General features: G+C 45.8%; 9 protein-coding genes across 15 annotated transcripts; 6 read left to right on the top strand and 3 right to left on the bottom strand.

Annotated features, from left to right (window-relative positions):
* The first annotated feature begins 14,422 nt into the window (after window positions 1-14,422).
* Atp1a2 (ATPase Na+/K+ transporting subunit alpha 2) lies at window positions 14,423-40,181 on the top strand. Its single transcript, XM_006990580.4, has 23 exons — window positions 14,423-14,701; window positions 19,476-19,580; window positions 19,774-19,833; window positions 21,764-21,967; window positions 22,406-22,519; window positions 22,771-22,905; window positions 23,771-23,888; window positions 25,745-26,013; window positions 26,774-26,972; window positions 27,096-27,205; window positions 27,384-27,518; window positions 28,227-28,416; window positions 28,553-28,728; window positions 32,621-32,757; window positions 33,248-33,398; window positions 33,487-33,655; window positions 33,852-34,006; window positions 34,584-34,707; window positions 34,895-35,040; window positions 35,281-35,411; window positions 36,848-36,949; window positions 37,080-37,171; window positions 38,224-40,181. Exons 1-23 carry the CDS (start codon window positions 14,690-14,692, stop codon window positions 38,250-38,252), a joined length of 3,063 nt encoding a protein of 1,020 aa, XP_006990642.1. The 5' UTR covers window positions 14,423-14,689; the 3' UTR covers window positions 38,253-40,181.
* An 11,994-nt stretch (window positions 40,182-52,175) lies between these two features.
* On the top strand, window positions 52,176-89,901 carry Atp1a4 (ATPase Na+/K+ transporting subunit alpha 4). The gene is made up of 23 exons (XM_042258632.2): window positions 52,176-52,316; window positions 52,602-52,780; window positions 52,960-53,019; window positions 55,532-55,735; window positions 56,476-56,589; window positions 58,767-58,901; window positions 59,176-59,293; window positions 64,189-64,457; window positions 66,042-66,243; window positions 66,475-66,584; window positions 66,776-66,910; window positions 70,402-70,591; window positions 70,734-70,906; window positions 74,828-74,964; window positions 75,352-75,502; window positions 75,800-75,968; window positions 77,675-77,829; window positions 77,954-78,077; window positions 79,480-79,625; window positions 84,271-84,401; window positions 84,697-84,798; window positions 89,205-89,296; window positions 89,585-89,901. The coding sequence occupies exons 2-23, from the start codon at window positions 52,628-52,630 to the stop codon at window positions 89,611-89,613; spliced, it is 3,099 nt and encodes a 1,032-aa protein (XP_042114566.1). The 5' UTR covers window positions 52,176-52,316; window positions 52,602-52,627; the 3' UTR covers window positions 89,614-89,901.
* Window positions 89,902-93,558: 3,657 nt separating this feature from the next.
* On the top strand, window positions 93,559-103,808 carry Casq1 (calsequestrin 1). Its single transcript, XM_006990582.3, has 11 exons — window positions 93,559-93,974; window positions 95,743-95,827; window positions 96,844-96,944; window positions 97,586-97,697; window positions 98,025-98,098; window positions 98,441-98,571; window positions 99,734-99,779; window positions 100,126-100,180; window positions 100,393-100,493; window positions 101,484-101,558; window positions 103,187-103,808. Exons 1-11 carry the CDS (start codon window positions 93,696-93,698, stop codon window positions 103,349-103,351), a joined length of 1,224 nt encoding a protein of 407 aa, XP_006990644.1. The 5' UTR covers window positions 93,559-93,695; the 3' UTR covers window positions 103,352-103,808.
* Window positions 103,809-106,997: 3,189 nt separating this feature from the next.
* Pea15 (proliferation and apoptosis adaptor protein 15) lies at window positions 106,998-116,779 on the top strand. Of its 3 annotated transcripts, XM_042258630.2 has the most exons (5): window positions 107,020-107,182; window positions 109,188-109,233; window positions 113,075-113,248; window positions 114,489-114,644; window positions 114,806-116,779. In XM_042258630.2, exons 3-5 carry the CDS (start codon window positions 113,077-113,079, stop codon window positions 114,868-114,870), a joined length of 393 nt encoding a protein of 130 aa, XP_042114564.1. In that variant the 5' UTR covers window positions 107,020-107,182; window positions 109,188-109,233; window positions 113,075-113,076; the 3' UTR covers window positions 114,871-116,779. The 3 variants fall into 3 exon arrangements, with proteins under 3 accessions (XP_006990645.1, XP_042114564.1, XP_042114565.1); XM_006990583.3 differs by lacking the exon at window positions 109,188-109,233 and having other exon boundaries at window positions 106,998-107,182; XM_042258631.2 differs by lacking the exons at window positions 107,020-107,182; window positions 109,188-109,233 and adding an exon at window positions 112,901-112,928.
* Window positions 116,780-117,285: 506 nt separating this feature from the next.
* Window positions 117,286-165,022, bottom strand: Dcaf8 (DDB1 and CUL4 associated factor 8). Of its 3 annotated transcripts, none has more exons than XM_006990586.4 (14): window positions 164,873-165,022; window positions 163,701-163,773; window positions 147,862-147,938; window positions 140,408-141,060; window positions 139,317-139,457; window positions 137,293-137,387; window positions 133,906-134,016; window positions 127,159-127,231; window positions 126,620-126,677; window positions 126,017-126,124; window positions 124,666-124,796; window positions 120,577-120,696; window positions 119,836-119,952; window positions 117,286-119,182 (listed from the first exon to the last, which is right to left on the bottom strand). In XM_006990586.4, the coding sequence occupies exons 3-14, from the start codon at window positions 147,908-147,910 to the stop codon at window positions 119,066-119,068; spliced, it is 1,773 nt and encodes a 590-aa protein (XP_006990648.1). In that variant the 5' UTR covers window positions 147,911-147,938; window positions 163,701-163,773; window positions 164,873-165,022; the 3' UTR covers window positions 117,286-119,065. The 3 variants fall into 3 exon arrangements, with proteins under 3 accessions (XP_006990648.1, XP_006990647.1, XP_076404385.1); XM_006990585.3 differs by having other exon boundaries at window positions 164,703-164,940; XM_076548270.1 differs by having other exon boundaries at window positions 164,307-164,875.
* Window positions 165,023-174,689: 9,667 nt separating this feature from the next.
* Pex19 (peroxisomal biogenesis factor 19) lies at window positions 174,690-182,107 on the bottom strand. 2 transcript variants are annotated; one of them, XM_006990588.4, is made up of 8 exons: window positions 181,976-182,107; window positions 180,137-180,246; window positions 179,558-179,723; window positions 178,918-179,003; window positions 178,555-178,716; window positions 176,174-176,350; window positions 175,934-175,978; window positions 174,690-175,771 (listed from the first exon to the last, which is right to left on the bottom strand). In XM_006990588.4, the coding sequence occupies exons 1-8, from the start codon at window positions 182,043-182,045 to the stop codon at window positions 175,688-175,690; spliced, it is 900 nt and encodes a 299-aa protein (XP_006990650.1). In that variant the 5' UTR covers window positions 182,046-182,107; the 3' UTR covers window positions 174,690-175,687. The 2 variants fall into 2 exon arrangements, with proteins under 2 accessions (XP_006990650.1, XP_042114563.1); XM_042258629.2 differs by lacking the exon at window positions 180,137-180,246 and having other exon boundaries at window positions 181,976-182,068.
* Window positions 182,108-191,099: 8,992 nt separating this feature from the next.
* Window positions 191,100-238,690, bottom strand: Copa (coat protein complex I subunit alpha). The gene is made up of 33 exons (XM_042258627.2): window positions 238,553-238,690; window positions 232,306-232,419; window positions 230,955-231,028; window positions 228,642-228,722; window positions 226,295-226,371; window positions 225,190-225,299; window positions 219,590-219,699; window positions 216,760-216,859; window positions 215,505-215,640; window positions 214,535-214,617; window positions 210,466-210,616; window positions 209,472-209,538; window positions 208,378-208,453; window positions 206,428-206,510; window positions 204,971-205,110; window positions 204,331-204,416; window positions 204,090-204,228; window positions 203,077-203,239; window positions 202,836-202,982; window positions 201,602-201,791; window positions 201,388-201,483; window positions 199,277-199,365; window positions 198,969-199,092; window positions 197,385-197,474; window positions 197,081-197,190; window positions 195,810-195,887; window positions 195,569-195,637; window positions 194,547-194,683; window positions 194,108-194,294; window positions 193,913-194,023; window positions 193,478-193,639; window positions 192,152-192,346; window positions 191,100-191,752 (listed from the first exon to the last, which is right to left on the bottom strand). Exons 1-33 carry the CDS (start codon window positions 238,590-238,592, stop codon window positions 191,693-191,695), a joined length of 3,675 nt encoding a protein of 1,224 aa, XP_042114561.1. The 5' UTR covers window positions 238,593-238,690; the 3' UTR covers window positions 191,100-191,692.
* A 73-nt stretch (window positions 238,691-238,763) lies between these two features.
* On the top strand, window positions 238,764-254,974 carry Ncstn (nicastrin). 2 transcript variants are annotated; one of them, XM_076548269.1, is made up of 18 exons: window positions 238,764-238,903; window positions 240,229-240,333; window positions 244,593-244,707; window positions 244,808-244,931; window positions 245,304-245,425; window positions 245,827-245,972; window positions 247,671-247,821; window positions 248,126-248,235; window positions 248,443-248,595; window positions 249,151-249,255; window positions 249,381-249,458; window positions 250,671-250,843; window positions 252,037-252,139; window positions 252,249-252,344; window positions 252,632-252,719; window positions 252,958-253,112; window positions 253,386-253,598; window positions 254,186-254,974. In XM_076548269.1, exons 4-18 carry the CDS (start codon window positions 244,900-244,902, stop codon window positions 254,306-254,308), a joined length of 1,848 nt encoding a protein of 615 aa, XP_076404384.1. In that variant the 5' UTR covers window positions 238,764-238,903; window positions 240,229-240,333; window positions 244,593-244,707; window positions 244,808-244,899; the 3' UTR covers window positions 254,309-254,974. The 2 variants fall into 2 exon arrangements, with proteins under 2 accessions (XP_076404384.1, XP_006990651.1); XM_006990589.4 differs by lacking the exon at window positions 244,593-244,707 and having other exon boundaries at window positions 238,770-238,903.
* Window positions 254,975-266,485: 11,511 nt separating this feature from the next.
* Nhlh1 (nescient helix-loop-helix 1) lies at window positions 266,486-268,376 on the top strand. Its single transcript, XM_006990590.4, has one exon. It carries the CDS (start codon window positions 266,492-266,494, stop codon window positions 266,891-266,893), a length of 402 nt encoding a protein of 133 aa, XP_006990652.1. The 5' UTR covers window positions 266,486-266,491; the 3' UTR covers window positions 266,894-268,376.
* Window positions 268,377-278,600: the final 10,224 nt, after the last annotated feature.

The following is a 278,600-nucleotide window of genomic DNA, read 5'->3' as shown; positions in this document are numbered from 1 at the left end:
TTCCTGCTCTCAGAAGTATTCATGGGGCTGCCAGTTGAAGCCATATTCAGCAACCACAGAGAAACGCTGATAGAAACCTATGGAGAAGTCAGAAGTCCAACCCGGGTCTCTCAAGACTGCCCAGCAACAGGATAAGGGACCTGCTGCTTCCTACCTGGCCATATCCCAGCCTGGTTTCTTATTTCACTAGAAGCCATGTTGAGCTATGTGGAAACTGCAAGTTACAGGGAGACTGGAAGGAAATGCACTCTCCCTTTAATTGGAAGTTGAGTGGATTGAATGCCTTCCTGGTACTCAAGGTTTGAAAGTCAATCATCATCATCATCATCATCATCATCATCATCATCATCATCATAGCAGCCCTTTATGGGGTGGTTACACAATAACACCACCTTGTAGATATCCTTTCCAGCCTTTACAGTTTATTTTACAAGACGAAGTCATTTAACACAAGGGAGATCTGAACTTCAAGACAGTTAAGTATCTTGCCCAAGGCCACACACATTTTAAGTTAACTAGTTAAGACGCGACTTGAAAGCTCAGGCCTGGTGCACACACCTTTAACCCTACCACTCAAGAGGCAGAGGAAGGCAGATCTCCATGAGTTCCAGGCTAACCAAGGCTACATAGTGAGACCCTGTCTCAAAGCACACAAAACAAAACAAGACAAAAACATGCACAAAACCTCAGCCCTGACTGTCCCCAAATCCTTTTGTAGCCACTGTTCACTTCTTTAAGGACGAAAACTCATTCATGTAGCAGATACTGATTGGGCCAGGCCTTGTGCTGGATTTTGGTAATGCTCTACCTATTAAGCAAGGCTATGATGGTCTCCTACTCTCAGGGATGACATTTTTGCGTCAGTGCAATATTGGGTAAAGAGGTAGCAGCAGTCAACACTCAATATGATCATTATGGGATGGTGAGGGAGGAGCACTCTGCGAGGAGCTTGGGATAAAGGGACTCCCATACCAGTAAGTAGAGTTTAGGAGCTGGGCTGGTATCTCCAGAGGAGTTGGGGCCTAAGGAAACCGCATACACCCCTCCCCAAACCGTGGAGTCCAGCAGTGGCCAGCAGAGGGAGCCCAAAGTCCAGGACCGGCTCACTCGGTGGCTGCTTATGTAACCGGGAAAGCTGGGGGAGGAGAGGAAACGCCAGGCACGAGGCCCGTCACACACAGGCACATGTCCCCACTGGAGTCAAGGGGCTTCGCACAGACAGGCGCTGCGCACAAACCCAGCAGGGCAGTGCTCAAACCACACGCACATGCAGCAAAGGAGAGCAAGATCAATGTCAAAGACGGGAAGGCGCCCCTGTATCCACGCATCACTCCCAGCAGAAAACACGGGCTGATGCAGTCTCTCGACTGGTGTCCCGGGGTGGGGTGAGCAGAAAAGGAAGGGAGCCTTTCAGACAGTCTCAAGGTCAGACTAAGGCATGGAAAGGGAAGAAGCCTGGGATGGTAGAGTCGAGGATGCAGTAGTGACCCCTGGGACTCTGGCACCACGGTGCGTAGCTGAGCTGGGATGTCGCTTACCATCATTACAGGTTTTTCCACCCACACTTCCATGTACTACCACATGTGGGCAGACATCAGTCACCGGTCTTGCTTCATACGCTTATTTAACTCATTTTGCCTCCAGATGGCATATGCACGAGACATCTAGGTGACAGTAAGGTGTCATGAGTATCATTAAAAGTAATTAAGACCCAAGGTCTGCCCTAAAACGGTTATAATGATTATGATCTGGCTGAACTATCATATGCTACAGTCACAGCCAGGGGACAATGACCCTCATGTTCAGAGACAAGACTGTTGAAGTGAATATTCTGCCCTGGGCTGGCTATGTAACACAATCTTATTTAGTCCTCAGAGTAACCTGTGAGCCCTTTTCTCCACAGAAAAGGCATGGAAGGGCTAGAGAATGTTAGACTTGTCTAGTGTTAGATTCCCTGCAGTCTAAATTGAGATTTGCATCTAGGATCCTCTAGCCTGTTACACTGTAAAAGCAAATATCACAGAAGACAGAAAAGAAAGAAGGAAGGAAGGAAGGAAGGAAGGAAGGAAGGAAGGAAGGAAGGAAGGAAGGAAGGAACCCCAGCACATACACACACATATACGCATAGAGCTAGAGATACAGGTATTGCTGAATCCAACTGACAAGCACATCAGCCACAAAACTAATACAAAAATGACACAAACACACACAGAGCATTCCACCCTCACTTAAATATGTGCAGCTTGGAGGGGTACTAAGGATCACACACAAGAATGTCCTGTGTTTGTGTTTACAAAGCCTTACCTGGACTACAGTTTCCTCCCCAAAGGGAAAGTTCCCTGCTGAGAGGTCACAAAAGGGGTCAGACTCAAAAGGAGAGCAAAACCCTCACCTGGACAACAAACTCATGCAGAGAATGAAGCAGGTGCATAAGCAAATGTAAACACACAAGCACCATCCACACCCAAACAAATTCCCAGACCCATAAAGATGCTCATTCTACCTCTTCTTCCTCCCCTGAGCCAGGCATGTGCACCCTTACAATGTATTCTTTCTGTGTGTGTGTGTGTGTGTGTGTGTGTGTGTGTGTGTGTGTGTGTGTATGTAACACAATCTTATTTAGTCCTCAGAGTAACCTATGAGCCCTTTTCTCCACAGAAACTAAGGCATGGAGGGGCTAGAGAATGTTAGACTTGTCTAGTGTTAGATTGTGTGTGTGTGTGTGTGTGTGTGTGTGTGTGTGTGTGTCCTGGTCCCTCCTCTTGCCCTGACTGAATGCACACTCCTAGTTCTCAAGCCCTGTGCCAAATGGGCAGCACAGTTGTTCAAGAATAGAGGAGCCACTATGCTGCTTGGGCCTCGGCATGACCTGATCCTGACCCACTGAGTGGGCCCAGCCATTTCTGCGCCCAGGATGAGCGCCAACTGCTTCCCACTTTGGAATGCCACACATGGATCCTCTGAGCTGGAATCCTCTGAGCCTTCTCCCCGGCCAAGTCCTGTGTTCCCTACTCCTGTAGTGTAGGTATCTGGGCTCCACCCCCCAAGGCTCCTTGTTCTCCTCTGTCCCCAGCCAGCTGAGAAGGAACAGCTGGTTCCGACTTCCATCTGGAGGGTTTCAAAGAGCTGAGGCCACCCTCACTCTCACTGTAGGAGATCCCTAGTGGGGTGGACAGCAGTGAAGGCAGGGGGTAGCCGCAGTGTGAGCAGACAGAGAGAGGTCTGCGGCTGAGCGTAGATGAACCTCACCGGGCGGGCGAGAGGTGGTTAGCACCAGGTGACTGCCTCTGAGTCACCAGGTTGAGCAAGAGGCAAATTTGCAGAACAGGTCATTTATGGGTTTGACTGCCTCCAGCTGAGCGAGGTGAGGAGAAACAATGGCTAATGCTTACTGAAAGGCTGCTTTGTGCCGGGCGGGCGGGCGCTGTGTACACACTCCACACTTGCTCATTCAGTCCTCACCACAGCCTCGGAAGCTGTGCTTACCTCTGCGTTAAGACCAGGAAACAGGCCTTGAGACCTTGTGTAATTCACCCAGGTTTCCTTAGCAAGCACACTCCGCGGTACTCACGGGCAAAAGCAAACTGACTTCAGAGCTTGAATTTTCGGAACATAATTCTCCCTCCTGTATTGGAACCTACACACACAGTGTGTGTGTGTGTGTGTAGCACACAGTGGGTGTTCTGTAAATATTTCTTGACTGAACAAATGCGGCACTGGAGGCCCGGGATAAGAGGAACAATGAGAGTTGTGTGCTGTGACTTCGAGGGAACAAGAGTGAGTTTCGTGCACCCCCACCGAAGACTCACTTCTCACTGTGGGGCTGCAGCCCCTCACAGCCTCCTAGGTGAGGGAAGAGCTGGAAAGCACTCCGAGGGGGAAAGGCTTCTCTGTTCTCCCCTCCCAAGCAGAACAGAAGGCAGGGGGGTGTGAGGGGAGGTGTGGAGGTGTGGGAGGGGCTGTACAGCCAACCCATCCAGCCTACCCAGCTCTGAGCCTCCTGCGCTCCTGGGCTCGCTCGCTCTTACCTCCCTCGGTCTCAGCTGAGGGGGTCCTCCTCAGCCTCTTTCCTGCCGCTCCTCCTCGCCTGTTCTACTTGTCCACCTGGACTCTGCAGGAGGCCAGTACCCCTTGGCTATTCTGGCTCAAGAGTGGACAATTCCCTTTTTGCTTGGTCCAACTGAAACAAGGGTGGAATTTTTCCAAAGGCTCTCTATTAGGAAAGTAAAGGAAAAACAAAGCCAGAAATAAAAACTGCCAAAACAAAGAAACAGATGGAACAGTGGGGGTGAATGCACTGGCCATGGGAGTGAGTGTGAGTTGGGTCCTGATGCTTAGACAACCCGCAACACACACACACACACACACACACACACACACACACACACACACACACACATTCTCGCAGCACCTGCCCTTGGCCCTTGGATGGCATTTTCCACATCGAACTGTCTATACAGAGCTTGTTTCCATCTGCCTCCCTGTCCTGACTGAGCTGCTCAAGGCCACAGTCAATTCTTGCTCTGCCTGGCAAGGCCTGGAAGTTCAGCAGACATTTGCAGAGAGACTGAGCCGTGAGGGGGGTGACGGGAGGAAATCAGTCTTTTCTCTCTGGTTACCCTGTGGCCTCCACGGCGGACACTTCCGTTTTCTCTGATCCCATCTCGCTCTGACCACTTCCATCCATAAACGAAAGTTTCTCCTTTTGTTTCAGAACTCAAACCTCTGTCTTTCAGAAATCAGGTAGTGAGGCTTCCTGGACAGCCTACTCAGGGCAAGCTCTGTGCTCCCAAGAGGGAAGGTGCTAGAATCATGTCCAGCTGAAAAAGAAACTGCAGTCCAAAGGCCGGCACCTTGGAAATCAAGGGCAGAAAGTAACAGAACATAGGTTCACTGAGCACTTTTGTCCTCCACGCCGAGTTAGTGACTACATACACAGGCTCAGAAAACATCTTGTCCAAATTGTGGTCAGCCTAAGATTTATTTTCTGGGCATTCTGACTCCATTTGTGGACATTGTGGCAATGATGTGGGTATGGAGATCTAACCAGCTGCCAGCCGTGGTGACAGGGAACCCCAGTAAACAGGCACTGAGTGTCAGCACAGAGGATACCATCTCTTGGTGTTCTTGGGGAGAGGGGATCAGACAAAACAAACCTAAAATCTGAGGTCTGAGTAGGTGGAGCAAGGATGTCAGGGCTAGCGGCAAGGCTTTGGGCAGACCTGGCTCTCACAGGTAAGGCTTTGGGCAGACCTGGCTCTCACAGGCAAGGCTTTGGGCAGACCTGGCTCTCACAGCCGGTGGCCTTCAGCCGATCACTGACTGTCCCTAACTTCAGTCTCGTTATCTCTAGAATGGGAATCACTACAGCATACAGGACTGACTTCATTGTTTCCTGGCGATCGTCAAGAAGATAAATTATGATAAACGCTGGAGCACATGAGCAGCAGGGTGGACCAGCAGATAGGAGAGGAGAGCCCTCTCCATGGAGCAGAGTCCTCTCACCCCCACGCTCTCTCCTCACTCAGTGACCCACTGTCTTCTTGTCTTCCTAAAGCAGTCTTCTTGGAAGAGAGTGACTTGCTTTGTCCAAAGCTTCCTCGCTGCATAAGCCTCCTCAGTGTGGGATGAGGGGGTGCTGTTCCCAGGCTTGACCTGCTATTAAGATGGCTTTCTTAAGCTTTGCGATCACGCCTTTAATCCCAGCACTCGGGAGGCAGAGGCAGGTGGATCTTTGTGGGTTCGAGGCCAGCCTGGTCTACAAAGCGAGATCTAAGAAAGGTGCAAAGCTACACAGAAACCCTGCCTCGAAAAACAAAAAACAAACAAAAAAAACAAAACAAACAAACAAACAAAAAGATGGCTTTCTTAAAGGTCACACCAGTTACCACTGAGGTGGAAAAAAAAAAAGTAATCAGTATTCATTTCCTTTTGCCACCTGAAACTTGGGCTTTAGAGTTCTTTGTTTTGCACCTTACAAGCATTCTGGTCTCAGCTGCAGGTTCTTTGGCTTGGTGTAGCTCTCCAATCTTTGCGGCTCCTCTGCCCCACCACCTTCTAGGCCAATGGCTCTCAGCCTTCCTAATGCTGTGGCCCCTTAACACAGTTCCTCATGTTGTGGTGACCCCCAACCATAAAATTATTTCATTACTATTTCACAACTGTGATTTTGCTACTGTTATGAATCATAATGCAAATATCTGACATGCAGGGTCTCTGATATGCAACCCTTGTGAAAGGGTCATTTGACCCCCCCCACACACACACACACAAAGGGGTCTCAACCTACAGGTTGAGAACCACTGTTCTAGACCCTTCTTTGGCCTAGGTATTGAGCAAAGCTCTCCCTGAGACTCCTGGCCAGTTTGTCCTCCAGATCCCCTCCCCTGGGTGGTCTCTGCATCAGCAGTCCCCTCCAAGCAGGTGATTTCAGTAGCCTGTGCTCAGTGTCGTTCTCCAGCCCTGTCTCCTTCACTCACGTGGCTCCCCCTAAAGCCGGGTCACACTACCTCAACCTTACCACGCACCACAGTGAAGTTATGACTTCTCTCCCAAACAGTTTGCTTCCTCTCCTAGCCTATTTTAATAACTGCACAGCGTGCCCCAACCCTCAAGTCCTTCCTCCCTTGCCCTGGGAGGAAGCGGCGACCAAATCCTAAAGGTTCCTTCTCACCCATCCCCACCTCCTCACCCGTCACTCCCCCACCCATATAGCTGCTACCTATCTCTTCCTTCCAGCCCCACACCTCCCCATCATGTGCGCGCGTGCACGCGCACACACAGACACACACACACACACACACACACACACACCCTTCAATCAAAAGAATCTACCTAGGGCACAATTTGAGTGAGATTATTTCTCTCCTCAAAAACTTTAAATGTCTCCATATTGTTGATAGCAATATTTTTCAAACTTTCTTGGTGGTAAAAATACAGACTCCCACTCCCCACCCTCGCCCTCATGAATCAGAACCTCTAAGAGCTGTGCCTGCTGCTCTGTATTTTTAACAAGCATCCAGGTGACTCTTATCACCACGGTTTTTATTTTGTGTTTTTTAACAGAACACTGGCATTTAGCAGGCTCTCTGTACCTGCTTCCAGGATCGTCTTCACAGTCTCCTCTGTGTTCTGGATGCCGCTGCGGCCCCCGGTGCAGGTGCCGGAGCTCACAGGGTTCCCTCTCTCTGAGCCAGACCGCTCCTGTCTATCAAGACCTAGCTAGAATGCCACCTCCTCCATGAAGATCTTCCTGATTCTTCCAACTGAGAATCATCGCTCTCTTCTTGGAGGTGATGTCACCCTCTAGTCTAAGTGCAATTGTGTGCAATCAGCAGCCACTGCAGCCTGGCTCACAGAGGCATGCAACTGGTACTTTTCCCTCCCCTTTATCCTCTAGAGTGAGTGCTCACTTTCTTGTCATGATTGTAGCCAGAAAACTTGGACACAGAGCCAATCCTTTTCCATAGCAAAGATGTTCAATGTTCAGCCACTAGAACCACTAGGTCTGAGTGCCAGGTCCCCCATTTGACTTAGCTATTTAGGAGCCGTGTGCCTCAGTTTCCCTGTCTGTGAAACAGAGTTGGTATGAGGACTAAATTAACATGCATTGTCTTTAGTTACAGAGCCTGGGGTATCCACTATCCAGGTGCTGACAGATGCTACACCTCCTGAGAACCCATTCCTGGTTTTCACTCAGCTACTGTGATGTTGCACCTCCACATGGTAACAAGCAAAGGGAGAGGGAACAGGTCGTACACAGACAGCTCTTCTCATTAGGACACTCACCTGCATCTGGATGGCACATGCTCACAGTCCTCGGACTCTGGCAGTCAAGGCGAAACCCACATAGGGAGACTCCAATTAAACAAGAAGACAGTACAAGGCTCATCCTGGAGCACCCTCATTGTGTCATTACCTCCAAGAGGCCCCCGTCTCCTAATACTCTCACTCTGGAAGCTGAGACTTTTAGCCTGTGATATAGTGAGGCTCGCTCGGTGCTAACCGCTTTTTCTGTCGCCGTGACCAAATGTCTGGCAGAAGCAACTTGCAGAAGAAAGAGCTTTTTCTGGCTCGTTGTTTGAAGGGACAGTCCATCGTGTCAAGGAAAGCATAGCAGGATCGAGAGGCAGCTGGTCACACTGTGTCCGCAGTCAGGAAGCAGAGAGAGATGAAAGCTGGTGCCCGGCCCCCTTTCTCCTTTCCATTCAGTCCTGGACCTCCCCCCACCACGCCCACGCAATTGTGCTGTCCACTTTTGTTTTTTGTTTGTTTGTTTGTTTGTTTTTGTTTTTGTTTTGTTTTGTTTTGTTTTGTTTTGTTTTGTTTTTTTCGAGATAGGGTTTCTCTGTGTAGCTTTGGTGCCTGTCCTGGAACTCACTCTGTAGACCAGGCTGGCCTCGAACTCACAGAAATCCACATGCCTCTGCCTCCCCAGTGCTGGGGTTAAAGGTGTGCACCACCACCACCTGGCCTGTGCCGCCCACTTTTACAGTGGGTCTTCCCGTCTCAGTCTACCCAATCTAGAACCTCTCACCAGCACGCCCAGAAGCTTGTCTCCTCGGTGACTCTAGACCCTGCCAAACCTTCAGCCAAGGTTGTCCATCACACCCAACATGCAGGGACAGCTAGTACCCACTCATCATTAGCTATGATACACAAGATATCTTGGGGACAGTCTGACTTAGTAACCCTCAACTCTGCCTGCCCACTGGAGAGCTTTGGGGACTCCAGAGGCCTGAGCCTGACCTCAAACAAATGATCCTTGGGGTGAGGCCCAGGTCTGGAACACGAACATGAAGCTAGGGTGGGAATCCTTCATTTTACTCATAGGAGATGGAGGACTTATTCAAGTGTTCTTGGTAAGTACAGTAAGTTCTGCATTGAAACCCTTCCATCCCTCATAGCCAATCCAGCACAACTTCTAGCACAAAGGCCCAGTCTTTGCTCCTGGTTGGATGGGATCATCTCACAAGGGGACCCATGGGGAGGGCAGAGCCTAGGGCGATGGGGCTGGAGAAGTTGGGGGAAGAGTAAGGAAATGGAGAGAGAAGAGAGACCTCAAAGGCCCAGCGTGCACTCTGGGAAGACAGAATCAAAGGCTGGGCGGTGGGGGGGTGGGCTGGAGACTAAATCGCCTGGGGTTCAAGGACTATAAGAGTGGGAATCTTGACTCTGGGTTGTGATGGTCTCTCCAGTATCGGCCCGGAATGGGGCATACAGAGGACCTCACGGAGTACAAGTTGAATGTCTCGATGATGACGCAGTGGCATCAGGGGAATGCACACTGTTGAGCATGCCACGTTTCTATAGGGAAAAGATCCTGGGGAGCGAAGTCGAGACACCAAGGAGGCCAAGCTCCCTAGAATTCTGCAAGTCCATCACAGGAGAGAGGTCATGGCTCTGGGTGCCAGATGCTCACAGGGTGTCCTGTCCCAGTTGCGCATCCAGAATGCCAAAGGGGACAAGCAGACAAATGGCACTGTATGCTGGGTGAAGAGGAAGGGGCATGGTAAGGAGAGAAGGAGGCAGGCAGGAAGGAGGAGGCGAGGGGCCAGGCCAGGCTGCCTCTTGACAGGGAGAGCAGGGAGGGTGGGGAGCTCTGGGCCATCGGCTGGGTCAGATCCTCAGCCAAAGCAAACTTACCTCCGGGGGCTGGGGGGCCATTCCTCCCCCACACAGATGGAATCAAAGGCAAACAGGAACCCTGCAGGGCCCAGCTGTGACCCCTGCCCCCAAACTCAGCAAGGCCCATTAACCCCTCCCCCCATCACTCCTAACACACTTTCACGGCCCAAATAATCCCTTGCAACCACCTCAACTAGTATTTGCTGCCTGAATGCCAGCCAAGAGATGCCAGGTTCCCCAGCCCAAAGAATACCCAGGCCCTGCCCACCGCCACAGTGACTCTGCATAAAATATCAGGGTCATCTTTGCTTAAAAACAAAACAAAACAAAAAAAAAAACATAGGCCTTTCCTCATTTCTGTGCCAAGAGCTAAAGGGTCCAGGCTCATTTCCTAGAACCACACTAATCAAAGTTGATACCTGTACCCCACTAACAGACAGGGCGGGAGCAATTGCCCCCTCATCTCCTCCAGAGTAACTGCAGGCTGCTTCTACTGGCCCCCTGAGCTGGGCCATGAGTTAAGAGTAAGTAGCCCGGAATTTGGGGAGCAGCAGAAGTGAAAAGGGATCTCAAAGGCTTTCTGGTGCTCGTCACTCACACGGAAAGGTCAAGGCTAGCACCGAGCCCGCCCGAGGTCATACAAGTGGTTGGTGGACATGCTAGGACCTGACTTTCAGGCAAGTTCCCACTCTACAGGACCATGACCCTGACCCCAGAAAGGGCAGGTGAGAAACAGACACAGAATACCGTGCATCACCATGCCTGAGAGAGCCGACCTACAAATGTTGTCATTTTTAATCTCCTGAACACCTCCACCTGTGTGTCCACTGGGACCCAGTGTGGATGGACCATTCTGGATTCAAAGAAAGCAAAACGGCAATGGGTCAGAGGCGGACAGACCATGGGGACTGCTTCCCAGAGCTGTCCCCCTCTCTTTCCTGAATTCCATACAGTATGATTTGAATAATCCAAAGAGGACACTAAAAACCGTCTGGGGAAAAGATTAAAGATGGCCGACCTCGGGAGAGCCTGAGGAAGAGAGCTTTTAGGAGCTACACTGAGTACACAGAGAAGAGAGACCAGGAAGAAAACAGAGGAACCGGCATCGAGGAAGAGATGAGAAAAAACCCCACACGGGGTCCAGTGGGGAAACTCAGAAGGCAGCAGGCCTAGGGCAGCTATGGCTGTGACTTGGAGCCCAATATTCCCACTGCCAAGGCCACTGCAATCCGAGGGAACGGGAGCAGAGGACTAGGGAGAAAGGTGGAATGAAAAAAAAAAAAAAAAAAAAAAAAAACAAAAACCGCCTTTTGGGGCACTAATTAAGGCCACCTCGGCCTTCTAGACACCCAACTGATTTTTCACCCCAAGATGGTCTTTCTTTGAAAGCAAAACAGTTCTCACCCACACCCACACCCCCAGAAGGCTCCAGAAGCCTGGCAGCGGTGACAAGACCCGTCAGAATGGAAGAAGAAAAGTGCAGGGAGAGACGAGACAGTCCAGAGGGCTGGCAACGGAGACCAGGCAAGAGGGAGCGGAGCAGAGGAGTGGGGTGAGGGGGCGGGAGGAGGGCGCGTGGGAGGGAGTGATGGAGCCTCTCCCAGCTCTTCCCCCCCTCCCTCTGTCCCTCCCACTCTCTCTTTCATGATCTTGAAACAACCTTCAAGTCTGGGCTGGAGCTCCCAGGAGGCCAGTCACTTAGGAAACAAAACTGTTTCCTTTACAAGTCCATCTGCAGCTGAGCGCCCCCCCCTCCCCCTTGTATACTCACTCTCCCATGGACTCTCACGTACACCCACAGTCCCACACAGCCTTCCCTGTAGCACACGTGCATGCCTGCACACGAACATGTGCACACCACACACTCCTGTGCAGATGGCGAATGTGTGATAGATGGGCCACCCATCCAAGCAAGCAAGCACTGCCCTGCCCTGTCCTGTCCTGGTCAACTCCTCTCTCATAGAGTCTGAGTTGACTTCTAAACCTTGCTGTGTCGTTTAGGGTAACCTTGAACTTCTGATCCTCCTGCCTCTCTCTACCTCCCAAGTACTGTGATGAGAGGCATGTTCTACAAGCCTCGGTTTAGGGAGTATCTTAGGGCTAGATCCCAGGGTTCCACGTTTGCTAGAAAGGGACTCGACCAACTGAGCCACCTGCCCAGACTGAAACTCCTTTGGAAGTAGCACTTGGTACATTCTGACCTACAGAATCCCACAGCGAAGTGTCCCCTTTGGGCATAACTAGCATCCCTGCCACTAGGCTAGCACATGTCCCTAGCTCTCTTTGTTCACTCCCCCTGCATACACATACTTAATTCTCAGACCTCAACACCACTCCTGCCTTCCTACCTCCTGCTTTCCCCTCTTTCTGTCTTCCTCCTTGGTTCCTTTCTTGACTCAAATGAGTCCCCCTGTCTGGCTCCACAGGTGGCCAACCCAGGCACAACAGATCAGAGGGCCGGGGCGTCTACTCCCACCCCGTGCTCTGGAGTCTGGGATAGACTCCCAGCGCCTCCACAGAGGGAGTGGCCGGGGAGGCAGGGGTGAGCAGCAGATGGCAGACGACCTGCCGAGCGTCACTTGTGGCAACCCACGTGTGTGTGAGCAGCCGTGTCCTTGGGGCTGTGGTCACCCTAATGCAGGGCATGGCAGGGAGCCCTAACAGTCTGTGCAAAGCCCAGGAAGGGCACAGCCCTTTCCGTTACTGAGCCTGGCTACAGAGAGCAGGGCCAGGGCGTGGGAAGGACTGGGCAACACCGGAAAGTGCCCGTGGGGGTGGGTAGAGGGGGATGAACACAGGAAGGAGCTCAGAGCCTCGAGCTTCTCTTTTGTCTCACCTTGTATCTTGAAGAAGCTAGGGAGATTACTCGGGGACTCTAGCCCAGTAGTATAGATGCCCCTTAACCCCAAGGGATCACCTATTCACCCCTAAACTCCACTGCCCTTTGGGTAAGTCTTCTGGAGTCTTGTTCACTACGCTTTACAGCTTCAGCGGCTCTCCATGTCCTTGACACACAGGGACTGTGTCCATTTCCTGTCACGGATTTCCCAATCTCATCTATTCCAGACCCAAGTCCAAGGCCTGGAAGGGACCACAGACCATGAGAAAAATCCATGCGTGCTTATCCTGCCCATCCTTCTTCGTGCCTAGGCCCGGGGGAAGCAGCAGGGGCAGGTAGGATCTGACCCTCGGATGCCTGTAATGGAAAAATCTCAGCTGCAGATCCGGAGGGGGCCAGTTATTTAGGGAATTCAGATGTGAGCCTTGTGCCCTGAGAGTAGATTTCCTGGGCAGGAGGTCTATAATCCCTCTACAGGGTGCTCTCTCCAGGGCCGGAGGAGGCCCAGCCCAGCCAGCCCAGCCAGCGGGTACCTTAGGCCTCTGGCCAAAGCCCAGTTCCCCTCCCTCCTTCTTCCTTTCCCAGTCAGGGTTCTCAGACCTGCCCCTGCTCAGCGGGTGTCCACTCACTCCATCTCTGGGCCTAAGGAAATGGGGACACTGCAGGAGAACCCTGTCCCCCGACTGCGCCTGGCAGGTGGAGGCAGGAATATTTCTTCTCTGTCCCCCACCCTTATTCTTTGGCTCTTCATCAAATGAAATACACCAGTACAGTACCCCCCACCCCCCAGCAGCTGGCATTGTCATGGGTCATCGGCTCTGTCCCCATTTCTATTGAGAATAACGTTGAAGACACCTTCCCAGCTGGAAGTGAAGCCCCCCCCCCAACCCCAGGTCCAACTTCCGGGATCTCCCATGCCTCTTGACACAAGTCACTCTAGGTGGAGATGCCTGTCTCTTTCCTCCCAGAAGGAACTCAAGGAAGTCATTGTTCTTTCTAGTTCATGGACTTGGTGTTTGAGGTGATAATGACTTCCATGCTCTCCCCAGAAATGCCACACCTTCCGGCTTTGACTTCCTCCCGTGCCATTCACCAACCTCAGACTCACCCAGAGCTCCTCTGTAGCAATGAAGGAGAGGCTCTTCCACTCCACACACAAAGAGGTGCTCCCGAGGGCCTGCTGTGCTTGGCTTAGGGCTGCCTTCTTGGTCCTCTCACATCCTCTGTCCTTCGCTCCCCCCACCCACCCCCGCCTCTAGGTGCTGAGAGTCTTGATTGTCCTGAACACTGGATGCAGGTGTGGCCAACTTTTAAATATCGTGACACAAAGTTGTCATCTACAACATTCACGTCATCGATAAGTCACACTGGAGAACTAGGCAATCACGTTATCAAAAACAAATGACCACTATAAAGCACCTCATAACGTTTGAAGTGAGTTCAGGATGTTGTGTGGGGCCAAGTTCTATCTCAGGGTGTATGTAGCCTAAGGGCAACAAATCAGACATGCCTGGCTCAGAGGTTACATCTGGGAGGCCTTAGGAGGACCCCTCCATCTCCAGACTGGTCCTTTGCAAAGAGCTTCAAATGCAAGAGTCATCTTGTGCTCCGGTTCTAACTCTTTCTTGGTCACGGTTTCCCTGCAGCTTCCACAGCAGAGAGACCAGGCTGTTGCTTTTTCTGGGAAACTGGATGTAGACTCAGGAGATTTGGGTTCTGTCTCATCCACTCAGATTGCTGAATTCTTAACAGCCTCAGATTCCTCACCTGGAAATACAGGCAGTTAGTCTGCAAGATCTCTGGCATCGTAGGACCTCCGAGATGATGTCTCCTGAGGGGCCGGCATCTCTTCCTCCTGCTACCCCCTCCCTATCCCCTTCCCCTTGCTTCTGTCTCAGCCATGGCTGCCCTGGGATGGGGAAGTGCCAAGGGGAGCTGGGGGGGGGGGACACCACCGGACAAAACAGGACCATCAGCTGGGGCCAGTCGCTAAAGAGGCAGGAGGGGAGGAGTCCTCAGGGATCCAGTTTCAACAAACGTTTCTTTCCCCGAGAAGGGGAAGGCGGGGGTGAGGGGGAGAGGGACCTATTTAAAGCTACCCTGTTGCTCTGGCCGGCTCTGTCTGTCTGCCAGGGTCTCCAGCTGCCCCAGACAGGCCGTGTGGTCTTGAGATCCTCCTGGTGACCTTTTCAGCCTAGGTCCCCTCAGCCACTCTGCCCCAAGATGGGTCGTGGGGTGAGTATCCCCAAAGATCAGGGGCCACTCTCTGGAGGGTGAGGAAGACAACGGAGAAAGGGTGGAGCGGGAATGGGATGCGGAGGGAGGGTGAGAGACGCGGACTGCTGAGTGGGATGGTTTGAACTTGGAACTGGTCTCCCAGCTGCACATGCCTGTGGACTCCACAGTGCTAGCCCAAGCGCTGTCCTGTCCTGCAGCCGCCCTGGCCTCCTCCTCTCCACAGCTAGCCCAGAAGCCACCCAAGTGCCCGCCTAGGTCTCCCTGCACTCTATCCCCTCATCTCCTCTGCCCAAATCTTCCCTCTCTCACCACAGTTCCTGGCTTCCCAGCTGAAGAGGTGTCGGGCATTGTTAGTTCTCTCCCACCCTTGTCACCCCCTGAAAATACCTGCTCCTCTGAGGTCCTAGCCGGAGAGGATAGGGGGCCAGCCTGGGGTTGCAAAGCAGCTGTGGAACATCCCACTCCCAGAGCCACCAAGCAGTTTGCTACACCCCGCGCCAAGAGCCCTGCCTGCGTGCCAGAGTCAGCTGGGAGGGAGAGCAGGACTCTCTCCCCAGCCCTCACCCCAGCACCCCTCCGGAGGATGTCCCAGCAACACTGTCCTCGGCCCCCAGCCATAGGCTTTAGGGTCCTTTCCAAAGGCTGGTGAGAACGGCCCCTGCCCATGGCGTCCTGCAGCAGCGGATTTGCCAATGAAAAAGATCAACAGCTATGTCTGGGCGAGCAAAGGACGAGGCTTCCAATTCTTGGAAATGAAATTCCCATATGAAGCAGAGTGACCCAATCCCTTTACATCCTGGGCTTGGCTGCTTTCCTGCTGTGGAATGCTGGCAGAAGAGGGTACGGTGGGAAAGGGCTTGACAGACCATTGCAAAATGCGAGGGAGACCGTGCCACGGGGTGCTGGGGGCCAATTTCTGGGCCCAAGGAGGAGTCAGGCAAGGACATGTTATTGCACTAAGCTGAACAGCTGGACAAACTCTGAGCCTGGACACCAGGGTTCCAGAGTTAGAGTGGGAACTGAAAATAGAAGAGTCCCATGCGTGCACGTATACGTGTGTGTGTCTGTCTGTCTGTCTGTCTGTCTGCCTATGTCTGTGTGTGTGAACACGAGTATATGTGTCCACAACCTCACACCCCTGTGTGTCCTCAGGAAGCTGGTAGTGCTGCAGGCATTCATGAGTGAACCTGTACCAGGTTTCTGCAGGTGAATTGGCAAATGAACAGCCTTTGGGCATTCGGGCACAGATGGTGGGTGGGGGTGAGTGCTCTGAGCCCACCCTTAGTTGCTGTCTATGGTCCATGGGTTTCCCTGAGGCAGTGATCATAGTCATGGGAAGACACATTGCCCTGGGACCTTCAGCAATATCTTGGTATCTCCTGTTCCCCGTAGAAAGGGAAGATCCAGCTGAGGTGCAGAAATTCTGAGAGGCCAGGGCCAACCCTAACATCTAAGAGAAAAGAGAGGATGCCCCCAACCCCTCTCCACCTTAGAGCAAGGTGGACCTAGCTCACGGAGTTCTTTCTACTTGAAATGCAATTTGACCTTGAATTCTCCATTCTAAACTGCCCCCTGCCCCGCCCCCAACCCTGGCATCCAGCACCCTTGCTGGGTTCATAACCTGTGGTACCCCTAACCTAGTGGCTGTGAGTGATGCTATTAGTGGTCTGGTTTGTTTGGTTTGAAAAGCTGGGTTAAGTCTGGGATCTTAAGGTTGGGTGCTCAGAGTCCTACCTCTCAGGAAAAGCCTGCGGGTGGGGGGGGGGGGACAAGCTCCCATTCTCCACACTCAACTCTGTGGTCGGCTTCACCTCCACTCCAGCCCATCACTATGCTACTGTGAAGGGCAAGCGTGGGAGTTGAGGGAAGAAATCACACTGGTGGGAGGAAGCCAAGCCTCCTCCAGAGGCTGAGGTGGGGGTGGGGGGAGCGTTGGCTGATTTCCAGCTACCCCCACTCTGTCCCAGACTCTGGCTTTCTCAAAAAGAACTCTCTGTTCTCCTTCAGCATTCAAGACCCAAAGAGAGGGACTCGTGCTAGGGGAGGGAGGAAAGAGCAGAGGGGGGAAGGGGGGTCCCCGCTTCCTCTTTCTTTCTTCCCTGGGCAGCCACTGGCCCCAAATCTCCACAGGCTCCTGGCTGTGGAGCCTCAGATCCTTGCCAGGACAGGAGGAGGGGGAAGGGCAGTGTGTCCCAAGCTTCACACTTGTGGGAGCTGGGAAAAGAAGGCACCACATGGAGCTGTTTAGCTCATCCCAAATTCAACATAACAACATACAAGAGCCAGCACATCCTCCCCCCCGCCCCAGAAACATGCATTTGTCTATTTGAGATAGGATTTCACTATGTCGCCCAGGCTGGACTCAAACTTCTAATCCTCCTGCCTCCACCTCCTGAATTGTGGGAATCCAGATGTGCACCCCACCACCTCCGGCTTCAGAAGGGGCCATTTGATTCTCATTTTTCATGTCTTTTATTTTACACCAAATGTGCAGAGATTTCTCTGGGCTCTGCTCCTCAGGCCCTAGCACAAGCCTCTCCTGGAGGCTCCTATCCCAGAAGCCCCCAAGGATCACGCTGACAGCGGTCCAGATTGCTTTCATGCATTCAGTCCCTTTGTGGTTTCCCATCCTTTACTCAGCCCTGCCTCACCAAAGAGGCCAAAGCATTTCAGTTCTCCCAATTAAATGAAGCCTCTTATATCACCTGGGAAAGTGAGAGGCAGAAGTATTTCTGAGTCCTTCTCTACCCTTCCGATGGCCACTTCAGTCTCCCCAGGATGCTTGGCCTCCAGAAGATCTAGACCAGCCTGGATTCATAGGTATTTCAGATAGCGAAGAGAGCATGATGTTTTGATCACCTTTTCGAAACGGACCATGTCTGAGCAACACAGCCTCCAAGGGCACACCTCCTTCTAGGTCACTGAATCCTGAAACAAGTGCCCATCAGATTGCATTGCATGTCCATTCCCTTCTTTGCTCCTGATGTCACTGGGCAGAATTCTATTACCCAGGGTGCTAAGTTTACGATTTCTTATGATCACAGCAGCTGTCCTGTTCCCCAGGATCGCTCTAACGCTGATGGGTAAAAATACGTTAATCCTGGAGCACTGAGGACATGCTAGAGAAACAGGAGGTTCCCACTGATAAACATCTGCCTAAGTCCATAGAACATACACGGCCAGTGTGTCAGCTGGAAGGTGGTGATGAAACAGTGTACCCCTCCAACAGTGCGGGATGCTGATGGGGAGGGAGGCTGTAGTGATGAAACAGTGTACCCCTCCAACAGTGCTGGATGCTGATGAGGAGGGAGGCTGTAGTGATGAAACAGTGTACCCCTCCAACAATGTGGGATGCTGATGAGGAGGGAGGCTGTAGTGATGAAACAGTGTACCCCTCCAACAATGTGGGATGCTGATGAGGAGGGAGGCTGTTATAATGAAACAGTGTACCCCTCCAACAGTGTGGGATGCTGATGAGGAGGGAGGCTGTAGTGATGAAACAGTGTACCCCTTCAACAATGTGGGATGCTGATGAGGAGGGAGGCTGTAGTGATGAAACAGTGTACCCCTCCAACAGTGCGGGATGCTGATGAGGAGGGAGGCGGTCCATGTGTAGGGACAGAAGATTCGTGAGCACTTCCTCTGCTTTCCACCAACCTTTGCAGTCAACTCAAAAGTTGCTTTAAAAAAAAAAAAACTATTAAAAATGAACCCCACCCCCCAAATGCATAATCTTGAAAAACAAAACAAACAAAAAACCCACACAGATTATTGCTTCTACCAGGTGCCCATTCTTTACGGAAAACACCAGTCATAACCATGGCGTGGAAAAATCCACTTCTAAAAGCTCAAGGTAGCCTTCAGGGTCCATAGAAAAGCCAGAGGGACCGAGCAGAAACTCAGCTAAGCCCTGTATCCTGAGGGAGATGGAAAGCCATGGAGGGAGATGACAGTGTTCTTCACAGTATCCATAGCCCCCAGGCCTTTCCCAGCCCCCACCTAGCCCATTCCTCCAAGGCTGCCTGCCATCTCCCTCAAGAAGCTCCTATGAGACCCCGAAAGCCTGCAGTAGCCCTGAAGAGAAGAGCAAATGGGGAACTCACAGATCACTATTAAAAACACCCAGCTGCCCTGGACAGAAGCCAAAGACTGACCTGACTTACATGACTTCAGTTCTCTGTTTACTCTCATATACATGTCTTGGCAAAGGGAACCCAGTTGTGCTCTTGGGATTTCAAGCTCTGTGAGTTGCCTCTGTCCAGTCCCAGGTAGGCCTGTCCAGCAGGCTGGCGAGGGCTCCCAGCATACCCTGGGCTCCCCTTTTATAGACATTATAGAACCTGACACCATTAGTTTCTCCCAGTCCCTCATCCCTGCCCATTCCATGCCCACCACCTTCTCTCTGCTTCCCAGGACTCTTACTCTACCCAGCATTCCTCTCTAAACTAGGCAACGACATTCCTACAGGATACCCTACCCATCAGCACAATCCCTGTCCACTCCCAGAATTCCCTCAAATAACATAGGATGGTATTTTTCAAAATGTGTATGTGTTTTCTTTTTTATTATCTGGCAGAATCCCATATCACATAGTAAACAGATACAAGTTCAACTGTGGGGGGGCTCCTCACAGCTCTGCCTGGGCTCTCCCACCTCCTGCTCCCATTCTCTCCCAGCACCCTGCTTCCAATGCTGGGACATTCTCCATGGCTGATGGGAACAGGCTCCGGCCAGTCTCCCTGATACTCTGTGCCCTCCCTTCCCTTTGCAGGCAGGGCGTGAGTACTCGCCTGCCGCCACCACCGCGGAGAATGGGGGTGGCAAGAAGAAACAGAAAGAGAAGGAGCTCGATGAGCTGAAGAAGGAGGTTGCCATGGTAAGGACCACGGTGCTTTCAGCAAGGCCATGGACGAGCAGCTCTGCTCTGACAGTCACGCACCAGTAACCATGGGCATCCAAAAAAAAAAAAAAAAAGCTTTGCATACAGGCCCATGCTCCTCGCTTAATCCTGTGCCCCCAATGTGTGCTCAGCCTCCTTTCCCAAAGTGTCTCTATTTCCCCTTCCCCAGGATGACCACAAGCTATCCTTGGATGAGCTGGGCCGAAAATACCAAGTGGATCTGTCCAAGGTGAGTGGAGCCATGAGGGGAGAGAGGCAGGCAGCTTCAGGTGGGAGAGCCTCATCTCCAATGCTCTTTGCAGGTGAGGGAGACAGCCCAGAGATGAGAGACTTACCTAACGCCATGGGATTAGTTGATGGCACAGTCAGAAATAGACTTTGGACCCCTGCTTCCCTCTCTTTCCCCGAGTATCGGGGAGCTAGAATTCCTTAGAACCCAGGGCTCAGATCCTGGCGAGACTCTGCTCTGCCTCAAGCAACTGCTCTCAGAGATGATGGACATGGACCAGCAAGGTGACTCATCCCTGTTATGATAGTACTTGCTGGCTCCTGCTACATCCGTGCCTCTGTAATAAGATGCAGTGTGGACATTTCTTTAATCCTCACCCTAGCTCTGTCAGGCATTGTCAGCCTGTTTATTAAAGCAAGGAGAATCAGAAAGGGAGAATTACTTGCTGAATTTGGACCCCGGCCCATGCTCCTCACTTAATCCTGTGCCCCGAAGTGTGCTCAGCCTCCTTTCCCTCTTCCCCAGGATGACCATGACCTGTCCTTGGATGAACTAGGTTAGTTATATAAATAAACACAGGCCACAGTCAGATTGCCAAGCCCATCATTTAAAAATGTTTTAAATTGTTCCTCAAAGCTACGTGCACTGGCAGACACCTGTAACCCCGGCTACTTAGGAGGCTGAGGCCGGGAAGATTGCAAGTTCAAGGCTAGCGTGGACAACTTAGAGTCCCTGTCACAAAATCAAATTTAAAAAAGGCTATGCATGTAGTTCAATGACAGAGAGTGCTGTGCAGCTTGTGTGGTGCCCTAAATTCAATCCTTAGTTTAAAAAAAACAAATCTTCCAAGCGCTTTGGCAGTCAACTGTAGTCCTAGGTACTTAGTAGAAAAAAGACTTGGACCCAACAGTTCAAGACCATCCTAGACAAAATATTGAAATCCTGGCTCAGACAAGTGAAAACACTGCAAAGCCAGCCACAAGTTCAAGGCCAGCTGGGGCTATAAAGTCACTTCCAAGCTGTAAGAATAACTTACCTTAAAAGAAAAAAAAAAAAGGATAAAAAATTGATTGTGACACTACCCCTGGCCCACTGCCTTCTGTCTCTGCTCCTAAATTGCTATGCTCCCATTCGTTGACGCTACTTCATTTTCTACTCTCCAGCATCCTCGTGTATTTATTATTGTGTAGGTTTCCTCTTTAGATTGTGGGCAGGGCTTTGTTGATCTTGCCAGTCTCTCAATCCTTCCCAGTGCTGGGCATGCAGTCGGAGCTCACCATTCATGTGTAAAGTAGGTGAATAAATGACATGATGGTCAGTCACAAGTGGTTCCTGCTCAAAGTCAGTAGCAAAAAAATTAAAAGCAAAAACCATCCAAACAGAATTCCAGTGCAGTATAGTAAGCACCACTCTAGAATCAAGCATGGGGGGGGGGGCGCGGGGGTGCTAACCGGATCCAGAAAGAGGCCTTTGATCTCGTCTGGGGCCTAAAGAATAGCAAGTTTGGCTAGGTTTTCTTTGGGAAGTGATAGGTGGTTGCCAAAATCACATGGCACTAAGGGTCAAAGCTGTGGGGCTTTCCCTGGAGCCCTGGAGGAAGGAAGGACCTGCAGGAAGAGACGAGGGTGGTCAGACAAGGAATCTTTCCGGTGTGCTTATGCATACGGTCCCAACAAAAACATGTTTCAACCCAAGAATAATGGAAGGTGGAGCCTTAGGGAGAGTCCTTTCTACCCTTCAAGGCACAAGTCCCATTTATAGACATCAGTATCTCTGTGTGGTCCCTCCTGATGTTCCCACCCCTCCCAACCAAAGGAGTTGTTTTTTTTTTTTTAATCCAACTGGGCATTATTCTCCAAGATGCTGAGAGATGTGGTGAGGGTCAGGTTTGTTCTGTACACCCACTCCTACATCTTTTCTCATTCCCCAGGGCCTCACTAACCAGCGAGCTCAGGACATCCTGGCTCGGGATGGACCCAACGCCCTCACGCCACCCCCCACAACTCCTGAGTGGGTCAAGTTCTGTCGTCAGCTTTTTGGGGGCTTCTCTATTCTTCTGTGGATCGGGGCCCTCCTCTGCTTCCTAGCCTATGGTATCCTGGCCGCCATGGAGGACGAACCATCCAATGATAATGTGAGCCATGCCCCCAACCCTTGGACCAGCCAGCCCATGGTTCTGCCCTCCAACTCTCAACCCCAAAGAAGGTGATGTGGGGGGGGGGAGACAAGATCATAGTCCCTCAGGCTGAAGAGGGGTGAGGCTTCTGTACATGCCTGTGGAGCACCCTCCAACACATGCCGTCAGTGATGAATGAGAGATCCTCCGTGCTCATTCCACCAAAAGGGGCTGGTCTGTATGCCATGGGAACTCATTTCCTTGCTCCTTTCATGCTAGGAGTGTGGGTTAGAAGACTGGGTGGGGGGCTGAAGTGAAAGACTCACTGTCATCCTCTTGCCTGGGCTCAGATGGAGGCTGGGGATCCCACATAGGATGACTCTGAGTGCTCTTCCCAATGACAGCCACCCTCAAGGTGAGAAATGGCGGGTCCTTCAAACTCTTTCTCCTTACCAGTTATACCTAGGTATCGTGCTAGCAGCTGTGGTCATCGTCACTGGCTGCTTCTCCTACTACCAGGAAGCCAAGAGCTCCAAGATCATGGACTCCTTCAAGAACATGGTGCCTCAGGTAGATGGTAGGGACTGGCTCCATCTAACCTGGGGCATAAGATTTCCGAGATGGCTCACCTCTTACCATCTTGCGGTCTGAGGTGAAAGAAAGATGGGCAGAAAACACCACCCTTTTCGGCTCTCCACACCAGAGCCAAGTCTTGTTGTTGAAGGTGTGGGGGTTTCTTCTCCTCCTTTGGAGGGAGAACAAATTGTAAGCAAAGGTGGGAACAGACTTCATTTCATGAGGTACTCCTGGCCTCTCCACAGCAAGCTCTGGTCATCCGAGAGGGAGAGAAGATGCAGATCAACGCGGAGGAGGTGGTGGTGGGAGACCTGGTAGAAGTGAAGGGTGGGGACCGTGTCCCTGCTGACCTCCGGATCATCTCTTCCCATGGCTGCAAGGTGAGGGGGTCACCAAGAGCACCTAGCCGGCTGAGTCTGTACAGAGTCAAGAGAGGCCCTCTTGGAAGTTCAAAAGAAACCCAACCACAAATGTCAAGGTCTCCCCTGTACCTCCCAACTAAACCTCCTTCTAGGATATGATGGCTACATGCTGCCTCTGTGTATCTGTGTTAGGAATGCTCTATGCCCCGGGATTTCTTTGATCTAACCGCTTTATAGCCATTGTGTATGGAATATCATTTATTGACAGAAGCCTTACCTACTATCCACTTTCACTCTGAAATATTCCAGACCAGCCTGGGCTACAGAGAGCCCCCAAATAATAAATAAATAAAATTTTAAGGAAATAAAGACTGAAGAGCTGGGTCTTCACACCTGTAACTTAGCACTCTGCAAGCGGAGGATAGAAGCAGGAGGATGGAGAGTTCAAAGTCAGCGCAGCCTGGCTACATAGAGAGGCGTCTGGAAAAAAGATGATGTAATTATGAAGGCTGCTGTGTGCTGCGGCCCGATCAGCCCCAGGAGGCAGCATTTTCATAGACTGCCTTGGTGGTGGTGCTTCTGGAGTTGTGCAATACCATGGTCTTGTTTACATTCCCCCGCTTCACAGGTGAACAAATGAAGGTCTTGTGGGTTAAATAAACAGCCCAAAGACACATAAAAGTCAGGAAGAGTCAGTCATCCAAACCAAAGCAGGAGCGATAGCTGAGTAATGCCATAAGTATGTGATGAGGGCAAGCGTAATTTTGTTCCTCTTGTCCTGAAGATTGAGGGTGGTTGGATCTGGCTCAGGAGACCGCTGTGTGCACACAGTGCCGCCGCCACCGCTGCTGCCAGTTGGATGACTACACTCCTTTCTCCTCAGGTGGATAACTCATCCCTAACAGGGGAGTCGGAGCCCCAGACCCGTTCTCCTGAGTTCACCCATGAGAACCCATTGGAAACCCGCAATATCTGTTTCTTCTCTACCAACTGTGTGGAAGGTGAGACGTTCGCCTCCCAAGGACGCTCCTCATCCCAGCACAGTGTAGGGAAGGGTCGGACTCCCAAAGCTGTACTTATTTGGCAAAGGTTCTGCATATAAAGGGCATTGAGGGAACAGAGCCCTGAACGTTGCAGAAACAGTCATCTCTGGAGAGCAGGGCGTGGGCCAAGGGCATACTGACTCTATTGGAAGTCACCTCTCCCCCAAGAGGTTCTCTGTTCTGCCCATCCCCAGACTGAAAGCCTTCCACAAAACTTTCAGATGGTGGGTCAAGATGCAACCCCGCCCCCTCACGCACACAGCCTTGTCTCTTAGAAGTGTGGGGAGTCAGGTGATGTCTTCTAGGTCTGTGGTTCTGGACCATTTGCTTCCTTCCTTCTCTCTTTATTAGAAACCAGAGAGACTCAATCTGGGTCAGGAAAACTTTCTGGTGAAAATCAGGTGCTCCTTCAGGCCACGAGGAGAAGGAAATTCTCATACTGTGCAGCCTGCCCTGGCTTTTCCATCTCGGCTCTGGGTTCTAGTGATGAACACTGGTGGCTAAGGGGAGATCTGGGAGCTGTTTTCACATAAGAATGGGGTCTAAGCACCACTATAACCCTCCAGGCAGGGAGCTCAGTCAGGACTGACTCTGGGAAGGAATCTGGAGGCAGGAGATGGCAGGAGAGGCTTCCTAGACCACAGACCTCTCAGACGGTGACAAAAAAAATGCCTTCTCGCATCCCAAATCCATGCCTTTCCTTCCCGGATACTCTTTCTCCTCCATATATTGGTTCTTTGGGCTTGGTTCCCTCCTTCAGAGAATTGGAATTAGAATTAAAAAAAAAAATCACTACACATTAAATTTCCTAAATTTTTAATGTACTGAGAGTCTGATTTATCATACATTTCCCATAACTGAATGTATTTGAAAGGTCAGATAAGGTGTTCTTACAGCTTACTCAGCAACTAGCTCAGAAGAGAGGGAGGGAATGAATGAAAGTCACAGTTGTTGCATGGCTGCTGTGTGACGGGCACTAGACAAAATGCTTCACACTGTTATCCCACTCCACCTCTGAGTCCTAGGTGAGAGTGCAAACCGGCATTCACCCCTAGATGGCTGACTTCAACATGCATCCTCTTCCCACCGTACCACATTTCCTTTCCCAAAGACCCCCGTAATATCACACATGATGAATGACTACCCAACTTCCTGTATAGAGAGATTCATACCTAACATTGAGATCTTTTTTAATTAAAAAAAATCTTTCGTAATTATTAGTGTGTGTGTGTGTGTGTGTGTGTGTGTGTGTGTGTGTGTGTAAGTGAGCACACTCATGTCACAGCACACATGTGGAAGACTTGCAGGACTTGGTTCTCTCCTTCTGCCATGTGGATTCCAGAGACCCAGCTCAGGTCGTCAGGATTAGTGGGTAGTGAGTGCCCTTGCACACTGAACTATCTTGCTGGACCAAGAAAATCTTAAGTCCCCACCAAAAAAAAAAAAAAATCAATAAGTACTTTACTTCTGTTTATAATATGCTTTTGAAAGATGTCTAGTAGAAGATTGATTTGCTGAAACGTTGCAGGCAATTTATATTTCATTTATCGAATCTCTTCTGTTTGAACTTTAGTATTACTTGCAAGATATCTTCTCAGGCCCAAATATAAAAGAAAATAATTTGTGACTGTATTAAATCTGAGATTGGTGATCTATGCAAGGAGGGTAAGCCCAGCTTACTAAAAATAGCCTCCGGGGTTAGAGTCTTCGGCTTATTTACTCTGTGATGGTTTTATTTCCTTAGCAAATATGGTGAGATTTCAGCCATCAGCAAGCCCAGGGCACTTATTCTCCGTTCCTTTCCTCTGTTGTAGGCACTGCCAGGGGCATCGTGATTGCCACAGGTGACCGGACAGTGATGGGCCGCATAGCCACTCTCGCTTCTGGCCTAGAGGTCGGGCAGACACCCATAGCCATGGAGATCGAGCACTTCATCCAGCTGATCACAGGAGTGGCAGTGTTCCTGGGGGTCTCTTTCTTTGTGCTGTCCCTTATCCTGGGCTACAGCTGGCTGGAGGCGGTCATCTTTCTCATCGGCATCATCGTAGCCAATGTGCCTGAAGGACTGCTGGCCACTGTCACTGTGAGTGGACCCGGCTGAACTGCCTGCCCCCAGTGCCACTGCCCTTGTCTTTCTCCATGTTTGATACAAACACAGACGCTTATTGCTTTTCAGCAATGTTCTTCCCTCCGAGTCCCTGCGGCCACATCGCAGGCTCCGTACACAGAAATTGTTTAATGCGTGCCTTGGAGTTTTCAGTTGAGAAATCTTGGATTGAGCTGCATCTGAGCATTCGATTTCTCTTTGGGGGCTTGTCGTGGCCATTTCTCACCATCTGTGGGCTTGTCTCCCGGTGCAGTCTGGGCTTCATCCTGTCTCGCTTGCTATAAAGTCTCTTTCAAAGGTCACCGGTGACTAACTAGCAAACCAAATGACATTTCTTAGCTCCCATCCTTAACTCTGCTCTGAAATGGATACTTCTGTCCACCCTCTGGCACTGTGTCCTTCACCAGCCACTGTGGTGTGTCACCACCCTTGCTCTCTTGTCCCGTGTCCTCACAGAAACTCAGTGGCTGTCAAGCCCCAGGCTCTGCTTTCCTCTTGGTTGCCCTCGAGGGGATCCATTTTCTCCCACAGTTTCTGTTGTCCCCTCTGTGTGGGTGGCTCTCACATCTTTGTGCCAGCTCTGGAGTCGGATGTGTTCAACTCTCTGCTGGGCATTTACCACACAAGTACACCGAGGGACCCGTTCAACGTACCTAAAAGTTGAACTGTTGCTGTGTACTGCTAGGTCCCACCCAATCTGATCTCAGTCCACTCCTTCCCCCTTTGGTGGCTTCAGGTGTGCCTGACGCTGACAGCCAAGCGCATGGCTCGGAAGAACTGCCTGGTGAAGAACCTGGAGGCGGTGGAGACGCTGGGCTCCACCTCCACCATCTGCTCGGACAAGACAGGCACCCTCACCCAGAACCGCATGACCGTGGCCCACATGTGGTTTGACAACCAGATCCACGAGGCTGACACCACCGAGGATCAGTCTGGTGATTGGGTGCTCCAGAAAGGGTGACGGGAAGTGGCTAGGGCTGAGGGCCCCGGCAGAAGAGGGAGACTAGGGTGTGCAAACGCTCTAACGGGGAGCCATGCTTCTCCCTTGTTTCTTCCAGGGGCCACTTTTGACAAACGGTCCCCGACGTGGACAGCCCTGTCTCGGATTGCCGGTCTCTGCAATCGTGCTGTATTCAAGGCTGGTCAGGAGAACATCTCTGTGTCTAAGGTAAGGGGGTCAGCCAGTGAGTGCAATGTCGTCTTCAAGGTCCCCTTGCTGATGCCCAGCTTTCCCTTTCACATCCTGCAGCTGCCTTTGGTGACCTCAGCTGATGCCCCGTCCCTCCCATCCTCCACTCCCTTCCCTCCCCCACCGTGAGACACTGAATTCCATTTTCTTCTGGCAGCGGGACACAGCTGGCGATGCCTCTGAGTCAGCTCTGCTCAAGTGCATCGAGTTGTCCTGTGGCTCAGTGAGGAAGATGAGGGACAGGAACCCGAAGGTGGCAGAAATTCCCTTCAACTCTACCAACAAATACCAGGTCTGGCTGGGCTGCTGGGACTGAGAGAGAGAAAAGGGGTCAAAGATGGGGAGAGTGAGTGAACAGAGACTCAATAGAAGAAAGGGAGCCAGCGGAGACTCAGCAGAAAGAAGGGACGGGGATGTCTGAGGACTGTGTGCTCCTCTCCGGCCTCACTCCCGGGATAAACGTCCTAGCTGCACGTGGGCTCGTCACCATCCTCTGACTGGCAAGCCTGACTACATGCAACCTCTCTTCTTCCGCACCGACTGGCAATGGTCCTCCAACACTGCCATCCATATAACTAAAGCTCACTTCCATAATTTCCTTACTGGATCCCTCAGTATTTAGGTGCCTGTTAATGCCAAGAGTAGTCTCACCTCTACTCTGCATGCACCACGGAGGTGAAGTCCGTGGGTCATCCGGGAATGGGGGTAGGGGGTGCTAGTGAAAGCCATCCAACCCATAGCACGATGCCTGTCACTAACTGATTTTAGTAACTATTTGCTGAGTGAATCACTGTTCTGTGGAAGTGACTCTCAGATTTTAAGACTTGGGACTATAAGCAAACACCCTCCACGCACAGTTTCTCCTTTGTTGACACTCTCTGATGGGTTAGATTATGTTATTAAGGAAGGGTTCCTTCTCGGAAGCTGCTCCCTATCGGACCCCCACGCTGAGTCACCAAGATAGTCTGTCTCCCTCTGTGACGGCCTGTCTCCTCTCCAGCTGTCCATCCACGAGAGAGAAGACAGCCCCCAGAGCCATGTGCTGGTGATGAAAGGAGCCCCGGAGCGCATCCTGGACCGATGCTCTACCATCCTAGTGCAGGGCAAGGAGATCCCTCTGGACAAGGAGATGCAAGATGCCTTCCAAAACGCCTACATGGAGCTGGGAGGACTCGGGGAGCGTGTACTCGGTGAGGGGGCAGAAACGGAAGCTGGGCTGAGAAAGGGGTTTTCCTGGGCCTTGGTAGTGCCTCTAGCCCGAGGGGCCCTGGAGGCAAGCAGGCAGCCACTCCGCGGTTCTCACGCCTCCCTCCGGCTCCTCCTCAGGCTTCTGTCAGCTCAACCTGCCTTCTGGAAAGTTTCCTCGGGGCTTCAAATTTGACACGGATGAGCTGAACTTCCCCACAGAGAAGCTCTGTTTTGTGGGGCTCATGTCCATGATTGATCCGCCCAGGGCAGCTGTGCCAGATGCTGTGGGCAAGTGCCGAAGCGCAGGCATCAAGGTACTGGCCTCCTTCCCACCCCCACCCCACCTCTGTCCTTGGACGCCTGACCACCTGCCAGAGGTCAATGGGCTGTGGCAGCAGCTGCTGTCCCAAGGAGACACAGGCTCCCGGTGGCCTCCTTCCCACCAACACAGAGAAGCTGTCCGTCTGTAGGGAGAGGTGTACGCTTGACCAGAGCTCTTGCTGCTTCCTTTTGCTCACGCCTATCTTCTTGCCCAGCTCAGTGCTCCACCTGCATGGGCACTCTCTCTCTTCATTCTAAGCACCAGCTGGCACTCCCATCATGGATGCTTGGTTATCTGACTGCCCAACTGCTCAGTCTGCCCATTTGGAATGGGGATAGACAGGTCTCGTCTGCCCCAGTGGGTTCACCTTATCACTCCATATTCTCTTCACTCGCCCACGACTGCCCACCGAGATCTTGTCCAATCACAGCCAGTTCCCACTGAATACTCTCTCTCTCATTTGTTTGGCTTGTTCTTCATCCAGCAAATATTTATTGCTTACCAATTGTGCATCGGGCACTGTGTGAGGTGCCAAGTTATTTAATAAACCAACCAACCATCCAGGAACTCAGTTCCCTATTTCCAGGACAGGTCCCTGACATCCTCTTTCTCTGGTCACCACGTCTGGTGCTCTCCCTCGCTCTTCTATTTTTTGAACAGTGCAACTCAACCTGCTCCCTGAGAGCCAAGTCTTTGTAGTCCACTGGGGATACAAAGATGAATAGAAACTGGGCCTGGCCTCCACATCTCAAGATCTCTTGGGGGTGGGGGTGGGGCAAATGCATCTAAACACATCATGGAATAGTCATAAGAGTTGAGGTCGTTGAGTACCTATTGGCCAGATGCTCTAATGATAAGTTATTTTGATGTTTTACATGCATCAGATACTACTCTAAGCATTAAGCATGGCAGCCTTCTGGGTAAGTACAAGTATCTCCCCTGTTACGGAGAGATAAACTGAGGCACAAAATAGCAAGCCCAAGATCATATGCTAGTAAGTTGTGAAGTCGGAACTTGAAACAAGGCAGTCTGTTTCTTAACCACCACACCCGAAGACTGGGTGCTGTGTATGTGTGTCAGTTTTGACTGTAATAAGCACTCAGAATGGAAAACAGGCCTTATTACCCCCTCGGTAATACACAAACACATAGAAACCCAGAGTAGGTAAACAGTCTCCCCAAAATAGAACTGTTGGTAAGAGGTGAACTGGGAATACGAAGCACAGTTGGCCTGTCTGGAAGCCATGCTCCTTCTCTCTGCCCAGTCAGGTGCCTCTCGGCATGATGAGAAATAGCACAGAGCCTGGGTAAGGACTCTATGGAAAATTAACTGGGAGCTGTTAATTCTGCCTCTGAGAACGAGTCAGGGTTTAACCGAAGGGATGATATTTGACCTGGGCCTTGAAGGCTGAAGAGGATTCAGTAGGCTATAAGGGAAGGGGAGGCATGGCATGATCAGGGAACAGTGTGTGCCGTACATGCCTACACTATCAGGAGGTGGAGGTATACAGGTCAACAGGGGAGAGACCATGAGAGAGCACTGGGAATTGGGGCTGAGACCTTGGGTCAAGGCCAGTTGGAAGGATTTCCTTTAAATGCCAGACTTGAGCCTTATCTTGTGCGCCACAGAAGGCCACAGATGTCACAGATAGGGCTTTCAGGGTACCTAACGGAGGAGGGACTAGACTTGGGGAAAAGCCGAAGTCGGGAACAGGGAGACAGATTGAAAGGTGCACAATAGTCCAAGCAAGGGACGGGGATCTGAACCAGGCAGAGACAAAGGGAACGAAGACACATAGTTGCATTTAAGAAGCCTTTTGAGAACTTGGTGAGCTGGCTGGGCTCCGGGTGGGAAGATACGGTTGGAGAACAAGACAGAGTAAACAGAACAGATGGTATCTAAGAGAGGGAGAGGAGCTGGGGCGTGAGGGGAGTACAGACAGAGGGCAGCATGGACCTTAAGTCTAGAGCATGTGTAAGAAACACAGAGACAGAGACAGAGACAGAGACAGAGACAGAGAGACAGAGAGAGAGGGTGCACATCTAGGGACAGTTGGAATATAGTTTAGAGTTCATGAAAAACGGTCAGGACTGGAGGTTTAAGTCTCGTTAGCACATGAGTACAAACTGAAGGCTTACCAGAATATTTTACTGTACTGTTCAGGAAGCAGACAGGAGTCAAGGAAAGGGTGAAAAATGAAACACTAAGCTCCCCAACATTTCTGGGGAAGTGGAGAAAGAGAAGCCCGTGGGAGTGGGGAGGAGGACATGGCTAACATTTATTGAGTGTCTCCATAATGCCAGCCTGGAATGATGTGGAGCACCCCCTCCACTGTGCCGAGATAGAAAGTTGCCTTGTCTAAGGTCTGACAACTGGTGAAGGCCAGTGTTTAAGCTTAGGTTCCTGTCCAAAGCCAGCACGCACTCCACTCTGCTAGGCTCCGTTCTGCCCCTCCCCCCCCCCCAGGAGGCTTGAAAGAACATGCAGCAGCAGGGTCGGGGTTCAACCGGGGCAGAAATAAGGGGGTGCAGACGCCAAGGGAGTGAAGGGTTTCAGTACCTTAGAGCGTCAAGGACAGCAAGGCCTGCAGAGACACTTGTTTTTCTAGGCGGCACTTTGGGGGTAGTTTCAGGTTAATAATGGGGTGGGAGAGAAGGCAGGGGGACCTGAAGGGGTAGTTGCCTCAGATCTATGGGACTTCTTCTACAAGCCCACATATGCAAATCTGCCCTCAGCCAGCTTTGATCACTGTATGCTGATAATAGCCCCTTCCCAGGCCTACTCCCTTCCGATCCCACTCCATCTATTCTGCAGCAGTAAAGAACATTAATTATCCCGGCGAAGGCAAGAAGTGCCTTCTCCCCATACCACGCAGGGCTGTTGGAAGTCAATGAACATGACCCCAGCTAGACATTGACTCCATCTAAGCCCGACTCTATCCAACTGCACTGCGGCAGTGATCATTTGAGAGACTGGGAAAATCAAACCTTTGTTCAGGGTCCCCGTGACCTTGAAGAAATCGTGAGTGTTCACAAAACTTTGATCTCCTTACTGTATTCAAAGGGAGCTGTTCAAGTTTGGAGAGGTGGCCCAGCAGTTAAGAGCACTCACTGGCTGTTCCTTCAGAGGAGTCACATGGCAGCCCACAACCATTTAGGGTATTAGATGTGCCCTTCTGGTCTCCAAGGGCGCCAGACACATATGTGGTACACAGACATAAAGACAGACAAAACACCCATACACATAAAATAATAAAAGGAGGATGGAGAGGAGGAGGAGTTGTTAAAGGAAGTACCCATCCAGCTCTCTCTGCCTCATTTCCTACATACGCAAACTCCTAAAAAGAATTTCCCAGACAATCCGGGCATGGTAATGTATGCCCATAATCCCAGCACCTGACAGGCACAGGCAAGAGAATCCTGTGAGTTTGAGGTCAGCTTGGTCTACTACATACTTCAAGATCTTGTCCCAGAGAGGGTGGAGGACACATACACACACACACACACACACACACACACACACACACACACACACACAGAGACAGAGACAGATGGAGAAAGAAGAACAGAGGTGGGGGAGAAAGAGACTACTCTCCTCTGTCAAGGGACCCTCATTAACCTGTCAACCTGCTGTGGATGTTTTCGGCTGTTCAAATAGGCTCTCTCTGATCCTCTTAACCCTGAACCCAACACAGTTTGTCACTGTTTTTTACCCTTATCACCACACACACACACACACACACACACACACACACACACACACACACCTCCACTCTTCTGGCTGGAATTCACCAACCTCAGTCTAACTTTATATGATTTGGGGAAAGGAATGGGGGTGGGAGTGGAACTCAACATTGCTTTCTTTTTCTGTCTTCTTCCTATCAGGTGATCATGGTGACTGGGGACCACCCTATCACAGCCAAGGCCATTGCCAAAGGTGTGGGCATTATATCAGAGGGTAACGAGACAGTGGAGGACATTGCAGCCCGGCTGAACATTCCTGTGAGTCAAGTCAATCCCAGGTAAGGCCTTTACAAAGCCTCTGTTCCTGCCCGGCACATCCTTTCCCACAGAGGTCCTCAGGGTCCCTTGGGGGTGTCTGGACAGCATCTCTGGAACCCTCAGACTAAAATCCTTACTCTGCCAGCCTAATGGCCATTTCCACCGTATCCAGCTTGTACCGCTGATGAGCTGTGTAACCTTGGAAACATCTTGCAGTCATGAATTTCCATTTTTCTCAGTTATGAAATTAAGATGCTGTCCACACGGCAGGGTTGCTATAGGGATGGGATATGCCTAGCAAACAGCACTTAACGTGTGTGTGGTACTGCATGGGGAGGATGTATCATTGCCTTTTCTGAGAGAAATATCGGAACTCAGTGTCACAGAAGAGGGCATGAGAGCAAGAGCAGAGTCCCACCCCACAGAGGACCTGAGGCACATGGGGGCAGGGAGGGGCAGAAGGGCTGGCATGAGTGTGCACAGCCAGCGGTCTCTGCCCATACCCTCCAGAGAAGCCAAAGCATGTGTAGTTCACGGGTCGGACCTGAAGGACATGACGTCAGAGCAGCTGGATGAAATCCTCAGGGACCACACGGAGATTGTATTCGCCCGGACCTCCCCTCAGCAGAAGCTCATCATTGTGGAGGGCTGTCAGAGGCAGGTGAGCAAGGCAGCCAGCGTCAGAAACAGGGCTAAGTCAGGGGCCAGACAGACTTTGTCCTCAAGCACCTTTGGTGTCTTCCCCGCAGGGAGCCATTGTGGCCGTGACTGGTGATGGAGTGAACGACTCCCCCGCGCTGAAGAAGGCCGACATCGGCATCGCCATGGGCATCTCTGGCTCTGATGTCTCTAAGCAGGCAGCTGACATGATCCTTCTCGACGACAACTTTGCCTCCATCGTGACAGGCGTTGAGGAGGGTGAGGAAGCTGTGTGGGCTGCGTGACATCCAGGATGTCTGAAGCCAGACCTTTGCTTCCTCTGATTTTCACGCTAAGATTCCACACTGCTTTAGCTTTAAACCTCTTAGAAAAATGAGCAGCCAGCCACACCTCAGGGGGTAGTGGGGGGAGAGTGCCTCTAAATCTCCCTGATGCTCTCAGAACTTCTCCACAGGCCGCCTGATCTTTGACAACTTGAAGAAGTCCATCGCGTACACCCTGACTAGCAACATCCCCGAGATCACCCCCTTCCTGCTGTTCATCATTGCCAACATCCCACTGCCCCTGGGCACTGTGACCATCCTCTGCATCGACCTGGGCACAGATATGGTGAGGCCAGAGGGTGGAGAACAATCAGACCAGACAATCACTCGGAAGAGGGGCGGGGTGAGCGGCAGATTAAAGGGGTTGCACCAGGACATCTGACCAGACCCTGACCAATAGACAGCAGATAAGCACGGGCCTGGAGGAAAATGGGAAATTTCTCCCTACAACCTGTAATACTGGGGATTGAACCCAGGACTCTCTCGTGCTAGGCAAGCACCCCACCCCTAAGCTGTACTCTAGTATACTGTACTCCTAGTGATAATAGGATCTTTTTTTTTTTTTTTAAGATTATTATGTATGCAGTGTTCTGCCTGCATATGCCTTCATCCCAGAAGAGGGCACCAGATCTCATTATAGATGGTTATGAGCCACCATGTGGTTGCTGGGAATTGAACTCAGGACCTCTGGAAGAGCAGCCAGTGCTCTTAACCTCTGAGCCATCTCTCCAACCCCAATACCCCAATAATAGGATCTTAAATACCAATGCACTGAATTCTGTTGATTCTTCACTGAGCAGTTGCTGCTCTTGTTTTCCGGATCTCTTCAGATACCTTCTCCTCCCCATGTGCTCTGTACACAGGTTCCCGCCATCTCATTAGCCTATGAAGCAGCTGAGAGCGACATCATGAAGCGACAGCCGCGAAACCCCCAGACTGACAAGCTGGTGAACGAGAGGCTTATCAGCATGGCTTACGGACAGATTGGTGCGCCCAGCCAGGGACCTGGGAGGGTGTTCCCAAAGGCTTCTTCTAGTGCCCGAGAGGGATGAGTGAAATTTCGGGAAAGAGTCCAGTTCCCTGAGAGCCAGAGACGTCCCTCTCTGTCTCGAGGGGTGGCCCTTTCCTGCCATTCTCCACTCGTGTCCCACGTTCTGTTTAATAACCACCACAGGCATGATCCAGGCTCTGGGTGGCTTCTTCACCTACTTCGTGATACTGGCAGAGAACGGTTTTCTGCCGTCGCGGCTGCTGGGAATCCGCCTTGACTGGGATGATCGGACTACCAATGACCTGGAGGACAGCTATGGACAAGAGTGGGTGAGTGGGGCTGTGTAAGTGTGCTGCAAGTGAGAAGGGGTAGAGCTGAAGGCCTGGCAGGAACTGGCCAGGAGCAAGCTACGGGCAGAAGATGGGTTAAGCGCCAAGTTAGGCAACCGCCGGAAGCACGCTGTTTGCTGGTGCTATGTATCCTTCCGCTCACACTGGAAGCATGCTGTTTGCTGGTGCTATGTATCTTTCCGCTCACACGTTACCTCTTTCGGCCTGCCTCCTCCCCAGACCTATGAGCAGCGGAAGGTGGTGGAGTTCACGTGCCACACGGCCTTCTTTGCCAGCATCGTGGTTGTGCAGTGGGCTGACCTCATCATCTGCAAGACCCGCCGCAACTCGGTCTTCCAGCAGGGCATGAAGTGAGCGCCTACCACTACCCATACCTACTACCCAGACAGAGTCTTCTAGACATGGTCACCAACCCATACAGGCCAGGTCTCCAAGACCAGATCACCCCAGCTCCCAGGGCTTGGGTTTGCTAAGGAGGTATCTGGTTGTAATAACCTAGCTACTTATCCATAGCCAGGTTTGAAGCACACACACCCAAAAATTAGGTCAGAACGGCAAGACTCTTTTTTATTGAGTTCTAACATTGCTCCTAAAGTAACTGTCATGACTTCCTATCTTCACGTCCATCTTCCTTATTTTCCTCTCATCCCTCCTTCCTTCCTCTTCCATTCCCTACCTTTTTTTTTTTTTAAGACAGGGTTTCACTGTGTAGCTTTGCGCCTTTCCTGGAACTCACTCTGTAGACCAGGCTGGCCTTGAACTCAGAGATCCGCCTGCCTCTGCCTCTTAAGTGCTGGGATTAAAGGCGAGCTCCACCACTGCCCAGCCCATTCCCTATTTGAGTGTCACCTAGCCATGTCCTTTGCCCAGTTCTAAACCCAGGGACAGGTCTCCTGTACTCCACACCAGCACTTGGCATTTGTCCTGTGGTTCTGCTCGGGGTGGGGGGTGGGGGGCGCATTCAGGCCTTTCCTACAATGTGGTACCACATGCCAGGCAGTGAATGAAGTGTCTAATCTCACAGCAGCTCTTCCAGGTGGGTATGACTGTACCCTGTGTGGACCAGCAGTCCCCCAAGGTGAGATGATAAGGTCATTCAGCTGGTCAGGGCCTTCCAGGTTGATCTCTCCACCCCACACTGCAGTAGCTCACTCAGAAAGTGGCTGAGCTAGTCATAGACTTGACAGGTCTGATTCCAGAAACTGCCTGCAGAATTTTGCTCTGTCATGTTTTTTAAATTCTGATGCAATGAATATATGTTAAGTACTTCCTGTGTGGTGACGCAGGAGCAAATGCTGGCTGGGATCAGTATTTTGCAAGCATCGAGACTTCGTTCAGTGTCTGTGATGAGCAACCACCAGGGTCTGTAGGAGATGCTAAGAAATAGAAGGCATCCATGGGCTCCGCCCAGAGGAGCTTTTTAAGACCTCTTGTTGGGAAGATGATATTTTCCCAGGCCATGGGCCCAGAGCAATAACAATTTTAAGCTGTCTGGGGGCAGGCCCCTGTTGACTATTGTATCTCTAGCACTGAGTTACATAGGAAATAATTATTTAATAAGTGAATATATGTATGGTAGACAGTAACCAGAGGAGAGCAGAATAAGCAAAAGAAGAAAAAAAATTTCCTTTGGTTACATGAAGCATGAGAAGAGATTTGAAAAGGATGGGGATGAAAAACCCATCCCTCACATTTCCTTTCCTTCTGCCCCCAGGGGTGGCCCCACAGCTCCCCCTCCTGAGACCCTCCCCCAATGCTACCTGTCTTCTTTTCTTTGCCTTTCTAGGAACAAGATCCTGATTTTTGGGCTCCTAGAAGAGACGGCCTTGGCTGCCTTTTTGTCCTACTGTCCGGGTATGGGGGTGGCCCTCCGAATGTACCCGCTCAAGTGAGTGTCTCTTCAGGTGGCTGAGGGAGTGGTCCTTATGGGACCCAAGTTCTAATTCCACTTCTATTCCACTTCTGTGACACTGTGCCAACCTCTGCGGCCCCTGACGCGTCCTCCCGCTGTTTTTCAGGGTCACTTGGTGGTTCTGTGCCTTTCCCTACAGTCTCCTCATCTTCATCTATGATGAAGTCCGAAAGCTCATCCTAAGGCGGTACCCTGGGGGTAAGCACTCCCACTCTGCACACAGCTCAGACCCTGAGGTCCCAGAAGCCCTGAGCAGACCCACCCTGGCCTCTTCCTTTCAGATCCTGTATCCCATCTTGCATAACATGGTTCTTCAAGGCCTCCACCTTTCTCTAGAACAGTGCTTCTCAACCTTCCTAATGTTGTGACCCTCAGGTTGGGGTGACCTACAACCATAAAATTATGTTCATTGCTACTTCATAACTGTAATTTTGCTACTGTTATGAATCGTAATGTAAATATCTGATATGCAAGATAGCTGATATTCGACCCCTGTGAAATGTTTGTTCAACTCCCCCCCCCAAAGGGGTCACAACCCATAGGTTGAGAACCACTGCTCTAGGATCACTGACCATTCCATTAGAACAGCCCTTCAAAGTCATTGAATCATCTACACATTTTGCTGGTAAAAAAAAAAAAGATGCACGGAGGTGATTTATTTGTTTAGGATCATAAGGCAAGGAATAGAAACTGGCACCAGGGCCCAGGGCTTCTGACTCCCAGGCATCAACTGAGGGTTTGTTTATTTTCCCTAGAAACATGTTTGATCATTTGCTGGGTTGAAATGGACGACCTACAAGCCACACACGGTCCATGAGCCGGGTTCGGGTTGAGTGGCCCAATATTTAAGACGTTTGGTTTTCTAACGGGCCCAGCATCTAAAACTTAGGGGTTTTCACATAAAATCCGAACCCTGGCTTCTAAAACAAATGTAAAGGGCTGTCAGGCCTCCATTGCATTTCTTGTAGCACCAGTGGAACAGCTGTGTCCTTAGACGCTTGTCCCCTGGGGAGCCCAGGAGGCATTTGCATTTTCAGCATCTACTGAACGAAATGCAGGTCTCCTCTGAAGACAGGCTTGCCCCCTCCACCCCCTTTAAAAACACACAGCACACCCACCTTCTCTCCGCCCTGTCCCCTGGGCTTCTCCTGCCCTCTGACCTCAGCTATTGAAGTCTGGGGCGGGTTGATCTTTCTCCCCCGTTTGCGCTCCTGCCTGTCACAACCTTTATCCCACCATCTCTCCGACAGGCTGGGTGGAGAAGGAGACCTACTACTGAGCTCACTGGAAAAAGGAAGAATGGGAAAGATGGGGTGCTCTGGAGGTGTTGCTGGGGTGCTGGAGGGAAGGGCTGGGGGAAACTGGGGTGGTCGTTTAGGGGGAGGTTTGGGGGAGACAGAAGGAGGCGACTGAGTGAACTGAGTTGGCAGGCGTGGGCGAATAAACTTGAGGTGACTGCTCCACAGGTCCAACTGTGAACCCTCAGACAGTGTATTTTGGGGGTCCCCTCCTCAGATCCCTCTCGTCCCACTCTGCCATGTTCTCTACTTTTCCCGAAGCACTGAGTGTTGCCCCCCCCACATCCAGCCCATCTCTCACCTGTATTATTCAAACAGATCAACACCCAAAGGTTAACCCTGTCTAATCCAGAAGGAAATCCTCTCCAACCGACCACCATGTGTCTCTGTCTCTGGTTTCATTCCTCTTCCCACTCTCGGCTTTCGGCTTCCTTAGCTTCCTACTTGAGTGTCCCATCCGTCCGTGTGTCCCCCCCCCCCCCCCGCCCCCGCCCGCTGCTCCCCCTCAGACCTTGAAAACACAAAATTCTCCGTCTGTGTGAGCGCCTGAGGCCAGAAAGGGAAGCTGGTTGGGGAGGTTAGGGCTGTCTCCCAGCCAAGGCCAGTCAGGAACCTAGCTAGAGAGGAGAGCTCATTTGGCAAGGAGAGATTGGGACATGCCGGCCGAAGGAGGAGACAGCAAAGGGAGGAAGGTAGGCAGTGACCACCAGTTTGTCACCTTGAGTCTCCAGGTAGGTGGGTGGGCTTTATAGACTGGCTCACAAGCAGAGCAAATTCCCATCTCATCAGACTAGCTGCAGGGGCAAGACCAGGAGGCAGTGTGCCACCAAGTGCCCCACTGACCCTTGGGTAGTGGTCCTCTCTGTCCACAAGGCTCAGGGGTCACAGAAGGTCCAGCTATCTCAACCACATGCTCTTGGGAACACCCACCTCTTCAGAATAATTTCCCAGGCATCATGCTGCTCTGAGACCCCCGTCAGCTGCCAGTCCGTCCCTGCTCTCCCACTCCCTTCCCCTTCAAGCCCATCCTGCTGAACCCACATCATTTCCAGTATTGCCTAGCTGGTCCTGGAAAAGGATGTCCTGGCCATTGGCAGGAATAATCAGGTTAGGTCATGACACTGTCAGGAACTTTAGACACAAGAGAAAAATCTTAAGAGAATCTGCTTTTGACCTCCCAGATGGCAGAGCCACTGCTCCCAGGCAGGTGCCCACTTCCCTTGAGACAGGAAGCTGGCTTCAGGTTCCTGTGGAACAGAGTCGTCCGTCTTCCCTTACTCCCTTCTGACCTGACATTTTTGCTGTGAGGACAGCTGCGCACTCACTCTAAGCCTGGCCTAGAGAGCATTGCATACCTGGACCTAGATGAAGGAGCCAAGCAAGTGAGAGAGACAGCAGGAAAATTGGAAGGCCTAGGGTGGAAACATGAAGGACAAGACAAGCATTAGGCCCGGCCCAAGGGCCTCCCAAGGGCTCCTGTCTCATCGCAGTAGAGTTTTGCTTTATCATAAGCACCTTGAAATTCTAAAGTCGTGGCCTTGGGTTGGAAGTCTAAATAGGACACCATACTTATTTGGGCTGGATTAATTTGAGATCATTGACTTTGAACAAAAGTTTACCTTTGCACAATCAATAAAGAAGTCATTTGGTCAGTAAATTAAGAGCATAAACAATACTGCTAGGAGTGGTATATTTAGTCTGTCTCAAAGTAGGCTTTTCAGGCACTTTAGAAATCTCTCTCCCTTTAGAGTCAGCAAGTGCATAGGCTAGTTATCATCAGTGCTGATACATTTGTTAAAGGAACATCTACACGATCCCTACTGGTGACCTTCTGTAAGACTTTTTAGCTTGAGGTACTACATATGTACTTGAAGATAATAAAGTTTCATTTCTTTATGAAAAGAGAGAAATGACTCCCATGGTTGATTCCTATACTTCACGCCTGCCTCCCTTTCCAAATTGTGGTACTGGATGTGTGCTGTGGAAGGACTTGGCTTAGAACGGAACCAAAAGAAAGGGCAAATATCCAGAACAGCAGGGAAATAATCTGGCCACAGACGGTACTGTGGGGGAAGCTGAAGAGGAAGAAGTTAAGTTGCAACATAACCTGGAAGAAAATGTAGTCAGAGCCCTCTTCCTCACGGCAGTGCCACCAGGAAGTCACAAGAGTTTGTCCAGGAGAGGAAGAGCGCCCGTGGGTCTATGAGAAGCATGGCCATTTCTGTTTTTTCTGGGTCAAACCCAAGCCAGCCCACTCCCGATCTTAGAGGCATGGGATGAAGGTGTTTCGCTGGAGCTACCGCAGCCAAGTCAGCACCGATTAGCAGTCGGTACTGTACTCACAGCCATCTTTAGGGGGTGAGGTAAAGCGCATACAGCCTCGAAATCTACCTGAGTAGATGTTGGCCACCTTGGCGCATAGCATGTATGTGATGGGCAGTAGGGAGGGACCCTGGGCACTGAGATAGGCAACAGCTGTGTGATACACATTCCCGAAGGGGTCGATCGGGATGGGAGACAGGGAGACACTGGCTCTTACAACCTCCACCAAAACCTCAGACTAACCATGAGAAGTCAGCTCCAGCACAAGCTATGTACCGGTACTTTAACTCTCGCTGTGGCAGTGGCAGTGGTGGACTTGGCATCCTAGCGGCTCTCGGTGACTGCAGCTCACTCTGTGCCTTTAAAATACCAGTTTTCATTGTAAAAGTTAAGAATAAAACCGGACTTGAGGTTACTTTAATCTCACCTCAGGGCCTGTGTTCTGGATGGATGCTCTGCCAAGAACACTTTTCTTTCCCATGCCTGGCTTTCCCCCCTTCATTCAGACACTAATTTAGACATTACCGCTCCTGGGGAGCGCCTTCATAGCTGCCTCAGGCAACTAGCATGCCTGGCATTTCCTTTCTATTCAATTTGCTTTTATTTGTAAATACTAACTCGAATTTAGGTATGAAAATAGATGGGTGGATGGATGGGTGGGTGGATGGGTGGGTGGATGGTTGGACATGATATATTAAGGTATATTCACATAACAGAAGCTGGAGAGATGGCTCACTGGTTAAGAGCACTGGATGCTCTTCCAGAGAGGATCAGGGTTCAATTCATAGCTTTCTGTAACTCCAGTCCCAGATGGTTCAACATACCCCTCCCCCCACCTTTTTTGGCTTTCTGTAGGCACTGGATGCATATGGTGCACAGACATGCATGTAGGCAAAACATTCACAGTCTTAGTCATTGTTCTATGGCTGTGAAGAGACACCATGACCAAGACAATTCTTACAAAGGGACGCATTTAATTGAGGGCTTGCTCACAGTTTCAAAAGCGTAGTCCACTATCACCATGGCACGGAGCATGGCAGCATGTAAGCAGTCATGGTGCTGGAGAAGTAACTAAGAGCTACATTAGGCAGAGAGAGATTAGGCCTAGCCAGGGCTTTTAAAACATCAAAATCTACCCGCAGCACCCCCCTCCCCCGCCCCTGTGATACACCTACTTCAACAAGGCCACACCTCTTAATCCTTCACAATAGTCCATCATTGGGAACCAAGCTTACTAATATGGGAAACTGTAGGGTCCAATCTTATTGAAACTACCATGCTGTACACATAAACTGCAAATAATAATAAATAAAAAGAAAAAAAAAATAGAGAGAAACCCAACTACCTTCTGGAGGATCTTTGCCAAGGGATAAGAGACTCTACTGAAAGGAATGCTCGAAAGGAGGAAGTACTTACTCCCCATAGCGTGACTCCTTAACTGAGAGAACTAGAAATGTGGAAATTCACCAGAAAAAGGCGACAAGCTAAATGATCAAAATGCCAAGAACACACCCCCAAATGGTAGGGAATTAGTAGTTCAGTATCAATAACAAAGAAAGACACTGAAAAAAAAAAACCACTTTAAAACAAAAAACAAACAAAAAAACCCAAGGTCTCATTGTGTATCTCTGGCATGCTTGAAACTAGAGATTTAGACCAGACTGGCCTCAAACTCAGATCTACCTGCCTCTGCCTCGGGAGTGCTGGGAGTCTTTAAAAAACCTCCCTTGAGCTGGGTGGGCTAATGGCATATGTCAGTAATCTCAGCCTCTAGAGGTGTGTTAGTTCAAGACCAGCCTGGACCACAGAGTAAGACTGTGTCTCAACACCAAGGGGTTGAAGATGCCTCAGCAGTGAAGAACACTTGCTGCTCTCGAAGAAGACCCAAGACCCATCTTTGGTTCCCAGCAGCCACATCCAGTGACTCACAAACACCGATGACTCCAGTTCAAGGAGGATCTGATGCCCTCTTCTGGTCTCTGATGGCATCTGCACACACGTGGTGTTACCTACCTACACTTGAGTAAACACATAGACATACTATAAAATAATCTTTTAAAAAACTTAGCTCCAAGATTCAAGATTTTTTTCCTTGAATTCTTTGAAGAATATTCTTGTTTTGTTTTGTTTTGTTTTGTTTTGTTTTTTGAGGCAGGATTTCTCTGTGTAGCTTTTAGAGCCTATCCTGTAACTCACTTTGTAGAACAGGCTGGCCTTGAACTTACAGAGATCTACCTGCCTCTGCCTCCCAAGTGCTGGGATTAAAGGTGTGTGCCACCACTGCCAGGCTGAATAATATTCTTATATTATTTAACCTCTACTAGAATTCGGGGAGGGGGGTGGAACATTTTTGAATTGCCTAGTCTATTTTATGAGAGACAAGTATCATTTTAATAAAATTTTATAATGTTTATAATAACTCCATGGAATTCGAGGAAGTATATTACAAGGAAAATGTTAGTAACAACTCATACAGACTGGAAACATGACTAAATCATTTCAAACGACACTAAGAAGGCTAACTGTAAAACTCAGCATCTATTCCTGGTTCAGATATTGAGGAAAAAACATACTGGGAAATATAATTGTGTTCAGAAAAGAGAGAAAATGATGAAGTCCAGAAAATTCATAACAGCAACTATACCTTTGAAACCCTGAGTAAGAAATTAGCACTTAAAAAAATGTGAATAGGGGCTGGGGACGTAGCTACCAATTGGTAAAGTGCCTGCCACATAAGCATAAGGACCTGAGTTCAGATACACCACCACCCCACCCCACCCCCTGCCTGCCTCAAGCACACATGTAAAAAGCCAGGTATGGTTGTATATGGCTGTGATCCTAATGCTGGGAGGTGTAGACAGGAAGATCCTGTTGCTTGCTGGCTGGCTAGTCTTGCTGAATCACAGAATTCTATGTTCAGTGAGAGACTTTCCCAAAAAATAAGATGAGGAGTGATTGAGGAAGACAACCAGCATCTACCTGTGCGCACACACACACACACATGTGCACTTGAATCTACACACTCATGAACATTTACATACACACAAACAAAAATTTTTAATTAGCCAGGAGTAGTAGCTCATGTCTGTAAATCCCAGCATTTGGGATTTGAAGCAGAAGAACGCACATTTGAGGCCTGCCCAGGCTACATAGTGAGACCATCTTTCAAAAAAAAGTGAAGAGCCAAACTATCACTAGTAAAAAGCACATTGGTTTTTGGAAGAGCACAACTGCCTGTAACACCAAGAAAGACATGCTGTGGTGGTTTGAATGAGCGTAGTCCACGTAAGCTTATATATTTGCATGCTTGGTCCCCAGTTGGTAGAACTGTTTGGGAAGGATCAGGAGGCGCGGTCTTGTTGGCAGAGGTGTGTCACCAAGGGCCTTGCGGTCTCAAAAGTCCATGCCATTTCCAGTCAGCGTTCTCTCCTTCTCTGCTTTGTGGTTGTTGTTCCAACACGGAAGCTCTCAGTTCCTGTTCCAGCACCACGCCTGCCTGCTGCCATGCTCCCCACCATGGTGACCATGGACTCTACCCCCCTGGAACTGTGAGCCTCAGCAAACCTTCCTCTATAGGTTGTCTTGATCATGGTGTCTCTTCACAGCATCGGAGAAGTCACTGAGACACAACCCAAACAAAGGAACAGCAGCAGTGACAAAAAGCCCCGGAAGCTGGAAGCTCAGGGTTACAGGACGCAAAGTTCAGTCAAACACATCCTTAAATACCAGACACAGAGAACAGAGAGCGAAGGACTGGTTTTTGCAGCAGAATCAAAACAAACGTGCTTGAGTCTTAGTGTGTACAGCATGCTGTATTAAGGAAAATTTAAAATCAGGGTGACAAAAAATAAAAATGTGAATGCATGGAGGACTAATTCTGGCAGCTGCTCAGGAAAACTGCAGGTATAAAGGTAAACAAGTTACTCTACAGGAGTCGATCCAATATCAACAAACGTCTTCACTGTATTTTTAAAAAACGCAACTCACCGTTTGTGAAATTCAGCTGTAGTGGTAACCAGGCAAGAATCTGCATTTTTAAAGAGTAAATTAATAGGTAAGATTGATGCTTGGCCTATTTAACCAAATAGGGTTTTGTTGTTGTTTGTTTGTTTGTTTGTTTTGTTTTGTTTTCTCAAGACAGGGTTTCTCTGTGTAGTTTTGGTTCTTGTCCTGGATCTTGCTCTGCAGACCAGGCTGGCCTCGAACTCACAGAGATCCGCCTGCCTCTGCCTCCCGAGTGCTGGGATTAAAGGTGTGTACCACCACTGCCCGGCTAACCAAATAGGTTTTAAACACTTCAGACCTCAGTGACTTCTTATCAAAATCTTATAAAGATGGAATCTGAAACTCACTCTTCATTTGGTTTCGATTAGGGAACCATTTGTTGACTGGCTGATCTGTGCCGGGCATCACACCAGAGGCCGGGTATATAGCCAATAAAGGTTGGTGGGGACTGGGCAATTAGCAAGACAACAGATAATGGGCAGGGCAATCTTGGAGGGTAAAAGTGCAGTGAAATGTTGGAGAGGCCTGGCCAGAGGCACTACTTTGTACTCAGCCATCAGAGGTTTCTCTGAGAAGGTAAGTTTTGGAGCTGAGGTCTGTGGATCAGAATGAGCTTTCAAAAAACAATCTGAATGAATTCTGTCCCCTCAGCTCTGCCTCTGGGAATCTCCCAGGTTCACATCTGAGTGCTTCACAGAGATGCTGCATACAAAGAAGCTTTGGGATTTCAACTTCCGTTCCAACCTTGTTCTTTTCTTTCTTTCTTTCTTTTTAAATTATCTTTATAAGTGTTTGCCTGCATATGTGAATATATACTACCTGCATGCCTGGTGCCGATGCAGGCCAGAAGAGGGCACTGGATCTCCTGGAACTGGAATTACAGATGGCTATGAGCTGTCATGTGGGTGCTGGGCACTGAACTTGGATCCTCTGGAAGAGCAGTCAGTTCTTACCTGCTGAGAGGTCTCCCACCTCCTCTAACCTTAAGATTTTTGTGATCGACATTAAAGACAAGATCTCAATACGAAAGGGAAACAGAATAGATATTTATGGATGGATGGGGAGCGGTTCTGGAATAGGAAGACCAAGTGAGAGGAGAGAGAGAGAGTTGTGGGAGGGAATATGGTGAGAGACAGATAAAATTAAGGGACATCTGAGGGATAGTATGGAAACCTAATACAGAAGAAACTTCCTAAAATATATACATATATGAAGGTGATCTGAATGAAATTGCCAAATAATGGGTGAGACAGAGTCCCGACTGACCATCTCTTGTCATCAAATGAAGCTTCCAGTACCAGGAATGGGTTACATCTAATCGAGTTGTTGGCCAAAGAGGATCCACAGGAACCCCCAGCAACCCAGGCTGTTGCCAAGACTATAGGTGGTTCCCCATAAACTGCAGCAAAGTCCCACTGCTGAAGACAACACCTATATAACTCATTGAACATGAAGAAGTCAAGCTGGGGGTTGGGGATTTAGCTCAGTGGTAGAGCGCTTGGATCCTCGGTTCCAAAAAAAAAAAAAAAAGAAGTCAAGCTGGTGCCTACGTAGAGTCTTCACCCCTGTGTTCCAGGGTCTTTGGTACAGGCAGGTACTCTGCATGCTGTCAAAAGAGAAATGTAAACACCAAGCCAGCCTTGAACCCTAGGTCTACAATGGTGTACTCCCTGCATGATATGCTAGGGCAATGGTGGCACACAGCTTGTAGGAGTAACCAACCAATTACTGATCTGACTTTAGGCCCAGTGCATGAGATAGAACCCATATCCAACAAGGTAACCAAGAACCTGAGACTAGATAGCCCAGGACCTAGGGTAAAACCAAATAAGACTGGTCTAAAAAAGAAAATACACACAATGATAAAATGATTCCTAATGACATTCTGCTATACTCATAGGTAAGTACTTTGCTCAGCCATCATCAGAGAAGCTTTCTCCTGAAGCAGATGGGAACAGACATGTAGAACCACAGTCAGACATTACACAGAGAACAAGAGACCTTGGAACACTCAGCCCTAAATGGGATGCCTCCATCAGATTCTTCCCCTCAGAGCTCAGGGAACCTTGTGGAAGAGGGGGTAGAAAGAATGTAAGAGATAGAGTGCATGGAGAACACCAAGAATACAAAGCCCTCTAACTCAACATGATCAACATTCGCATGAACTCACAGAGACTGAAGCCACCTGCATCGGTCTGTACCAGGTCCTCTGTTTACATTTTGGCCTCCAGGGTAGTGTTTTTACGGGATTCCTGAGTGTGCAAACAAGTGGGTCTCTGATTCCTCTGCCTTCTCTTGGGCCCTTTTCCCTCTGCTGGTTTGTCCTGTCCAACTTTGATCTGACAGTTTTTATTTTATTGTTTATACTTTACTGGGTTTTTTTTCAATGAATGAATAAATGAGTGAAAACCTAGCCACTAAGGTAAAAGTTAACAACTAAAACTATCATTTATACCCGCTGGGAGAAGGAAAATCAGTTTTCTCCAGTGGAATGACACTGGGTATATCAACCACTCCAGGGGGAGGTCTAATGTTCAGTAGTAATTGACCAACAAATAATGGACTTCACTGTATTTTTGTGTGCTTTTATTTTGTTACAGCTTTTTGTTTGTTTTGTTTTTCTTTTTGAATATTGATGTATTTTATATTCTAGGTTTTATTCTTATATTGTTTTTTTCTTTTTGAGAAAGAACTTGAAGTTGGGTGGGTAAGGAGGGGGAGAGGATCTGGAAGGAGTTGGGGGAGGGGAAGAATATGATCAAAATATATTTAAATTTCAAAATTGCTTTATATAATAAAATGTAAAAACAAAGACTGAGAAAACATTTGCAGTGTAAATGGCAAAAGAGTCTTGACAACTCAATTTAAAAAAAAGAAAACAATATAGAATTGAGCAAATGATAGTATAATTCACAAAAAGGAAAATGTAATCCAGAAAACCCACCAACATATTGGAGAATCCTCACACGGTAATTCAAAAAAATTAAAACTCTGAGAAGTCAAGGTCACCCTGCCTGGAGGGTGGACTTCATTACATCTTACTGCCAAGCTCCAGGGCAGTGCCCTTTTAATAGCAGTAGGCAGAATATTTTAAGATTTTAAATGAGCTTACCATATGATTCAGCAATGGAAATCGATTCTACAGAAATAGAGGCTAAAGCTACCTCTAACCAGTTTGCCACCATGGCAATGTTTTTCATGGTTAAGAAAACAAATGGAAAATGGCCTACCAACATCCCAGTTGTGGAAGTTACTGTTCAAGCCATGGTCAATACAGATGATGGAAAGAAAGCCTTCAGGGGCTGAAAGACAAGCCTCATGCACCTGCCAAGTTGATAAATGAAAGGGGAACTGGATGGTCATGGGAAGATTAAAAATACATCTCCTCTTGGGTCTCTAGCTGAATAAACATAGGAAAAACTGGAAAGATGGGCAGCACATTAATATCTGTTGTTTCAGACTTGGAAAGTTTGTGAGAAGGGAAAAAGGGACTTCTGGCTTTTATTTAATAAAATATTTATTTAATATATTTATTATATTATATAATAAAACATTTAATAAAAAAAACTTTGTAATTATGTGTCACGACACTGGTGTGTGGGTTCATGTAAATCCGTGGAAGGAGACTCAGAGGCATCTTAAGAATGAATCCAGCCTTTCATGGGAGTGTCCAGCCTTGAAGGACTGGAGCACTTTCCCCTTGCCTAGGGCATTTTTATTTACTCTCTGTTTACAGTTTAGCCCGTTAATTTCTGTACCTTCTGAGCAACCTGCTAGGAGCTCCCGGAGATAAAATGCCAAGTACAAATTACTTGATTTCTCACGTACCACGGTTTTCCCATTTCCTGAACCAAGTTTTGCAAAGGCCTTTGATCTCTGGGATCCTTGACTCTCAGACAAGAGTCACATAGGGCCATAAGAGAAACAAAAGGTAAGAGAAACAAAAGGTGTGGCTAAACAAAGGAAGGATTAGGGCTAGGTGCTGCTCTCTGGAGCCAGGCCAGGAGCTCAGCAGGAATGCAGCCACAATACTTTTGTTTTTTGTTGTTGGGTTGTTTTTGTTTGTTTGTTTGTTTGTTTGTTTGTTTGTTTTTTGAGACAGGGTTTATCTGTGCAGTCCTGGCTGTCCTGGAACTCACTCTGTAGACCAGGCTGGTCTTGAACTCAGAGATCTGCCTGCCTCTGCCTTCTAGGATTAAAGGAGTTTGCGCTACCACCCAGCCTATACTTTTTTAAATCCAAGATCTCACTATGTAGCCCAGGCTGCTCTCAAACTCAGGGTTCCCTTGGTTCATCTCCTGAGTGTTGAGATTATTTTATTTTCTATATAGCAGAGGAGATGTATGTGTGTTGGTGTGTACATGGGTGTGGAGGCCAGAGGTTGATACATCTGTTGCCCTCCACCATATTTTTTGAGGCAAGGTCTCTCTGAAGCAGGAGCTCACTGATTCGGCTAGAGTGGCTAGCCAGCTACCCTCAGGGATCTCTTGTCTCTGTCTCCCTAGCCCTGTGAGTACAGACACACGTCACCACACTCAGCTTTTCACAGGGGTGCTGGGGATCTGAACTGAGGTCCCAGACTTGCATGGCAAGCTCTTCATGAACTGAGCTATGTCCATAACTGTAGATGTAACCAACCGTCTTATTAAATAAGAAACACAGAAACAATGTAAAAGAGAAAGCCGAGAGGTCAGAGCTCAGAGCTAAAATCTCACCCTTCCTCCTGCTGTCCCAGCTTCGCGAAAAGAGAGCTACTTCCTGTCGGTTTGTATTTTTAAAGTATGTTGTTCTGCCTTCTCATTGGTTGTAAACCCAAACACATGACTGCCTCGTCACTGTCTGAATGTACAGCCCCCTAGGTCTTAAAGGCATATGTCTCCAATGCTGGCTGTATCCCTGAACACACAGAGATCTTATGGGATTAAAGGCGTGTGCCACCACCGCCACACTCTTGCTATGGCTCTAATAGCTCTGACCCCCAGACAACTTTATTTATTAACATACAATCAAATTAATATTTCAGTACAAATCAAAATAATATTTCAATACAATTAGATTACCACCACACATAACCCCATTTATTTTCTCCTTTTTACTAGAGGAGGAAGACAGTCTCTGAAGGAAAGAGACGAACCTCTGTTCAGGCTGGGAAGGGGAACCAGTGTGACGAACCCCATCGGTATAATAGATGCTTAAGGTTCCACCACAGTCAAAACCACACACAGTTAAACGAATATCAAAGAACAGAAATGTACGTGATCTCATAACTGAAAAAAAATATAATAATTGATAGAAATACATAGCTGCTTCAGATCCTTTTGAATAAAATGTTAATAATAATTAGCACAATGCACTAGCAATCAGCTTTAAAAAAAAAAAAAAAAAAAAAAAGGCCATGAAGGAAAGTGGAAGGGGCATATTGGATGGTTTGAAGGGAGGAAAGGGAAGGGGAAATGTTGTGATTATATTACAATCTAAAAAATTTAAAAATGATGAAAGCATAATTAGCACATAAAAGTCAAGGCACTTAGTAAGATCCTAGAGAAGGTAAACAGAAGAGACAAGCATATAATTTAACTTTGTACATTTATTTTTTGTGTGCAGTGGCATGACATGAATGTGTAGGTCAGAAGACAACTTGTGAAGTTGGTTCTCTCCTTCCACCATGTGGGTCCCGGGCATCGAACTTGGGTCATCAAGCTTGGCAACAAGTGCCTTTGCCTTCTGAGCCATCTCATTAGCCAACGCATTTTAAAGTAAGGGAATGCTGTATGTCAATGCGGGACAACCTAGCTGCGTGCAAAACCATGAATAGTGAATCCAAAGTAGTCATTGAACCCTCACAGTACACCGCCAGAAGTTATCCTTTGTGTGGCACAGGGAACGCGTCTTCCAATGTTCCACTTGTGACCCCCTTTTCTCCCGAGAAATTGTTACACACATTTGCCCACACATGATATGGATGTGCTCATTTATTTTTACATAAAAAAGTACATATTGGCTGAATATTTCCTATTGCCCAACCATATTTTATTCAGAGTTGATCAATATTTTTATTTTATAATCAGTCATCAATCTGAGGCCACCATTTCTCATACCTATGTAGTACAAAACAGAAGTCTATTTTCTGTTTTCGGTCCTGTTTCTGTGAGAACAGGAAGCTTGGTCTGTACAGTGAAGGCACTGAGGGTGGAGGTGATGTTTCAGTGGTGGAGGAGCTTGCTGTCCACGCCTGAGGGCCTGAGGGCCAGCCCCAGGACGCAACTTGTCCTCTGACCTCCACACATGCACCATGTCATGTGCATGCATGCATGCAGCACACACTCCGCACACACAGTGTCTAACCGGGCCACGGTCTTTCCAGCCACATTTGTTGGACCCATGCAACATGTCAAATGTGCATGGTGCGTGTTCAGAACCAAGGCTACGATGAAGTTGCATGACCGTTACATGAGCGGCCACTGCCAGAAACACCTCCCATCCATCACATGCTTAATTCAAAATTAATCTTTTGTTGTTGTATAATCAGAAACTTTTTACTGTTGCCAATTTTTTTTGCACACACACAGCCATTTAGTCACACCACCACATAGGGTGGCCACACAGTTTGAGAAACTAGGGTGTAGAGCGCCTCACTTTCATTCTTACAATTGCTGCTTTATGAGGTAGAAGGTATTTTTCTGAACAGAAAAGTACAGAAAGGGGAATTGATTTGTACAAAGTCACACAGCTGTTAGACGAGGACTCGGTATTCAAACACGGGACAAATCCCAAAGTCCAGAGTTTACCTCCCTACTCAATCTCCAAAACTAAAAAATTAAACTCAATATTGGTCAACGCCTGAGGCTCACTAGAACTGGAAATGGTGTCCCACACCACTGATCCCAACTCTCAGGGATGCAGAGAAAGGAGAAGCGGCACAAGTTCTAGGTCAGCCTAGTGCAGAGCAAGTTCTGAACCAGCAAGGGCTCCCTAGACAGACAGACACACACACACACACACACACACACACACACCACACACACACTCACACACTCACACACACACTCACACACTCACACACACCACACACACACACACACACACACACACACTCACTCACACACACACACACACACACACTCACACACCACACACACACACACCACACACACACACACACACACTCACACACACACTCACACACTCATACACACACACACTCACACGCACGCGCGCACGCACACACACACACTCACACACACTCACACTCACACACACTCACACACCACACACACACTCACACACTCACACTCACACACACTCACACACCACACACACACACACACCACACACACACACACACCACACACACACCACACACACACACCACACACACACATACACACACTACTGTCTTTAGTTTTGGAGCCACCTAACTGTAGGAGTATTCCCAGCCTCAGAAGTCACAAGACCACACAAAGACTTTGTTCTAGTGTTGTCGTCTAATCTAAATTCTCTCTGTGGCAGAACCTGCTCCAGGCATCCTCACCCAGAGACAGAGGTTTGTGTGTTCTTGATTAGATCTTTCATGAGCCCATTATGATGCCAGGCCCAGGCTGTTGCCATGGCACCCACAGGACTCAGGGCTGGGGGCACCTGGCCTGCCCAGAAGCTCACTCTTACCTCGGCTCCCACCGCACTTCCCACCTGCTGAGCCCCCAGTCTTCATCATTTCGGTACCCAGGGACCCTCCGTGCCCACCCCACCCCCCGTAGCTCCACCCTCACCCTCAGAGTCTAGGTTCACTTGGCCTGGCGCTTCCTTCTCCACCCCTGCTTCTCAGACCTGCTCCCCTGATCACCTTTCCTTTCTCATGTTGCTTGGAAACTCTCCTCTCCATCCTTCCCACCCAGTGACGGGCCTTTCCTCTTCCCGCCACACTGCCCTCACCTCCAACTCCTGAACCCTTCCTTCCGCTTGCTCCCACACCTTTACAAACCTCCCCGTGTTCTTCCCACCAGTTGAGCCGAGCCAGCCATATCACACTATGGAGCCCAGAAAGGAAAAAGGGACAGCGGCCCCTCACCAGCAGAATCTAAGCCCAAGATCTAACATGAAGCCTGTAATGATGAATAAAAATCTGCATGTAGGGAGAAAAAAGAAGAAAGATTTAGAAGAGCTGAAGAAGGAAGTGACAATGGTGAGAAAACCCAGAACAAATTGCCCTTGACACACCCCTCAGCCTTCATCCAGATGGCCTTCCACATCCCACCGGAAAACAAAGCACATTGCCGGGACTCTCCCTTCCCACTTCTTCCCTCCTCCCTGCACGTGACCTGAGGTCACCATCTCACCTTGACTACCCTTCTGTCCCCTCAGGATGATCACAAGCTGACGCTGGATGAGCTGAGTGCCAAGTACTCTGTGGACTTGACCAGGGTGAGTAAGAATGGCCTGAGCGAGGCAGAGGTTCTCACTGACTTGCAGAGAACGAAAGTGACCCCCTCCCCCCAACTTCAAACCCGACTTTGTACCTCTTACCCTCAGCCAAGTTCCACAAAACTCTCCTTGGAAAAGATGGCCGCAGTACCTACCCCAGAGAGAGGCTGTAGGTAGATAGGATAGATGATAGTACAGATAGTTGGGGCTATGTCTTGGTTTATTCTCTGGACCTGTGTATAGTCTTGGCATTTATCAAGGACTCCAGAGAGTTTTTGCTTAGGTAGAAATAACATTATCAGTATTTGCCATAGTTAAATTAAAACTGACCAATTATTTCCCAGTTCATTTACAAACAGAGTAGTTGCTGGGAATGTAGCTCAGTGGTGGAACATCTGCAGGGCCCTGAGTTTGATCCCCCAGAGTTGCGAAAGAAAGAGAAGGAAAAAAGGAAGAGTTTATTATAAACTAGTAGCAATAATATTTTTGACCAAATAAGTATATTTTTTTCAAAAACTTAGTAATCCTATAATTTACAAATCTCTTTAATGTATATCTTTCTAATAGAAAGATCTGAATTCTCATATGTTTTGGTAGTACATCTCTTGGGATATATCATGAAGTCTTTGGAAACTGGAAGTGTTAGCTTTCCATCAGTATGACAAAATACCTGAGTATCGGGTGATTTGAATGAGAAGCCCCGTAGGCTCACAGGTTTGAACACTTTTGTCCCCAGTTGGTGGAACACTTGGGAAGGACTAGAAGGCGTGGACTTGTTGGAGGAGATGTGTCACTGAGGCTTTGAAGGTTCAAAAGTCCTGCCACTCCCAGTTAACGCTCTGTCTTAGGCCTGTGGATCAGGATGCAAGCTCTAGGCTACTGCCTGCCTGCTGCCATGCTCCCCACCGTGATGGTCGTGGACTCTGATCCTCGACAACTGTGAGCCCCAGGAAACTCTTTCTTGTATAAGTTGCGTTGGTAATGGTGTCTCTACACAGTAGTAGAAAAATAACAAGACAGAGACCAACAATGTCAAGGAGGAAAGACTCATTCCGACTCATAGCTCTGAGGGTTCAGGTCATGGCCTCCTGGTGCCACTATTTCTTTTTTATTTTATTTTGGTTTTTCGAGACAGGGTTTCTCTGTGTAGCTCTGGATGTCCTGGAACTTGTTTGGTAGACCAGGCTGGCCTTGAACTCACAGAGATCCACCTGCCTCTGCCTCTCGAGTGCTGGGATCAAAGGCCTGCGCCACCACTGCTCAGCAGCACCACTATTTCTGAGCCTGTTGGGAGGAAGGAAGGATTTGATGGAATAAAGCTGCCCACCTCAGGGCAGACAGGAAGATAGAGGAAGAATCCCAACATTCCTTTCAAGGGTACCTTCCCGTGGTCTACTGTCCCCACCTAACTTATCTAATGTTCATGCCATCAGCTGGGAACCGGGTCATTTGGGGAACACTGAAGAGTCAAAGCTTACCATCTACCATATATATATATATATATATATATATATATATATATATATATATATATATATAAAATTTTTTTTTGAGACAGTGCCTCACTATGCAGAACAGGCTGTCCTGGAACTTGCTAGCCAACCATCCATTCTCAAGAATGAGTGAAGAAGACAGTAATTTAGTATTGTTATTAGAAACTTTAGACCTTATGAATCCCTTGAGAGTGTTGGAGGACGGTTGGGTCTTTTTGAGGAGAGGCTAAGGGAACAGCTGATAGGTCTTGGTAGATTCTATTAGGTTTTGGTAGATTCTATTGTCACTCAACATAGAGAAGAAAGCGCAGACGCGTGTGCGTAAGGCTAGAATAAAAATCTATGCACTTGTGTCTTTAGTTTGATTTTCTCTTGTTTCCAAACTGGAAAGCCAAAGTGTGAATGCCCGTAGGTTACCAGCGTCACAGGTCATCGCCCCAGTTAGGCTGGTACACCGTAACCATTTCTATACGCTTGTCTTCCAGCTTGAGCTCCCTGCGCTCATTCTTTAACTTCACTGATTGATGACTGATCGATTGTACCTATGTTGATGTGTGTGGGTGTAAATATGTCACCACATGCACATGGAGGTCAGAGGACGACTTGTGGGATTCGGTTCTCTCCACCCTGTGAGTCTAAGAGTTGGACTCAGGTGGTCAGACCTTGCGGCAACCATCCTTCCTCCGCGAGCTCCCACCAGACCCTTGGAGTGGAGAGCACTCTCACTCATGGTGGTGTTCTCAGTTCCTATCACGATACCAAGCTCCAAGATAAAGTATTCAAGTTCAAAAGGCCTGCACACCAATTCATAAACAAATAAACAAATTAAAAAGCTCTCTATAAGCATGCTAAATGACACCCCTTACACAATACAAATTCTGAGATCCTACCTTTTCGAGGAGGAACCTTGAGAAGGATGTTCAGAGGCCTGCCTTCGGGAGTAAGTCTATCCTTTGTTGTAGCATCCTCCTTTATTGTAACTTGCTTTCTTTCTCTTCATCCCTTTCTTCTCCACACAGGGCCATAGCCTCAAAGATGCCCAGGACATTCTGTTTGTAAATGGACCGAATACACTAACGCCTCCCCCGACCACTCCAGAGTGGATCAAATTCTGTAAACAGCTGTTTGGTGGCTTCTCCCTCCTGCTGTGGACTGGTTCCTTTCTCTGCTTCCTGGCCTATGGCATACACCAACATTATGGTGAAAAAGTCAACAAAGATGATGTGAGTTTGCTCATCCTGTACCATCCAGTCTAGTCTGCGGCTGAGCTCCTGAAACTATTTTTTTTTTAAAGATTTATTTATTATGTGTACAGTCTGCATGTATGCCTGAACACCAGAAGAGGGTGTCAGATCTCATTACAGGTGGTTGTGAGCTACCATGTGGTTGTTGGGAACTGAACTCAGGACCTCTGGAAGAGCAGCCAGTCAGTGCCTTTAACTGCTGAGCCATCTCTCCAGCCCCGAGCCCCTGAAACCCTTATGTTCAGCAGCCTGAGACTCCCAAAGTCTTCTGGTCCAAATCCCCAATAGTTCAGAACTTTCTAGGGAAGTTCTTGGTCCATCTTGGTCTCCTGCAGCCTCTTATCTAGAAAGCTCCTGGCTCAGCTCCCTAAGAGGTATCATCCCACCAGTCTTCCCGTCACAGCGTTATGCAGCCCTTTTCTCTAACTCGGAACGTCAACCCTTTCATCTCTCACTTTCCGTGGCTCACTACCCAGCGCCCCCTTTATAGGGAAAGGAAGATACACATTCTCTGTCTGGGACTTTTCTGACCACTCACCACAGTAGCTTAGGTCCCCATGACTAGGAGGAAGTGTACCAGCACTGTCCCTGATTCTTCTCAGCCCCTCTGCCCTGCAACTCAGTCCTGTGCTTTCCTCCATCCAGAGGAAGCTGTTCATCCTTGAGGATGGAGGAGGAGAAAAGGATGTACTAATGACACATTCTTCCCCTATCTCCAGCTGTACCTGGGTATTGTGCTCGCTGCCGTGGTCCTCATTACTGGCTGCTTCTCATATTATCAGGAGGCCAAGAGCTCCCAGATCATGGAATCTTTTAAGAACCTGGTGCCTCAGGTAGGTAGGACTTGTGTAGGAGGACCTAGTGAGGGGAAATGCAGATTGTGCCCAATTGTATAATCAATCACTCAGTCCCCTGGAGACTGGAACCCACTGTGGGTGCGCTGAGAGAGGCTGGTAATAAGGGGGCCTGGAAATTACCAGGAGAAAAGGTAAAACTTAGGTGATACCACCAAAGAATTGTCTAGTCTAAAGTGACAATCCAAAAAATGAAGAAAGACCCTCCACCACTCAATGAAATGTAGAAAGTAGACGTGAATCTTGTTGCATCAATGTGAAAGCTGCTGAAACTAACCACCGAATTGTTGTATAAGAGGATCATCTTGGGGCCAAGAGATGGCTCAGCAGTTAACATCCCTTGCTGCTTACTTATCCTTGGCTAATTTTTTGTCAACCCTGACACACAAGCTAGAGTCATTTGAGAAGAGGAAACTCTGTTGAGAAAATGACCCCACCAGATTGGCCTGTGGGCAATCCTGTGGTACGTTTCCTTGATTGTTTGATGTGGGAGGCCCCAGCTCACTGTGGACAGGGTCCCCACTGGGCTGATTGTCTTGGGTCCTGTAAGAAAGCAGGCTGAGCAAGCCATGGGGAGCAAGCCAGTAAGGAGCACTGCTCCATGGCCTCCGCATCAGTTCCTGCCTCCAGGTTCCTGCCTTGAGTTCCCGAGTTCCTTGGATGATAGACTGTGATGTGGAAAGTGTAAGTGCTATAAATCCTTTCCCTTCAAAGTTGCTTTTGACAGTGGTGTTTATCACAGCAATAGAAACCCCAAGACTTTGGTCTTGCAAAGGACCTGGGTTAAGTTCCCATACCCTAATGGTGGCTCTCAACCACTTGTAACTCCAGTTTCAAAGGACTTTCGTCTTCCTCCTCTTCTGGCCTCATGGGCACCAGGCATGAATATGGTGCACATACATACATGCACATAAGTAAAATAAATCTTTTTTGAGAGAGAAAAGATAAAATAATTCTTGAAAAGTGAACACTAATGTATTTAGGATAAATTGTCATGATGCATGTAACTTAGAGGCAGAAAAGGACAAAGCAAATGAGATGAAAAGTTAGTGGGTGAAGAGAGGTAAATGTTTGTTTTTTGTTTTGTTTTTGGTATTTTGGTTTTGTTTTGTTTTGTTTTGTTTTGTTTTGGAGGGTTTTGTTTTTGTTTTTGTGTTAGTTAATTTTTTTTTAAGACAGGGTTTCTCTGTGTAGCTTTGGCACCTTTCGTGCAATTTACTCTGTAGACCAGGCTGCCCTTGAACTCACAGAGATCCTCCTGCCTCTGCCTCCCACGTGCTGGGATTAAAGGCATGCGCCACCTCCGCCACCGCCACCGCCACCACCTGGCTTAAAGCAAAAGTTTTATAGGTGTGTTTGTCACTATTTTCATTACTGAAATTTAAAAATTATTTCCAAGTTTAAATTTTTGTAAGGTATCTGGAAATAGTTATGACAGCAGTTCGGAGCTCCTAAATACAGGCTTAGATGCTTTTACAGAAAGTCTCCAAAATCATGCAACAATCTTATCATGTTCTAGCCTGGTAGCCTAAGATTTTTCTTCTCCCTTTAATGTCAACATAATTGAAACTTTTCCTCCGGTGAGAGTTTTGACTAGGAACCTGGAGTGTATCGGGTAGCACTGGTTGCCTGATACGCCTCCCCAAACACGGCTTTTGTCACAGTTGTGTGTCTGGGCTGCTGCTCTGATCTGGACCGACTTTAGCCTGTGCTGGGTAGAAATATAGGATAACCTTATTCACGCCTCTGGAACTTGAGTTGAAATGATTGGGTTGGTTGGGGATCTGGTTTGTTCGTGGGAGCAGAGCGGTTCCCGGGAACCGCAGGGCAAACCTTAACATGAAAGAATTTTTTAAGCCTTTGTTTGCACCATATCTGCTAACATCTTCTGGGCGGGGTGGGGGGGGGTGGAATTACATGGCCAATTCCACATTTAGGAACAAAGAGATAGACCCCACCTCTTAATGGAAAGGCCACTAAAGAAGTCACATTGCAAAGGTTCTGCAGTGGTAGAAATATGCAATGGGCCATGACCCTTTCAAGACTATTCATGCGGATAACACAGCAGAAAGGAGATAGAGATGGAAACTTCAAGGGTTGGAGCAGGTTAGGCAAGGCAGGAAGCTGCTCAACAACCCTACATTATCTTCCTACAGCAAGCTCTGGTGATTCGAGAGGGAGAGAAGATGCAAATCAATGTAAAAGAAGTGGTTCTGGGAGACCTGGTAGAAGTGAAAGGTGGAGACCAAGTCCCTGCTGATATCAGGGTTATCTCTGCACAAGGATGTAAGGTGAGGAGATATGGAAAGCTATAGGAGGGAGCCGAAGCCAACATATGGTCCTAAGGTATGACGAGGACCTGGGCTAAGGTACAGAAAATATGATCTTATTATTCAGAACTTTGAGACTGTGGTGAGGACGGTTTGGAAGTGAGACAATAAAGTGCTGGGAGAACATGTGTTCATCTCTGTACGTTAATGGCGTTACGACAGGTAAGGTGATGCTGTCTTCATAAGTGAATCTCTCCTATGCTTGCCTTTTAACCTGTCCTCCTCCCCACCCCAGGTAGACAACTCCTCCTTGACCGGGGAGTCAGAACCCCAGTCTCGCTGCCCTGATTGCACCAATGAGAACCCTCTGGAGACCCGGAACATCATCTTCTTCTCCACCAACTGTGTGGAAGGTAAATAGTGTATCATACACGGTACAGACTCAAAAGCAGGGGTGGAAACAAAAGGCTTTTAAAGCCTTCTGTTTCTAAAGATTTGGGAGCAGGAAGGCTTACCAAGTTGGTTTCTCCATCACTCAGGAGCTTGATGACCTTTGGCAAAAGGTCAACGCCACCATTTCCAAATTTGCATGCTGATAATACTCAACACTGTAGCCGATAGAGTGTGGACTAAGTGGCATAACCACGGAGTGCTTAGCGCAAGGTCTCATACACTGCTAGTGCCCTTTAGCTGTTGACCTTCGTCTTAGCTGGTGGAGAGACTGGTTGATGTGCTGAGAACAGCACAGAATGGAGGAAAGTTATCCACCCCTGCTAGAGCGTTCTCTTCACTTCTTTTTACTTTCCGGAGAAAGATGTCAACAAGTGTCCCTCGAACGTCACCATTCAAACGTTGGCTTTGTCCCTAGACCGACAGTAAGGCATCCCTGAACCAGGAGTTGGTTCTGACCAAAGTGGTAACAGAGGACTTGACATCATTGCTCTCTCCTTTACCCCTTTCCCTTAAAGAAACCTAAATATGGCCTGGAATCCACTTGCAAACCATTACTAATGCTTAAGAATAAATGTTTTATTGTCTAAAGATAGTTGCTTTTTGCTGAATGCATAACTGGGTATAGTTACAGTGTCAACTACTATAAACATTTTTTTTCTGATTCTCACAGTATCACACACAAAACTCTAAAGTTCAAGGAAATTACATGCTCACCATATTTAAGAGTATGACTCAACAGAAAAAGAGGAAGATTAGCAATTCTAATGCAAGTCTGTCTCCAAAAGCCCATGTTCTTTCCTCCACTCTACCCAGCACTGAAATTGCTAATGACCTCTCTACATCAAATCATTTAATTTGAAAATACCTTAATAATCATTATAATGTTCAATGGACATTAAGGAAGAATCCAACCAGAAAAAAAAATGTATCTGTACACACTATATAAAATATATAAATAGTTGAATGGACAAAAAAAATGTAAATTAACAAGATTTCTCTAAAAATACTGGATTTCTGCTGTTACATTTTAGGAGGAAATTTGCTGAGATTTATCTTTCTGAAGTAGGCTTTTTTCTTCAGCTAAGTATATGCTGCTGACAAGAGGTCTGGAGAAGACTGAATGAGGGCATTCTGGTTGAGAAACGAAGCTCAATCTGGCTGAAAGGGACTTAATAGGAGACCAACAGAACCCAATGTAGCCAAGAGGGTAGGACTAGCTAGGTTAAGCTAAGGAATCTTTGTGTTTTGAAACGTCAGGCCTCATTATGTAGCTCTGGCTCTTCTGGAACTTACTCTGTAGACTGGGCTAGCCTTGAACTCATAGAGAGCCTCCTGCCTCAGCTTCCTGAGTGCTGAAGTTAGACAAGTGCGCTCCCATGTCCTCCAAACTCTTTAACCATTGCCCTAGGCCACTTTACAGATTAGTTACATAAACACAGCTTAGCCTTGCCTCCCAGCTGTCACTGCTGTGGACCTCCATGGGCGATGGCACAAAAGCCTCTCTGTGTTCCCATGCGGTTAGGGAGCCTGAGCTTTCTCTGATGACACATGGAAGGTATGTGAGAGAACAGTCTGGCCTAGGATTCCGGATACCTGTCCTTATCAGTCTTCCTCTTTTTTTTTTTTTTTTTTTTTTTTGCGGGTGGGGGTAGGGGTGGGAGTGGGGCGTGGGAGTGGGGGTGTGTTTGGTTGGTTGGTTTTGGTTTCGGTTTTGGTTTTTCGAGACAGGGTTTCTCTGTGTGGTTTTGGTGCCTGTCCTAGAACTCACTCTGTAGCCCAGGCTGGCCTCAAATTCACAGAGATCCACCTGGCTCTGCCCACCGAGTGCTGGGATTAAAGGCGTGTGGCCCGGTTCAGAGCACTTCTGTTAACCAGTTCAAAGGTTGTCTGTAGGGTGCTTTATATTGTGACCCTTTCCAGAGTCTCCTTCCCCATAATCCAACTGAGAACTGTACTCCTGGACTTTTTTTTAATAATTTATTTTATGAGCATTGGTGTGAAGGTGTCAAATCCCCTGGAACTTGAGTTACAGAGAGTTGTAAGCCGCCATGTGGGTGCTGAGACTTGAACCTGGGTCCTCTGGAAGAACAGCCAGTGCTTTTACCTGAGCCATCTCTCCAGCCACCACCACCACCCAGACTCTTTTTTTTTTAATATTTTATTTTTATTTATTTATTTTTGTGTGTGTGTGTATGTGTGCCTGAATCTGTGTACATGTCCCAGTGTATCCAGGAGCCCAAGGAGGTGAGAAGTGATCTCCTTGAACTGCAGTTATAGTTATGAACCATCATGTAGGTCTGGGAACCAAGTCCAGCTTGTCTGCAAGAGCAGTGAATCTTTTTCCGTACTGAGCCATCTCTCCAGCCCCATGCTCCGCTCCTAGACGGTTGCTGAAGGCGATTCTAGAACGAGAGACCCCCCAGCTGCTCCCTGTGTGTGTGTGTGTGTATGGGAGCTGCTGCCATGGCGTCACACTTAGATTTTATACTGGTTCTCAGGAAATCCTTTAGTCATCTGAATGGGAGAATAAAGCTGAGTGTCTACTACATACCCAACCTTGTCTTCTTCTAGGCTCTTCTGGACATATTTAATTTCATAGCTTTGTGGGTACTTTGCTCTTCTCCTTCTCCTCCTCCTTCTCCTCCTCCTTCTCCTCCTCCCTCCTCCTTCTCCTCCTCCTTCTCCTCCTCCTCCTCCTCCTCCTCCCTCCTCCTTCTTCCTCCTCCTCCTCCTCCTTCTTTAGACCGAGTCTCACACTGTAGCCCACACTGGCCTTGAACTCAGGACAATCCTCTACCCTCAGCCTTTCAAATGCTGGATTTCTAGGTGTAACCTATAACATCTGAGATGTGCTTGTCCCATTTTGAGCATGAGGAAGCCTGGGTTTCAGAGAGCGTAGTACTTTGTCTCAGGGAAAAGAGATAGCTGTTTAGAGAGCTGACCTTTCTGTTTCTAAAAGAAAAGCTTTTTCGGGCTGGAGAGATGGCTCAGAGGTTTAGAGCTCTGGCTGCTCTTCCAGAGGTCCTGAGTTCAATTCCCAGCAACCACATGGTGGCTCACAACCATCTACAATGAGATCTGGCACCCTCCTCTGTATAATAATAAATAAAGAAATCTTAAAAAAAAAAAAAAAAAAAGAAAGAAAGAAAGAAAAGAAAAGAAAAGCTTTTTCTAGGAGTGTCTTTCCTTGGTAATCCTATGGTGGGATTGACAGGCACTGTGGTAAAGCGGGAAGAATGATTTTAAACAGTCTTGTTCAAGCTTGTAGGTGAATGTCCTGTACCATGTGTGGGTAAAGTCAACCACGATGTCCAAGTTGCCCTTTGAGGTAGAGAGCAGAGCTGGTGGGGGAGAAAGGGCCCTGGGAAAGGCCAGGGCACAGCTGTTATGGCCTGGGCTACCCAGCAGAGGTCAGACTAGCTCTAGCCAGAAAAGCAGGGTGGGGGCTCCTCAGGCAGAGTTTCTCAAGTAGTGACTGACACAGAGGACTAGAGAGCTCTTTGTTGTGAGCGGAGAGGAGGGCTGAACTGGTGCACTGTAGGGTGCTTCACACGCTTTGTCTTCCACCCTTACTTTTCCAGTCTGTACAAAATCCTGTGTCCCACTGTAGGGATTCCCTGTCAGTTCCCCAAAACTCAGTCCAATTTTGACACTAACTGCCTCAAAATAGCATCAGACGAGGGCTCAATCCCCTGGGACTCTTCCTACTTCAGACTCTAATCCAAGTAATAATAGGTTGTCATCCATACTTCTGACAGATTGACTGTGAACTGGGATTCCCAGAACCTCTTCCTTGAGGCTCACAGAACTCAGGGAAGCACTTGGCCTACATTGCCCATCTATGACAGTTGATAGGATACCAGGGAACACCCAGATGAGAGACATGCATAGGGAATGGGATGTGGGCTTCTGTATCCTCTCTGAGGGTGCCATCCTCCAGACACCTCCATGTGTTGCCAGTCTGGAAGCTCTCCAAACCTAGTTGTCTTGGCTTCTTTTTTTTTTTTTTTTTTTTTTTGGTTTTTGAGACAGGGTTTCTCTGTGTAGCTTTGCGCCTTTCCTGGAGCTCACTTGGTAGCCCAGGCTGGCCTCGAACTCACAGAGATCCGCCTGGCTCTGCCTCCCGAGTGCTGGGATTAAAGGCGTGCGCCACCACCGCCCGGCTTTGTCTTGGCTTCTTAATGGGTGTTTTATTACATAGACATGAGTGGTTGTATCAGTTGCCATTGGTCGTCAACTCAACCTTCAGCCTCACTCTTCTTCTCAGAAGCAGGGCTGTAGATCTGAAAGTCCACCATGTAACCACATAGTTGGTTCCCCTGGCAACTCCCTCTTCCTGTGGCTAGCCAAGAACTCCCCAAGAGTTGCCTCATTAAAACAAAAGATTCCCTTACCACCTAGGGAATTCTATGGCATTTAGAAGCTCTATGCCAGATATTTCTATCACTCCAGAAATTATGAAGTGTTAGGAACCAACTATGATAAGAAAGATTCTCCTAGCCGGGCGGTGGTGGCCCACGCCTTTAATCCCAGCACTCGGGAGGCAGAGCCAGGCGGATCTCTGTGAGTTTGAGGCCAGCCTGGACTACCAAGTGAGTCCCAGGAAAGGCGCAAAGCTACACAGAGAAACCCTGTCTCAAAAAAAAAACCAAAAAAAAAAAAAAAAAAAAAAAAAAAAGAAAAGAAAAGAAAGAAAGATTCTCCTAGCAATCCAATCTAAGGGTTTTAGGAGTTCTATGTCAATAACTGGTGTGGCGGGGGGGGGGGGGGGGGGGGGGGGGGGGGGGGGCGGTGATACCAATACAGGCATTTCTTTAGCACAGTATGGAATCACAGCTTCTTCCTTCTTTCATAGGAACAGCCCGGGGTGTTGTGATTGCTACAGGAGACTCCACAGTAATGGGCCGGATTGCTTCACTGACATCTGGCTTGGCACTGGGCCAGACCCCCATTGCTATTGAAATCGAACACTTCATTCATCTCATCACAGCCGTGGCTGTCTTCCTCGGTGTCACCTTTTTTTCACTCTCACTGATCTTGGGCTATACCTGGCTGGATGCTGTCATTTTCCTTATTGGCATCATTGTGGCCAACGTGCCTGAAGGGCTGCTGGCCACTGTCACTGTGAGTAAACAAGGGGGGGGGGTGTCTCTGGGCAGACAAATAACCCGAGGGGAATGAAATCACTAGTGTTGAATTTGTTGTTATTGAACATCTTAAGTGTGGGGTATGTATACAGGCATCAGAAGCAACTTAGTTCCCAACATTACACTGACTGCCTCTACCCGTACCACTCTCTCCTCAGTCAAAGAGGAAGCAAGATGCAACAGAGAAAAAGTGCATTCTGGTCTTGGGTGAACTGACTGTTAAACTTGGCCAAATCACTTAAGATCTTCGTGCCTCAAGTGTTCATTAGTTTTTAGAGAAAGATTAATTTGGAATTACGGAATCCTACTGGAAAGGACTTCAAGGCCATTTAGAGTCAACCCTTGAGCCAACACTGAATGTCCTCTATAAAAATCCATGAAAGATAATTGTGGGTTTGTTTTTTTTCTGAGAACGGAGACCGTAGCTCCTCCTTGGCTCAAGCCTATTTGGCTCTTGGATCACTTAGTTAAACTTACTGTATTGAGCAGAAATATGATTCCCTACTTCATCCTCCTTTTCCCAACCAAAATAAGTTGGTTCTCTGTCTCCTATGTTCTCCTCCCCTCCCCCTTTGACGCAGTCATCATGTCCCCTCAGATTCTCCAGGGAATCTTTTCCTTAACCATCCTTCCTATGACAAGATCTCAGCTCTTTGTCTCCCCGACAGCTTGTTTGGGGTACACTCTAGTTTTTCAATAGTCTTCTTAAAATAGAAATGAGAATAACATTTAGGGGTGTGTTTGGACCAGTTTTAAAACATCAGGACTAGTGATTATAATTCCATAATTGGAGTTCTATACTTACGTATCCACAGCACAATAATTTGTTAGCTTTTAAAATAACCTTGCGTTCAGTTTATGATTAACAAAAACTTTCTGGTTTAAATGATTTCTCAAGGCTTTTTCGGTACTGTGACATTCTTTCTCCATGTCATCATTCCCTCCTGCCCAGACCTTTCTGAAAATACTGGCAAAATGCCTGGTCCATACACAGCACTGTATACTATAATAAAAACATTACCTGTCTATGTGGTCCCTTGGAGGGACTGGAGCTGAGAGAGAGGAAGTGGCCCAGGATGGAAAAGAGGCTACTGAATAGAAAAATCTAAACACCTCCTGGGGAAGGAGCTTGTGCTGTGGCAGTCCTTCTGGTGAAGGAAGACACTGAAGTCTTGCCATAAAGCACACATCGAAATCATTTCCTCAGTATTCTTTTTTTGTTTTGCTTCCCCCCTCCCCCACCCCCCCACCCCCCACCCCCCCACCCCCCCCCCGAGACAGGTTTCTCTGTGTAGCCCTGGCTGTCCTGGAACTCACTCTATGATTTCAGGCTGGCCTCGAACTCACAGAGATCCACCTGCCTCTGCCTCCCGAGTGCTGGGATTGAAGGCATGCACCACCAACACCCGGCTCTTCAATATTCTTTATGATGGTCACAGGTGGGATGTCTAAAGACTGGGCTAGGATAAAAGGGAAATAAAAAGTGATCGAATCTCCAAAACAAAATAATGTGAGTAATCCTCCCCCCTCAGTCCACTCCTTCCCCCTTTGGTGGCTTCAGGTGTGCCTGACGCTGACAGCCAAGCGCATGGCTCGGAAGAACTGCCTGGTGAAGAACCTGGAGGCGGTGGAGACGCTGGGCTCCACCTCCACCATCTGCTCGGACAAGACGGGCACCCTCACCCAGAACCGCATGACCGTGGCCCACCTGTGGTTTGACAAGACTGTGTATGAGGCGGACACCAGTGAGGAACATACTACCGGTGACTAGTGGCCCTGGTAGCCAAGAGTAGGGGGATTTGGGAGAGCTGGAATGGGGAATGAGAGGAGGAGGCAGTGTCTGTTTTGTGAAAGAGAACATGAATGACCTCCTGCTTCGACTCAATAGGTAGTAGAAGATGACCTTGAACCTCCTAATCCCCGACTCTCTCTCCAAGTGTAATCCCTCGTATTCAATTCTGTTTGTTTACAGTTCTCCCCTTCTTCTTCCCTAGGGAAAACATTTCCCAAGTCCTCGGACACCTGGTTTTACCTGGCACGAATTGCTGGCCTCTGTAACCGGGCTGACTTTAAGCCTCATCAGGAGTCCGTTCCCGTAGCTAAGGTATCAAGTGGAAGAGGGTACCTCGGTGACTGGTGTATCACTGCCCCTCTCCCAGAAAAGCCTGCTTCTCCGCCCGCCCTCGGCGACTTTACATGCCTGCTCTTCCCTCCCCATTCTGCCTCCCTGGGACCACAGGTAACCCTGTGCCCAGATGGGACACCCCTGGGGCTTATGCTAACCCTTCCTTGCAGCGGGCAACGACGGGGGATGCTTCTGAGTCGGCCCTCCTCAAATTCATTGAGCAGTCGTACAACCCTGTGAGTGAAATGAGACAGAAAAACCCCAAGGTGGCAGAGATTCCCTTTAATTCTACCAACAAGTACCAGGTACAGAATTGACAAGGAAGGAGAAGGGCCGGGGGGCGGCGGGTGGGGGGGGAATCACCTGTGGGGAAGCTACGCCTCTGCCTCCAGCTGTTCTTCTTGAGCAGGGCAATAGCTCAGGACAGCCAGCATGCCGACTAGGAGCAAAGCTCACCTCAAGGAAAGTGATGGTGAAGAGAGGAGAAATAGGGGACAAAGAATTCCTGGCAGAATTCGCACCCAGGCCACCTGTAATGAAAGCGTATCTTAAGGTGCTCACTAGCCGGGCGGTGGTGGCGCACGCCTTTAATCCCAGCACTTGGGAGGCAGAGCCAGGCGGATCTCTGTGAGTTCGAGGCCAGCCTGGTCTCCAAAGTGAGTTCCAGGAAAGGCGCAAAGCTACACAGAGAAACCCTGTCTCGAAAAACCAAAAAAAAAAAAAAAAAAAAAAAAGGTGCTCGCTGAGACAGAAGTCGTCATCAAGGCTGGCTGGTGGGGGTCACATCGGAGTGGCATACAACCATTAGTCTATACCCGTGTCTGCTCTGCCACTCTAGACAAAAGGCTGTGTCTGCAAGCCGTTCTGTTTCCTTCACCATCCAATATCCCTTTCCCCTCCATAAAGCTCTAGTGCAGCCATCAGTGAGGCAGCTAGGGGTCACCAGCACATGGCATAGTTTTCATTTTCTAAAAGCAGCGATTTATTATCCAGGGGGGAAGCAGGTAGGAAAAGGAAAGGCTGAGAAATGGTCAGTGGTACAAACTGAGTACTGGTGCATGGGGGCTGAGGCAGAAGGATTACCCTGAGTTCCAGGTAAGCTTGACTTATAGTATGAGACCCTGTCTAAAAAGAAGAAAAATCAAAATAACCCCGAGGGGTAGCAAGAATCCAAGCCTAATTTGAAGAGAGGATTTCAATAACGTAGAGAACAGTAAGTGGCCTCCCATGGCTGGAGGTTGACCAGGCCAGTTTGATCAGGCAATGGCTCCTCCAATTCCTTGTATTTCCGTGAAGACCAGACAGTTGAGTGTGTGAGCAGGGTTATGAAAAAAGACTCCCAAGTCAGTTTTGCCTTAATGTCTTCAGACATAACAAAATAACACAGTCTATATAGATTTTTTTTCAAACTCAATTGCTTGTCATTTCTGATGGAACACTGATAGGTAGATCCACACTTCCTGTCTAAACTTGTCTTACTTAAGTCACTTTAATAAAACAGATCTCCCAGGTCTGCAAAAAAGCTGCAAACTTTACTCCCACTTTTTTTCTTTTCTTTCTTTCTTTCTTTTTTTTTTCCTGACACTTGGTGGCCTGGCTAACCAGACAGGAATTTCATGGCTTGGCAGAGTGTGAGTAAAGCCTTTGGATGAATTAGGTACCTCTCCCTCCATGTGGTTAAAAATAAAAGTCACACATATTCATGACATTGTTGGAATGTCCAACAAGTAACTGTGTCCCCCAAAATTACCGTATGAGTGCCTCAGAGCTACTGAATGTCATTCAAGTGGCAGAACTGGTTTCTGTGGTACGCGGTGTGTGACAGACCGAGTCTGCTGGACTCAGCTCCAGCAGGCGCTAGCTCTGGCAGACTTTGAGTGAACGACTATAATTAGCTTGCTCCAAGGGCAGAGACTCCAGTCTTTGAAAGGAATGTGTCTGACTTAGCCTGTCAGTCACCTGCAAGGCTTGGTCTCTGACCATCTCTGAAATGGAGATCAAATAGATCTAGTCTGAGCATTTCTGATTTCTCTCTCTCTCTCGTCTTCTTTATCTGTAATCTTAACCAAAATATATACATATATTTTTCTTTTAGCCAGGTATGGTGGTTTATGCCTTTAATTACAGCACTCAGGAGCCAGAGGCATGAGGATCTCTGTGGGTTCAAGGCCAGCCTGGTCTACAGAATGAGACCTGCCAAACAAACAAACAACACTTATTTCTTTTTGAGGCCGTGTCTCTCTACATAGCCTGGAACTCACTCTGTAGCCCAGGCTGGCCTTGAACTCAGAGATCGCCTGCCTTTGCCTCCCCAGTGCCAGGATTAAAAGCATGGGCTACTGCACCCAGGTAAAACACTTATTTCTTTGCAAAGTGTGTGAGTGTGTGTGTGTATGTGTGTGTGTGTAATGGATTCCGTAGCCAGAGGACAACAATCTATGGGAACTGGTCCACTCCTTCCCCTGTCAGTCCAGGGATCAAATTCAGGTCTTCAGGTTTGGCCTCCAGCATCTTAATTTGTTGAGTCATCTTATAAACCTCTATCTGTAATCCTCTGTCAAGGCTTTTATTCCCTGCGACCAAGTTAGTAGGTAAGAAGTGCTTGCGCTCACCTGAGCCTTTTATTCTTTCAACAAAGAGTCATTGAGCACCGAGATGGCTGAGCTTGGTTAATCTTACAGCTTCCTCCTTTAAACAAGGTTTTCCCTTTTAACCACTTAAGCGTATCTTGAACACAACTGATCATTCTTTAACAAATCAAGTTGTAGCCACATTTTACACGCCAGTAGCTCACCCCACTCGACATCTGAGAAGTCCTGTCTGGCCTCCTTGGTGTTCCCACAGTTCCTTTCAATTTGCTGATTCTGTCTCCAACAGGGGCTGTGGCAGGCAGTTCTTGCAAGTCAACAGAGGGACTCTACGGGTGCCTTTTCATAGATCAGAGATCCAAGGGAAAGGCTCAGCCCAAGCCAGCTGACTGCCTCCTCTGGTTGTGTGGTCTCTGCAGATTGTGTCATGAACATATACCTTACCCTCCATCATCAGACATCCAGCCAGTAGGCAGTCTTCCTTGGTGGTGGCATCTCCTGCCTGTAGAAGGACGGCCATGGGGCTAAATTACTTAGTCTGTGTTTCAGTTTCAAAGTTTGGCTGGGGGGGGGGGGGGCCGCGGGCAGCGTGGGGGTGTTGGTTGGTTTTCTGTTTGCTTTGGTTTTACAACTATCTCCTTAAAAACAAACAACAACAAAACAATAAAGGAGACTGGAGAGATGGCTCTGGTTAACACTGGCTGCTCTTCCAGAGGACCCACGACATCTCACAACTGTAATCCAGCTCCAAGTGATCTGACCCCCCTCACAACAGACACACAAGCAGGCAAAACACCAATGCACATAAAATAAAGTCATTAAAAACAAAACCTATAAAGTAGGCAAGGCAAGACATTTTCACCCTCTATGGAAGGAATTAAGGTTTTGCAGACTTGACTGAACTTAGCTGAGCTCACCAAGTAGATAAGACACGTTGATTCTGGCTCTAGAACACACTGGTCTTCGAGCTCACTTGAGCCATCCAATCAGCAAGGAATCAGGGAGAAAGGAGAGTACCTGCCCTGGGAGACTTTCTGAGAAGAGCCAACTAAGGCGCTGGGCTCTGCTTGAGTCTGATGGAGGGTGGGAGGTGGGTAGAAAGCAGGCTGCCAGACTCTTAATCTTAAAAACCTTCCCTCCCGATTTCTGCTCCACATCTCCCCTCCCCCCTCCCTCTCTGGCTCTTTCACTACGCGGCCTCTCCCTAGATGTCCATCCACCTTCTGGAAGATAACTCCCAAGCCCATGTGCTGATGATGAAGGGTGCTCCTGAGAGGATCTTGGATTTTTGCACCAGTTTCCTGCTGAATGGGCAGGAGTACCCTATGGACGAGGAAATGAAGACAGAATTCCAAAACGCCTACTTAGAACTGGGAGGTCTGGGAGAACGCGTGCTGGGTGAGGAGCTGGGGGGCCCGGGTGGCTTTGAGGGAATGCCATCAAAGTGACCGTGTGTGGGCTGAAAAGGCTTACGGTGTTAGAGCATGTGGCAGGAGTCACAGCGTGGGGAATGACTGCCGGGCCCTTCTTCTCTCCCCAGGGTTCTGCTTCTTGAACTTGCCTAGCAACTTCTCTAAGGGATTCCAATTCAATACCGATGAGTTAAATTTCCCCATGGAAAATCTGTGTTTCGCGGGCCTCATCTCCATGATCGACCCTCCTCGAACTGCTGTCCCTGACGCTGTGGGCAAGTGTCGAAGTGCGGGGATCAAGGTAAACTCCTGCCCTCCCCCAAAGCCCCTCATCCTGGAGTTGGAGCAGCCGGCAGAAAGCTCGGCCCAGAGTAAGTGCCGGATAATCTCGGCTTCACTGATTTCTGCCTCCTTGAGCTTAGGAGATGTCTAACTGGAAGTTTCTTCCAGAAGCCTGTCTCACACTGATTGTTAGAATCACCAGGGAAGCTTGAAAATGCTAAGCTAAACCCCAGACCCCAGGATGGCACTCAGGTAGCAATGCTTCAAAAGTGTTGGGAAATTCTAATGAGGATACAAGTTTGAAAGCACCGCTTCTCAGACCAGTGTGTGAATCTTCAATCTCTCTCTCTCTCTCTCTCTCTCTCTCTCTCTCTCTCTCTCTCTCTCTCTCTCTCTCTCTCTCTCTCCTCTCTCCTCTCTCCTCTCTCCTCTCTCCTCTCTCCTCTCTCCTCTCTCCTCTCTCCTCTCTCCTCTCTCCTCTCTCCTCTCTCCCTCTCTCCCCACTTCCCCTCCCCTCCCCTCCCTTCCTCTTATCTTGATTCAGTAGATCTAGGGCCTCTGGAGGTCGCACCTTTTGAACAAGCTCCTGTACCATGCTACTGCTGCCCTGCCGACTGTAAGAGGAGCTAATGTTGGGATGGATGGTAACACTGTGAGGCTAAGGGCCTGGTGGCTGGAGCAGACAGTAGTGAGCTTGAGCCATGGAGAGCTGGGGAGCTCTCTATGGGTCTGACTTGCAGCGAGCAGCTGCAATAACAGATATAAACCTCTGATCCTCAGAGAGCAACTAGAAACTAAGAGTGAAACTCCACTATAAAGCAAACCCACAGGTGTGAAGTCTTGGATGAGGTGGAGCTTGGATTTCACAGGAAGGCAGCAATGGAATTTTTCCAATTCTGAGACTCTGTATTCATAGTTCTAGGTCAAAGGCTCATATCTTTTTTTTAATGTTGATTGAATGAGTGGCTGTGTATGTATCTGTACATATGTGAGTGTGAGAACACACATGCCATGATGCACATGCATAGTTCAGAGAAAAACCTTTGGGAGTCAATTCTTTCTTTCCACCTTGGGGGCTTCAGGATTTGAACTCAGGTTGTCAGGCTTGTACAGCAAGTGCTTGTACCCACTAAGTCATCTCACTGGCCTGAGACTCATATCTTACCAGATTAGATACTGGCACCTGCTGCTCATACCTTATATTCTGGATCACTTGCATCCTCCAGACTTGGGAAGAGCTGGCTAGAGCAGAGGAGCAGGAGGCACTTTAGGGGATAGGTGCTCTCAGCTGGAGCTGCTCTTACATTAGACCTGTGACTGCTGACAATTTGTCTAAGAGTCGTCCTGAACAATGCTTAGTTAAATAATGGTTCACTGGAGTGGAAACTAAAGAAGTGATGTGGGAAATTATGATGCATCAGTTTTTTAATCACCACCTTGTAAAACCTCCAAGGCAGTAAGTTTTTGTGGAGATGGCATTATTACAGAACATCTCCATAGAATAACCAATGTTGATGTTTCCCCAAAGTGCCGTAAGCCAGCACCCCATATCGTGGAAGAAGGCATTCATCTGAATTTTCTGAGCTTTGAGGTAGACTATTAGAAGGAGGAATAACCGTATGAATGTAGTTAGCAATTTACCTCACCTGGGGATCTGTGGATCTCCTTGGCAAGAAGAAAGCTACAGGTATGCCAACAGATGGGAGGCCCACCTAGAGAGCAAAGAAGTAATACAGGTCAGGATGTCCAACAGATCAGGACGTCACCACAGCCTGAGGTACAGCCAGCTCAGTAGTAGTAGTTTGTGAGGACTCATAGAGCTAGCCATGAGCTAGCAGGCCTCAAGGCTGTATGGCGAGCCCTTGTCTGGGGCCTGCTTTTAGAACTTGCTATAGTCATGGTACCTCTTTCTGGACTCTAGCCCGATGGGAAGTTGGCAGACTCAATGAGGAATCGTGAATCATTCTCTCTCCCAGTAGGGAAGTATACGACAGAAGGATAGCATCATCTTTCAAAATGTACAAAATGTAACAGACATGTAGGAGCTTGTTCTGAAGTAAACCCCTCCAGAGCCACACCTCCCCCCCCCACAGTGATGGAGATGCAGAACTGATGACTGCCACAGACTACTGAATAAAAGAAGCCATGTCATTGTTGCATGACCCCAAAGCCTTTAACAGGGAAATGATGGAAGGACTAAGCAGATAGCCATATGCCCGTCACATTTGAAATAAATGTGATTTTAAAAAATTAAAAGGTACTTCCATTATATTAATTACTAAGACTTCAGTAGAATGAAGGTACTTGGCACATCACAAGCCTGGTTCCCTCTACAAAGAAGTCAGGCTTTGAGAGCTGTCCTGGGATATAGTCTCCTTACCAATGTTCGAAAGTTTCTTTCAGATGGTCTGGTCTGGGGGAAGAGGGTAGACAGGAACACAGGGTGGCTGGCCCAATGGTGTGGGAACAGCAGAGGTATAGGCAGCACTAACATGTTGGGAATTAAATTCTAACAGAACTTGAATTCCAAAAGCAGTTGGATATCCTTTACTTCGAAGGGAGCTATTCTCTGTGGAACTGCACTTTTATTATATGAGTGTATCTCACACCCGGGTGTATGGGTGTTTAGTCAAATTGTGTCCAAGGAACTCACTCTTGAAATAGCATTGTGTTCTTTATTTCTCTGACTTGGCAGGGAGGTGGTATGGCTGAAGCCGCTAGACAACAGACCATAAAATGGTCAAACATGGTGGGATACTAGGAATGTATGAGGTTGACAAGCCCGCCTTGGGAAGCAGGTCTCTGGCGATAGTTGATGAACCACCCGGAAGCTTTCATTACACTGTCACCCAGAATCACGTCACTAAGGGCTCAGCCACATGGAGACAATCCTCTCGTAGTCCCTTTGTAGATCCTCACCAGCAGGCAGTGCACAGGCCAAGCTGCCGATGATCCACTGTCCCATAACTAGGCTGAACAACCAACGTTAGGGCTTGGCGAACCAACTCAGTGCAGTCTCCCCAAGTCTTTGATAATCACAGCTTGGCTAGCACTTTGCTGTCTTCTTCCATCAAGTCAGGGGTGCTGGTGTCTCAGAATGATGGGAGTTCTTTAAGGAAAACCACTTCTGTGCACATTCCCATGCCTTGAAAGCAACTGGACCTTTGTTCCCGAAAGCAGTGGTTTATTTGTTTGTCCGTTTGTTTATTTTTGCTTTGTCAGTGTTTTACTTATCTCTCCCATCAGAGCTTGAAAAGTTATATGGATGCCTAGAGGACAGCTGGGAACCTTGAGAAGGAGCTCCCGGGGAGCCAGCCCTTCGATCCTCATTCCGTAGCTATTAATGGCTTGTTAAGTGCAGGCCGTGGTAGTGGGGCAAAGTGCATATGCACGTCACCCTCACAAAGCTCTCAGTCTGGTGGGGAAGAGATCACCACAGAGAGAAGCACTCAGTGGTAACACATGGAAAGAACAGAATGCCGTGACAGCGTAGAACACAAGAACCTCATCTTCGGGTAGGAATGGGATACCATGAGCTTCCAAGTGGAAAGTGTAGGATAAGGCAAGGCTCTGTATGCACCGGGCCTTGGTGAAGTTTTGCTAGGCAACAGATTATTCCAGACATCCCTTCATATTGGGTATGTGTTTCTGTGTTGATGTTTAAAGTTGCAAACAGCCTCTGGAAAAATTGAGCCAAATTCTGAATTTTGCCATATTTCCAAACCATTGACTTCTTCCTGGGCAATATAGAACCTGAAGGATCTGTGCCACATCGGCTGACATCCCTGCTTCCCTCCAAGGATTGACACCACAGTAACCCAGCTCTTGACCTGTGTGAATTGTGCTTGGAATTGAGCTCCTAAATGGGCTATTACGTGGAGGGTAAAGGATCCAGATCTTATCCAAAACATTCTCCTTTTCCTCCCTCCTCCCAATCTAGGTAATCATGGTAACAGGGGATCATCCCATCACCGCCAAAGCTATTGCCAGAAGTGTGGGCATCATTTCAGAAGCCAATGAGACAGCAGAGGACGTGGCTGCTCGGCTTAATATCCCTATCAATCAAGTCGATCTCAGGTGAGACCCCCCAAATAACTCAGACCTGACATGTCACCCTCCATCCTCAGCTTGTCCCATCAAAAACCACTTCCCCAAATTCCTGGAGTCTACTTCAGCAAGCAGGATTGTGGGATGTACACTCTACTCAATAAAGTATAACAGAGAAGTAACTTCAGTGATTAGGTCACTGAGTTTTCAGAGGAGACAGGAAAAGAAATAGAGCCTATGGAAGGAGTGGTTGACAAAGACGAACAAGTGGAATGAGTCAATTTTAGGACAGTTCACATGGAGGACCAGGAGACTGGGTGGGAAGGAAGCCAGAACTTACAGGTTTAGCAGAGAACACTGGAACCTGGGGTGAGTCCTCAGCACTCTGATCCAGCCTTTGCAAACTCCTTCCCTTAGGACTATAAAAGCCATTGTAGTGCACGGCTCAGAACTAAAGGACATGAACGCAGAACAGCTGACCCACATTCTCAAGTCCTACAAGGAGATAGTATTCGCTCGGACCTCTCCTCAGCAGAAGCTCATCATTGTGGAGGGCTGTCAGAGACTGGTAAGGGAACCAAGGCACCTTGGGCAACCTGGCAGAGGCAGGCTAGCTGCACACCCAGCAGGGGTACAGGTGGGCTGGGTAGGAGGATTCCGGAGGGAATTCCATCCTGCCTCAGTGATGGCCTTTAGTTTAGAGGCCCCCTCAAAGCTTAAAAAGCCCAGGGGAACAGAAGACAGGGCTGAGCATAGACAAATTAAACATGACTGCATTGAGAAATGAGAGGCTGGAATCAAACTGACATTTGGGACTGATCCTGGATCTAACACATACTTTTTTGCTCTTGTCTGGTTTCACCAGGGATCCATTGTGGCAGTGACTGGTGATGGAGTGAATGACTCCCCTGCTCTGAAGAAGGCTGACATCGGCATCGCCATGGGTATCACTGGCTCTGATGTCTCCAAACAGGCAGCTGACATGATCCTTCTGGATGACAACTTTGCCTCCATCGTGACAGGCGTGGAAGAGGGTGAGGAGGCAGGGTACCTAACAGTGGGACTTGATCCTTGGAATGGGGCTTAGTGTACATTATCTTCATTGCCTTTGGTCCCCATCCAACCTCCTAATCCTGTATGAACTGCAAAAAAAAATATCACAAATCTTGAAAATTCCACTTAGCTTGGGCTGGAGGAACGTCGCTCTGTTGGTAGACTGCTTATCTAGCATGCAAAAAGCCCTGGGTTTAAGTCCCAGCACCACATAAAATACCTATTACTCCAGCACTCTGAAGATGGAGGAAGGAGGATAATGAGTTGAAGGTCATCCTCGGCTACAGAGCAATTTTGAGGCCTGCCTGTGTGACATGAGAGAAACTATATTAAAAAAAAAAGAAAAAAGAAAAAAGGACTCAGCTAATACTTAGGGATATTCTTTTTAAGAAAGAAGTTAGAAGGTTTTCCAGGGAGACCTAGACTCTAGCATAGCACTATTCCTTCTTTGTGATCTCCCTGGGATTCAAGTGTGTCTACTGCAAGTTTTTCAAGGTAGCCGTACTGCGGGAAAGTCAATGCTTCAGTCTGCAGCAGGGACCCATAGGAACTTGTTGCCTGAATTATGATGACATGTTCAGACCGATTGGAGATTCTCTGCAAATTAACAGCATGAACTCAATTACCCTCTTTCCAGAGAATTCTAAAGAGAATGCCCATTGAAACAGAAGAACTCCATAGGGCTACATGCCAGGCTCGCTCATTTCTGTCTGAACCTATCTTACTAAAACACATCGATCTATTGTATTGAAATCTAGTATGAATCTGACAGTTTGCAAAGTGTTTTTTTAAGGGGAAGACAGAGGATGAAGTTTTAATTTTATTTATTTATGTATTTTTTTAGGTATAAGTGCTCTGTCTGCATGCATGCCAGAGAGAGCTTCAGATCCCACTATAGATGATTGTGAGCCACCATGTGGTTGCTGGGAATTGAACTCAGGACCTCTGGAAGAGCAGTCAGTGCCCTTAACCTCTGTTGCCCAGTATTTTAAATCTATTTAATTCAATACATTTTTCTGAGTGCCATTTGCAAGACACTACCCTAATACAAAAGACGGAAATATTTGCCCACATACAACTTACTTTGTGTTGGTGAGAGGTAGACAACGAACAAGGCAAATTCCATAGCATGTGAAGGCAATGAGAAAAAAGAAAGCAGGGAGCTCAGAGGAGGATGACAGCCTTTGGAAGGGCAGCCAAGGCGGGACTCAGCAATCTTGCAAAGCAGGAGAAGGTAGCAATGAGAGACATCAGGGGAGAGCAAGGTCACAAGTTGAGCAAGGCAGAAAATCAGATTCAAACCCAAGCCTAAGCCAAGCTTGGGTTCTTTCCACTCAGTCGTAATCTTGCAAAGACTAATACTGGCATTCTCAAACACCTCCAGGATTAACTCTGCCCAATGCTGCCTAATTTTCAGAGATCAGGTGACACTAACTAGCCATATTAATCCAAGAAAAAAAAAAGAGTACAAAGTCAGGCCATGGCTAATAAATCGTGGCTTTACTTGATAGTCACAGAATTTACAGACAAAACACAGACATACTCCTCCCCGTCCCCAAAAGGTCTAGTAGGACTTGCCAGTGTTTCCATGGACCACTCCTTTCTAGCAGTCTGTCTGACCAGGAGCTGGTTTACTGGATGTGTGTCCTCTGGTTACTTCTCACAGAAGTTTGGCCATCCTCTCCAGGTCGCCTCATCTTTGATAACCTGAAGAAGTCCATCGCGTACACCTTGACCAGCAACATCCCTGAGATCACCCCCTTCCTGCTGTTCATCATCTTAAGCATACCCTTGCCTCTGGGTACCATTACCATCCTCTGCATTGACCTGGGCACTGACATGGTGAGCACCAGCTCTCACTCTGGGAGTTCCTCAGATAGGTCGAGCGTAGGGAAAGATCTGTCACATCAGGGGACAGGGCTAGAGTGTCTCTGTGTACTGGTCATTCCCACCCTACATCCTCCAGGTCCCTGCCATCTCCTTGGCTTATGAGTCACCCGAAAGTGACATCATGAAGAGGCTGCCACGGAACCCAAAAGCTGACAATCTTGTGAACCACCGTCTTATTGGCATGGCCTATGGGCAGATTGGTAAGCCTAGAGAAGTGAGGGCAGAAGGGAGGGAGATGGTTGGTTGCCTTGACTGGCTATTTAGACACCTCTGTTTAGAAGTCAGGGAGAGAGTTTCTCAACAGCAAACTGTGCTTGGCCTTGGGACCACAAAGAACTGTTGATCTCTGATCTACCCTTAAAGACCAGTGATAAAGGAAAAACCTACATGAAATGACAGCATTGTGCCTTTCCACATGCCAAGCAAGTACTAAAGACATAACACGCCACAGGGGCACAGAGCATGCTAGCTCGCCAGTTGTGAAGATAGAGAGCTTTTAGGGAGGAAACAACTTAAAATTGAAGACAAGGTTTTTGACTAGTAAGTAGGTAGTCAAGTATCCTGAACCAGCAGAGAAAGGAAATTCACAAAGCATGGCTAGTACATTGTTTTGGTGGTGTTTAGTCTTGATGGGGAAGTAGTGGAAATAAGGCTGTAGACATTAGTATCAACCTTGGGACCAACCTTGAAAAACGTCTAAGAACCAACCGTAGAAGGTCTCTGTCCTTAACCAGCTCAGTATGATGGAGTGTTTCAGAGAGTAAGGTAGGGATGGAGTGGGAAGAGACTGGAGACAGAAGAAATCATTCAGGGCAGGAAATTGGTCTAAACAGCAGTGACTTGGGAGTCAGACCTGTTGGGAATCTGCTTCACTGCTTACTGCCTCTGTGGCCCCGAAGACAACTGAGTCCTGTGTTTTGAGTTCCCCACTTAGGACACCAGTTCAGAACTGGAAGGAGCCGTGTTCACAAGACCCTACACCGTGCAAAGCTCTGTAGCTAGCCGGCAAATGCTACTATTATAGCTGTTGCTGATGCTTAGCTACCACACAATGGAAAGAATGAATTGGTACCAAAGTCCTTCTCAGTTTTAAAATTACTTGATTCAGGGGGCTGGAGAGACGGCTCAGTGGTCAAGAGCATATCTTGTCTTGCAGTTGGACCCCAGTCCAATTTGCAGCTCCCATTACCTATATAACCCCAGCTCTGGGGGATCTGAAGCCCTCTTCGGACTTCTGTAAGCACCATGAATATTCCTGACCCTGACACATACGCACAATTCAAACTACATGTGATTCAAAGATGATCCTAGCTGGACCAAAACAAGACTGAAACCCAGCGGGGCAAACTCCAAACCCTGCAGCTCCGTGTTTGGTGTCAGAGGGGGCTTAAGATGGCTCTGCTCTTCTGACTTAGGGTTTAGAAACAAATGTCATGGTTTGGAACAGAGATGGCAAGGTCAGATCACCGATGACAAGAATCTTCCTCGCTATGCAGATACACACTAACCCAGCTAGTAGCAAGGACCAGCCCACCCCTTCCGTGATGTGTCTTTGGGGCCATGCTCTGAACAGACTCTCCTCTCTATGGCTGTCACTCACAGGGATGATACAGGCTCTGGCTGGATTTTTCACCTATTTTGTGATCCTGGCAGAGAATGGTTTTAAGCCTCTTGATCTGCTGGGTATCCGTCTATACTGGGATGATAGAAACCTGAATGACCTAGAAGACAGCTACGGACAGCAGTGGGTAAGTAGGAAGGCCAGGGTCTGGGTAGTAGCTAATTAGACTGAGGAAGTCCCCCAAGTGTGGTAGTGCAACCCCAGTGCTTAGGAAGCTGAGGTAGGAGGATTACCACACCACAAATTGAAGGCCAGCCTAGGAACATAGTGAGTTCAAGGTTGGCCTAGGCTATATGCTATATGAGTCCTTGTCTCAAAAGATGTGAGATCAAATCTTAGTTGTTGAAAAGTTACCTCTTACACACTTGTGACTTCTGCCAGTTGAACCCCATGAGGCCATCAGAAGTCCATGCTCCCATGATCCAGTAGCCAGTGATACCCAAAGTTCTTACTATTCACCATACCAACATCTCCCCAACCCTCAACTCAAGCTCTTGTTAGTTTTACAATCTATACCTCTTCTCTGCAGCCAAGATGTGGCATGATACTTATAGATAATAGATAAAATCTAATTAAAAATAATTTTACATGACAAGAATTTCTCTTACACACTGAAGACCTGAGAAGGCGGCAAGTGACAGGCAGCAGCTGAGAGCTCACTCGAACTCGAACTGCAAGCAGGAGACAGAGAATGCACAGGGGACAGCAGGAGGTTTCTGAAACTTCAAAGCCCACCCCCAGTAACACACCTTCTCCAACAAGGCTATACCTTCTAATCCTTCCCAAAGAGTTCCATCAACTGAAGACCAAGTTTTCAAGCATATGGGCCTATGGGAGCCATTATCATTTCAATCACGGTATTCCAATTCCTGGGCCCCATAGGTTCCTGGCCATACAATAATGCAAAATGCTTTCAGTCCACCTTCAGAAGTCCCCAGTAGCCTTTCACAGTCTCAACACTGTTTTAAAGTCCAAAGTTTCTTCTAAGACTCAAGCAATCTAACTATAAACCCCAATAAAAGCAAATTACATACTCCCAACAGAGAGTGGTGTAGAATATGCATTACTATTCCAAAGGGGATGAATCAGCACATAGTGAGGAAATACTAGATCAAAGTAAAACTGAAATCCAACAGGAAAAACTCCAGCTCCTATCGCTCTGGGTCTGGTGTCAGAGGGCTTGCAAGATTCCATCTTTCCAGCATTGCCGCCTACAACTCCCTTCCCATTCTTGGACTGGTTCCACTCCCTGTCTGCAGCTCTCCTCAGCAGACGTCTTATAGCTTTGGCATCTCCAGCATCTTGGGGTCCAATGCAATCCAGACTCTACTTTCATAGATTCATACCATGGCCTCTCAGGGCTTCATGGTTTGCTTTGTTACACGCCTGACCTCAGTCTCATACCCACAGAAGAATATCCCATAACCCCTCTGTATCCTTCATGACTTTAAAGCCAGCATCATGTGGATGACAACTTGGGGTAAACCCTGTCCCCCTTGGATCTCATTTGAGTCAGCTTTGATTTTTTTTTTTTTTTTTTTTTTTACTGCTTTTTAGGAGCACAGAATTTCTTAGGCTGTTCCTTTTTACAAGTTGGATGCTTACCCAATGCTTACCTTGCACATGGGGTCTTACCCTGAGGGCACCCTTCCCTTTATCCCAACACAAATCAAGTCTCTCCTTAGTCTCCTTATTGCTTTCAGCACATTGGGGACAACATTAAACTTCCTGATATTCTTTTTCTCCTCGAATACATTTTGTATTTCTTTTTGCCACACTTTTTTTTTTAAATTGTTGACCTACATAATAGTGATTACTAATAACCATGTGGTAGAGTCAATGTTGGGTTATCTTGAAATCTCCTCTGCCAAAGAAACTAGTCTGTTACTTTTAAATTTAGCCTTAGGTAAGTTCTTAGGATGAGGGCAGAAAACAGCCACATTCTTTGCCAAAATATCACAAGAACCATCTCTAGTCCCCTGGCTAATATTCTTCCCCTCTCAAACCTCTTGAGCTAGGTCTCCACAGTCCACATAGATCTTGCCTTACCACTGTCTTCCAAACTCCTACTAGACTGGCTTATTAAGCTCTGCTTACAACATTCAACCACTTTTCCAGACCAAAGTACCAAAGTCTTCCATATTCCTCCAAGAAAACCACATGGTCTGCCACAGCAATACCCTACTCCTGGTACTAATTTCTGATTTAGTTACATTTCTTTTCTTTTTCTTTTTCTACATTTATCTTATTTTATGTGTATGTGTTGCTTATGTGACCCATGGAGGTTAGAAGAGGCCATTGGATTCCTTGGAACTGGATTTAAGTGTGGTTGTGAACCATCATATGGGTGCTGGGAACCAAACCTGGGTCCTCTGCAAGAGCAACAACCGCTCTTAACCACTTCAGCCTCTTAATTTTCTGTTGCTATGATAAAACTCTATGACCAAGGAAACTTATAGAAAAAAAAAAAGAGTTTATTCTAGGCTTACGGTTCCAGAGGGTTTGAGTTCCTGATGGCAGAGCTAAAAGCTCTCTACCCAGAAAGCACACTACTTACAGTTGAAGTAGTAGTTCCTTATCTTCCAAGAAACTTTCATTAATCCTACCTATCACAACCTATACCAGAAACTGACCTAGGCCCTGGGGATATGATCGTAAACTAAAATGATCAAGTCATGAGTCTCTTTCTATGTAGACCAGGATGGCCTCTAACACATCTACCTGCCTCTTGCTTCTGCCTCCCAAGTGATGGGATTAAAAGTATGCACTACACCCAGCCTATAAGCCATGATTCTTATGGAGCTTACTCTAGTTATGAGAGGAAAAGATGTGTGTGTGCGTGCATAAAGCATATCAAGTTAACAGATTTTTTTAAGTAAGTCAAAGGGAGGCCAGGAAATATTGAAATTGATACACTAGAATGAGATGGAAGGATAAACAAGGAAGATAAAGATTCTTAAAATTTAAATTGCAGAAAAACCGTAGGTATTGGAAAGGATTTTTAGGATGTCTAAAGCTTAACTCTAAGAGCAAGCTGCCCACTTAGAGTGTGGAAGACAAGAGAATTAGAGGGGATAAAAAACTGGGAAGCCATGGAGATGGAAGATTATTCATAAATATGAATATTTAAATCTCAAAAAAAAATGAGGACAAGAGTAGAAGTAGAGTAACAGTGAGTCAGATGCTGAACTCTCTAGGCGACAACAGGGTTGTCACAGACGGCGGTGCAGAGCGAGCTGGCACACAAATATGCTGGCTGCTCTGGGCTTGTGTTCCATTTTTGGCTCATCAATGCTTTTGTTTGTTTGGATTTGTTTGTTTGTTTGAGACAATGTTTCACTATGTAGACCAGGCTGGCTTTGAATATAGAGATCAGCCTGCCTCTACCTCCCAAATGCTGGGATTTAAGCTATGCACCACCACACCCACACAATGTTTTACCTTTGTTTTCTAGTCATGTAAGGTTTATTATTTCTATTCAAGTACAACTTTAGGTACACCCCAAATGGTTTTGTAGTTGGTATCTTAATATTGTGCAAACCCGCCTGTTATCTATATTTAGAAACATGTTGTTTTGTTTTTAAACATAGGCTCTTTTCTCCAGTTCCCCCCCACCAGTCTAATTTAGATACACCTCTTCTGTGTTCCTACTGTGCTCTTGGCTTCTTCGTTATAACTTAGCTATTGTATTGGCATTGTTAGTTTTTTGTTGTTGTTGTTTTTTTTTTTTTTTTTTTTGATTTTTTGAGACAGGGTTTCTCTGTGTAGCTTTGCGCCTTTCCTGGAACTCACTTGGTAGCCCAGGCTGGCCTCGAACTGACAGAGATCCGCCTGTCTCTGCCTCCCAAATGCTGGGATTAAAGGTGTGCGCCACCACCGCCCGGCCAATTGTTAGTATTTTTATGCCTTCTACTCTAGAGTCTACATCCCTTACGTATGAAACACAAATGAAAGAACCACTGAATGAATACGATAGTGCCTCCAGTCTACCATCCTATGGGGCCTTGAGCATGTTATGCGAGCTCTCTACAATTGAGTGACAGCCCCAGCGTTCCGTCTGCTACTCTTATGGGACATTCCTTCCTGTTCTGAATTTGTATCGCTCTTTGGATCTCTCTTCCCTTCTGACCCATGACCTCTGAATCCTGCTGACCCAAGTCCACCTTCTTTTAATCATATTCCTAATTTAGCAAATTCAGTACTTACATAACATTCAGTAGGCAGAGCATGATGACGAGACATAACTTTCAGTCATGCAGGGAAAGTACACAAATATTAAATGCAGTATGAAAAGTGCTGTGAAAGCTATGTGCACAGTGCTAGAAGCAATCCAGGGAAAGCACAGCTCAAGAAACTTTTGGGTATATCTAAACTCCTTTCTTGTAGCATGAATCCTAATTGGTCTTAATAATAATAATAATAAAAAAAAAAAAAAAAAAAAAACACAGAGCCAGATATTGGGGTAAATGCTGGAAGATCAGTAAAGGAGCCAGCCACTAGAGAGACTTCTTCCCTCTACCGAATCCTCAGCCTGAAAGGGCCGAGCTCCTGTCTCCACCCTGCCTTATCATTTCCTCTCTCTGCCCAGCTGTATCACTTCCTGTTTCCTCCTCCCAAGTGCTGGGGATTAAAGGTGTGAGCCACCACTGCCTGGCCTCTAGTGGCTAGCTCTGCACTCTGACCTCCAGGCAAGCTTTATTTGTGAGAGCACAAACAAAATACAACCACGCTTTCTGACCCAGATGTCACCTTTTCGCTCACACTACCCTCAGACCTATGAGCAGCGGAAGGTGGTGGAGTACACGTGCCAAACAGCCTTCTTCATCAGCATTGTGATTGTGCAGTGGGCTGACCTCATCATCTGCAAGACCCGCCGCAATTCATTATTCAAGCAGGGCATGAAGTGAGTGCCCACTAATAGCTACCAACCCAACCCTCCCCACACTCAAACGTGCCACATTTCCTTGCCTTTTGTTGTTGTTGTTGTTTTGTTTTGTTTTTTTCCAGACAGGGTTTCTCTGTGTAGCTTTGGAGCCTGTCCTGGATCATGCTCTGTAGCCCAGGCTGGCCTTGAACTCACAGAGATCCGCCTGCCTCTGCCTCCCGAGTGCTGGGATTAAAGGTGTGCGCCACCACTGCCCAGCATTTCCTTGCCTTTTCTTCCTATGTCTATTATGCTCATCAATCTTTCTTCCCAGAAACAAAATTCTATTATTCGGAATCCTTGAGGAGACTCTCCTGGCAGCTTTCCTGTCCTACACTCCAGGCATGGATGTGTCCCTGCGAATGTACCCACTCAAGTGAGTAAAGAAAAGGATGCCAACACGGGGAGATCCTTTGGGAGGAAGTGGGAGGAGATGTGTTTGAGTCGGACAATCACCAGGTATGGGGCTGCCCAGACCAATGGAGCTGCACTCGGTGACTCAGACATTCTTTCATACTCCAATCCATGGCCTTGATGTAGAGCAGTACTAGAGACTATGTCAAGTGGACACAAGCCATTGGACCTGCCAATTCAGCAGACTTAGCGGTGTTTAATCGAGTGGAATTTTATGACGACATCTAGTGGAGCTGGAGGAGGATGTACATTTCTTGGTCCTAATATAATCATGGCAATAGTTTAATTTGCCAGGTGGAGTGGCACATACCTGTAGTCCTAGGAGGTAGAATCAGGGACATCATAACCTCAAGGATATTTATGGTTACATAGTAAGTTTGAGGTCAACCCGGGATAGAAATCTTGTCTCGAAACAAAAAGCCAAATTTATGGATAGCTCAACTAATTCTTTTGTTTTTATACACATCTGTTTTAATGTGAGAATGTTTTAATATATGAAATAATTAATATTAATAATATATTAATCTGGCCGGGCGGTAGTGGCGCATGCCTTTAATCCCAGCACTCGGGAGGCAGAGGCAGGCAGATCTTTGTGAGTTCGAGGCCAGCCTGGTCTACAAAGCGAGATCCAGGAAAGGCGCAAAGCTACACAGAGAAACCCTATCTCGAAAAACAATATATATATATATATATATATTAATCTGTTAATATACAAGAGTGATCAGACTGATTTTTTTTTTTTCAAGACAGGGTTTCTCTGTGTAGCCCTAGCTGTCCTGGAACTCACTTTGTAGACTAGGCTGGCCTCGAACTCACAGAGATCTGCCTGCCTCTGCTTCCCAAGTGCTGGGATTAAAGGCATGTTCTACCATGCCCAGCCATACTGAAATTCGTATTGTCTGGTTCCTTCTCTTATTCAGCTCTCAGGTTTTTCTTGTGTTTTGCTTGAACATCAATATTGCTGATAAATTTTCCAGACTGAGTCTCATGCTCATTTACCCAGGCTGGCTTTGCACTTGCTGTGTAGCAGAGAATGACCTTGAACTCCTGGTCATCCCACCTCAGTCTCCCAGTGTTGGGATTATAGGTGGGTGCCACCATGCTTGGTTTTAGTTGGTAATCTTAAAATTTACGGAGAAACTGGGAGTGTAGCTCAGTGACAGTGTGCTGGCCTCGTCTGCACAAGGCCCTGGATTCTATCCCCAGCATTGAAAGGATAAGTCTGAAATTTACCAAGAAAAAGGCAGAAGATCCTGCCCCCATCTCCACCACGTCACCTGCACAGGCAGCCTAGAAGAATAATTTAGTGTGCGTTCTTACAATTCATTTCCGGTGTTTTCACGTGCTTTGCTCTCCTACCCACCCCTCCCAGTGTTATACAGACTGGTTCGTTACAATTCAACGGTGGGACTAGCCTTAGACACTGACCATCCTAGGTTTGAAATTCAACTCTATTTTGTGACTTTAAAGAAATGTGCAACTATTCTGAGCCTCAGCCGTCAGCACGCCTCTAGCAGGACTGGGTATGTGGTTTAGTGGCAGAGCACACACAGGCATAACATTTGAGACCCTAGAATTGCGCCCAGCACTGGGAGTGGGGGGAGGGGGGAGAGACTGGCAGAGTGTTGAGAATTACAGGTAGAGCTTGGTTTTAAGCGCCGAGCATGCTTGGCTCACGGAGGGTGTTTTAACAGTAGCTTTGCTGTTGTTGCTGTTGACGTCGGTAACAAACGGAAGTGAACTCTGCTGTGCTCTGTGCACCTTGGCCACGGCACTTAGCACCTAATGTTATTTTGTGTGCCCAGTTGTCTCTTTTCTCTGACCTCTCTGACCTCCTCGAGCTAAAACACCATTTTCTTTGTTTCTTTGTTTTCCCAATACCTTACACAGATTCAGGGTATACATATAAATGTTGTTCAATACATGGAAAGGTGTTTGTATATTAATGTTCATATTTGTGACGTGTGTAGCAAATGAACCCTGGCCTAAGTCTGCACTGTCCAATGTGGTAGCTAGCCACTGCCCATACGTGACTGCTAAGCTCTTGAATATGGCTAATGAGCATGAAAATATGTGTTTCTAATTTTAACTTGCTTAAAGTTGCAAACTAAAACAACCTTAAATATGTCTATAAACACAATTTGGGTGCTATAATCTACAGTCTCAGCAATGTAGGAGACTGAGGTGGGAGAATCATGAATTTGAGGCAACCCTGGCAACATAAGACCCCCCCCTTTTATTTGTTTGTTTTTTGTTTTTGTTTTTTTCAAGACAGGGTTTGTAGATGTAACCAACCATCTTATTAAAATAAGAAACACAGAACCAATGTAAACGAGAAAGCCAAGAGGTCAGAGCTCAGAGCTAAAATCTTACCTCCTGCAGTGCTCCTAGCTTCCCGGAAAGAGCTACTTCCTGTGTGTCTGTCTTTAAATAGTCTTTCTGTTCTGCCTTCTCATTGGTTGTAAACCCAAACACGTGACTGCCTCGTCACTGCTTCTAAGTACAGCCCTCCAGGTCTTAAAGGCGTATGTCTCCAGTGTTGGCTGTATCCCTGAACACACAGAGATCTACCTAGCTCTTCTACCAAGTGCTGGGATTAAAGGTGTGCACCACCGCCAGCCCCGCCACCGCCACCGCCACCGCCACCGCCACCACCACCACGCTCTTGCTATGGCTCTAATAGCTCTGACCCCCGGGCAACTTTATTAACATACAATGATAATCACATTTCAGTACAAATTAAATACCACCATAAGGGTTTCTCTGTCTTGTTTTGGTGCCTGTCCTGGATCTCACTCTATAGACCAGGCTGGCCCCGAACTCTCAGAGATTCGCCTGGCTCTGCCTCCTGGGTGCTGGGATTAAAGGCATGTGCCACCACCGCCCGGCCATAAGACCCTTTAAAAAAAATTAAAAAGGAAAGAAAAGAAAAGAAAATTTTATTCTTTTGGACTGTATTTCCTTTTAGCCATGAAAATTACATATCCCAAACCTGGACATGGTGTATGCCTGTGATCCTAGTACTTAAGAGATGGAGCCAGAAGGATCAGGAGTGTAGGGGCATGCTTGGCTACACAGCAAGTTCAAGGCCAGTCTGGGTGATGAGATACTGCAGAGAGGGGTAGCAGAGACAATGTAGCAGCTGAGTTAAGATAGGTGAGCAGTACAGGATACCCACCAGATTTCCAAGATTTAGTATTAAAAGAAAAACGTAAATTCTCATTAGTAATGCTTACATTGATTGGCATGGGGGTGTATGCCTGTCTCTCGGCACTCAAAGGCTGAGGCAGGAGGATCCCAAGTTTGAAGGCTGCTTGAGTCATGTAGAAAGACTGTCCCTTAAAACAAAACAGAACAAAATAATGTTTGTATTGATTACATACATGTTGAAATGGTATTTTGGATATATTGAATTAAATTAAAGTATTAAAATTTCTTGTGGTTCACTTAATATGGGCACTAGAAAACTTTAAATTTCACAGGTGGTTTGCGTTATCGTTTTCTCTTCCTTTTCTCTGTGTGTGTGTGCGGCTGTGTGTGCGTATGCCGTGTGTTCCTATACGAGTGCAGGCATACATGTGCCACAGTATACATGAGGAGGTCAGAGGACAACTTCCGGGGTCAGTCTTCACCTTCCACCTTGTTAGAAACAAGAGTCTCTCTGTTGTTCGCTGCTGCATGCACCAGGCTAGCTGGTCTACCTGCTATTGGAGATTCTCCTGCCTCTGCCTCCCATTTCCCACTAGGGGATCACAGAGGCTTGTGTTACTGCGTCTGGGTTTTGCATGAGATCTAGGGATCCGAACACAGGTAACCAGGCTTGGGCAGCAAGCCCTTTGTCCGCTGAGCTGTTATCTCCGCCCACCTCCCCACCCTTGCACTGTAGCTCTGTTGAACGGTGTTGGTGATTTATGCCCGGTTCTCTGTCACTCAAGGGTATAAAACTCCTTGAGTCCATCTTCCTGGTCCCTAATTATAGAAAGGGCTCAAAAGGGGGAAAGAGAGTCTACTTGGCAATATGAGAGTACATATAAACACACATAAGTAAGGGTATATATTCCCTTCCATAATTGCAAGAGAAAGCAGCAAGGGGAAAGAAGGGACTCTGTCATCAGCTCGTGAAAGTCAGCTGGCAATCTCTATAAATGCTGCCTTTAACTCTGGACATGACATTTACCATATTGCCATTGGCATTTTAGATTTGTCTTGTGTCTTTCCTCTCTCCACCCTCAATCCCTTAGCACTCAGGCTCTGACCTCCTCAAAGGGAGCACCTACTGCGTCTCAGTTCATCTCATGCACCATTGCTGCTTACCCTTCTCTGGCCCCTGTATCTTCAGCCCCACTGACCAGCGCTTGCTCTCCGCAGGATAAACTGGTGGTTCTGCGCCATTCCCTACAGCATTCTCATCTTCATCTATGACGAATTCAGAAAACTCATCATCCGTCGACGGCCTGGCGGTAAGGCTGCCCTGGACCTCGCTCTGAAGTGGTCAAGAACACTCTAGAGAGCTGTCCCATCCCATATGGCTCCTCCAGGCCCACTAGCTTTCTTTACCTCACTGTCTGTCCTTTGCTCTTCCTGGACCCTTGTCCTCTACTCCTGACTCCACGTGGTCCTCCCAGTGCTCCAGGGCCTTGCTCCATGAGGCAGGCTTTCCACCTGCCCCTTATCTGCCCTTCTGCTGAGCTCTTCTGCCCACCCTCTCCTGATGACCCCCCTCAGTCCACGTTGTCTCTTCTCCACAGGATGGCTGGAGAAGGAGACGTACTACTAAAGGCAGCATAGGAAGCTCTTCACATGACATTGGTCTCACAAAAGCTGAGACTAAGTGTGACATGACATCTAAGATAAAGCTGAGCAGGGGGCAGAGACACTGGGTTGGATTTACTCTGGATGAGACAGACCAACATCCCTGGGGCTGGACCAAGAACATCTGGTAGGAGATGGGCTGGGGTGGGGAAAGCCCAGCCTGCTCTGCCTGGAGCCCGGCGAGGAGGTGCACAGTCTTGTTACATCCAATAGACAGTCTAGAGAGTAAATGTTTGGAACAACCCTCACCTAACTCGGTGTGTAGAAGTCTGGTTTGGGGGGAACAGAGGGTGCTATAAAGCTCCCTTCCTACACCTACGTTGTAACTGGGCAAGGGAGACCTCCAGGGACCTGAGAAGAGGCTGAGAAGGTACTAGAATGAAGCATCTGCGGCTGGATGTGGTGGCACATACACTTAATACCAGCACTTGGAGGGTAGAGGCAGGTGGATCTCTGTGAATTTGAGGCCAGCCTGTATACATGACGAATTCCAGGCCAGGCAGGGCTACACAGTGAGATCCTGCCTTTAAAAACAGAAGATTAAGCGTATTTGTTGCTGAAGGGTATTTCCCATTTTAAGATCAACCTCTGATGTCCTGTCAGTGTAAGGGACAAGAGGATTCCCCCAAAGTCTAGCTAGAACCAGCTAATGAAAAGGAGATGAGAGAAGACCAGCTGAGCTACATTTTTTTTTTTTTTTTTTGGAGCTACATCTTGTAGAGGTATCTTAGCACCCATATCTGTACCCACATTTGGGACTTATGGGGCCAAATAATCTAGACTCTGACTTGGATTTCCTGAGACCAGACTACAGGCCATAGAGACGTTGCTCTAAAAGAGATCTAACAATATCAGGTCCAGCAAGGTTCAATGACTTGGGAATGGTCACTGGGGGGGGGGGGTCCCTTCTCTAGGGCAGACTGGTGGTCCCTGCCCATTAGTCCTGTCATCAGGACATCTCTATCCTATCCCATTCTTTAGCCTCTTCTCTCTGGTATAACCTTGAGACAGGCTATATGCATGCTGGGCAAATACTGGATCGCTGAGCTACACCCTGAGCCCTGGACCTGAGTTTTGCTGGTCTGATCTTAGTGAAAAGGTGCAAGGAGCCTCGCTCCTACCCACCCTCCTGCCTAGGTTCCTCCCCGCCTTGTCTTCCCCTTCAGGCACTCGTTTCTGCTCAGTGAGCACCTCTGCTCTGCGGTATGACAGTTCATTCTCAGGTCCCTTTTAGAGCTCCCTGCCCCAGTGATACAGAGGAATGCTGAGGACCACAAATGCAACACATGTGTGTGCAGCCTGCACACCTCCTGGCTTCCCGACGAGGGCCGGGCCCACCATCAGTTCCCAGCGCTCTAGTCCCGCCACTCCACTCTGTCTCGTAGAAGAACTGGAGCCTCAGCCAGGAACTTTTACCACTAACCACTTTTCAAACTAGTCTTACAATGGTCACTGGAACCAAACACGGTCACAAGCAAAAATAAATAAATAAATAAATAAATAAATAAATAAATAAATAAATAAATAAATGGGATAACGGTAGAGGAGTATGGATCTAGAGCATGAGCTCCACCGCACGCTGGCAGAAAACAAAACGAAAACCCTTCCCATTGGAGGGTGTAGCCGGGCCCCCTTTCTCTGTATCTGGCCCCTTGCTCAGAGGTTTTCTTTCCGCTCCTTTCCTCTTCCAGCCCAAGGTCTCCTGGGGACAGAGCTATATCGGTCTGGGGTCCACCCTGGCTGCTGACAGGGCTGAAACAGACCCTGGAAGATGGAAGCAGGGGTGGGGAGGTATGCGAGTGAGATGGGGAGGGGGAGGCGGAGGGACCAGCTCCTCAAGTTTCAGTAGTGAGGAACTTTGAGTGTCTGGTGGGTTAAAAATACTGACGCCCCAACTCAGGGTCATTTGATACGGGTGGCTGAGGCGTGTTAAATCCAAGGGCCTGCACGCAGGGAGCCTGGAAGGAAGGGGGCTGAGTAGACAGTAGAGTGAAGCACAGAGAGAGGAGGCTTAGAGAAGTGACGTAGGAGCTGAAGAGGTGAAGGGTGGAAATGGAGCCAGAAAGGACCGCCACTGGTGGCGCATAGAAGGAGCTGAAGGGGCCAGGGTCACCATGGAGTCCTGTCTCGTTCCAAAAATCCAATTCATGATGGAAGAAATCTAGTTCTCCGTTGTCTGTTCAGACATTTACCTCTCCCTAGAACCCTGCAGAGACAAGACACCAAGGCTGGATCTCCTCATGAACAGGCCTGCCCATCCCTCCTGGGTGGCCTTTGCAGCCAGGGTCCTAAGCTCTGCCTGGCACATCAGGCACTCTCCTGGGAGATCAAGAGACAGGATTCTGGGATCTCCCCAACGCCAGGGCCATGCTTGGGCTGTCTCTGGCCTCTCCTGCTCCAGGGACAGCTGTCCCTCTTGTACCCACTCCTGCTGTGTTCTTAAGAATGTTAAGTTAGCTGCATAAGGTCTGCCCCATGGCAATGGAAGAAGTTATGCAGCTAATGAAACTCCATGTTTCTACCTTAGATGCAAAACAAACACTATCCTTCTAGAATGAGAAATACCGTGCACAGGGGACAAGGAAGGCTGGCTTTAATGTGACTTCTCCATGATCCCCCTTGAGCCTCAGTTTACCTATATAGTATGAGCCCTAGAAGGCTATAAAAGGGGTCTTGCCAGACACTTAAAGCTAAATTTAACTCTTCACCTCCAAGCTAGGAGCCTGAAATTACAGCTTTCACACCTCCAGCTTTGCTTTGGGTCTCAGATTCACAGAATTAATCCACGGCCTTGGGTAAGGGCACAGGGCCCACCTCTTCCTGTTTACCTCATGGTAATTTTTCCCATGTTTATACCGGATCATCTGCGCCTTATCAAAGACACAGGAATAAATAGTAGCTATTAGCTCTCTTTAGAATCATGCATGCAACCTGGGGAATCCTCTCAGCCCACTATGTCCTAGAAACGGAGTCCCACAGGATCAGGGCAGAGAACATTCAGAGGAAGCAGCCAAGCAGCAGTCCCTTCCTCAAAGTGGTCCTCACACACAGAGAAAGCCCAGGTCCACATCCCTACAGGATGGAGTATGGGCCAGCCCTGTCCTTCCCCTGCATTCCTGAGTTAGGACTGTTGAGTGAGGCAAAGGAAACAGACTGGAGCTAAGCCAGGTCTCTGGTCTTGGACTCCACTCCATCTTTTATTCAGAGAATGATCTCATCCTTGGTCCACATTCTTTAAAGGGAACTGCAGGGGGTTTCTTTCCTGGAGCCTGGAATGCACTTTTATGGGCCCCCTCTCCTCCATAAGATCAAAGAAATAGACTTTACCTACAGACGATCGCCAGATTTTACGAGTCAGAAGAAATACGTTTCCCCTCCTCCATTTCATCCTGTATTTTCAGTTTAGCCTCTGACCCAAACTACATCCTCTTCTTCACCTACATTTCTTTCTGATTAGCCTTGTCCTACCCTGGGATCCCCGGTTACCTCTACACTTCCCCTCCTTCAGGCCCGGCTTCACTTACCCCTAACTCATCTGATCTTATTTTTAGATCCGGCATCTCTCTTTCTTAATATGGCGATGAGCTCTTAGGCCCGCATGGGGCCAGGGGCTGAGGAGCCCTGGACACTGGGGGAGGGGGAAGGAAGAAGCTGTTGGGAGCCTTGGGAAGAGGTGCAGGAGGCGGGAGGATTCAGGCTCTCATGGAGCTGTCCTGGCCTCAGAAGGTTATCCATCTCTCCTGCCAACCACAGAGACATATTTAGACAGGACCAGGTGGGGACGGAGGGGTGCCAGTTTCAAGGGGCAGCTCCGGTTCCCTGCCCGCCCCCGCCCCTGCCCCTGCCCCTCCTCCTGACCCTTTTTCACTTGGCTCTATCGGCAGTTTCTCCGGGACCCAGCAGTGTCCTCTGTCCACTGCTCTGGCCCACTCCCTACCCCACCCCCACCTGGAGCCCCTAACTCAGGATTCTGTATCCAGGGGTACCTGCCTATCCCAGCTAAACCTCCTCTGAACCAGGAGGGCAGACCCAGATCCCACTACCTCCATGAGAGCTACCGACAGGATGGGGGCCAGGGCAGCGGCCAAACTGCGGCTAGCACTGCTGTTTGTACTGGTGCTAGGGACACCCAAGTCAGGGGTCCAGGGGGAGGAAGGGCTGGACTTCCCTGAATACGACGGTGTGGACCGTGTGATCAATGTGAATGCAAAGAACTACAAGAATGTGTTCAAGAAGTATGAGGTGCTGGCCCTCCTCTACCATGAGCCCCCCGAGGACGACAAGGCCTCCCAAAGACAATTTGAGATGGAGGAGCTAATCCTGGAGGTGAGTAGAGGAGAACAGGCCTGAAGAGCGTGCCCAGTCCCCTCTGTGAGCCCCATGTCTGAGGGTGGCGGCCGGGGTAAGAGCATCACAGGGTCTCTGTCCTCACAGAGAGCATGACTGGGAATGCGGCCTTAGCCAAAAGAAAGAGACTCAGGGACCACGGTCCTAGCCTTTTGGTACAGGAGCTGTAGGGATCTGCCTGCTCTGTACTGTAGGAGGAGGCAGGGGTATTAGGTGTGGCTGGGATGGAGGGGGTGGTGGTGCTGTGTGCAGTACTATGCATTGCGTTCCCATACCACCAATATATTCTCCTAGGCGAAATATGCTCCTCTCAAACTCTTGGGGCTGTACTCCAATACCCAAACAGCAGGAATATAAACATGATTGATATTGTATTTACCTATAACTGACTACATAGTTAAATGACTATATAGTTATGTGACTACATAGTTAAATATCTTCTAGAGGCCTCCCACCGGCCTCCCAGGCCAGTCCCTCTGCCTCTTTAGTCCCTACTGGGTCAAACAAAAGTCCTCACTAGAAAATCCTTGTGGCTGAAGAAGGCTTCAGCATGCTTTCCCCATCTTTCCTTTCAGAGAAGAGGTTTCTTTCCCCCCAATCTGACTTTACCCACAGTAGAGACGATTAATACAAAAAAACAAGGAGGAAGGAAGCTTTACGATTGGGATGCGTGGCCCCACACATCCTTAAGGGAGCTGGGATAGGTCTGTGTTTCCCTGTCTGAACTTCCCTGGGCCCTGCTCTGGCTTGGTGATACAGAGAGGCCCCACTTTGTATAGAGCTTGGAATATTTCCGTGTAAGACACCAGGCCCCAGGCTTGTATTTCTGTGAGCCCTGTCGGGCTCTGGAAACCGCTGTCTGATTAATGAACCAAGTATTTTTATCTTGAGTGCTCAGTCACCTCTGCCATCCACCTGCCACCCGCCCTTCCGCTCCCCTAAGAGTCAGTGTGCCGCAGTGCTGGGCGATGAGGTCCTGCCGCAAAGTATGCCGGTGGATTGCTGGGTGGGGAGGCTTGTGGCATGGTGACCAGCCTGTGTGACCGGCTAGATGCTGCAGGGAGGAGGAGATGGGCCTGGGAGAGGAGCGCTGCTTAGTTTCTGCCAGTAGCTCTCCCTCCAGGGGTGATGAATGGTGACCTCTTCACTGTCTGGCCTTTCCCACCCCTCCACAGCACGGCCAGCTCCCCCTGCCCCCATCCTCCACTGTTCTCACTTTGGGAGTTACCTGAGGATCCCACATCCCCCTAGGCTGAGTTTGGCCTCTGATTAGGAGGGAAGGCAGGGCCCACCCAGCCTTTCGTGGAAGGTGAGACTCCTCGGCTTCCCTCAGGAACATTGCAATGAGCAGTAAACAGGCACGATCTCTTAAAAAGCTGAATCAAAGGGCTGGAGAGATGGCTCCATGGTTAAGAGCACTGACCGCTCTTCTAAAGGCTCCGGGTTCAATTCCCAGCACCCACATGGCAGCTCACAACTGTAACTCCAGATCCAAGGGACCCGACACCCTCACACAGACATACATGCAGGCAAAACACAAATGTTCATTAAAAAAAAAAAAAAAAGTTGAATCAAAGACAGGCTAGGATTATAGGGTGTCTGGGAATAGTCTCGATCTTAACAAATGATCAAGGTCAATGTTTGAGCTTCCTGTCTCTCAGTTGTCCTGATGATGGGAAAGCGTTACATGGGGAAGGGGTTAATAAGAATTCTAGGGGCTAATTTTAATTCTGACTCCTTCTTCCAGTTAGCAGCCCAAGTCCTAGAAGACAAGGGTGTTGGCTTCGGCCTGGTGGACTCTGAGAAGGATGCAGCTGTGGCCAAGAAACTAGGTAAGGGAGGGGAGGAGGGGCAAGACCAGAGAGGCCCAGGTGGAGGGCTGGGGGGGACCGAGGGGCTCAGGAGCTCTTCTGCCGTATCTATTCTGAAGCGGGGAGGGGAGTCTGAGATCAGGGGCTATTCTGTATAGAGACCTATGCACGCTCCAATACCAGGATGAGATGGAGTGGGGTGGGGTGGTGGCCTTCTTTATGCTTATCTAGAAAATGGCTGAGGATGGGCATGAGGATGGGCATGGTGGCTCATTCTTGCCATTCTTGGGAGGATGAGACAGCGGTATTGTGGGTTCAAAGCCTCCTGGGTCACATAGTGAAACAAACAAAAAAAAATGCATGTAGATACTTTGCTTTGTAAAGTAACCTAAATAATTTACACACACACACACACACACACACACACACACACACACACACACACACACACACACACCCCTAGTGTTGGAAGGAAAGGGAAAATCAAGGAATACAGGTGTAGCGGAGAGACCTTCTGCAAAGTCCTTTTTCAGCTCCTCCCCCATTCCCTCCCCCTTCCTCCCCCTCCCCCTCCCCCCTCTTAGCAAAGCCCAGATGTTACATCACCCGCCACCAGGCGGCAGCACAGGCTGGACACCGGATGTGGGTGGGGGAAGGGTAGCAGCAACAAGTCATCTGGACGGTAGTAGTTAGAGACGCTGCTGGCAGGAATATTCGCCCCTGTCTGTCTAGGCAGAGCAAGGGAGCCGTGTTGCTAGAATCCGCATCTTTCCAGTTTCCTCCCCTCAGGCCCCACCTGCTCCCCCTACCCCACTCCTCGCCCCAGCCTCTTAGCCTACTCAGCTGTGAGGCTAGCTCCTGAAGGAGAGTCAGAGACATGGACATGGGAATGACGCCGGGCTTAAGGGATTGTTGAAGATGGGTGAGGGAGAGAAATGGAGAGGTGGATGAGTCCACTGGGTTGTCAAGTGGTTTGTAACCAGAAGTTAGACTCAGGGAAGGCTGGGGTCATCGCTCACCTCCAATGCGTTCCTTAGGACTAACTGAAGAGGACAGTGTTTACGTGTTTAAAGGAGATGAAGTCATCGAGTATGATGGTGAATTTTCTGCGGATACTCTGGTGGAATTTCTGCTTGACGTAAGGGTTCCCTGAGCCTGGCAGCCTTGACATTTCCAATGCCCCTTTGTCCCTACTAATCTACCCTACACCCTACACACACATACCATAGACACCGCAAACCCCACACACATATACTACATACGCTGCACACATACCACGTGCAACATATAGTAGATATCACATATCACATAGATCAGACACAGTGAACACAAAAGATACACATACCATGCATAAATGCTCAAACAACATATAACACACATCATATATATGTACCATATATACCAAACACACAACATACATCCAATGCACACTCATATGCAGCACACATGACACACAACACACATATATCACACATAACATGCAACATATACAATTTATATCAGACATATACCAGGCACATCAGACCCATACACATATAGCAACATATCACAAGCATATATCCCATGCCAAACAGAAGATACAGAACATACACATCACACACATTGCATAGCACCTAGACCACACACATATACCACTAACAGTGTACAACACACGGGCCACATAGCCACCCTCTACCAACATCTGGCTCCTCTTCTAGTCCCCTGTCTTTCCCCTAGATGCCTCTTTGGATCCTATCAGTGAGGACAGAAATGGTCTCCTCAATGGTCTTGTTCTTCCAGGTCTTGGAAGACCCTGTGGAATTGATTGAAGGTGAACGGGAGCTGCAGGCATTTGAGAATATTGAGGATGAGATCAAACTCATTGGCTACTTCAAGAGCAAAGACTCAGAGCGTGGGTAACAGCTCCACCACTCCCCTCTCTGACCCTGCAGGCCACCTGCCTTCTTTGGCTCTGAACGTCCTGTCCCTCTCTTTCCTTCTGATGGTCGGCTCCCTCATCTGTCCTATCTCCCTGTACTCTGAGGCATTCCCAAACACCCCACCCCACATTCCACCACTTCCTCTACAATTCTATTGTATTTTATTCTCAGAGAACTGGAGGTTAGAGGGGATGGGTCTGGTTCTGTGACCCACATGTCAAGAAAGATCTGCAGAGAAGCCAAAGGGATGATTCTCTGGTGGCAGATCCTGAGAATGACTATCCCTTCTTCCTCTTCAGATTACAAAGCCTACGAAGATGCAGCTGAAGAGTTTCATCCCTACATCCCTTTCTTCGCTACCTTCGACAGCAAGGTTCTCTTCCCTGTGGCCATACTGGGTCCCCCTACACTCTTAAGTTGCCTCCAGGCTTCTCTCCCAAAATTGATGGGGTCTTGGTCCCATTCTACATGCTGGTACTCTCCACCCCAAACTCATCCCTTCCTTCTCCTATAGACTTGAAGAGGGGCACTGGATTGTCTAAGCCACCTTTGTCGTGGTAAATTAACCCAGAGAAGACACGCCCCCCCAGTGCACTGTCGTAGTGACACAGACCCACATTTTCTGACTCCTTTTCTGCAGCTTGTTCCCCCTTTATGCTGGTTCTCACTCTGACCTGCATCTCCTACTCCATAACTCTTGTCTGCTTCCTCACAGGTGGCAAAGAAGCTGACCCTGAAGATGAATGAGATTGATTTCTATGAGGCTTTCATGGACGAGCCTGTGACCATCCCAGACAAACCCAACAGTGAAGAGGAGATTGTCAACTTCGTGGAGGAGCACAGGAGGTGAGGACTGAGCAACCCTCTTAGGGAGGCAGGTTCCTCCTGGGGCTAGAACACCAACCAGTCTGTGAGGTGGGCTGGGAAACTTAAGCCCACCTGGAAGACAGCCTCCGCTGGAGGTGAATACACTTCCGGGCGTTGGTGCTCACTGATACACTAGTAGCTCTGCATTATATTTTGTACCCCAGAACTTAGCTCTGAGCCCTATACAGAGAAAGTCCTCTGGAAATGTGTATTGGGCTGCGGGGCTGATTATGACTTAAGTAATTTGTCAACAAAGGAGCAGTGAGTGCCTGTGTTCTGACCAGGGGCTTATAAGGCACCTTCTCTCTGTTGTTAAATTTAATTTTTACCATCCTCAGTGAAAGAGGTGTCAAGGGGAAGAAGAGTCAGAACTGGGAGTTAAGCCTTAACTCAGCCCCATACCTTTGCTCATTTGCGACACTAGCAGCTGTCAACAGAGGTAGAGGGGCAAGAATTTTGCCGCCCAGTGGCTGTTAGGCAATGTTTCCAGGACACTTTTGGCCGTGAGGAGTGTTGCTGGTATTCAGTAATTAGAAGTCAGAGATCCTATTAATCATCCTACAGTGTCGGCGGTGCTGAGCAACCCTGCCCTACACTCACATGTCATTCTTTCCCTTCATGTGATTCCACAGCTAGAAGTGCCCACTCCTCAGTCCAAATACCACTTACTCTCTCCCACTGGATTCTGGCTCTTTCTCTGGGGCAAGCCGTGTGTGCATAGTTTAACTCTAGCCAATACCGAACTCAGTACTTACAGAGTATCTCAGCCCCTCCCCACTCCCGGCACCAGGAAGTGAACCCAGTGGCTGGCACACACTAGGCATGTAATTCTATTGAGCTCAGGCTGACAATTTTATTGAATGAGTGAAAGAAAAAATAAATGACTACCCTGATAGCCAGTTCTTACTTTTCCCCCACAAAGTCTCTCTTCCTGCCATTCCCTTCCCACTAACCATTGTTTAGCAGCCATGAAATGACCCAGGCCTGATGCCCAGAGCTTAGATTTGCTAGCTGGCTTTGTTCTGGGATACAAGCTGCCTATGCCCTAGGCCTGACCCAGAGGTGGCTTCAGCTGTGGGGACCTTTTGGAGGGAGATGTTCTTCTCACCCACTGAGTAGGGACCCTCTGTCTCTCTTCCAGATCGACTCTGAGGAAACTGAAGCCTGAGAGTATGTATGAGACCTGGGTGAGTACCTCTCCCAGGACCTGGTGCTTAGAAAGGACCAGGACCTTAGAGATGGCTGTCCCTGCTCTTCCTTGTTGGGGGTGGGGGGAGCAGTATCTCAGTCAAGGTTTTTGTACTGAAGAACACATCTCAGATGACAGGCATAAGTGAATGGCAAGGCAGTTTCAAACTCGGAGGGTAAAGGGATTCCCAGAGTTGAAAGGGTATCGCTCAGAAAAGAGTCACAACCATGAAAATACAAGCTGGCATTTCATGATTCGGACTCAAGCAACATCAAGGGGCTGGCCAGGAGCAGAGTAAGGTCTCCCCCAGCTCTAACCCTGCTCCTCTCCTCACCCTCCAACAGGAGGATGATCTGGATGGAATCCACATTGTGGCCTTTGCAGAGGAAGCTGATCCTGGTGAGGAAGGAACACTGGGGTGGCCTGGGGGAAGCCAGGGGTGGGTGGTGAATTTGTTGCATCACAAGCCCACAGGGAAGGCATTCCCGGGAGTTCGCAAGCAGCCTGGGGCTTGAAATGTATTAGTGTAGGAAGCGAGGAAACAGGCCTGGATTCCTGTCTCCCTTTCCTTTCTGCTCCACCTCACTTTTCTCGATTCTGCTCCTTCCAAGATGGTTACGAGTTCTTAGAGACTCTCAAGGCTGTGGCCCAAGACAACACCGAAAACCCTGACCTTAGCATCATCTGGATTGACCCTGATGACTTCCCGCTGGTAAGAGGCTCTCTCCTCAAGCACTGGGATCCTAATGTGGGGACTTGGCCTGGGACGACTTTTTTGTTTCAAAATTCCTATCCTACATCCTACTTGGGAACCCAGAAAGTTATGCCTGCTGCATGCTCATGAGCAATGTAGACACAGAGGGCATCCTGAGCAAGGGGAACAGGGATGAGAAGTGAATTGCATGGGACATAATATGTGATTCCCAGATCAGACGGGGACAGATAATTAGGTACCAGAGCTGAAAAGCAGTGCTCTGGTGAACAGCTGGATACAACACAACACATGGTAACCCCCTAACATATAACATTTATTGTTAAATGAGCAAGCAGGAATGTGAGAGGAATCATCAATACTGATGATTGCCAGGAAAAAGTGCTTATGTTAAGACGTGTAGGAAGTGGGCTGGAGAGATGGCTCAGAGGTTAGAGCAGGGGCTGCTCATCCAGAGGACCTGAGTTCAGTTCTCAGCACCCATGTATGGTGATTGTTCAGCTACAGGGGATCCATACCTCTTCTGAAGGTATGTACACACAAGGTAAACGCTCATACAAACACATATAAGTAAAAATAAGAAAAATAAATCTTAACAAAAGAGAGATGTAGGAACTAAGGGCTCTGCAGAGAGAAGTGAGTTGCCCGAAAGCACACAGCCAATCGTCAGCAGACCCAGGAACAAAGCAGCCAATCATAAGCAGACCCAGGAACAAAGCAGCCAATCATAAGCAGACCCAGGAACAAAGCAGGGTTTCTGTTCTACTTCTCCTCTCAAGGGAGAAACTGCCTTCCTCATCTTTCTGCCTGGAGGTTTCTACACTTTCACTGATTAGCTTTCCCTACAAGCTTGTGGGCCCATGGTTAGGCTGCCCTCCATTCATTGCCAGTTCATCCTGCCTCCTTTTATCCCTGGCCCAGCTCTCATCCTCGGATGGACTTGCGTACTCCTACCCTCTGTTAAGTTGATGTATTTGGTTCTCTCCACAGCTGGTTCCGTACTGGGAGAAGACATTTGACATCGACTTGTCAGCTCCACAAATAGGAGTTGTCAATGTTACAGATGTGAGTTTCCTTTCCTCATCCCTGGCTATGCCCAGATCATCTTCCACCCAAGTACTAACCAGGCTCAACCTTGCTTCCATGATCCGATGAGACGGGGTGTGGTTAGGGTGGTATGGCCTTCTACAGAGCTCCAGCGTCTCAGTATAGCTAGTTCTCTTCCACACTGCTGCTAACTAGGAAGCAAACACTGCCCAAGAGCAGGAGACATTCTGATTTAATGGCTGGACCTGTGGGGTGGGAATGCATGACCTGAGCATTTGAATCATCCACTTGCTGGAATCACATGGTCATTCTTCAAAGTCCAGTTCAACTTCTTTGTCCTCTGTTAAGTTTCTCTTAGGAATTAACTCCCTCTGTGGCACCCTTGAGGTCACTGGCATTGAGAACTTGCCTTTTAGCAGCCTATCTTTTCTAGCAGATACCTATTTGTTGAGCTGAATGGAGTAGAGCAGCCTCTGCTTTCATGGTATCCTCAGTCTACTGGAATGGGCATATTATCCCATTAATCGTGAGGCCAGCTCTGGAAAATTTTATAATATAAATAAAATGCTAGCAAGGCTGTGACTTCTGCTTGAGAGACCCGGAGTTGAGTTGAAGAGAAAGTAGCATTACAATGGAGATCGTGTAGTGTACAAGATTTCAATAAGGGGCAAATGCAAGTCTCCAAACTGAGAGTAGAGAGTGCTCCAAGGACAAAAGCAAAGTCAGGCAATGGTGGCACATGCCTGTAATCTAAGCACTGCAGAGGCAAAGGCTGGAGTACTTACTTCAGTGAGTTCAAAGCCAGCCTGGGTTAACAGCAAACTATGGGGCCGGCCAGCAAAGGCTATACAGCAAGTACACTTTTTTTTTTTTGGGGGGGGGGTAGTTGAGACAGATTTGTTTGTTTGTTTTCTGTGTTTTTTTTTTTTTTTCTTTTTTTTTTTTTTTTTTTTTTTTTTTCGGAATGTAAAAGCAAGTTTTATCTGTTACAAGTAATGACAGGGAACTCATCTCAAGCCATCTCAAGTGAGGCAGGGGAAAGTTCGTTTTTTGTTTTTTGTTTTTTGTTTTTAATATATAGCCCTGGCTGTCCTGACCAGGTTTGTCTTAAACTCAGAGATCGACCTGCCTCTACCTCCCAAGTGCTGGGATTAAAGGTGTGCGCCATCAAAAGCATACCGTTATCATAAAAAAAAAGTAAAAAAAAATAAATAAATAACACTACTACCAACAAAAAGACGGCAAAAAGAGTGAGTAACAGGTTTGAGTTTTAGAGTTTAAGATCACTGAAGCTATTACTAGAAAAGTCATTTTATGAAAATCCCAGGGTGTTGGCATCTGGCTTGATTCTGCCGGCCGTGAGTAGCCATCATGTTTTCACATCACGGACGTGATGGGGATGTATGCTTGCAGCAGCTCGGGACGGCAGCTGTAAAGGAGGCGGACTGAAGGGAGGCCTCTAGCCAGCTTACCCTGTCTTTCCGCTCCTATCCATCACCATTCTAACTCCGATCCTCACCAGGAGAGTTCCTCTGGCCACTGAACGAGGCAAGGGAGGGATGTACAGCGGATGTACAGCGGGTGGGAGGACAGGTCCAGAGCTGTATTAAATTGAGCTTCCATTCCACACCTGTGCCACCACCTAGGCGGACAGCATATGGATGGAGATGGACAATGAGGAGGACCTGCCTTCTGCTGAGGAGCTGGAGGACTGGCTGGAAGACGTGCTGGAGGGTGAAATCAACACAGAGGATGATGATGATGACGACGACGACGACGACGATGATGATGATGACGATGACGATGATTAGTTGCTGTGGCAACCACCTACCAGCCCCACTTGCTCTTTACATGTACCTTCCTACCGTCCACGCACTTCCCTGAGCTCCTTGGGACACTAGGTCATTCTCTACTATAGGGCCAACTGTGGTCTATATACAGGGTGCTTGAGGTCCTGGTGTCCCTCGCTAACAAGAAAAGGAGCAGCTTTTCCTGAGATACCAGCTTTCATCTTTCTCACTTCTTATCCTATACCTCCTCTGTATCTGTTTCTCTATTACTCCCCATACTTTCCGATTCTCTTACCCTCTCTTCTCTGTCCCTCCCATCAACACAGTCTCCCACTTTTCAAATCTTCAACCTTTCTGACTGTCCTGACCCTGGCCAGGAGGAAGGAGGTACTATGTTTAAGGATGTATCTCACCTATCTTTTGTTAATGTATTTGGGTCAAACACAAGGCCTTAATAAAGAGATCTGGGGCAGAATGAGCAAGCGTCTGTTGTTGGGAGTCTCACCCTCATGGCAGGAGGGAGGTGACCGTTGGATGGGAGATTTAACTGTGAGTTCCTTGTTAGGAGTGAGCTAGGGGGCTGATCAGCAGGGGTGGGGGCTCTCTCCGGGCAGTTATTCCAGGGAAGGCTGGATATTTATCTGCCTCCGGTCAACGAGCCTATTCTGAACACATGGTGTTTGTCCAGTGCTGCTGTTGGGCTCTGGAGGAACAGACAGTGCCAGGCCTGTCCCTGCTCTTGAGCTGACTGGCCTTGCTGAAAAGTCAAGACAAGCACCCTAAACAACTAAAGAATAACATAGCAATATGTAATTCATTATGCTGCTGCTGGACAGTGCCCTCCCAGAAGCTCTTTATTTGAACATCAAGACTGAGTCCATTGTCTTCCTTAGCAAGGGTCTCTCCAGACCTTTGGTGGTCCAGCCATCTCCTTCCATGGTCCCTGATGCACTTTCTGTGTACACCTCCATTCTTGTACCCAATACCCTTGGTTACTGGTCTTCAGTTACACAGCCACTAAGTTGAGTCTTGAAGGCAGGGAACCCAGACTTTCTCTTCTTCATTTCTATAGGGCCTCGTGCATAAAGAATTGTCCCCATGTGTTTTTAGAGAAAGAAGGAAACAGCAAGGTAGGAGAGGGGGATGGGCTCGGTGACTCCCACAGAGAAGCAACCCTGTCAAGACCTTCAGCTGAAGAGTGGGGTTTGACTGGAGGGAAGGAGTTGGGACCGGGACATTCCGGTCGATGGGGAAAAAAAACGAAAGCATTAGCAGGGTGTGTCTGTCATTTTGGCAGCACCGGAGGTCAGAAAAGTGAAGAGAAAGCCGGGCGGTGGTGGCGCACGCCTTTAATCCCAGCACTCGGGAGGCAGAGCCAGGCGGATCTCTGTGAGTTCGAGGCCAGCCTGAACTACCAAGTGAGTTCCAGGAAAGGCACAAAGCTACACAGAGAAACCCTGTCTCGAAAAACAACAACAACAAAAAAAAAAAGAAAAGTGAAGAGAAATTCAAGTTGTGGCCATGGGTTGGGTAAGCATGATGGGTTAGGTTTGTACAAGCGTTTGAACTAAATCCTATGAACTTGGGTAGAAGGGCAAAATTTCAACTAGTAGCAAGAACCAAGATAGACTCGGGGAGGGGAGATGATGCAAAGGCAGAAGCAAGGAGCCCCACCCCTAATCAGAAACTGTATAATCAGTGAGTTGGGGAGAATCTGGACCCATGTGGTGGTCATGATAATGAGGAGGCTTTGACTTTTGAACAAAGAGCATCCATCAGATTTAGACCTGGTGGAGTTTTGTGAAAAGAGACCACCCCCCACCCCAAACAGGATAGGTTCAGGTGGGAGTAAGCACAGACAAGTTGGGAGCATGAAGAACCAAACTGCTGAAGAGGTTTCTAAATGAAGAGACGTTGTGGTTGTTTTTAAATAGGGTATCACTATGTAGCCCAAAATGGGAGCCTTCCTGCCTCAACACTCTGAATCTTGACGTGACAGGCGTGTACCACCCTATTATGCGTTGCACTAGTTTTTGTGAAGCCAGCGGAATGTTAGTAGATGTCTAAGTATGGAAAAATGAGCCCTGAGGTTAGAGAAGTTTTCACTCTCCACAGACAAATGCAGGCAGTGCTCTTAGAGGAAACGGCAGAAGCATACAGAACAGAAACCAAACAGTCAATCACCCGCTCACACCTAATGGATAACTAATAAGTAATGGGGTGTTAGGTTACATCATAAAAATATTATGGGGTTTGTTTAGTATAGGTCAATGAAAGATACCAGACTAAACAACTTTTTAAGCACCTATCTGGCACCAGTCCCTAAAGACAATATTTCTGATTCTCAGAAGAACCCTTTAGTGGCTCTAACATCCTCGTCTGGCTGGAGAGGACACTGAACTTTATGGACTTAATGTCTAAGGAAACAGTAAGCATGACATTCACATTCTCTGTGTCTTATTGCCTGCCTGATTCACTTCATTTAAATATGACATGTTGTACAGTTCCTCTGAGTGTCAAAGATGGGTCAACAAGATAGATTTTGGTCCTACAACACAGGGAGAATTAGAAACAAAGACAAATTCTGAGGGTATGTTATCTTCAGAGGAGCAACGGCCAGTCACGCTGGGGGAGAAGGGCAAAGCATTGTGGAGACTTAAGGGGGCAGGAACATGACCTGCTTCTCCCAGAATCGTGGCTCCCAAGAAAGGAAGGACTCACTGAGGCTTCTGGAAGGGTCTCTGCCAAGCTGGAACTGAGGCAAGATGGGGCGTTCTAGTGGCATGCAAACACTAGATGTTCATACTTTGCAAGACCAGACACTTCCAGAGTTGAGCTGAGATCCCTTATGCTTCAGATGGGGCGACAATCAGATGCTTCTCCAATTCCTCCTTCCCTCTTTCAGTCTGGCTGAGAATCTGGGGGAGGAAAGTCCCCCAAGGTGGAGGGGAAGTGAGAATTATCACACTGGGCCTAGGCAGAGGGACGGAGCGAGGAGACAGCTAAGTGTGGCTTTGTTAGTTGTCTATATTTGCATGCTGAGCTCATGGCTTTTTTCCCCAGAAAATAAAATTACATCATAGTGTGTGTGTGTGTGTGTGTGTGTGTGTGTGTGTGTGTGTGTCTGCGTAGAGAGTGAGTATGTGGGGGTATATTTGGGAAAGGCAGCAGGAGCACAGAGGTCCAGCTGCTATTATCCAGAAGAGATCATGGCTCCAGGCCAAGTAAAAGAGATTATTACCCTGTTGCTCCTTGCCCCCCCCCCCCCATCCTCATTCTATTCCTAGCGTGGATAAATTTGATCATTTTCTACTGATCCTCTGACCTATAAGGCTAGGAGGGAGGTTTTCCCACACACCAAAGCAAAGTAGCCAAGGGAACCTAGAGGCCACAGACTTTCCAAATCCCCCAATCCAAACTGCTTCCGCCTTCCAGGGGTCCTGGCCACCGTGATCATCCAAAGGCCAGGGGGCAGAAGAGCGACCCACTGGGAAAAAATAATCTGAGGATTGTTCCACAGTTTAAGTGAAAGGCAGAGTTCACACTCTGGCCCAGTACTGCCCGCATCCTAGGAGTCTTCCAGAACGGCGGTCCACAGTCCCTGTCCCCTCCTGCCTCCCCTCCCCCTTCTCTCGCCGCTCCCCGCCCCCCGCCCCTCCCCGGCTCTGACATCACCGGCCAGTCGGGTGGGGTGAGGCGGTGCTGGGCTCAGGCTCTGCTCCACGGGCGGAAGAGGCGGCGGCGGCAGGAGCGGCGGCAGCGGCGGCAGGAGCCAAGGAGCAGGCTCCAGACGCTGCTTAGGAACCGGGGACCCAGGAGTGCCCGCACCCTGAGCTCTCAGCTCCGGAGGCGGTGAGAGGGGGCACAGGGGAGATGTGTCGTGGGGAGGGGGTAGATTGGGGGTCTGGGTTTGAAGAGGTCACGATCCTGAACCCGGGGAGCAAATAGGGGAGCTTGAGGATCCAGACAGGTCCACGGCGTCAGGCCTCGTGGGGTTCATGTCAGTGCATCCAGAGTCTGGATTGTGCTGCAGGCTGTGTGGCTTCGTCCGCCCATTCTGTGCTCAACAGCAGTTTGGGAGTCCGATGGGGCCTGGGGATTAGGATGTAGCCTGCTTCCCGCCCAGCCGGCCGGGCCAGGCCAGCTCCCGCCCCTCCCTCCTCGCTCTAGCTTCGGACTCGCCTCTGCAGGCGGTCTCCGGCTCGGCTCAGCCCTGCCTCAGTTCCTCGGGCAGCTGGTACGTGTGCTCTCACACCCATCCTACTGCGTCTGGGGAGAGTGGGATTGGTGGAAGCTTGCCCGGAGGAAAGGAGGAAGGAGCTGGGGGTGCAGAGGAATGATGTAGCCTACGTAAAGACCCTAATTAATTAAAAAAAAAAAATCATGTCAAAACCGACAGGGACACAAACACGATTAAGAAAAAAAGCTAACCACACAGTGACACACACCCATGTGACTTACACACATCCTCGCATACAAACCAAATCACAACATCCCTGCACTACGCATCCACCCACCCACCCACCCACCACAACCCACTGCCTCCCATGTGGAGTCTCCTTGACCGGAGGCTCTAAGACATCCTCAACAGGAATGTTGAGTAGTGGATGGAAGGGCCATTGACCACAAACACACCCAGATTTTATGGACAGCTTTAGTAGACAATACCTCAAGGACTGGTGAGCCTATGTTCTTACCTGGGTGAGGGGCTTCTTGTGACCTTTCTTGCTGACTGCACGTTTAGAGCAGGGGTACCTGGGAGTGGCTAGATTCTAGGCATCAATGTGGCCAAAGGATGGAGGAGGGAGTAGAATCAGGAGAGGGTGAAAAAAAATGAGTCAGCCAAGGATGGAACCCAAGTTGGGGGGGGGGGGGATGTGTGAGAAGACAGACATGGAGAAAGGACAGAGATCCATAGAGGGAACCACGGAGAGAAAGGGGTGGCCAGAGGAACCAGAAGAATGCTGGGGTGTAGGTTAAAGAGGATCAGAACTTGGGGAGGGTGAAGAAGGCAGAGGGTTAGAAGGAACATGTGAACATGTGTGTCCTGTTTCTCTAGGTTATGTGTCTGGCCCCCAGGCTGTATGAGCGATTAGTGTTAATTGCTCTTCCCTTTGCGGTTAAATACTCCAGTGGGGGAACTGCCAGCATGCCTTGGGCTGCCAGCTTCTCGGGCTGCCTACTATGTATGACACCTGTGCTCAGCAGGTGCCATGTACTTCATACAGAAGGTCACAGACTCACACTATACCTCACACACAGATCTTCGTGTACAATGTCAAGATAGCCGTCTTCACCAGCTAGTCAGGAGCCAGCCATTATATATTCAGTAACCAACCGTGTATCTATTCCTTCCCGTCAAACTTTTTCTTATTCTGGAGGGAAGCTCATCCCTTCCTTATGGTAGCTCTGGGTATTTAGGTGGGGACACCTGGGTCTCACGGAGTTCAAGGGTAGCCATGGCTACCAGCACATGCGATGAGTGAACAGGAAGAGCTGGAAGGCATGAATGCCCACTGGGAAAGTAAAAGGGGGTGGGAATGTAGCCTAGCAAGCTGAAGGTGGGGTTAAAGAAGGGAGCTGAAAGGGGGTAGAAAAAGAAACTGAAAATGACTAAGGAGGAAGCAGATGGATGGGGAAGAGACAAAGCTGGGAAGGACAGCTAGTCTAGGGAGATGCCCAGGGCCCATGCCCTGCCCACAGTCCTGCTCAATCCAGGGCCAGCTATCTGTGGCTTCCTCCATCTTGGGCATGGCCCTTTCCAGTCCCAGAGGCAACCTGTTTTTCTTCTTAGATGTACATTTTGGAGTCCTCCTCCCAGGCTGACCTTGGAACTGTAAAACCCTCTTTGTTACAGGATGAAAGAAGAGTGTGTGGTGAGATCTCCAAAGCTGGACCAAAAGGTTAGGGGAGAAGTCAGTTAAGATACTGAAAGAAAGACACTGCTGTTCTGCTTGGATGTGGGGCCCCGACCTCACTTAAATTACAATGGCTACAACCCCGGGTCCCCCTTTCCACCTGTTTCCGCTGACTACTTCCTCAGCTCCCAGCTTCAGGCAGGACTGACTTGAGTGCCTGGGAATCCCTCCTGCCCAGTAGAGGGACCTTCCAGTCCTTGCATCTATGTAGAATGGCCCCTTCCCTCCTCGGCCTCCAACAGCTGTAACAGATGTGGAGGGAGGGGTAAAATCTAATCCACAAGCTTCCTTTTTAAGTTTCCTACGTGGCACCCAATGCTGGGGACAGGGATAATCTACCACAAATCTGTGTCGAAAGTCTCCAATTGTTTTGGTGCTGCCGCCTCTACCACAGGTGCTTATCCTGTGCCGGGCGTCTCTGGGCAGCCTCGTGGCTTGCTTCTTGTCCAGTGCCATCTCCCCAGTTCTTACCTAAAAGGCTCCTCCTTCCCCAGCATCCTCAGTGGTCAAGACTAAGCCTGGAGCCAGCTTAGGAGAGGTAGGGAGGGAGGAAGGAAGGAAGGAAGGTGTGAGGAAGCAGTGAGCAGAATACAGAATGAGATGGGAGGGAAGGGAACTGACTTCCTGGCAGCCTCGGCTCCAGTTCCTGCCCTGGTATCCTGTCCCAAGAATGGCCTCCACCGGGTGGTGTTCCTGAGCTCTCTGTGCTGCCGCAGAGATGAGAACTTTTCAGAGCCAGGAAGGCAGACTTCTCGATAGGCCCTTAGAAATTCTAAATCTTTGGTGAGGATGAACAAGGCCAAGCCCCGCCGTAACCAGACCGGCTAGCCAGGGATAACAGCTGATTAGTGAAACCTGAAAGTCATGTAGCGGAGATCCCGCCTAGCTCTGCCCTAAAAAATGTCCCCTAACTGCTCTGCCCTTGCTCCTGCCCCACCTGGCGAGTGGTGACTTCAGCTTCTCCTTCACTCCCCCTCCAGAGCCCCTATTCCTGTCTTTTCTGTCCCGCTCCATGCTCTTCCCATCGGTGCTGTCATTGTCCTGAGGACTGGGGGTGGTGGGGTGGTGGTTTTGCCCTGAATTGAGGTTGCTATGGTAACAGCTGAGTGGAGGCTTCAGCCTTGTGGACTCCGTGCTTAAACCCCCCCCCCCCCAGCCATACACGCCGCATTCCTCATGTGCAGCCTTTCCCAAGGCTAGCTCTCTTCGGTCATATTGTGGGTTCCCCTCACCCCTCTGGACGTGAGTCTGTACTTACATTTTCCTGCATACTCTCAACTGGTTCAAACACAAGCATACATCTCACGTAAGCTCACAGCTAGTGCTGAACATACCTTCATTACCAGAACATCCAAACACACCTACTGTATCTTCCACATACCTGTTCTCACCCGGGAAAACTCAGTGTGTACATATACACATGTACACGCTATCTCTCCCTAGCCACTTTATATATAACTACCCACATTCCTCTTAAGGGCCTCCTTGTATGTTTTACTCTTGGAAAGCTCCTACCCGCTGCCCCCAACCTTTGTGGGTGTGTGTGTTACACACATTAATCCCTTCCCGCCTACCTCCCCAGTAGATCTGTGTTTTAGATCCAGAGCCCTGAATCTTAACTCCTCCTGAGAGATTCACACACAGCGCTACACACTTTCCTCCCACAACAGCTCTCATGTTTACAAACTCTTCTTCCCTGTGAAATCAAGGCAGTCTGACCCCTTTTCCAGTGAGGCGTTGGTCCTAGTGCCTCATTTGGGGCAGGGTCTGTCTCCATCCTATGCCGCTCTTCCAGCCCCCTCCAGCCCCTCCCCCAGCCCCCTTTTCTGCCCTAGGATTATCAGTAGAGGCGGGGCTGGGCTCCAGCTTGCTGCTGTGTGACCTAGATTTCAAGGCAGAGATGGTTCCTGGTGCTGACAGTCAGAGAGCATTGTCCCTGGCCCCGCCTGGTAGGACCACCGCTGGGCCCTTCTGTCTGGTGGCACCTGGGTGTGCAAGTAAAAAGGTTTCTGACCAATTCTTCCAGGGGTCGTGCTGGCCCTGCTGTCTGGCTTTTGTTTGTGTCACAGTGCCCGCCACGGAGGGAGATTTGTTTCTTCTGGTCAAAGAAGGGGGATGGGGATAGGGGCGTCTGGGCCCACACTTACGCAATGCCCAGGGCTCTGCCTCAGTTCCCCTACAGGAGAGATTAGAAACAAGGGAAACAGGTTTGTCAGCCTGCCCCTTTGATCTGCCAGCTCCAGCTCAGTATTGGATGATGCATGAGCAGCTTTGGTCAGGTCCAAGGCCATTCAGTTTCTTGCCCACCTTTTGGTCTAACCACAGAATGTTTATGATGTAGTTCCTTTTTTAATGCTTAAATTTTCTGAATATAAAAATATGTACTCACTGCAGAAAACAGTTCCTTATTTGAAACAAGGTTTTGCTATCTAGTCCAGGCTAACCTTAAACTTGGAATTCTCCGGCCTTAGACTCCTGAATGTAGGAACTACAGGCATAGGTCACTATGCTCAGTTAGGTCACTGAGTTTAGCTTACCACTGGAGTTTTACATTTTATCAAATCCACAAAGTTCATACTAAGGTCTGCCTTTTTTTAAAAAAAATGTGCATTGGTGTTTTGCTTGTATCTATGTCTGTGTGAGGGTGTTGGATCCCCTGGAACAGGAGTTACAGTTAAGAGTCACATTGTGGGTGCTGGGAATTGAACCTAGGTCCTCTAGAAGAGCAGCCAGTGTCCTTAACCACTAAGCCATCCCCCCAGCCTCAGGTCTGACCTTTCTATTTTAGCTATAGTACCTATTTTAGTGAAGAGTGTCCTTGAATTCTCTTCCTGACCTAAGGATCATGAGAGGCATGGTATGAAGGCCTACGTAAAGTCTAGCCTTGCCTGTGGGAAGCCAGGTTGCAAGTAGTATCAGAGGAGGTTGATAAAAGGTTAGCAGCCCCCTTCCTGCCAGATTTCTGAAAGCTACATCTAGACTCCCCTCCCCCTATCACCCAGCCTGCCTGGGAACTGGGCAGGGGGCCAGAGCCAGCCGCTTGGTATTCTTGGGCGCGGGGGCTGCAGGCACAGCACAAAGGCTAGGAGAGAGGGCCGAGTTGGGGCCTAGTAAACTATCAAGGGAAAAAATGGGCTCCACAAAGCAGGGGTGGCCCACTGCTTCTGCTACCCTAAGACCTAAAACTCTAATGCAGGGGTAAGTGGGGGGGGGGGGGGGGCGCGACAGGGATCCATCAGGCCAAGTAACTAGGCATCCATCCAAAATGAGTCATTAGTGGGGTGGTGGGAAGACGAAATGAGGGACCCCTTTGCTTCTGGGGAAGAATGGAAGATAGAATGCAGGGGCTTCCACCAGACCTTTTTAGCCTCTCACTTCTAGGCAAGCCTGTGACAGGGGGAGGAGTTGGAGGTGGGTGGGGCAATTGGGGAGGGGGGACCTGGAGACTGCAAGAAAGTCTGGAGAATGTTGCCATGGTAACCGCCTCCTCAGTCAGGGGAGCTGTTGCCAGGGATACTGTTAAGGGAGGGAAAAAGAAGAAAAAGATTGTGTGTGTATTGGGGGGGGGGTATGACTTGCCACTCTAGGCTCCTAGCTCTCCTAAGTTACTTCTTGTGTGTCAGAGGTTTTCCCTTTTCTCCTTCCAGACTTGCTCTCTCTCCTAAACCTCCACATTTCAGGTACATACCATCCTGGCGGGACAAAGTGAGCGCTCATGTGTGCGTGTTGAGGGTGGGGGTAAGGCGCAGATAAGGACTGGCAGTAAGTGAACCAGATCCCATACACTAAGCTCAGCTTCCTCTCCCTTTATTACCCTGACCTCCAGTCATGGCAGAGTACGGGACTCTCCTTCAGGACCTGACCAACAACATCACCCTCGAAGATCTGGAACAGCTCAAGTCAGCCTGCAAGGAGGACATCCCCAGCGAGAAGAGTGAGGAGATCACTACAGGCAGTGCCTGGTTTAGCTTCCTGGAAAGCCACAACAAGCTGGACAAAGGTTGTGAGGGGGCTCCCTGTTCATTCAGCAAATAGAAACGAACACAGCCTCTTACACAAAGTGAACCCCTGTGATGGGGCAGGGTAAATGATATGCGCTAAGAGACTACAGGGTTCCAGGGCAGTAATTGTTAGACATGCTTCATTTATGGCCCTTATTAGTACAAAATGTTTTTCAATACTTCCGTGCTATCACTACATATATAACAGCACATGAAAACAATTTCAAGTGGTAAAACTTAAAACCATGTTTTCTTACCTACTTTTAGACTACTGCTTTTTAAAACTGGGGGGGACACTGGCTTAGCGCAGTCACATGCAGCTGGGGCTTGCAGGGTGAAATGGTGTGCAGGACAGTCCCAGGGGCTGGCAGAGTAGTAGGTAAAAGTACTTGCTATGCATGCCCACCGAGGGCCCAGGGCTCACAGTGAAAGAGGGGAACCAACTCCTCAAAGTCGTCCGCTGACCTCCACACTCATACCCACACTCACACACGATGATCATAGACTGCCCCCAAAGGAAAGTAGGATTCCTAAGGTAGAATCCAGAGAACCCGTTAAAGAAAGGGTGGCAGTGCAGCTTGGCTGGACTAAAGACTGGGTCTGATTAGAGGTAGCTGAGAATGTAAATCTTGAGTTACACGTGTTTCGGAGTGAAGTGACCTCAGAGCCCTTTGTCTGGACTATTCTGGCTGTGGTCCTTAGGTAGCAGGGAGGAAAACTGCAGGAGGACCTAGCACAATGCAGACTACTGCCAGTCTGGGCAGGAGGCCGATGACGGGTGGGTCTAGTCTTCTCAAACCACCCTGTCCGTCACTTCTCTTACTGCGCTCAGAGCCTCTCTGATTGGCTCTACATCTCATCCCCGTTTCCACACGTGGTGTCTGGGAATTCTCCCTGACACTCGTTTGGAAGGCAAGCAGCAAAAGGACAGGACAGGTATGAGGTCATTGGAAAGCAGCTTTTCTATTGCCCCTTCCCCTAAGGATGGACTTGATATCTAGCCCAGTCTTTATTTCCACTTATGCCCTAGAAAGATTTCCCTGGCCCGTCCTTCCTCGGATCAGCCCTCGGAACTGCTGGGCTGCCTCAAACTTTCTTCTGCTGGCTTGGTAGCCCCTTCTTTCACTGTAACCAACCAGTAACCAGCGTAAGCAACTCAGTGTTGGTTCAGGAATACCAGGTTGACAGGGTAGAGTTGACCGCTGTAGCCTGGCTCTGACTCAAGCTGCCTTCCTCCAGACAACCTATCCTACATTGAGCACATCTTTGAGATATCCCGCCGTCCTGATCTACTCACTATGGTGGTCGACTACAGAACCCGTGTGCTGAAGATCTCGGAGGAGGATGAGCTGGATACCAAGCTAACCCGTATCCCCAGTGCCAAGAAGTACAAAGGTAACAGACCATGCCTCTGGCATAGCTACTCTTCTCCTTTTCCCCTCTGACTATATTCTTAGGGTGGAGAATCATCCTGAATTTGGGGAGTGGAGATTGATGCTCAATGGGCCTGCCTGGCAACTTCCATCCCTGGACACACCCCGTCTTTGCTTTTCCAGACATTATCCGGCAGCCCTCTGAGGAAGAAATCATCAAATTGGCTCCCCCACCAAAGAAGGCCTGAGCAAGGGGGAGGAAGAGGAGGAAGGTTGGATCTTCATCAGACCACTCCCTTCCCTGTCCTCAATGGGAGGGGCTAGGGCAACCCCCCTGCTCCGTACCCACTTACTAACTTGGTCCTAACCCCCTTACTATGCGCGTGTGTGTGCGTGTTCACACGCTCTGGCTGTCTGTCTGTCTAGCTCATCTAGTTCCTCCTCCTCATGAGGGGACTGGAGTCAGGGGAGGGGGAGCTTAATTTCCCCACTATAGGGGAGGTGGAAGCTATTTCTATGTAAATGGAAATTGGCACATTCCTCCTCCTCCCCTTTCCTCCACTCTTCCCCACATCTTTTAAAGTACGGAAGCAGAAGGACCTGCATTGTCCTACACTGAGGAGCTAAGGTGAAGATGAGGTATGGGAGAGATGGTTAGAGCGAAAGAAAACCAATGGGGAAGGAAGATACGAGCTACTCAACCTCCACCTGGAAGGGGAAAGAAGAGCCAGAATTCAGTGTTTGTAAATCTGTGCTGGACTGGCTAGAACCCAGTTTCCGGCCATTCCTTAGGCTGAAGTTCTGAGTGCCAGCAGGCCCTCTTTTACGCCCTTGTCACAGGCCTGGGATAGATATGAGCCAGAAATCTTAATGAGAAGACCACTAGATCCTTTCCTGGCCCCCAAAATCAAACCCCATGGAGAAGCCAGCATTTGATACCCTCAACTTCTCCTCTGGAGAGACTATGCTGGGACCCATGCACTACTGAGCCTGAGATGGGGATGCAGACAGAGACAGGCCCACTTTCTATTTCATTCCTGAACACAGACTGTTGAATATACTGACCCTGAGCCTAGGGAGGTTGGGGAATGAGATCTGTAGGTTTTAACCTCAACCTGCCCAAACCTACAGGGTCCCAATAAAGCAACCTTCACACTCTCCAGTTTAGAATTCCCCAAGCAAGAAAGTTAATTACAGTGGTTTCCTCTGCACTGACACTGATTACCACCCCAATTCAATCCAGGAAGGGACTTGGTAACCTTTCTCATTTGGGTTTGTGGATGCCTCCAAGCCAAGTCACTAGAGTACAGTGAGTGAACCCAGCCTCCTACCTGTCCCAAGATGCCCTTCCCCATCTTGACCGTGCTAACTGTGTGTACATATATATTCTACATATATGTATATTAAACCCGCACTGCCATGTCTGCCCTTTTTTGTGGTTTTGAGCATTAACTTATTGTCTAGGCCAGAGCAGGAGTGGGAGGGATGCCACAGTGAAGGGAGTGGCAGTCACATCGTTACATAGTCCAAACAGAAAAGAAAGCAAACATTAACTTTACATGCAAGCTCAGAGACTATGTAGAGGAAGTTGAAGGTAGGAGCTTCCAGGATGTGGTAGCAAAGCTTCCCAGGGAGGGGAGGAGGTCAGGCTGTCGGAAGAGGGAAGAAGCCAGACTGGCTAGAGCACCCTCAGCTCCTAGCCCAGCCCAGTCTGCCCATCCCCTCTGGCCACTGCTGCAGACACCTGCCTTAATACACACACCTCGAAGACTCCAGTTTTGCCTTAAAGGTCCTTCCTAAGTCTCCCTAGTCCTGTCTGGCTTCTCCTTCAAGAAAAGAGGTACTTGTACAACCGGGAGAAAGGAAATAAGCAAAACCCATCCTTCCATCTGGGATGGTCTATGAGAGCAAAAGTGAGATGGAGCTTTCCTTATGGAAGAAACAGGAAAGAGAGGGTGCTTTTCAGCAGTTTCTCTGTAAGGCAAAAAAACAAAACAAAACAAAAAACAAACTTTAAATAGACTAACCTGCCCTAATAGACTGATACCCTGGCTACCCCCCCTTGCTGCCGTGAGGTTGCCCCTAGCCTGTGCTCTCTGTCTGCAGTGTGCACGGCCTTGTTCTAACCCTGGAATAAAGGTGACTGACTGTACTGTACCTGACTGATTCTAGAATTTCTGTGGGTCATTAAGAGTTGGAGCCGGGCGGTGATGGCGCACGCCTTTAATCCCAGCACTCAGGAGGCAGAGGCAGGTGGATCTCTGAGTTCGAGGCCAGCCTGGTCTACAAAGTGAGTTCCAGGAAAGGAGCAAAGCTACACATCTAAACCCTGTCTCAAAAAAAAAAAAAAAAAAAAAAAAAAAAAAAAAAAAAAAAAGAGTTGGGGAACCTCTGACTGGGAGGGGGTGCGTAACCATGTTTTCCCTATTATCATTCACTTTAGTATGAAACATGGGCCTGGAAAACATCCCCAAATAGCACGCCCTCCCACCCCATCTCTAAGTACCACTAACATAAGCAGGCCTATCCCACTTACAACATTCTGTAGCTCAAGCACTAGAAACAGGGATACCCCAGACTGAACTTTGGCAGAATCAAGCATTTATACTGGAAGGAACAAAAGTACACTGTGACAAATAAATGGACCACATACCACACAAAGCAACAGTCGGGGGGAAAAGCTTTACTGAGAAAAAAATACAACAAATTCCAGAGTGCATGGTTTAAGCCCACCTCATACCCTGCTAGCAGTGAGGGCATAGAGTCCTTGCTTACTACAGTCCCTGCCTCAGGAAGGAAGTGCAGTAGCTGGCATCTGGTCTGAGCTGCTAGGAAGGGGTCAGGAGGAAGGAGTGTGTAGGAATACCACCCTCTGCTCTTTCCCCCCTCTTCCTGGCCCAGTGTGGTCATGTCGAAACGTCCCAGGATGCAGGATTCCTGATTGAGTCTTGTGAAAACTAGGGGCAAAAGAATAGCAGCAAAAGCATTTAGGGCAAGAATTCAACAGGGACTTTCATATTCAGTGACCAATGTTTAAGACAGGTGTCTAAGCCCCAGTCACCAGAACAAATCTCCCAGCTACTGGCTTGTCCCTCGATTCCTAGGAAGTTTCCCCTTCATCCTTCCATCAGGAGGGAGCTGGTGTGGAGTCGGATGGCTTAGAGTCAAGCAGCCAAAGGCCAGGGTCAAGTGTGCTTGCTGTCACACACAGAACCAGGGTGAGTAAGGTCTGTAGCAGTGGTGCCCACCCTCAAGTCACACTTCAGTCGTGTTTTAAAGACAGGCCAGCCTCCAATGAGAGGAACAATCCTGGGATTCCCCCATGAGACTTAAGGGAATTACGAGACCTGAGGCCAAGTGGAGAGGAATTTCTTGTTTTTCCAAACCTTTGCACCAAGGCAGAAGGGCACAGCTAAATACCCTCCCATTTTTGAGCCTTGTAAAACCTAAAGGTCAGTCCCAGGCCCTGACAGTCCTACATAAACGGCCAGCTGACCCCACGTGTCACCTCTGTATCATCACTCTCGCTCACTCTTCCTTTAAGTCCCTTTATTGCATTGTGTTCATAGAGAATATATAGGTATTTAAACTTTTGACAATAATTTTAACTTGATACGCCCAAGTTTAACTTGCTTTTTAATATATTTATAGATATAAAATTAGGCCTCTAACAGTGATAGGGACAGGGAAACTGCTGCCACCAAACAATTAAAAACAAAACAAAGAGGTAACTTCTTCCTGTTCTTCCATCTCTTGGCCTGCCCCCACTTCTCCATGACCTCCATCACAGACCCCCATTAGGAGGGGGATGGGATGAAGAGGACAAAGTGGAGGCTACATAATCAAGTGCAAAACACTGTGGTAAGTACAGAGTAAGTGCAGTGGAAAGGGAAGAGAAAACTACTGGGAGAGTTAGGGACTCGGAAGGAATTCCCAGAAAAAAAAAAAAACGGGGTCTTGGGATGTGGTTGCTCAGGGGCAAAAAACAATGGAACTGTCAGACTTCTTAAAAAACAAAGGGGGAAAAGGTGAAAAACCTAAACCAGAGAGAGTGGCATTCCTACCCTCCTCTCTGGCCCCTCGGTACTGAACAGCCAGTCCTTCCCCACCCCCACAAAAGAAACAAGGGAGGTTAAAGAAAAATAGGCCCCACTTCCTATCCAAGCCAGTTAACAAAAGGCTTTGTTCCTCTCCCCTAACAATGGGAGAGGCCCACTTCTGCTGAGTCCTTTGCACCTTTCCATGGAAGCTCATACTGGCTGTCTCTCACTCCTAGGGGCTCTCTGCTGGTTCAATCTCCTGTGGTCTGTCCTTCTCGGATATCTTTATTTAAACAAAAAGTCCAAAGTGCATTTCTGATGAATGTAAGGGCCTGGAACCAAAAGAGTTGCCCAGGCAGGATCGGGCTGGCAGCCCCAGCCCATCCCTCCTAAGTTTGGGGGCTCAGGATGGCATGCACTGCACCCGGTCAGGGCCCTCCTCCTCGTCGGATGTGTCTGAGGAGCTGGGAGACTCATCAGAGTCCGCATCTGTAGCCCCAACCCCAGGTTCTCGCCAACGCTGTAGGATGGGAAATCCTTGTTAGTAACGTCCCTGGATCAAGGACAAGACGTTAGATCTATATTGGGTCAGGGATCAGCAGAACCCCCGCCCCCTTTCTTCTTTTAAATTAAATAACCTAGGGTGACCTGTTACTCCCCAGTAGCTAGAATTATAGGCGCTTACTACTGTGCCTGGCTCAGAATTTTTCTTAAAAGGCCAGACTGTAAGTATTTGTGGGCATATGGTCTCTGTTACAACTGTTTAACTCTGCCTCTGTACCATGAAAGCAGCACAGATAATACAGGGAACGAGTGTGGCTGCATTTCCAATAAAAATCTGTTTGCTGACCCCTGCTCTCAACCCCTTTTAAAAACCTTGAAAGTTAACACAGGTCATCCAGAGCAATTATTTCTTCTCTACTCCTCCCTAGCCCCTCCTGCCACTGAAACCGTAAAGATAACCCACTGTATATATAGTGATGGAGAACAAAATCATACAGGGCCTCCTTTATACTAGTTGCTCTAATAGGGATAAATAAAGGCCAGTGGATAAGACACCCAGCCAAGACTACTCCATCCCTCTTTAAAGTAGTAAGGAAGTGTGCCGTGAAACTTTCTAGCCTTCTTTAAAGGCACATAGTCCTTGGGCACTCACTTCCAACTGAAGCTTACCCGATGATGGCGTCTCTGTCTCAGGTGATGCATAAGGAACCAAAGCATGTGACTATCAAACAGGTCAGTGTGATGCAAGCTATCTTCATCCCGTTCTCGCTTGTTCTTCTTAATCACCTGGAACCCAGAAGAGTTAGGAGAAGTGATAGTAATTAACCGGAACCCCGGCTCCATCAACAGGACTGGTGCTGTCTGCATATGACTGGAACCCAGCACTGAAGGTGGAGACAGGAGGATCACAAATTCAGGGCCAGCCTGAGCTACTCGTTAAAAGCTTGTCTCTGAAAACCAAGAGCTCGCTAGATTGTAGCTTGGTAGTAGGGCATGTGCAAGGTCCTGGGTACAATCCCCAGCACTGTGTGTGTTTGGGGGGGCAGGGGAGAGAAGCAGACTATGTCTTTCATCCCAATAAAACATTCCTTCAGAAACCATTAAACTAATGTAGAGCTGGATTATTAGATAGGAAAGGATGCTCAAGGTCAGTCAGTGAGAAGGTTGGACACTTTAACATAAAACAGCTTTTTCCTAAAGATGCTTCCTACCTACCAACTAGAAGCACTTCAGAGCTGCTCTGTGGCTCCGGACTGTCCCCACAGAGGCAGTGAGGGGAAAGTAGAGGAGGTGTCAGATCAATGCCTTTAAAGAACTGAGCAACAAGTTATTCCTTCTTATGACATTGAAGAATGATAACAGTTACACGCATTGGTTTCTACAAATGGAGGCCTTCAGCCAGTCACTTACATCCTTTAACCCTGTCAGCTCAGTGGAAGCTTCAGCTGTGGGTGCCCAAATCTTCACATCATGGTCCAGGCCACTGGTTGCCAAAACAGGTAGGTGAGGATGGGGCTCAAGACAATTTACCTGGTTTGGGAGGAAAGAAAGCAGAGGCTCAGGAGTATATGGGAGTGGAGTTTAAAAAACGATGGCTGCCTTGAGCCAACATCTGGGCTGAAGAGGACCACCTACCTGAGCCTAGAACAAATATAGCTCTGGCAGCAGAGGAGATACAAAGTGCATATAAAGTCAGCCTACCTATCATTTCCAATATATAGATGAAGAGAGGCTGCATCCCTAGACACCAGGAGGTGAATGATAGGCCATGCGTATTGCAGCTTCATAAGATACTGACCTCATTCACTCCAGATTCTAAAGGTCCAATTTTTCCGAGGCTGGAAAAAAGTCTTTCAGTGGCTTTCATCAGTGACAATTAAAAAAAAAAAAATTAGTAAAGCAGCAGCTGCCCCTGTACTTCCAGACAAAATGGAGAACAATTATATCCACTTGGTGCTGCTTGGTACTAACTTGGTACTAACTGGAGGATGGGGAGGCTGAGAAGAGGATGAACTAAAGGGGTGGGGCAAGGGAGGTTTGTGTCTTGTTTAAGAACCCTTAGCACAGACGGCAACATCCTGCTATCTGCCCTAGGGGCACAGTAAACTCGGCTACAGGGAATCACTATGTAGTCATGCCGTTTCTCCATGGAAATCAGTTTCAGTCACCCTCATTCACTCAATAGGGAGCAAACCAGTGGCTGGCAGACATTCGGTCTCAGACAGTTTCCTTTTGTCTAAAAGCACCCATGCCCTCTGCTGTCTAACTCAAAAACATGAGCTTCCTTAACAGGGCAGGGCAGTTCCCACCCCCACCGGAAGAGCCAGTCCCAGATCTAGCTGCTAAAGCATTTTTAGACTTTTAGTCAGATGAGGAACAGATAGGAAAAGCACCCCGCCTTGCTTCTGCTCTATAGTCCAAGAAAATAAATCCCTGGCAAAAAGCCCTCTTCTAGTTCCCTCTGGACCAAGCTTGGCTGCTGGGCCTGCACACTCAGACCACAGCTCAGGAAAAGGAAAGGGAGGCACAGAGACTAGAGACTTCATTTTCTTTAACTCTGAGTTTACAAATAAGACAGGCTCAGAAGGCCTGGTTCTCTTCTGCGCTATTTCGCACAGGAGCTCACTGCAGTTTTTTAGGCTGTGTACTTGGGAGTCTGAGGAAGCACTAGAGAACAAACTCGAGTACAAAAATGTTACTAACAGATACCTGACAATGCACATACGCAAACCTGATCTCATTCATCCATTTCCTCATGAAACCTTGCTAAAGACCTGTACTCTTGAGCTTCCAACAGAGCATAAAATAAAATAAAAAAGCATAAAGGAACAATTCCTTGGGGCTTAAACCTAAGGACAAAGCCAATGGCAAGAGGACAAGAGAATAAATGACATATAATACCTGACTGGAACCTGCAGGGGAAGCCAACAGAGAGCTTCTGGGCCAGGGGACCTGGTCACCTCACCAGACCTGTCAATAATGCTTGAGCACAGAAGAGAACTCAGGCCTTAGGAGACCGGGCTAGGGAATGCAGGGAATGGGATAAAGCACCAAGTGCTCTTCGGGAGAGTAAGGAGCTGTTCCTTGACATCATCTCCCACTCTTGTCCCTGTGAAGCCGAATGGGTTAGGAGACCTAGGCAAGGTGGACAATAAACTCTAAGATCCCTCTGATGCTAACATTCACTTTCTTTCTTTTAATTTTGATTTATTTTTTAAAGATTTATTTATTTATTTATATTTATATTTATATTTATATTTATTTATTTATTTATTTATTTATTTATTTATTTATTTATTTATTTATTATGTATACAGCATGTATGACTGCAGGCCAGAAGAGGGAGCCAGATCTCATTACAGATGGTAGTGAGCCACCATGTGGGTGCTGGGAATTGAACTCAGGACCTCTAGAAAAACAGCCAGTGTTCTTAATCTCTGAGCCATCTCTCCAGCCCAACTAGCATTCTACTTTATGATACAGAATGCTTTATCATCTATACCTAGGCTACAGCCTGGTGACCTCCACTGCTGAAAGGTTATAACAAAAAACAAAACCATCTTAGAGGGAGCCAGGTAAGAACCACATGGATAATATATTTGGCTGACATAAAGGCAAGAACAAGTAAAGACACTCTTCAGGGAGCAGCCACTACATCTCTTAGAATCATGAAAACTCTGGCCTGGGACCCACCCATCCCAAGAAGATACTCTTTCCCCCTCAGCCCTGGATTAATCAACAAACCCTGGTACTGGCTGAGCTGAAAGCAAACTGACCAGCAGAATGCTTTTGGAGGAGACAAGTGTTGGTTAGGGAGAGGCCATTTTATCCCTGCATCTTTCTAGAACAGAATGCAAGATAATAGTTTATGACCAAGAAAGGACTTATGTGCCTATTGCAGAATTTTCATTAAGATTCCAACATTTGGGGCTGGAGAGATGGCTCAGAGGTTAAGAGCACTGGCTGCTCTTCCAGAGGTCCTGAGTTCAATTCCCAGCAACCACATGGTGGCTCACAACCATCTGTAATGAGATCTGGCGCCCTCTTCTGGTGTGCAGGCATGCACACAGAACACTGTGTACAAATGAATAAAAAAAAAAAAAAAAAAAAATTAAAAACATTTGAACCTGTTAACTACAGGTGACAGGAGGGACCTTTGAAGGAAAGGAAGTACAAGCAGAGAAGAGGAAGACACACCTTGAACTTATAGATTCCTCTCCTCTTATATTCAGGCTACAGAAGCTTTATATGTATGTCCTAGGTTCAAAAGATTTAGAAGAAACCAGAATAAAATACGAAATATCCTCATAAGTAGACCAAGAAAACTCCAAGAAGGAATGGTATCCTGATGCCATTTTACACTCTAAAATTGCTCTCTGGTAAGCCTTACCAAGTCATAGCGGAGATCCCCACAGCTTAGAAGAATAAAAAGGACAAGAACTTGGGTAATTAGTCAAGTGTCATCTTTCAAAATGTCTCTTCTTTCTTCAGTGGCTCAAAAACCTTGTTATAGAAAGCTATTTAGAGCCAGGCAATGGTGGCACATGCCTTTAATACCAGCACTTGGGAGGCAGAGCCAGGCAGATCTCTGAGAGTTCGAGGCCAGCCTGGTCTACAGAGTGAGATCCAGGATAGGCACCAAAACTACACAGAGACACCCTGTCTTGAAACTCTTTCCTAATGCTGGATCTTAAAAAAGGAAAAAGAGCTGACCATTCAGCTCTTTAACTTGATTTTTATGACTCTTTCAAAAGAGGATGCTTGCAAAACTCAAAAGGACAGGCAATGATATGACCACATTATCTAGGAGGCTGTTTAGCTGTTCTTTTCAAGAAAAATATATATTTTATTACATGTGCTTTCCTTTCTACATATATACAGGTACATTATGTGTATTTACATCCATTTGACAATAGGCATGGCACTTTCTCCCTAAATACAGCATGCATCTGTTAAGTACAAGGATATTCTCCTAAAGAGTACATTAAATAAATTAAATATTGAATACCATGTCGTAAGTTACAAACCATACTTATTTCCCTGAATGTTCAAAAAATGTTTTTTCTAAAAATGAATAACAAGAAAAATACATGTGCTTCTCTAGCTTTTCTCTACTAACCCAGGAGTCAGCCAGGGTCGCTGCCTGGCTTACTTAGAGCCAAGGCAGGAGACATCTTGTTTTGACATTGTATAGGAGGATTTGTCCTGAACTAATGTCTTCTTTTTTGGAAAAAGCCCATGTGTTTGTTCAGGCTATCTATAAATTCTTCCTAAAACGCTTTCTTCTTCTCAATAAACTATGCCTTGTAAAGACAGAAGGAAGGAATAGAAGAAAGTATTCCATCAAAAACCTCTGCACCCCCAAGGCATAATACCTTTAATTTAGCTGTATGGAACTCTGAAACATGGTACCATGTAGTGAAAATGCAGTGTCCCACAGAAGACCTACCTTTTTGACCTAAGAGACTAGGGCCAGCCAGTCCAGCACCTCATACTTACCACACCTCCCTTGTCTCCCTCCATGAACTGAATGATCTGGCAAGAGGACTTCTCCCAGAGGAAGATGTGCCCGCAGTCACTACCGCTCACCACAAACTCACTCTTGGGGCCATAGAAATTGACGCCTTTTACTGAAAGGATAAAAGGGGGAAGAAACCACATAAGGGTTGGCACCGGGCCTATATTTATTTACCTCACTGAGAACTTAGTAATTTACAAACTGAGTCAGCTGAATGCCAAATAATTATTTTCATTCATTTCTACAAAATAAATCAAGAGAGTATGTGTGTGATCGTCCCAGAGACTATCTTCCAAAGAGATCTGTCAGGAGTCTTCTGTCCCTGGGCAACAGTCTGCTTCAATGATACTTTATCAGGTATAGGCCTCAAACTAATGCCCTATCTGTCCCAACCTGATTCATTTCAGCTTTTCCCACTCTTAGGCCCTAGGATTATTCTTGGTATACCCAGTCAGTGTTTCTTAGGTCATCAGCTGATCTGAGATTAACGAAGGTACATGGCACAGTTCCCTATAAGAAGCACCTGATCATGCTCACTATCAGACTTCAGTAAAAGGGCCCAAATCTTTAGAATTTGTAAAAGACAGGAGTCCAACTATTAGAACCAGCTCCACAGACCGCCACAATACTGACACTTTTCCTTTTGCTTGCCCACATAATAATGAAATCCAAATACAGAACTCTGCCCTCCTTTCCTTCTTCCCAGAGCTCCTCCCGTCTCCATGTGGAATGCTAGCCATCGGCCTACCTTCCCTACAGTCGGACCCCGTCAGTACAAACTACAACGCCCCAGCTGAACCCAGCACCAACTGAATCAAATGGGGGGGGGGGCCTAGACAGGCATCAGTGCTCTCTTATTAAGAGACTGAGGGGAGTCCAGTGAGCCCAGTTTTTGGGAACCATAGACAGAGAACTACAAAGCCACACTTCACTAGAAACTTAGGCTAGAAACCACCACTGTTCCTCCCTCCTTTGCTTTATTCAAAAGAATCATTCCCTTCTCTCCCTCTAAAGATACCATCTTACACAGTCTATGTAATTCAGCACTACAGCTTTCTCTGACTTTCTAAAAGGACCTCTATGCCTACTCTATAGTATGTGAAATCACAGAAAGTCAAGTCTAGCTTCATGCTTAACCAACTGAAGGCAACATCACTGCCCCGAATCACACTTGAAAAAAGAAAAATCCAGCTCAACTAGGCATAACCTCACACTGCCCGAGTTGACTCAGGCAGCCTACTCCTTAGGTAGTTCCCACCTACACAATGGGAATAAGATAATGGAGGTTTTCAATGGGACTTGAGTCACAGAAACAGAAAAAAGCAGACTCACCTGTAGCATTATTTCTATGACCTTTATATCTCTTAATATACTGGGCCCCATCACTGTGAGAAGAGTTGAAAAGGTAAATGTCTTCATCATTGTAACTGGCCAGGAGCTCTGCCAAGAACAAGAACACAGCAGTGAAGGCAAAGGCTGAAAAATGCAGAAGCTAGATTTGCCGGGGGGAGGGGGGTTGTCTGAAATGGGGCTTCTTGCTGGTAGTGGGTCCTCTTAGCACCCATCTTACTTAGTTTGGAGCGGCAGGCAGGCAAGGTTACATAGGGTCTACGATGAACGCATTACAGGCCCAGGGGTACCAGCAGAACACTCAGATCACACCCTCTAACTTACTAAGGAAATCAAAGGCATTAGAACCTGCTTAGGCTAGTAGCCTAGGCTTCAGGACAAGGCCGTGAAATGTCATCTGAAGCATTTCCAAGGGTCGTCTGCTATATCCTCCCACTACATGCTCACCATCAGGAACTAGTCTCAGCGGTTCCACTTGGAGCTACAGTCCAGTGGCGAACACTGGAGAGCACATGCTTCCCTGACTCAGCAGCTCCCTCGACAGAGGAGGCTTGCCAGCCTAGGAGCTGGGCCCTGCTCACGTACCTGTGCCATCGTGGCTGTACACAAGACAGGTGATGTTTGCTTTGGACTCACTGTTCACCTGCAATAAGGAGCAGATACTGACTGAGGCCCCCGGCCCACCCCATTGGTTTTATCAACTTCAGGAACAGGTTTTTCTAGAAACTCCCCTGTATTTCTTCCCAGAGACAGACAAACAAGAGATAAATAGAAAGAGGGAGGGGAAGGGGAAGAGACAGTAAGAGTGAGGTACATAACTGGAAACATGTCCACCTCAAGGAGTCTTAGTGAGGCCCTGTCTTGGCTCTCATCTGTGTGCTAGCCATTTCAGATGCATTATCTCATTAGGCCACCACGATAGTGCCAATCTCCATTTTGCTGTTGAGAACACTGAGGCTAAAATAGGTCAACTGGCTGCCTAAGATCAGAAAACTTGTAAGAAAACCAGAATTACAATCTGTCTGACTTCAAACTCCAAACTCTTTACATTATGCCAATAAGTTTGGAGGCAGCTCAGGAGGAAGTCTAGGAAGCCAGGAGCCACTGGTCTTCATGGATCTTACCAAGTGATGAGGGCAGAATTTCTTTAGCACTCCATTATTCTCATTCTCATCAATTTTCCTCTGGTCATAAATCCTTTAATGAAAGAAGCAATGAAAGTGTCAAAACTTACACAGTCATCCCTGCGGCGCTGTAGGACAGAAGCTCCTTCCTAACCAAGCCTGCGCTTTCTTCTCTGCAGGAAACGTGCTCCCCTCTCTAATCCAGTTCCAAACTTTGCCCTATCCAGCTATTTTTCAAAAAGCAGTAATCCTCAATTATATCCATTTGGAGTGGCTTGTCAAGTTTTACGTCACTGACTGTTTATTTTGGTGGTGGTGTGTTTCATGTATGTGAAAGCCAGAGGACAACCTTGGGTGTCATCCTTTGGAATACCATCCCCATGCTTTACAAAAGGGTTTCTCATTGTCCTGGAGCTCATCAGTGATGCTAGGCCGGCTGGTCAGCAAGCCCCAAAGATCTTCCTGTCTCTGCCTCTCCAACACTGGGATTGCAAGGAAGCACCACCACATCCCACGTTTATAGACGAACTATCCACCACTCTGGCCCCATTTATGCTTTCATTTCACTGAAGTAATTAATAATCACACCTTTTATATGGATGGTACTTATCTCAAAGCATTTATGATGCATGAGCAAAGGCCATATTTTATGTAAGTGGGTCTTAAGTCCTTTGAAGTTTTTTTATGTGTATGAGTGTTTTGCCTGCATGTATGTATGTGCATCACATGTATGAGTGCAGTGCTGCAGAGGCCAGAATCGAGTGCCAGACTCCAGAGAGCTGGAGTTACAGGTGGTTGTGAGCTGCCATGTGGGTGGGAGAAACTGAATCCAGATCCTCTGAAAGAACAGCAAGTGTTCGGAACTGCTGAACCATCTCTCCATCCCTCCTTCCTTGAACTTTTATTTGGCTACTTCTCCCTCTCAGAGGCCACAAAAACTACCCCCAAACCACCTGAATCTCCTGAAGTTACCTGTAGTCAACTAGTCAAAATGTTGAATGAAAAAGTCCAGGGAAAAAAAAACCAACTCATTAGTTTTAACAACTTTCACTACAGTATTTCTATAACATTCTACTTTACTATTAGTCATTGCTGCCAATCAATCACTATGCCTAATTTATAAACTATCATAGGTATAGATGAGAAACAAAAACAAAAACTAGCACCTTTAGGGTTCATTACCATCCAGGGGTTCAAAGCTAACACCAGGGGATACATCCTTTATAGATATGGGGAAATTACTCTTGATGAGGAAATTCTGTTAATGTGCTTTAACTACCGCTGGTTCCTTACATCTGGAAACCTATTTTAAAGCCATGCCTCTTACTCTGAGTTCCAGACTTAACATCTGTAACATTTACTTAACAACCAGATATTATACTAGGTTGCCCAAGCAAACTCATTTTCCTTCCAAAATTAAACTCTCTCTAAACCTATCCCTAGACCCTCAATCTGTTAATGACACTATCCTTAACACAAATGACCACACCAGATACTAGGTCTGTCTCAGTCTCATTTAAAACTTATTTTTATGTATTGGATGTGTTTTGTTTTTTATCGTATTCATCCCCCACTACTCCCCAGGTCTTCTCTCTCTTTTATAAATAGTTTTCTTGTCAGTTCCTCCCCCCTGGGTATACTGTTTTGGTTCTATCTGCTGTTCCCACTTACTTCCATCTTATTTTGCTTACACTACTGTTGATATTCCTTTTGATTTTCCTGCTCACGTTGCCATCATAATTTTAAACAAAATGCAAATCTTTATGTAAGTTCCTTATTTAAATCTCCTCAGTAATTTCTGAACACTTTACTGGAAACAAAAGCTCAAATTTCTTAGAATGGTTGCCTATAGCTTCTTCTTCAAGACCCTATACATGACATCCAAACCTAACTATGACCTTCTCAAGATCCTATACATTACTCCCAAACAAACCAAAGGCAACAACAAACCTATGGTCAACCTAGAGTGGCAGCCCACACTTGCTATCCTAGCATGTGGGAAACAAAGGCAGGAGTAAGAGTCTAAGGGCAGCCACAGCTACACAGAGTACAAGGCTAGCCTGAGATAGATACATATATGACACTGTCTCAAAAGAAGAAAGAAGGAAAGCCTTTTCCACGTTTCTTGCAATTACACTGCCACAACTTATTATTACCATAGCTCTACCTATATTGTTTTTTTTTTTTACCTAAAATACTAATTACCCAATTGTCTTTAATCCTTTCTGTAGTTAGACTTGAGTTAGATATTACCTACAATTTACTCACTCAAATAATACTGGGTAAGTTACATGTACCTTACATATTTTCCTATTCAATACAGGTTAATAAATGAATCAATGTATCCCTGGCAATATCTAAACATTTGGCATAAAGAGAATACCCAGGAAATGTTTACTAAATGAAGCCACAAGCACCAACACAGAAAAATGGTTATATTACTCCTAAATAAATTTATCAACTGTCAAATTTTTCTTTCAACTAAGTTTAAATCAAAACTCTTTAAAAAAAAAAAAAAAAGGTAAATTAACAGAGTTCAAATATCACTAACACATTAAAAAATTCAGTAAATAGCCTGGCATGATTGCACATACCTTTAATCCTAGTACTCAGGAGGCAAAGGCAGGCAGACGGATCACTCCAGCCAAGGCTACAATGAGACCCCCCCCCCCTTCTCTCTCACACACACACACACACCAAATTTAGTAAGTCAGCAAATTAGTGAAAAGTACTAAATACTCAAGGTCCATGGGATGCTATATGGTAAATGGACTACTTTGGGTTCCTCAGCACCCAATATTCTTTGTTCTTTGTCTTTTAAGAGATACTATATTTTTCTTTTCCTCCAAACATAAATAGGATGCCAGACCGGGAATTGGCAAACCTCCCCCTCCCCAGACAGGGTTTCTCTGTGTAGTTTTAGTGCCTGACCAGGCTGGCCTCAAACTCACAGGGATCTGCCTGCCTCTACTTCCCAAGTGCTGTGATTAAAGGCATTCACCACCACTACCCCGTCTGGCAAACTCTTAAATAGATTTTCAGATAGAATACCCTGGCAGGCTACCAAGTCTATCATAACTGAACTCTGCTACCTGAGCACTACCATGCTGATGGGCAATATGAAAATAAAGTTATGGCTGTGTTCCAGTAAAACTTTTCTTTAAAAAAAAATTTATCTTTAATTATGTGTATGTGTGTATGGCTGTAGTGGGTATGTGCATATAAATTCAGGTGCTTACAGAAACAAGGGCACTGGATCTCCTAGAGCTAGAATTACAGGCAGTTGTGAGCCACCCAGCATGAATGCTGGGACCTGAACTATATAGTCCTCTTGAAAAATGGCATTTCACTCTTCACCACTAAGTGGTAAAACTTCACTTCAACAACAATAACAACCATGAAGAATAAGAAGGTCAGCACAATTTACCAGGCCCTGTACAAGACAGTAGTATAAAAAGATGAGTACAAAGTTTTCTACTAATTTCTGGACCTGGGCTTGCCAATTCAGTTGGAATGGACAGACAGCAAGCCCCAGGGATCTGTCTGTCTCTCCTCTCCAGTGCTGGGATTACAGGTGTGCACCACAACATCCAGCTATGTTATGAATGCTGAGGATCTAAACTCAAGATCTCAACTTGCTTATGTGGCAAGTACCTTAGCAACTAACTATCCCCGGCACCTTCTCAAAGCCTATACTGCACTCTCTCTGTAAGCTTTCAGGCAACCACTAACTTGCTCCCCTAGACCTCTCTCCCCTCTTTGACCTTCATCTGATGTTCTTCTAATGCGTTATTCTCAACCTAAGGACACGAGGACTATGTATCAATCGGGTCTCATGAACCAGAGCCTAGCCCAAAATCTTAGAACAATAGGTTTACAAATCAACCAAGTAAACTATCAAATTTACCTCCAAACTCCCATACACTTTTCTTTACTTGGTAAGTATATTTTTCTTTCTAATGCTGGGGACCCAATCCAGGGAATCAAACACGAGAGACAAGTGCTCTATCCCTGCACTCCTCTAAACTCTTACATCAATCTAAGTAGAATTTAATAGGAGGGACTCACACTCATATTGACTCCATTTGATAATTTCTCTTTTACATTTGTTAACTTCTTTTCTTCTTTGTTTTTGTTTGCTTTGGCTTTAGGTCAAAAAGTATGTCTCCCTAAACCTCCATTTAAATGTGTTTTCATAACCCTAAAATAAAATAATAATTATGTGAAGCCTTCAGTAATAATTATGTGAAGCCTTGAGGTTGAGTAGGCTATCTCTCTGTATTCCTTGCTTCTTTTTTGATAGAAAATTGCAGTAGTAAAAGCAATGGTGTCATTACATACAGTATTTGGTACAAATCTTTTCAAACTTGTATCCGAAAATAAGTGATCTCAACATTCAGCCAGCCAAACTGAAAAAGTACCAGAGAAGTTGAGCTGAGTATAATATCAAAGAAGACCTAGGTGCTGACAGGACTCTCTACTCATGTAGAATCAGCGTGGCTCAAAATCGGTATGTACTCCTGACAAGGAAGTAGGCTACCATCTGCTAAGAGACTGAAAACACGGAAGCTGATAAAAGGAAAGATCTGAGTATTTTATTCCTCTGCTGAAATACTATAACAATTCTCAGCCCGGAGCTGGACAGATGGCTCAGTGGTTAAAGAGCACTAACTGCTCTTTCAGAGGACCCAGGTTCGATTCCCAGCACCCACATGGTGGCTCAGAACTGTCTGTCACTTCAGTTCCAGGGCACCCGATAACCCTCACACAGACGTGCATGCAGGCAGGCAAAACACCAATCCACATAAAATAAAAACAATTCAGTCCAACTTTAGCCTTGGGAAATTATAAGCTGTGGAATAGGGCACTGGAACTTTACTAGGATCTTTGGAATAAGTCAATACATCCAACTCATAAATTTCTCTTTAAACCTCTTCGTCCTAGTGATTAAATTCTCCATTACAGAGACTTTTCAAGCAATCTATTTCTCCAAGGGAAAAAAAAAAAAAACCCAACTATAAGTTAAACTTTGAGTTTAACCCAGAAAGCTCTGACAACAGCCTTTTTGATCAACAGCATCTTATATAAAAATAATAGGGGGCTAGAGAGATGGGCCAGCAGCTAAGAACACTAGCTGCTTTTTTTTTCCCCCCAGAGGACACAGGTTCGATTCCCAGCACCCACATGGTAGATCACAACCACCTACAACTCCACTTCTAGGGGACCCAAAGCCCTCTTCTAGCCTCTCTGGGCACCTGGCACACCATGATGTACACACAAAATATTGCTATATATTTAAAGACTACTGACTGAAATAAATTTTGAAAGAGTAACAAATTATCCAGAACTCTTGAACAAAGTAGGTCATATATTTTCTTAAAACTTATCTTACAATTCTAATTAATACAAGTAATTTCAAAATAGTTTAAAAAAGTGTGCTTTCATTCCAAAAGAAGATGTCACTTTTCAACTACCAGCAGAACAGAAAAACAAAACATAATTTTTCTAATTATGCCGTCCCTCCTTTTTCAAACTGACAATCCCAAAGAAATGTAGTTAAAATACAGCAGCTGGCTAGCTAGGGAATAAGGTCAGAAGGAAAACAACTGGTACAATGGGGATTGAAAGAATGATGTCTGTTTTCCCTTAGGATGTGTCTCAATAGCCAGTATGAAAAACAGATGTTCACAGTAACAAAGATATTACTACAGATAAAGAAAGTGGTTCGGGACAACAGAAACAAAAATCCTCAGTTACAGTGTTCCCAAGCCCATTCTTTACTAAAGCTAACCAGTGCTCCAATCGCTAGTGCAGAGCTGTCAAGGTGATTAACTGGGTAAACACACTTGCTGCTCAGTGATGCAAAGCCTCACAACCTGAGTTTGATTCCCAACAAGTGTAAAGGCCAAAGTGACTCCACAAAGTTGTCCTGTGACTTCTACACGCATGCTGATGTGCACTATAGCATACATCCCTCATATATACATCATACTCACACAGATAATACTAAAATTAAATTTAAATTATTTGAAAAGACTGCTAGTACAATGTTAATTTATATAGGAAAATCGTGGAAAACACATATGGGTTTATGTCTTAGCCACTATATGGGACAAATTTATCAATCTTCTTTAAAATGTGATCATCCCAGGGCTGAAAAGATGCATAACAGTTAAGAGGACCAGATTCAATTCTTTTTTTTTTTTTTTTGGTTTTTTTCGAGACAGGGTTTCTCTGTGTAGCTTTGCGCCTTTCCTGGAACTCACTTGGTAGCCCAGGCTGGCCTCGAACTCACAGAGATCCGCCTGCCTCTGCCTCCCGAGTGCTGGGATTAAAGGCGTGCGCCACCACCGCCCGGCTCAGATTCAATTCTTAACACCCAAACAGTGCCCAACAACCATCTCTAACTCCAGTCCCAGAAGATCTGACGCTTTCTTCTGGCTTCCTTGGGCACCATTCATGAACATGGTGCCCAGTTATATACAAGTAGACAAAATACAAATAAAATATATTTGTATATTTTTTAAAAAAATTTAAAAAACAATCCCCATAATATAAAATTCCTCAGGCTGTTGTCATAGGGATCAAAATGTCTCAGAAGGTGCTTGAGCATTTCCAAAAGGGTAAAAGATCAACGTGGCAGTTAATGAATTCGTACACTTTGCTAACTTACCACTGGGGAGTATCTGACAATATACACCATGCCTGAGTCTCCAACTCCCAAAGACACAAAAGACTGACACTCACCGTACAAACTGGTCTCGCCCGCCGACTGCAAACTGGTGGGTATTGGCAGGGTTCACATAGATTGTATACAGCCCCACCTTCTTCTCCTTCTCCTTCGTCACCACCAGTTTCCTTCAAAGAGTAAAAAAGGCACACAGTCAGACTGTCCAGAAGACCCAGATGGAGCTCAGCATGGTAGCTCAGATCTGTAATCCCAGTACTCAAGAGACTGACTGCCTGAAGTCAGTCATCTTGGGCTACAGTGACTTCCAGGCCAATCTGGGTTAGTGAAAAATGCCCCTTTCCCCCAGCAAACCCAACCCCAAAACCTAAAAGACCCAAGATGGTCATGAAAAATGAAAAACCAGCAGAGCAAATGCAGACATGACTAATAAGAAATCAAATTCTCATCTGTACCAAAAAAAGTAGGGGATGTTTTTTGTTTTGTTCTGAATAACAAAATAAAATAAATGCACTATGCTATTTTGAAGACTGGGGGAAAACATGAAGTAATTTTCTAGTGTTGTCTGAGGAGAATAAGCTGGAAATCATCATGGTAAGTAATTAAACCAGTCATAAAGACATACATGCTTTTCTCCATGATGGAATAAGAGAAAAAAAAAATACAACAAGAAAGAGAAAAGGCTGCCACCACGGCATGTCTATAATCCCAGCACTTAGAAGGTAGAGGCAGAAAAATTTTGATTTCTCAGCCAATGCACAGCCATGACTTCAATCCTCAGCACCACATAATCTGGGTAGGTGGCACATGCCTGTAAATACCAGCACTCAGAAGATAAAGGCAAGAAGATCAGGAGCTTAAGTTATCCTTGGCCATCTAAAGAATGAATGGCCAGCCTGGGTCCCATGAAACCTTGTCTCTAAAAAAGGAAGAAATATGAGGAAGACTATGAGGGAAAAGAAGATGCTTTAGGGGGTAAGAGAAGAATCTAGAGGTGACTTTGATTGAACCATATTATATGTACTTGATGTAATAATGTAATAATGAATCCATCATTTTGTATAATATATATGAAATAATAAAAAATACAAGCTAGGGCTGAAGAGATGGCTCGGTAGTTAAGAGCACTGTCTGCCCTTTCAGAGGACCTGAGTTTGATTATCAACACCCACATAGTGGCCTACTACTGTCTGTAACTCCAGTTCTAGGAGATCCAATGTCCTTTCTGGCCTCTCCAGGCACTGCACATATGTAGTAAACAGACACAGATGTAGGCAAAATACCCAAACACATAAAATACTAAGTAAATTTAAAAAAATTAAGTGTAAGCTAAAAGCATGTGAGTGAGTGTGCTGTGCCTTAGAGAACATGATACCAGGTACCTGGAGATACAAGGAGTGCTGGAAGAACCACAGCAACAGTGAGCTAAAAAGTCCTAGAGATCAAAGGCTAGCTCCCGATTTTTAGGGAAAACAACAAACAAGCAAACAAACAAAGACAAACAAACAAAGGTCACCGAATGCCTGGCTTTGGGTTTGGAGAGATGGATTCATTAGTGAAATGTATGCCATACTGAGTTAGAGCCAGAACTGTTCTGGACAATGAGATTTTGATTTTAAAATCTATACAGCTTTCCATTAAAAGAATACAGATGCCAGGCATGGTGGTATACATCAGGTAAGATCATCAGGAATTCAAAGTCATCCTTGAATAAACTGTGAGTTCTAGGCCAGCCTGGGCTACAGGAGACTTTACAAAAAAAGTATAGAGATCATTGAAAAGCAGCTACTAGGAAAAAAAAGTCACACAAACTCACACATAACCATATTCAAAAGTAACTGGAAAGTATTCAAAATTACTAACAATGGTTACCAATAGCTAGAAAAAAAATGGGAAAAGATACTTATTTACATATTTTTATTATGAGTTTAAGATGTAATTATTGTAAAACCAACAAAAATGAAAACAGACAATATATGTATCTATGTATGTATGTATTATGCAATGTATGTATGTATTACAGGATTTCTAGAAAGGGAGGAGATATAACCAAAGATACTGGAACTCAGAAGATTATATAAAGTTATTTAAATAGTAATGACTAGATTGAGATTGGACTTGATGTTTGGTTTTCAACCAGAGTGATGGCTCAGTGGATAAAGGCACTTGATGTGTAAGCCTGGTGACCTGAGTTCAATCCCTGGAATCCACATAAAGGTAGAAAGAGAACCAACTCCACCAAGTTGTCCTCTGACCTGCATATACATACCACGGGACATGCACACACAAACACACACACACTAACAGTAAAATAAAAATTACCAAAAAAAAGTTGCTTTATTTTTCTATGGCATTACACAGTTAAAGGGAAAAAGAATTTCCATGTATAAATTGTCTATAGTATAACAAAACTCTATTACAGCATCCATCTTATTTTCAAGACTTACCCTTTATTTTTCTGTATGTAATTTAACTGAACATTTACAAGACTATACCTCTAAGCTAGACTGTGGAGTAAAGTGCTTCTTCTGGTAAGCTAAATAGAGGTACTAAGTGAGTGGAGAAGATTACCAAGATTATTACACAAGATTACCAGATTATTAAAATCTACCTAAAAAAGGGAGCTTTCTCTGAAAATTAAGGTAGGGTAGGCATTTCATGCTAAGGAACAGACACAGGGCTGGAGAGATGGCTCAGGTTAAGAGTACTGGCTGCTCTTCCAGAGGTCCTGAGCTCAATTCCCAGCACAACTATCTATAATGAGATCTGGTGCCCTCTTCTGGCATGCAGGCGCACATGCAGGCAGAACACTGTATACATAATAAATCTTAAAGAAAAAAAGAAAGAAAGAAACACACAGGAAGTAAGGACCTCTCCAAAACCTGAAGCTATCTCTTATCAAACATAGGCTTAAAGGTACTATATTCTGGTGAACCTAAGAGTTCAACATTACTATGACATGTGGAACATTTTTAAGGCCAAGATATAGAGTTCTGTAAAGAAAATCTGACTACCAGCTAGAAAGATGGCTCAGAGCTTAAGAGTACATACTGCTTTTGCAGAGGACCAGAGTTTGGCTTCCAGCATCTGTGTTGGGTGGATCATAACCACCTGCAACTCTAGCTTCTAGGGTATTGTCTAGAAGCCTCTGGCCTCTGTAAACATCTGTACTCATGTGTACATACCCCCACAGATACACCCATATACAAAATTGAAAATAAAATAAATCATCACTTTTAGGCCTTTTGGCTAAGATCAAGTATAAAAATAAAACAAATCTGTGTAGCCCTGGCTGTTCTGGAACTTCATCTGTAAATCAGGCTGGCCTTGAACTCAGAGATCCACCTGCCCCTGCCTCCTGAGTGCTGAGATTAAAGGTGTGCCCTACCACCACCTGGTTAAAACTAAAACAAATCTTCAAAAAAAGGTATTATGGCTAAACTTACGAAGCTGGCCGGTCTTGTCTCAGGTCAATGGTGAAGACTACAGCATCTTCACCAGCTGACAGGAACGTACAGGGAGAGTCTGGTTCTAGGGCCAACTGAAGGAGAGAAAGGGAAAGGGTGTGGTTTCTAATCATTAGAGGGAATCTAGTTCACTGACTTACCTTTCAGAAGGGAAGCAATTAAAATGTCTTAGAAGGCCAGGCATGATAGGTACACACCTTTAATCCCAATTTGGGAGGTTGAAGAAGGAAGATCTTTGTGAGTTCAAGGGCAGCCTGGTCTACATAGTGAAACCATGTCTCAAAAATAAAAATAAAAAAAAGTCCTAGCCAGGCAGTGGTGGTGCACACCTTTCATCCCAGCACTCAGGAGGCAGAGGCAGGCGGATCTCTGTGAGTTCGAGGCCAGCCTGGTCTACAGAGAGTTCCAGGATAGGCTCCAAAGCTACACAGAGAAACCCTGTCTCGAAAAACCCCCCCAAAAAAGTCTTAGCAAGTGAAATGTGTACTTTGTTTGTTTGTTTGTTATAAAACCCTAAGAAGGGGAGAAGGGGGCTGGAGAGAAGACTCAGGTTAAGAGCACTGGCTGCCCTTCCAGAGGTCCCGAGTTCAATTCCCAGCAAGCACATGGTGGCTCATAACCATCTGTAACAAGATCTGGTGCCCTCTTCTGGTGAGCAGGCACATATTCAGGCAGAACACTCTACACGTAATAAACCTTTAAAAAACCCTAAGAAGGGAAATAATTTAGGCTTCACTCACTCTTACTGTGTGAATTAATAGCACATTTATTCTATACAGGACATAGGACAGGTAATTTGTTATTTTAACCAAATCCCAAAAGCAAAGGAAAACATCAACTATTAAGAGTTCATTCTAGGGCTGGAGCGATGACTCAGCTGTTAACACTGGCTGCTCTTCCAGAGAACCTGAGTTTGATTCCCACCCATCTAGAGTGGGATCTGATACCCTCTTCTGGAATAAAGATGTACATGCAGACAGAACACTCGTGTACATAAAATAAATAAAATCTTAAAAAAAAAAAAAAGTTTAGTCTAATCGAGGAATGGTAGCACACGCCTTTAATCCTACACTCCCGACATAAGCAGGTGGATCTCTTTGAGTTCAAGGCCAGCCTGGTCAACACAGTAAGCTCCAGGACAGCCAGGCTACACAGAGAACCCGTCTCAAAAAACCAAAAAGGACTTCATTCTAAAATAAAGTCCATTACATTCAGGCATGCAGACAAATAATATAAAAATGTCTTTCTTTTTCAGTCCCTGTATCTTAACTCTAAAAATTAGTTACCTAGTGGGTGGGAACTAAACTTAAAAATCAAAGAAGTGGGTATTTTTCTTGAGCCTTCTGGTCTCCTCCAAATTGTTAGATTTTTTAAGAGTATCATCCTTTGCAAGGAAAAACATAAATCTATCCTGAGGCTGGGAGCTCTTAGCCTCCCTGGCTACCACCATGACTATCCATTCTGTACTCACAGCTCTACATAAAGCTTCCTATAACATGGGTATTTATAGGCTACTATTGAGCAGAAAAATCAGGAATCTTCTTATCAGAGGAACCAACCACCAGCTCCTGGGAACCATTAAAATGATCTAAAAACAATCAGAGGGAACTTCAGAGGTTTAAGAATGACACATGAACTCCAGGATCTCTGAATTAACCACTCTCAGCTTGGGGCTCGGTTTGTTTATTTGGGGGTTTTCAAGATAGTCTCACTCTGTAGCCTAGGCTAGCACAGTAATGCTGCCTCAGCTTTCCAAATACTAGGGTTACAGCGATAAGCCACCACACCGGGCCAGGGGCCAGGGATAATCGACCAAATTTTGTAAGCCCATGAGCTGAAGGTCTTTGAAATACTTGTTTTTCAGAAGCTTTACGACAGTTGTTTTTGCTCCCTTCTTAGAAGGGAGCAAACCTAGGGACTGAAGGAAGTAAGGCAGCTGAAGACAACAGAGGGATACAAGAGAGGATCTGGACCCACAACCCGGGGGACAAAGGCTGTCTTACCTTGTGGGATGCTCCCTTGTGCTGGGCCACACGCTTTGTGTTCTTGCAGCACTGTGTAGCAGATAGTTCCGCCACACGGACCTGCCCATCCCGGGCACACATAGCCAGGGTGGAATCACCACTGTTAGGAAGGAACTTGGCCTGGAGTATTAAGAATGAAAAGGGGACACAAAAGAAATTAAAGAGGTAAATTTGAGAGAAAAGTGTGTGGATGACCCCTTGTCACTCTTTCCTTGTACAGCTGGATGTACCCCCCCTCTTTCTCTTTGTACAGACAGCTAAGCCCAAATCCTTCCAGAAGTCAAAGGAGGAGAAAGGAAGCCACTTCTGACATAAAAGTGCATTCTGGATGGCTCTGGAACGATGAACACTATGTGATTAAACACTGGTAAACTGCAATTATGCCTTCCAGGGGGAAAAAGCAAGGAACAAGGACAAATCTTCATCTACCAAACAAACATAAATATGCCATAAGGGGAAAGGAACCTGGAAAGAAGAAAGAAAAAGGACATGCTTATGGATGAGTGGCTAGTATATATGGACAATGGGACTAAGGTTTAGTATCTCCATAGAATAATCATTATTAGCCAAATTTTATCAAATGCAACTAAATACCAGTCATGAATCAAAAGTGCTTAGCTCCCCTAGTTTTCTTTTTCCTGAGTACTGGAGAGTACTCAAGAGTCTTAGCACATGCTCTGTTATTTAGTGCTGATAAGATGTGTTACAAGCCCTATTTCATACATACATAAACTCAAAGTACAAAGTAAATAATTGTACACACTTATATAGGGCTAGGATCTGAGAACTAAGCAGTTTGGTTCAGGAGCCTGTGCACTCTACTACACTGCCCTGTACTGACACACCTATAGGAGTTTCAGGTATCCTGCCCATACTGGGACTTAACAATAGTCCGTATGTGCAAGGAAACAAAAGGCTGCCTGCCATAGGGCTCTCAGTATACCATTATGGAGTCAAGGCTGGATCAAGTCCTTATATCTAATTCCCACCACAACTTGCTACTAGCTTCTGCTCTAGGCAGCAACTCAACTCTGTCTACCCTCATGCTTGATTTTATCAAGTTGCCTTACCTGGAAGACATTACTTTTGTGGCCACTCTCAAAGTCCAGAACTGGCTGCCGCCGCACCCAATCCCACACCACCACCTTCAGGTCATCACTGCCACTGGCCAGCCAGGTCCCACGCTGGTTAAAGTGCAAGGTATTGACACAACCGGTGTGGCCCTCGAGCCCATGCTGCAGGCGGAAACGCTGGACAAAGACTCTTGCCCCACAAGCCTCATACACAAAGCGGGCACTTGAACCCAGCTCCCGCTCCCGAAGGGCAGGAAGGGCTTGCCAGCGAGGCCGGGGCAAAGCTGTTGTCTCTGAGGATACCCAGTCCTCCAGGGCTCGCTCATCATCGGATGAGTCCTGATCACGACTGGCCCGTTTGCGCTGTACGCGGTGCCGAGGCTGCTCCTCTTCCTCTTCCTCTGAGTGGTCATGAACTCGGTTCTCATCGTTGATGGAATAATGGCCAGTGTCCTCCATGCTGTCAGAGTCCTTTTCTTCACCTGAGCTCTCTGTGTCTGTGCCTCGACTTTCTGTGCTGGTACGGTTGGGGCCACCATCATCCCCAGTCAAGCTCAAACTCAAGTCTGAGGCCTCTACTTCAATACCTGAGGATGTTTCCCTTCCCTCTTCAGCGCCAGACATCTCTTCTGGACTGCTAGACAGGCTTCCTGGACATTAATGGATAGATGCAAAGAGAAAAAAATGAGGAAAAATAATTAGGACAGTGATCAGAAAGACTTTCCACCTTGGTCTAAGAAACTATTACCCCAAAGACCAAGAAACAAATTTTAGTAAATGTGTTTACTTTCCAAATGCTCATAAAGAATAACTGCATGCCTGTAATTCAAAGTCATCTTCAGCGAGTTGGTTTTGTTTTTGTTTTTGAGTTTTTTTTTTCATAATTTATTTAACTTTATGTGCATTGGTGTGAAGGTGTCAGATCCCCTGGAACAGGAGTTACAGACAGTTGTAAGCTGCCATGTGGGTTCTGGGAATTGAACCCAGGTCCTCTGAAAGAGCAGTCAGTGCTCTTAACCACTGAGCCATCTCCAGGCCCTCTTCATCAAGTTTTAAGGGCACCCTGGGCTATATGTATCCAAAAAGTGGAAATGGCAGAACTTCTGAGAGGAAATCTTGGTTTTATTTATTTATTCATTTATTTATTTAGGTTTTTCAAGACAAGGTTTCTTTGTGTAGCCCTGGAACTCACTCTGTAGACCAGGCTAGCCTCAAACTAAGATTCTCCTGCCTCTGCCTCCCAACTGCTGGGATTAAAAGCATGTGCCACCAGCACCTAACTGTTTGTTTTAAATAAAAGATTAAGATCAAAACTGCACAGGCAGGGCTGAAGAGATGGCTCAGAGGTTAAGAGCACTGACTGCTCTTCCAGAGATCCTGAGTTCAATTCCCAGCAACCACATAGTGGCTCATAACCATCTATAGTGAGATCTGGTGCCCTCTTCTGGCCTGCAGGCTGAACACTCACTGTATACATGATAAATAAATAAAATCTTCAAAAAAAAAAAAAAAGCCGGGGCAGTGGCAGAGCCAGGCGGATCTCTGTGAGTTCGAGGCCAGCCTGGTCTCCAAAGCAGAGTTCCAGGAAAGGCACAAAGCTACACAGAGAAACCCTGCCTCAAAAAAACAAACAAACAAAAAACAAAATAAAACAAAACAAAGCTGCACAGGCACTAGGCATGGAAGCACACACTGGTAATTCTCATACTCTGTAAAACAGAGACAGGAGGATTACCCCAAGTTCAAGGCCAGCCAGGGCTATACAAAAAGATCAAGTCTCACAAAACTCAAAACCAAAACAGATGTTAAGTGCTGGAATGTGTAGACGAATTTCTAAACAGTCATATTAAATAAGAAACACAGAGCCAAATACAGGGGTAATAGCCAAAGAAATCAGAGAAATAGTGAGTCACTAACTAACCTTAGCTCACCACGCCGCGGTAGCTTCCCAGAGAACCAGCTTCGTCCTGTCTAACCTGCACTTTTATTGCCTTGTTGTTCTGCCTTCTCATTGGCTCTTAGCCCAGCCACCTCACTTCCTCATCACTGCCTGTCTGTACAGACCTCCAGGTCTCTATGGTTAGTACTGGGATTAAAGGCATGTGTCACCATGCTTGGCTGTATCCTTGAACACACTGAGACTCTGCCTGCCATGTGATCGGATTAAGGGTGTGTGCTACCACCGCCTGACTTCTGTTTATGGCTGGCTCTCTATGTCCTCTGATCTCCAGGCAAATTTTATTTATTAACATACAAATAAAATATCACCACAGGAATGCTATATGAAAGTGTGCTGCCGGGCAGTGGTGGCACATGCCTTTAATCCCAGCACTCAGGAGGCAGAGCCAGGCGGATCTCTGTGAGTTTGAGGCCAGCCTGGTCTCCAAAGCCAGTTCCAAGAAAGGAACAAAGCTACACAGAGAAACCCTGTCTCGAAAAACCAAAAGTGTGCCTAGAGGTGACTTAGGTCCATAAAGACAAACATCACATGTACTCTCTCTTATGTGGATCCTAGCTTCAAAATTTTAGATCTAGATGTTTAGTTTGGAGTTATCTATAGAGTCAGAATTGGAGTAGGTATAGAAGTCAGAGGTAGGCGGATGTCTCTGAGTTCAAGGCCAGCCTGGTCTACAAAGTGAGTTTCAGGACAGCCAGGACTGTTACACAGAGAAACCTTGTCTTGAAAAACTAAGGGAAAAGGGGGAGGGGGAGGGGGACGTTAGGAGCTAAAACACATGCTATATGAAAGCAGTGGGGATGAAAATACTGAGGATTAGAGGCCTGAGGAAGGACGGGGGCAGAGAGGAGGATGAGGGATTGGAAGGTGTGTTAACTAACACTAAAAATATATAAAGAGCTTTATAGAAACCCACTATTTTATAAACTAATTAAATAAACACTTAAAAGAAAAAAATAAAATGTTTTGAATGGAGATGCCTTGCTTGGGTAAGGGTAAAAAAGCTTAAGACATAGATTATTAACACAAATCTCAACGCCAATTCTGGTGTTCCTCCCTGTAAGTTTGAAGTCATGGGATGACCCCCAACAACACAGGCTATTGCTGTTGGCTGTCTACTAAAACTAGACGGTAAAAGCCTACGGCTAAAGAAACCAGTTTCTTTGTAGGACATGAAAATATCAAACTGGAACTGACCTGGCTAGTGTTCTTAGAGCCAAAGGGAGATTAAGTGCTGGAGAGAAAATATATCAATGGCTGGGAGATGGCTCCTCAGTTAAGAGCACGGACTGCTCCTCTAGAGGACCTGGGCTTGGTTCCCAGCATCTAATAATCATTTGTAACTCCAGTCCCAGAGGATCCAATATCCTTCTTTCCGCTCAGGCACTGCATGTACATGGGACCCTGACATACATTCAGGCAAAACATCCATATACATAAAATACAGTAACTACCCTCCCTCATTTTTAAAAAGGTACCAACGGCAAAAAAAAAAAAAAAGGTTTATGTCTGATGCAACTACCTTAGAATCTGCCCTCTGTTTGAGACAGGCTCCCCCAATATAACCCTGGCTAGCCTAGAATGCATTAGACCAGGCTGACCTCCGATTGTGGCGATCTTTTCTACTTCCTGAGTGCTGAGAGCACAGGCATACACCGTCACACCTGGCTTTAGGCTGTGTTGTTTCACAGGCACCTACTGATTACAGCAAAGAACTAAACTATCTATTAAAACATCTCCAGCAGTAACAAGGCACTATTTCAATTGAAAAAAAAATGAAAAGAAAAAGTATCTCAGCATGATTGACACGGCCATCTTCTCACCGGATGATGGTAACTGACAAAAAGCATCTGGCTATGCCATTTCCCAGGTCAGAAAGGTGCCTACCTCCTGCTGCTTAACTGCTAACTTGCTATCATAAACATTTTTTATTACTGACAGTTATTTATTGGGGGGGGGGGGGTGCCACAGTGAAAAGGACAACTTGGGTGAATGAGTTCCCTCCTTCCACCATGTGAGTTCCAGGATCAAATGCAGGCATCAACCAGGTGGCAAACAAGTTTATCCACTGAGCTCTACTGCTAGACAATTTATAAGTTCTTAAAACCCAGGAATCATGGGGTTGAAGGATTTTAAGTTGGTCATTATGATCACTAACACAGGTTTTCACTTGCCCTTTTCTAACAAATGTATTTTAATTTACTTCAACTAGTTAGCTTGTTTTTAGATATGGTGTCATTATGTAGCCCACACTGGCCTCAAACTCACAAAGATTCTGTCTCAGCTTCTCAAGTGTTAGAATTCCAGGCATGAATCACTAAACATAGTTTAGTAAATAGTATTAACAATAATTCTTTTTTCTTTTCTTCCATGTTATCAGGGATTAAACTCAATGCCTTGTACTTGCTTGGCAAGAGTTCTACCCCTGAAACTATAAACTCAACTCTAGTTTAAAATTTTCATACTAGGACACATATTTTCAGTCTCTTTATTGAGAGATGAAACAGTTTTATCGAGAAGCATTCATGAAGCTGATAGAAGCCCCGCTACTTTAAGTGGATCTTGAGAGGATCAGCATATTGTAGTCTGCTATCTTGGCAGTGACATAACTGGTCACTTTCAGTGGGTACAATTAAATATTGCACTCTTGTCTAGTAAAGAAATCATTGCAATGAGCCCTTGAGCCATGTTCACATTCAATACAATCACAATTTCCAGCCTAAGGTCAAGGTATGGAAAAAAGAAGGGAAGAAAGGCTTTTAAAATACTGTAATACTGTTTACTTTGGTCTCCTCTCTGAAGATAGTACAAATTTTATCCTGCACAAGTAAAATCATCAGAGAAAGGTAAACCAGTTGTGTGACTCTAATATAAGCTATTTGAGTCCAATAATGTTTACTGATGTAAACCTGAACACTTTATACTGCCCGCTTGTCTGGGTTGAAGCAGTGATTTGTAAGACTGCTGAAGAAATAAGACCTCCTTCCAATGAATTCTCAGGCAAACTCCAACACAGAAAACAGATAAAAGTGTTTTGTTTGAAGTAACAAGAGAAGGCTGAACAACACAAAAGCACCCCACCAAACAGCACAATAGTAGAAAAACTGGGCTAGGAGGCAGAAGAAAAATGGGGTGGGGGCAGGGGGAACCCACAGAAATCTGAACTTAGGAAGCAGATTTGCTGAGAATTACATATGCTGAGAAAGTATACTAGATGTGTTTAAGTGCAATCGGGCTTAAGCTTGGGGCTGGTAAGAAGGGATAAAAACACACCTAGGGCAGGGTGTAGCCTAACGGCAAAGCACCTGTTTAGTGTGTACAAGGTTATGGGTTAGACACCTGGTATACTATACCCCTGCACACAACACCTGACAGAGCCCCAGATGCAAGGAAAAACAACCCAGGCCCTTCCTCTGGGAATTTACTGTTAAAATTATGATTAACAAGAACCAGCAAGATGGTCTAACAGGTAAAGGCACTTGTCACTAAGCCTGACAACACGAATTTTGATCTACCACAGGGTAGAAGGAGAACCTGATTCTACTAGAGTATCATGGCACCCGTGAACACTAAATAAATAAATGTAATATAAAATTTAAAAAGTTGTGTGCTGTGGGATGGTCTGTATGTCAAATTGCTCTGATTGGTCAATAAATAAAACACTGATTGGCCAGTGGCCAGGCAGGAAGTAGGTGGGACAAGGAGAGAGGAGAATTCTGGGAAGCAGAAGGCTGAGGCAGAGAGACACTGCAAGCCACCGCCATGACCAGCAGCATGTGAAGATGCGGTAAGCCACCAGCCGCGTGGCAAATGGATTAATTTAAGCTATAAGAACAGTTAGCAAGAAGCCTGTCACGGCCATACAGTTTGTAGCAATATAAGTCTCTGTGTTTACTTGGTTGGGTCTGAGCGGCTGTGGGACTGGCGGGTGACAAAGATTTGTCCTGACTGTGGGCAAGGCAGGAAAACTCTAGCTACAGTTGTGATTAACAAATTCAGACTGTGACGGTGGTAGCACATTAAAATAAGAGACAGAGTATACCACAAGCTGGAGGAAGGAGTTTAGTAGTCATTGACCAAAATCTACCTTAGGCTCTTGCAATTTTTTTTTTACTGTATAGGCCCAAATGGTCAAAATGTTAAGTTATATAAGACCATTTAAGACTGTCTTAACTATTGACCCTCACTTGCACAAAAGCAACTCATAGATACTACATAAATGGGCATGATTGTATTTTGGTACACCCTTCTTTATATGTGTGTGGTGTGTGCTTGTGAGTATATGCTATATCCCTGGAAGGAGGGGCATGTGTGCAGAGGCCTAAGGTTAACATCACCTTACTGAAACAGAATCTGTCAAGTGAACCCAGAGCTTGTTGATACAATTAATTTAGCTAGGTAGCTTGTTTCAGGACCTCCCCTGTCTCCACTTTCTGAGCAATGGAATTACATGTGGACCACTATGCCCATCTGGCATCTACACACACACACACACACACACACACACACACACACACACACACACACACACACACACACACACACAGAGAGAGACAGAGACAGAGAGAGAGACAGAGATACTGAAATTTCTCTAGAATCCTGTCCCTTCTAATTAAGTGCAAGTAAAGGGAGGGAAGAAGACCTGATTCTGGATAGCTTTGGTTTCATCTTTTCTATCACTGAGGCACACTCCCAGATCAGTAACTTCATTTCTTATCACTCTCTGAAACTATTATCTACCATATAAACAGACCTCTCAATTAACTCTTCCCCGTAACTCCCTCCACCTTAATTTTCTTCTTAGTATTTCATTAAGTATGCCCTCCCTTTTGTAAACAGGCTTCCAAAAGTCCAAACCACTTCACCAAAAGGTCAATATATCTTTGGGGCCAGAGATGGCTTAGCATGAACTGCTCTTTCAGAGGACCCAGGTTCAATTCCCAGCATCCACATGGTGACTCACAACTCTCTGTAACTCTTTATATTTTTGTTTTGTTTTGTTTTTTGAGAAACAAAATAATTAATTTTAAATGTTTTAATTTTTTGTGTAACAGCCTTAGCTGTCCTGGAACTCACTCTGTAGCCCAGGCTGGCCTCGAATTCAGAGATCTGCCTGCCTGTGCCTCCTGACTGCTGGGATTAAAGGTGTGCACCACCACCCGGCTTGTCTGTTGCTCTAGTTCCAAAGGATGTAATGCCCTCTTCTGGCCTCGGCAGACACCAGGCACAGAAGTGGTGCACCAACATACATGCAGACAAAATAATCATACACATAAAACAAAAATTAAAAAAGAAGAAATATCTCTATATTGATCTTCTGAAAACAATCTGGTAAAATTTGAAGGAGCAAAAGATTGAAGGCAACCCAAGATGATTCCTGAGTGCTTTCCCGTACTCAGACAGCAGACAAATTCAGGGTTCCATTCTCCCTTAGGGAAGGGGGGAGACCTCACCTGATAGTAAAGGGAGTCTGACCTTTTTTTCAGTCCCTTACCATTAGCTAAATCTGTTCTGCCATCTGTGCTGCTCCCTTTGCTGGACATCTTGAAAATGGTATTTGCTGTATCCAGCCTGGATTTGGGAAGAAGGAAATAAAATAATTAGAAAAGCTTCTGGGAAAGACAATAAAATAGACAAGGACATTCATCAATGCATAGGTTTTACCATTTTCATAAGAATTAATCTTTTGTGTGGTACACTTCATATTAACTACTCAGTTGCTAAGCCCCACCCTCCTCAGCTTTCCTGAATGTAACACCATAAAGAGACATACTTGTGGGGGAGGTCAACTGCCAATTCTTTACCTTCTTTCTTAAGTAGCTGATAGTGTGTTTTGGTTTGTTTGTTTGTTTTTCCTACATGGGAAAGAAGGGACTGAGATAAAACTTGAAACAGGAGGTGCATACCTAATAACAAGCTGCTAGCTAAGAACCTCAACTTAACACAGGAAGACTACCTTCAGCATTGCCCTCTGAGCAAGATTCTCCCACTGTAAGTAACATGTTTCCACAAACCCTGTGAAGCATTTGTTTTCACAAAACGAATACACAAGTCAAGATTCCGCATCTCATTTCATGCACAAATAGATAGAAATCAAGCTCTTGCAAAGCACCCTAGTCTTTGGTCACTCAGCTGCAATGCCAAGCCTATTAAAAGCAAAGACACATAAGATTATAAACAGAGCCAGGTGGTGGTGGTGGTGGTGGTGGTGGTAGTAGTAGTAGTAGTAGTAGTAGTGGTAGTGGTGCACACCTTTGATCCCACACTTGGGAGGCAGAGGCAGGCGGAACTGCGAGTGCCAGACTGGCCATACAAAGGTATGTAAAAGAGAAGCCCCGCCGGGCAGTAGTGGCGCACGCCTTTAATCCCAGCACTTGAGAGGCAGAGCCAGGAGGATCTCTGTAAATTCAAGGCCAGCCTGGGCTACCAAGTGAGCTCCAGGAAAGGCACAAAGCTACACAGAGAAACCCTGTCTCGGGGAAAAAAAAAAAAGGGGGGGGGGAGGTGGCTGGAGAGATGACTCAGAGGTTAAGAGCACCGACTGCTCTTCCAGAGGTCCTGAGTTCAATTCCCAGCACCCACATGGTGGCTCACAGCCATCTGTAATGAGATCTGGCGCCCTCTTCTGTATACATAATGAATAAATAAATCTTTAAAAAAAGAGAGAGAAGCCCCACTAAGCCATCGTAGCTCCTTTTACACAGTGGCAAACATGACTTCAGCTAATTCTACTCATTTTCACCAGACTGACCTCTGTAGCAAAACCCTATCTTCAACTAGGGAATGTATCTTACTTCTTTAATGCTGCTATAACACTCCCATCCCTCGCCAGGACCTTATCGCCACCTCCAGCAAATTCCAAAGAGCAAAGAATAATATTATTCAGGCTAGAGTTTTGTTTAGCCCTTTCAGTGTCTTGAACAAAAGGCAGTGGTAAAAGACAAAGTATGACTATGATCTAAGACCGAGTACCCAGGCACTGTCCTCCAATCTTTCAACAGCCCTTTCATTCCCCTAACAATTACCCTAGAAGCCATCCTTATCCTCACCCTCTACTTTTCTCCTTTACAGAAACTTGTGCTGTTTCATAAAAACTGTCCTCTGCAGAGACAGCTGCCCAAAGAATGCTTGTTGCAGGCCACAGTGGAGTAGTTCTGACAAAAAAACAAAAAACAAAAAACAAAAAAAAAAACGGACCAAATCTGAGAAAACACCTGGAAGAGCAGCTATGAAAGAAGGTGCCAACAAGACATCAACAGCCATGTACACAAGCTATTTCCAGAGCAGACTACTTTCTTCCTCTCACTTTGTGTTTACTTGGTTTTGAGATAGGTTCTCACTCTGTACCTCAGGCTGGTCTCAAATTCATGGGGACCTTTCTGCCTCAGATTCCCCACAACTGGCTTCTTTTTCCTCCCTAATGTGTAATTTTTAAACAAAGATTTATGTATGAGTTTTTTTGCCTGTATGTATACATGTATGTATTTATGTGCAGCACATATGTGCCTGGTGCCTGAGAAGATCAGAAGATGGTGTTGGATCTCCTGAAACTGGAGTTACAGATAGTTTGTGAGCCACCATGTAAGTGCTGAGAAATGAACCCGGGTCCTCTCCAAGTTGGGTAAGTGCTCTTAACCTCTGAGCCACCTCTCCCACCCCATCTGGATGTATTTGGTAAAGCATTTCCTACACAGCACTTGGCTTTGTCTATCAATAGTCACTATTTATATTCTTTAGCATCTCAGTAATCTCCCCAACCCTGAATCTACAGGTTTCAAATTAATTATTGTAAAAGTCCTATAAGGAAAGTTATTTCATTACTAGTCATAAAGCAGACCACTGTATCATAGTAAATTAAAAGTAGCTGAGATATTCTTCTATTTGTAGAATTAAACTGTTTAGCATGTGACATGCCCACCCCACTATTATCCACTTCCAGAGGATAAAACAGCAACTCTTGAAAACCTTTCTCATAACTAAATAGCATCCTCTATGGAAAGTTAGGAATGTGTGAACTTGTCATACTACTCTAGAAAAGGCTTCCCCAGCCTCTGTGACCTGCTCTGAGTAGTGGGGGGAAAGGAAGCCATGATGTTCATCTCATCCAGAGTTCACAGGACAGTCTTTTAAGGGAGAAAATGGCTTAAGGGTCTTTAAAAAAATGGACCTTCTTTTTGAGATAAAATTGACGGACCTTATTACTAAATTCAGAAACATAAAACCCTGTGAATGCTTATGAAAAGCATTCATGCCGGGTGGTGGTGGTGCATGCCTTTAATCCCAGCACTCAGGAGGCAGAGCCAGGTGGATCTCTGTGAGTCTGAGGCTAGCCTGGTCTACAAAGCGAGATCCAGGACAGGCACCAAAGCTACAGAGAGAAACCCTGTCTCAAAAAAAAGAAAAGAAAAGCATTCACACAGCAGATAGTTTCTAAAGATTACATTTTAGCAAAATCAGTCCCAGACTAGAAAGTAAAAGTTCAAGATCCCAGTGAATGAGTGAAGACATTCATACACTGTACCCTGATGAGCCCATGATTCTCTTATTTTGTGTGTGTGCTATGGTGCATGTGTGGAAGTCTGAGGACAATTTGTTGGAGTCTGTTTTCCTTCCACTATGTGAGTCCCAGGGGTCAAACTCAGATTTGCAGGCTGGCTGCCATGTCAGGTACATTACTGAGCTATCTTGCTAGTCCTATTTTATATTTTTAAAAATTATTTTTAAAGAAGTAAGATGACTTTGCTTTTTTCATCTATAAAGTAACAGACAGAAAGCTGGACATGGTAGCACATGCCTGTAATCCCAGTGCTTAAGAGGTCAAGGCAGAGTCAGGCAGATCTCTGTGAGTTCGAGGCCAGCCTAGTCTACAGAGGGAGTTCCAGGACAGTTAGGGCTGTTATACAGAGAAACCCTGTCTCAAGGAAAAAAAAAAGGTGAAGGCAGGCCTCTGAGTTCAAGGTTATCCTCAGACACACAGCAAGTTCAAAGTTGGTGTGGGCTACAAGATACCCCGGCCTGAAAAAAAAACATAAAAGACTGAGTGTCCCTAATTTAAGTATCCAAATGACTCCAAATTGTGAAACTTTCTGAGAATTAACATGATCCTCAATTAGTTTCAAATCTTACAACATTTCCGACGTTCATCTTATTTATATGCAAACATTCCCAAATCTGAGCTTCAAGTCTAGTTTAATCATGGGGCCCTGGGCTCAATGCCCAATACTGCAACAATAAATACTAATCTGAAAAACTGAAATGTAAAATCATTCTGGTCTTCAACATTTTAGGTTCATTTAGCTATTCCAGAGGTGTTATACATTAGCAGAATTTATGTTAAAACCTATGCAGGAAGGGTTTATTAGTGAACTTCAATGGAAATTTTGGGCATCTACCCCCAATATGCATGTATACACATACAATCAGATTGCATTAAACTTAAGGTTAGCCAAACATGGAGGCACACATTGGTAATTCCAGCACCTGAGAGGCTGAGGCAGGAGAACTGCCAAGAGTTAGAGGCCAACCTGGGTCACATGCAGAGTAACAGCCAGCCAAAGCTACTTAATATGACCCTATCTCAAAAATACAAAATAAGGGCCTGGAGAGATGGCTCAGAGCTTAAGAGCACTGGCTGCTCATTCGGAGGACCCAGGTTCAATTCCCCAGCACCCACATGGCAGCTCACAACTGCCTCTAACTCAAGTTCTAAGGAACAAGATGCCCCTCTTCTGGCCTCCACAGGCACCAAGCACACAAGTGGTGCACAGGCAGGAAAAACACCCATACACACAATAATAAAATAAAAATAATTTTTAAAAATATAAAATAGGACTAGCAAGATAGCTCAGTAATGTACCTGACATGGCAGCCAGCCTGCAAATCTGAGTTTGACCCCTGGGACTCACATAGTGGAAGGAAAACAGACTCCAACAAATTGTCCTCAGACTTCCACACATGCACCATGGCACACACACAAAATAAGAAAAATGTAGTAATGTTTAAAAGGTATATAATTTTTTTCTAAAATATAGGCCAAACAAATAATCAACATTCTTTTCTATACACCACTGGATCATCTTATATATCATTTAATGAGATTATAAATTCTCATTTTGGGAATTATTTCTCTAGAAAACCAAGATATTATGGAGATGGTTTAGTGGATGAAGAAAGTGCTTGCCATGCAAATGTTAAGGATGAGTTAAAATCTTAGGTGCCATAGAGAAAGCAAGATATGGTAAGTTCACATCTGTCCTGTCAGTGTTCCTAAGAAGGGAGCTAGAGACAAAAGAATTCCCAGAACTTGCAGTCTAATTAGCCTGTATATACAGGTATAAACAACAAAGACCCCAACACAAACAAGTGAGGACAGCCACCTGAGGTCGTCTCTGCCCCGACACGCATGCTGTGGCATACTTGTACATGCAAGTATGTGCACGTATGCATACACACACACACACACACACACACACACACAAATTATGACAACACAACTACTCTTGAGAGAACCTTTAGTTCTAAGTTTCAGTCAAAATTAAATATAACCAATTCAATTCTAGTACAGAAACTATAGTAACCACCTGCAATGTACATATAGAAAGCATAACTTCCAATGTGATAGCATTCAGAGATAGTCTTTTGGATACAATCAGGTTTAGATGAGGTCATAAAAGTGGATAGCCTCATGACAGGATTGTTACTTTTGTGAGAGACAGAGTTCTTTATTTCTCCCTTTATCCCCAGCATGTGAGAGCAAAGTGAGGAGGCAGATCTCTATAAGCTGAAAGACATCCGTGACCAGACACCATCCATGTTACTGACACGTTACTCTTAGACTGTCCTCTCTAGAATGATAAGAAAATGAAGTTGTTTTTTAAGCCACCAGTCATTGGTATTTTGTTCTAAGCAGCCTGAGCCATCTTAAGATACTTACTGTCCAAACTACAGCAGGCAGCAACAATATAACTGTGCCCTACAACTTTAACACCATAGCCACTGTAGAATCTCTTCCCCTCATCAACAAAATAAATACATTTTGATTCAAGCCCCAATCACCTTTTTTCAAAACTCCACTGTTTCCACTGTGGTCAATTAACATGTAAAATATGGTCCAGAGCAAACCATGCTGAGCCGAAAGAGCTGATGGGGTCACTGTCTCAGGTAGCTGGAGGAGTTCAGTTTAGCTCTACTGCCTATACCCTAAAAATAACCATGACTCCTGCCAAACTGAAGGTTAAAGAGTCAACTATTTGAGGATGGCGGGGAGATCCAGGTGTTATTTCAAGTTCAGTAGTAAATCCCAGTGATCCAGTTTGTTTTTTCTGTTTTAGTAATAATAGGCCTTAAGTTTCTAGCTAACTATATAACAAACTATTAACTAAAAGTCAAGCAGAAAAGTAACCAAGAATCTTATTTAAAAATTTCTGGGGGCTGGAGAGATGGCTCAGAGGTTAAGAGCACTGACTGCTCTTCCAGAGGTCCTGAGTTCAATTCCCAGCAACCATATGGTGGCTCACAACCATCTGTAATGAGATCTGGTGCCCTCTTCTGTGTACATAATAAATAAATTAAAAAAAAAAAAAAAAAAAAATCTGGCCGAGCGGTGGTGGCGCACGCCTTTAATCCCAGTACTTGGGAGGCAGAGGCAGGTGGATCACTGTGAGTTCAAGGCCAGCCTGGTCTACAAAGTGAGTTCCAGGAAAGGCGCAAAGCTACACAGAGAAACCCTGTCTCGAAAAACCAAAAAAAAAGAAAAAAGAAAAATTCTGGTGGCCAGGTTTGGTGGCACATATGCCTTTAACCCCAGAACTTAAGAAGCAGAGGCACAAGATCTCTGAGTCTGCGGCCAGCCTGGTCTACATGGCTTATTCCAGGGCAGTCAGGGCTACATAAGAAACCCTGTCCCTAAAAACAAACAAAATACAAATAAAAACTAAATAAAAAGTCAGGGCTTCCCTACTGATGAAAGATCTGTGTAACAAACACACGTGCTAGAACAATTGGCTATCACAACATAACCAACCTTCACTCCTAAACTGCACAATACCCCTAAGCTAAAAATGAAGATCAGTATGGAGATGATGGGAGAGCACATGCTTAGCACACAGAAAGTTAAGAGCACTGGCTGCTCTTCCAGAGGTCCTGAGTTCAATTCCCAGCAACAACATGGTGGCTCACAACCATCTATAATGAGATCTGGTGCCCTCTTCTGGTGTGTGCAGATGCATTAAAAACACTGAAAATAATTAAATGTTCACCTGGGTCAGAGATAAACATACTGGAGTGTGTCTACACAATAAGACTACTAAGAAACACTGGGCAGTGGTGGTGCAGCACTCTTTTAGTCCCAGCACTCGGGAGGCAGAGGCAGGCGTTAAGTTTGAGCCCAGCCTGGTCTCCAAGAGTAAGCTCCAAGACAGCCAGGGATACAAAGAGAAACTCTGTCTTGAAAACCAAAACAAAACGAAACAAAAGACTACTAAGGAACAATAAGCAGAAATGAGCTAATGTTACAAACAGCAATATGGATACATCATGCTACTATGTGTAAGAAGCTGAACTCAAAATATCATTTGATACTGGGTTATCATAGGATTCCATCTGTGGTACTTTCTGTAAAAGATGAAATTATAAGGACAGAAAACAGATTAGTGTTTGACAAGGGCAGTGGAATGAGACTGAAATGCAACTGATCCCAAAAAGCATGAGAAAAGTTTTAGGTACAGTGATAATGTTCTGTTTTCAATTGCAGTGGTGTTACATGCCTGTGTTTGTCAAAACAGGAAACCTAAAAATGTAAATAAATACATTTTACTATATGTAAATTACACTTCAATAAATATTTTACATAAAAAAATAGAGTGAAGAAAAAATCATGGAAATTGCTACATAATACTCAACTATTAAGTACATTAAATTTGAGGTAAGATATCTCAGTGGTTAAGAGAACACATTGCTCTTGCTGAAGATCAGAATGTGGTTCACAGAACCTACACTGCGTGGCTCACAACCACTTATAATTACTGTGGGAACCAATGCCTCTGGTCTCCATGGACACCTGCATTCCCCACATAGACACATACACATAATTTTAAAAAATAAAAATAATTTTTTTTTTGCTTTGGTTTGTTTTTTGAGATAGGCTTTCTCTATGTAGCCCTGGCTATCCTGGAATCACTCTGTAGACCAGGCTGGCCTCGAACTCAAGAGATTCGCCTGCTGGGATTAAAGGTATTGGCCATCACTGCCTGGCTATAAACTGTTTTTTTTTTTTTTTTGTAAAGCCACTACATTCAAGGCTTTATTATTATCATCACTATTATTACTCTCGAGGTTTATTTGTTTGAGATAAGTTACTACCACATAGCCCAGGGAAGCCTAGAACTTACTATATAACCCAAGTTGTTTTTAGACTTGCTTCTGCTGACCAGTACTGGGGTTACACACACATGAGCCACAATAGCTGGATAAAGCTATCATTATTAATATGAATTTATGAAAGTGGTCAATGTATCACAGCAAATGAGTAAAATGTCACATCCTAATCTAAAGGATTTGTGCCTCGGTTAAAGCACTTATTTATCAGCAACCAACATAAATGGCAAAATGAATCCAACATAACATCAAGAGCCTCTAACTTTACTGTTTTGGTGAATACTAAGAATATTCAGCTTAAAATAATTCAATGTATTGCTAGTAAGTGAGCTATTAATTTGAATCTTTATTAATGCTAGAGATGGAGCTCAGGGGCTTACACGGGCATTAAAACACACACTACCACTGAGCTACACCTCCATTGCCTTTATATATATATTTCTTTAACTTCCCTTAGATTCAGGTTAAATCCTTTGGTGTCTAGGGCCTATAAAAACTGGTCTGATGACCCTACTTGACCTTTGGCCTGACAGAAACATTTAAGTAACATTATGATGGGTGCTGTCCTTGATCCTTTTAAGAACTTGGTTTCCCAGGAAAGGCGCAAAGCTACACAGAGAAACTCTGTCTCGGGGGGAAAAAAAAAAAGAACTTGGTTTCAGTCAGATCTTATGACATATTTTCCCAGCATTCTCTCAGACCAATCAGTATCTCATTCTGCTATGCAGTTAACAACTCTCCTACATAACTATCTGTATATAAATGAGGTAAGGTTTTAGAATTTTTTCTGAAACTGAACGGTAATGCTCCAAAAGTTCAATTATTAGTAAGACAGATATTTGCAAGCCACATGGTTCTCAGTTCCTATTGAGAAGACAGATGTCCTATACAGCTTATAATTGAACAGCTGTTCAAGGCTAATCTCCACCCAAAGTATGAATTTGCTTTTCTAGATCCTATCATCATCTGGAATTAATCCTCCTTTCCTTATTTTCAATTCTTGTTTTCAAACAGAAATGGCTCATTTAAAATTCATTTTCCTCCAGCTCTTATAATCTGCCCCCATCCCAGCCTTGGGTGCACTAATTGTGTTGCAGATGCATCAACTGGAACTGGGCAACACATGGCCACCTGTTCTCTACTGTGAGATTACATCTGGAACCTTCAGAAGCTACACTCATAAAGTATCATCAGAGTGGCTGCCTAAACAAGACCTAAACAAGGACAACACCAATAAACACGCTACCATGGAATGGGCAATCTCACCAGGCCCTAGCCCTAGACAAAGAATAGGAAACAAAGGAACAGAGGAGAAAAGGGCCGTGGGAGAGGAAATGGTCTTCCCTAGGGAAAAACCCCCAATTCATTATCCAATGCCAAGTGATCAGACCTGAAGTCATATACACACAAGTGATATTAAACAGACTCAACAGTTATATTTATATATTTAGAAGTATGGTGTGTAAAACAATAACTAAAGAAAAAGAGGCCATGAATTTGAGGGGAAGAATACAGCGAGGGATTGGAGAGAGAAAAGAAAAGGGAGAACATTATGTAATCATATTAATTTTAAAAAATAAAGATACTAGCCAGGTGGTGGTGGAACATGCTTTTAATTCCAGCACTCGGGAGGCAGAGACAAATGGATCTCTGAGTTTGAGACGCACCTGGTCTACAGAGCAAGTTCCAGGACAGCCAGGGCTGACAGAGAAATCTTGTCTTGAAAAAATAAACAAAAAAGAAAGAAAGAAAGAAAGAAAGAAAGAAAGAAAGAAAGAAAGAAGGAAGGAAGGAAGGAAGGAAGGAAGGAAGGAAGGAAGGAAGGAAAGAAAGAAAGAAAGAAAGAAAGAAAGAAAGAAAGAAAGAAAGAAAGAAAGAAAGAAAGAAAGAAAGAAAGAGAAAGTGAAGTGCCACTTTCACTTTTGGGAAGAAGGGAAAACAAGCTTTTAAGGCACTTGGAAGGCTGGATAAAATTTCAAAGAGGAGAAAGAAAAAGTCAAAAAAGAGGAAGATGACAATGATATTCTGACTGCCCAGAAGGAAAAATAAAATGAAAGTTAAAAACCTGATAAATTCAAGAAAAACATGTAAGTCAGCTTTAGCTAACTGTAAGAAGAGAAACAGGGAGGCTCAGTGGTATGGTACAGTGCTTGCTGAACATCTACAAGGTCCTGGCCTGAGACCTTCTCCCCATACTATGAACAAAACTCAAGAAGAGCACAAGGTGTGCGTGTCATCAGGGAGGTAATTTTGTCAAAGATGGTAAGACGGGCTGGAGAGATGGATCAGAGGTTAAGAGTACCGGCTGCTCTTCCAGAGGTCCTGAGTTCAATTCCCAGCACCACATGGTGGCTGACAACCATCTATAGTGGGATCTGATGCCCTCTTCTGGTATAAAGTCAATAGAGCACTCATATATAAAGTAAATAAGTAAATCTTTAAAAAAGTAAGCAATCTGAAATAGAAGGAGAAATAAGTTTAAAGCTATTACAGTTGCTAAGAGCCTATCTTTAAGATTGGTGGCACATGGAAATAAACGGAGGGGACATGAGAAACACTGTAGGGTAGACAGTGTTTGGCTTCATAAACAGTTCTAAAACTAAAAGTTAAAGACACATTTTGAGCACAGAAATCAAATGCCACAAATGACAAGCTGGCAACCCTGGAAGACTAATTCTAGTATGTTTAAATCCAAGCTGACATGTTATGAAGGTAGTGAGAATCAATGCAGTACATGTAGAACTTAGACCCGCGTGGTAGGAGATAATCATCTGCAAGTCAAGTTGTCCCCTGGCTTCCACATGTACATCATGGCAAATGTCTACCCACACACATGCATACACCCACTCAAAATAAGTAAAAACAGAATTTCAATTTTTTTAATAAAGAAATAAATTAGGGCTAGATATATAAACTTACAAATTATCTAAATAGAAATTTCAAAATCAGATACCTTGTAAACTAAACCTTACTAAGAACAAACCAAATCAGTACCTAAGAGTATCTATGTTCTAGGTATCTAAGAGGGGAAGTCCAGCCGGGCAGCGGCAGTAGTGGTGGCGCACGCCTTTAATCCCAGCCAGGTGGATCTTTGTGAGTTCGAGGCCAGCCTGGTCTACAGAGCGAGATCCAGGAAAGGCACAAAGCTACACAGAGAAACCCTGTCTCGAAAAACCAAAAAAAAAAAAAAAGAAAGAAAGAAAGAAAGAAAGAAAGAAAGAAAGAAAGAAAGAAAGAAAGAAAGAAAGAAAGAAAAGACAAAAAACAAACAAACAAAAAAGAATTCTTAGTCTTTTCCTTTGGGGGAAGGGGGCTTGGGGAGCAGTCAAGGTGGCAACGTTGGCCTTGAAGTCAAGATTCTCCTGCCGCAGCCTTCTGAATATCTGGTATTATAGGCATCTTTACCTACCTTTACCTTATTGAGAATTTTCCTCTTTTCATTTAAAGGAAACATTTACAACTGCTCTTTGTAATTTGAGTTGCTGGCACCAATATTCTTACATTTAGGGGCCATTTACTTGAACACAGACACTAATATAGCAGGAGTGGTTTGATAACAGGTAATAAGTAACTAAGAGATGGCTAGTGAATACAACTTAGATACAGTACCTGATTCATGTCCCAGGAAAGCTGGGATAGATTACAGCTTGCTAAGCAGAAAAGCACGCAATTAAAACTCATGAACTGTTTAATTCTGTACTTTCAATTAATATTTTTATTCCATGGTTGATCAAAAAAAAATACAAACTACAAAAAACAGGGCTTACTGTACACACAGTTATAAGACTTCCATGCCTGCTTGATCTCATTCACTCAGGTCCTTGAGTTCTAAATAGGGAAGGTGAATAACAGATTATCTCGGCTTACTGATAATCTAGTTAAGAAAAGAAAAAGGCAAATTCAATCCCAAAGACTTTTTTTTAAAAAAAAAAAAAAGACAGGGTATAGCTACATAGCTCTGTCCTGGAGTTCACTGGCTTCCAAACTCTGAGATCCACCTACCTCTGCCTCCTGAGTGCTAAGATTAAAAGTGTGCCCCACAACACCCAGCACTTTGGATCCTTGCTAGACATGTTTGGAGTGACTCTTATACAGCAAAAACAATACAGTAGTAAATCTACTGACAGTATAGCTTAGTCGTTCGACTTTAAAAGTCTCTAGTCTAGAGTCAGGCGTGGTCACAAATACCTAGCATCTTAACACTCAGGAAATTGAGACCACAGTAGTAACAGTAGTAGTTGTGAGTTCAAGGCCTGTCTGAGGTACAAAGTGAGTTCAAGATAAGGCTTGGCTAGAGTGAGATCCTGTCTCAAACAAATACAACAGGATGGTGGCACATGCTTGTGATGACATGAAGGCAGAGGCTACCTAAGACCGGAAGTTCAAGGTCATCCTCAGTTACACACTGAGTTTGAGGCCAGACGAGACTACAGAGAGTCATCTTTTGAAAAGAGAGAAAGAAAGAAACAACAAAATCCTTGTTCTTTGGTAATACTTTGAACCCTGAAATACCCTTAGGAAGAGAAGAATTTTACAGCTGTGATAGACTAAAAATATGATTCAATGCATACAAAGACATTACCTAAAAATCTTTCCTGCAGGCTTGGGGAGTGGGTGGTGGAGGAGCGTCCTTATCCAGGAAAACATGCACTAAGGGATAGTCAAGTTATTATTCTTTCAATATATTTCCTTTTCTCCTCCACCCTCCTCAAGCAACAAAAACCTCCATATGTCATAAAATGCAAGTGCCTAACTCTTGACCACTGCCAAGAGTCTTGACATTACAATAGGAAATCTAGTCACTGGGTGGTGGTGATAAAAGTTAATTACCCCCCCCCCCAAAAAAAAAAACCAATCACTGGTCTGAATGAAGCACACTTTATACTGTGCTGTCATCAAAACTTCAACTTCTATGAACCTTGACTCTACCAAAACAGATGTGGAAGAAAAACAAACCAAAAGTTTTAAAATTCTTCATTTGCACTGTCTTAAGATGTTATAGCTTCAAGATGAAAAGAAAAGATCCCTGATTCTCTTTAGAGAAAGTATTTCCTTGTCATATTCTTAATAATCTGCTGGTGAGACTCACCACAGGGCTCATCATCTTAGAGAAAACGTTTCCCTTTTGGTAGCAAAAGTGAATCACACAGGGGATAGTTACAGCCCAGTGAACATTCCAGCAGAAAGGGAAGGAATTAGAACATACTCTGACAAGGTATGCTGACAGACCAAGAGGAAGAAATTAAGGAACAAAGAAATTATTGGTGGCTGGGCGGTGGTGGCTCATGCCTTTAATCCCAGCACTCAGGAGGCAGAGGCAGGTGGATCTCTGTGAATCTACAGCCTGGTCTACAGAGTGAGTTCCAGGACTGTTACACGGAGAAACACCAAAAAAAAAAAAAAAAAAAAAGCCAGGTGGTGGTGGCAGCGGTGGCGCATGCCTGTAATCCCAGCACAAGGATTACAGGAGGAAGAAGAAGAAGAGGAAGAAGAAGAAGAAGAGGAGGAGGAGGAGGAGGAGGAGGAGGAGGAGGAGGAGGAGGAGGAGGAGAAGAAGAAGAAGAAGAAGAAGAAGAAGAAGAAGAAGAAGAAGAAGAAGGAAGAAGGAGGAGGAGGAGGAGAAGAAGAAGAAGGAAGAAAGAAATTATTGATACTTAGTTTAAGAATGCATTTAGAGCCTTGGTCTACAGAACAAGTTCCAGGATAGCCAGGGCTGCACAGAGTAACCTTGGGGGGTGGGGGGGGAGCTTTTAGAAAATACACATCTACAAACATTTCCTATCCCTATACTCAGAAATCAGACTTAAAAAACACCCTACACGAGCATTTATAAAGCAAACATCTGGTGTCAACAATTAAGACTGAATCTGAAGGGAGTGGAGATGCCTTAGCAATGAAATGTTTACTGCTCTTGCAGAGGACCCACACAATAGTTCACAACAGGCCGCAGCCCAGAGGACCCACACAATAGTTCACAACAGGCCGCAGCCCAGAGGACCCACACAATAGTTCACAACAGGCTGCAGCCCAGAGGACCCACACAACAGTTCACAACAGGCTGCAGCCCAGAGGACACACACATCAGTTCACAACAGGCTGCAGCCCAGAGGACCCACACAACAGTTCACAACAGGCCGCAGCCCAGAGGACACACACAACAGTTCACAACAGGCCACAGCCCAGAGGACCCACACAACAGTTCACAACAGGCTGCAGCCCAGCTCCAAGGGATCTGGTGCCTTCTTTTGTTGTAGCCTCCATAGGCACTACCCTCACATGCATCAATTCCCACACAGACACAGATACATAAATCTTAAAAAATGAATCTGAGGGACTGAGGCTGTGTCTCAGTAACAGAGAGCTTGCTTAGTATACCTGAGCCCTAGGCCCAGTTTTTGTTTTGTTTTTTTTCTTTTTTGAGACAGGGTCTCACTTTGTCTGGCTGTCCTGGAACTCACTTTGTAGACTAGGCTGGCTTCAAACTCAGAGATCTGCCTATCTCTGCTTCCAAGTGCTGGCATTAAAGGCATTCACTACCACCCCAAATCTTTAAAAAAAAAAAAAAAACTGGAAACAAGAAGAGTGTCAAAAAAACACACACATGAAACTATTAACCTGTGCACTGTGCCTCACATCTGTCCACCAGGCACTTGGGGAGCTAGGGCAGGCTTACAGTTTGCAAGATGAGCCTGATCTACACAGGGAATTCCAGGCCAGCCTGGGATAAAATGAGTCTCTGTCTCAATAATCAAATAAATGGGCTGGAGAAATGGTTCAGTGATTAAGAGCACTGGCTGTTCTTGCAGAGGACCCAGATTTGATTCCCAGCACCCACATGGCAGCTCACAACCACCTATACCTCCAGTTCTGGTGTATCTGACACTGTCAGAAGTGTTGAACAGATAGCCAGGTTGGTAAAACACCTATACACATCAAAATAAAAGCTGTACTTTTATTCTTAGATCTTACATATACACATCAGCATTAAAATTTTTATTTTAGTTCATAATGAACATTTTCTAGTTTGGGCACCATGTGGAATAAAACTTTAACACAGTCACGATCCAATTTTTCCTACTACAAATCATAAAGATACTAAAAATTGGTCAAACCTACCTTACAGAGCCACTTAGCTTTCCTATTAAGTCTCAATCTCAAACACAGTTCTACTCTCTGCTACCAGAAACCTAAAGCCTTACAAGAACTACATTTACAACTGGGTTCTGACTCCTTTGGCTTGGCCCATGTTGATGAAAGCACGTGATGCTGCTTCTAACTAATCAAAAATTCTGCAAGCTAGCTATAAAAGGAGATACTTTTTTTAACCAAAAATTTCCCACTGCGTTTTGAAAAGTTGGACCTCCGAGACTAACTGGGCTTAGACACCTACTAAATGGATAATCAATCACTAATCACTCCTATGGCACGTAACTAACTGTCTTTAATCCCAGCACTCGGGGAAGCAGAGGCAGGCAAATCCCTGGGAGTTGGAAGCCAGCCTGATCTACAAAGCGAGTTTGAAGGCAGCCAGGACTGTTACAAAGAGAAACCCTGTCTTGAAAAACCAAAATTTAAAAAAAAAAAAAAAAAAAAAAAAGAAAGAAAGAAAAGAAAAAATGGCTAAAAATAATCAGGCAAACCAATTCTCAATTTTTAACAGTACAACACATGATCCATACAAAGACAAAACACAATGTAAATGAATAAAGAAAACAAAAAACAACAGAGGCAGAGTGCTTAACTCAATCATTTGAAGACACACATCAATAGTTTAGGGCAGCAGGTCAAAACACAGCCAATTAAGTAATTTAAGCAAAGCTGGAATAAAGTTACAGACAATATCCAAACTTTTGGAAATGGCAGTAAAATTGTCAAGAGTTTAGTGGTGTGCTCTTGGGCATCGGGAAAGAGACTGTCCTGAATTGAGGAATTAAAAGCCTTCTAAGAACTCCCACTCACCTTTCCTCCTTTCGTCAATGATGTAAGGCCAGGCTGGTTCCTGAGAAAACTGGTCTGGAGGTTCACTGAAGAACTGAGAAAAGTTAAAGTTTACATGGCAAAAGTGTCTCTTCTTCTGAACGTAGTCAAAACATGTATGACCACACTTTACTATTTTTTTTTCAGTCCTTCTCAGAACCATTTAAAACCAAAATAACTTGACTAATTCATTGCTGACTACTAAACAAAACCCATACGCGGAAAGTAAATACAAAGAATTAACACAAGATCTAAACGCCAAGCGAGTTATCTCCCAGCTCCACCAACACTAAAAAGTCGTTTATGAGGAAAACCTGCATCTCTTCAACTCTAAACCAAACCACCTCGCATCCGAAGCTACAGAGCGCGGGGGAGGGGAGAGGGGGGAGAATCCGGGGGAGAAAGTGATAGCGCTAGTGCCGGTTTGTTTACAGACTCTACCAACCATCATGAGTCAGAAATTCAAGCCACCAGATGCTTTCCAACTAATAAGGACCAAGTGGGGCCGTCCTAAGGTGTCCTAAACGATTTCGGGACAGGGGAAAAGTACACTAAGAGAATTATATCACAAAGCGTCCAAGACCAGACCTCAAGTACACACTGCCGGTTTCTTGGACCTCGGCCTTCCGTACAAGGTGCTGCTGGGCCCGAGAACTTGGGATGGGGGAGGGGGACACATCGCGCGGTGGCCCTGGAGTGACAGGGAGACGCACACAGAACCGGGTCCTCAAATTAAGAGAGAGGGAAAGGAGAGCCTGCAAATGGGTCACCGGTCGAACCCAAAGCCCCTGTGAATGATGGGGGTAGCCCGAGGGGGCAGTCCCGGGGCTGACCTGGGCAAAGGACAAGCAGTCCTCCCAGCACTGACTCGGGTGAGGGGGAAGGAGACCTAAACCCCGGGAGCTCAGGAAAGGGATCGGGCCCATCCTGCGGGGAAGCGGTCAGGGAGAGGGGAAACAGGCCGAGCCGGAACGAGACACGGACCGGGTAGGTCAAGGGGAGGGCGTCCGGCTGGGGCAGTTACAAGCACGGGAGCCGGCGAGGCTCGGCAGCCCGCTTCCCGTCTGGGGTCATCCTTCTGCCAGCGGATGCTCCGACTGTTCCAGGCCCAGCCGCCCCGTCCACTGCCGCCACCAACGCCGCCGCCATCTTACACTGGCCAGCGGCAGCCACCACCGCCGCCTCGGGTCTCTGCGCCTGCGCCTGCGCCGTCACGCTTTCCGGCCGGGTTTGCGACGCTGTGCTGGAGGAGACGGAGCGAGAACGGTCGCGCGAGCTCTCGGCTCCCAACCCTCCCGGTGGCCGCACGAGGGGCGGGGCTTAAGGCCAACCGAAGCGGTGAGGGGCGCGTGCGCGCTGCGGAGGAGTCGAGCTGTTTTCCTAGCTTCAGAGTCATGGCTTGTCTCCTGGTGTCCAAAACACGTGTGATTTAGGGGCTCCTTAGCGTTGTGACGGAAAATGGACCTGACTTCCAGGGGACTGGCAGGCAAATCACTAGGCGTCCTCCAGTCCCGAGGTTCTAACTCTTGCCACATTTCTTTTTTTTTCCCTTCCGAGACAAGGTTTCTCTTTGTAGCCCTGGCTGTCCTGGAACTCCGCTCTGTAGACCAGGCTGGCCTTGAACTCAGCCTCTGGCCCCCAAAGGCTAGGATTAAAGGTGTACGACACCGCGTCTGGCATAATTTTTTAAGTTAGCATACAAACAGGTTTCAAGCTGGGCATAGTGGTGCACGCCTAACACTTAGGAGGCTGGGGCAGGATATACACAAGTTGGAGGTCAACCTAAACTAATTCACCCCCAGCACACACATACACACCACACCACACACACACACATACACACACACACACACAAAAAAAAAAAAAATAATAGATTTCCTTGTGGTATTTTCATATATATATATATATATATATATATATATATATATATATATATATATATATGTGTGTGTGTGTGTGTGTGTCATACTTGCTGGTCCCCTTCCCCAATAACCTTCTTTCTCCTTGTTGGATACCTTCAATTAGTTACTCTTAGCTATCATGACAAGTGTATATTCCATTCCTCTTGTTTGTTTTTCAGCACTGGCTGTCCTGGAACTCAGAGATCTGCCTGTCTCTGGTTAAAAGCATATGCCACCACCTTCAGGCTCTGTTTCCTTTTCTTATCTCCTATTCCATTCCCTCTCTTTATCTCTTCCTTGCCTCTCAGGCTCCTTTCTACTTCCCTGTTAAATACAAATATGTGTAATGTATATACACACACACAAATTTAAATCCAGATTCTGCATATGGGAGAGAACATGTCATCTTTGTCTTTCTGAATTTGGTTTATGTTGCTTACCATAATCCATTCTGCAAATATCATTTCATTCTTCATAGCTGAAAGACTCCATTGTGTATATATTCCGTACTTTCTTTACTCATTCATTTGTGTATGGACATCTAGTTCTATTCCATAATTTAGCTGTTGTGAAACTGCAGCAAAAATATGGATATGCAAAGTAACTCTGCAGGCTAATGGCTTCCAGTGACTTTTGTATATTGTTTTGTGCTGACACCTAAAGAAAGCCTACACAGGATTCTAGATTAGTCCCAGCTAGGAGGCTGGGACACCTTTATTTGTTGCTAAAGATGTTGTTTTAGACAGAGTCTCCTGCACCTCAGGCTGCATTCCAACTCACTGCATAGCTGAGGATGACCTTCTATTACAGATCCTCCTACCTCTACTCCAGAGTTGGGATTACTGGTGTACGTCACCATTCCCAGTTTATGGAGTGCTAGAAGTTGAGCTGCAGGGCTCTGGACATGTTGAGACATGTTGAGAAAGTACTCTACCAAGTAAACTACATCTTCAGCCTCTTTTTCTTTTAACCAGAAGGTCAAGGAGTTCAGACTCCTCAACGCTGACCTATACCAATACCATTCCCTCCCTCCCTTCCCCACTTCAGTTCTTTGTTTTTGAGACAGGTACTTAAGTAGCCTAGAACAGCTTTAAATCCACTTCTATACCTACTGTCTCAATCTCATGAAGGCTGGGCATGCATCACCATGTGTGATTTTATTCATCGTTGGGAATCAAACTGAGGGCTTCATGCATCCCAGGCAAGCACTCTCTACCAGCTGAGCTATGTTCCCAGCCACATTCTATTCCAAGCTGTCTCTTGCTTAACTGCTTGCTGCAGTAGACATGTGATTAATACTGTTAACTTGACAAGGTCCATAATTAGTTAGGAGACAAGCCTGTAGGCATGCCGGTGAGGGATTACCTAGATTAGGTTAATTGAGGTGGGAAGCCCCACCTTAACTGTGGGTGGCATCATTCCATGGGCTGGGGGTTTGACTGAATAAAAAGGAGAAAGTGAACTGAGCACCAGTATTCATCACTCTGTTTCTTGACTGTGAACATAATGTGACCAGCAATCTCATACTCCAGCTGCCATGCCACCCCCATCATGATGAACTTCCCTTCAAACTATAAGCTGAAATAAACCTTTGCTTGAGTTTCATAGGTTACATAATTTGCCCAGCTATTAGGAAAATAAATAACACAGCTAGTTTGTCTGTTTCCATTAGTGCTTTGATACAATCAAACATAAAACAGCCAGGGTGTCTTTAAAATGTAAGTCAAGTCATAGTCTCCTACCCAAAACATTCAATACTTTACCATCCCATACTAAAAATCATTATTATTGGAACTGGAGAGATGGCTCAGCAGTTAGGAGCACTAACTGCTCTTCCAGAGGACTCAGGTTCAAGTCCCAATACTCAACATGGTGGCTAACAAAATCCATCTCCAGGAGATGATGTCCTCTTCTGTCTCTGGAGGCATTTACACAAAAGTGGTACACAGGGCTGGAAAGAAGGCTCAGAAATTAAGAGCACTGGCTACTCTTCCAGAGGTCCTGAGTTCAATTCCCAGCAACCACATGGTGGCTCACAACCATCTATAATGAGATCTGGTGCCCTATTCTGGCCTGCAGTCATACATGCAGGCAGAATACTATACATAATAAATAAATAAAATCTTTTTTTAAAAAAAATAAAGTGGTGCATAAATTTATATAAGTGCAGGGATGGCACATGCCTTTAGTCCTAGCACTGAGGAAGCACAGGCAGGTGGATCTCTGTGAGATCGAGGCCGCCTGGCCTACAAAGAGAGTTCCAGGACAGTCAGGGCTACATAGAGAAACTCTCTTGAAAAAAAAATTTTTTAATGAAATTATCACAGGTTCTGCATGATCTGGTACCTGTCTTATTTCTGATTTTATCTCTTCCCTGGCTCCCTGGATCTGCTCTAGCCTCATTACCCTTCTTGCTATCACAAAACTCACAGTATGTTCCAGCTCTAGTTTGGTGTTTTACTTTGGAATATTCAGCTATAATATTAGACTGCATCTTTCCTCTTAAGTCAGGTCTCTATACAATTGGTACTTAAGTGAGGCAGCTCTTGACTATTTGGAATAACATATCATTATCTATCTCTATTCCCATTCTGCACTGTTTATTAATTAATTAATTAATTAATTAATTAATTTATTTATTTATTTTAGAGACAGGGTCTCACTGTGTAGTTCTGGCTGGCCTTGAACTCCTGAGTGCTGAAATTAAAGGAACTGCCACACCTGGCTCTGCTTTTATTTTTAAGAGAAGAGGTCTCACAGTTGAGTGTGGTGGCCCAGCACTTGAGAGATGGAGGCAGGATGAGCACTTGAAGGCCATCCTGGGTTATACAGGACCCTGTCTGAAAAACAGACAAGTGGAAAAGTAGGGAGTGGGCAGGCCTCTAGCTCTTGGGCTCAAGTGATCTTCCAGCCTCAGCCTCCACAGCTGGAGTACAGATGTACACTACTGCACCCAGGCTGCATTACTTTTTCACGTTTTACTTTATAATACTTAACCTATAAGTATATATTCAATTTAATGTGCATGGGTGTTTTGCCTGTATCTCTGGTCACGGCTTGTGTGAGTGCAGTGCCTGTGGAAGCCAGAAGAGGGCAGCAGATCCCCTGGAACTGGAGTCACAGCTGATTGTGAACTGCCATGTGAATGCTGGAAGTCAGACCTCTGGAAGAGCAGCCAATGCTCTTAATCACTAGGCCATCTCTCTAGGCTCCAATTATATATTTTAAATCTAACTATGTTATCAGAATGTAGGTTTCTGAGGACAGGAACTATCCCTCTTTCATCTTTGTAACCTTAACACCTAGAACGCTAGTGAGCAAAGAGGTTAATGTCTTGTCATCCCACTTCATTCTTCCATCAGTCAGCAACTACGTACTGCATCCCTATTACATGGGAGGCCTTGATCTTGGCACTCCAGCAGTGAATAACACAAACCAAGATTCTTTTGTTTACACAACTTTTTAGTGCAGGGGTTGGGAGTGCAGGGGGAGGAGAGATACACAGAAAATAATAAAAAGTTACGAAGCTTGTTGTGAAGTTAAACAAGGTAAAGGCAGGTTACCAGCTCACCAGGTTAGCAAGATGGGTGTGCTCTTTTATCCTGGGAGTTTGGAGAAGGCCCCTTTGCTGAGATGTGCTTTGAATACGGAGTTGAAGTGAGAAATTGAGCTATACACATCTGGGGGCAAGTGTTCCACCCTAGCTGATTTCCTCAACTGCCTTCAGGGAGGCAAAACAGAAGCCGACAGACTCGTTGGGAAGGTATTGCCAAAGGCCTGCAGGACTAGTGTTGCAGTACACGCGGTGTGAAGCCGCTGCATGGAGGTGTACCTCAAAGTGGCAAAGAGGTCAACTTGCTAACAGACTGAACTCTCAGATGCGAGAGAAGAGGGAAAACGCATGGATGTGTTGGCTTATCTTAACTAAACAAACACTTATGCTTTTCACTGAGGTACATGTTGGGGAACAGGTGCAGGTTTTGTGAGGGGAAACGTTTAGCTCTGTTTGTCAAATACCAAAGCATGGAGTTTTATGCTACAGAATTAAGCAATCTTACTTCTCATTGGCAAAGACTGTTGACTGCAATGGTTCCTAGTTTGTTTGAGCCTGGTTATAATGATTTAAAATTCACAATCCAAAACCACAATTCCTGTTGCATCTACCTAATAAGATGGACCACATTAGTACCTACCCAACCTTAGGGCTGGGTTAGTGTGACAATAACCAGCTCTGAAATGGGGGAATCTGTTACAGTCAGCCACCTTTCTTTCTAAAGGGAGGAAAGGTTTATTTTGGCTTAGGATATCAGGATTCAGGCCATGGTTGCCTGGCTCCATGTGCTTGGGCAGAACATTACAGCAGGAGATGGGGTGAGGGTGTTCTTGGCTTCTTGGCAAACACGAAGCAGAGAAACGGGATTAAGAGAAATGGGAAGAAGCCAAGAAGATCTACAGCCTCAAGGGAAGGTAGTGACCTACCTCCTCCAACTAGGCACCACCCTGTCCTACCTTTTACCACCTCTCAATAATGTCATCATATTATGAATACAGTAAGTGAAAACTCCGTTGATTACATTGGAATCCTCAGGATCTAACTGTTTCTGGAAAACCATGGTATTTCACTCACCCCTAAGGTATTTTTATTAACATTTTAAAAATATTTTTTGATCATGTTTTCCCTTCCCTTAATTACTCCCAGATCCTTGACACCTGCCTACCCACCCAACTTTATATCCTGCTCCCCACTCAAAAAAAAAAAAAAAAAAAAACCAAACACAAAAGAACCACAAAACCCACAAAAATGAAAATCAAAATAGTCTAAGGACCAGTAAGACCCCCCCCCAAAAAAAAAGCCAAAACAAAGCAAATCAAAACAAAATCTACAAAAATACCACTGGAGTGTGGTTGACATACCCAGAGTCACCTAATACTTTAGGTGCCGAATTTCAACAGCATGTCAAGAGATGCTATTCAAATGATAGCTTTGTTTGCTAAAGACACAGCCTCACTCCAAAATCATGAATGTTTAGATTCCATACAGATACCCCTAGTACCGTATTTTTCAGGTCACATGCCCCACCCCCATGACTGGGAACCTGCTACAAAACTTTGAATTCCTAAGTGCGGACTATGCTGTCTCCAAAACTGTGAAGGCTTACCATAACTGGCCTTTCACTTTAGAGGAAGGAGGCATGCTCCAGCATGCTTCAGATCACCATCTTCTAAAAGTTTCACCAATGTGGCAGGTCCTGACACTTTTGCAAGATCTATCTCCCGTCCTGTCTCACCGAAGAATGGAAAAGTAGCTCCACTGCTGGGCCATCATTTGGCTAACATATCCTTAAGACCTAATTAGCATACTCTTACTGAAACCAACAAATATGATATTCTGCAGAATGTCCAGGTCCCTTTCTATAGCCTAGAGTGAGAATGTACATGTTCAAGGTTAAGACTGTGATAGACTGTCATCTATCCCTTATGAATACAAACTACTTCTGATACTTTCTGATGGGAACTGAGAGCATATGTTCACTAAGCTGGGTTTGTGAGCTTAGTTCAGTTACTAAATATTTTAGGCTTTGCAAGTCATACTGTCTGTCACTATTCTATGTGGCCAAAAACATTCAAAGACAGTATATAAATGATCAAGAATGTCAATAACTCTGTGAGTTCGAGGCCAGCCTGGGCTACCAAGTGAGTTCCAGGAAAGGCGCAAAGCTAAACAGAGAAACCCTGTCTCGAAAAACCAAAAAAAAAAAAAAAAAAAAGAATGTCAATAAACCTTTACAAAACCCAGGCAATTGGGCCTGTGATGGCTCATTATCAGTGGGTAGACATTGGCTAATAAGGGTGGATGGAGAAAACTGACTCCATATAGTCGACTTCTGACTTCCACATGTTCATGACCTCACCCCATCAACTACACACACACACACACACACACACACACACACACACACACACACACACACACAACTGGGGGACCATACTTGACTCATAGGCTGTAATCTGTTGACCCCCACGTAGCTGTCACATAACCTATACCAGATGTTGTGCTCTTCTTTTCAACAAGGAAAACATCTGACACAGCAGTGCTCTGGGGACTATGACTAGCTTGAGCTTGCAAGCTGTCCACCAGCCAGTTTTTGCAAAAGCCAGAAAGACTAAACTAAATGAGGATCTGAGGTACCCTTTGAGGGTGATCTAATCCTCGCCATTGCCCTCACAATATAGCATTATTTTTATCTTGACAGAGGTGGCGATGCAGTTCCAGGATTTTCTGCTTGGTCTTTCTGCTAAATTGGCAGGTCAAAGAGATGCACATTTGGATATTGCTGAAATGATCAGAAGATAGAATCTGTAGATCTGTAAGGTAGGTTTAGTTCAGCATTCCACTTATTCTATAGCCAGTTATTTCCCTAAATGGGGAATGTCTGAAGAAGAGACATTGCTTTGGTGCTTTCAATCTATGGATATCAGTATTAACACAGAGTTGTCATCTGTATGTGATTTTTAATTTGTGTGTATTATGAGTTATGCCTGTAACTCATGTAAGTGGACCACATACATGTAATGCCCACAGAACCCAGAAAAGGGCATCAGATGCCCTGGAATTGGAATTATACACAGTTGTGAGCCACCATGTGGGTCTTCTGCAAGAGCAGCAAGGACTCTTAACCATTGGGCTACCTCTTGATCACAGTGATGGTTTATCTTGAGGTTAATTTATTGGATCTGGAATCTGTCAAGAAACACACTGTGAGAAGATCCGTGAGGGCATTTTCTCTGAAGGACTGAGAGGGGAAGGCCCTCTGCCAACTGGGAAGCACCTTCTAGCTGAAAGCATTACTTGCCTGCTTGACTGCCTTGTTGTTTTTTCAAAACAGGGCTTCTCTGTGTAGCTTTGGCTGTCCTACAACTGTCTCTGTAGACCAGGCTGGCTTTGAACTCAGAGATCCACCTGCCTCTGCCTGCCAAGTGCTGGGATTAAAGGCCTGCGCCACCACCGCCCGGCTCGCCTTGATTCTTACAGGTGTATGTCTATCCCATTACCGTTGTTGCCATCAGAACTCAGCTCCTTTAGTGTCTCAGTGTTTCTGCTCTCCAGAAACTTTCTAAGTAGGCCTTCAGCACCAGACTGGGACTACGGAGGCATCTAGACTCCTTAACTGAACAAGCTCCTAGTTCTTAACCTCTCCATCAGGTTTACAGCCACTGCCAGACTACTTCTTCCATGTCATGTAAAGCCATCTAGTAAGTTCCCTTTGAAACTTGTAATATATTCATTCTCTGAGTTCTGCTCCTCTAGAAACCCCAGATTAACACTGTATCCCACCTTCTTTGGGTGTTCTGAGTGTACTGGTAACTAAACGACCTTTCAATTGATAGTTTGTAACTCTGATGCTGAGTAGAACTTAGAGCTTTCCTTTGAACTTGATTTTGAAGGTCTTGTTTCTATTTCTTGGTTGCCTGTCTGCCCTGCTCCTAAGACCACCTGGCTCTATTAGCAATCTCCACTCAATCTGTTTCCCTCGTAGAAAAGCTGCCACTCGGCTTTTGACAGTTAAGTGCTGCCTTGGCTTTCCAGAGGAACATGACGGTGAGTTCTTCAGTTCTACAGCAAGTACCGCATGTCCACTTCCTGAATCCTTTTTGTACATTTTTGTATTATCTGCCATGTCTACTTAATGTGGGACAGGGATGGAAGGAGGATCAGTGGTTGAGAGCTGTCTGCTCTTTCAGAGAACCAGACTTCAGTTCCCAGCATCCACATCTGGTGGCTCACAATCACTCATAATTCAGTCCAGGGGATCAGATGCCCAGCACACACACACATACAGATACATACAGGTTAATAATAAATCTTAAAAAGTTTTTTTTTTATGTCAGATGGTTAAATTCTTTTTTTAATGTGGGCCATTTTCTCCAAGCTCCCCGAGCTTTCTGACAGCCAAGTTCCAACCTGTGGGACCTTAAGAGCATGTTCTAGGGTCATAGGAAAAGGACATTATCATACATTTTGGATGAATTTGATTCTTGTTTCACGAAGCCATCTATTCAGTCACAAATCTGTTACCTGAACACACAGAATTTTAGAAGGGGAGTTCTTGTAAACTTTGAGAACAGCTTAAATACTTCACTAAAGTTATGCAATGGTTATTTTTAGTTTATCAAGAAAGAGAAGCAAGCTAGAAAAAGTGCTAGATATCCATATTGTGAAAATTTTTTTCTTAAGACCAAGTCTCCACAGGTAACACATGGGAAAGGACTTCAAGTATGTAAGTATACATTTGCCTAGGACCTATAGAGAGACTAAGGAAAGTCCAGAACAGCATTATTACCATTGAGCTGTTTTTTGTTTGTTTGTTTGTTTTTCCGAGGCAGGGTTTCTCTGTGTAACAGTCCTGGCTATCCTGGAACTCGCTTTGTAGACCAGGCTGGCCTTGAACTCACTGAGATTCGCCTGCCTCTGCCTCCTAAATGCTGGGATTAAAGGTGTGCACCACCATCACCCGGCTGAATGTGTGGGATCTTTAAGAGTGATTTTAACCCAGGAGGGGGAAATGATGTGTCACGAGCTCAAAGTGACTCAAATGATAAATGTGAATTTGTTTTTGCAAAAGTTATTTTCCAGAGGAGTGGATATGATCAAAATACATTGTATACATGTATAAAATTCCCAAAGAATAAATTAAAAATATATATTTAAAAAGTTATTTTCCAAGTGAACCAAGACAGCTAGGTGGGCTAAAAAGACTATTCATAAAATATATGGCGACCACGGTCCTTAGACCTACTGAGGTCAATTTAAAATAGGTAATTTAGAAAACATGTTAACAATATATCATTAACATCAATTATAATGTAAGAAGTTAAGACTGAAATACCAAGGAGAGGATGACAGTATCCTTTTACCAAAGGAAGGGCAGCCTGGGCTGGAGGGCGGGGCGGGGCCAGGGTAGAGCTTACAATAACATTATACAGAACTATCTCCTAACACCTCCCACTCTGCAGCTTACAGAAGCTCAGCAAGACCAGGAGCAGACCTGGATGAAAAATAACCCACACATACGCTCAGAATATTTATTAGATACTGTCCCCTGGGGCTTGCGGGAAAAAAGACTCAGGCCACATCCCTTTCCCAAGCACCTTCCTGAACTAAGGATTCTAGGGAATCTGATGTCCCAAGCAAGCCAGAATGTATCTGGGTAGAATGGCCATTCGTTTACCAGATCTGACACTACAGTTATGTGTTGGCCAGGGAAGGGAAGGGTCCAGTGAGAATGGTAGAGGTACTAGATGAAAGGAAACAAGATTGGCCTTCATCAATCACAACATTGGTTCAGAGGGGCTTGAATAAATAAGAGTCTAAAAAGACTGGGAAGAGGACAGCCAGGGGGCAAAGGAAGGTCAAGAGCTGGGTTCCCCTAAATCACAGAGTTGTAGAAAGAACCAGGGTAGCAACTTGAGTCCTCGGGAGGAAACAGGAATTAAGAGTGCAGCACCTAGGGACAGGAAAAGCCCAGGGCTTCTCTTCCAAATTGACCACAGGTAAGTGCAAAGTTCCTTTCCCTTCAGAGAGTTCAAAATGCAGGTAAGGAGATGTGGTGACATACAGCCCCAGGGCAGGCTACATTTCTCCTCATTCCCAGAGGCCCTGCCTAATGGAAACACCAAGTCTGAGGACTCAGCTCCTGCTCCCTAGCTCCAAGAGAGGGAGCAGAAACAAGGCACGAAGTCCCTGGGAATCAAGGGGACATGAGTATAGTCATATATAACATTACTTTTGGGAGCAGGAAGAAGTGAAATGCCCCAAAAGGGATGCCTTCCTTCACCTGGCAATGAATTGGCCTCTTTCTAACAGCAGAGCGCATGATGGAGTAGGGCTCATAGAAATGGCCTAGAGAACAGATCCTCAGCTGGTATGGCACAGTCTTGAAGGGGATGTAGAGAGTGGGGGGGCAGCTGGCTCCCAGAGACGATGCTCCTGACTCAGTTCCCAATGGTTCTGCTGACTCCAGATGCTCCCCACGGCTGGGACTCAGGGAGGAAAAACCGTGTTGTGTTTCACATGATCAGACACTGTTCACCATTGGCACCTGGTGGGCCCGATAGATTGAGGGTATCCAGGTCAAAGTTGAGGCCAGGAGGCTGGAGAAGAGATGAAGGGGCTGAGAAAACCACTCGTATTTCAAGTCAGAGCTTCTGAAGGTCCATCCCTAGCAGCCACAATGATCACCTTACATGGATTAACTAGGGATTACTGGAGTCTGCAGACTGGGAACTGGGTTAAAATGTAGAAGACATACTCACCATCTCCCCAGCTAGCTCTTTTGGAGGATGGCCCAAGTCTTGTAACTAGAAAATAAAGAGAATAAGCGGTCATAAAATAAGAATCACAGAAAACACCACAAAAAGCAACAATGTGACTAGTGATCTGATTCCTCTGGCCATGGTATGCACCCAGGCTTAGTCGTGTAGCACCCTTTCCAGACACCTCCATTCAACCAGCGTGGACAGCTCCAGGAGGGAGGCAGTGAAGGGAGGGCTTACCTGCTGCATAAGGTCCAGCACCGCCTCGAAACGAGCCCTGTGAGTAGCCTCACTGTCCGTGGGTGTCTCTGCCTCAAACTGCTCACATATTTTGCCCATAACAGTGTGCTGCTCCTGATACTTTTCAAACTGCTCTGGAGGAATGGATTCCTGGTGACTCTGCAACCATTCTGGATACTAAGGAAAGAGGGAATGGGTGGGAAAGAATTAAGTGAACAAGGAGAGAAAGGGACTTAAAGTGTGAAGAGCATGAAGAGGAAACAAAGGCTACATAAGCAAGTTCACTGTGAAAAGGACAAAGTACTGTTGACTCCAACAGACCATCTGGATATACTGGTCTTTACGGTAACTGCAGATTAGTAAACGATGTGTGAAAAGCAAGAAAGTAATCATTTTAGGCTCTCAGGATTGTTCTAGTTTCATTTCTGTTGCTACGACAAAACATAAAAAAAAAAAAAAAAAACACTTGGGGAGGAAAGGGTTTATTTCATCTGATACTTCCAAGTAACAGTCCATCCCTGAGGGTAGGAACTCAAGCAGAGACCATGGAGGAATACTGTCTACTGGCTTACTTTCTTGTGTGGTTTTTTTTTTTTTTTCTTTCTTATTTAGTCTAGGCCCATCTGCCTAGGGATGGTGCTACCCACAATGGACTATGCCCTTCCAACACCGACCATCAATCAAGAAAATTCCTCACATACATGGCCATAGTCCAATCTGATCTGGGCAATCCCCCAACTGAGACCCCCTCAAATGACTCTGGGCTATGTAAACTTGACAGCTGCAGCTAACTAAGACATGGGTCATATATGATCTCTATTGAACATTGTTGTTCTCTGTTTTTTTTTTTAGATTTATTTATTTTTATTTTGTGTGTATTAGTGTTTTGCCTGCATGTATGTATTTGTACCATGTGCATACCTGGTGGACTTGAAGGTCAGAAAGAGGTGTCAGATCCCCTAGAAATGGGAGTTATGGATGGTTATGAGCTACTTACCATGCTGATGCTGGGAACCAAACCTATGTCCTCTGCAAGAGCAGCAAGTGCTCTTTAATAAAGCCCCCTCTGTTGTTGCTGTTGTTTTTTATAATTTTAAAAAATTCCATCCATTTTTTTATATGAATGTTTTGCCTGTATCTATGTCTGTGCATCATGTGTGTGTCTGGTGCTCTCGGAAGCTGCAAGAAGGCATTGAATCCCCTGGAACTGGAGCCACAGAACATTGTGAGCTGCCATGTGGGTGCTGCGAATTGAACCCAGGTCCTCCACAAGAGCAGCCAGTGATCTTAACTACTGAATCTCTCTCCATTCCTGTGTTTTTAAACTTAAAAATATAAAAACCAGGGCTAGGGAGGTAGATGGCTTAGTGGTTAAGAGTACACACTGCTCTTGCAGAGGACCCCAGTTCAAGTTCAACTGCCAGCACTCATGTTAGGTGGCTCACTGCCAGTTGTAACTCTAGTTTGAGGGTGGTCTGGTGCCTGTAGCCTCCACAGGCACCTGAACACTCATTCTCTCTCTCTCTCTCTCTCTCTCTCTCTCTCTCTCTCTCTCTCTCTCTCTCTCTCTCTCTGTCACACACACACACACACACACACACACACCTAATTAAAAAATAGTAGTAAAAATAAATTTTTAAAACAATGTAAACAACTGGGCGGTGGTGGTGCACGCCTTTGATCCCAGCACTCGGGAGGCAGACACAGGCAAATCTCTGTGAGTTTGAGGGCCAGCCTGGTCTACAGAGCGAGTTCCAGGATAGGCTCCAAAGCTACACAGAGAAACCCTGTCTTGAAGAAACAAAAAACAAAACAGCAAAACAACAAAAAAGAAAACAATGTAAACAATACTCTTAGCTTGAGAGTTGGACTTAGACTTTACAAACACTGGTCTGCAGACTTCTGGTGTTGCTACTCATTTCCCACTCAGTCATCTGTTGCCCTGTCATGCCAAAGAGCTTCTCTTTCTCTACTTCATTTCTCTAGTAAAACGATAAGCTTTTTAAAGCAAGAACTATCATTTAAACTACTCTCAAACTGTTCATAACACCACCACAAAATCCTGTGAGTTCTTACTAGAAATACAAGAAGGAATGTGTCAGTCAAACTCGAGAGTCTTGAACTAATTTAGAGAAAACTAAAGCTGAAGAATTTCCCCTTCTAACTCAGACAGTCCCAGTGTGAACAAATGATCAGATCATCTATGTACCTTTATTCTCTCAATAACAAGTTCTACCTTCAACAAACAAATGAGTTTTTTTTTTTTTTTAAAAATGTACTTGTACACTCCAATTAGCCTTTTACTATGCATAGTCTGAGCAAAGTGCCCACGAGCTGATATAATGAAGCAAGGTGAAAAAGCAGAGTAGAAATTCCCAAACCTTTTCCGTGATCTCCTTCAGGGATGGGTACAGTACATCCTTAGACAGTAGGTTCTGCATGATACTCTGCATGATGGGGAGAATGTTCCCTTCCCCATCCCCTTCATCCATGCCCAGCCCTTCCATGGCTTTGGTCAACTCCTCTTCAGACATGCCCGAGTTCTAGACAAGATAAAAGAGAGGCGAACTGGTTATACTGCCTTCCTGGAATGCTTATCACACTTTCAGATGGAAAGAACAATCTAGATGTGCCTGTAACAAAAATCAAGGCAAGGTCAGATTTGGGGAGATCCCCTAGAGCATCTACTTTGTGAGACTGCTCAGGGTGCATCTGGGAGTGGACCCCCACTCCTTTCCCTTTACCTGGAGGTCAGTGGCATTTTTGGCTAGCCCACTTAATGTCTCCTTTAGGCAAGAAGTAAATTCTTGTTGAGAGTTTGCATCACTGCCTAGGAGAGATGAAAAGAACCAAGATTACCTAGGATTTTAACTGTCAGCTTGTCTAGACTGGCCTACTTACCAGCCTGGGTATAAAACATTTACTAGCAAACTACCACCACTTCAAAATCTTAACCACTCTTTGGCCATTTTCATGGTCATGCCATAAACCTGTATAGATAATGTGTTCATTGTTCTCCATGGTAACACTGTCCTTTAAAAGGGTTGGTTTGGAATAATCTTATTTATTTATTTACCTTTGAGACAAGGTCTCACTATGTAGTTCTAGCTGTTCTGGAACTCACTATGTAGACCAGGCTCCATCTGCCTCTGCCTCTCAAGGGTTAAAGAAATACACTATTATACCTGGCTGAAATAATCTTTTCTTTACTACTTTCCAAAATATCTTAACCTTTTCTTTCAGGAAGCAAGATTCCCAGACCTGTTTCTCTTGCCTTGTCCCACTCCATCGCTGTGACACTACAATGGTTATCAATTTTACAATCCTGGTATTGTCGAGCAATAAAGAGGTCTGTCCAGTATTTTTTGTTTGGGGATGCCTCACCCACTCTCCCAGCTGCTTCTGAGAGCTTTTGGAACTGTTCCACCAGGTGGGGCTCTTCTTCAGCCAGCTCCTTCATTGCCTTCTCAAACTCAGCGGTGGCTTGGGAAGCCAGCTCACTGTCAAACAGTTCCTGGAAAAATTTCTCTTGAGAGGCGAAGAGGGCATCCTGCAGGGGAGAGGCGGACAAAATTCACCTCTTACAGAAGCACCCTGAGTCTAGCCTCCTAAAGGAGCTCAGGTAGTAGTTTTGGGAAATGAAGCATCTTCCCCATAAACACCTCCATTTAACATTCTGTCTGCCTCTTCTCAGGGGGCAGCAGCAAAGAATCTGGCCACTGAATAACAGGAGGGAACATACAAATCCAATCACTTAAAACTGCTCTTTTCTCAAGACACTTCCTGTTCATCCCTCAGAACAAGCCCAGGTCCTTGTTTCACAGGAGCTGAGGCCTGAAAGAACACTCAGCAGCGTGAGGCAAAGGCATCCTCCCACCCACCCTTCTGGCCCACAGGGCCTGTCCCACCCCTGCTCTGAGCAACATGTCCATCCCCCCTCCCTTAAGGGGGTGGGATTTATACTTTGGCAGTGTCTCCTGGCGATCTCTTCTGGGGCCCTGAAGCATCAGGGGCCGAGGTGGTAGGAGGGGGTGCTGGGGAGGGTTTGGCTTTATCGAAATCATCAAGAGCACCTTTGGAAACAAGAGACATGGTGGGTATGTTGGGGATGGATAAGGCTAGAAAACTGTGTGATTCTGAGCAAACTATTAGGAAAATAATCATATAACATGCCAGATCTCCTGAACTTCTCTCTTCTTGGTGTCTCTCTTGCTTGTCCACTGAGCAACAGGCTTCCCACCTTTCCTTGGGAATCACCTAATTTATTGTGACCAATTGGTAAGAAAACCCTTTACACAGAACCCTCCAGAACTAGGAGGAAAGGACTAAAAAAGCTGTGCAGAGAATTTTTCTAACATTTTTGAAATATTTATTGAGTGCCTAATATGTCAGATACAGAGGTCTAAGGAACTTGATTGCTTGTGAAGAATGACACATGAATAAACCTGTTTGGCGTATAAAATTATTCAGAAACCCAAAAACTAGAGGAAATGCCTAACCAGTAGAATATCAGAGTGAACTGTGTGGTCAAGCGGCGGAGAAATCTTTATATGCATACTATAAGATTCCCTAAAAATCTCACACAGTTATCTAACATATATAGAGGGGAGAGATAAGACGTATTTCTTTGAACTCACTTTGAGGACCTAAAGGCAATAACCTCTTATAAGAAAGCACAGGTTATCCCACCCAACTTTCCATGGGCCCTACTACTAGTACAAACTCCACTCATTCTACAGGAGGGCATTAAACGCTTAACTTATATTCCAGTCTAGTTGTCCCTCGGCAGGCACCTAGCAGCTCCCCTTGGCCTTACATGCAGTTTAACCCTGGGCCAATCGAGTCCCTTGGCATGCCTCACTAAATCTGTTCATTTTCTGCCCGCCTACATCGCTGTGACTGAGCAACAGATAAAAGGTTCACCTTTGCCCTGAAAAGCCTGCGCTGTCACCACCACTCTGCTTGCCAGGGCTAGGGAAAGGGCACTGGCCTCACTCTGGCAGGAAACCAGAGAGGAGGGCAAGAGCGAGAAAGAGAGGAGCATCCACCATCATTTCAGGAAGACGAACTGTTTTCCCCTGGGACTGGCTCACTCTCAGTTTCTCCAAAGGATGAAAAAGGATGTCAGGCATGGAGGTGCCAAGCTGGCCCCGGGAGGCAGGGGCCAGAAAAACCCCAAGTTCAAGGCCACCCTTGAGTCTGAGGCCAGCCTAGACTACACGAGACAGTCTTTCAAAACAATCATTTTAGAAGTAGTTTCCTTGAACTACTGGCACGAAAGAACTAAGGGCCTGGTACAAGAACGAGGAAAGATTGCGAGGCAAAGGAGTTAAGAAAGAAATGATCATGGACATAAGGGCCCTTGGAGTTGAAGGTTATTTTGTTCCGTGGATGCTGCTGGCAGGAGATTTCAATCATTTACTAAAGCCGGTCCTGGAGGCTCCAGCCTGTCATCTCAGCACTCGCGAGTTCAAGGCCAGCCTGTGCTACAGGGGGAGACGCTGCCTCAAAAACAGTCCGCCAGTCTAAAGCAAGAGAAGTTTGGGGCAGGGGGTGGGGTGATGAAACATCTCATTACAGTTAGTTTTCCCCTCCGCAGTAACATTTGCGGTCCGGACTGATCAGTGACCAAGGTGAACGCCCAGCTCCCGCTAATAAGGAGGGCCGGGGGTCGAACCCAGACCACCTCCCCCGCCAACCATTGGAGAACCTCGCGCTCCGCCCCCAAATCTCAAGTCCATTTAACCCCCAATGGGTCCTCGCCCCCCGACCCCTCTAGCCCTGCCCACCATGGGCTCTTACTTTCCAGAAGCTCCTCCAGTTCCCGGTCCGCTTCGACCCCAACATCGCAACCTTCCTCAGCGGCCGCCATCTTGCTGCCTCCGACTTGCCGTAGGAGGCGGAACCCCTGGCGCCACCACACGTCCCGCCCCTGGACCCGCCCCCACGACGTGGACAGCCAATGACAGCGTTCTGCTGGGCAGGACCGCCATTTTTAAAGGGACAGGAAACGTGGGCTTTGTTGTTGTTTTTCTTGTGGGAATCAACCTAGGTTCTTGCACGAACCAGGCAAGCACTGCACCCCCGGAGCTACACAGCCACAGCCGTCACTAGATAGGTTGCGCAGGCTGATCTAGAAATCGGGCTCCTCCCTTCTCCATTTCCCAAATGCTTGACCCACCAGGCTCAGCTTGATGTAGGGGCCAGGGTTTGGGGGGGGGGGCGGGGCAGAAGAGGTGAGAGGATTTATTTGCTTTCGTTTTGTTTGTTTACTCTCCCTTTCATCTGAAACTTTTAGTCTGGAGAGGTTTGTTTTCAGTCAAATTCTTCTAACCCTACTGCCTCCACCTTCCAAGGGCAGAGAGTGCACCTCAAGGCTCAGCTAAATCCGAAGCTATAAAACTTCTCTAGGTAATGTGCATTTTTTTTTAGGCTGAGACAGAACTGCCAGATTGAGGCAATCTTGGTTTCATTCCCAGGGCCTGCATGGTAGGAGAGACGTCTACCACACACTGAACTCTAACTGCCACATGTATTCCTTGACACATACACAAAACAGATGAACAAAATAAAGATTGCCAAGTCTATTTTCAGCACGTAGCAAGTATCTACAGTTGTATGCAATCTTACTCTGGGCACAACGAAATAAATAAATCAGAGTTGGTCCTACCTGTAAGGGTTGACTGGAGGTGGAATTGGAAACACAGATGGTAATTAATAGAATTAAGACAGACTCAAAAACAAACACAATTCTTTCTCTGAATTAATTCTGAAAGATTGTGTCTGCATTTGTTTTGTTTTTGTTTTCTCGAGACAAGATTTCTCTATGCAGCCCTGGCTGTCCTGGAACTCACTGTAGACCAGGCTGGCCTCAAACTCAGAAATCACCCTGCTTCTGCCTCCAGAGTGCTGGTACTAAGGGCATGTGCTACCACATCTGGCTCTGCTTTGTATTCTTACTATTGATATCCTTAACATCCTATCTTAATGCTAATTTACCCCGACCGACCGCTCTTTCTAACTTCCTAATATATTGTGAATACTGACAAAATAGTATTTTATAGCTTTCCCCTCTCCTTTCTTGCTTGAAGCGGGGGCTCATTTAGCTCAGGCTGGCCTAGAACTCCTTATCCCGTTGCCTACACACCCCAAGTACTAGGGTGTACTATTTTCCTCAAAGCATTTTTTGTCTTGTTTAAGGACTTAATGGCTCTCCACGGCTTATTGATTAACTTCAGGTTCTTGACTGATATTCACAATTATTTCATATATATCCATTCTTCTTTCCCCACTTAGATAAGTGACAAGAAGCAGAGATTGTCAACTTTGTTCACAAACTCAGTTTAGATTGTGTACAATTTTGTGATTTAATTTGTAAACTTATAAAAAAGACTTTTTCTTTGTAGACAGGTTCTCACTATGTAGCACTGGCTGGCCTAGAACTCACAGATATCTGCCTGCCAAGACTGAAAAAAATATTTTTCTCAATTTTCCCCCATTTTTATTTATTTATTTTTCTATTATCAGCTTGATATAGTGTAAATTCTTTTTTTAAAGGTTTATTTATTTATTATGTATACAATATTCTGTCTGCATGTGTCCTTGCAGGCCAGAAGAGGGCACCAGATCTCATTACAGGTCGTTGTGAGCCACCATGTGGTTGCTGGGAATTGAACTCATGACCTCTGGAAGAGCAGTCAGTGCTCTTAACCTCTGAGCCATCTCTCCAGCCAGATATAGTGTAAATTCTTATCCTAATAGTGAAATGTTTGAATGAGGCTTGCCCAGTGATTGAGTAAAACCAAAACTTATTTTTTTTTTTTTTTTTTTTTTGGTTTTTCGAGACAGGGTTTCTCTGTGTAGCTTTGCGCCTTTCCTGGAGCTCACTTGGTAGCCCAGGCTGGCCTCGAACTCATAGAGATCCGCCTGGCTCTGCCTCCCGAGTGCTGGGATTAAAGGCGTGCGCCACCAACGCCCGGCTTTTTTTTTTTTTTTTTTTTGGTTTTTCGAGACAGGGTTTCTCTGTGTAGCTTTGCGCCTTTTCCTGGAACTCACTTGGTAGCCCAGGCTGGCCTCGAACTCACAGAGATCCGCCTGCCTCTGCCTCCCGAGTGCTGGGATTAAAGGCGTGCGCCACCACCGCCTGGCTTAAAACCAAAACTTATTATAAGCCTCAGTCATCCTAGGGTCCCCCCTGCTATGTAGCCTCCCTGGTTCTGTGGGTTGCAGTCTAATTGTTCTTTGCTTTATATCTAGTATCCACTTATGAGTGAGTACATACCATGCTTGTCCTTCTGGGTCTGGGTTACCTCACTCAGGATGATATTTTCTAGTTCCATCCATTTGCCTGCAAATTTTATGCTGTCATTGTTTTTCTCTGCTGAGTAATACTCCATTGTGTATATGTACCACATTTTCTTAATCCATTCTTCAGTTGACGGGCATCTAGGTTGTTTCCAGGTTCTGGCTATTACAAATAGTGCTGCTATGAACATAGTTGAGCATGTATCTTTGTGGTATGATTGAGCATTCCTTGGGTATATGCCCAAGAGTGGTATGGCTGAGTCATAAGGTAGTTTGATTCCCAATTTTCTGAGAAACCGCCATACTGATTTCCACAGTGGTTGTAAAAGTTTACATTCCCACCAACAGTGGAGGAGTGTTCCCTTTGCTCCACATCCTCTCCAACATTGACTGTCATTAGTGTTTTGTTTTTTTGGTTTGTTTTTTGTTGTTGTTGTTGTTGTTTTCCGGAGCTGAGGACCAAACCCAGGGCCATGCTCTTGCTAGGCAAGCGCTCTACCACTGAGTTAAATCCCCAACCCCTCATTAGTGTTTTTGATCTTAGCCATTCTGACAGGTGTAAAGTGGTATCTCAGAGTCGTTTTGATTTGCATTTCTCTGATGATTAAGAATGTTGAACATTTCTTTAAATGTCTTTCAGCCATTTGTGATTATTCTTTTGAGAATTCTCTGTTTAGCTCTTTAGCCCATTTTTTAATTGGATTGTTCAGTATTTTGATGTCTAATTTCTTGAGTTCTTTATATACTTTGGAGATCAGTCCTCTGTCAGATGTGGGGTTGGTGAAGGTCTTTTCCCATTCTGTAGGCTGTCTTTTTGTCTTATTGACCGTGTCTTTTGCCCTACAAAAGCTACAAAAGTTTTAGGAGGTCCCATTTATTAATTGTTGTACTCAGTGTCTGTGCTGCTGGTGTTGTATTTAGGAAGTGATCTCCTGTGCCAATGTGTTCAAGAGTACTTCCTACTTTCTCTTCTATTAAGTTTAGTGTAACTGGATTTATGTTGAGATCTTTGATCCACTTGGACTTGAGTTTTGTGCATGGTGACAGATATTGATCTATTTGTAATCTTTTACATATTGACATCCAGTTATGCCAACATCATTTGTTGAAGATACTTTTTTTTCCCATTGTATAGTTTTGGCTTGTCAAAAATCAGGTGTTCATATGTGTGTGGATTAATGTCAGGGTCTTCAATTCGATTCCATTGGTCTGTATGTCGGTTTTTATACCAGTACCAAGCTATTTTTTTTATTACTATAGCTCTAGAGTAGAGCTTGATATTAGGAATGGTGATGCCTCCAGAGGTTGCTTTATTATACAGGTTTTTTTTTTTTTTTTTTTGGTTTTTCGAGACAGGGTTTCTCTGTGGAGCTTTGCGCTTTTCCTGGATCTCTCTCTCTCTCTCTCTCTCTCTCTCTCTCTCTCTCTCTCTCTCTCTCTCTCTCTCTCTCTCTCTCTCTGTAGACCAGGCTGGCCTCGAACTCACAAAGATCCGCCTGCCTCTGCCTCCCAAGTGCTGGGATTAAAGGTGTGCGCCGCCGCCCGGCTGCTATTATACAGGATTCTTTTAGCTATCCTGGGTCTTTTGTTTTTCCATGTGAAATTGAGTATTTTTCTGTAGCAGAAATCTTAGATAGTCTTATTAATAAAATCAAACCTGAGCCAGGTATTGGGGTGAACACTGGAAAGTCAAAGAGACAGAACAAGCCACAGCTAACCTCACCTGGCCAACTTCTCAGCTGATCTTGTTTCCTCAGACTGGAAGCTTCTGAGTCCTCCTATCCGAATAGCTCTCAGCTGAACTGTGCTGCTCAAATCCTAAAAGCTTAATCAGCCAAATGGTTAACCAGCCAAATGCTTCTAGTTTCTGGTCTTCACGCCTTATATATCTTTCCTTTCTACCATCACTCCCTGGGATTAAAAGCTCGCTTTCTGGGATTAAAGGCGTGAGTCACCATGCTTGGCTTTATTCTTGAAGAGATGGATTTCTGCCTCTGGAATGCTAGGATTAAAGACATGTGCTACCACTGCCTATCCTCATGTTTAATATTGTGGCTGTTCTGTCTCTGACACCAGATAAGTTTATTAGTGTGCACAATATTTTGGGGAACATGATACCACATTTTTCTTTCCAAGTCTGTGAAGAATAGTGTTGGGATTTTGATGGGGATTGCATTGAGTCTGTAGATTGCTTTTGGTAAGATTGCCATTTTTACTATGTTAATCCTACCTATCCATGAGCATGGGAGATCTTTCCATTTTCTGATATATTCTTCCATTTCTTTCTTTAGAGATTTAAAGTTATTATCAAAAGGTCCTTCACTTGTTTAGTTAGCGTTATCCCAAGGTATTTTATATTATTTGTGGCTATTGTAAAGGGTGATGTTTCTCTGACTTCTTTCTCAGCGCTTTTATCATTTGTGTATAGGAGGGCTACTGATTTTTTTGAGTTGATCTTGTATCCTGCCACTTTACTGAAGGAGTTTATCATCTATAGGGGTTACCTGGTAGAATTTTTGGGGTCACTTATATATACTATCATATCATCTGCAAATAGTGAAAGTTTGACTTCTTCCTTTCCAATTTGTATCCCTTTGATCTCCTTTTGTTGTCTTATTGCTCTAGCTAGAACTTCAAGTACTATATTAAATAGATATCAAGAGAGTGGACAGCCTTGTCTTGTTCCTGATTTTAGTGGAATCATTTTGAGTTGCTCTCCATTTAATTTGATGGTGGCTGTTGGCTTGCTGTAAATTGCCTTTATTATGTTTAGGAATGTTCCTTGTATTCCTGATCTCTCTAAGACCTTTATCATGAAGGGGTGTTGGATTTTGTCAAAGGCTTTTTCAGCATCTAAGGAGATGATCATGTGTTTTTTTTTTTCTTTCAGTTTGTTTATATGGTGTATTACATTGACAGAGTCTCGTATGTTGAACCATCCTTGCATCTCTGGGATGAAACCTACTTGATCATGGTGGATAATTTTTTTGATGTGTTCTTGGATTCGGTTTGCCAATATTTTGTTGAGTATTTTTGCATCAATGTTCATGAGGGAGATTAATTTGTAATTCTCTTTCTTTGTTGCATCTTTGTGTGGTTTGGGTATCAGGGTAATTGTAGCCTCATAAAAAGAGTTTGGTAGTGCTCCTTCTGTTTCTATTGTGTGGAACAATTTGAAGAGTATTGGAATTAGTTCTTTGAAAATCTGGTAGAATTCTGCACTGAGATCATCTGGTCCTGGGTTTTTTTGGTTGGGAGACTTTTGATGACTGTTTCTATTTCTTTAGGGGTTATTGGTCTATTTAAATAGTTTATCTGGTCTTGATTTAACTTTGGTATGTGGTATCTATCCAGAAAATTGTCCATTTCTTCCAGATCTGAAAAAATATTTTTAATTATTTAAAATTGTGTGTGCATGAACATACCCATTCAGGTATGTGTATGCACTTGCACTCAGGGACAAGAGGTGGCAATCCCTCTGGAGCTAGACTTACAGGTGGTTATGAGCTTCCAGATGTGGGTGCTGGGAACCAACCTTGAGTCCTCTGCAAGAGCAGTATTTGTTCTTAACTGATAAGCTGTCTCTGTAACTCCCACAATGTCTAGTTTTTGAGATAGGGTCTCACTCTTTAGCCAAGGCTAGCCTTGAACTTGGGGCACTTGTTGTGCCTTAACCTTCCAAGGATTTGAATTATAGGTGTGAACCCCCATGCCTGATTCTTGCCTGTACTTGCAGGATGTTTAAAACTTGAGAAAACATTTTCATAGTACACAGACTTTTGAGAAAGCAGTCTTAGTTTGAGGATTATATTTAAGAAAGTAACTCTTAGATCTGAAAACATAAAAGTCCTGTACTCTTTGAAGCAGGTATTCCTCTTGTAGTTCAGCCTCAGGCACACTTCCCCCACCCATACAACGTATGTTCAAGTTTATTTATTGCAGCAATGCTGGTAATTGCAAAAGGTTGCCCATAACCCAGATACTGTGAAACGCTTTCATAACTTACAATAAAATATGCACGGAGAAAAACTAAAAAAAAAAATGGATATGGAGGAAAGTACTTTAAAATGTGTATTGAATGAGCCGGGTGTGGTGGTGCATGCCTTTAATCCCAGCACTTGGGAGGCAGAGGCAGGTGGATCCCTGTGAGTTCGCGGCCAGCCTGGTCTACAAAGTGAGTTCTAGGACAGGCAGGGCTGTTACATAGAGAAAACCCTGTCTTGAGAAAAACCCAAAACAACCAAAAGTTTAAGGTCCTTGGCTGTACAGGTCACAACCTGTCTTAAGAAACAACACAAAGAAACTAATACATACTTTGTACATCTTTTCCCCCCATGGATATAGATAGCTCAATAGTAGAATGCTTGCCTATCATGTGCAAAATCCTAGGTTCAAATCCCAGTGACTAACAAAATTCCTGCATTTCTCTAGTTTTTAAGAAAGGTGTGTGCTACCATAAGTAGTGCTAGGAACTAAATCCAGGACCCTGTACATACTAAGCCAGCCAGCACTCTACAATGGAGCTACATCTCCAGCTGTGTATTTATATGCATCCACATGCTGGTTTATGCTTGTGAATGCAGGTGTCCATGAAGGCCAAAAGAAAACAACTGGCTCCCCTGGACCTGGAGTTACTGGTGGTTGTAAACCACCTTGCTTGGATCTGAACCCAGGCCCTCTGGAAGAACAATACTTGCTCTTAACTGCTGAGACACCTCTCTAGCCTACTTTTTGTTTGTGTTTTTTAATTTATTAACTTTTATTTTATGTGCATCGGTATTTGCCTCAATATATGTCTGTGTGAGGGTGTGGGAACCCCTGGAACTAGAGTTACAGTTTTGAGCTGCCATGTGGGTGCTGGGATTTGAACCTAGGTCCTCTGGAAGAGCAGCCGGTGCTCTTAACCACTAAGCCATCTCTCTAGCCCATTGTTGTTTTTGAGATAGAGTAGTCCAGGCTGGCCCTGAAATAGCAGGGGTTATCCTGAACCTTAAAAAAAAAATGATTTTGTCGTTGAATGTTTTGATGGGTGTGTGTTTAAGTACCATGTGCCTGCAGTACATGTGGGTACCAGAATGGTGAGTTAGATGCCCTGGAATTGAAGTTATGGATGGTTGTGAGCTACCTACCATATGGGTGCTGTAGAATTAAACCTGGGTAGTAGAGAGATGGTTAACTGCTGACCGTCTCTCCTGTCTCTGGTCTTAAAACTTTTTTTTTTTTTTTTTTTTTTTTTTGGACAGGATTTCACTGTGTAGCCCTGACTGACCTGGAACTCACTAGGTAGAATGAACCAGGTTGGTCTTGAATTCATAGATTTGCCTCTGCCTCCCAACTGCTGGGATTAAAGGCACGTGCCACCATGCCTGGCTGGTCTTAATCCTGTGACTCTGTTTCAGCCCTGTAAGTGCTAGAACAGATGGAGCCACTAGGCTGGGCCTGAATGTATTTTAAAGCAAAGGAGTAATACATTATTTAGCCAATCATTCTTAGTATAGAAGCAAAACGCCCTGACAATTGTGACATTTCTATCAATTTGACATCATCTAGAATCACCTGGTAGAAGGACCTCAGAGAATGTCTGTGAAGACTTATTATAATTGCTATGGGAACACCTGCCCACAGTGGGCAGCAGCACTGGCTGGGCCTGAGGTTCTCAATTTAAAGGAGAAAGCTCCCTGCCTCTGCCTCCAGTGCTGGTACTGAAAAGAGGTAGATTTTTCTTTTTTCCCCAGTCTTGTCAGTTCAGGGCCAGCCAGGGCTACCTAGCAAGTTCCAGGCCAGCTAAGTGAGACCCTATCTCAAAAAGCAAAAGAAAACTCAGTTGAGTACTGGCAGGCGTACTTGGATTCATTGTTCTCTGCTCTTGACTATGGATATAGTGTGACTAGCTGCTTCAGATCTCTGCCCCCTTCACTTCCCTGCAGGGATGGATTGATTGGAAGCGGGAATGAGTCAAATAAACCCTTTCTCCCTGAAGTGGCTTTTGTCAGGGTGTGTTATCACAGCAATGGGAAAAGAAGCCAAAACAACTATGTATTGATTGTAAATATATAATTTATTATATACTAATCATCTTCTATGTGAATATAATATGTCAAATACATAGAACAGTGATGGACACTGATGGGTGGGTGCTCAGCAAATATTGGCTGTAATTAGCAACAGATAGAAAGCTTCAGTAAAAAATGGAACAGAGAACTTTTTTAAAAAATTTTATTTTATTGGTGTTTTGTTTGCATGTATTTCTGTGTGAGAATGTTGAATCCTCGAGAACTGGAGTTACAGACAGTTGTGAGCTGCCATATGGGTTCTGGGAATTGAATTGTGGTCCTCTGGAAGAGCAGCCAGTGCGCTTTAACCACTGTACCACTTCTCTAGCCCCAAGAGAACTCTTTTTTTTTTTTTTTAACCATTTTCCAACAACACAGATCTATGCTTCACAAATCTCTTAAGAAAACAATTTCTCCTTGCAGTGTATATTAATTTAAAAATGTATATGATGAATATAATAACTAAAAAATGATTCTGAAGCAAAGAATCTGCTCTGGTGAGAGAGCTATGTGGATGTGAACATGGGCATGAAAGTGAGTGTCCAACAAGTAAATGGCAAGCTAGGGAATTCCATAGAAATTTACTTTATTTAGTGTGAGCACAAAACATAAGAACAATGGTTATAAAGGACAGAAACAAATCAGTGAAAAATGACACATTTTGAAAAAAAAAAAAAAAGACTTCTTCTCAGCCTGCAAGTGTCTGGGCCTACAGTGGGAAGGAACCTATTGATGACATTAAATGCCCAAAGAAAATATGGGATAGTTAAGAATTTCATGTGGCTGAGGAAAACCAGCATTTATTAGATTCCACTGTTTTCTAGTGGCATAGGAACAAAGGTGGTGGGTGAGAGAGGAATAAATACTGAAAGAATTTGCTAAACAAATGTCCAGCACAAAGTTTTCATTTGTTCCTTGGAAGACCCAAGTTAAAATTCAAAGTCATCTATGATCACAACCAGTCATCTTCAGGAGAGAGGTTGCAGGAGCAAGAAAGTCCAGCGTGAAAAGTCTGATTTGCCACAGAAGAGAAAGGACATGAAGTTTTAGGGAGAACCAGATGTCAACAAGCTGAAGAGTGAATGTAAGGGGAGAGTGGCGGGCTGGGGGCTAGATTCTCTGAAGGGACAATAAGTGATTAACCCATGCACATGAAGGGGCTTTAGCGAAACTGAAGAGGACTGATCCTCAGACCAATCACATCTTTGCCAATCTCCGTCACCTGCGGAAGTGGAAAACAGGATCAAGTTAGAGATCAATAAGGCTGAAAACCCCAGAAAGCTCATGCCCTACACCCCCCTACAAGCTTGGTACCGTGAAGTGGAACAGTGGGTAGAAGCTCTAGCCTTCTCTAGTGTCACTGCCTCAAGGAGCTGGGTGAGAAAACAACCACCATGCTTCCTTCTCCTGCCCCTCCCTCAATATCCTAGACACATTGTTTGTTTGTTTGTTTGTTTATTATGTATACAGAAGAGGGCGCCAGATTTCATTACAGATGGTTGTGAGCCACCATGTGGGTGCTGGGAATTGAACTCAGGACCTCTGGAAGAGCAGTCAGTGCTCTTAACCTCTGAGCCATCTCTCCAGCCCCCCTAGACACATTCTGGAGGACAGTACTTACTGTGGTGACCCGGCAGATCTGCCCCTTGAACTCGGGGGAATAGCAGGCCCCACTGAGTGGACACTTCTCCACCGGTTTCCCACGGTAGATGGGCCGGTAAGATGCAGCACAAATGTCAAAGGGGTTGTGCATGTCGTAACTGAGCTGGCAGGCATCTGTGGGGTTCTTCTCACAGGCAGACAGGATTTTTCTGGTCTAGAGAAAGAAGGAACATTTTATTTGAGAGGACAGGAAGCAGCACAAATAACCTCTGATACAAAATGCAACTCTATGCTGGGCATGATGCTCTAAGTCTATAATCCCAGCACTTACGAGCAGAAGGACCTCAAGTTCCAGGCCAGCCTGAGTTACATACTGAGACCTAATCTCAAAAAACAGAACACAACAATAAAAGTAACTACACTACAGGAATCCAGGTCCCATCCTATGTATAGGTGTATGTGAAAAATTCACAACTGCCATTGCTGCTGAGTGTAGTGGTGCATCCCAGTACTCCAGAGGCAGAAACAGGAGATTCTGGAGTTTGAGGGCCAGTTTGGGATACACAGTGAAATCTTTCTCTTTCTCCAACATGGCCCCATTGCCCTAACGCCACAATTTCAACAAAGTCTGGGGATTAGATTATCAGCATTGGGCCCCAGAAAGAGTTAAAACAGATTTCTATTGCCCAAGAAGAATGTTTTTGGATGGCATAGATAATGGAATACCTATGAGACATACAAGAGGTCAAGATGTGTCACCTGGAGCTTAAGGACTGATGCATTACCTGCAGGTACACTGGAGCTTAAGGACTGATGCATTATCTGCAGATGCACTGGAGCTATTCTAGATTGCAAAGCCATGGAGCAGTAAGATGCAGCACAAATGTCAAATTAAAAAATCAAGCTGGGTGTGGTGGTGTTTATTTTTAATGCCAGCACTCAAGAGGCAGAGGCAAGCAGATCTCTTTGAGGACAGCCTGGTCTCCATAGTAAATTCCAGGACAGTCAAGTCTACATAGAAAAAAATGGAGCCAAACTTGGGCAAGGTATTTTACTTCCCTGTATTGCTTTCTCATTACTAAAATATAGTTATAGGATCTATTCCATTTAAACATCTATATAAAGTATTTTAGAATGTCACCCAATGCCATGTCTGAATAAATTATTGCTTTAGTTTCAAGGGAAAAAAAAGAAGCCCCAAGGTCAGAAGGTAGCCAGAGGGTGGCATTCCATTGGCTTCTTTTGGGTTGAATGCTATTATACTGTTTTGTTTCAAAGACAAGGATCTTGGGCTTCTAATCTTTCCATTTGGTGCCCCTAAAGTCACTGATGGAATCCCCTGTACCTGTTGGGCCACTTCAGGCTTGGGCCCAAGTTCCAGTAAGCGCCGGGCAAAGGTGGCCGCTGTCTTGAAGTTCTTGAGCTTGAAGAAAAGGTTGAGGGCTGTCCGAAGCACCAGGATCATATGCACAGGCTGGAGGTTTGAGTGTGTGAAATAGGCTGCCATCTAGTGGACAGAAAGGAACACAAGACAGGCCGATGCTCAGCTGTTGTTTATAAACAGGTTCACAATCTTAAAAAACAAAACAATACAAAGCGAACATGATTGGCTATAAGACAGGGATTAATTCTACCTATTCTCAGGAATAAGGGTGGAGAAATGGAGTACCTCTTCATGGAGATGAACTCCAATTTCTCTCCCTCCCTGAAGCCAAGAAACATCCGAACCACACAAAGAATTTAGATGGTGCCTTTGCAGTGCTGGCCCCACACATCTTACCTCGCAGATGCGCTTCTGCTGCTCTAGGCTTTCCTTAGGCAGCTTCTTCCTTTCTATCTCCATGCACAAACCCACAATGTATTCACGGCAGATGGTGATGAGCTGCTGGGCCTGAAGAGGCAGCAGAAGACAGTCATGACATATACAAGAATATGGAGGTGCCCAGGATTGGGCAAGTGGCTAGATTCTTCCTACCTCTGCAATCTCCTGTTTATTGTCCACAACAAGAAGAGGCACACTGAGCAGGATGGAACGGAATTTTTCCACAGCTTCTTCAAACTTGCCAACTGTGGTAAGCTGGTAGCACAGTTGCAATCGCTGGATCAGGTCATTAAGCTTTAGGCCTACAGCTGGTACACCATTCTTTAGCCCTGCATCCTTCCTGGAAAGGGAAAAAGAGGAAGAAAATAGGATAGTCAAGGACTCATGCTCTGTTTCTAGCAAACACAATCACCAACATCCTACTGTGAAAGTTGCTGGGAACAGGATGAAGCTGGTATAGATCAAACTCCAAAGTAACAAGCCACAGATCTTTTCTTCTGGAAACATTAGCTCTGGGGCAATTCCATGTCACTGTGGCTAACATCTGAAGTGGATACTCCAACTTGGAACAGCAAGGAGCAAGGGGACTTACCAATTACGATTGGGGTAACTATACATGGACGGCAAGCAGGGCAGTGCTTGGTAGGTGGTACGGCCTCGAGCATATGTCTGTAGGAACAGTTGCTTATAGGGGCCAAATTGGATTACTCCCACCTGGTCATGAAGAAGCTAGCAAACAAGAAAATAGAAACGTAAGGATTTGTTTTCTTTCTGTTTTGGTTTTTCGAGATAAGGTTTCTCTGTGTGGCCCTGGCTGTTCTGGAACTCTCTCTGTAGACCAGGCTGTCCTGAAACTCAAAGATCCACCTGCCTCTACCTCTAGAGTGCTGGAGGATTTGTTTTCTACCAATTAAAAATTAAGTCAAAGCCAGGCGGTGGTGGCACCTGCCTTTAATCTGGGAGGCAGAGCCAGGTGGATCTCTGTGAGTTCAAGGCCAGCCTGGTCTACAGAGGGAGATCCAGGAAAGGCGCCAAGACTACACAGAGAAACCCTGTCTCAAAAAAAAGTAAACAAACAAAAAAAATTAAGTCAATCCTGGGCAAGGTATTTTATTTCTCTGTATTGCTTTCTCATTGCTAAAATACAGGTAATAATAGGATCTACTCCATTTAAACATCTATATAGAGTATTTTAAAGTAATCAACACCCAAAAATAAAGACGTCGATGGTTGTTGCAGTTGTAATTGTCATTATAACACTTGATAGATACAGTGTGCACAATACACACCTGTGCAAGAAGTGGTACTGATTCTTACTAGTGTAAGCCAGAAAGAGTCTATAAAGCGGTGGAAATGGCTGAAGATCCATCTTAAACGCACTTACTGACAAACACAGACCAAATGGAGAACCGGGAAGAGGCCTTTGTAAAGCTAGTTCCTTTAGCAAGGCCAATAACCTCCATGAAATATACAGCTTGGCCCTTGTGGGTCAGACCACTCCCATGTGGTTGAAAAGATTGAGTTAACCATTCTCTCTGGGACTCTGGGAATCTCTCTGGTATTCTCTCTGGGACTTACACTCAAGAGTAAGGGCCAAAGTTTTTAAAGACTTACCCGCATGGCTGTTTCAAAAGAACCTGCCAGGATGTGATCAACTGGAAGCTGAGAGTTATTACACCAGATCTAGGAAGAAACAGAAAACCTAAGCCAAATGAAAAATTTCCTTTCTCTTTCCAATTCTCCTCCTCCATATCTGTTAAAAGTAGCCAATATACATATATATTTTTTACACAGTAATCAAGTATTAACCAGCTCAGAAGCTCTCATGCCTGTATAATTTTGTTTTCCTGCTTACTTGAGTTGGGCTCGTTCCCTTGGTTGGGGGCACAAAGAACCCATCTTCAGCACCACTGGCGACCCCAGAGGGTACATCCTAGAAGAAAAAAAACAAAAACTAAGGCTTTATTTATTTGTTTAAACAGAGTCTGACAAAGCCTCAGACTCTTCGTGTAGCAAGGATTGAATCCTTCTGCCTCAACCTAAAGGGCTAGGATAATAGTCATATGCCACGGTGCCTGATTTATATATTGTGGGGATCAAAACAAAAGCTTTGTGCATTTCGAGGCAAGCACCCTAGAACTGAACCGTGTTTGCAGGCCCCAATCTAAGACATTTAAAAAAGCTGTCTAGGTACTGTGTTCTCATGAATTCAAAACACAACCATTTAGATGCCTACCTTTGTTCGAGAAAAGAGGTGATGGTTATGGGAGAGACAGAATGGGAGCCACCTCACCAAAGACAAAGAGACAACCTTTTAGATCCCTACTTCTATAGGAGAAAGGGTGATGGTTATAAAAGGGATAGAATAGGGAGCTACCTCACCAAAACAAAAATGACATACCAAAAGCTCCAATTCAGATTTTAGACACTCCCCTCTTTCAAGTGGAAGATAAGAATCAGATTAGAGACAAGCTGTTCATCCCCTTCTCTTATGCTACATAAGAATGCTGATATGTAGAACTGAATGGTATTGTAAAATAAAAAATATATATCACCAAAAAAAAAAAGAAAAAAAAAAAAAAAAAAAAAATGGAAACAAGGCCAGACTCTGGCTGTCCTCTTTCAAAATGTATCAGATTAGGAGGCTGCTCTGTATCCCTCCCCCGCTTTGTGGAGACTTCAGGATAGGCACACAGTGTAAGAGGGTGTGTGTGTGTGTGTGTGTGTGTGTGTGTGTGTGTGTGTGTGTGTGTGTGTGAGAGAGAGAGAGAGAGACAGAGAGAGACAGAGAGAGACAGAGAGAGATAGGGACACAGAGAGAGAGTGCACCCCACCAGTTTTTTTTTTTAATATTTATTATTTTGTATTTATATGTATGTGTCTGTGCCTGTGTGGGCTTATGTGCATTATGTGCATACAGCTGTCTGGGGAGGTTGGAGAGCATCAGATCATTTGGAGCTGGTGTCATAGGCAGTTGTGAGTCACCAGATGTGGGTGCTGAGAACTGAACCCTGAACCTCTGGAAGAACAGCAAATGCTCTTATCCACTGAGCCGTGTCTCCAGACCTCCCACCAGTTTTTATAGGGTGAAAAGAAGAGAAGTTCCAGAGCAGGAACTGCACATACCAGCTCTGGTGGGAGCTCCAAATCTTCTTCTACATCCCAGCCACCTCCTTCTTCTTGTCCCTTGCCAAGAGCATCCTCTCCCAAACCTTCTGAAGCCTCCACAAATCCATCTATAAGGAAAATCCAGGATCAAAATAGATTTGGGTGGTAGCATACCCAGAAAAAAAGCAAAACATTAAGAATCTTATTGACTCTATTAAGAATCTTATTGACTCCATGAGTTAGAAGCTTACAGATTGCTCCACAGATAATTTCCTTCCATGGAGCCTATTATCTCAGAACAGTTCTAAACCAGAATTCTTACCTTCATCTAGCTGCAGTTCCGCATCCTCTCCCCAGCCTTCAGTACCAACAGTGTCAATGTCAATGTCAGCAGCCAATGCTCCTCCCTTCCCTATCAAAGGAAGGACAGAAGGGAGATGGTTAGAGACTAGCAAGTCTCAAGTCCCATCTCCTCTACAGGCAAGGTACATGCTTTCCAAAGCAGTTGCTCAGGGCTGTGTCCTCAGGAATATGTGCTGTCCACTTAGAAAGTGGTAACTCTGAATGTCAGTAAACATGTTTTATTGTATTAAGTCTCAAAACAAAAAATTCAAACAAAAAACCAACAATAATTGCAAAGGTTCTGTCCTGCTCTGCTCTGTCCATGCCTGTGTGTGTGTGTGTGTGTGTGTGTGTGTGTGTGTGTGTGTGTGTGTGTGTGTGTGTGTCAGTGTCTGCAATTCCAGTGCTGGGAATCCAAACTCTGGCCCTCATTCTTGCATGGCAGGTTTTGCCGCCTGAGCCATCTCCAAAGTTCCCATCCATATTATGAGTTATTGGTTTTGTTGGTATATATGCTGTGCTAACTTGCAATAGATTCTGCAGAGAGTTAATAGAAGAGATAACCAGACCCTGGGTTCAATTTCTGTTCAGGTAGGAGAGAATTAACTCCCTGTTACTAAAACCTGGCTATCTCTGGCTGCCTACTCTTGGAACTTCTTCCTGAAATCTCTGCTAAGTCACCATTACTGCAGTCTGTGCAGAGAATGAGGAGGCCGAGGAAAGAACGAAGCCAGACACAAAATGCCTCAAGTCTGCTTAGGCTTTTACATAAAGGCGAAGTAATGGAAATGTCCAAGCAAATAGGAGGGCAAGGATGGCAGTAAGCAGTGGTTGTCCATAGATACACACATAGCACATGATAGACAGGAAAACAATGAGTGGATATGACTGCATGTACGGTGAACTAGAGAAACACACCAAAGTGTTTACAGATGTCAGCAGCAGCACAGGCACCCACCTACATCATTTTCTAAATTCCTTTTTTTGGGGGGGTGGAGGAGGTGAGGGGTTAGGGCTAGAGAGTTGAGAAAGGGTTTCATGTGACCCAGCTTGACCTTAGACTAGTTATGTAATATGTGATGGCTGGCTTTGAACTCAACACTCTTCCTGCTTCAACTTCCTAATTGCTGAGATTCCAGGTGTATGCCACATCTGTTTCAATTTCTCTTTAATGATCTCAAAAAGCCTTTCCTCAGTTTGTGAGACTACATCCTACTCCTGGCTAGCCTTTCAGTGCTCTGTGAAACCTCACACAGAAAAAAGGAACAGATGAAACTGTTACTTACTGGTACTTTCTAAGATTGTTTTTAAGACATGTGTAGTCCAGGCTGTCCTAAAACTGACTATGTGGCCAAGGATGACCTTGAATTTTTGATTCTCTTATCTCTACATCCCTAGCTGGTATTACAGGTGTGTGTCAGTTATGTGCATAATGGCAGGGACTGAACCCAGAGTTTCATACACACTGGGAAAGTATTCTACTAACTGAGTACATACTCAGACCCATTGAGGATAGTTCTCTATAAAACAAGTAACAAGTGCTATAGGAGAAATGAGCACTTACCCTTGCTGGCAATGGAGCCTTCAAAGAACCCCTTGGACACAGTCAGTAAGGGCCAATTAGTATCCAACGGCATGATAGGTGCAGGCGGCTGGAGCAGCTTGGCATTAGGATCGATGTCTGGGATCTGAGAGGGAATAATAAACACGTTAAACATCAACAGCTCTATCATTCAGCTAAGGGTAGGCTGCTTTCTCTAGACAGCTTTAAGCCTCTCTCTGCAATTTTCTGGGAGAGTGAAATTCATGGTTTTAAATTATGTCAAGATGAGAATGAGTCGTTTTACCGGAGACACTTGTGTAAATACTCACTGTCTCCTTCTCGGGATCAAATGTTTCCTTCAGACTTTCAGCTTCTTCATCTAAGCCATGTGTAGCAGCTGTGAGATAGGCCAGGGACTCTAAAGAAAAAACAGGCTTTGTGGTATAAGTACTTTTCCAAGAGAATGCTATTTTGGTAGACTTCTGAGAGAGAGGGTGACCCCTATCTCCTAGTATCCAAATGCTTCCATATTACCCAACCATAAGTGCAGGCTCAAGTGGTTAACTAGCCTCTAATGGACAGAATATGTCAGAAGTGACGGAACGTCACAACCAAGATTAGCTTACAGTAATTGTGGATTCTATTTTGGGTGTCATCTTGTTTACCTGTTCTGAGGGAAACCAGGTGCCATGTTGTGAACTTGTGATAGAGAAGGTAACATGGCAAGATGACACTGTCCCTCAGACAAAGGGGAGCAAAGACCCAAGTAACAGCCACACCCATGAAGTGAGTGTGGAATGCACTCTTCTCCTGTTGGGTCTTATTTAAACATCTGAGTTCACTGTCACATCTTTTGCCACTTACTAGAAGTGTTATATTAGAGTCTATTATCAATTAAAACAAATTAAAAAACAATTATAATTTCGGTATCCTTTTTTTGGAAATTAGACCATGAATGTTTCAGATTTCAGAGATTTTCAGATTTTGTAACTTTTGCACAGAAATTACAGTAGGAATATCCTCATCTCCTCATCAGGAAATAGGAAATCTGGACCCTCAAGATGGCTCAATAGATAAGGGCTCTTGCCACCAACCCTGGCAGTCTGAGTTCAATTCCTGAAAGGAGAACCAACTCCCACAAGTTGTCCTTTAAATTCAGAAATTTCTTTTTTCTTTGGTTTTTCAAGACAGGGTTTCTCTGTGTAACAGCTCTGGCTGTCCTGGGACTCATTTTTAGACCAGGCTGGCCTCGAACTCATAGAGATCTGGTTGCTTCTGCCTCCTGAGTGTTGGGATTAAAGGTGTGCACCACCACCACCCGACTAAATTCAGAAATTCCTAAGCATGTATTGACATTTAAGAAGCTGGATTTTAGCTAGTATGTTCCAGACTAGCCAGGGTTACATATTATTTGGATTTTGGAGCAATTCAAATTTTGGATTTCATTTAGGAATATTTAACCTCTACTAAATTTTAAGGCAATTTTTTTTAAAAAAATTAAATTTTGTTGTTGTTGTTGTTTTGTTTTTGTTTTTGTGAGATAGAGTTTCTCTGTGTAGCCCTGGAAGGCCCGAAACCCCCTCTGTAGACCAGGCTGGCCTTGAATTCAGAGATCCACCTGTCTCTGTCTCCCGAGTGCTGGGATTAAAGGCGAGCTCCACCATTTCCCCAGCTCTGGGCTGGTAATTTCTTACAAAGCAACTAGTTCTTAATTAACCCAGTTACTTATATTTAAGCACCATCATCAACGCTAAGAACAACCTTGAACTTATCCCTGACTCCTCTCTATCACAGCCTATATCTACACCTAGTACTTAAATTTTTTTACTAGAGTTATTACATTTTATGTGTGATTGGCCTGCATGTATGTATGCACATCATGTGCACGCTTGGTGCTCATAGAAGTCAGAAGGCATTGGACCCCATGGAACTAGAGTTAAGTAGAGTTGTGAGGCCCCATAGAGGCACTAGGAACTGAACCCAGGTCCTCTACAAGAGCAACAAGTGTTCTTAACAGCTGACCCACCTCTCTAACCCCTTGTTTTTTGAGACAGAGTCTTATTCTTAGCCTGGGATGGCCTCAAACTTATGGAAATCCTCTTGCCTCACCGTCCTGAGTGCTAAGATTAGATAGGAGTCACCATTCCTAGAACTTGTTCCTTAATGGAGCTCAAATTCTAGCATAATATTTGGTATTCAGTGGGTTGTCAACAAACAATAGCAAGAACAAATCAAGTCCTGTAAAGAGCATGAGTCTAATCTCCACAGAGGAAGTTAAAGAAGCACCAGGACTCCTTGTCTGGCTCCACCACCATTTGGTTTAGAAGAAAAATTTTAAACATAGTATCATACAATGTGAAAAATGTACAATAAAGGGCAATTCCCAAAAAAGACTTTTCAAGGTGTCAAAGGACTTGGTGAGTCCTGGATAGATACTTACTCTGTCCACAGTTCTTCAGGATTCGCACCCTCTCTGACACATCACCCAGGTACAGGGCATTCTGATAATGGCCACTCATGTCCTTTCGGATCTCAGCTGCATCAAGTCAACGAGAAACCAACTTAAGCCTTCTTGCTAAAGACCTCTCTCCTTTATTTACCTTCCTCCTTCCCCCAAGTCCCACACTTCCCAATCTTAGTTTTAGGGAACTCACCAATCTTCATCATCTTGCGAAGTTTCTCCAGGTTGCCGGTAATAAGGTACAAGAAGGAAAGTTTGTCGAAGTTTTTGGTACGCTGATAGCACATTTCTACTATCTGGTGATTGCCCTGCAGCAGGGCCACTTCTCCCAGCTTCTCCCAGCAGTTCTTGTCATCCAGGGCTTTGGCTGCTTCTAGAGCAATCTGAAGAATTCCCGTGGTCAGCGTTTAGAGTGGGCACTATGACTCAAAACCAGGGGAGTCCATCAAAGCATTTGTCTCCAAAATCTCCCAAGGATTCTCTATACTTGCAATCACTACTTCCACTCTATTTCTATCAGGAATTCTGCGTACAATGAGACTGGAGCACAGATGGAGACTCACACCATTGTGCTCACCCTCTGAGTTTTCCCTGCACAGTCCAACCACCTATCAGTTCCACAGTCCACAGAGACAGCCCTTGCTGTGCTGTCCTATTTCCTATCCAGAGGAAATAAGGGAAGAAACGAGACGCAGCTGGAAAAGCAGCTCTCCTAAGTCCTTTCCTCCTGAAACAATGCCCGTGCCCTCTGGGTCTCAACATTTCATAAGGACTTTATCCAGCAAGATCAAGCATCAAGGAAAACAAACAGATTCTTCAGATTTCTTACTATCTTACTTCTATACTAGAAATTATTTTTTTTCTTTTTTATTGTTTTTTTCCAGACAAGGTTCCTCTGTGTTTCAGTCCTGGCTGTCCAGGAACTTGCTTTGTAGACCAGGCTGGCCTTGAACTTGGAGATCCATCCGCCCCTGCTTCCTAAGTGCTGGGATCAAAAGGTGTGTGCCACCTTGCCCAGCTTAGAAATTCTTAAATTCAGTTCGAAAACAGTAACAAGAGGCCATTTCCTGGGAATCCAGGAGTGGACTTGGCCAGAGTTCATCCTCCTGGCTAGTATTTGATTAAAGCTTGCTTCAAATCTGACCAAAAGAAAAAAAGAAAAAAAAAAAAAGGAAAAAGAAAATAGTCACAAGAGTGGAAATACTGTGTCAGAAGAAGAGACAGGAAGAAGCAGAAACAGAAACAATGATAGGAAAATGGCTCAATTTAACTAAAACCATCCTAAATTCCATTCTGGTAAGGCACAAGCCCAGGATAACACTTCCTGGAGACCAGCCTGACATCTAGCATCTACTAAGTGACACTGACTCTAAGCTTCTCCCTTTCTCTACAGCTTTCTGGGACAGACAGCTGTATATTCCTCTCACCTCTATGTTTCCGCACTCCAGAGCCAGGCTGAAGCGAGTTTTCTCATCCTTTACAAAATGCAGGGCCACTTCCGGATAACCCTTCTTCTGGAGATAGGCAATGATTGACTGGCCGACCAGCTTGGCGTTCCTCACCATGTGCAGCACCTAGACGTTTGGTTTGGGAGGCAGGAAACAGATTGCTTACAAGGAAAAGGTGCACTGCCTCTCACACTTTTTGTGAGGTTTCCTTGCTTCCTACCTCATCATACTTTCTGTTGATCAGGGCCAGCTTGAACTTGAACTCAGTGGGGTCGATGGTGAGCACCCGAGGCCGACACTCCCTGTCCAGGCAGTAGACATTGTTGCCCTTCACTCTTGTGACATAGATGGGTAAATCCAGAGTCCGGATGATGCCGTGGTCCCTAGGAAGAGGGGCAGAAGGCACAATTCAGGAAGCGAGAGGACAGTCTTTTCTTGTTAGCCTTTCTTTCATCAAGCGCTACTTAAACTATGGTACAGATAGACAGAAGTGTTTCAAATTGATTTTATTCTTCTCTATGACAGAACAGATGCTATGTACTTTTTATTTTTATGTTTTGCAGTATAAGAGATTGAAGCTAGAGCCTTGGGCATTCTAGGAAAGTACACTACCATTGACAGCCTCCTTTAAAAAATAAAAAAATCATTATAATGTACGTGGGCATGATGTGGTGTAGAAATGTGTGCTGCAATGCATGTGTGGAAGTCAGGACATCTCTGAGGAGTCAGTTCTCTCCTTTCACCTATATGAGGGTTCTGGGGTCAAACTCAGGTTGCCAGGCTCACATATAAAGCATTTTTTTAAACCTGCTGTGCCATCTCACTGGTCCCTCCAGTCCTTTATAATTTTTTCCTAAGTTTTGAGAATTTTTTTGAATGTATTTTTTTTGAGAATGTATATGCATGTTTGTATGCGTATACAATGTGTGGTGGTGGGGGGGAGTTGGAGGAATCTGGAGATTGAACTCAGGTTGTCTGGCCTGTGAGAAACTGCCTCTACCCACTGATGCATCACACACACACACACACACACACACACACACACACACACACACACACAGCCACATACACACACTGCACCCCCCTCCTCCACGAATGTCTTTAGCACACATATATACCCTATTAGTTTTTTCATGGAGAATGTTAACAGAGATCTGCAGTTATATCTCTTGAGCTAGCACAGTGATTTCAAGAAGACACCTTCTCCTACTATGTCCCAGAGAATTAACTTACCCAGTGGTGACGGCATATTTGATGTGGTTGCTTGTGGTATAGATAAACACCCCACTCTCATCCCAGGCCCCACTCTTGACACGAATGTTCTCATGAATGTTACACAGAGCATCCAGCTTGCGGTTACAGATCACAATGGCTGTAAGAGGCAAAGGGCATGAGTGCTCTGTTGGACAGGGTGAGTGCAGAAGACTGGCAGGGGGAAGTGGGCTCTAAGACGGTGGATATAATGAAGTCTTACCATGTTTGGCCAGCAGCGCTACATGAGACATGTCTGCTGACCAGATAACATATTTCACCTTGGAAATCTTCACTGATGCTAGAGTCCTGGGATAGCAAGAGAAAGGTAATCACAAATGGGCCTAATCCCTTGTCTCAAGCTATGACCTATGTCTTTTTCCATCTTTAATTAATGTAAAACTCAACTTCTCAATGTAACACCAAGGGAACATTGCCTACACTGTAGGTCAGTGAGCTCAAATGTTTCGGCTCACACTCTGCACTGCCCTTCCTCATTCTTTGTCCCCATCCCTCCTATAGGCACTTACATCTATCAGTTTCACCACTAGAATTACAAAATCCCTTAAGAACAGGAGCTGTGCTATTCACCTTTGTGTCCTTCCCATTCTAAGACCTGAAAGCACTCTTTGTCCAGATAGGCACTATAAAATACCTAAGTACACAGCCCCTTTCTATCCTGCTGGAGTGCATGCACAGGGTGGGAGAGGAGCCACGGAGGGGAAAGAGGACTGCCAACAGTCTTAGAGTTAAGTGTACAACAAGCAGCTAGGCCACACGCAAGCTTAGGAAAAAAGCTCCTATGAAATATTTCTACTCTCCCTCACTACATCTCTGTCTGTCAGGGGCATCTGTCATGTTACCGCTTTTGCTGGACATCAAAGAGTGTAATGGAATCTGCATCCCGAAGCAGGAGGTTGCCAGTGCCAGCATAGAAGATTTCATCACAGTTGGGCACCTGGATTTTTTTGGTGATCTCATTCTTCAGATTCTTTATCAGAAGCTGAAATGAGTACAGGTGGCGTTGCGAGAAGTGAATGGATAAGGTAATAGCTAATGATGTCCCTCAGCAATTGTTCCTTCAATGAAGAATTTTTTCCCTGTCCAAGTCATTTATACATCAGGTTGATCACTTCAAGACTGTCTCCAGGGCCTTATTATTAACCTCTGTCTTTTTTCTCTTTTTCCTTCTCCAACTCCCTCAACATTTATTTATTTATAAAACTCGTGTGTGTGTGTGTGTGTGTGTGTGTGTGTGTGTGTGTGTGTGTGTGTGTGTGTACACATATATCATGGTGTCCATGTGTGGGGGTCTGGGGGACAAATTGAAGAAGTCAGTTCTCTCCTTCTACACATGGGTCCCAGGGACTGAATTTAGGTCATCTACCTTGGTAAGGGTCCTTACCCACTGAGACATCTCAATGGCCTCTAACCTCTCTCTTAAAAAAAAAGAAACCATAAGAGGCTGGGCCAGGACTACAGACCCTGTCGGGGCTACAGAGAAAGTTCATCGCCACTCTACTCAGATCCTCACTAGTCTTAGTGAGATCCTCAAAATTACACAACAAATAAAGAAAAAAGTTAATTATAGTGGCAGAGCATTTACCTTGCATGAACAAGACCCTAAATTCAACCCCCAGGACTTAAAAATCAACAGACAACAAAAAAAGCTACTCACCTAAATCTGAGTTTCTTAATCAGTTAGAAAGAAAACAGCCAGGAATTAAGCTTTAGTTGAGTTTTTTATTGGGAAATCTTTGCTATCTATCTACCTATCTCTCTCTCTCTACCCACCCACCCACCCACCCACCCTCTCACCCACTCATCTATCTATCTATCTATCCATCCATCCATCCATCCATCCATCCATCCATCCATCCATCCATCCATCCATCCATCCATCTATCTATCTATCTATCTATCTATCTATCTTGAGGCAGGGTTTCTCTGTGTAGTCCTGGCTATCCTGGAACTTGTTCTGTAGACCAGGACTCCAGGACTACCTCAGCCTTAAAGGTGTGTGTCACCATGCCTGACTCTCTAAACTTAATACATTTTAAATACCAATAAGGGGAGTGGGACAGGGAGGAAAACCTGTGTATATGAACAATATAAATATACTTAAAGTCTGATGGTCTTAGCTCCTCTAAATTCAGAAGCCCAGAGCCCCAGTAACCTCAACCCAATCAAATCAACTTGTCCTCCCTAAGGGATTAGTCTAGGGTTAGAGGGAGACCCAGTGCCCAAGGATCACAGTGCTCTTTACTGTGCACTGCCATCATCCTCCCTAACTTGGTTTCCACTTTTAGCCGTAACTCACCGAATGCATGCGATCTAGGACAGCAAACCGATTCCGAGCAACCCAAACCGCTGTCAGGCCTGAGGATCGTTTCCCTTCAGGGGCTGAAGAGAACAAAACCAAAGTGTGGGAGCATGTGGTGAGCCACTAGCAGGTGACAGAGTCAGGTGCCATGGAGCTGCCATTTTGGCTTCGCCAGTTCAGCTGCTTCCTAACTAATTCAGCCATAACCTCAGGCTACTGTCAGGGACTTTTCCCCACCAGTTCCCTCCAAACTCCAGCCCCCACCCCTGCCAAGCCTCTTATCTCTAGGCCAAGTGGCTGCATTTCAGCCAGCACCACATACTGGCAGAAATGCTGCCCATCTTGGGAGACAGCACACTCCATCAAGCTAACGAGCAGGGCCTTCCTGGCCAAGCTGAGGCACAGCGAGCAGCCTGTCAAAGTCTCAGCCCTCCTATCTACACAGGCTGGAGAAGTGACAGAACCCCACCCCAGGACGCAGCTGCTCTGCTGCTTTTAACATGCTAATGCCGGCCCCCTAGTCGGGCAGGGTGGGACATGGCACTTCCAGCTAAATCTTGACAGGCTCAGTGCTGGGCAACACAGCATCAAGCTGTTGCTCTGTGAATGTCAATTCAGCATTATTGCCCTGAGGAGAGTCATAAAATGTTCCTCAGTTTGCAGCTGATTAGAATTTTGAAATGGATACTCTACTCTCTGAGAAACTTGTAAAGAATATATTCAAATAGTCTTATCTGTTATACCAATGGAAAACAACAACATGCTGGCCAGCCTTGCTTTGTACTTTTCTGGTACCTAGAATGCCAAAGAATTTACAAAACAAGTTTTTACCACAACCCATACTACTCCAGCTTCTGCATTCTCTGGTGTCTACCACTGGACCACACCTTTATAATCATTATCCTCTTAAAGGATAGATAACAGAAGTTCTACTGATTGTTAACAGGTATTTAGTTAGGGGGGAGGCTTAGCTGACTAATTTGTGAGGGAGATTTTACTTTATGGATCCCAAATATATAGTTTTCCTGTTTCTCTCATCTCACCCTGAGCACATTTAAAAGGGTAAAATGAGTTGGCATAATGTGTAATTCCAGTACTAAGGGGAACCATAAGTTCTAGGCCAATCTGGGTTATACAGTGAGACCTTGTCTCATACACATACACACTCCCTCCAAAAAACAAAACAAACAAAAGAGAGTATTACAATAACAATGACCTGCTGGAACTCACAAAAGGGACAGACCTAACAAAATTTTTCTCAGAACTTTGGAGGACATAAAATATCAAAATGTACTAGTAAAAGGCAGGGTCTGTGCAATAAACTTTAGACTGGGTAAGGCCTGTAAATCCACTGGAAGAACTGCACTGCAAAGAGCATAAATGAGATCCCACTCCACTCTGAGAATGGTTTGTCAGCAAGTTCTAATAGTAAGGACATCAACAAAGGATGGTGGTGATGAAAGAGGCAGGCAGGGGTCTCAGCTGGATCCTGGGATCCCAGGTGGGTCATGGGGCTGTTAGCAGCCTCATCTTTTTGACATGCAAAAGGAAGCAAATCGGATCTGGATATAGATGGGCGAGAATAAATCCCCAGTCCCAGGATGAGACATTGTAAGACTGGAGCCACATTTTTAAATAAATGAAACTACCAGGGTGAAAGTCATATCAGCTGACAATAATCTAGGATAACATGCTGTGCTGAAAGAGAAAATGGAGAGTTTCTAATAACCAAATTATAAAATATATATATCTAGCTGGGGTAATAAAATGGAGGCAGAACATGAATATTTCACACTACAATTGCCTCTGGTGCAACTGTCAGCAGCACCTGCCAACAGACATGAGTGATGTAGCCACGGCCTGCGGATGGGATGAGAAACTTGAAAAGAAGTGATGATACGGGCGAGGAGAGCTGGAAGCAGAGCGGAGGAGACGAAGAGCACCTACCATCAGGATTCTGGGAGTCTGCATCTTTGGGGATGGTGTAGAGATCGTAGGTACTATTCTCTAAATTGCTTGCTCTCTGTAGGGGGAAAAAGGGAAACGTGTTTAGCGAGCGGCACTGAAGACAGTTTTTTTTCTGACAGAGAAAACTGCAACACAGGCAACACTGAACGTACACTTCCAATTACCTGCACCCAGAGGGTCCTTGAGTTATTCCCCTATGTAAGAATTATAATGCTCTTAGCCAAACAAACAAGCACCGATGGCACTATTCTCATTATCCTCTAAAAATGCAGATATTATCAAATGCAAACAACAAAGATTTCTCTCTATTCCACAAATTAAAAGATGAGGAACCTGGTGCCTCATCTGAATATACTTGTCAACTTAAAAGAAAAGGAAAACAAAACAGATCTAAGAAGACATTTAAGGAAACTGTCATGAGAACATGGCAGTGTTAGGTACTAAAAGACCAAGATTATGTATAAAAAGCTATATAGGGAAAGCAATTTTCATTCAGCCACCAGGATACTAAAGTCAGAATGCCATTTCTTCATTTTTTTTTTTCAAATTGTGTGGCAAGAAACAGGGAGGGCCCCGATATTTTGGAAGGTGACTTCGCTAAAAAGAACCAGCTTTCCAACACAGGTTTTCTATGTTCACCTGAGCAGAAGGGACAGAAAAGGCGCCTCCTGTGCACAACAAACAATTCCAAACATTCCTCTGACCACTTCCCAAACCTTTAATAGGTTTACAACAACTGAAGCCATTTAGTGTGAGCCTCTGAGTGTCCACTGGCTTAGCTCTTACAAAAGATCAATTAAGAGAACCACCAGGAAGAGACAACCTAACTAACAGGTGCCTACATATTTAATTTTCAGTACTGGGGAAAAGGGCTTTTAAGAGGCCATTAGAGGCCAGGGGGATCTCTGTGAGTTTGAGGCCAGGCTGGTCTACAGAGTAAGTTCGAAGACAGCCAAAGATACACAGAGAAACCCAGTCTCAAAAAACCAAAAGATGCCATTAGAGGCTCTCTAAGGGCAATAAGATACTTAGACAAACTGAGAAGAACCTAGAGAGACTCCATAATTACTTACAGTGCACAGTAGGACTGCATTTTCTGCTGGATTGTATGACATGTTGAACACTGGAAACTTAGAACCACTACAATAAAAAAGGAGGAAATAGAATAGGTATAAGAATAGAAAAGAAGAATTATCCCTTCAAAGTCCAGTATACATACACTCACTACTTCTATACTAAGGAAAAACAGATACTCTTTCCCTTAAAACTCGACTACTTAATAGTTCAAATGGCAAAGAATAGTACAAGCCACATTTTCATCAGAAGGTGGTGAGTGGTGATAGTTTTGCCTGGTACAAATTCCTATGCATAATTGCAATGGACACCAGTGTGGCATGATGTGATTTGATTTCTCTGCCTGTTTTCTTCTGTCCCTGGGATTGTTCACATAAACCCATCTTTTTGTCACAGTGGAACTAGCGGGTGGTTATCAAGCCTGCATGCCAGTGTTTGCTACCATGAATGTTTCAGCATGATGCAGCTGGCATTCAAAGCACAGTTCCTTTGGCCAGGCATCCCAGAGGTTATATCTTCCAGAGACACAGTTCTGCTTTTTAGGGATGCAGCATTTTGCTGTAAAGGTAGAGTTCTGATAAACTGTAACTCTTCTAAAAAAATCATTATTTTCTTATTATTCTGAACTGTAGACATTTAGGTCTATCACTCTACTCTGCCACAAGGTTGCTCAAGGCATTAATGACAAAGGCTAAAACTTATATTACCAAATTGGGATATTCTCTAGCTAGGAGCTTTCTGTGATCTGCAAGAGATTTTGCAGACATTAGTAGGAAAATATCTATGGCACAAGGCCACTAGCAGTCCCAATAGGGGACCTCCCATTCTCCTCATGGACACCTCTGCATCTGCCATAATGGGATTTAAACTGAGGAGGTTTGTTCAGTGGGAATCCATATTTGATAGAGAAGACATAAAAGGCTGGTTAAAGAGCCCTGCTTGAGGAAGTGCAACAGATGAAAGGGTTTAGAAGAAGAAATAAGTCAGACTTGCCTCCTCAGTTGCATCACAGCTACATCTTTGGAGCTGTTGAAATCCAGCTGACGTAGGAATCGGTCCTTTACATAATGCAGCATATTGCCATGCACAGCATAGGCTGGACGCTCACGTTCCAGCTTAAACACAATCATCCCACCATCATGGCCTAGAGAACAGAGAGAAGAGAGGAAACAACCAGCTGTAGGCAAAAGGACTGCTAGAAATAGGAGATACACAGAGGAATATATTCACATGCTAAAAGGGTAGGGGGCATCTACTACAGTGTGGAGATGAATTGTGCTTCAAGGGTTCACAGGTAGAATCTTGGTGTGAGATGCTGAGGTAGTAGAATCTTTAAGAGATGAGGCTTAGTAAAATGTTACTAGGTCATTAGAGAAGCACCCTGGGATTCATGTTCTTGCAGGACCCTGGTCAGTAACCTGGGGAGAATGCTGCTATACAAAGAGTACCCTGAATTCTCTCTGGATTTCCACCTGGTCATGTGATCTCTCCCTCTTGAACACTCCTATCATGATGCTGTGTCATACTGTGATTGAGCCAAAGGAACAGTCATCAAAGGACAAATAGCTGGGCTGCTCAATCTTGGATTTTCAACCTCTTTAACGGTAAATAAAAGAAACACCTTTTCTTTTTCAGATCTATTTATTCTTATTTTATGTCTACATGTAAGTACCTGCATTCGCATTATATGCACATTGTGTATGCCTGGTGCATGAGGAAGCCAAAAGAGGGTGTCAGATGCCCTGGAACAGGATTAACAGGCAGTTTTAAACTACCATGTGGGTGCTGGGAATGGAACCTTAGTCCTCTGTAAGAGTAGCAAGTGCTCTTCACCCATGAGGCATCTCTCCAGCCCAATCTCTCTTTTTTTAAGTACCCAGTGTGAAGAATTTTGCTACAGCTATAGATAACAGGATAATATAACATCTAAATGCATTCCTAAACTCTCACAATTCTTAGAACCTTTTTCCAAGTAATTTTCTGTCACTCATCTCCTTGCCCTTTCTTCTTGAACCCAGGACCTCATACAAGCTAGGAAAGCACTCTACCAGTGAACTATATTCCCAGCCCTGTCAGTCTTCTTAATATTATTTCATAATACCATATTTAAATACATTCTTCTGTGTGTTCTCTGAAGGCAGAATTTATATTATTTTTTCATTCTTCCTAGTCCTTAGCAAATAAGAAAATCATAAAAACTATCTGCTTAAAAAAGTGAATGTTGGGCTGGAGAGATGGCTCAGTGGTAAGAGCACTGGCTGCTCTTGCAGAGTACCTGGGTTCAATTACCAGCATCTGCATGTCTACTCACAACTGTCAGTAACTACAGTTCCAGTGGATCCAACATCCTCATGCAGACATGAATTCAGACAAAACACCAATGCACATAAAATAAAATTAAATAAAATCTCTAAAAGAAAATGGATGTTAACTTTTTTCTACACTTATTTGTTCACTGGGCGAGGGCACATCATGATATATATATATATATTACAGAGTCAGTTTTCTCCTACCCGGTGGGTCCAGGCTTATTGGCAAGCACTTTTACCAGCTGAGCCATTTTGCCTTCACATGAAAGTTGACTTAAAAAGCCTTCATGAAACAAGTAAGTAAATTTAAAAAACACAACAAGAACCTTTTTGTTTCGTTTTTTTGAGACAGAGTCTCTCTACATAGTACTGGCTATTCTAGAACTTACTCTGTAGACCAGGCTGGCCTCGAATCCAGAGATCCTCCTGCCTCCACCTCCTGTGTGCTGGGATTAAAGGCATGGGGTACCATGCCCAACGTAATAACAAAGCTTTTATAATTGCTTTTAAGAAAATGTTTCCAGGTGGTAGTGGCACACGCCTTTACTCACAGCACAGTGGAGGCAGAAGCAGGCAGATTTCTGTGAGCTTGAGGACAGCCAAGGCTACACAGAGAAATCCTGCCTGGAAAAACAAAAAAACAAAAAACAAAAAAACAAAAAACAAAATACAAAAAAAAGTAAAAATAAAAGTTTGTACTTTTCTGATTAGCATCATTCACCCCTTAAATAATCTCATTTTTATATTTCAACTGCCTGCCCACATATAAGCCAGCTTTATTTTCATACTCAAAGTCTTCCAGTGACTTCTTCTAAAAACTTGATTTTTTTTTTAAATTTTATTTTTCTGTGTACGAGTGTTTTGCCTGTATGTATATCTGTATACCACATATGTACCTCCAGAGGTCAAAAGAGGGCATCTGATCCTCTGGAACTAGAGTTATGGATGATTGTGAGTCACTGTGTGGGTGCTGGAAGCCAAACCCAGGTCCTCTCCAAGAACAAGAGCTCTTAACACTGAGCCATCTTTCTAGCCCCTTTCCAGGGGCTTTTAATTCATTCTGAATAAACTTTGTTTACTTTTGAGGAAGGGTTTTTCTATGTAGACCAGGCTGGCTTTGAACTCACAAAGATCCACCTGCCTCTGCCTCCCAAGTGCTGGAATTAAAGGCATGTGCCACCACTGCCCAGGCAGAATAAAATATTAAGCTCTAGACACTGTTGTGGAATATTAATTTAAGATGTGTTACATTTCTTTATACTGTGGAATATTTGTTTAATGATGCAAAGATTTGTGGCATTCTTTTTTTGTTTGTTTGTTTGTTTGTTTGTTTTCTCTGTGTAGCTCTGCGCCTTTCCTGGATCTCGCTCTGTAGACTAGGCTGGCCTCGAACTCACAAAGATCCACCTGGCTCTGCCTCCTGAGTGCTGGGATTAAAGGCATGCGCCACCACCTCTCGGCTGTGTGGCATTCTTTTATGTTGCATTTGTTTAACTCTGTGAAGCTATGTTACTTTGCCTGTCTAAAACACCTGATTGGTTTAATAAAGAGCTGAATGGCCAAGAGCTAGGCAGGAGAGGAATAGGTGGGGCTGTCAGGTAGAGAGAATAAATAAAAGAAAAAGAGGGAGGAGTGAGAAAAGAAGGAGAGGAGGATGTCAGGGGCCAGCTACCCAGATACACAGCCAACAACAGAGTAACAAGTAAAGAAAGACATATAAAATAGAGAAAGGTAAAAGCCCAGAAGCAAAAGGTAGAGGGATGATTTAAGAAAAGCTGGCTAGAAACAAGCCAAGCTAAGGCTGGACATTCCCAAGTAAGAATAAGTCTTCATTTATTTATTTGGGAGCTGGGTGGCAGACCCCCAAAGAGCAAAGAGTAAAAAAAAAAAAAACAACCAACTACAAGCCATAGCCTGCAAAATCTGATGTAGTCTTACTTCCTACTACTTAATGCCACTGGCATCTCTAATATTCCCCTACCATGCTAGGAACTTCTCTTTTTTTTTATCCATTCCATGTTCTTTGCCTATAACAGTCTTTCTTCTCATTCATTCTTGTGAACACTCAGTCTCAACCAGGAGTACACACACTGTCATCACCTTCCTTTTTGCTTCATTTTTGTTCAGAGCATTTTCAAACACACATCACTTTATATACTTACTGTTTATAGTTTATTTCCCTTAAAGCTCAATCAAGACAGGGACTCCTTTTTTTTTTATTTGTTTGTTTTTTTGAGACAGGGTTTCCAGGAGCCTGTCCTGGAACTCACTCTGTAGACCAGGCTGGCCTCAAACTCACAGAGATCGGCCTGCCTCTGTCTCCAGAGTGCTGGGATTAAAGGAATGAGCCACCATGCCTGGCAAGACAGGGACTCTTTTATGCACTGCTTTGACACCAGCACCCAGAGTAAGGTCTGATATTTATAATGTATTTGACAAACAAATGAATTAGACTTGGCTTCTAGTTTCTCAGTCTGAGAACTCTATGTGTTCAATACAGTCTCCTAGGAGCATCTCCAAGTGAATGAGCTGAAGGTTAAACAGATCTGGGTAGAGAAAAACACTAAAGAACACCATCGACCAAGAGTAAGAGAGGTAAAAATGAGAAGAATTTCAACTAAGTGGCTCTGAGAGTTCTGCTTCTTTTCGTCATTCTAAAACCATGTACTGGAGACAAAGCCAGTGGAAAATCACTTTCAAACCTTACAAACGTTTAACTAAATCAGAGGGGTAGGAGGAGACATGGTCTTTACCTGCTGCAAACAGGTTAAGGTTGGGATGAGCAGCTAGGACCCAGAAACGATCATGATCCCTGCGGAAAGTCTGAACCCCAGTCCTAGGAAACGAAAACGTACACAAAGAAAACTGTTAATTAAGAATCTTCAGTACATCATACACAAGAAGACTGAACAGGAAGCATATAAGCTGACTTTAAAAGTGCATCAGGCACAGAAAACAGTGTAAATGAAGTTATGTATCAGGATACAGTCTTCTTCAAACGAATCCTTTATTGTGACTTGTCAGTTTCTTCCTTATCATTTTCTACTGTACTTTCATCTCACAATTCTTACCTCCTTAGCTAAACATTCAAGATAAGGAAAAAACCCAGACAAGTTTAGAGAAGAAAAAGAAAACATGGAGAGTTCTATCTAATAAATGTGTTGATATTTCAGTCTTCAAGGTCTGTTTGCTTGTTTTTTATAGTAGTGGGTATTAAATTTAGAGCCTCATGCACTATAAGCAAGCATTTTTTACCACAAAGAATTATACCCTTCAAATTTTCATAATGTAGGACTTGATTTTTCTTCATGCTAAAGAGAAAAAAGAAATATTCTAACTTTTCGATTTTCTTTTTAAAACAGTATTATTGTATAAGATGTGTGTGCACATGGCTTACTCGTGTGGAAGTGAGAGGACAACTTTTGGGAGACGACACTCTTCTATTGTAGGTTCAGGGATTAAAGCATGCCATCAAGCTTGTATGGAAAGCTGAGCCATCTCACTGGCCTTTTTTTTGAGACTGGGTCTTAGGTAGGAGGTTGGCCTCCTACTCACCATATAGCAGAAGTTGACCTGACCTGATGATCCCCTTGCCAACACCCAAGTGCTGACATTACAGGTATGTGCTACCATGGCTGGTTTCTAATCTGATTTTCAAAGACAGAGAATAAGACAGAGAAGGGACCTGCTCTTGAGTTTGGTCACATAACATAATTTCCTTACCGCTTAGACATATCCCAGACTCGAATACTCTTGTCCTCAGAATTGCTGAGGATCAACTCTTGGCGAGGGTGGAAAACAGCACAAGACACATTGTTGTAATGGCCCCGGCAGGTGTCAACCTCCCATGCCTTTGATTCTGAAGAACAAAGGAATTATCACAATTCTATGTAACTCTGGGATCTATAAAGCCAACATCCTTAAAAAAAAATTTTTTTATTTGTATTTTTAATTATGTGTGTGTATCTGTGTGTGGGTTTGTGCATCTAAGTATAGTGCCTGTGGAGGCCAAAAGGTGGCACTGGATCCCCAGAGCTGGAGTAACAGGTGGCTGTGAGACACTCGATGTAGATGCTAGAAACCACAATCAGGTCTTCCACAGGTCCACTGAGCTGTCTCTATAGCCCCAATGTTTCGAAGAGACAAAGTTTTGCTATGTGGCTCAGGCTGGTCTTGTACTTGTGATCCTCCTGCTTCAACCTCATACATGCTGAAACTGCAAGGATATACTGCCACATGATCTATAGCTAGCTGTGATACTCTTACAAGTGCTAAGAACTACTGCAAAATACTAATTTTTCCCCAAATGGTGCAAAGTTTTTTGTGTAAGTCACTTCTTTTTTATGTATTTTGTTTGTTTGTTTTGTTTCATTTTGTTGTTAGTTACTCTGGCCCCAACACCCTCTTTTTTGAGGTGACACCAAGTTTTTTCGTTGCATAGGCTGGCTTTGAACAACTAGGAACAAATAATCCTACAGACTCAGCCTCTTGAGTAGCTGGAGCTACTATCACATGCTATCTCAGCTCTAAGTTTCCTAGTTTTGCTGTACATTTCTGTTCTTTTATTCTGAGCCCCTACTGACTGCAATACCTATATTAAAAAATTCTTTATGCTTTTATTCTATTTTATCCTCTTGGTATATGTCATTAGCTGACATTTTAGAACAATATAAACTCTATAGCATGGAGTTTTCTAGTCACAAAAATATAAACAGAGTCCTGAACACAATCTAAAAAAAAGTTACTATTTGTCAAATGCTTGCATTTGCATTTTTACTCTTAACTATGCTCATGTCTCTCAAAATCAGGTAACAGTCATGGGGGAGAATGGAAGAGATAATGACTATGGACTTAGAACTAGCAGGAAATAATCACTTAAGGCCAGAAAACAGATCAAAGTCAGAGAACCTGGCTACTTTCCCTTGCTGGCCAGCGGTCACTTTCTTGGATATGGCAACACCGCCGCCACCTTACTCACCATTCATGCGCCAGATCTTCACTTGCCGGTCGTCTGCCCCAGATACAATCAGGGGCATAGTGGGGTGGAAGGCAGCCCAGTTTACTCCACGATCATGACCCTGTTAAGAAGAAAAGGTGGGTCTTCCAAAACAGCTTTAGAGACACAATTCACAGCAACCATGTTGGTGGTTTCTTTTTCTGCATATGGGCACTCTAATTCGGGGCCTTGCACATGCTAAGCTAGCACCCCACTACGGAGCTATTCCCCAGCCCTCTGAAACACTCTTCAAGTCAAGACTCAAGGGACTGTGCCACTGTAAAGATCATTTGCTGTTGTTTTATTTTCATTTGATTTGGTTTTTTGAGACAGGGTCTTGTTGCATAGACTGAGCTGGGTTTGAACTCCAGACCTTTCTGTTTCAGTCTCCTGGAGTACAGATATACGGCATTATACCTGGCTTATTGTAAAGGTCTGGACATTAGAATAACCATGTCAATCTGTCCACTACTACTTCAAAGTCTCATGGGTCATTCCGAAGATTTCCACCAGGAATTGTTTTATTTGTATCTAGGATGTTTTACCTTCCTTTTGACTTGTCTATGCATGTTTTATTTCTCTAAGTAATTGTAACATCTTAAGTATAAAGACCTATTTTATAAGTTAATGCAGAAGTTTTCAAAGTATGATCTGGAATCCCTTGGAAGAGTTCCAAGATCCATCTGGAAAGTCTGTAAGTTCAAAGCTATTTTCCTAATCCTAAGACTTTATTTGCCTTTAGTGTTATTATCTATGTTTTCCATAGGATACATGATAGGTAAAGACATCAGTGTTCTGACAGCTAATGAGATGTATGCTGACAAAGTCCATATTGTTAAAGGTTCTCAGTTTTAGGCTGGGGGTGTAATTCAATGGTAGAGCATCTGCTTACTGTGTGCAAGGTACCAGGTTCAATTCCTAGCACAAAAATAAATAAATAAATGAAGGAAGGAAGGAAGGAAGGAAGGAAGGAAGGAAGGAAGGAAGGAAGGAAGGAAGGAAAGAAAAAGAAAACAAAACAAAAACAAAAACAAGGGGCTGAAGAGATGGCTTATAAGCTAAGAGTACTGACTTTTCTTGAAAAGGTCCCAGGTTGGTTCCCAGCAACCATATACAACTGCTCATAACTGCCTACAGCTCCAGTCCCAAAGGATCTAGTGCCCTGTTCCAGTCTCTGAAGGCATTCATATGATACAGATATATTTGCAAGTAAAACACTTTTTTAAAAAAACTGTTTTATTTCAAGTATGGCTAAAATTGACAGATATAACACACAAATAAACTCTTTGGAATTCTTATGAAAATTTAAAAGAGTATAAAGACAAAAAGTTTAAAGATGATGACTTCAAGATAGCCTCTACTCTATTTACATAGCTGTACTTCATTGTTTGATGGAATTATGGATAAGGTAGTTGATTCAGAAGCATTTTTAAAGGGTATTATTAATTTGTAAAAGCATCTGGTTTCCAAGTTAGAGCCACGTTTGGAGCCCAACTTTCTCTGCATACACCTGGACTTTGGCCAACTGTGTGATTTCTCTAAATCTCATTTTTTTCCATCTGTGAGATTAAACAGTACACATTTAGTGAGTAGTTATATGGTTTAGACTCTTTTTTTTTAATTTTAGAAAAATCTAGTTTCTTTTTCCTCTTTCTTTTTTGACATGATTTCTCTGTATAACAGTCCTGGCTGTCCCAGAATGTTCTTTGTAGACCAGGTTGGCCTTGAACTCAGAGATTTGCCTGCCTTTGCTTTCCATGTGCTGTACCACCACTAGAAAACCTTGTTTATTTTCCTTGTGCTTTCTATTCCCCACTATGGTGATATTTTATTTTGTACTAAAATGTTATTTGTATGTTAATAAATAAAGTTGCCCAGAGGGTCAGAGCTATTAGCAAGCCATAGGAAAGCTGGGCAGTGGTGGTGCATGCCTTTAACCCCAGCACTTGGTAGGCAGAGCTAGGCGGATCTCTGTGTGTTCAGGGATACAGCCAGCATTGGAGACACACACCTTTAATCTCAATACCAACCATAGAAGACCTGGAGGTCTGTACAGACAGGCAGTGACGAGGCAGTCATGTGGTTGGGTTTACAACCAATGAAAAGGCAGAACTGAAAGTCTTTATAAAGACTTTAACACAGGAAGTAGCTCTCCTTCGGAGAGGTATGACCACCGCAGGAGGAAGGGTAAGGTTTTAGCTCTTAGCTCTGACCTCTTGGCTTTCTTCTTTGCATTGGTTCTGTGTTTCTTATTTAATAAGACAGTTGGTTATATCTACACCCCACCATGAACAAAGTTTCTTATATATACTGGTTCATGGTCCTTCTCACTGAATTTCTTTAAGGATCCCTCCTTCCATAAGACCTAAGATTGGGCTCTGCTTTGTGACAGTGACAGAGCACATGTCTAGTTTTCTTCTTTTCTCCCCACTGGATTTGTAGATGACATAACACTCCCTGAGATGACACATAATCTCCCTTTCATTGTTGGCTTACTTACAGTTCTATTCTCCCAACCTCAGATAGTGCCTGGCACTGAAATCCTTGCTAAAAGAATGAGAAATGTGGGCCACCGAGACGGCTCAGTGGATAAAATGCTTGCTCCCTAGGTCACAGTTCAAATGCTGGGACGCACAAAAAGATGGAGAGAACCTATTCTACAAACCTGTCCTCTGGACTCCATACATGTGCTGTGGCACACATGCCCACACACATCACACACTCATACAGAGCTGAAAATGAAATGAACAGCATATTGAGATGCTCCCCTAGAGGGTAGCACATACTCACCAACAGCAACAGAAATAAATACCTCGAGTACATGCTTCACCACTGCATCTGTAGTTCCGAACAGGTCAACCCCAGTTATTCCTCTCACATCTGACTCCACAGCACCAGGAGACAAATTTTTTTTCCTTAGACCTTTGGAGGGTTAAGGAGTGGGATGAAAGATGCAAATATAATGTCATAAGAGCAAAGTAGCAGAACCACATAAAGGTATACTGAAAGACTAAGATAAAATGAAACAGTGGCAAATACACATGGGAGGAGGAAAGGTGCTCATAAGAATCTACCTATGTATACACTAGCTCCTTCCTTAACTCTTAGAAGACCCCCTACTGGGAGCCAACCCAAATTTCCAACACAACTCAATTCATTAAATCTCAACTCAAAGGGCTGTCTGTCTATTTCAGATTAATAGTACTTTCCATTCTTCAATCTTCCCCAAACGTGGCCTCAAATGGTAATTATTAAATGTCTACTTTCCCATCATCTTAAATTTTTTGTTTTTACTTTTTAAAAAAAAATGTATTTTATTATTTGATGAGTATGGGTGTTTGCCTGCATGTACATCTGTGCACCACCTGCATGTCCAGTGCCCTCAGAGGCCAGAAGAAGGCTACAGATCCCCTGGAATTGAAGTTATAGATCTTTGTAAGCTGCCAATTGGGTGCTGGGAATTGAACCCTCAGGTCCTTTGGAAGAGTGGTCAGTGCTCTTAACCACTGAGCCATATCTCCAATTCTCATGATAAAAGCAATGTAAAGAAATACCCCGGGGGAGATCGCATTTCAGTGTTTTCCAAACTGAAAGCAAGTACAGAAACGTTGCAGATGCATCGCAGGACTACACATATTAAAACTGCTATCTAGTATGGAAGAACTATTACAAATACTGTGAGAAGATACAGCAATAAGGTACTAGCAAAAAGTATACTCACACTTGCCCCTTGGACAGGACACCAAATAATTAAAACTGTTATGATTTTTCATGTTCTTGCATAAAAGGCTACTTATAGATATAAACATATGTATTTTTCCATTAAAACCTATAGATGCTAGTTTCACTGGGAGAATTATTTTTTGTTGATAATTTTTTTATTGTTTTGTTTTGTTTGTTTTTCGAGACAGGGTTTCACTGTATAGCCCTGGATCTCCTGGATCTCACTCTGCATACCAAGCTGGCCTCAAACTCACAGAGATCCACCTGCCTCTGCCTCCTGAATGTTGGGATTAAAGGTATGAGCTGCCACCGCATGGCTGATAATTTTTAAATGATAGGCAAAAGACACCAGGATAAGAAGTGTCTTATTTGTGGATGAGCCATGTTTATGATTCATCTACACATCTTTAAAGGATGACTACTTGAAGTAAGATGTGGTAGCTTATACATGCAATTTTAGCACAGGAGGTAGAGACAGGAGGACTGCCACAAGTTGAGCCTGGGCTACGTAGTAAGTTTGAGGCTAGCTTGGGCTACTGGGCAAAGCCCCATTTCAAAAAGCAGGGAGGGGTGGGGGAAGGCTGACTACTTGTGTTAAAACCAGAACCAAAATTACAGTATAAAGTACCAGTATCAGATTTAATTCTGATAACAACCCTTAGAGATAGGTAATACATGTATATCATACCAAATTATATATAACAAAACAAAATTGGGATGAAAATCCTTTTAAAATATTTGGGAGAAAAAATGGTAAGATAAAGTTACCTAACACTTATTAAACTTTCTAAACAGACACTATTTTAAAACAGGGAATAGAGGCCTAGAGAGATGGTTCAGTGGTTAAAAGCACTGGCTGCTCTTCCAAAGGTCCTGAGTTCAATTTCCAGCAATCACATGGCAGTTCACAGCCATCTCTAGTGGGATCTGATGCCCTCTTTTGGCATGCAGGCATACATGCAGACGGAGCACTCATAGATAAACAGGGACTAAGTAAAACATATGATTGTAAATAAAACCTAAGATGCTTCAGACTAAAATGTGGCATCTGCGGAGAAAGAAAAAAAAGGTTAAAATTGAACTTACACCATTGTTGTAAACTACACTGTATTTCTTCTGTTAGGATTGTACCTAACTTCAGCATTGGAGGAGCAGTTTACATTAGTTAATGCCTAACTCAAGAGAATCCTTGTAGGTATGAGGAAAAAAGAAGCACTCTCCTCAAGCTTCACAAATACATGATCACAAGTATGTCCTTTACTTATTTCATTTGTCCCTTTAACAGGATCTGTCACCTTTTTCTAATGAGGCTAGTTTATGAAACAGGTTCAAAGAAAGATACAAAAGCAGACAGCTGTGAGGAATTTCACCTCCAATAAGCTTCAACAAACACATTAAAAAGAAAGCTGTACGACAGAATTGAAGCCTTTGTTGCACTTGCCTGCAATGATCCAGGAAAAGGGGAAGGGCGAAACAGATGAATAGTGACAGGCAGTGAAAAGATACTTAGAGAAGAAATACTTGAGCCTTCAACAAGCCAGTCACTAAGACTGAGCGACAGATGGAAAATTTCTACAGCAGCTACCCAAATCCAGAGGGAGAAGAGAACACTCTCAGAATGGACCAGTTATTGTATGCCTCCCAGTGGGAACCAGAGGAAGCAGGAAAGAGAGAAGGATGAGAAAAGGATTTGGCAGCATATTAATATATTTTAGTGGATATTTCAAAGAGTGAGCCTGAATTACATGGGCTTGACATGCAAAGATGTAAGCATATTAAAATAATTTAACTGACAGTTTACTTGGAAGCACAAGTTAAGACAGTAACCCATCTTCCACAACTAGTTTTTAAAACTCTTCCCCTAAAAACAAATGACTTTTGCCAGGCTAACAGAATATTCAGGTTACAGTAAGCTCCAGGGGTTAAATCCACATGGGAGAGGTGTTAAGGGATTGCTTTGCCTTTAAAGAGTTCTACATTCTCTTGTTGCTATCCACTAACTTAGAGTGCTCTTTCCAAGAGAGCCAAAATAATCAGAAATGTCACAGTCCCCTAAATTTGGAAGCACTCAGTCCTTTATTCAGAAGGTGCTTTCCTGTCTTGGAAATATTATTGTCAGTCCCTAAGAGATCAGAAAGCTGTTTTCTCTTACTGTGTTCAGACTTACCTGAACTAAAGCAAAATGAAATTCTGAAGAGTATGCTAATTTTGAAGACAGGAAGATGTAAGTGTGAAAAGCCTAACCCAATGCTCTTCCACTTATTTAAATACCAAAGCATCTCAAAGGGATTACTTTAAGTCAACAGAGTCAGCAGAGAAATGATAAAGAGCATTCACATTAGTATAGCAAGTTAGCACAATATTCTCACTATAACATTTACCAATTACAGCAATTGCAATACCACATAGCAACCCATGCAATTCACACATTCAAGAGCAACACAAAACCCACTAAGGTCATACTCTCCCTCACTCCTCTAATCTAAGGTCCTTAATTTTGATGTAAACATGTTTTCTGCCTGTAAAAAGTGAAGAAAATACTTCTTGCCCTGGGCATTTCACGGTCACAAATGTGACCTAGTCACTTTACTTGCCCAAATTGCTTATTTTAATTAACAGATTTATAAATATATTTCCGTAATCACTTTAGCTAGACCACAGGGAACATTCTGTGCTAGCAGCAGGTGGCACAAGTGGTTCTTTCAGAGTGGAGCAGCATAAGGGTTGGACATTCTCAACCAATGTTTTAGGGATGAACCCCTGATGCCTAAAGACAACAGTTTGGGAATGAAATCAACGTATGCTCTAGGATAGAATTAGCTGTACACCGTTCCTGGGAGAACTGAGAAAAGTCACTCAAGATACTTCCTCTAGGGGCTGGAGAGATGGCTCAGCAGTTAAGAGCACTGACTGCTCTTCCAGAGGACCTGAGTTCAGTTCACAGCAACCACACAGCAGCTCACAAGTGTCTGTACACAGACATATGTGCAGGCAAAACACCAATGCACATAAAATAAAAATAAATAAAAAAAAAAAAAAGATACTTCCTCTAGCACCTTTCTCACAGAACTCAAACTGTTCTACATAACTTTCCCTGATCAGCGGGGACAGCATGAGCTGGGAGCCAACCTCATTAGGGACATATATCCTGAGAGAGGGTGTCTTGAATGTGTGCGAGGAGAAACCCTTTGGAAAGCCACAGCTGGGTTACTGCAGAGTTAATGCTAAGCTCCCCAGCACTGGCAGTGAGGAGAGGGCACAGGCTCACAGTGCCTGTACTGAGCTCCTCCTGTCGGCACAGCTGGTCACATCTGGGTGTACTTCAAATAGCCTAGTCAGTCTGACAGAAAACTGCAATGGCAAAGCCCTAGAGGATGAACATAACTGCCCTATCTCCAAAACAGTCTTGTTTACACCACTGTCTTGCAATTCTAAGCTATTGAAAACTGCAGAGACAGCATGGTACAATGACCCCACTCTCCAACTGCCCACCTCTCTCCTTGACTTGTTTTTTCCCCTTTTGGTTTTGTTGAGACAGGGTCTCATGTAGCCCAGGCTGGCCTTGAACTCATTATTTAGTCAAGAATGACTTTGAATTCCTGATCCTCCTGTTTCTACCTCCCAAGTGCTGGGATTACAGCATGCATTTTCCTTGGTATAATACATAAATTGTAATTGCTACTAATATGTTCCAAATGTTGTATTCCAGAATCTGTTCTTTTCCCTTGCTATTCACTAATGGTTTATAAAAACAGCGACTACTAAATGGTCCTAGACCAGCACTGTCAGAGAGAAGCTGGGTGTTTACCACTTTAGTTGTATAAAGAGAAAGCTAACTCCTTTACTTCCATAGAGAAGCAGGTAAGGAACCACAAGGGCCTTCCTGTTTTGGGAAGAAACATTGTTTTGCAGTCTCATGACTTTCCTAAGAACTCAATCACTTAGAATAGAAGTGTCAAAAAAAGATAATTCAGTGAGTTTTTGTTTTTGGTTTTAATGTAACGGGGTAGCGCAGCACAGCATTTAGTCTCAGTTCCCTATTCCAGCATGAAGCCCCTCCACACATGCCGTAGATAGAATCTTCTCTCAGTATTTAAATTCTCTGTGTGGCAACATTTTAGATCTCTGTATGACATTAAACTTTCAATCTTTATCCCAAAAATCATTATGTATAAATTATGACAGGAGGAATTGGCCTAATTATCCAAAGCTCTTAGAAAGCTCATTGAATAAAAAATTTGCCAATTCCTTCCCTCTCTCTGTTCCTCACTATAGAAAAAATCTAATAGGGAGACATTTCTATTTATAAATAAGACAACAGGGTTCACAAATCCTGTTGTTTATTTGCATATTCTCATTTTTCTTTTCTTCTTTTTTTTATAAAATGTGTATCTTATTTGAGGGGAAAGCTTGGTTCTTAATCATCTTAATTTAGATGTACATATTTTAATGAAAATCTGAGCTAACTAAAGAAATCAAATTAGCTGCGTAGAGTAAGCCACTTTCACAGGAAATACTGCTAACATGAAGAACATCAAAGCAGATTCAATACCTTCAAAAACAAAGATAATACGCAGGAATGGAATATTCTGAATTTTGTTGTTCTAAGCCAAATACCCTGGCTGTTTTAAGCAATTGCAGTTTTGCGCCAGACATGACTAGATTGTCCCCTGAACTTGGGCAGCTCACCAGAAATATCCCAAACGCGAACAGTCTGGTCCAGGCTAGCTGACACCACCAGGTCCTCAGAGGGGTGGAACTGAGCACACATTACATAATGGTTGTGTCCCGTTAACACACTGCAAAGAAAAAACATGAAATTAAAGGGAGAAGTCAACAGGCTCCTAAGCTAAACACCTTTCTTCATAGTCAATGGATGCTTTTCTGATCATATTTCTGTGGCAGCAAAGTAAGTCATCCTAACAATTCTGAACTAGTAATAAGCAAGCCACCTGTGCAAACAACCGTTCTTTTTTTGTTTGTCTGTCTGTCTGTTTGTTCTGGTGGTTCTTTCAATCCCGAGTGCTGGGATTAAAGGCGTGTTCAGCTAATAGCTCTTTTTGAAAAATATATCTTTTTTTTGGCCAGGCATTGGAGGCACACGCCTTTGATCCAAGCCAGGAGGCAGAGGCAGGCAGGTCTCTAAGTTTGAGACCAGCATGGTCTACAGAGTGAGTTCTAGGACAGTCAGGGCTACACAGAGAGACCCTGTCTCGAAAAACCAAACAAACAAAAACAAAAACAAAAAAACATAAACAGACAAAAAAAAATTTTTTTTAAATTAATATTATTTTCTTATTAGGGAGCAGCAGCAGTGGGTGCCACATGGAGTCAGTTCTCTCCTTCCATCTTTATATGGGCCAAACTCTGTCACCAGGCTTCTGTGGCAACTCTTTGCCTACTCCAACAGTTCTCTTTTCTGACACTAATTGTTTAATATTTAAATATTACTGATTTCATGGAACTGAGATTACATAACTCTCAGATTAAAGACTTATGAAGATATGAAAATAAATGCAATCTTAGTCCAAACACTAAGTAAGATTCATTGTCTATATCCCAACTCAAGCTTTATGAGAATAGAACTGAAAAGGAACTAAACCTTCTACTCCAAAAGCCTAGTTATATGACCTACCTTCTTGTTATCACAAATCCAGTCTGATATTATTATATTTAAAAGAATCCTACAAATATGATCAGTAATTAATCAGCAGACATGGCCTGAGAAGTGGCTGATTATAAATACTTAGAAAGAATTAAAACCCTTTTTTGAGGCTACTGCCTCTTGGTTTACCAGACACAGGTTCTAGACTGCCAGTTCCACACTCGAATGGTCTGGTCATCTGAGGCACTCAGAATCCAAGGATATTCCTGAAAGACATTTCAGATAGGGCTCTAAACAATTTTGTTCTGTCAGGCCAGAGCCTTGTGCATGCTTGACAAGTATTCTATTACTGAGTTACATCCCCAGCCCTTGTTTTTTTCAGACAGGGTCTCACTATGTAGTTTAGGCTAGCCTTAAACTATGTAGCCACAAGTGCCCAGCTTCTTATTCATAGTTGTAGCTCTAGTTTTTAGTAAAGAGACATATACATACTTTCAACCTTTCTATGTGGCCTTGGCTCTTCTGGAACTCACAATGTAGATCATGTTGGCCTCATAGAGATCCGCCTGCCTTTGCCTCCCATGTGCTGGGAGGCATGCCTTTAATGCTAATCCCAGCACTTGAGAGGAAAAGGCAGGTGGATCTCTTTGAGTTTGAAGTCAGCATGGTCTACATTGTGAGTTCCAAGACAGCCAGAACAACATAGTGAGACCCTGTTTCAAAAAACAAAACAAAACAAAATCCATGTCCCTAATCCCTACCCAACACCTTTAATTTTTTAAGGAAATAAGTAAATCAATCAGTAAATACTTGCTTACTTGAATTATAGCACTGAATTATAAAGAGATCTTAGACATGACGGGATTAGACTAAGAGGCCAGGCATCTCTATAACTCACTCCCTAATCTACTATCAAACCAACAAATGGCAAGGCATGGTGGCTCTCACCTTTAACTCCAGCACTTGGGAGACAGAAGCCAGTGGGTCCCTGAGTTAAGGGCCAACCTGTCTATATAGTGAGTTCCAGGGCAGACATGGCTACATAAAAGCCCATGGAGAGAGAGAGAGAGAGAGAGAGAGAGAGAGAGAGAGAGAGAGAGAGAGAGAGAGAGAGAGAGAGAGAGAGACTTGAGAGAGAGACTTAGAGAGAGAGAGAGAGAGAGAGAGACTTGAGAGAGAGACTTGAGAGAGAGAGAGAGAGAGAGAGAGAGAGAGAGAGAGAGAGAGAGAGACTTGAGAGAGAGACTTGAGAGAGAGAGAGAGAGAGAGACTTGAGAGATTAAAGAAGGAAGAGGAAGAGAGCCTGAGCCTGGCTAAGGAAACAGGTTCTACCAGATCCTCAAATCCATGGACAGAGGAACCTAATTGTTAATACTTCAAAATGTTTATTAGTTCATCCAAATGGTGTCTTACTTTAACCTTCTGGGCCTATCTAATGCTTAATAACAGCACCACACATGGGATCAGCCTTCTCACTTTTATTTGACAGATCAGCGAACAAAATAAAATCCCTACATTTCTCTACAGAAAAGCAATGACTTCCTCTTAGAGCCCACTGGATTCAATTAAACTGAGTATAACCTCAGTTGTCTATCTCTGTCTCCCTAGCACTGGTACTACAACTCTGCGCTACTACACTTGGCTTTTTTTAAATTTTTATTTCTTTTATGAATGTTTTGTCTGCATGTATATCTGTTTACCACATATATGCCTGGTGCCTGTGAAGGTCAGAAGAGGGCATCGGATTCCCTGGAACTGGAATCACAGGTGGTTGTGAGCCACCATGTGAGTGCTGGGAATTGAACCTTGGTCCTCTGCAAGAGCAGCCAATGTTCTTAACCATCTCTCCAGCCTCCATGCTTGGCTTTTTACATGGGTGCTGGGGATTGAACTCATATCCCTATGTTAGTGAGGAAGCACTTACCAACTGAACTACCCCCTCAACCCTAAAGCATGGTCTCCTGAGGCTACAGAGACTACTGCTGGGGACAGAGCTCAATGGCAGAGCATTTTGCTGGTATTCACAAGGCACTAGGTCCAATGCCCAGCATGGCAAAAAACAAACAAAAGGAAGGAAGGAAGGAAGGAAGGAAGGAAGGAAGGAAGGAAGGAAGGAAGGAAGGGAAGGAAGGGAAGGAAGGGAAGGAAGGGAAGGAAGGGAAGGAAGGGAAGGAAGGGAAGGAAGGGAAGGAAGGGAAGGAAGGGAAGGAAGGGAAGGAAGGGAAGGAAGGGAAGGAAGGGAAGGAAGGGAAGGAAGGGAAGGAAGGGAAGGAAGGGAAGGAAGGGAAGGAAGGGAAGGAAGGGAAGGAAGGGAAGGAAGGGAAGGAAGGGAAGGAAGGGAGGGAGGGAGGGAGGGAGGGAAGGGAGGGAGGGAGGGAGGGAGGGAGGGAGGGAGGGAAGGAAGGAAGGAAGGAAGGAAGGAAGGAAGGAAGGAAGGTAGGTTGGTTGGCTGGATGGTCAGTTGGTCAGATCAGGCATATCGATTACTATGGAGAAATTACAGCACGTTGCATAAAGAAGGTCAACAGCCACTTACATGATGAAAAAATGTGGTACGGATATAATCCAAGTGCCCAAGCAACGTGAAGAGGCAACGCCTAAGTTTGTAATTCCAAACCTGGAAAGACAGAAATTCAACCATAGAATAAGATGTAAACACCTTGGACTTCTGAAAGTCTCATCAGGTTCCTCTTCTTTGCTTGCTTGAGACGGGTTCACATAGCCCAGGCGGTCCTCGCACTTGCTATGTAGCCAACAATGACCTTGAATTGCTAATCCCACCTCCAATTCCTGAGTGCTGAGACCCAGTTTTAGATGGGGCTAAACTTCAAAAACATTAGGTAAGTATTCCACTTAAATGAGCCACACCCCCAGCCTTGAAATCTATTCTTGGAGAGATAAAGTTGCTGCACTATCTTTTACCTTTATTGTAATCAACCTTCAAAGAGCTGCCTACTTCTATTGACCAGCTCACCTAGCATTAAGGTGCTGCTATTACTAATAAGCTCCTAACTGGACAATCTAAAGGTTTCTTCTTAGTCTGTATCTTACTCTGACGACTTCACCTTTCCCCAGACTGCCTTCTTCCTGGGCTTTTCCTTGGTTTATCTTCTCCAAACTATAAAATTACTCTTTCCTATACCAATACTTCTTTTCTCCTTTAAGTAGAGTTGGGGTTTAATAAAGATATCTTAATACAGACTTAAGCACAAGGGATAAGAGAAAGAGAGGTACTCAGAAGAAAGTAAGACACACCCAAGAGCGTGAATATAGGCTTCTCAAAAAGTCACAGAATGTAAGACATCCACACATGGGAATGGGCTCAAGGGAATGTTGTCTCTCTTTCTTAGATTATCATTTGCCTATCATTCAAACTACTCCCTGTGCAGCATCTTCGACACTAAGCTTTAGCTCCCTCCTTCCTGCTGACAAATTCCAAATATCTTCAGTGAGTCTCCTAGGTACCTCAAGCACATTAGAACCAATACAGAATGATCCATTCTCCCAAACTCCAGAAAACTGTCCCTACTACAGATTTGTCTTTCCAAATTAATGACCTGTTAGGGCTGGGGATGTAACTCAGTGGTTGAGTACTTGCCAAAGACACATTAGGCCCTAAGATCAATCCCCAGCAGTGAGGAAAAAAATACAGCAATGGTATCTCATTCACTTTTCTTTATCATCCTTCCAATATCCACCATAAACAACCACTGGTTCTTTTCTTAAGCTCTCATATCCATCTCCTTCTCTCCATTTCAAATGGTGTTGCCTAGGGTCAGGCTCTGTTCACTTTCCACAGCATTTATAAAATAGTTTCCTCATTGGTATCTATGTCTTTAGTCCTTCCCAATTCATCTAATCTTTTCTTTGTTATTATTTGAGTAATTAAAAAAACTAAAATCAATTTAAATCTTATACCACTCCTATATATAAGCCCCAGTCTTGGTTCCACGCTTGTGTGATAACAAGAGAACTCCCGAGCACTGCAAACATACACTCATGATCTCACCTGTCTTCAAGGTCGCTCTCTCTTCGGCCCCTCTTTCACCATCTCTACATTTTCTCTCTCTAACAGGAGCTGGAGATTCTCAAACACATCTAGCTATGTCATGCCCATCTCTGAACCTGGGCTGTTCTTTCCTGTTTTGAGTATTTGTTATATCACTCACCAAACTGTATGTCTTAGTTAGGGTTTCTATTGCTACAATGAAACACCATGAGCAAAAAGCGAGTTGGGGAAGAAAGGGTTTATTTGGCGAACACTTCCACATCACTGTTCATTATAGAAGGAAGTAAGGATAGGAACCCAAACAGGGCGGAAAACTGGAGGCGGGAGCTGATACTGAGGCCATTAGGGGTGCTGCTTACTGGGTTCCTTCCCCTGGCTTGCTCAGCCACCTTCTTATAGAACCTAGGACCACCTGTCCAGGGATGGCAGTACCCACCATGGGCTGGGCCCTCCCCCATTAATCACTAAATGAGGAAATGTCTTACACCTGGATCTCATGGTGGCATTTCCTCAACTGAGGCTCCTTCCTCTGATGACTCTAGTTTGTGTCAAGTTGACACATAAAACCATGCTACATGCTATCATTTGAGTATACATTTATCTCTTGTATTAGAATAAAAGCACCTTGAGAACAAAAGTTACTTTGTATTTATCTATTCAATTCCCACACAAAAGAAGTTTCTAATATATAATAAGTATTCAATAAGTGTTTGCAGGATAAGTGTTTTGGATAATGTTAGAAGTCTATAAAGTGAATTCTCCTGTCTTTCAGTTCCTTAATTCCCAAACCTTACCACATTCTCCTATCCATTATTCCCAGCTGTGACAGATCGCCTGTACCTTAATCTTATAGTCATCTCCTCCAGAGACGAACAGTGGCTGCTGCTTATGGAAGTCAATGCCTCGCACTGGACCTAAGGAAGAAGGCAGGCAATGTAGGTTAAGGACAGTTATCCTCTACTTATTTGTGTGTATGTGTGTGGTGACGGTGCAGAGGTCACAAGACAAACTGCAGAGAAATTCTCTCCTTCTACCATATGGGCCGTGGGGCTGGGACTCAGGTAACTCAGGCTTGGCAGTGCTTGTTTATTACTCTCTGAGCCATCTCACCAGTGCCTAGTAAGAATCATTTCCATTTAACAAAAGTGCAGACCCATTTTTTTTATTTATTTTTTTCATCTTTAAAAGATTTATTTATTTATTATGTATACAGTGTTCTGTCTGTACACCAGAAGAGGGCACCAGATCACATTACAGATGGTTGTGAGCCACCATGTGGTTGCTGGGAATTGAACTCAGGACCTCTGGAAGAGCAGTCAGGGCTCTTAACCTCCGAGCCATCTCTTCAGCCCCCAGACCCATTTTTATATATCTACTTTTCATTAGCTTAGATCTTTGAGGGGTACACCACCACATGGATTGTATCCAATGGCCTTTGCAGGAAGGTTGCTTCAGAATTTGGCATGAATCATGCCACTGTTTCTATACCTGAGTGTGTCCTTTCCCCAGATCACTCTGGCTTTTGGTTTGCCTCCAGGAGTCGTGTGTGTGTGTGTGTGTGTGTGTGTGTGTGTGTGTGTGTGTGTGTGTGTGTGTGTACACACACACACACACACACACACATATGCATTCATGTCTTTCCTAAGTAGAATTGTTTCATCTCGGCCATAAACACCTTCAATTTTAAGAAGAGTTGTGTGCTCTCTTTGGTTTCAAAGACCTCACTATAGCCAGCAAAAATAACCTTGCACCACAGCCTTCCAGACAGATTTGCCTTTTAGATGTTCTGTACCCAGCAGGCCTCCACAGGTGCCAAGATGGTAGAAAGAGCCCCAGTAAGATTCTTCTTTTGTTTTTGTATTTTTTGTGGGGGGTGTTGAGACAGGGAATGATTATTTGGGGAATGATTAAATCACTCTATAGGATGATAAATACTCAGCCTTTAAGAAATATTCATCTTTATTATGTGTATGTGCATGTGCACATGTGAAGTGCTAGTGGAGGCCAAGAGAGAGAGAGAGTACCGGATCCCCTAGAGCTGGAGTTACAGGTGGCTGTGAGCCCTGGATTGATGTGGGGCAGGGAACTGGACTGAGGTCCTCTGCAAGAACAGTTAGCACTTTTCACCACTGAGCCATCTCTCTAGCCCCAATACTTACATATTTTAATATTCCCCTAGAAACTAACTTACCATCATGTTCATCAAACTTGTCAATGAGAGTACACATCCGATAGTCCCATAACTGGATGACCCCATTGTGTAAACTGGTCAGGATCCAGGGTCTTTTGGGATGAAAACTAAGGCCTGGGGAAGGGTGAAAAAGCAGAAAATCATACAATGAGGTAAGGCCCCTGATGTCTTCCTTTGTCAAGTCTGGTAAAAAAGGAACAACTAGATTAACCAGAGGCTATCCATCTATTCCTTCAACATGCTTGATAACTTTTCCCCTAATTTTTTTCTTTTTTCTAAAGATTTCTTTATTATGTATACAGTGTTCTGCCTGCATGCCAGAAGAGGGTGCCGGATCTCATTATAGATGATTGTGAACCACCATGTGGTTGCTGGGAATTGAACTCAGGACCTCTGGAAGAACAGCCAGTGCTCTTAACCTCTGAGCCATCTCTCCAGCCCTCCCCTAATTTTTAAAGTATGTCTGTGTAGCCCTGGCTGTCCTGGAACTCACAGAAATCCGTTTGCCTCTGCCTCCCAAGTGCTGGGATTAAAGGGGTACAGCATCACTACCCAGCTGATAACTAGCTTTTTATTGGATACCAAATACAATAAATCTTATTGTTGGGCATTTCTTTAAACATTGCTGGGCTTTGTTCTGAGGTGCATCTTAGCTGGAATCACCTGACAGATATGACCTTAAGTTTTGTTACTGTGAATCTACAGCTGCCTTTATAGTCTAGGTCTAATTGGAACCACGGCTAAGGGAATACCCACCAGAGGGTCTCTAGAGGATGTTCAATAATGGCAGGAAATTTCATCTCTCCAGCCCCACAAGAAATCTTTGTGAGCACAGACTATTTTCAGCATTGTGTGAGCTCCAGGGATAATTGCTCTGCTTTCTCTTTTCATTCTTTATTTAAAAGTTATTAAGATTCATTTTTGTGGGGCTGGAGAGATGATTCAGAGGTTAAGAGCATTGGCTGCTCTTCTAGAGGTCTTGAGTTCAATTCCTAGCAACCAAAAGGTGGCTCACAACCATCTATAGTGGGATCTGATGCCCTCTTCTGGTGTAAAGGTGTACATGCAGATAGATCACTCATAGACATAAAACAAATAAATCTTTTAAAAAAAGATTTGTTTTTGTATTATTTTTAATTATGTGTAGATATGTGTCTGTGTCTGTGTGTGTGTCTGTGTGTGTACACATAAGTGCAGGTACCTATGAAGGCCAGATGTGTTGGATCCTCTGGTATTGGAGTTATAGGTGGTTGTGAGAACCCTGACATGGGTTCTGGGAACTGAACTTGTGTCCTCTGGAAAAGCAAGTGCTCTTAACCACTAAGCCATCTCTCTAGCCCTCAATTATCATTTTTTCTCTTTTTAAAAAAGACAGACCTCACTCTTATGTCTAGGCTAACCTAAAAATCACAATCTTATCACCTCAGCCTCCCAGTGTTGGGATTATAGGTATGTATAACCACCATAACTATCTCAATTTTTTAATACTTTTTTATGTGTACGAGTATTTTGCTTGTGTCTATGTGCACCACATGCATGTCTGGTGCCTATGGAGGTCAGAAGAGGGTGTCAGATCCCTTGGAACTGGAGTTACAAATGGTTACGAGCCACCACGTGGATGCTGAGAACTGAACCTGGGTCCTCTGCAAGAGTAGCAAGTGTTCTTAACACCACTGGGCCATCTCTCCAGCCCCACAATTACCTCCTGATGGCTCTTTTCTAGTATCTTTTCTTGGATATTTTTCTCACATGGATGTACCTATCAATACTCTAACAAAGGCCTGAGGGAACCATACAGACCTCTAATGCTCCCTCTTTTCTGGTATTTTTCAAGTGTATTTTAGCCATCTTTGTTGCCCAACTGCTAAGCTCCTGTTCCTCAGCTAGACCACAGGATTCTTCCCTCTTCCTTCATTACAGCCTGGAATCTCTCTCTTAAGCACTAATCTAAACACACACAGGACTCACCCTGTTTATTTCCCTTCCCTAAAGAAATAATTTCCTGTACTCTTCACTGACCAATGTCTGAAACTTTTGTAGTTCTGTTTAGTTGTCAGCGATTTATGGCGGGAAAGCAAATCTAGTCCTTGTTACTCCACCAGGATGATAAGACGACAAACGAGAAGAGCTGCTGACAGTCTGAAGTGTGTCCGGGTTTGTAATGCAGCAACACATCAACACAGGCCTTACTATTTTATGGACATGAAATTATATGATGCTATTTTGTAAACCTTTCTCACTTAAATACATGACATAAATGGTTTTACACTTAACGGAAACTCATTCTTTTTTCTTTTTTAATAACTGTAAGGAACAATGGCACCAAACTTAAAATTTTTAATTACACTGATTTATTTACTGGGTGTATGCACACGTGTTTTCATGTGGGTACACACATACCATGGTGCATGTGTGGAAGTCTGAGGACAACCCATATATATACATATATGGCTGTATATATATGTGGGCTATATATCGAGACATTGCCTTTAAAAAACAACAACAAACTGGCGGTGTCAGTTCCCTCCTCCTACCATACGGGCCCCGGGGACTGAACTTCGGTCACCAGGCTTGGTGCAGACCTTTAACCACTGAGTCAGCTCACTAGTCTAGCACATCTTAAGCTATTTTGGAATTGGAGATTTACTTCAGTGGGAGAGGGGTGGCTTGCCTAGTGCCTTAGGCGGGGGTGTGCATGCGTGCACACACGCGCGCACACACACACACACACACACACACACACACACACACTCACAAGCTGAGCATGGTGTCACACACCTGTAATCCTAGCATCTGGGAGGCTGAAGCAGAAACACAGTGAGTTTGAGGCCCACATGGGCTGTAAAGCAAGATTTTGTCAAAAAAATAAAATAAAATAAAATAAAATAAAATAAAATAAAATAAAATAAAATAAAATAAAAATAAAGAAAGAAAAAAAAAGAAAAAGAGACAAACAAAAATAAAAACACCTTTATCTTAGAAAACTTGTAAATTTCACCTCTAGTTTCTGGCTATCAAAAGGATCTGCTAAAGCTGGGTGGTGGTGCACACATTTAATCCCAGCACTCAGGAGGCAGAGGCAGGCAGGTCTCTGAGTTTGAGGCCAGCCTGGTCTACAGAGTGAGTTCCAGGACAGCTAGGGCCACACAGAGAAACCTTGTCTCAAAAAATAACCAAATAAATAAATAAATAAATAAATAAAACCCAAAAAACAAAAACCAAAAAACCTCACTCTTTAGACTAGGCTGGCCTTGAATTCAGTAATGTTTGGGTTTTTTTGTTTGTTTGTTTGTTTTAGTGAGAACAATGGGAATTTTTTATTTAGTTAGAACATTCAATAGTTTTTCTATAAACCTTCTGGCTATATGATCATGTTCCTAGGAATTTACCCAAATGGTACATTAATAAAGACAAAACATTATTCAATAGTAAAAATAAATGACCTACAGATAAATGCTATGTTTGGGAATATTCAATCACATTGTGAACCCCAAATTAAATGTTTGGATGTTTTAAAACAGGGTCTCACTTTGTAGTTTAGACTAGTCTCAAACTCAAGAGACCTGCCTGCCTCTGCCTCCTGAGTGCTAGGATTAAAGATGTGCACCATCACATGGCTTCAGCAAATCCTTTTGAAAGCCAGAAACTAGCGATCTCCCTGCCTGTGCCACCACACCCATCAATGTTTGGGTGTTTTAAAACAGGGTCTCACTTTGTAATTTAGGCTGGTCTCAAGATTGTAGCAACCCTCTTGCCTCAGCCTCCCATGTGCTGGGATTACAGGTGAGAGCCACCACATCCAACTCTGGTATCTACTGCTTAGTTGTAAAAACACTGTATGAATATACTCTATCAGCAAGTTTATGAAGGCGCCTATTTTGCATGGTGTTTCTTTTATTTTTATGATATACTGTTAACACCTTCCTTTTTTTCTTTTGCATAGGTCTCACCATGTAGCCTCCAATTCATAGCAATTCTCTTGCCTCAGCCTCTCATGTGCTGGGATTTAGACATGAACAACAGTGTCCAACTTAGCACTTAATTTTTTTTTTATTTTTAATTGTGTGTGTGTTGTAGAATATTATTTTAAGGTGTGTTACTTTTGCTTATGTTGCATTTGTTTAACTCTATGAAGCTGTGTTACTGTGCCTGTGTAAAACACCTGATAGTCTAATAAAGAACTGGCCAATAGCAAGAGAGGAGAAAGGATAGGCAGGGCTGGCAGTCAGAGAGAATATATAGAGGGAGAAGTCTGGGAAGAGGAAGAAGAAGAAGCCAGAGAAAGAGGAGGGCTCCAGGGGCCAGCTACCCAGCTAGCCACAGAATAAGAGTAAAATTTACAGAAGTAAGAGAAAAGAAAAGCCCAGAGGCAAAAGATAGACGGGATGATTTAAGTTAAGTAATGCTAGCAACAAGCCAAGCTAAGGCCAGACATTCATAAGTAAGAATAAGCCTCCATGTGTGATTTATTTAGGAGCTGGGTGGTGGGCTCCCCAAGAGTGTAAAAAATAAACAACAACATGTGTCTGTATGGGGGTTATGTGCACATTAGTGGAGCAGGTGCCTGAAGAGGGACAGAAGAGGGTACTAGATCCCATGGGCTGGAGTTATAGGCAGCTGTGAGTCACATGACATAGATGATGGGAACCAAACTCTGTATGAACAGCATGCACTCTTAATCCTGATTCAGCACTTTTCACGAACTGATTCCCCCACACCTTTCTACCGACCAAGAAGACATCTGAAAAGAACTAATAGGAAATGAAGACTCATTTCAACTACTCAAGTACCAGAAACTGGTTTTATTTGTTTGTTTTTTTTTAATTACGTTTGGGCACATGTGAGTTCAGATGCCCACAGAGCCCAGAAAAGGAGATCAGATCATCTGGAGCTGGAGTTGCAGGTGGTTGTGAGCTGCCACACATGGGAACCTGGAACCAAACTCAAGTCCTCTGCAACAGCAATAAGTCTTGCTAACAGAGCCATCTCTCCAGGCCTAGGACCCTCTTTTGGGATAGTGCCTCACTGTGTAGTTGTGACTGGCCTGGAGCTCACTGTATGGACCATGCTGGCCTCCAACTCACACAGATCGACCTGAATCTGGCTCCAGGGTGCTGGGATTAAAGCCACCACAACTGCACCAGAGATGATGGTTCTTTTCTTTCTTTTTTGCCATTTTGAGACAGGCTCTCTACATAGCTATGGTGGTAGCAGGAATTCTTAATGGTACCCTTCGTGACTAAATTTCTCATGAGACTTAGAACTGCTCATAATATAGCCTTATATTAAGTAGCCTCCAGTTTTTGAGTTACTGAGTCTGGCCAGGCATTATTATAAACATATTTAATATACTTTCTCATTTTAATTATTTTTATAAGAGAATGTTAATTACTCTTACTTTTAAAAATAAGAATATAGACATTTAGAGATAGTAAGTATGCCGTATGCCGCCTAAGGTCATATAGGTTGTTAGTGGATGTTTCAGAATTCCTAAGCAAGTACATGTAACTCCAAAGAACAGATTCCAAACCACTTCACTATAATGCATTTTAGGAAATATTCCAGATATATTTTTAACCAGATTCCCGTAGACTTAATTCTCTGCTTTTCTAATTTCAACATTCTGAAATTAGAACATTCTGAAAGCACGTGATCTCAAGCCTTTGTCCTTCAAAAATTATTACCAAAAAAACTGTTTAGCTGACATTCAAATCTTGTATTTCATTCAACAGTCTTAACAGTCTCAGGGCTTTATGGAGCTGTAGGCACACAGGCAATAAACTCCAACGTTAGCACTCGACATAGAGGTGGTGCAGCCTGGCTAATGGAATAGCCAGTGCCTGACCCCCCCCCCCCAAAAAAAAGCGACAGTGACAGAGGCTGAGAACCAATCCCCAGAGGTACTCCATATAACACGGCCATCAAAAAGCGTAAAAGGCACAAGGCCTTCAGAACAGAGAGAATAAAAGCCGGCGCACGGCCCCTAGAAGAGGGGGATGGAAAGAGAAAGCGGGCCTCAAGGATCTCCCACAACGCAGGAACCATTTCGCGAGTGAATCCAAGTCCCGGCCCTCACTAAGAAGCGCAGACTGCAGAGACTGCACTAGCCCTAACCCGCCTCCCTCGGGGTTCCTCTCGGTTCGAGGGGCCCAATTCGGGCGGCGAGTCCGCCCATTCTCTCTTCCCTAGTGACAGCACCGCCCTAACACCCACCCTCCGTTGTCCCCCTTTTCTTCCTCTTCTCTACCTTTGACCCGCGCGCTCTTGGTCTCGAATTTGGTCAGCATCCTTCAGGCCTCCGGCTCCCAGGTTCGACAACCCGGTCCCGCCGCTCCCGGTTGCCCTCCCAAAGGCTCCACGTCAGCTACCGGAGGCCGTGGCTCCCGGAAGCTCCTCAGACACTAACTTCCGGTCTTTGCAGCGCTGGACCACAGAGACGGTGCCGGCGGAAGCCTAGAGAGGCCGATACGAGACTGGAAGGGACCCGAGGCTTCCGCCCAGCGGAGAGGCAAGATGGCTACGACTAGGGGCGGCTCTGGGCCTGACCCAGGAAGTCGGGGTCTTCTTCTCCTTCTGTCTTTTTCCGTGATCCTGGCAGGTGAGGTCACCCCACCCCGGAGCTCCGCTCTGTAAGGAGAACCGTCCGGATCGGCCCACCGCAAGTGCAGGCGTTGCCCTTCTGGTTCCCATTGCCCCTCTGTCCCCCCGCCCTGTAAATCCTTCTTGTCTTTCGTTCCCATGACATAAGTTCCCCCTTTGCCTGGACCTTCATTTCTTATCTCCCGAGGCACGTCGTTTCGCTTAGTTGTCTCCAACCTTTTTCTGGGTTTCCAACCTGGTTTTCTTCTACCTCATTAGCATGCCTCGTTTTCTTTAAAGCCCCAGCCACCGCACCCCACCCACATTCAAAAGGAACAGGTGTAAAAAGCTCAGCCTCCTTTCTCTGGTTTAGTATTTTTGAGACCATAAGTCTTGTTTTGTGGGCGCTTTTGCAACACTGAAAAAAAAAAATGAGAGCCCTCATTTCCTCCTGTTGGTGGTTCTATACTAAATGTGTGTTCCTTATTTTCTTTACTTACTAAAGTGAGGCTAACGTGGGCTTGGCTGGTTTAAACTGTTAAGAGGAAGGTAACGATTCAAGGAATTTTAGACGTTTAATGTATATGCATATTTTCATTTTTCAATATAATGTTTAGTGATTTTGCAATTATGAATTACAATCACTAACATCTGTAATTCTTTATAGTGTGTTCAACTAAGAGTTGAGCAAAGCTATAAATGTTTTCTTATATGTATATGGCTTTCTAGTTGAGCCCTAACATGCAAACATTCCTGTCTATAACCATGACTATCTCTTCCCCTACATTAACATTGATTTTGACCATCTTCAAGGAAGAAACAGTAACTTCCCCATACTCTAGGTGTGCACACAAATGATCTGATGTTTGATTAACCGAACAGATGTGTGGCGTAAGGTTTCTCCTAGGTCTGTTCAGATTTTTAGCTGGGTTTTGTTGTTGAATGCTTTTCTTGGTTTGGTTAATCTATATTCTTAGACCAGAGGTCTTTTGCTAACTAATTAGTAAAATACATACAAGATAGAAAAGCAGAAGTGGTTACCCATGCAACTAGACGCAGACACATCTAAAGTCAAAGACTTTTCTTTTGAAAAATCATTTTTTAGATTTATTGTTAATTGATCTTCATGGAGTTTAATAACTTCCTAAGATACATAGCTAGATACTTTTATGCAACACTTATGTTCCAATAATGTGACTAAGAAGTGAAAACAATGATCATTAATCCCATGCTAGAAAATATGATAGTGAATGATTTACCTAAACCATGACTCAAGCTAATGATGATAGAGGCTAATACCAAGTGTCTTTCACTTTTTCCTAATGCTTTTTATCTTCTGGTCAGGATTGTGTGGGGGAAACTCAGTGGAGAGGAAAATCTACATCCCCTTAAATAAAACCGCTCCTTGTGTACGCCTGCTCAATGCCACTCATCAGATTGGCTGCCAGTGTAAGTTGAAATTGTGATTTGTATTTGTGGCCATTAATAATTCAATCTGTATCCTGGATACTCACAACTACTCATGTCCTGCTTAGGAATCTTGGTGTTCAAATCAGAGTGTGTGTATAGGTGATGATTATCATCTGCCAAACCAGGCAAGATAATTAATAAGAGCTTAAATTTAGTAATATGTACATTTTATTTTTACCTCTGCAACAATCCTTGTTATTAACATTGTACAAACGATGGAACTAAAACTTAGAGAAATTGCTTAATTTCCCCAGCATCATCATGATAGTAAGAAACCATGCTAGGATTTGAACCCTGGTGGGGCTCTTAACTGTCTTACCTTACAGTTCTCTAAGGAAAAAGAAACCCCATATTCTATGGAATGTAATCATCACTCTGGCACTCTGAGTGATCTTTTTTGAACCAAAATAGCCTTTTTTTTTTTTTTTTTTTTCATTTGAGCAGAATCTTGCTGTGTAACCCAGTCTGGCTGTAGCCTTCTGCTGAGTTCTGGGATTGCAAACATGTACCACTACTTGTCTGAGCTTTCTGATGTTATTTTGTGATGCTGTTGATTGAATCCCTACCCTCAAGGTAGTATCCCCAACCCCCAAAACCAGCTTCTTCAAGGGCAGTATACTAGTTAAAGAAAAGACATTAAAAATGCCAAGCAGGGGCCTGGAGAGATGGTTCAGTGATTAAGAGCTTGTTGCAGAGGGCTGAGTTTTGGTTCCCAGCGCCTGCGTGGTGGCTCTCAGCCATTCATTACTCCAGTTCTAAAAGATGTGATGATGCTTCTAACCTCTGCTGGCACTGAGCACACATGTGAGTGCACATACATACATGCAGGCAAAACATTCACATATAAATAATTTAAAAAATTTATGTGTGTATGTATGTATGTATGTGTATATGATGTATTTATTTATGACAACTAAGGGTTAGGGACATGGCTCCGTGGGTAAAAAAGCTCTTGGGCATACATGACAATCTGAATTTGAACTCTAGAACCCACATTTTTTTAAAAAAGCTAGAGGCATAATGTGTCTGCTTATAATCCTAGCACTCCTATAGAGAGACAGTAGAATCCATGGAAACTCACAGGCCAGCTAGTCTGTTGTATACAGCAAAAATACAGCAAAGAGATCCTGTCTCAAACAAGAGAAGACAAGGACAGATAGCTGACGTCTTCTATCAGGCATTTGCACATAGGATGTGCACACACGTACACATAATGCCAAATAGGGGCTGGAGATCTAAGTAGTCGGTAGAGTACTTTCCTAGCAAATAGAAAGTCCTGGTTTTAGTCCCTAACACCATATGAATTACATAGAGTGGCACTGCTATAATCACAACACCCAGGAATTAGGGTGCCAAAGCCAGCCTGAGCTGGAGACCCCATTGCCCATCCCATCCACCAAATAGTTGTAAGAGAAATAAGGGAAATATTTGGACTTACCCTTGTGCTTTGTAAATGTGTTCCAAAACAGAATTCCATGACAACACTACTGTCCTCAACACTGTATAAATTGCTGGAAGTGTAACTCAGTGTAGAGCACTTGCCTAATATGCATAAGGCCCTGAGTTCAATCTCTGGGTACTACACATATTAAAAAAATAAAATAAAAATCGCAACCTGTTTTCTGCTTAAGCTATCTATTATCATCAGATTTTAGTCTTCCATGAACGGTAGCTCTGTCAGGATAGTTTTGTAGATACACAGGGTCTGATCTTGGCTTTATCATCAAATCGATTATTTCTAAATTTTAGCTTATCCTTTTAATAATGTCTAGAATAGTGATACACAAAGCTGAAAGTCAAAGTATCTTTTTTTTTCTCCCATTTTTTAAGACAGAATTTTATTATATAGCCCAGGCTGGTCTTGAACTTATGATCTTCTTGCCTCAGGCCTCCTAATGCTGCAAATGTAGGCATGGTCCTCCATTTCCTGCTTCAAACACTTTTCAAATAAATGTCTGTTGTTGATGTGGAATTAAGTACCAAACAGTATTATGTGGTTGCCAGAAACCTTCCATCTTGGTAAGAAGAAACTCAGTTATTGGAAAGTAAGGAATTTGCTCAGGGTTAGTTAATACTTTTCTACCTGTACTTCGGTGAGCTAATTGTCCCATGTCCCCCATACAAGAAACACTGCTAGTAGATTCATTAGTTATAGACAGTCTTAAGGTTTTTGTTGGATTTAGTTTCTCATCTGAGTTGTGGATGAAGGAGAACTAGGTCCAGGGTAGACTGAGGTCAGACTGCTGGACATGACCGACCCTGACTGCAAGGACCCCATCCTGCTGAAGCTAGGCTCTAAAAACTCTGCTTTGGAGATGAGTCATTGCATTGCATATTCTTCAGGCAGCCCTGTGGGAAACAAAGCAGTAGCCTCTGGAGATAAAGCCACAGCCCGTGCAGAGAGAAGAGGGAGGGGCTGGACTCTGGCCATTTCCTCATTAGGATCTTGTTTCCTTTTCAACCTACTTATTCCTGAGTCTTGCTTCATCACATCTGTCCATTCCTTCACAGGCAACGCCCTTTTTAATTAGGGTTGGGAGCATAATGAAACTGAGGAGAAAATTTGAGCTCTAGATTTGATTTTCTGATTATCATGACCTACTTCTATTGGATCCTTAAAGTGCTCAAAGAGAGCTACCTGTAACTTTGTTTGCCCTCTATCCCCACTGTAGAAGATGAATAGGGATAAGAAAACTGCCCCTTACTGAAGATCCAGAGAAAGCAAACGCGTTACTTAAAACTATGTGATCACCAGTTAGGACCCAGATGGGAATCCAGGTTTCTTTAGTCCAGAATGCACAGTTGTCTCTTCCCTGTCCTCCCTTGAGCTGAAGTTACCTTTATGTATTTATTTTCAATTTACTACACTAGCTTTTCTTTTTCTTGTGTTTTAAGAGCTTTAGCAAGTACTATTTTCTTCTTTCTCTTGTTTTACTTAAAACCTTCGTTAGTATCTGGAGCTTACCTGAGGCTGCCCCCGACTCTGCTATTCTTCCATGTTTTATCATTGTTGTGGACGTGATCCTGTGAAGTGTTTACTATATATAAGCCATAGGCAAATCTTGTAGACTCTTCCTTTTTATTAGATGTCCTGAGAGAAGCATTCTGTTTGGTTAGCCATTGGGAAGTACTTGATGGTTTTCAATCTTCTGCCAGTTTGCAAGTCTGTTTCAATGCTGTGGTCTAGAAGCGTAGAATTACATATGGTAATTTCAGCAAATACATATATCCAGGTCCCACTGAGAGAAGGCCTAGGCATTTATATCTGAAATTCCAGTGGCTGGGAGTACAGCTCATTGGTAGTGTGAGTATTGTCCACAAGGCCTCTGACTCAGTCCTAAAAAGCAAAGCAGAGAATACTTTTGTTCTAATTGTACTCCACAGTTATGCCGAGTAACAGGTCTAAAGTAACTCTTGAATAGCACATCCAGTCTTCCCTAGGATGTCTCCACGTAGATCCCTAGAGACTCAGGATATCATGTCAAATTCTAAATATCCTGGTCTGTGGATCATCCATCCTCTGAAGCAGTACTTCTGGTCTTTGTCACATCATGAGATGCATAGAAATATTTATTATTCGTAGGTCATCTTGGGTAAACAAAGAGTCTACCCTTGAGGGTCTTTTGAGATCCTAGATTCCCAGGAAGGAGTCCGGTGATTATCAGTATGTCTTCAGTCCATTCCAGACCTATCAGTTGGGAGGCTCTGCTCTAGAGAGCTCAGAGTTCTAGATTAAAATCACCTAAAACTGGCCAGGAGCAAATAAAGACATTCCCAAAGGAGGCTGGAGAATGGTGACCCAAGAAGGCAATTGAGGTCGCGGAATCTGTGTCTTTTCAAAGGAAGACCAAAGCTAGAAGTTGGAGCTGGAAATGGAGAGTGGCATTTTCTGGAGGAAAAATCAGATTTTGAAATGTGGATGTCTAGTGTTCTAGAATCTTGTATATATGGTTAAGTGAGGTTGTTGGAATTGGGCACAAAGAAAGTGACAATTTCAGAGCCTCTCCAGCAGCTAATGAAAAGGCTGTAAAGGCCAGCAAGAGGACTCAGGGTAAAGTGCCCGCTGTACAGTCCTAATGACCCAAGGTCAAGCTTTAAAAAAGCAACTTCCACAAGACTTCTAATGAGTCCTCCTGGGCTTTTATTCTCCTTTTACTCCTTCAAACGGAGCTGGGGTCATTCAGCTCTTCAAGTCTAGAAGTGGCGGCGTTTACCCTAATATTTTGTGACATCCTTAGAGATAAAAGATCTGCAGAAGCTGGATGTGGTGGCCTTGAATCACAGCACTTGGAAAGCAGAGGCAGGAGGATCACTGCAAATTCAAGGCCAGCCTGGTCTACACAGTCAGTTCAGGTCAGCCAGGGTTACATAGTAAGATCCTGTTTTTTAAAAAAAAAAATCTGCAGAATTATCAACTGTGAGAGCTTTAATTAGACCCATTCTGTCCCGGCAGCTTCAATTAGTGGGGATACAGGGGTTATCCACGTAGTGGAGAAAGAAGAGGATCTGCAGTGGGTATTGACGGATGGGCCCAACCCCCCTTACATGGTTCTACTGGAGGGCAAGCTCTTCATCAGGTGAGAACTGTATGTGTCTTCCAGGGACTATATGTAGAGAAAGGAAGATTTGCTCCTTGTACTAATGTTGCTCTAGTCTGGTGTGGGATAGGAATCAGAAGAGGAAATAACATTAAAAGGAATCATCTTATTGATCCCAAAATTAGTCCTTCTTCAGGGAAGAAGGGGGGAGGGGGTGTCCAAAATCCCTCAGGGACAAGGTAGATGAAACCCTGATCTCAGGCCGGACCATAGTCCAGACTCAGAAGTTAAGCCCTGAAAGAAAAGAAGTAAGTTGGTAGTTCTGAGTCCCTAATTCTCTACTTGTTTCCATCCCGAGTATTAATCTGTCTGATACCTTCCTGTCTTCTTTCATGTCCTTCTCTATTCCAGGGATGTAATGGAAAAGCTGAAGGGGAGAACCAGCAGAATTGCTGGTCTTGCAGTGACTCTAGCCAAGCCCAATTCGACTTCAAGTTTCTCTCCTAGTGTGCAGTGCCCAAATGATGGGTTCGGTAAGGGCCTCAAAAGATCACGAGAACCTTCTCTTGTACAAAGCTCATTGTTGCACCACTGTCAGGTGTCAGGGGCAGGGGGCATATGTCTGTAGACTGTGTACAACTGACTCGTCCCCACTCCCCACCCTCCACCCACCCCCCCATCTTCTTTTCCTCTTCCACCATTCCTTCTTGTCACATGCTCAGGTACCTGATCTGCCAGCCTAGGGTTCCCTGATACGGGTTTCTATTCTAGTGGGGCTGGTGAATGACTGATGGCTGCCTCTTAGAGTCATTGCCTCCTTCTGTACCCTCAGCCCCAGGCTCTGACATCCTACCCTTCATACTTCTCCTGGTCCCTCCATACTTGGTGCCTCAATAAACTGTTCCCTACACCCCTCCCTGCTTCCTTCCTCCAGGTATTTACTCCAACTCCTATGGGGCAGAGTTTGCTCACTGCAAACAAACACTGTGGAATGAACTGGGCAATGGCTTGGCTTATGAGGACTTTAGTTTTCCCATCTTTCTTCTTGAAGATGAGAATGAAACCAAGGTCATCAAGCAGGTACTGACTCTGCCAGCTTCTGGCAATTCCAATGAGAAAGGATTATTCTCACGTTCCTGTCCTGTTTGGAGGGAGGCTTGTTCTGCTAGTGCACACCTCGAAAGATGGCTCCTCAGAACAACAACCAAGGAGTTTGGTCAAGTGTGATGGTGCATGCCTGAATCCCAGCATTCAGGAGGCAGACACATAGCAAGTTCCAGACCAGCCAGGGCTACATAGGAAGGCCCTGTCTCACAAACAGAACAAGAACTAAAACGTTTATTGTTTAGTGTCTTGACATTGCCCTCTGCCATTGCTTTCTGTCTGATATTATAGCAATGAAAGCTTTTAGACTGGACAGAAGTACATGGAAGAAGAATATGAAGCAAGGTGTCCAGTCACAGTTAAGAACCAGATAAAGGCCGGGCGGTGGTGGCGCACGCCTTTAATCCCAGCACTCGGGAGGCAGAGCCAGGCGGATCTCTGTGAGTTCGAGGCCAGCCTGGGCTACCAAGTGAGCTCCAGGAAAGGCGCAAAGCTACACAGAGAAACCCTGTCTCGAAAAACCAAAAAAAAAAAAAAAAAAAAAAAAAGAACCAGATAAAAAGCTGGCAGCGGTAGCACATGCCTTTAATCCCAACACTCTAATCCCAGGCAGAGGCAGACAGATCTCTGAGTTCAAAGCCAGTCTGGTCTTCATAGTATTCCAAGACAGCCAGGGCTACATAAAAAGAACATTGGACCAGGTGTGATGCCTCATGCTTAATCCCAGGCACAGGCTAGAATAGGCAACCTGACCAATACAGTGAGACCTTAGCTGATACAGAACAAAACAAAAACACAAAGAGAGAGCACTGGACTAGGAGTGGAGAGATTGAATTCAGTAAATCCCTGAGGTTCTTTCTGTGTGTATGATACGTATATATGCACATATGTATAAATGAGAATGTAATGTAAAGGCCTGAGGAAGACATCCGATATCCTGCCCTATCACTCTCCACCTTGCTCCCTTGAGACAGGAAACCTGAACTTAGGCTGGCAGCCAGCAAGCACCTGCAATCCTCTTGTCTTTCCTCCCAGCATCACGGGTTACAGGTGCATGCTCGGCCATGTCCAGCTTTTTACATGGGTGCCATGATTGGAACACAGCTCTTTGGGTTTACACATCAAACACTCTTACCCACTGAGCCGTCTTAGATCAGTTGTTTACAGCTCTAATACGTCTGTCTAGTCTAGCATCTTCATTTTAAGTCAAGAGATTTGTCTTTAGAATGACAAAATGAGTCGCTGGCCATGAACTTTTGTTCTTTATTTATAGCCAGTGCTCCTCATATCAGGTCACACTAAGAACAGTGGCCGGAGCCCGGCATGGTAGCACGCACCTGTACTGTCAGTGCTGGGGAAGCCGATACGGGATTATGAGTTTGGGGCCCTTGTAAACTGTAGCAAGATCCTTTGGTGACTGACGCCTGGACCACACCAGTTAGAATCGGATAAGTCCATCTGCTCCAACCAATCTGTTGAGTCCATGCTGTTTGTACTGATTGAGGAATTTTTCTCTTTGACCTTATATGGGTCATCCCAGGACACCTGTAGCTTGGGGACTTATGTCTCCCAAAATGGGAGTGGCTTAAGAATGGAGCTGGGCCTTCCTCTTCCTGGAAAGCGAGAGAGGGCGTCCACAGCTAGCTGTCTCAGTGGGGTCCATCTCCTCTCCAGTGCTACCAAGACCACAACCTGGGTCAGAACGGCTCTGCACCGAGCTTCCCACTGTGCGCGATGCAGCTCTTCTCACACATGCACGCCGTCATCAGCACTGCCACCTGCATGCGGCGCAGCTTCATCCAGAGCACCTTCAGCATCAACCCAGGTAGGCAGAGCCCGAGCCGTGCAGGCCGACTGGGGTGAGGGCGGTGGACCCAGCCAGGGAGGTTGGTGAGATCATCCAGGGAAGAATGGGCCCGGGCAGCAGGCACTGCACGGGAGAGCTTGGAAGAGATGGCAGCCTGCACCTGAAATGGACGGTGGCAGAGAGCCAGAGCTAGAGCTCTTGAAGGTGGAGAATGGAGTCCTTGGAGTTCTTGGGGACTGAGTCTAAACAGTCTTGAAGGCCTTCTCTACAACTACCCTCTCCCTTAGTCCTATTGATCTCTCACTGTTTGTGTCTTACTCAGAAATCGTCTGTGACCCCTTATCCGACTTCAACGTCTGGAGCATGCTTAAGCCTATAAATACATCTGGGGCATTAGAACCCGATGACAGGGTTGTGGTTGCTGCCACCCGGGTGAGTGTTGCCCCTGTACGGCATGGGCAGGGCTCTGTAGATATGTCTGATTTCAGAGTGAAGACATTGGGGGGCCTTAAATGGAGAGGGAGCTGGGCTGTTGGACTCCTTAGCTCCAGTACTTACCCCAAAGAGAAGGAGCTTGGGCTTGGCTCTGTTGGTCCAGTTCTAAAGCACACCACCCTATCTTGTCTTCTGCTCCTCCAGCTGGATAGCCGGTCCTTCTTCTGGAATGTGGCCCCGGGGGCAGAAAGTGCTGTAGCCTCTTTTGTCACGCAGCTGGCTGCAGCTGAAGCTTTGCACAAGGCACCTGATGTGGCCAGCCTACCCCGCAATGTGATGTTTGTCTTCTTCCAGGGGGTAAGGGCCTTTCCCCTAGGGCAAGATGGCAAGGAGGAAGGGGATGGTCATGATGGGAGAGGAATTATTGACCTGAGCTGTTAATCGGTTTCTGCATGTGTCTCTCTGTTTCCCCCTTGGAGTCCTCTGTTTTAGGAAGCTTGTATTTCCTGAATTGATGTGTCTCCCCTTCCTTCCCCCATTAACAAAATCTGTGTGAGGCTTCCTCTTGTGTGTACTGTCCCAATCCCTGTGGCGCTACAGCCTGGCTGAAGTGTAAGGTGATAGCAGCCAGAGCTGGGACGACAGAGGAGAATCAAGGAGCAACCGTGTAACAGCTGGTGTTAGCGTTGAGCCCTTTACAAAGGCCGCTTTCCCCACTTCTAGGCTCAAAAAAAAAAAAAAAAAAAAAATCCCATGATGCATGCATGTGAGAGGCAGCTGGGATGTTGTTGGGGGTGGTAGATCACATGGCTGTAAGATGACTATTGGCTGAGATGACCCAAGAAAGCAACCCGCTTTGTTGACCTCCGACTGCCCTATCCCTTGGGAATCTCTCCTGTCTCCACCCCTCAGGAAACTTTTGACTACATTGGCAGCTCAAGGATGGTCTATGACATGGAGAACGGCAAGTTTCCGGTGCGACTAGAGAACATTGATTCATTTGTGGAGCTGGGACAGGTGTGAGCCTCTATCCTCAACCTCTTCCTTGAACTTAAGCACCCTGTTCTGCAGACACTGCCCATCTCCCAGACACGGGTCACAGCAAGAGACAGATCATGCATGTTGCTCTTCATCCTTCCCAGGTGGCCTTAAGAACTTCACTAGATCTCTGGATGCACACAGATCCCATGTCTCAGAAAAACGAATCTGTGAAGAACCAGGTAACCTAACAAGAGAAAGGATAAACTTAGGTGTTGGCTAAAGATGAACACCACTGCTTTGTGAAAAGAATCATAAACATGGTGGTATCTCATTAGTTCCCTAGAATAGGTAGTTCTCTGTGATCATTCAGTACCTAAATACTATCACTTCTGACAAGTGAGTGACCCTTCTTTCTTCTTCTTCTTCTTCTTCTTCTTCTCCTCCTCCTCCTCCTCCTCCTCCTCCTCCTCCTTCTCTCTCTCTCTCTCTCTCTCTCTCTCTCTCTCTCTCTCTCTCTCTCTCTCTCTCTCTCTCTCGTTGTTGTTGTTGTTGTTGTTGTTTTTCAAGACAGGGTAGTCTTGGCTATCCTGGAACTCACTCTGTAGACCAGGCTGGTCTTGAACTCAGAGATTTGTCTGCCCCTGCCTTCCAAGTGCTGGGATTAAAGGTGTGACTTGCTCCTTCTGTTCTAGTCTTGCTGTCCTATGGACCCAGTTGTCAAGGCTACCTGTGGAGTCCCACCTGCATTAGGCTCCTGCCCAATTTTCCCTCCACTTTATTGGGGGAAGCGGAGCGCAGACATTGATCTATTTTATTTTATATGTATGAGTATTTGCCTGCACCATAATGCACCATATGCGTGTCTGGTGCCCAGGGCGGTCAGAAGAGGGCAGATCTCCTAGCACTGGAATTACAGATGGTTATGAACCACCATGTTGGTACTGAGGATCAAACCTGGGTCCTCTGCAAAAGCAACAAGTGCTCTTAACCACTGAGCCATCTCTCTGCCTCGGCCCGCCTCTTCCTGCAAGCTAAGTCATGGCTCTTCCTCCCTACCCAGTGCAGCTGTATGCCTGCTTTTCTCTTTGGAGCGCTCTTGCTGCCACTCCGACGGCCTCGGCTGTCCCTGCTTTGGTCCTGCAGCACTTAGAGAATGGCTTACATAGTTGGCATTCTGTTGTTGATTGGCCCCTCCAATTCTGCACGACAGATGATACATGAAACACCCACTGAGAGGAAGGCGGAGTCCCGAGGACGGAACTCACCTGTAAATGTGGAAAAACCAGTCCTCTTTGTGCTCTCATTTCCTAACTGTGGAAAGAACCATGGGAACTGTAGGAAATTCAGTCTTGGTTCCAGAGCGTTTGAAGACTCTATCTAGGAGAGCATAGGCTGAGAGACCCCTCCCACCCCCTCCCGCTCCCAGCAGTCTGCTTCCGTTCCTTCCTCAGGTGGAGGACCTTCTGGTCACTCTGGAGAAGAGTGGTGCTGGTGTCTCCGAAGTCGTCCTCAGGAGACAGAATCAGTCACAGGCCCTTCCTCCATCGTCTCTACAGCGGTTTCTTCGGGCTCGAAACATCTCTGGTGTAGTTCTGGCTGACCACTCTGGTTCCTTCCATAATCGGTAAGTCCCCTGGCCCTATCCATACCGTCTTCGTTTTCAGAGGCAGTCTGTTCTGTAGTCTGGGAGGAAGATTGCTGTCTTCTCCCACCCCATACACTTCCTCCAGGAACTCCAGGAAGTTTGGATTCTTCGTTCAGTAGCCATTCAGGGAGGCCTGGAAGGCTGCTCCTTAACCCTTAGCACTCCGTGTGCAGCCATCCTCTGCCGGGGCTCCACTTCTCCCAGGTTCCCAAGGGGCCACCGAGGGAGATGGAAGGGAGTCCCTTGGCTGGAGGACAAGAGTGCTTCTGTCTGGGGTCCACAAGCAGGGTTCTTAGTCTGAAATGTAACATGTTCTCACCACGTGGTAGGTGCATGTGGCTGAGTGTACGAGGGGACTCTGAGGATAAGAAGGCACCAGTTGCCTTTCTCCTGGTTCTGGAGGCCTTCACGCTGCTCCTAACTTGAGGCCAGGGTAACAGGATTCTCACTCAGGCTAGGTGGCTCTCTCTCTCTCTAGCCTACTTGGGGCCAAATGAGTTTTTAAATAAAAATGCTTATACTTTGATTCTCTGACCCTAGCAAAGATCCTTTCTCACTCCACTCAAGGGGGTGACGGTTCTAGATTACTGTCAGCTTTCTAAATCCTTTTGTGTGTGTGGAGCAGGTGTGGGTGCTTTGGGGTAAGAGATAATTCACTTGATTATGTGGTTGACTTGGCTCTGTATGGGGCAGCAATTTATTCCTGCATTAGGGGCATTTGAGAAGGAAGGATAAGGGTGCTCTTTAAAATCTGTTTCCTTGGGGCTCACGGGGACAATCACAGTGACCCGATCCAATGTCTGTATCTGTCTGTGAGCACACCTGATCTTGGCGCCGACAGCCTCCCTCTGTCACTGTGGGCGCTCGTGAGAACACTCATGCAGGGCGCTAGTTCTCTGAAAAGCCAGCCAGCCTCCTGTGTGTCCAGTGCGTAGGGCTGGCTTGCTTTTTATACTTTGTCCAGCAGCAGAGGGTTCAAATTTCTTTACCCCAGCGTCATTCCTACTTCCTCATTTCTAGTAGTCTTTAATAACGGAGCCTACTTTTCCCTCTCCTTTTCCCACTGGATGATGAAAAATTAGATAGCAAGTTCCCACATGAGGGCATTTAGGTGAGAAAGACACGAGGACCTGCCTTCATCTAGCCAGGGCTCATGCTGACTTTCCTGGCAGGTATTACCAGAGCATTTACGACACCGCTGAGAACATTAACGTGACCTATCCTGAGTGGCAGAGCCCAGAAGAGAATCTGAACTTTGTGACAGACACCGCCAAGGTAGCACTGACCTGGGCCGGGTGGGAGCATGGGAAATACAGCAGAAATGCTACAAGTGAAGCCCTGGGAGACAGGTGAGCCATCCGGCCCTTCTCCTCACCTGCTGCAGGCGCTGGCGAACGTGGCCACAGTGCTGGCACGTGCATTGTATGAGCTTGCAGGAGGAACCAACTCCATTGATTCGATTGAGGCTGATCCCCAAACAGTAAGAAAAGATGGGCCCCCCTGGTCCTTTAGTTTCTGTTAACACAGGCTGTCCCCTTCTCTGTGGTCCTCGTCAACTTTCTAAACTTTGGAATTTAGCATGCCTGTTCATGCCTGCAAGGATGATACCCTTGAGAGTTCTTGAATGGGCTTCATCTACATCCTTGTGAATTGGCCACTGTCTCCCAGCCCGGGTAGAGTTCCTATCTTACAACTCATCTCTGCTCATTGTTTTCCTGGTCTTGCTGCAAGTCACAGCCTTTTTTCTTCTCGGTGTCCCAACCCTAGGTAACACGTCTGCTCTATGGGTTCCTGGTTAGATCCAACAACTCATGGTTTCAGTCTATCCTCAGACAGGACCTCAGGTCCTATTTGGGTAAGCATCTGCTGTGAGAAGAAGCATCCCTACCTGACACAGTGCATAGAGAAAAAGGCATCCTTTTGGTTTAATCTTTATTCTTTTTTTTCCCCTCTCTGCTTTCTTTCTCCCTGTTTGCCTTTCTTGATGTTCACTGGGTCCTTTTCTGTGAACCTGCTCCCTGCTGGCCCCTGCCCACCTCTGTCCACCTTGACCTCACCTTCCACGTCTTCCTTTCCCTTTGGCCTGCCATCAGATGACGGGCCTCTTCAACATTACATCGCTGTCTCCAGCCCTACCAACGCGACCCACGTTGTGCAGTATGCCTTGGCAAACCTGACGGGCACGGTGACCGACCTCACCCGAGAGCAGTGCCAGGATCCAAGTAAAGTCCCAAATGAAAGCAAGGATGTGAGTGGCGGTGGGTGTCGGAGGTGTCCTGGGGCCTCTTTCCCTCGAAAGGGTTGGAGATCTGCTGGGCAGGTGTGAGGATTGGTGTGGCAAGGGAGAGGGATACGGCCCTACGAACCTGCGCCTTGAGGAAGCAGTAGCCTGGGTGAAATGATGGGATGAAGGGTCAGCTAGGTGGTGGAGTTGGTCGGAATGTGGTGCTCACAGGGGCACAGGGAGCAAGTGAGAAGAATGTCACCTCAGCCCTGTGCTGGGACCTGTCTTCTTGTGCAGCTGTATGACTACTCATGGGTACAGGGCCCTTTGAATTCCAACAAGACAGAGCGGCTCCCCCGGTGTGTGCGCTCCACAGTACGACTGGCCAGGGCCTTGTCCCCTGCCTTTGAACTGAGTCAGTGGGGCTCCACAGAATACTCTACGTGGTCCGAGAGCCGCTGGAAAGACATCCAAGCGCGGATATTCCTAATTGCCAGCAAAGAACTTGAGGTGAGACTGGGCTGGAGGTGGGGGCGGGGGAGGTCGAATTCTGCTGGGGTCTTTTCACTACCTCTTGTCTCAGTCCTGTTAGGTTCCTTTCTGTTGTTTCTCATTTGTCCCAGATTTAGAGCAAAACCAGCGCACATCTGTGGCTGGTCTGCCATCGCCTCCCATCAGGAGGCCTCTCCGCACTGATAGTTTGAGTGCGTACTTATTCGGAAGAGCCCTGTTTGGATCTGAGATCTGTACCTCCCACTGCGCCTAGCATCTGCTTTATGGCAGGGCTGGGAGGAGTCAGTCAGCTGGTTATTGAGCCCCTGTTATAAGTAAGTCATGAGCATAAGTATAATGCCAGAGGCCCAACACCGTGGGTCCTGCCTACCTTCAGATCTCGTAAACAGAGGACACAGACACTGCTCTTTTCGCCTAAGGAGAGCCCGGTCTGCTCACTGGGAAGATGCTTCCCATGGCTGTTGCTTGTTCTTGGTACTTGAGTCTACTGCTTGAATTCTGATGTCGCTTCTTCCCGAGTTACCTAAGACAGGGGTGGCATCTGAGACCTCTTTTCTTTCCTGCTCATACCTTCACCCTTGCAGTTTATCACCCTGATCGTGGGCTTCAGCATCCTCGTCTTCTCCCTCATCGTCACTTACTGCATCAACGCCAAAGCCGACGTCCTCTTCGTGGCTCCCCGAGAGCCAGGAGCTGTGTCTTACTGAAGAGGACTGCGGCTCTCCCCGCCAGCTGTGGACTTCCTAGATCAGTTGTTCCGCTGGGAACAAACCACTAATTTGTCACTGGATTCTCTCTGGGTCTGTCTTAGACTGGGGTTGACACACGGACTGGAACTGTGAGTGGGGACAGAGAGAAATGGGCAAGTTGCCTCCCTTCCCCGCCCCCCTTTCCTATTCCTCCTTCTCCAATACCAGGGGTGACGAGAGAAGCTTCCTGCTCCTGTTTGACGCCCCGGTTACCCACCCTCGCCTGCCCTTTCCGGGGATAGCTCTGTCTTTCCATCCTGCCCTGTCCCTCCCTCGGAGCCCACTGTCACCCTGCCCCCACCGCTGTCCCAACCACCTGCTGGACCAGGAAGAAGGATGGGAAGGATTGAGCATCAGGATCAAACTGCCTCGAACCCTTGGGGAGAAGGATGGGTCCTCCAGCTGAGCCAGCTGTCTCTCTCTCGCTGTCCTTTCTCCGGGTCCCCCAGATGACATGGTAGGGTGGGCGTGCTGTTAGGTGGGTATCCCACCTCTAGCCCACAGTGCCCAGTTGTACCTTTTATTATTAAACTGTAATATCTATTTTTGTTGGGGTTTTTTTCCTTTTATTTTTTTTTGTAAATATATAAATAGCAAGTTTCATTAAAATTATCCCATACAGTTTGTACTTGTTGCTTTGTATTCTTCCCAGATCACGATGTTCAGTGACCCTGGACCAGAACACAGTGTATGTTGCCTTGTTCTCCAGAAGTCAGATACTGTTCAAACAGATGAAGAAGGGCTTTGACAGCCCCGGAGCCTCTCTTAGAAGAACAGCATTAGCAGAGTTTCACTTATTTTATTTTATTTTTTTGGTTTTTCGAGACAGGGTTTCTCTGTGTAGTTTTGGTGCCTTTCCTGGATCTCGCTCTGTAGACCAGGCTGGCCTTGAACTCACAGAGATCTGCCTGGTTCTGCCTCCCGAGTGCTGGGATTAAAGGTGTGTGCCACCACCGCCCGGCTCTACTTATTTTATTCACTCTGAGCAGGTACAGGGATGAAGCAGATGCAACCCTTAGCCTTGAGGAGCTCAGGGTTGGAGTGAGGGACAAAGACAGATCTAAACCAGATGTAACGTTTAGTGTGATCAACAGAAGCATTGTGATGTGCTGCAGGTGGGATTCAGGGCAGTGAATGGCTGTGGGTTAGGATTTAGAATTCACCACATTGCAGAAACACAAGCGAAGGCACACGTTTGGGAAGTGGTAAGTCTACTCAGTGTGGGCGAACCATGAGGATAAGCAGGAGGTGATGAGGCTGGGCCACACCAGAAGGTTTTTGGATGGCATGCCAAGGAGTTTGGGCCCTCCACGAAGGGTGGACTTTTTGTAGCTCAACACATGGGTGGTTTGGGACCGCTTCAGAAAGAACCTCTGCTCTTGGAGACTAATTCCCTGCGTCTTCATGGAGGCAGAACTGTGGAGTGGTGTAGAGCAGAGCTGCAAGTGATCGTGGGCTGTGGCTGAGTCAGCGGAGGGTGGGAGAAGAGAGCCGGCAGGGGTGGAAGCCTAAGGGGGGCTTTCTCTCCTTGTCGCTGGCCAGCAGGCTATTGCTCACACATGCCTAAAGACCAGCGGAGATGGGAAACTGGTTGTTTTCACAGTTCAAACAACTGTTCCTTGGTCGAGCTGTTTACCTTTCCGAGAATCCTGCTGAGAGGAGAGGATTTGTCTCCAGGTTTCTCTCCAGGCTCCCTGGGGGAAGCATGTCTAGGGTTCTGAGATAGGAAATATACCCTGCTGCTCTCCTGCCAGCCCCCCAGTTGGAGCTGGAAGAGCTGTGTGTTGTGCTGGCACTGGTGGGAGCCTAGCACAGCTGCTGCCTTCGGCTGGGCCGGCTCCACGCCTCCCTCGGCCAACAGGTCTCCCAGCGGACCAAGCGGTAAACTCCCTCATCCTGCTGGCAGCTTCCGGAAGCGGGGACGTGGCTGGGAACCAGAGAGGGGGCTAAATAGAGAAACCGAGGCTTGGGCCGAGTCAAGGGACTGGGGTGGGTGAAAAAGAAGAGGACAAGATGTTTCCTGTGCTTAGGGAAGGACACAGACTACCCGCTCATCTTCTGCCTTCCGTGCCGCCTTGCTCCATGGTGCACCGCTCTTTCTTTCCCCGCCACCTGCCAACAACAGCAGAACCCAGAATGACCTCCACAGACACTCTCCCTCTCTCCCACCAGTGTGCTGGCCTCTCAAGAGCTACCCCTTATGCCCCGAAGACCATCTGGCCTGCAGCCTCTTAGGGGCCACATGATCTGTAATCCCGTAGTTTTCCTTTGTCCCCTGGATAGGCCTGTGTCTTCGGAATGTGTCATTTCTAGACCTTTCTCTGCCCCGAGGAGCTTCTCTCCTGCTCCCCTCTTGTCAGTTCACACTGGCCCTTCTCTTCCAAGCCAGGGAGAGAGGTGCACGAATGACCCCCTGTGCCACGATACTAGCCTGGCTACCCACTGTGACGCCTTGTCCCTCCAGTCTAACCGGGAGGCTTTCCTTCAGCTGGTGTCTTCTCCAGTCTATTTGAATAAAGGGGAGTACTGTTTTCTCTTGTTAACATCTTGCTTGCTGTCCAAAGGTACGTTCTAGAAAGAAATATCTACTCTGTGTGTTTGTGTGTGTGTGCATGCGTGTGAGCGTGCTCATGTGTGTGTGTGTGTCTGTCTGTGTGTACATGCATGCATGCACACTCACACGTTACCATAGCATGTGTGTAGTCAGAGGACAGCCTTGGGGGGGAGGTCAGTTGTCTCCTCTCATGGGACCCAGGAATCAAATGTGGGTTGTCAGGCTTTCACATGGTGAGCACATTCATTTGCTAAGCTATCCCTTTGGTCCAAGATTTAAAAAAAAAAAAAAAAAATCTGTATTCTGGTGCTCTGTGCTAAAATCCCACCTTACTCAATAGGACTTTGTGCCTTTGAGGGAAATTAATTAATTCATTTTGAGGTAGAGTTTCACTATGTAGCCCTGACTAGCCTGGCACTTTCTATGTAGCATAGGCTGACTCAAACTCACAGAGATCCACCTGCCTCTACCTTCTGAGTGGTAGGATTTATGGAGTGTGCCACAGTGAACTTTAAAAAAAAAAAAATTACTCTTTTTTAAATTTATTTATTTGTGTTTTATGTACATTGGTGTTTTGCTTGCATCTGTGTCTGTGTGAGGGTGTTGGATCCCCTGGAACAGGAGTTACAGACAGTTATGAGCTGCTATGTGGATGCTGGGAATTGAACCCAGGTCCTCTGGAAGAGCAGCCAGTGCTCTAAACTGGCTCTTAACTGTTGGGCCATCTCTCCAGCCCCACCTAGTTGTTTTTTTTTAAGTTAGCATACAAAGCAATGGGCATCATTATGGTGTTTTCATATGTATGTGTTATCTTCCTCTTCCCTCATTACTTTCCCCATACTCTGCATCCAGGGACTTACAATTTCTAAGACCTTAGAAATCATGTGCATTTTCTTCTTCTTCTTCCTCCTCTTCCTCCTCCTCCTCCTCTTCTACTTCATCCTTTTTATCGAGACAGGGTTTCTCTGTGTAGTTTTGATGCCTGTCCTAGATCTCACTCTTGTAGACCAGGCTGGCCTCGAACTCACAGAGATCCGCCTGGCTCTGCCTCCCGAGTGCTGGGATTAAAGGCGTGTGCCACCGGTCCTGTGCCACCATGCCCAGAGGCTCAGCTCATTTGTTATGATAAATGGGAGAAACTAGCCCAGAGGAGTGATGCTGCTTGAGTAGGGACATATAAGAAGGGAGAGACCAAGGTGAGACTAGAACATGCCTTACAGCTCTGCTGCCATAGCAGTAATAAACATTTACTTAGCATAGCCACAGGGAAGGCGCTTTGTCCTTGCACGGTAAAAGCATGAAGAGATGTGGCATCTTTTCTTTAAGATTCCAAAGTTTAGACGGAGGGAAGGGATGGGACACAAGATAACCCTGTGTATGCTCCATACTAGATCAGTCTTAGGTTCTACCCAAGTTCATCGGACAGCGGGTTTGCTCCAGGCTGAGGTCAATGGACAGGAGCCTCGGGTTGTGTGAAGAGCTCAGGACAGTTTTTGGTCTGCTGCTTGTGTGAGATGGGGAGGGGCATTGACCCTCTCTGGGCTCCAGAGGGTAGTCTTTGACAAGGGGCTGCTCTCTCTAGTCCACACTGGCTCTGTGAAGGAACGGCTGGGGTCCTAGCCTCCTCTTTCTTCTCCCTAAGCTCCTGGAGGCCAGGGCCATTTGAAAATATGATCAACTCATGAACTCTCAGGATAGCACAAGGATCAACTCTGGAAAGGGACACTATTGTCCCCTAGCCCAGGGACAGGAGAAATTTGATAAATTTGGCATCATTTCCTCAAAAGGATTAAAGAGGAAGGGAGAGAAGGAGGAAGGAGGGGAAATGGAAGGAAGGAAGGAGAAAGGACAGAAGGACGGACAAAAAAAAAAAGAAAGAAATAGATGCATGCCTTTAATCCCAGCACTCGGGAGGCAGAGGCAGGCGGATCTCTGTGAGTTCGAGGCCAGCCTGGGCTACAGAACGAGCTCCAGGACAGAAATAGAAATAAAAGGGGAGGCTGGAGTTGTGCTGGAGAATCTGAAGCTCTTGGAAGGCCGGGAGTCCCAGTGGGCTTCTGCATAAATTTTTATTTCTCACGAATTTAAACCCAGAAGGTACTTCTGCGCGGCAGAAGGGCAGTGTAAGCCCTGGGCCCAAACAGGGAAACACGGAGCAAGAGTGGAGGGTCATCTCAGGGGGCCTAAGGAGAAGTCATTCACCTGAGGTGATGCAACTGTGAGCCAATGTTACCATCCTCTGTCCCAACTAAGTGGTTGCTCAGGGGTTAGGGGCTGGGACCCTGGAGAGCTCCATCTTCCCCCAACTCAAGTCAGAGATACTAGACGGGTGGGATTAGGACATCCTAAAAAAACAAGATTTCCGAAAGCTGGGTTCCTGGTAGGGCTGAAGGAGGAAGGGGAGGGAGAGGGAGCTGAGCCCAAGGGGAGAAAGGCCAGGCGGGTGTGGCCAGGAGGGGAGTAGGCCCAGTGCTGGTGGCGACAGATGGGAGGACACAAAGAGGAGAGCTTCGGGGAAGACAGATGGATGGGGGAGGGAAGAGAGAAGGCTGGGGGTTGGGGGTACAGTGGTTGGAGGCTGAGGCTGTAATGAGATTGGAGATGGGCTCTGAGGTGAGTGAAGAGGAAGAAGAAAGGGGAGGCCGCCTTAGGAGACAAAGGCGACCAGGCCTAGGGGGCCCGGGGCAGAGGGCTTGGGCTGGGTGCTGGAGGGGGTGGGGGGCTTCCAGCTGGGCTGGCAGCGGCGCAGAGAGTGACAGATTGTGTAGTCAGCCAGAGTGGAGACCCCGCCGCCGTCACCTTTTAGAGGCACAGAGAGGTAGAGTCAGAAAGACAGACTGACAGAGACCATGTGGAAACCAAGAACAGAAACTGGAAGATGAAGACACACTAGAGCAGGGCTTCCATTTCCAGGAGACAGTAGCCCCTGCTCAGGCTTCCCTCGCCTGCCTTGGCTCCCGTGACCCGACGACGCATCTCCAGTGGCTGACAGAATAACGGCTCAACCACAGCTACTCGCCGCCGAGAAGGGTCAGGCAGCGTGGCGCAGCAAGAGTTAATACTGTCTGCTCTCCCTGCCAGCCATTTGCCTGGTTGGGTCCCCAGGGCTCCCCACATATGTCACCCCGTCTCCTGCCAAGCCCACTGCTTCCCAGCTTCTCCAGACCCTCCCCTCACCCTCAAGGACTAGCTCCAGCCTCTGTGTGTGTCTAACCTACCCTCCAAACCCCCCTCCCCTCAGAACCTCATAGCTGCCGAAGGATAGCAGGAAATTCGTGATCTACAGTCTGAACAAGTGGATGCCCATAAACGCAAATAACAATAAGCCACGGAGGTATAATCATTTTCTCCATCCCCAAAGCCTGCTCTTGTCTTCCTTTGCAGGGGAGCTAGCCCCTACATTACACACACACACACACACACACACACACACACACACACACACCCATAGCTCCCAACATGGAGAGCTCACCTCAGCTGCCCTCAGTCATATTGCCTTACATACATATGTGAATGAAACTTCCTGGATCCTTTTAACCACCATGCATATGTAGAGAATTGGGGTGAACACTCCACAGTTCACTCAGTCTCCCACGAATTGTTTCACTGGGTATCACAACAGCCCAGTGGAGAAGGCAACATTATGCCCGTGTTACAGATGGTGAAGGTGGGTGACTTGTCCAAGGTCACAAGGACCTGGACCCAGGTCCAGCAGACTCCGGGGTCAGTAGATACAGTGCTTCCTATGGTTCTGTGCTATTGGTTCCTCTTTATGACCTGCCTGTGTTCTTTTCAGCTAGTGCCCTAAGAGGTAAAAACTGAATTCCTGAGTGAGGCCTGGAACTGGGGATCCCCAGAGCCTAAGATCTTGAGATGACAGATGCGGAGGAGGAAGAAATAGTCCCCAGAGTACGTGGGACAGCTAGGGCTGGATGCTTCGGGACAGAGGTTGCAGGGCTGAAAGTATCCGAGCTGAACAGCAAGGGGGCGGCTGTGGACAGGAGTTTGGCTCCCTCCTCCAGTGCCCATTCCTCCCCATCATTCCTTTCGGCTCTGTGGTCTCTCAACATTCTGCTTCTGTGTTCCTCAATGCCTTACCCTTTGGGATCTGGGCCCCCCACTTGGGTGACCTTTTGATATTTGATTATAGTGTCTCCCTACCGTATTGCCCATAATTTCCCTCTTTCTGACAACTTCTCTCTGCTTCCTCCATGTCTACCTCTCCCTTCCATCTTATGGCTTCCCTCAGACTTTCTCAGATTAGCATTTACCCCACCCCTGAGAATGTCCCTCCATCCCTGAAGCTCCATAACAGTCTCTTTTCAGGTTTCCCCTCCAAGTTTCTATCTCTTCTTATCCTGCATCTCCACCTGCTGCAAAGACGTGGCAACCTGGCCCCCACCCTCCCTCCTTCTTGGCCTCTCTGTCTCCTCTACATCTCTGTCACCTTGTGACTACATCCTCCCTCTCCTCTGTGTCTCCTCCATGTCTCAGCATCCCCTCTTCCCTCCTTCATCATTTCCTTCTGCCTCTCCCTATCTTCTCTCATCTCTCCCATGGCACTTCCTCTGAGTCTCAGTCTCCCAATTTCTTGGATGGGTTGGAGGGCCGGAGGGTGGGGGAAGTAGGATTGTTGTTGCTGGGGGCTCATTAGGTGGAGATTGGTTTTTAATCAGCACCATGGCAATGATGATGCAAGAACCAAGCCGCCACCTGATCCCCTGCCCCCCCACCCCCTCCTCAGGCCTTCTTTCCCCTCCAGCTCAGCCCATCTGCTGGCGCCTGGGCACCTGTCTGGGCCTGCCCAGGTGGGAGTTGGCACCTCCCAGGCCTGGGGGTGGGGAGAGGAGGGTGAGCTTGGGGAGGAATTATAGGACTCCCTACTGGGAAGGCCTCACCCTGGAGAAAGCCCAGAAAAGGTTGAGAAGATACATTGAAGCGGCAATTCCCTCCCACAGCTTGGGCTCCTACTAGGGTCTACGCTATTACAAGCATGATCTCACTTGATCCCCATGGCAACCTAAACAGTTACAGTTTACCCTATTTTGAAGGAAAAAAAAAAAAAAAAAAAAGACATGGAGGCTCAAAGGTCATCACTTGTCCCTGGTCCTCCAGCTAACCGATCCCCTTCTGCTGCCGCTCACTGGGTCTGGAGCCTCCCCCAGCCATGACTTGTTTCTGATACTGAGGCTCAAGGGAAACCATCCCACAGCTGAATACACGGGGGAATTTCCATGCTGAAACGCAGCCCACTGCTTCTCTGTGCTTCCCTTGGCCCCAGAAACTTGCTCCCCTCTCAGGCCACCCTGCAACACACACACCCACACAGACACAAACACACGCATATGCACAGGCACAGACCCTGGAGGCGGCTGAGCTGTTGATGTGAACTTAATCAGTGCTCATTTGCACATGATTTTGTATCTACTTTTCTTGTTGCTCATTTGATGGGCTGCATACTCAGGCAGCCCGGACTGCCCTGCCCTCCTCTCCTAGAGCCCTTCCAATCTCCATTTGCCTTGCTTGGGTCTCCTCCTCCTCCTCCTCCTCCTCCTCCTCCTCCTCCTCCTCCTCCTCCTCCTCCTCCTCCTCCCCCTATCAGCTCCTACTGCTTTCTTCCCAAGCCTCTGATTCCCTGTGAATCAGCTCCGGCTAGCCAGTCTAGAAGAACTCCCCATGGAGCAGGGGGGGGGGGGGTTGTCCCTATCCGGAATCTGACCCCACTCCTGACCTGGTGATGGGGTAGGTGGGAAAATGGGGCCTGGAAGAGAGACTGTCAGGGTGCTTGAGTCCCAGCATGACAAGGGCTAGGACCTGAACAGTAGTGAGAAGCAGTCCGACAAGCTGTGAATACTGTCTGTATGAGAACTTACGGGGAGGACTTTCCGGTCCTCTTCCACATTTTAGTGCTGGCGGGCCTCTTAGTCTTTTCATAGTTTCGATGTTAGTGCTAGGGAGAGCCTTCTTCCCAGGAAAAGGGAGATGTGGAGAAGGGGCAGTCAGAGCCACTCTGTGGGACTCAGAGTGGAACTATTTTAAATCCAGCCTCTTTGCAGTTCTCTGCCCTGCTTGCTACTTCCAGTGTGGAGACTGAGGGGGTTCATCTGTGGTCCTGCCCTGGCTCTCGCCCCAGCCCCACCCCTTCCCCAGCTCTCTATTTCTTGCTTATGAAATATGCATGGAGAACAGATGTCCCCGCTCCCCCACTCCCCGCCCCCCTCAGGGCCAGCCCCCGCCCCCAGCTCCCAAGGGGTTCCCAGATCCCTCTGCCAATGACTGCCTGGCCTGGCTGTTTAATATTGATGAGGGGGCTGCTTGGGCCAGCCAATGGAGAGCTGGGGGTGTGTGTGTATCTCCATATATATACACACATAAGGCTGGGCCAGTTCAGGTGTGTGTATGTGTCTGTGAGTGTGTATGAGTGTGAGCATGAGTGTGAGTGACTCCAGTGCTTGACCAAGACCACCCCTTCTGCCTAGGCCCTACGTCTCCACCATGTGTACCCCTCTCCTCTGTCCTGAAGCCCGTTCAGCCACAACAAGCTGTCCCTAAGAGCTCTAGAAACTGGCCACCAACTTTGCAGACAGATGACCCTTGAGGAGCCAGAAGAGGCGGGAGCGCTCTACACTGTCCCCCCACTCACCAGCTTGGATCCTTTGGCAGACTCCTTCTAGGTAAGGGGAAACTATGGGCTGGGGAAGGGTGGGCACACCACTCCCAACCTCTGGCTTGAGTCCCCTCCCAGAACCTTCCCCTAGCTGGGTCTCTCTCAATCTCTGCCTCTCTCTCTGACTTCTCTTGGATTCTTTGTGCAGCCTCGGTCAGCTGCAGGTGGAGGAAGTCGGGTCGGGATTCCTATCTTGGATGCTTGGAATTGTTGCTTCCTTCCTCCTTGGAGCCTGAGACTTTGGGGCCAGACGTGGAGGAAAGACTTGATGGGGAAATAGAGGCTGCTGCCGGGAGCGGAGGTGGGGAGAAGGGAGGGGCAGGTGGAGATGGGTTGTGACAGATGGGGAGCAGGAGAGAGAAAGGGAGGGCATCAGAGAGTGATGGAGGATGCAGGAACATGGGGATTGGACAGGGAGAGAATCCAGTTGTGGTAGATGTACTGGGAACCCCAAGGCTGAACTCTTGGTTCCGGCCCATCTTGGGAGTGGGGAATTAGGGACACCACATGTACTGGGAAATGTTCTCCCACCACCCCGCACAATTTCTCTCCTCTCTTCTTTCTTTGGACCCTAGAATATATAGGATGTTCATAATTTCAGCTTTAATCAGCTTTTGTTATGTTGTGTTTGGTGGTCTAGTGTCCGTCCCCCCCCCTACCCTCCCCCAAGAGCTTAATAACGGCTCTAGTCTCAAACCTGTCTTCTGTGTGGTGGGGTGGGGGCAAGCCTAGGAGAAAGGGTGGGTCCTGTGAGATTGTCTGTCAGCTGGAAAGCCAGGGTGGGTCCTGTGAGATTGTCTGTCAGCTGGAAAGCCAGGGCCAGGGATGACGGGGATGGTGACTGGGAAGGAGTCTCTGTGCTTCTGTTTCTATTAAGGCTGAGCTCACTGTGAGAGACCCAGTGACTCTGGGACAAGCAAACTTAGCTGGCTTCCATAAGGATAGCTCCAAGAAACTTCCCATGTCCTCCTTTGCAGGAGGCTGTGAGTGAGTTTCCAGTCTTCCTTGCAGAATTTCCAAGAGGCCATGAAATGGCAGGGGCTAAATGTGCTAAGGATGGATCTGGGGGATCTGCTGGTCCTATGCAGCAGTATGTGCGGAGAAGAAATATCTTTCTTTGGTTCTCATGGGCAAGGTGGTAGGACCTAATGTCTATGGAGGTGACGTTGAGGAAGTTGTGCCAAGCTGCATATATCCCAGTCCACTCAACAATGACCTGTCTCTGCGTTGGCTTCCCCTCCCCTGAAAGAAACAAGGGGGCAGAAGATTCCAAAGTCAAGGCTTTGCAGTCCTCCCCTCACTCCTGGGAAAGGGCTAGAGTCATCGCCAACCCCCCTTGGGGCTGTTGGTCTGCCTTCCCCCTTATTTATTATGTGCCCTCCCCACAAACACACACACACACCAAAATTTGCTACCACAACAAATAAGGGTAGAGTGTGAGAGTGTTAAGTATATTCTCATTATGTGAGACTGATCTCCAGAACTTTTTCATCTTGTGCACGTGAAGTTCTGTGCTCCTTATAAAACAGCTCTCTTTTGCCTCCCCCTCCAACCACTCCACTTTCTGCTTTCATGAATTAGACCACTTTAGAAACTTAAAGAGTGGAGTCTTAGTACTTGTCTTAGTGTGCGTTCTTACGTCGTTAGTATAGTGTTCTCAAGGTTTAATCAGTGTTGCAGTATGACAGGAATCCCTTCCTATTCAAAGCTCATCGTCTATTATGTATACATCGTATTTGCATTCTTTCATCCACTCCTCCACTGGTGAACATTTGAGCTGCTTCTGCAAGCTCAAATGTTATGAGTGAGCATGGGTGTGTCAATATCTCATGAATGCTAGAGCATAACTGTATTTCCAGTTGCAATTTTTTTTTGAGGACCATCCAGGCTGTTTTCCATAGCAGTTGTACCACTTTACAATCCTACAAACAAGGGTCCCTATTTCTTCACATCCTTGCCAACACTGATTTTGTTTTAGTTTTAGATTTTTACATTATCTGTCTCTAGTGGATGTGGGGTGATGTTTCACTGAGGTTTTATTTTGCATTTTTTAGTGATCAGTGATGTGCCATGTATTTTCATAATCATGTTGGCCATTTGTACATCATCTTTGGACACATGTCTGTTCAAGTCCTTTTCCCGTTTTAAAATTAGGATATGAACTATTTTGGTTGTTCCGGACTTTCCTCTTTTGAGATTGAGTATCACTATGTATCCAGTCTCAAATTCACAATCCTCCTGTCCCAGTCTTCTGAGTGCTGGGGTTGCACAGGCATATGCTGCCACACCTGGCTAAGAACTTCTTTATATGCTCTGGATATTAACTTATTATCAGATATATGGTTTGTGACCGTTTCCTTACTCCATAGGTTGGGTTTTCCTTGTGGTAATTGTTCCTAATGCACTACAGTTAAGTTTGATGGAGAATTTTTCTTTTTGTTTATGCTTCTGTTCTCATATTCAAGAAATAACTGCCAAGTCCAATGTCTCGACAGATTTCCCTCATTTTTCTTCTAGGAATTGAGCGCTTTTAGGTCTTCAGTTCTCCTGTTCAGTGTTAACTTGCCTACCGGGTCTTTCCTAGTACTTTCTCTTTCCTCTATTTTTCCTTTCCTCCCATTCCTTTCCACCCGCTGGGCTCTCTAGCTTTGGACAACCCTGACTCCAAGTTTCGGCTGTCAATTCTTCCACCCCTTCAGCGGTCATTTCTTAATTCTCCTCCTCTGTTTCAGGCTCCAGGCTGGAATCCTGACCATGGAACCTTGAAGTGACTCTGCTTCCCTGAGCTCAGTGGCAGACCCCAGCACTCCAGGCCCTTCCAGCCTCTCTCCCACAGCCCGTTTTCAAGCTCCCGAGAGGGAGGGAGGGAGGGAGGGATAGGGAGGTGATCCGGTTTTCACTAGGCCGGGGGCTTTTCATCATGATGCTCAACTCCGACACCATGGAGCTGGACCTGCCTCCCACCCACTCGGAGACCGAGTCGGGCTTTAGCGACTGTGGGGGCGGGCCGGGCCCGGATGGTGCTGGGTCGGGGGATCCGGGAGTGGGCCAGGTCCGGAGCTCGGAGCTCGGAGAGTCGGGCCGCAAAGACCTGCAGCACCTGAGCCGTGAGGAGCGCAGGCGCCGGCGCCGCGCCACGGCCAAGTACCGCACGGCTCATGCCACGCGGGAGCGCATCCGCGTGGAAGCCTTCAACCTGGCCTTTGCCGAGCTGCGCAAGCTGCTGCCCACTCTGCCCCCAGACAAGAAGCTCTCCAAGATTGAGATCCTGCGTCTGGCCATCTGCTACATCTCCTACCTGAATCACGTGCTGGACGTCTGAACTCAGCCCGCCCCCGGCCCTGGATTCTCCCCTCCTCCCGGGGCCACTCCTGAGCTCCTTGTCACCACGCATTACTTAGAATGGCCATCTCCTTCCCATCCCAGAGGACCAGGCTTACGCCTCTGGTCCCGAAGGCCAGTTTCTTTTCATTGACCCAGGCATGTTCTCATGGGTTCTTTCAGAGAGTTGTTAGGGCCTAGCTGGTCAGAGCCGCTTTGCCAGACTGGTCAGGATGGAGTCCTTGCTGGATTAACTAGCCTTAGCCTCTTGCGCCCTATGTCCAAGTTTTCAGAGACGCTAGACCCAGATTCTCTTTCTGGCAATGGTGGGATTCCGCTTCAGAAGGGGCAGAGAGGGTAGTGGGTTCCTTAGTCCCAGACTTCTCTAGCCATGCCTGGGGGAGGGATGGGCTCTTGGGACACAGAGAGATGAGTGAGGTGACTCCTGGGCAGCCAGGGGTTATAGAAAACGTCGGCCTTTCCTTGTCTACCTTGTTCCTGAGGCTTAGACTATACAGACCTCAGCTCTTACTTGGTAGTGAGTGCCTTGCCTTCTTGGAGCGGTCTGGCCACTCCCCTGTCCCTTTCTCCCTTCTGCCAGTTCAGTTTTCTCCCTTATCCCGGTGGCGGCTAGAAAAAGGAAAACCTCAGTCCTGGGATGAGAATGACATCTTCGAACAGCCTAGGGCACCGTGCAGAAGGCCCAGGCCCTGGGTGGGGCACTCAGCAGCAGCTGCTTCCAATCCCAGCAGACCTTGAAAACATGCAAACACCATCAGCTCCTCCCCCAGACACAAGGGGATGCCCGCTACTGCCCCCTGTGCATGCTCTAGGGCCTTATTACACTTTCCCCCCTTCCTTTCTTAAGCTGCCACGGGAAGGGAGGCGCCCCGCACATGCTGCTGAGCCCCACCTGCCCGCTGTAGCCCGTGAGTCCATGGGCCTTAGAATCCCTGTAGAAGAAATGAACTCACTGCTTTTCTAGGCTCCATCCACCCTCAGACCAAACTCCTAGCTCTACAAGGATATTTATTTATTTATGTATTTATTTATGTATTTATTCATTTATTTATTTATAAATATTACTATTTATTACTGAGTTATGCACTTTGGGGTATGATGAGGGAGGCTCCCCACAGCTAGCTCAAGCTGGGACCCTCCTTTCTCCCTGGTAACTTCTTTCCTTTTCTTGCTCCTTCTCCAATGCAGGTATGTGTGGGGAATCCCTTCCTCAGCTCCATCTGTTCCCACCCCCTTTCCTCTGGAACAGTGCCCCTTCCCCAACCCCTCCCCTTCTGGGTGCCCTCTCTCAACCCCTTGACAATCCCACTCCAGTCCTATCTATCCATCTCCATTCCTCTTATCGGCCCTGCTTTTTCCAATACCACCAAGAGCAGGCCCCCGGATCTGTGTCTGGTGTCCTGTGTGTAAGTCTCTCTCTGGCTGCATTCCTAATTTCTTACAAAAACAAAAATTAAAGTGACCTCGATCTAGTACCAGATATGGCTGTGGCTCCTTTGTGTTGGGAAGCTGGCCTGAAGATTGCGGAAGGTGGATAGCGAGGGTCCCAGGCGTTGAAGCCTCTTCAGAGTGTCGTTATCAGGAAAGCTTCGTGTGGTAAATAAATGAAGACAGAGAAGAGGGGTTACAGGGAAAAGAGGTCATGCATAGGCCCCAGGTCCCCTACCAGAAATTCCATCTTAGCGTTCACTGAGTGACACTTTCTCTTTTTCAGATCTTCTCACTATGGTCTTGAGAGAAAGCAGCTGAGTGTCCCAACAGAACCCAAGTGAAACCCGTGTCTGTAGGTCCAAGCTGATGGAGAAAGCCATGGTATAAAATCAAGGCATTGCCTTTTCTTTTATCATCTCCAGGCTTAGGTCAACATTACTTGAAACCTCAGGACTTTGTCTGTTCTGTGTTCCCCAGCATTAGATACAGGATGGAGCATGAGGGAGGACAGGATGCGGAGAGAGTGAGGAAAGGGATTAAAAAACAAAATAGAGTGCTCACTGGCTGGGTTTGTGAGGCTGAGGCAGGCAGTCACCGATTCAAGTCTAGCCTGAGCTCCTGCCCGAAAACACCGAAGGGGGAAGCGGTGCTGAGCTGGCATCAGATCCTGAAATCAAAGTATAAATCAGTGTATCAGATGTGTAAGCCCAGAGTCAGAGAGCACCTTGCCCAAAGCCACACAGCTATTAGGGACACAGTTAAGACTCAGATTTAGATATGGCTTCTTTTTGGGGGATGAGTGGGTCGATGGAAGACAGGGCCGCATGTAGCTCAGGCTGACTTTAAATTTGGCACACAGCCTAGGACAATCTTAACTGAGACCTTTCCACCTGCTAACCTCCCGAGTGCTGGAATTACAGGTGTTCACCGTGATATCTGGCCTCCCTAAAATGACCCAGCCTGACAGGTGGTGTTCTTTTGGACCTCCTATTTTTAAACAGGAACACTGATAAAACAGAGGCCCATTGCATGCTTAGGAAGGCGAAAGGTCTGGAGATCACTCTACAAGGAAAACAGAAGACACATCTGGGGCTTTTGTTTTATTTTTGGTTTGATGCTGGGGATGGGACCCGAGGTCTCACACATTGTAGGTAAATAAATGCTCTACCACCGGGGCCCGGAGGTGGGTCTGGGTGTATGTGTGTGGGAGGAAGGATATCTCTCTTGATAAAAGTGTATTTAGGGGCTAGAATATATATACATATAATATATATAATATATATATATATTATAGTTGGGGGCAGTTTAGTTGGTAAAGTGCATGCCTAGCATGCATGGAAACCTGGGCCTCCCTGGCATTGTATAAAAGAGGTTGGCTGCACACCTCTACCCCTGGCACTCGAAGGGGGGGGCAGTTGGCTCAAAGTTATCCTCAGGTACAGTTGAGGCCACCCTGGGATATGTGAGAGCCTGCCTCAAAAACCAAAGCAAGCAAAAAGTAGATTTAGAGGTAAAACCATCCTCATCTTCAAATATTAAATGAAGAAACAAAAAATGGACGTCTTATGTGGCTCCAGAAGTTAGAACCATGACCACTGAGTAGAGGCTACGGGATGATAGATTTTTAATTCCGAGAAAAACTTGGCAGTTTTTGTAGTACCTGGAGCTGTCCAGCCTCAGAATCACCTGCCCCAGAAAGAGGAATCCAAGCAGAGGGGCTGGAGAATCGAGTCTATAAAGAGACACCTAGAGAACATTCCCACTCCAGATGGAATGCTGGCTAGAGACTGTGGAAGGACCTTTCCTAATTTAGGGCCGTGTAAGACGGCTGAACGTAAAAACAGAGGGCAGGGCATGCTGAGACATCCTCTGGTACCTGAAGGGTGATTACAGAAAGCCATTAGCAAGAGGGGTTTGGATTTGAGTTGGAAAGGAACTCCTAAGATCTGATGCCTTCTCTTTTGCATTGTGAGTTCAATGGAATATCCTACACCCAGAGCCTGGCAAGAGGGTGGGCTGAACTGAGGCCAGGAAAATCTAAGAGCTACAAAACACCAGTGTTGGAAGGACCCTGGAAGATCCCTGGGTCCAGCTCCCCCTGACACCCCCATCCTTATGTCTTTTCCTCCCTGCCTTCCTTTTAAATTTTTGTTTCTTTTTCAAGACAGGGTTTTTCTGTGTAGCCCTGGCTGTCCTTGAACTCACTCTGAAGACCAGGCTGACCTTGAGCTCATAGAGATCAGCCTGCTTCTGCTTCCTTAGTGCTGGGATTATAGGTCTGTGCCACCACCGCCTGGCTCTAATTTTTAATTTTTCTTTTTAAATTGAGACCAGGTATCATCATGTAGCTCAGGCTGGCCTCTGACTTGCCATCCTCCTGCCCCAGTCTCCTCAGGGCTAGAATGACAAGAGTGCACCACTGTACATGGCCAGCACCTTTGATTACGTATTTACTTACTTATTTTTTTATACAAAGCCACATTAAATAGCCCAGGCTGGCCTTTAACTCTCCAACCACCCATTTCTGCCTCCAGAAAGCTTGGATTCCAGGTATGTGCCACCATGCCTGGTGACACCTTTGTTTCAAAGACAGGTGCCTATTCGGAAAAGTGATGACTCACTATAGCGACAGACCGGGATTATAAACCAAGTCCCAGGATCCTGAGTGTGATTCCAAGTGTTAGCACTATGCCTCTGTGCTCGGGGACCACCTCCCTCCCGCCCTCCCAGGCTGGAGAGCAGAAGGGTTAGGGGCCCCTCCCCTCCTAGGTCCCTGGGGCCTGAGGGTGATGAGAGAGGGTGGCTGCAGCTGTGCTCTGCTGCTAACTCCAAATTTCTTCAGATAATCAATTGGCCTCGGCTGCCGCTCTGCTCTGCATGGCAGGACAGGGAAGGAGGCAGAGAGTGAGAGGGGGAGGGAACGGGGAGACAGGGGACAGAGTGGAGCTGCGATGGAGACAGGACAGTCCCTGGGCTGAGGGAAGGAGAGGGAAGGGGAAGCTGCAAAGCTAACAGGCCGCGGGAGAGGACAGGGGCAGAACAACACAGCTCATTTCGCATTGCTCCAGAACCCAGCTCCGAAGCAGGGCACGGTGACTCACGCCTGGAATCCCAGCACTAGGGAGGCAGAGGCAGGAGGATGCTCCCAAGTTCGAGATCAGTTTGGGCTATATAGAGAGTTCTGGGCCAAGCAGGGTTCCATAGCAAGACTCGATGTCAAAACAACCCAAAGAAGAAATGAAATGAAATGACCAGACAAAAACAAAACAAAACCCAGAGCCAGAGCCAGCAGGGTGTGAGCGAAGGGGATGTCGGGTAAGAGGGGAGGCTATTTGGCCACCCAGATGAGGGACCATCTGACACATCACCCCTTCCTTCCTCTTCTAGTGCCTACGCACAGCATGGACTCTTGCAGTTGCTCAGGCCCTGACCTTCTAGGCCTGTCTGCTATAATCGCTCCCCAGCCCTCTGTCTCAGAAAGCCTGAACTCAGTGACAGCAGAAGGCAAGGCCCCAAGGTCTTCAGAATGGGGTCTCTAAGCCAGTCCTCCCTGCGCGTGGCACACGCGAACACACACACACACACACACACACACACACACACACACACACACACACACACACTGCAGTAGACTGGCAGACATATGGCTCCTTTGTGCCCACACAATGGAGCCCCTGTTTGTGTCCCTTTACAGCCTGGGCATAGAACGCGAGTGCTCCTCTCTCAGCTCACCCACCCCTTCCTTCTCCGGGCCCCATGGAGTGCTCGCCTCGTTTGTCTCCTCTTCCTCTCTCCCTGGAGAGCCCCATCTTTCTCTTCCTGCTTCTTTCTAATGACCTTTCCGGCGGTGGCGCTTTCAAATTTGACCAGGTCTGGAAGGTGAGTTAATAAGAAAGTCGCCACCAGGGGTCATTAACACAGGAGAAGAACACACACAACCCCGTTTGTCTGTAAGATTGGGAGGTAGGTATGGGGTGGGTGGGGAAGCAGGGCCAGGCAGCGGCAACACTGTGCAGAGGGGGAGAAAGCCCAGCCCATACCTGGCAGCCAGAGGATTGGTGGTGACCCAGTTCCTTTCCCTCCTTCCCTTCTTCCTTCCTCTCCTCCTCCCCCTCCTCCTCTTCCTGTTAGTATTTTTGAGGCAGAGAAAAGAACTCGCTGCCATCCTCCTGCCTCAGCCTTCTGAGTGCTGGGATCACAGGTGTGGGCCACCACCCCTGGTTCATCTTTACTCTTTATACTACAATAAACAGACTGCCTGCTCTGCTGTCAACTTCTTCATCTGTAAAGTGGGAAGGTAATTAAGACCTGTCAGAGTGCTAGGAGCATTAGATGAGATTTGCATGAAAGTGCTCCCTGTGCCCGGCAGCGCACGCCTTTAATCCCAGAACTTGGGAGCCAGAGGCAGGTGGATCTCTGTGAGTAAGAGGGCAGCCTGGGCTACAGGGAGAGTTCTAGGACAGCCAGGGCTACACAGAGAAACTGTTTCAATAAAAGGGGAGAGAGAGAGAGAGAGAGAGAGAGAGAGAGAGAGAGAGAGAGAGAGAGAGAGAGAGAGAGAGAGAGCCATACAGTACATGCTCATTAAATACCACGGGGACAGTAACTAACAGGGTCAACATGTACTTCGGTATAGTTTGTTCACTGTATGAGGTAACAGGTTACAGCAGCGGAAGAGTCTGACCCTGAACTCCTCTTCCACCAGACATATATACATCCTTAGAGAAGGGTCCCTTGGAATCAAGCCTCTCATAAGGGTTCCTGAAAGTTGGTCCGGAGTCAATCATCTTTGGAGAGTTGGGAATAAGAAACCTGTGAGATAAATACTGAACTAAGTGGAGAAATTACAGCCAAGGAAGTAGGGGTGGAGTGTGGGTTGAAGAAACAGAATAGGGTGTCAGAGACGCCTGCAGGGACCCTTTTCATTGGCTTCCTTCTCCAGTCCCTCTTTTCTGCAAACCTCCTTCATTGCTTGTTGAACACTGCCCCCTGCTGGCCACTAGTAGAGATGGTTTTTCAGTCTTCCCCTTCCTCATGGAGAGCAGCTCAGAAACTGAAAGGGGATAAAACCATCAGTCTCCGGACAAAGAACAGAGAAATTGCTGGTGGGGCACGCAACCTAGGATTCTGTTTCTGGAAGACGAGGGAACGTGGGGTACTGACTAGGTACGTAGACTAGACTTCGTGTTTTATTACATCTATTAATGGACTAGAGTTTCAAATCGTTTTTGTCTGTGGCTGTTTCATTTGGTGTGCGTATGCACCTGCACCTTAAGCTTGTTTCTTGTGGGCACATGTGCACACACACACTCATGCACACACACTCATGCACACACACTCATGCACACACACTCATGCACACACACTCATGCACACACCAGTGGAGGCCAGAAGTGCCGGATGCCCCAGAGCTGGAGTTACAGGTGATTGTGAACCACTTGATGTGGGCGCTGGGGACCAAACCCTGGCACTCTGTAAGAACAGTGTGCACTCGTAACCTCTGAGGCACGGCCCAGTCCCTTCGGGCCTTTCTTTCTGTAGGAATCTGGGTGGCAGCTGTTAGGTAGGGAGTAAGAACAAGGCGCTGCTTTCTCCTCTTCCCTGGAGGCCTCTTCTCTCCCTCTGACTTATACTTCTGCCTTTCAGCCCCATCAGTCACATGGCTGTTGGTAAGTTGCAGTTTTTGGTTCTTGTCCCACACTTCATTTTCAGCTTAGACGCTTGCTTTCCTCTAACATGGAAGACTTGGATCTTCCAGGAAAAGTGAGGGGAGAGATAAGAGTCTGAGATCACAGCCTGTCTGCTATCTACCTCTTTTTTTTTCTTTCTGTCCTCCATGGTATTCAAGTCCTGTTCTCTGTCTCTCTCTGTCTCTCTGTCTCTCTCTCTGTGTGTGTCTCTCTGTTTGTCTCTCTCTGTGTCTCTGTCTCTTTGTCTGTCTCTGTCTGTCTCTCTCTCTTTTGGTTTTTCAAGACAGGGTTTCTCTGTGTAGTTTTGGTGCCTGTCCTGGATCTTGCTCTGTAGACCAGGCTGGCCTTGAACCCACAGAGATCTGCCTGGCTCTGCCTCCCTAGTGCTGGGACTAAAGGCATGCGCAACCACCGCCTGGCTGTATTTCCTTTTATAATCCTAGAGGATTCTATTGCACCCAGTGCAACAAGTCTTTACTGAAAAGCCATGTGTATCCAGTACTGCTGCAGGTTCTAATCCAGGCTCAGCCAGGCCCATTCGCATCTACTTAGGATGGGATGTGTGGGCATAGACACGAGAACACATGAGTTATTCTGAGGAATAGAAGTGGTTCAGGGAAGACCGAGGAGGGTGGGAACAGGTAAAATCTAAGCTGGGTTGTGGAGGCCAACGGACTCCTCAGGCCCGCAGTGTGGTTACAGCATGCTGCCAAGCACCCCCTTCACACATTCCCTTCTTCCCTGGACAGAGGCACTCTCTTCCCAGGTGTGGGAGTGCTGACTCATGGGAGTCTCTCCAAGACTTGCCTTGGGAGGAAGAAAGCTCTTTCCCGGGGGCATCTGCATGCAATGACTGGTTGGTGTGGGCTATCCCAAGCCTGAGAGTCCTTGTGGGATCCCCAGAGGCCTCTGTAGCAATCCTGTGATTACCTCACACCTAACAAGTTCATTCCTGGGAGCTCTTGCCGGCGGGACCATGTCAGAAGGAAAGAGCCCAGTTCCCACCGTAGACGTGGTTCAGTAATAGAATGCCTGCCCACTTAGTATGTCTGTGTGAGGCCCTGGGTTCAATCTCCAGAAATGAAAATAACAAGCAGACAACACAAAACAAAAACAAAACAAAACAGTGGTGTAGAGGGGTGTGGATAATCCCCGTGCTTTTGAAGGTAAGGGGGGGAAACACCCCATATCCATTTCCCAGGGAACTCTCCCTGGGACAACAATATTCTAGGTAGAAGGCATCATTGATGTGAGGGTGTGGAGCACCGAGAAGGCTTATTGTGCAGTTTGGTATTACTTGGACAAAATATGCCAGGGGCTGGTGGGACAGGAGAGTTATGGATAATGGTCAGGTAAGGTAGACAGTGTCCAGTTCTTTGCTACACATTGGTGGGAAACAAACAGTGGGCAGGCTCTAATAGGGTGCCCAGGTGCCGTCATCATTTGATATCTTAAAAGTGTCGCTTTGAGAGGCTGGAAAGATGGCTCAGCAGTTAAGGGTGCATACTGCTCTTGCAGAGGATCCAACTTCTGTTCTCAGCACCCAGACTCACAACTGCCTGTAACTTCAGCTCCAGGGGATTTAACATCATCTTCTAGCCTCCGAAGGCACTATATTTGTATGCACATACACACATAATTAAAAATAAAATAATACCTTAAAAATAAATAAAGGCAAGCTTACTGGTGCACTTCCATAACTCTGATACTCAAGAGGATCTCGGGTTTGAGTTTAAGGCCAGCCTGGGATATGTAGCGTAAAAAGTAAATAGATAAAACTTCAAAGAAAAGTAGAAATCTTTATAAAAAACAAAACCAACAAAAACAAAACTATCTTCCTGCTCATGGGCACATTATTCATGCATACATTTGAGTAATTGTGTGCACTTTTATTTATTTATTTATTTATTTATTTATTTATTTATTTATTTATTTATTTATTTATTTATTTATTTGAGGCAGAGTTTCTCTGTGTAGCCCTGGCTGTCCTGGATCTTGCTCTGTAGACCAGGCTGGCTTCAAACTCAGAGATTCACCTGCATCTGCCTCTTGAGTGCTGGGACTAAAGGCGAGCACCACCCTGCCTGGCTGTGTGTACACATTTTTTGAAGGTAGATTCCTAGAAATCAGTTTAATGAGAATGTGTCTTAGAGTTTCTACTGCTATGAAGAGACACTATGACCATGACAACTTACTCTTATAAAGGAAAACATTTAGTCCATTATCATCATGGCAGGAAACATGGCAATAAGCAGGCAGACATGGTGCTAGAGGAGGAGCTGAGAGTTCTACATCCAGATTGGCAGGCAGCAGGAAGAGACTGCCATATTGGGCCTGGCTTGAGCATCTGGTACCTCAAAGCCTGCCTCCCCCATGACACACTTCCTCCAACAAGGCCACACCTCCTAATAGTGCCACTCTCTGGTGACCAAGTATTCAAATACATAAGTCCATGGGAGTCATTCCTGTTCAAACCACCACAGAATGTATATTTAAAATTTTAAATTTCATTATTTGTGTGTGTGTGTGTGTGTGTGTGTGTGTGTGTGTGTGTGTGTGTGCATGTGTGCAAGCCTTCACATGACATGACACATTTGTGGAGTTAGGGAGCAGCTGGTTGTGAGCTTGTTGAGGCAGACTCTGTCTTATTTCTGCTGCTGTGTTGCACACTCCAGGTTACCTGGCCTAGGCGCTTCCGGTCCGTTTTTTTTTTAATCTGCCTCCTGTCTTGCTGAGGCAGTGCTGGGATGGCAGATTTGGGCCACCACTTCCAGCATTTTACATGCATTCTGGGGAATGAATTCAAAGCATCAGGCTCATGTCGTTGGAAATTTTACCCACAGAATCACCTCCCTGATCCCACATTTAAAATTTCGATAGGCGCTGACAATTGTTCCTCTCAAAGGACAATATTTTATTTTATTTTTTCCTTAGTCAGGATCTCACTGTGCAGCACTGGACAGCTTCAGACTTACAATGCTGCTCCTTGCCTCTGCCCCCAAGTGCATACCAGTGGCAAATGCATTAGTCTGTACATTTCACATTTCCAACAATATTATAATGTATATCTCACAACATTTTCTTCTCCTTTCTTTTTTATTCTTATTCAACACTGCATTTTAATGTTCTATTCTTTTCTTTGTTTGTTTGTTTGTTTGTTTGTTTGTTTGTTTTCAAGACAGGGTTTCTCTGTGTAACAGTCCTGGCTGTCCTGGAACTCACTATGTAGACAAGGCTAGCCTAGAACTCACATAGATCAGTCTTCCTCTACCTCCCGAGTGCTGGGATTAAAGGTGTGCGCCACCACTGCCCGGCACTGTTCTATTGTTTTTAAAAGTTACAATTTATTTTTATTTTTTGAAATTATAATATGGTTACATCACTCCCTCCCTTAACTTTCCCTCTCCAATATCCACCCTTTACTCTCTTAAATTCACAGCCTCTTTTTAATTTTAAAAAAATAATTAAATAATTAAGGGGCCAGAGAGATGGCTCAGAGATTAAGAGCACTATCTGCTCTTCCAGAGGTCCAGAGTTCAGTTCCCAGCACCCACATGGTGCCACATAACCATCTATAATGAGATTCGGTACCCTCTTCTGTTCTGGCATGCAAGTATACATGCAGGCAGAACACTGTATAAATAATAATAGTAATAATAATGATAATGATAATAATAATAGAAGAATTAAGAACTCTTTAATTATTACATTTAATTTATTTAATTTCTATTAACATATACATTTATGAATAACAACATATATATATTAACGTTACTTGTATGTATATTATTTCAGGGCTGACTACTTGGTATTTTATAACAAATTGGTGTGCTCTTCCCTGGGAAGTTTATTTCCCCAGGTATTATCATTCTTTTGTTGCCTGTAGTTCTTTGACTAGGGGTAGGGCCCTGTGAGATCTCCCCCTTTCATGGTAGCATGTCTATTGGTGTCATTGATCAGATCTTGTTTGGGCAGCCATGTTGATGAGATTTCCTGCGTGTGGCCTCTCTGACACCTCTAGGTGACGTAATCTCACAGCAAACTTCCTGCTCCTCTGGCTCTTGTAATCTTGATGCCCCTTCTTTTGCAATGATTCCTGAGTCCTAGATACAAGAATTGTGTTGAAGGTGTATCATCTGGGACTGGGTACCACACAATCTCATGTTATTTGCATTTTGATCAGTTGTGGTTATTATTATTATTATTTTTGGTAATGGTCTCCTTTTGTTGCAAATAGAAGTTTATTTGATGAAGGGTGAGAACGACATTTATCTGTGGGTATAAGGATAAATATTTAGGATTCTGTTAGGGATTATGTTGGTTTTTAGTAAAGTGGTGGTTTTAGGTTCTCTTCCAAGATCCATGACTTCTCTAGCCCTGGGTTGTTGGCTGTGTTTACAGTACCAGGCATGATTTCTCTCCTGTTGAGCAGTCACCAAATCTAATTAGAGGGCTGTTGGTTTCCTCTAAGATATTTGTACCACTACTGCACCCTTACGTTATTGTGACATGTCAGTCGTTGTGGTTCATAGGTGTCACAGCTGGGTGGGGCTGTTGGTTGCTTCC

This window comes from Peromyscus maniculatus, chromosome 11, assembly GCF_049852395.1.
Source record: "Peromyscus maniculatus bairdii isolate BWxNUB_F1_BW_parent chromosome 11, HU_Pman_BW_mat_3.1, whole genome shotgun sequence".
NCBI classification, from domain to species: Eukaryota; Metazoa; Chordata; class Mammalia; order Rodentia; family Cricetidae; genus Peromyscus; species Peromyscus maniculatus.
Note: the sequence above shows the minus strand (reverse complement) of the source record. Positions and strands in the feature narration are given on the sequence as shown.

Bases quoted from the DNA above. Each gene is read 5' to 3' on its own strand.
- Atp1a2 (XM_006990580.4), top strand. The intron at 26,973-27,095 runs GTGATTGGGTGC...TGTTTCTTCCAG, and splicing joins CACCACCGAGGATCAGTCTG to GGGCCACTTTTGACAAACGG. The intron at 35,041-35,280 runs GTGAGTGGGGCT...CCTCCTCCCCAG, and splicing joins ACAGCTATGGACAAGAGTGG to ACCTATGAGCAGCGGAAGGT.
- Atp1a4 (XM_042258632.2), top strand. From the start codon at position 52,628: ATGGAGCCCAGAAAGGAAAAAGGGACAGCGGCCCCTCACCAGCAGAAT. The intron at 59,294-64,188 runs GTAAATAGTGTA...CTTCTTTCATAG, and splicing joins CTCCACCAACTGTGTGGAAG to GAACAGCCCGGGGTGTTGTG. The intron at 84,402-84,696 runs GTGAGTGCCCAC...CTTTCTTCCCAG, and splicing joins TTATTCAAGCAGGGCATGAA to AAACAAAATTCTATTATTCG.
- Casq1 (XM_006990582.3), top strand. From the start codon at position 93,696: ATGAGAGCTACCGACAGGATGGGGGCCAGGGCAGCGGCCAAACTGCGG. The intron at 99,780-100,125 runs GTGAGTACCTCT...ACCCTCCAACAG, and splicing joins AGAGTATGTATGAGACCTGG to GAGGATGATCTGGATGGAAT. The intron at 100,181-100,392 runs GTGAGGAAGGAA...GCTCCTTCCAAG, and splicing joins TGCAGAGGAAGCTGATCCTG to ATGGTTACGAGTTCTTAGAG.
- Pea15 (XM_006990583.3), top strand. From the start codon at position 113,077: ATGGCAGAGTACGGGACTCTCCTTCAGGACCTGACCAACAACATCACC. The intron at 113,249-114,488 runs GTTGTGAGGGGG...GCCTTCCTCCAG, and splicing joins CCACAACAAGCTGGACAAAG to ACAACCTATCCTACATTGAG. The intron at 114,645-114,805 runs GTAACAGACCAT...TTGCTTTTCCAG, and splicing joins CAGTGCCAAGAAGTACAAAG to ACATTATCCGGCAGCCCTCT.
- Dcaf8 (XM_006990586.4), bottom strand. From the start codon at position 147,910: ATGTCCAGCAAAGGGAGCAGCACAGATGGCAGAACAGATTTAGCTAAT. The intron at 139,458-140,407 runs GTAAGGCAACTT...TTAATACTCCAG, and splicing joins ACAAAAGTAATGTCTTCCAG to GCCAAGTTCCTTCCTAACAG. The intron at 119,183-119,835 runs GTAAGCTTCAGT...CCCATCCTACAG, and splicing joins GACAGAGACGCCATCATCGG to CGTTGGCGAGAACCTGGGGT.
- Pex19 (XM_006990588.4), bottom strand. From the start codon at position 182,045: ATGGCGGCCGCTGAGGAAGGTTGCGATGTTGGGGTCGAAGCGGACCGG. The intron at 180,247-181,975 runs GTAAGAGCCCAT...TTGTTTCCAAAG, and splicing joins ACTGGAGGAGCTTCTGGAAA to GTGCTCTTGATGATTTCGAT. The intron at 176,351-178,554 runs GTTTGGGAATTT...CTCTTTCCTTAG, and splicing joins TGAAGGAGATCACGGAAAAG to TATCCAGAATGGTTGCAGAG.
- Copa (XM_042258627.2), bottom strand. From the start codon at position 238,592: ATGCTGACCAAATTCGAGACCAAGAGCGCGCGGGTCAAAG. The intron at 210,617-214,534 runs GTAAAGACCATG...TCTGTTCTCTAG, and splicing joins CCTTAACCTGTTTGCAGCAG to GCCATGATGGTGGGATGATT. The intron at 195,888-197,080 runs GTATGTGCAGTT...TTTTTCTTCTAG, and splicing joins TGGAGCTCCCACCAGAGCTG to GATGTACCCTCTGGGGTCGC.
- Ncstn (XM_006990589.4), top strand. From the start codon at position 238,819: ATGGCTACGACTAGGGGCGGCTCTGGGCCTGACCCAGGAAGTCGGGGT. The intron at 240,334-244,807 runs GTAAGTTGAAAT...CTGTCCCGGCAG, and splicing joins TCATCAGATTGGCTGCCAGT to CTTCAATTAGTGGGGATACA. The intron at 253,599-254,185 runs GTGAGACTGGGC...TCACCCTTGCAG, and splicing joins TTGCCAGCAAAGAACTTGAG to TTTATCACCCTGATCGTGGG.
- Nhlh1 (XM_006990590.4), top strand. From the start codon at position 266,492: ATGATGCTCAACTCCGACACCATGGAGCTGGACCTGCCTCCCACCCAC.